Source organism: Camelus bactrianus, chromosome 1 (genome assembly GCF_048773025.1).
Source record: "Camelus bactrianus isolate YW-2024 breed Bactrian camel chromosome 1, ASM4877302v1, whole genome shotgun sequence".
NCBI classification, from domain to species: Eukaryota; Metazoa; Chordata; class Mammalia; order Artiodactyla; family Camelidae; genus Camelus; species Camelus bactrianus.
This window is the reverse complement of record NC_133539.1, coordinates 110,794,728-111,016,024: the sequence shown is the minus strand read 5'-3', so window position 1 is coordinate 111,016,024 and position 221,297 is coordinate 110,794,728. Positions and strand designations below refer to the sequence as shown.

General features: G+C 38.1%; 4 protein-coding genes, 2 long non-coding RNA genes and 1 other non-coding gene across 16 annotated transcripts; 3 read left to right on the top strand and 4 right to left on the bottom strand.

Moving 5' to 3' along the window:
- The first annotated feature begins 6,503 nt into the window (after positions 1-6,503).
- On the top strand, positions 6,504-9,959 carry LOC123614750 (uncharacterized). The gene is made up of 2 exons (XR_006722220.2): positions 6,504-9,253; positions 9,602-9,959. It is a non-coding gene; the product is annotated as an uncharacterized LOC123614750 (long non-coding RNA).
- A 13,286-nt stretch (positions 9,960-23,245) lies between these two features.
- Positions 23,246-104,858, bottom strand: ACAD11 (acyl-CoA dehydrogenase family member 11). Of its 3 annotated transcripts, none has more exons than XM_010947734.3 (20): positions 104,430-104,858; positions 94,436-94,535; positions 92,885-93,010; positions 91,861-92,022; positions 90,064-90,228; positions 78,439-78,580; positions 77,952-78,073; positions 76,085-76,191; positions 74,896-75,022; positions 62,648-62,725; positions 61,843-61,981; positions 58,597-58,704; positions 57,099-57,197; positions 38,462-38,528; positions 37,740-37,825; positions 35,851-35,922; positions 34,667-34,821; positions 26,405-26,521; positions 25,482-25,591; positions 23,246-24,499 (listed from the first exon to the last, which is right to left on the bottom strand). In XM_010947734.3, exons 1-20 carry the CDS (start codon positions 104,576-104,578, stop codon positions 24,385-24,387), a joined length of 2,346 nt encoding a protein of 781 aa, XP_010946036.2. In that variant the 5' UTR covers positions 104,579-104,858; the 3' UTR covers positions 23,246-24,384. The 3 variants fall into 3 exon arrangements, with proteins under 3 accessions (XP_010946036.2, XP_010946037.2, XP_045367185.2); XM_010947735.3 differs by having other exon boundaries at positions 34,751-34,821; XM_045511229.2 differs by lacking the exon at positions 94,436-94,535 and having other exon boundaries at positions 104,430-104,562.
- ACKR4 (atypical chemokine receptor 4) lies at positions 50,842-56,951 on the top strand. 3 transcript variants are annotated; one of them, XM_010947730.3, is made up of 3 exons: positions 50,842-50,977; positions 52,040-52,437; positions 54,920-56,951. In XM_010947730.3, exon 3 carries the CDS (start codon positions 54,929-54,931, stop codon positions 55,979-55,981), a length of 1,053 nt encoding a protein of 350 aa, XP_010946032.1. In that variant the 5' UTR covers positions 50,842-50,977; positions 52,040-52,437; positions 54,920-54,928; the 3' UTR covers positions 55,982-56,951. The 3 variants fall into 3 exon arrangements, with proteins under 3 accessions (XP_010946032.1, XP_010946035.1, XP_010946034.1); XM_010947732.3 differs by having other exon boundaries at positions 50,938-50,977; positions 52,315-52,437; XM_010947733.3 differs by lacking the exon at positions 52,040-52,437 and having other exon boundaries at positions 50,850-50,977.
- Positions 59,921-61,836, bottom strand: LOC141578777 (uncharacterized). Its single transcript, XR_012509426.1, has 2 exons — positions 60,989-61,836; positions 59,921-60,433 (listed from the first exon to the last, which is right to left on the bottom strand). It is a non-coding gene; the product is annotated as an uncharacterized LOC141578777 (long non-coding RNA).
- A 223-nt stretch (positions 104,859-105,081) lies between the features above and the next one.
- Positions 105,082-122,130, top strand: UBA5 (ubiquitin like modifier activating enzyme 5). Of its 3 annotated transcripts, none has more exons than XM_074371232.1 (12): positions 105,082-105,539; positions 110,895-110,940; positions 111,053-111,142; positions 113,840-113,949; positions 114,764-114,850; positions 115,532-115,616; positions 116,365-116,469; positions 116,647-116,774; positions 117,985-118,120; positions 119,290-119,365; positions 119,513-119,619; positions 120,169-122,130. In XM_074371232.1, the coding sequence occupies exons 1-12, from the start codon at positions 105,379-105,381 to the stop codon at positions 120,247-120,249; spliced, it is 1,212 nt and encodes a 403-aa protein (XP_074227333.1). In that variant the 5' UTR covers positions 105,082-105,378; the 3' UTR covers positions 120,250-122,130. The 3 variants fall into 3 exon arrangements, with proteins under 3 accessions (XP_074227333.1, XP_010946039.2, XP_074227334.1); XM_010947737.3 differs by having other exon boundaries at positions 120,166-122,130; XM_074371233.1 differs by lacking the exon at positions 110,895-110,940 and having other exon boundaries at positions 105,405-105,539; positions 120,166-122,130.
- Positions 122,131-123,618: 1,488 nt separating this feature from the next.
- Positions 123,619-156,093, bottom strand: NPHP3 (nephrocystin 3). 4 transcript variants are annotated; one of them, XM_010947738.3, is made up of 27 exons: positions 155,636-156,087; positions 153,832-153,957; positions 153,111-153,261; positions 151,206-151,358; positions 150,037-150,170; positions 148,438-148,598; positions 145,845-146,001; positions 144,284-144,358; positions 142,721-142,894; positions 140,737-140,840; positions 139,645-139,759; positions 139,266-139,409; positions 138,687-138,784; positions 137,430-137,532; positions 136,934-137,016; positions 135,352-135,490; positions 134,181-134,345; positions 133,130-133,224; positions 132,479-132,601; positions 131,042-131,231; positions 130,638-130,879; positions 129,556-129,631; positions 128,218-128,345; positions 127,095-127,335; positions 125,939-126,064; positions 125,238-125,353; positions 123,619-124,663 (listed from the first exon to the last, which is right to left on the bottom strand). In XM_010947738.3, the coding sequence occupies exons 1-27, from the start codon at positions 156,035-156,037 to the stop codon at positions 124,483-124,485; spliced, it is 4,002 nt and encodes a 1,333-aa protein (XP_010946040.2). In that variant the 5' UTR covers positions 156,038-156,087; the 3' UTR covers positions 123,619-124,482. The 4 variants fall into 4 exon arrangements, 3 of the variants coding, with proteins under 3 accessions (XP_010946040.2, XP_045367184.2, XP_074227331.1); XM_045511228.2 differs by lacking the exons at positions 123,619-124,663; positions 125,238-125,353 and having other exon boundaries at positions 125,939-126,084; positions 155,636-156,091; XR_012509422.1 differs by lacking the exons at positions 123,619-124,663; positions 125,238-125,353; positions 125,939-126,064 and having other exon boundaries at positions 127,196-127,335; positions 130,705-130,879; positions 155,636-156,093.
- Positions 156,094-159,198: 3,105 nt separating this feature from the next.
- TRNAV-CAC (transfer RNA valine (anticodon CAC)) lies at positions 159,199-159,275 on the bottom strand. The gene has a single exon. It is a non-coding gene; the product is annotated as a tRNA-Val (tRNA).
- Positions 159,276-221,297: the final 62,022 nt, after the last annotated feature.

The following is a 221,297-nucleotide window of genomic DNA, read 5'->3' as shown; positions in this document are numbered from 1 at the left end:
CACCTGTCTGTTGTAGTCCCCAGGGCCATGTGGCTTGTTGGGTTTCCCACAGTTGGCAGTTGCTGATCACACACTCCTGGTACAGTTCAGCTTGGTCCTTTGTCCTCTTTTGTGATGGGGGCTTTATGTGTGCCTTATTTGTGGGGAAATTGGCCCTGAGGGATAAAAGTAAGACAGCATGAGCCAGGGTTAACAGGAAGAGCTAAGTAAGTATAGCACACCTGGTGGGGTGGGGTGGGGTGGTCTGGTGTGGGTGGCACATAGGGATCCAGAGAGAGAAGCCAGCCTGAGACCCGGGGAGGAGCCAGTTGGGCAGTGTCCTGAGCGCCAGGCTGAGGCATCAGCACCCAGGCCTAATTGTGATTCAGGAATGAGAGCTGTGTCTTAAAATAGACAGCAGTGGAGTGTGATGGATTTGGTGTGCTTGTTGGCAGAGAGGGTGGACAGAGGTGACCACAGTAGTAACACAGCCCATCTAAGGAGCAGTGCAGGAGACAAACACTGGAAATGGGCAAGAGACCACTCTTGGATGTCATCTGTAAGCCGGGGGATTGTCACTAGATGGCCAGCTCAAGAATCCTTTTCAGTCAGTAAATTGTGTGATCCCTTTCCTGATGCTTAAATTGTTCATTATGTGATGAAATGTCTCTGAATACCTAAGCCTTATTAGGATTTGGGGAAGAGCAGTTTGCAAAAAATACTGCAGATAAGCAGTCTGTTTCTGGCAACATGTTGACTAAGAATTTAACTGCCTACTTAAGTTTTTTTTTTTTTTAATGTTTTAGTGAGCTTACAGTGTGTCAATTTCTGGTGTACAGCACAATACTTCAGTCATATAGGAACATACATATATTCCTTTTCATATTCTTTTTAACCATGTTACTACAAGATACTGAATATAGTTCCCTCAGTATCTGCAAATCTCAAACTCCCAATTTATCCCTTCTCACCCCTCCCCCTCCCCCGTAACCGTAAGTTTGTTCATAAGTTTGTTTTCTATGTCTATGAGTCTGTTTCTGTTTTGTAAATAAGTTTGTCTTTTGTGTGTGTGTGTGTTTTAGATTCCATATATAAGTGATATGGTATTTTTCTTTCTCTTTCTGGCTTACTTCATTTAGAATGACATTCTCCATGTCCATCCATGTTGCTGCAAATAGCATTCTTTTATTCTTTTTTATGGCTGAATAGTATTCCATTGTATAAATATACCACATCTTCTTTATCCAGTCATCTGACAATGGACATTTAGGTTGTTTCCATGTCTTGGCTATTGTGAATAGTGCTGCTATGAACATTGGAGTGCATGTGTCTTCTTGAAATAAGGTTCTCTCCAGATATATGCCCAGGAGTGGGATTGCCTTTTGAGGAATCTCCATACTGTTTTTCCATAATGGCTGCACCAAACTACATGCCCACTGGCAGTGCCGTTTTTCCCATATGGTATAAACACGGGCTGTGAGCAAGGATGCAGAGCTTGAGCTTGTTCCCTTATCAGTAAAATACGTTTGATCATCCCTAACTCATCCTTCCCAGGGCTGCTGTGAGGATTAAATACAGTTGTAAAAGGGCACTGGGACTGTGAGGCATAATGTGATAATAACAGTAAACTGTCACAAAGTCAGGAGTTATTTATCAACAGCAAGTTTTTCTCATTATTTTCATATTGGAATCAGGGTAAAACAAATTCCAAGGACCCTTAGGTCAACATAAAGTGATTTGTAATTTTTTGTTTAAAAAGTAATCACTTTGTGATGTCATTGTTTAAAAAGTAATTATCTTGGCTGCAAACTCAGAGATGCCATAATCTTTGGTCAGAAAGCCATCTGTTTCCTACACACTGAAACATCTTTTCCTTTGAGCTGCTGCTTGTTTACTAGTAGATGAGATCCAAGAGGCAAGACCCTGAAAATTACTTAAATTCACCTCCATATTGATTGAGAAGAATGCCTGACCACTGAGTTCAGTGAAGAGCTCCATCTCAGAACCAGACCACAGGCCGTTAATGCAGGCACACCAGTCTCCCTGCATATTGAAATGTAGAATCCAGAGTTTGAAGTTAGTGGATTAGGAAGAGCTAGAAAATACACAATTCCTTGGGAAGCTGCCCAGACAACAGCAACCAGCCTCCAGCTTCCATTCCCGTAGGAAGAGACCAGGCTAAAACCTTGGCCCACCACGGTCTGGTGGGCAGGTGCAGAGAGAAGGCAGCCTCTGCGTGGCTCCACTGGACCCCCCTAGGGGAAGAGCCGTGCAGTGTGCTAAGTGCTCCCATGCTCAGGAGGATAGGATCAAGTCTGGATTTCCATGTGACATTCAATTTTAAATATGGCAGCACCATCAACGTTTTTAAAACCAAGTACGCCACACAAAAAAGCCCTTACAGATTTGACCCAGGGGTGTTCAGTCCCCTTGATATGAGGTCAGAAATAGTGGTTACAAGGAATTGGATGGATGTGCTTTCTGTCTACGAAATTGTTAAGTCAGTTGTGTTTTTAAATGACAGAACTTATGTTGCAGTGAAGAAGGGGTAGTTCCACCATCAGGTGCACTCATTCTGCTTTTATGAAGGGAGGGGAAGAGGGCAAGACTGCAGAGAAGCTGTTGTTACGGACAGAATGTTCCCCGCCCCCTGCAAATTCATATGTTGAATCCCTAACTCCCAGTGTATTTGGAAGTAGGGTCTTGGCAGGTGATTAGAATTAGATAAGGCCACGAGGGTGGAGCCCTGATGAAGGGATCAGTGCCCTTGTAGGAAGAGATGACAGAGAGCTTGCTCTTTCTCTCCCTGTGTGCACAAAAAAGAAATCGTGTGAGCACACAGCCAGATGGCAGCTGCCTATAAGCCAAGAAGAAAAGCCTCAAATGAAACCTACCTTGCCAGAACCTTGGTGTCAGACTTCCCAGCCTCCAGGCCTGTGAGAAGCAAATGTCTGTTTAAGCCACCCAGTCTCTGGCATTTTGTTATGGCAGCTTGAGCTGACTGATACACTGGTGCTGGCTGGAGGACCAGTAGCAGAAGGGAGAGAAGAGCTGGCTCGCAGATTAGCAGGATGAGGGCTGATCAGAACCAGAAGCACTTGAGCATTGATCAGACTTGGTATAAATGCAGCTTAAGCTCCTTTGTCAAGAACTGACAGCCTGTCCTGAAGCTGGGGAGGCAGACCTCCAAGGCTGGTCTACAGCATGCACCAAAATTTGGAATGGGCACTGGGTTAGAAGTAGGTAACTGGCTGGCTCCTGGGACCAAGTGTGTGTTTCTGGTTTTGTTGGTTTTTTCAATGTATGTTAAATGTTGAGTGGCCAAGTTATATCAGAATCACTGCTGGTTGCCCAAGGACCTCGGTGCTGATTCTAAGTAGTCCATCCTCATTCACATCAACTCCAAGTGACCGGGAGGCCTTTAAGTTGAATTCTGTGTCTCACTGTGGTCTCGTATCACCCAGTCTGTTTACATGAAAGCAAGAGAGAGGCAGCAAGTTGTCCTGGAACCAGCCTGGGCTGCGGAGTTGGGGCCATCCAGGCTGCAGTTCTGGCCCCCACTGTCACCTCTCATCTTCAAATGGGGATTATTAACACCTCCACGTGGTGTTCTGTAGATTGGAGATAACAGATAGAAATACCTAATCTAGTGCCAGCCCCCTAGACGAGGAGGTGGTGTTGGGAGAAAACACTGACCTTGGGCATCAATTTCTTCTCTAAAATGGCCACAGTGGTCTGGTCAGGTAATTTGCTATTAAGAATCTCATAAAAGGTAATATAAAGCCCTCTATGCACAAATGTACAAAGGCACATACTTTAAATATATTAGGGAACTCAGTCCTACACTAACCCCAGTGCCAGGTGATTTCTAAGAATTATAATATTGTTTCTCACAAATAACTGGGCTTATCATGAAACAGGCTCTTTCTATCCTCCACTGAGTTGAAACATCCAGGAATCTATCCTGCTCATCAGTGCTTTCCTATTGCTAGTGTTTGCCACATATGTCGTTTAATATGTTATCTAACATTTAGAGCAAAGAACTTCACATCTGGATTATCGACCACCCATAACTTCCAAATTCAGGGAGTAAAAACTGGGGCTGGGTTACTGTGGGTCCCAGACCCCATGAATACAGGAAGTACAGTGGCCAGTTTAAAAAGTTTGTTTTTCCACCCAGCTTACGAAAGAAGATGCATCCATTTCCATCATTGTTACAAAGCCCCAGTTTTGGGAAATGACTTTGTAAGATAATTGTTAATGGAAAGTCTCAGTTATACATACAAATAGGACCTAATGTTTATGCTTGTTTTTTTAACATTGAAAAGGTGTATGGTTTCTAAAACAAGGTTATGTGGTTACTGTGTGTAAGGAGTTTAGTTACTCTCCAATGGTGAATACACAAAATCTGATGTCTTTGAGGAAAGTCTGCCTCATTCCCTGGCCCCTGCAAAGTGTGGCAATGTCCGTGAGCAGGAGAAGAGGGATCCGTGTCCTCAGTCTCTTTATTTCAGGGAAAAGTTGATGAAGATGTGTGGCTTGAGTCAGTGAGGGAATGAGTCATTTATCTTCAAAAAGAAAGGTCATATGGAAGTAATTCTACAAATATTTGGCTGTGCGTAAATTCAGTACAGTTGCTTCAACTAGAACTTAAGCTCCAACCCCACCCTCCTACTCTAATATTTCACAGGACTCCAGACAGCCCTTTGCATACATCTCTCTGGCATCCCAGCTTTCCAGGGCAGGAAACGGAGCTTATTCCCTGGATTTAAGTGCAAGAGTTGGCCAGAGTCTCTCTTTAGCCCTGACAGAATCAAGATGAGTTCAGGGTATTGATGCACCTCTTGAGTTTGGAGCAGAAAACTACCATTTGCTACAGAGCTGGATGATAACGCAATCTTCATGGGACCAGGACTTTGCTAGAGAAGCTTAGTGTGGTGGAAACCCTTTGAAGTCAGACCTTAGATTGAATGCTGACAAATGTACACCTCCAGGCAGGAGAGCACAAGCACGAACGAGGCCAAAACAGGAAAGAACAAAGGCAATTCGGAGAAAACAGACAAGGAAGAAGAAACACTGGAAAAGAAAGCTATTGTTGATACCCTCAGAGATACACAGTGCATCCAGAGAGCAACAGGGTGTCTTTTTGAAAAAATACTTTTTTGTCAGAGAATTAAAGGTCCTATAAATTAGAAAAAAATAAAATAAAAAGCAAAAACCAGAATAGCAGAAATGAAAAACAGTGGAAGACACTGAGAGATAAAGCTGAGGAAAGTTCCTTAAGAAGTAGAGTGAAAAGATAGAGATGGAAAAACCAGATAAAAGTTAAACAGGAGGCCTGGTCCAGGAGGCCCGTTATCCAAAAAAACCTAGATCTAGAAAGAGATACATTTTTAAAAGAAGATGTTAAGAACTGCAGTTTTGTCATATGCTGAAATTCTAACCTTCAAGGGGATGGAATTAAGCAATTAGGTCATGGAAGCAACTTCAGCTGAAGAACCTAGAAGCAGGGCACAAAATAGGGTGACAGGCAAGATTTCTCCTTGTTTGGGAGCTCCAGGCCCAGCCCTAGACCTCAGTGGGTCAGCTTCTGTGAAGCTGGCATTGGGCCTTTGGAGGTGAGTAGGTCATGAGGGTAGAGCCCTCATGAATGGGATTAGTGCCCTTCTACAAGGGGCCCCAGACAGCTCCCTCAAGGCTCTTCTGCCACGTGAGAACATAGAAAGCAGCATTAAGAAACCAGAGACAGGGCCCTCAACATTGGTGGCGCCTTGAACTCGGACTTCCAGCTTCCAGAACTGTGAGAAGGAAATATTTGTCCAAGCCACACAGCATATGGCATTTTACCATAGCTGCTGGAGCTGACTAAGATGGGTGGAGAACAGAATTAAAAAGTCAAAAACTTTCCCAGTGCCCTGCCCAGTGGATCAAAATAAACCCTTACACATACATATCATTGTGAAATTTTACAATATAAAAACAAGAAGTTCCTTTAAGCTTTCAGAGTGCGGCCGCAGAAGGGGAGAACATTTCTCAGAAAGGAACAAGAATTGGAATAGCACTGGATTTCTCAATAACACTGGATGTTAAAAGACAAGAGAGTGATGCCCTCAAAAGCCTGAGGGAAAGTGGTTCCCTAGCCCAGGATTCTAGATCCAGCCAAACTAACAAATGAGGGGGAGAAATTAAGACTTTCCTGACACACAAGATTTCCCATGAATGTTTTGTAAGAAGCTCCTGGAGGATGTTCTCCACCAAAGCAAGGTAACCAAAAAAGGAAGGTAGGATCTTCCAAACGGTGGTGAGGAGAGATCCTACATGAGACAACAGCTTGCAGCTGCCTTAGAGCAGGAGCAGACCAGCCTGGACTGGACCAGACCACAGCAGGTCAAGAGCTCGGGGAAAAATTTCTTCAAGAAGAAATGGATAGACAACGTATGTGTTTGAACAAAATGGAGAGGAAGGAGATTTACCTACCTAAGCAAAATTTGGAAGAGCTGGACAGCAAAATAACCATGGTACGTATGACATGGTAGGGCAGGGTTGTAACTGGTACTTACGTAATTATGATGCCAACAAGATTCTACTGGGAGAATGGAAAAACAGGATGTGTGTGAGGGGGTGGGGGAGAAGATGAAAGAGAACTGAATAATGGCTAAAACTAGAAAGAAATCAGAGTAGCACTATGGCAGACTACATTTGAATAGCACTATTTTATTAAGGTTAGAGTTCCCAGGGTGGTCATATGGATAAGTGACATGATGTTTGCAACTGGCTAGCAAATAGCACTGAGAGAGAAGGTGGATCTCAGTTAAGGATATTCAGGTATTCATTATACTCTTCCTGTAACTTTTCTGAAGGTTTACATTTTTTTCAGAAAAAAACCCAAAAAACCTGGGAGATGACTTGTAGCATAATTGCACTGTTTAGAAGGAGATGGCCATGCTTATCAAGTTGCTTAAAAGTTTTTAAATGTTTGTCCTTGGGGATGGGAAATCAGCACGTTGGAATGGTGGGAGGGCGGGCCCACTGCTGTTCTTTAGAACTAGCTTTGAACGGTGATTTGACTATTGAACTCAGACATATATAACTGATTAAAAACAAAAGCTAAATTTTAAAAAACAAATACAGGGGAAATTAAAAATTAGTAAAACCAAAACTTTTTTTAAAAAGCAGCTTTTGTACCTGCAAATCCTGTGGGAAATACTATAGAAAAATATTATCCACAGCAACAAAAGGAACATAAAAAATTTAGAAACAACGCTGACGTGAAAGCTGTAAGATTTCAATGAGGACTAGCCCTCTACCAAGGGACTTGAGGAATTCTTGGAGAGATGTGTCTTATTCCTGGGCAGGATGACTCAGTATTGTAGAAGGAGCAGTAATCCCTACAGTACACTCAGTGCAACCTCAATCAAAATTCCAACCAAATGATTTTTTGGCTCATTTGTGAGACTACTATAAAAATAAATAAATTGGATAAGGAATTGCTCAACCAGATTTTAAATTATATTAAAAACCACAGAAATTAAAACACTGCAGTATGGGCACTGTAAATGAAAGGTCAACAGAAACAAACAGTCTAAAAATATCGGTCCAAGTATAGCATGTGCTAAAGATGGCCTTTCCACTAAGCACGCGTGTGTGTGTTGGCGAGCGAGGAGAAATGGATTCATCAAGCAACTGGCTAGTCGTTGCGGAGATCCCACCTTGTACAGGACAGGACCTGTAGCGTGGGCCCCTCCCTCGTTTTCTTACCTGCACATATATTACAGCTACTTTTTAAAAAACACCTTTATTGTGGTATGGTTTCTGTAAACTACACATATTCCAGATGTACAATTTGATGAATTCTGATAGATGTGTAGACACCCATGAAATCACCACCACAATCAAGATAGCTAGCATTTCCATCACTCTCCAAGAGGTGCAATTTTTAAACTTCCAGTTTATCCCTTCCCACCCCCTTTACCCGTTGGTAACCTTACGTCTGTTCTCTATGTCTGTGAGTCTGTTTCTGTTTTGTAGATAAGTTTATTTGTGTCCCTTTTTTCTAGATTCCACATATGAGTGATATCACATGGCATTTTTCTTTCTCTTTCTGGCTCACTTCACTTAGAATGACGATCTCCAGGTCCATCCATGTTGCTGCTAATGTATTATTTATAACGTGAAAAATAAAACTATAAAGGCCATTAAACAAAACAGAAATGTCAAATCTAGCCAGTTGCCACACCAGAGCACAAGCACCATGCATGTCTTCAGCCTCTGTCACCACCCCATTTTTAATTGTGTTTTGTTTGCTTCTCCATTTTAAATATCTCTGGACGGCACCTCCAGTGTAGCTCCATGCTGAGAAGCCCTCTAGCATGTCTGCCCTGGATGAGCGCAGCAGGATCCTACCTGGTTTCCGACTTCTAACATGGTCTGAATCCAATCCAGGGTGGGATTGCTTGCTCTCAGGCCCACGTCCAGTGGTTTGTTGTGGACTGGGAGGCCTTCGCACTCCAGCCCCTTCTTTCTTGGGCATCCTCTCTCCTGCTATCTCTGGACCGTTCTAAGAACAGTGAACTGCATCAGCCTTCTCCCCCAGACGTCCCCACACACTGTTCCACCCAGTACACTTCCCGGTGCCTCTTGCTCTGCAGGCCTGGGAGACTTCCATGACTCCCTGATACCGTGGACTCTGCTAATGAAAGCATTTTGTCTACTTGACTATCTTCCCCCAGGAAGTATGTTTTATGAATTGCAGGAATCATGTCTGCTTGTCCATCTTAGATCCCCCGGAATCTAACATTATACCTAGAACATGAGAGGCACTCACTAAGTATTTGGTGAATGAATTTAACTGTGCTTGTATAAATCAGTCCTTCACGATTAAAAAAAAAAACAAGCCCAAAGTCACATGGCACAAAATGGACGGTAACAGCCAACAGCAACCATGACCAGCTGGCTTTAATAAAGCCCTGGGCTGTGTCTGAAACTGTGCCCTGTGTGCTGTTTACAAAATTACAAATTCCTGCTCAGAGCAGTCTCCTCTGACTTCTAAGTATTTTCAACAATGGCAACTTCTCAGAATCTGACCCACTGAGGTCTGGGGCTGGGCCTGGAGCTCCCAAAGGAGGAGAAACCCCACCTGGGATCCTATTTTGTGTCCTGCCTCTACGTTCTTCAGTGCAGGAGCTTTAGACTCACCTTGTGCACGGCCCAGCTTCTACACTGGAAATGGGATCTTAAAAGCGAAATTCTGAAACTATTTTCCTTTGCTCTCCATGTAAGTATCAGTTTATTTTCTCAAGTACCGACAAAAACCTGGCTCTTTCTAGTAGAAATGGGTGGGGTTTGGGGGTTAAGGGAGTTGTCAGCTGGATGATAACTGACATCCTCCTGAGGCAAGGACAACCCAGGTCCATGAACAAGTGCTTCCCGCACGGCCACGCAGTAAGGACTGGGGCAGAAGGAGAATTAATAAAACGGCTGCACTTAGGCTAACAGATTACTTATATGCTTGCTCTTAAACTGGCCAACTAACCTGACCGATCGGTTGCTGTTCCCAGCCCGAGACCCATTATTAAAATGAAGCTATTAATTTTGCTGCCTCTGCTTTATTCCGGTAATCAAGAGAAATAATCATACCTGGTTTCCGAGTTGTTCTCCAGCAAGAAGTTCACAGAATTGTAACCTTACAAAACAGCCTGAATCACCAGAAGACCATGCTGTGGGCGCTTACAGATAAAGAGATCAAAAGAGTGGCAACCACCAGCCTCTACAGAATCAATCACCTGGAAACACCATGACACCACTCTGAGCCTCATAAGGAAAAAATTCTGTTGATTGTTATCGATGTCTTCTTGTTTAAGCTGTCGCTATGTAATCACCCTGCCCCATCCCCAAGATGGGTTCACCGTTTTGAAGGCACCAGCCTGCTGTGAGCCCCCTTGGCCTGGCAAAGCAATAAAGCTGTCTCTTCTGCACTCTAAGACTCTGTTTCTGAGCTTTAATTCAGCTTCATGAGGAACAGGGGCCGATCTTTGGGCAATAGGACCACAGGTGTCCTCCGCCTCAGCTCTGAAGTTAATCTGATGTTCTGTCAACTCCAGTAGTGTGTTGCTTCCTCTAGATATAAAAGAGAAGTCTTTTGATTTAAAAACCTTTAAAGAATCACAAGGCCACAAAGCTAACACTGAATAGGAAGGAAATATTTTAAGTTCCTTAGCACTTGTCTTTCACTTAGAGCAAAATGTTAAAGCTTCTGTGACTGGCTCTTTATGCCTCTCTTCTTTTCTTCTGGATAGTTTTTGTCTCAAACTTTGCTAGCAAAAGGTTAGAAAGAAAAAAGAAAATCATTAACCTAGTACGGTGACAATCACAATATATTCTGGGTTCACCTGTCAAGTTGTTTACTCCTTTGGGGTCTAGTCCAGCTGTCTTGCAGGGTTGGAAGGAGACTTCTTGCAGAAAGGTTTCAACTGGATTTAGAATTTAAATCTAACTTCAAGCAAAGGGGGAGGAGAGACTGCCAAGGTCCATGGGTCCACGTGGGTCTGGCCTGAGGTCACCCGTGAGAGCCAGCTGTGAAAGGAGGCTTGTGTTCCACCAGCGCTCGGAGACAGGAGCTTGCCCTTCTAGACATCAAACAGCTACATCCGATGAGAGGGCCATCCCACCAGCCTCATTCATGGCTTACTCCCTGAGTAGCAGAAAGTTCACTTAGCATCTTGAAGACAGAGATAGGAGTTACGATGGACTAAACAGAATAAAATGCAGCAAGTAAGCCATTTGGCGACCATTTCCCCTGAAGCCAAGAGTCTCATCATAAACAATTCAGAGAGGATGGGTTGGGAGGGAGTAATTGATGACTAGTTTTTAATTTTATGAAAAGTGTTGTCTCCATTTCCGATGACAAGATCATTATGTATTCTCACCAAACTGGGAGCACACTAGCTCACAAATCAACTGTATGACCTTACATACCTTCTGTATGAAACTGAGTTTACATCCTTCTATTCCTATGGAGTAGAGCCAAGCTTTTTTCATTTGGAAACCCTAACCACCCTGAACAAATATCAATTTTCCCTCACGTGATCTTTAGGAATGGTTTACCACAGGATCCTTAGTTAACCAGAAATGCTTAGCGATTCCTTGTCATGCTGAGTTTGTTTTGTTTTCTTAAATACAGGAAATGCACTGGAGTTAACTTTTTTCTTCACCGGACAAAAACACAGAAGATAAAATCACTCTTTTCCCTTAGTTATAGTAGTCAACAGTTGTGGCTGCTCGGCATCCGTTCTCTGTTCTAAACCCCCAGCCATCCCCCAACAACCCCCATCCCTGCGGTGTGATTGGCCGAAGGTGTCCTGGCCGGCGGCCTCTCAGGGCTGTGCTGGCCGGCACAGTGGCCACTGGCCGCAAATGACTCCTGAGCACTTGAAATCTGTCTAAGGAATTAAATTTGTAATTTAACTTTAATCAATTTACTTAAATTTATAAACTGATGCTCAATTCAGTTTTTGAGAACTCTTAAGTATGTTTGGAACAATGTGAGTCCGTGAATCTACTTTTCCAACCGTAAATTTTATGAAAGCTACAGTTAACTTTTCACAGTTCAAGTATTTCTGCTGAAAATTTAGCTTCCAAATTGAGGTGTGTTGTAATTATAAAATAGACTCTGGATTTTGCGGGCAAAGTACAAAATATTGGTAATTTTGCATATTAGCTACTTGCTGAAATGATAATATTTGAATATATAAGGTTAAATAAAATATATTGTTAAAATTAACTTTTCATGTTTCTTTTTTACTTTTTTAAACGTGTGGCACTAGACAACGCAACATCACACACGTGGCAGGCGTTCTGTTCAGCGCAGGCCGGGCGGGCTGGGCAGCCAGGCGAGTGCGCGGACTGAGCGGCGGGTCAGTGGGGTCGCGCTCCCTCCCAGTGTCCCCTCCTGGCGAGACCCTCCAGGCTTCCTCGTCTTCCTGGCGGATTCCCCCCAGCTCACATCAACCGCCTCCTCCTGGTGTTCGCAGCCAGACACCCGAAAACAGACCCGATCGGGATTCGTCGGGAAGCCAGTCTCTCGCCTGGGCCCCGGTTTCCCAGAATTCCTGGTACGACGGTTACCGCTGACGTCACAATCACCGGGGCGGGGCGGGGCGGGGTGGGGCGGGGCGACGTCACAATTTCCGGGGCGGGGCGGCTGAGTCTCCATCAAATGCCTGTGGGATTCAGATGCTCAGCCACGGTTGAGAATTGCAGGTGTAGGTCTTCACCTGAGAGTCTGCTCGGCCAGTGAGTGAACACGAGCCTGTGCTGCTACACTTCTGACGGAGACGAGAGCCAGCTTCCTGGCGTCCCCGCGCTCCGCAGCTGGAGGACTTCCAGGCGCACATTCAGCAGGTAGTTTAGTGAGGGCCTAGCACTTACGCCGCGGGTATAGACACTAAAGGTATAGCAGTGAGCGAAGCGGACGAAAACCCCTCTCTGCCAAAGCGCACTTTTTAGTGGAGAATGGGGCAAAAATAAGCCAAACAAAAAAAGATACTTAACTATGTTACGTGATGAGAGTTCTCAGAAGAAAGCCAAACCAGGAAAGGTGGTAAGGAGTGTGTGTGTGTGTGTGTGTGTGTGTGTGAAGGGCATTGACATTTAGGTGAGGTGATCACAGAGGGAACGCTAAGCCAGCCTTGAGAATATGGGGTTGGGGAGAGCCTTCTAGGCAAAGGGGGAAGCAAATGCAAAGGCTCTGAGGTAGGACCTTGGCCTTGAAGTTACCATGGAGTTCTTTAATTGGGCCACCTCTTAACTTGTGAGGCTGAAGTTTGCTCAAGGCTTCTGGATGCTGGAAGCTGCCACCCAGGAGGAGCAGTGGGCAGCACCAGCTGGTCCTGAAGGATGAGGGGAGGGAAGAGTGGGGTCGGAATCTACCTGGCGATGTGGTGAGACCATTGCCCTAATGACGTTCTCTACCTCGTATAACTTGATGTGCCATTTTGAAATTTGAATTTGCTCTTGTCAACTTAAAGGATCACAGGGGATTTGAAGATGGAATAAGTAGCTTCTAGACCAGATCCTGTGGCCAGAAGGCGGCCCTATTTTCACCCAAAATACTCCTTGCTAAAGAGGTCTCAGCCTCTCACTGGAGGTGCTGCATGCTTTCAACCAGCTAACCAGGAGCTGGGAGCGTCTTCCATCCCTAGCCAGGAGCACCCACCTGGCAGGGGGATGTGGGCTTGAGGCTGTCTGTCTGTCCAACTGGACTGGGCCTGAGTGCCTAGGGACAGGTAGCTTGTTAACGGGTGTTTTTTTTTTTTTTTTTAACGTAGTACTTAGTTTTTATTGAGGTATAATTAACATCACCTTATATTACTTCTAGTTGTACATTTTGATTGGATTTTTTTAACATTTTTTATTGATTTATAATTATTTTACAATGTTGTGTCAAATTCCAGTGTAGAGCACAATTTTTCAACAGTTGGGTTTTGATTTTCTTTAATGCATGCAAATGATCAAAGGTAAAACTAGAATAGCCTAACTTCCTGGAAGTAGGTGGAGCCTTTCCCTTGTTCACAGTGAGAGAGGTTTGGAATTGATGGCCCCAGCCTGTTGGGATAAGTGAGAAAACCGAGGAATGCTCTTTTTTGCACATTTGTTTCTCGTAAGAGTGTCCTATTTTAACAGGAAACAATAAATATTGTTTCTAATTGAAAAAACGTCTGAGCTATCAGAGGAACAGCGGAAGGCCAATGTAGCTGGCGTGGGGTAAGGAAAAAGAGTGGGAGAAACTGAAGTCAGAGAGGTCAGGGCAATGGGGAGGGGAGGCATTTGCAGTGTCCACTTTCACCCATTTAACGTGTGAAGGGTCGTAACAGCCATCAACCCTGAGGGTGAAGTGGTGCTGGGAAAACGCTTTCTGGGGCCCCCATCCACGTGCCCTTTCTCCATCTGATCAGTGCTTACTCAGCAGTTCTGAGAGAGGCGCTGCTCCAGGACGGTCACTCTGTGTTCACATATTTTGGGGTGAAGATAAGTAGAAAGAAGCCTTTGTTTCACAGAGCTTAACGCAACCACACCCTTATACTAGGATGTTCATGGATTTTCTTCATGATAAACACATAATCACAATGAGAGATATGGAAAAAAAGAGAAATAAAAATACTGTGGCAGGATCATAAACCCTGAATGCTCTTTGTCTGCCCTGAATGAAGTGAGGAAACTTCCCAGGATACAGTTTATTTGGAAAATTGGAAAATTCTAATAGCTACCGAACATGGTTTTGTTTTTCTTAGGTATCCTGACTTCTCTCTGTACTTAGCTCATCACAGCACTCTGACTAATTCGATTGGATTCCACATCAGGAAAACTTTAAAAAGTAAATGTGCATTTCCTGGATTGTTAAATACTCTGACACATCATTTCTTTTTTTGGTATAATTTCTGTACAGTAAACCACACATATTTCAGATCTACAATTTGATGTATTTTGATAGATGTCTGCACCTATGAAACCACCACCACAATCAAGATAGTTAACATTTCCATTTCTCCCCAAGAGGTGCAAATTTCAAGCTCCCAATTTATCCCTTCTCACCTCCTTTAGTCCCTGGTGACCATAAGTCTGATATCTATGCCTGTGAGTCTCTTTCTGTTTTGTAAATAAGTTCATTTGGTTTTTGTTTTTTTTTTTTTTAGATTTCACATATGAGTGGTATCATACGATATTTTTCTTTCTCTTTCTGGCTTACTTCACTTAGAATGACGATCTCCAGGTCTATCCATGTTGCTGCAAATAGCATTATTTTAATGTTTTTTATGGCTGAATAGTATTCCATTATATAAATATACCACATCTTTATTCAGTCATGTGTCGATGGACATTTAGGTTATTTCCATGTCTTGGCTGTTGTAAATAGTGCTGCTGTGAACATTGGGATGCATGTTTCTGAATTATATTATTCTCCGGATATATGCCCAGGAGTGGGATTGCTGGATCATATAGTAAGTTTATTTTTAGCTTTATAAGGAACCTCCATACTGTCTTCCATTGTGGTTGTACTAATTTACATTCATACCAACAGTGTAGGAAGGTTCCTTTTTCTCCACACCCTCTCCAGCATTTATCATTTGTGGACTTTTTATTGATGGCCATTCTGACTGGTATGAGGTGATATCTCATTGTTGTTTTGATTTGCATTGCTCTGGCAATTAGCCATGTTGAGCTTCCTTTCATGTGCTTGTTGGCCATTTAGATGTCCTCTTTGGAGAGATGTCTATTTAGGTCTTCTGCCCACTTTTGGTTGGGTTGCTTCTTTTTTTTTTTTTTTTTAAGTGTATGAGCTGTATATTTTGGAAATTAGTCACTTGTCAGTTGCATGATTTGCAAACACTTTCTCCCATTCCGTAGATTGTCTTTTCGTTTTCTTGATGATATCCTTAGCTGTGCAAAAGCTTTTAAGTTTAATTAGATCCTATTTATTTATTTTTGCTTTTATTGCCATTACTCCAGGGGCAGGTTCAGAAAATGTATTGCTGCGATTTATGTCCAAGAGTATTCTGCCTATGTTTTCCTCTAGGAGTTTTATAGTATCTGGTCTTATATTTACATCTTTAATCCATTTTGAGTTTCTTTTTGTATATGGTGTTAGAGAATGTTGTAATTTCAGTCTTTTACAGGTAGCTGTCCAGTTTTCCCAGCACCACTTACTGAAGAGACTGTTTTTTATCCATTGTATATTCTTGCCTCCTTTGTCATAGATTAATTGACCGTAAGTGTGTGAGTTTATTTCCGGGCTTTCTATCCTGTTCCATTGATCTATGTGTCTATTTTTGTGCCAGTACCATACTGTTTTGATTACTGTAGCTTTGTAGTATAGTCTGAAGTCAGGGAGCATGATTCCCAAAGATATGTTCTCCTTTTTCAAGAATATTTTGGCTATTCAATTTCTTCTATATTTTTATACAAAATTTAACTTTTTTTGTTTCAGATCTATGAAAAATGTCACTGGTAATTTGATAGGGATTGCACTGAATATGTATATTGCCTTGGGTAGTATGGCCATTTTAACAGTATTGATTCTTCCAATCGAAGGACACAGTATCTGTTTCCATTTGTTTATGTCATCTTTAGTTTCTTTCATCAGTGTCTTACAGTTTTCAGAGTACAGGTCCTTTGCCTCCTAAGGTAGGTTTATTCCTAGGTATTTTATTCTTTTTGGTGCAATGGTAAATGGTTTTGTTTCTTTAATCTCTTTTTCTGCTATTTGGTTATTAGTGTATAGAAATGCAACTGATTTCTGTGTATTAATTTTGTATCCTGCAACTTTACCAAATTCATTGGTGAGCTCTGGTAGTTTTCTAGTCATTTCTTTAGGGTTTTCTATATAGAGTATCACGTCATCTGCAAACAGTTAGTTTTACTTCTTCTTTTCCAGTTTGGATTCCTTTTATTTCTTTTTCTTCTCTGATTGCTATGGCTAGGACTTCCAAGACTATGTTGAATAAAAGTGGCAAGAGTGGGCATCCTTTTTTGTTCCTGTTCTTAGAAGAAATGCTTTCAGCTTATCCCAATTAAGTAAGATGTTAGCTGTGCATTTGTCATATATTGTCTTTATTATGTTGAGGTATGTTCTGTCTATGCCCACTTTCTGGAGAGTTTTTATCATAAATGATGTTGAATTTTATCAAAAGCTTTTTCTGCATCTGTTGAGATGATCATATGGTTTTTATTCTTCAGTTTGTTAAAGTGGTGTATCACATTGATTGATTTGTGGATATTGGAAAAATCCTCGCATTCCTGGGATAAATCCCACTTGATCATGTTGTATGATCCTTTTCATGAATTGTTGGAGCCAATTTGCTAGTATTTTGTTGAGGATTTTTGCATCTATATTCATAAGTGTTATTGGCCTATAATTTTTTTGGTATCTTTGTCTGGTTTTGATATCAGCATAATATCAGAATGAGTGGAGAAGTGTTCCTTCCTCTGCAATTTTTGGGAATAGTTTCAGAAGCTATATAGTTAATTCTTCTCTATAAATGTTTGGTAGAATTCACCTGTGAAGTCTTCTGGTCCTGGACTTTTGTTTGTTTTGAGTTATTAAATTACTGATTCAACTTCAGTACTGGTAATTGGTCTATTCATATTGCCTATTTCTTCCTGATTCAGTCTTGGCAAATTGTACCTTTCTAAGAAGTGTCCGTTTCTTCAAGGTTGTCCTTTTTTTTGGCTTATAGTTGGTCATAATAACCTCTTCTGATCCCTTGTATTTCTGTGATGTTGGCTGTGACTTCTCCTTTTTCATTTCTGATTTTATTGATTTGGCTCTCTCCCTTTTTTTCTTGATGAGTCTAACTAAAGGTTTATCAATTTTGTTTATCTTTTCAAGAAACCAGCTGTTAGTTTCATTGACTTTTTCCATTGTTTTTTAGTCTCTATTTCATTTATTTCTGCTCTAGTCTTTATGATTTCTTTCCTTCTACTAACTTTGGATTTTGTTTGTTCTTTCTCTGTTTGTTTTAGGTATAAGGCTAGGTTGTTTATTTGAGATTTTCCTGTTTCCTGAGGTAGGCTTGTATCTCTATAAACTTTCTTATTAGAACTGCTTTTGCTGCATCCCAGAGGTTTTGGATCATTATGTTTTTATTTTAATTTGTCTCAAAGTATTTTTTGATTTCCTCTTTGATTTCTTTAGTGATCCATTGGTAGTTTAATAGCATATTGGTTAGCCTCCATGTATTTGTGGTTTTTGCAGTTTTTTTTTGCTTCTTATAGTTGATTTCTAACCTCATAGCATTGTGCTTGGAAAAGATGTTTGGTATGATTTCAGTTTTCTTAAATTTACCAAGGCTAGCTTTGTGGGCCAGCATGTGGTTGATTCTGAACGATGTTCCATGTGCACTTCAGAAGAATGTGTATTCTGTTGCTTTTGGATGGAATGCTCTGTAGATACTAATTAAGTCCATCTGGTCTAATGTGCTATTTAGGGCCTGTATTTCCTTACTGATTTTCTGTCTGTATGATCTGTCCATTAATGTAAGCGGGGTGTTAAGGTCCCCCATTGTTATTGTGTTACTGTCTATTTCTCCTTTTATGTCTACTAACATATATAGAACATATATGTCTGTTCTTATATATTGAAGTGCTCCCACGTTGGGTGCATATATATTTACAATTGTTATTTCTTCTTGGACTGATCCTTTGAGCATTATGTAGTGTCCTTCTTTGTTTCTTTTAACAGTCTTTATTTTAAAGACTTTATTTTAATCTATTTTGTCTGAAATAAGTATTGCTACTCCAGTTTTCTTTGGTTTTCATTTGCATGGAATATCTTTTTCCATCCCCTTACTTTCAGCCTGTATGTGTCTCTAGCTCTGAAGTAAGTCTCTTATAGATAGCGTACATATGGGTTTTCTTTTTGTGTCCATTCAGCCAATCTGTGTCTTTTGGCTGGAGTGTTTAATCTGTTTACATTTAAGTTAATCATTGATATGTATGTTCTTATTGCCATTTTGTTAATTGTTTTGGGATTTTTTTTGTAGGTCTTTTTTTCTCTTCTTTTTGTTCTCTTCTTTTGTGATTTAATGACTGTACAGTTATATTGGTTTGCAGCTACCATGAGGTTTTGGTATAGAAGTCTATATGTATACAAGATTGTTTTAAGCTGCTGATCTCTTAATTTCAAATGCATTTAGATACCCTGCATTTGTACCCTCCTCGCCTCACGATTACTTTTCTTGTGTCTAGTTGTAGCTTTTTCTTTTTTACCTAGAGAAGTTCCTTTAATATTTGTTATAAAGCTGATTTAGTGGCACTGAATTCTTTTAGCTTTTGTTTATCTGTGAAGTTTTTGATTTCTCCATCAAATCTGAATGAGAGCCTTGCTGGATAGAGTATTCTTGGTTGTAAGTTTTTCCCTTTCATCACTTCAGATATATCACACCATTCCCTTCTGGCCTGTAGAGTTTCTGCTGAAAAAACAACTGATAACCTGATGGGAGTTCCCTTGTATGTTATTTGTTGCTTTTCTCTTGTTGGTTTTAATATTTTCTCCTTATCTTTAATTTTTGTCTATTTGATTTCCATGTGCCTCTGTGTGTTCTTTTTTGGGTTAATTCTCTGTGGACTCTGTGATTCCTGGACTTCAGTGACTTTTTCCTTTCCCAAGTTAGGGAAAATTTCAGGTATTATTTCTCAGGTCCTTACTCTCTCTCTTCTCTTTCTGGGACCCTTAAAATGCAAATATTCGTGTACTTCATGTTGTCCCAGAGTTCTTTCTCTTAAACTATCCTTTCTTTTCATTCTTTTTTTCTTTTTTCTGTTCTGCAGTAGTGATTTCCAGTAATCTGCCTTCTAGGTCATTGACCTGTTTTTCTGCCTCATTTAGTCTATTTTTGGTTCCTTCTGATGTGTTACTCATTTCAGTGATTTTAATTCTTTGCTAAAAACTTCACTCTATGCAACTATACTCCTCCCAAGTTCTCTGAACATTTTCACCATCATTACTCTAAACTCTTTCTTGGGTAGATTGCCTCTCTCTTCATCACTTATTTCCTCTTCTGGGATTTTATCTTGTGCCTTGGCCTGGAAGGTATTCCTCTGCCACCTCATATTGTCTAAATTTCTTTTTGTATTTTTATGTAGGTTAGTTACATTTCTCAGTCTTGGAGAGGTGGCCCTCTGTGGGAGATGCCCTATGCATCCCAGCAGTGTACTCCTCTCCTGTCACCCAAGGGCCAGGGTCCAGCAGGTGCCAGGGTAGAGGCTGGCCTGCATTTGCAGATTCCTTCCACAGGCTTTGGGATTGTTGTTTTCTTACTTCTGGTATCTGCCCCCTGGTGACTGAGGCTGGACTAGAGGCTAATGCAGGTTTCCTGGCAGGAGAAGCCAGTGCCTGCCCACTGCTGGGTGGAGCTTGGTCCTGGCCTTCTGGTGGGTAGTATCTAGAGGTGGCTCTGGGCTTAGGAAGTCTACTGATGGGTGGTGCTGTGTTCCCACCCAGTATGTTATTTGGCTTGAGGCTTCCCAGTCCTTAAGCCTACAGGCTGTTGGGTGGGGCTAGATCTTGGTGCTAATGACCCAAGCAAGATGTCAGTCTCCAGGAAAGTTCATGTAGATGAACACTCCCTGAATTTCCACCACCAGCTTTTATGTCCCCAGTGTGAGCCACAGCTGCCCCCTAGATCCTTAGGAGACCTTCCAAAACCAGCAGGCAGGTCTGGCCCAGATTCCTACAAGTCACTGCCTCTGCCCTTGGACCTGGTGCATGCGAGATTCTATGTATGCTTCCCTAGAGGATGAAGTCTCTGTTTGCCCCAGTCCCATGGGGCTCCTGGAGTTGAGCCCTGCTGGCCTTCAAAACCAGATGTCCCTGGGGTCTCCTCCTCCTTCCAATGCTGGAACCCCAAGCTGGAGAGCCTGATGTGGAGGTCGGAACTTTTCAATCCTATGGGAGGGCTTCTGTGACTTAATTACTCTTTAGCTTGTAGGTCGCCCACACATGCATGAGGAATGGGGCCCAGTTATACTGTGAGCACACCCCTCTTACCAAGTCCTGCTGTGGTTCTCTCTTTATGTTTCCAGTTAAATAAGATCTTTTTTGCTGGGTCCCAGTTTTATTTTATTTTTTTTAATGGTTGTTTAGCAGCCAGTTGTGGTTTTGTTGTAGTCCTAGACATCTGTTTCATCAACTGATTTGCCCAAACTGCTGTGTGCCCCCCGCTGCTGGGGCACCAATGTCCTTTCAAGCCCCATTGTTTCTCCCACTACCTGTAACCCACTCTGGGTTCTGCCACCCAACCTCTGTGTTCACAGGCTGGTGCTCAGGCTTCTTTGTTCTGCTTGCAGACCTATGGTTAGATGCCTTGCCCTCTCACCACTCCAAATCAGGGATCAGGTGAGCATCTACGCACATGAATTCATTCGTTCATTCACTCACTCATCAGTCATACTTTTTTTTGAGCGCGTCATGGAAGCCAGGCGTGGTTCCAGTACACACGAAAGGTGAGCTAAGTGACTATAGGTGGGAAGAAACTGAGGCTTGCCCTCTAGTGAGAAGACAGACCATAGATAAGTAGATAAGACATATGTCAAGTGATCAGAAATGTGAAAAGAACGGCAGAGAAAGAGATGGAGAGTGACAGAGTGGGTGGTGCTTGTCCAGAACAAGTGGTCCAGAAAGGACCTTTCGACAAGGTGATGTTGGAGTAGGTCTCTGGGCATCTCAGGGTGGGTCTTTCCAGGCAGAGAAGGCAGTGAGAAGCAAGACTCCGAGGCCTGGCTGTGGCTGTGGCTGTTGGAGCAGCAGCCCCGAGGTTGTTTGGAAGGAGGTAGGCGGACGGGTGCGGAGGGCTGGGGACAAGCTCGGGTGGAACCCTGTCGGGCCAAGGCAAGGACCTAGCATTTTATTCCTAGTGAGATGGAAAGCCACTGCAACATTCGAGAGGGCCATGCTGGCTACTGTGAGAACAGACTGGCAGGCCAGTTAGGAGACTTCCACAGCAAGCCAGGCAAAAGAAATGGCGAAATATGTGCAACAGGCAGACACCAGCCCCAGGCACTGACAGGAGGCCGGCTGCTTGGCCCGCAGCCCTTTGGCGCCGCTCCTTGTTGGGGGTGGTCAGCAGGTGCCGGGGAAAGGGAGAGGTCTGGCCAGGTCTTACCTGGCTTGACTAAAACCAAGCATTTGTTCATAGCAGGCGTTTTCTTAAATACATTTCATTTTATAATATCCTTTATTTAAGAACTGTACTCGTTTAAATCCGAAGCCTGGGTAAGAAGTTTCCTCCTTTTAAATTTCCACAGACTGTTGTAGCGGAATTTAAGAGTGAGAGAAGTGTTTCCTGGCAAGTCTTATGCAAGCGACGTGCTGCTGTCCGCCTTTTCTGCCTTCACCCACTTTGGTTCTCCTGGACAGAATGTGCGTGTGCCTGTGACACGTACACGGAACAGAGTCCCGGGAAGGGCTGGGTGACGTGGGCCTTGCGAAAGCCTTGTGAGTAACAGGTTGATGAGGAAATCAGCTCCTCCATGATTTGCTTAACTTTCTTTTGTGTGTTCTCAAAGGTCAGAACATCAACTACCGAAGATCTTAACTGGCTGCTCCCCTGGACAGGCACTGTCACGCCTTCTGTGAGTGCTCTCCTGTAGAGCCTTGTGGTGCCTTCCGGTCGGGCAGTCACGGCCCCTCCTCCCCTGCTGATGCCCAGTTGGCAAATCTTGGAGAGGCCTTAGTGAGCAAAGCCCTGACTGGTGAGCTCTCCCTTTCTTCCTGCCTTCCTGCCGTGAAGTTACTCTATAGGGCCACTTCTCATTTTCAACCCGTGTGGGTTAAAATGTCTGGTGACCCTGAGTGATGCCTAGTGACCCTTAGTGGCTCCCAGTGACAGCCTGAGGAGACCTCAGAAATGGCCCTGACACTCCCAACGTTTCCAGCCAGCCACTCACTCACTGTGCCTGAGGCAAAGGTCCCTTGATCTCACTTCATCCTTGGGAGATTGGAATTTTCCCTTTCAAAATAACCTTTATTATTCTTTTTTACCATTATTTTAATCTGAATAAATCAAGGGTAAGGGAGAGAGGTGAATATTGCATGGGGGGACTTGCCTCAGGCTTGACTACATACATGATAAAAATAAATCAACTGAAACAAGTTAGGCACAAATTTAGCCAGTTTTCTTCAAAGAAGAAAAAGTTATCACAAAATTACAACTACCAGATGTAACTTTTAATTCAAATTCTTCAGAAACAATTCTGATTTCTTCTCAGTCACAACTTATAAAACTAGTAATAAAGTTGAATAGCTTGGGTTATAAGATTTTATCCACTTTAAATAAAGATGCCATATAATACTTTATTGTGGTTCACAAATATCAAAGTGCCTCTATATGGCTTCGGTGATTCCTACACAAGCCCTCAGTAGATAAGGGTCCTCTAAGTTTAAAAGTTAATTCCAATGTTGAGAAAGAAATACGAGGTGCAGCGACGTTAAGGTTCAAAGGCAAATGTTTAAGACGCCCACACGGCACCCAAGGAATCGGAACGCAGGTCTTCATCGAAGGCCTGCTCCCCACCCCCACTCCAAGAAGACATTTAAGTTATGACTGAAATCAGCTCTGCACATCAGCAAATCCATGTGATGTGTATGCTTTCTAGTAAGAGTTTGAAAGTTTTTTGAAATCAAAATATTTTCACTTGAAAATTTAAAAAATTTGTGTGTTACTATTCCAATGGCATCCACACAAACTAAAAAGGTAACAAGAAACAGGTAAAATTAAGTTAAATGATAATTTATTTAATTCAGTATATCCAAAATAATACCATTTCAACACGTAATCAATATTTAAAAAGTATTAATGAGACATTTAACCTTTTTTTCATACTAAGTCTTCAAAATCTGGTGTGCATTTTACACTTTCTTAATTTGGATGCTAGGTTTTCATTCAAAAAACTTGCTCTGCATTTAGATTTCATAAAATTTACATTTGCAAAAGATGATTCACATACCCAAGTTAGTCCAAACATACTTAAAAGTTTTCCAGTAACTGAGTTGAGAATCTGTGTTTAAATTAAGTACAATTTAAGAAAATTAAAAATTCAGTTCCTGGTTGTGCTGGCCACGATTTAGGTCCTCAGGACTCACACATGGCCCAGCAGTGGTAACTCAAAGCACCACAAGGCTGTTGGCTTCGGGTGGTGCTGTGAGCAGAATGGTGTTCAGAGCAGACTGACTCGAATCTCTTCTTAAAAGTATATAACGTTTTTGTAGGTTAAACTTTCCACTGTTCTCATCATTTTATACACAGTTACATTTTTTCTTAATTATATTTTCTCGCAAGATGCCACGTCTTCCAGTAAACTTTAAACTGCATTCAGATTTTATGTATGTATAAATGCTGCTTGGTGGATTATGAAGTGGTTTAAAATGACGCAAATTCTAAAATGACCCAGTCGGTTGTGCATTCTTCTGCAGGGCAAACATTACCACAAAGTGTTAAACCATCCCCTGAAACCAGTGTTAAAAAGGATATCCCACTATATTCTTTACAAAATAGTGATTCATTATTCCTTGAATATTTATTTAAATGAAACAATTCCTGAATGTCAAAATTAAAAAAAATATATTTTTATGCCTGAATGCCCCAATTTACTTCATGATCTCTTTACCAGCAGAACGTTTAAGCAATAAATGCTGCACAACTTAGGTACTGACCGAATGACAACAGCTACAGAATTTCTTGTTTCACTTAAACCTGCGTGACCCTTGAAATGATAAAGCCCACTGATTAAAAGAGAGGATCATATCTTTACCAAAGTGAGTCATTAATCCTGTGGTCAATCTGCTGCAAAAGCAGAGTGAGAGTCAAACGCTGGCTCCGATGAAGCGTGTGTGAAGGGAGGCCGTGTCCCTCCCTACACCTTGGCCCTCAGGCTTTTGCTTTGGTCCCGCAGCTCCATCTTTGCCACTGCCGAGAGGTGGACTTCGTCGGGCCCATCTGCTATGCGCAAGGTGCGCGTTAGGGCATACCTGGAGGGACACACAGAGCAGGATGGCAGGACTTCCCAAAGAGGAGCGTGAAGCTTTATCATCATCACTGATTCTAAGCCAAGACTATCGTGTTTGGAATCTGGCCAAGGCAGCAATCAGAAAAAGAGCACAGGGAAAATCAAGGAAAGTAAACCCAAGGGCTTGCGAAATGCTATTTTAAAGTGCCCCTCACTGGGGAGTGGAATCTTAAAAGGGCAATCGGGCAAACTGCAGCAGTGCGTTTCAGGGTCAACAGCACATCTCCTGAATGGCAGTGTGGCTCTCAGCAATCCAGGGAGCCTCCACCTCCTGCAGGGGAGCAAGGACTGCCGTAGTGGGCTTAGTGTGCAGCCTTTATTGCTTAAACGTTGGTGTGCTGTAAGTACTCGAAGTTGCTAGAACTAAGAGTTATCTTAGGTGAGCCACAGGCAGCGAAGTGTAAATACATAACATTTATGCACTATAAATATGTAGTACTATATACATAGTTCTTTCTTACGGTTAAAAGTTGATGGGACACCAGACTCTGATCTCCAGGGTGACAGGGAAGGTGGCACCATGCCCAGTGGTGACAGGCAATGCAGAGTGTTCCTTCTTGACTCCCAGCAACCACAGTGCGGACCGAGTAGGTTTAACGGAGTCCACGGGGGTGGTAAAGCCTGGCTCTGGGCTCCCGCTAGCCGGCTCTGCTCCTGGCCCGCCCTCCATGTCAGGGAGTTATTTACAGCCCAGGACCCTCAGTGAGTCCCCTCCATGTAAAGGTGAACACAACTGGGTGAAATGACAGTTGTAATCATAAGAGCAACTATTTATTGGCACTAAGCTCTACAGTGAAGTACCTTTATTACTGTAGTTAGCCTTCGGTTACGCTTTAAAGTAAACTATCTTTATTTTCTCCTTAAACAGTTAGTATCAAGGTGCCTGTAGATTTTTAACTCCAAGCCCATCAAATGTAGACGGTGATTCAGTGACATCTACTCACATGTTGGCCAGCGGGTAATCCTGGGAAACACCCGCACCGCCACACACTTGGATGGCCCGGTCAATAATTTTGCAGACGGCCCGAGGGGCAGCCACTTTAATCATTGCAATCTACATAAGCAAGATATAAAAAGAATGTTCCTTTCTTAGATAATTCACAATGTGGCAGAATTTGATATTATCTGTATTTGCTTTGTGAAATGAAATGGGGGAACTTTCCCACATGCATCATTTGTGAAACAGGATCTTTGATGAAAGCCAACAGAGATCCGCTAATACAGCTAATGGCCGTATTTCAGTCAATACAGACCTTATGGAAAGAGAGATCTCTTCCAAGTCACATTTTATTCACTTATTTACAATTTGCCTTGTTTCCAAAAGGATTTCAGGATTTCACATTCATCGCCTAAGGGATCACAAAAGTCTTCACTAATCAGTTTTCTCTTAGCATTGCTTCTATAATTAAAGGATCGTGTTCTTATTCTAAATAAGCCAGAAAGATAAGAAGGCAGGGGACCAGAGGTGCCTTTTGTGACACATTTACTATGTGGCAGCACAGTGCTCTGCATCATTGGGGTCGCTCTTCACTAGAACCCAAGGCCACAGGCAGACAGGTTAGATTCTTTGCCCAAGGTCACGAGGTTAGCAGAAAATGGCACACTGGGTACAATTCCAAGCCTGAATAGTGTCTAACATTCCCCTACCTTCCTATTGCTGCATCTCAAGAAAGTTGAAGACATTCTGCATCCTGAAAATCATTCCCTGCAGCAGCCCAGTGAAAGGAAAACTAGCAAGTGACACACACTTTAAACAAAAATCACATGGAAGCTTCTGAGTGCCCTCAAGGCACCATGAGACCTGAAATGTCCAGTGAGTGGGAAAAACTGGAGAAGGCTTGGCAGATGATGGTCCAAGGGGCCTCACCTCTTTCTTAGCGCCAGCGCTGCCCAGAGTATCGATGCTGTGGGCGGCTTTCAGGGTCAATAAGCGGATCTCCTCAATGGCAATGCGGCTCTCAGCAATCCAGTGAGCCACCACCTCCTGCAGGGGAGCAAAGGGCCGGAAAAACGAGGATAAGATGAGCTCAGGTGTCTGAAGTCCCCTTGTAACACAGGCTTGTCATCTGGTGAAAACATTCTTTATGCTGAGGACTGTTCTCAGGCTTTACTTTATGTATTTTTAAATGGAAGAGTTAACTTGTTTGAGATATACCAGCCAGCCACATGCCTGTGGAATGCTGCAGGTAATACTGGCTGATTTTAGGAAGAAACTTTATTTGCTCAGAAAAATCATTTATTTTGGATGTCCCAATGTCTAAAATCAAGATGGCTGACCTGAGCAACTGTCTTACTATCAGGAAACTCTTGAGCTGGCCCTCCTGAATGCTAACTGCAGAGTGCCACTGAAACTTGGTTACAAGTGAGGTGTGACAATCTAGATAATTCATAAAGCCATTTCAGTGCGGGGATGGTCCAGCAGTCCTTTATTCTGTCGTTACTATTATTTACTTAGTGAACATGACTATTTTCTTTGGTGAACAATTCTGTGAATTTTAACACATCTGCAGACTGATACAACCACAATCAGGATACAGAGTAGTTTCATCTCCCCCCAAACTCCCTCATGCTGCCCCCTTTTAGCCCCATCTCTAAGCTCTAGCAACCACTGATTGGTTCTCAATTAATATGCTGCTGCCTTTTCCAGAATGTCACATAAATGTAATCATTTAGCATGTATTCTTTAGAGGCTGGCTTCCTTCACTCAGCATAATGCCTTTGAGTTTCATCCAAATTGTTCAGTGTATCAGCTGTCCATTCCTTTTTATCACCGTGTAGTATTCCATTGAAGGGATTTACCACAATTTGTTTATCCTTCACCTGTTGAAGGACATGTGGGTTGTTTCCAGTTTTTGATGATTATTAACAGAACTTCTGTAAACATTTGCATATGGGTTTTTGTGTGAATATATCTTTTCATTTTTTAAAGCAGATACCAGGAGTAGAATTGTTAGGTCATGAGGTAAATACTTATAAGAAGCTGTCAGTCTTTTCCAGAGTGACTGCACCATTTTCCACTCCCATCAGCAGTGTATCAGAGTTCCAGATGCTCTCCAAACCATCAGCACTTGGTATAGTCAGCATTTCTAAATTTTAGCCATTTTAGCAGAACTCTTAGCAAAGAAATAGAAGAAATAAAGAAGAACCAAATGGATATTTTATAACTGAAAAAATATAATAATTTAAATAAAAAGCTCAGTGGGTGGGCTTGAGAGTAGAATAGAGGGGACAAAGGAACAAATCGGTGAACTGGAAGATAGGACAAAAGAAACTACCCAATCTGAACCACACAGAGAAAACACACTGAAACATTTTTTTAAAGAATAGCATTAGGGACCTGTGAACTATAACAAAATATCTAGCATTTATGACATCAGAGCCCAGGAAGAAGAGAAAGAACTGAAGAACTATTCAACGGAATAATGGCTGAAATTTTGCAAGAGACATAATCTATAGATTTAAGAGGCTGAGTGAATCCAAAGCAGGATAAACCCAAGAAATCCATGCCAAGGCACATCACAGTTAAACTTCTAAAAACTAAAGACAAAATCTTGAAAGTAGCCAGAGAGGAATGACACCTATTGGAAAAATGTGTGTGTATATGCCAGGAGGAAGTGGCAGGGTCTTTCTCAAGGGCTAAAAGAGAAGAATTGTCAACACAGAACCCTATGCCAAGTAAGGGTCTCCCTCAGGAGGAGAAATCAAAACATTCTTAGATAAGGGAAAACAGAGAATTTGTCACGTGTAGACCCTAAAAGAATGGCTAAAGAAAGTTTTCTAAACAGAAGAGTTAAAAGGAACCTTGGAAAATCAGGAAGAAAGAACACAGTAAGAAAAAAATATGGCTACAGACAATTGGCTTTTCTTTTCCTCTTGAATTTTCTAACCTATGTTTGATGGTTGAAGGAAAACTTGTAACACTGTGTGATGTCATTCCAAATGTACATAGAGAAAATACATGACAATTGTATTATACAGGGATTTAAAGGGAGGTAAAGTTTTTATACTTCACTCAAACTGGTCAAATGAGGACACCAGTAGACTAGTGAGATACATAACTACATAAATATTATATGTGTATGTATATATATATTTATATATACATTGTATATATTTATAAGCAATATCTAGAGCAACCACTAAAAGAGCCATACAAAGAGATACACTCAGAAACATTACAGATAAAATGGAATTCTAAAAATGTTAAATTAACCCAAAGGAATGTAGGAAAAAGAAAACAGAAACTACAAACAGAACAAACAGAAAACAAAACATAAAATGGTAGACATAAGCCCTAACCTCAATTATTACAAAGACAAAGATTAAAAAACATGACCAAACTATATGCCATCTAGAAGAAATTCACTTCAAATATAATGATGTAGGCAGGCTGAAAACAAAAAAGAAAAAAGAAAAAAAAATCATGCAAACATTAATCAAAGGAAAGCATAAATAGCTATATTAATACCAGATAAAAGTAGACTTCAGAACACAGGAAATGACTAGAGAGAGAGAGAGGGTCATTATGTAATAAACGATAAATTTTCAGGAAGTCACAGCAATTCTAAATATGTATGCATCAAACAACAGAACTGCTGAATATGTAAAACAAAAACTGATAGAACTGAAAAGAGCAGCAAACAAATCCAACAGTCCTAGTTGAAGATGCCAACATCTCTCTCAATGTTGACAGAACAACTAGACAGATATTAGCAAAGACAGAGAGGAACTTAACAATACCATTAACCAACAGGATCTAAGAGACATTTACAGAACACTCCACCCAACAACGCAGAGTACGCATTCTTTCCAAGTATCCACAAAACATACAATAAGATAAACCACATCCTAGTCCATAGAGCCAATTGCAACAAGCTTTAAGAAGTGAAATAAAACAGTTTGTTCTGTGAACGTTAATCTTGTAACCTGCTACCTTGCTGAATTCTTCAATCAGCCCTAGTAGTTTCTGTGTGGACCTTTTAGTGTCTTCTATATATAGTAACATGTCATCAGCATATAGTGACACTTTTACATGTTCTTTTCCAATTTGGATCCCTTTTATTCTCTCTCTTGCCTGATTGCTGTGGCTAGGACTTCCAAGACTATGTTGAATAGGAGTGGTGATAGTGGGCAGCCTTGTCTTGTCCCAGATTTTAGTGGGAAGCTTTTGAGTTTTTCACCGTTGAGTACTATGCTGGCTGTTGGTTTTTCATATATAGCTTTTATGATGTTGAGACATGTTCCCTCTATACCCACTTTGGCGAGAGTTTTTATCATAAATGGGTGTTGAATTTTATCAAATGCGTCTATTGAGATGATCATGTGGTTTTTGTCCTTTCCCTTGTTGATGTGATGTATTACACTGATTGATTTGCGTATGTTGAACCACCCTTGTGCCCCTGGGATGAACCCCACTTGGTCATGATGTATAATCTTTTTTATGTGTTGTTGAATTTTATTTGCTAATATTTTGGTGAGGATTTTGGCATCTATGTTCATCAGTGATATTGGCCTATAATTCTCTTTTTTGGTAGTGTCTTTGCCTGGTTTTGGTATCAGGGTGATGGTGGCTTCATAGAATGAGTTTGGGAGTATTCCCTCCTTTTCAGCCTTCTGGAAGAGTTTGAGAAGGACTGGTATGTGCCCACAATGGGATCAAAAACAGCAGGAAAACCTCCAAACACTTGGAAAGTAAGTAACACAATTCCAAGTGACCCATTTCCATGGATCAAAGAGGAATCCAAAGGGGAATTGAAAAATACACTGAATGGAATGAACATGAAAATATGATATATAAAAATTTGTGGAACACAGGTAAAGTAGTGCTGAGAGGAAAATTTACAGCATGAAATGCATAGATCAGAAAAGGGGAAAATCTCAAATCAATAATCCATGCTACCATGCCAAGAACCTAGAAAAAAGAAAAAAAATAAGTCTGAAGAATGCAAAAAGAAAGGTATGACAGAGTAGAAATCAGTAACATTGAAAATAGAAAAATAGAGAAAATCAGTGAAGCAAAGATCCTGTTACTGTTAAGTCATTGTATTGTATAATTTTATATATTAATGATTAATGTATGTTCTTTGAAGAGACCAATAAAATTGATAGACCTCTAAAAAGACTGACAAAGGAAAAGGAAGGCACAAATAACCAATTTCAGGAATGAAACGGGATGTCACTGAAGACCCTGCAGACATCAACAGGAAAATAGAAGAATGCTGTGAACAATTCTAAGCACACAAAGTTGACAGCTTAGACAAAATAGACCACTTCCTCAAAAAACACAAACTACCTCAACTCATTCAATATAAAATAATGTGAATAGCCCTATAACTATTAAGGAAACTGAATTTTAGATTAAAAATTACCCCCATCCCAAATTTCCAGGCCCAAATGGTTTCACTAGAGAACTCTATCAAATGTTTAAAGAAGAAGTAACACAAATCTAGACAATCTCTTTGAGAAAGTACAAGAGGTGGCAACACTTCCCAAACCATTTTGTAAAGATGGTATTATCCTGCTACTAAAATCAGATAAAAACAGTACAGAAACGAACACTACTGAACAATATCCCTGATGAATATACGTGTAAAAATCCTTAACAAAATATTAGCAAATAGAATTCAGCAATCTATAAAGAGAATTATACATAATGACAAAGTAGGGTTTGTTCCAAGGATACAAAGCTAGTTTAGTGTGGAAAATCCATCAATGTACTCTACCATATTAACAAGCTGAAGAAAAATCACATGGTCATACAAATTAATGCAGAGAAAATAATTTCATTCAAGACAAAAAACTCTCAGAAAACTGGGTGTAGAGGGGGAACTCAACAAAGAGCACCTATAAAAAACCTACAGCTAACATCATGCTTAACGTCCCCTAAGAAACTGGATCACTCACATACAGCTGGTGAGGACGAAAACCGGCACAGCCCTTCTGCAAAAGAGGGTGGTGGTTTCTTAAGAAACTAAACACGCAACTACCATACGACCCAGCGACTGCTTTCTTGGGCATTTATTCCAGAGAAATAAAGACTTACATTGATGCAAAACCCTATACTTGAATGTTTATAGCAGTTTAACTGGTAGCAGCTCAAAACTGGAAACAACCGGCATATCCCTCAACAGGTGAACAGCTAAAAACAAAAAAACTACTGATGCACATAAACTGGATGACTCTCCAAAGAGTTGTGCTGAGTGAAAAAAACCAGTCCCCAAAGTTCACATGCTGTATGATTCCATTCTTGAAATGACAAAACTAGAAAAATGAACAGATCAGTAGCTGCCAGGGGTTGGTGAGGAGGCGGGTGAGAGCAAAGTGAGTGTGGCTTTAAAAGGACAACGTGAGGGCTCTTCATGGTGATGGAAATGCTCTGTACCTTGACTGTATTGATGACAATATCCCGGTTCCAATAACCTATTACAGTTTGGCAAGATGTTACCATTGGGGGAAACTGGGTCAAAGGTACAAAGGATCTCTCTATATTATTTCTTACATCTGCACGTGAATCTACCGTGATCTCAAAAACATTAAACATTAGTACTTGCTTTTCATTTGGCTTAGGGAACATGCTCTGAGTTTCCTCCACTGGTCAGAACTTGGAAGAGAAGCAGGGAGGTAAGTGGAAAACCATGAAGACGAAACCCTACCAGCAACCAAGCACTCAGAATTCACACTGAAACCCGGGAAACGTAACAAATGCTTCCAGTTGGCTGTAGTAGGTTTTTTTTTTCAGTTCCCAATTCTAAACATAGAACTGATGTTTATGATGGAGATTAATATTTGTTAAGACTGATAAGCAGATAATCATAGTGCTCCAATTTGAGCCACATTAGCTGCCCACAGCCATTCTTATGTTTGGCCAAGTTTGCTGCGGTGTATTTCCTCAACAGTGACTATTTGATCAGTTTCCCTTTCACAGTGATGCGCAATATGATAGCCACTAACTACACGAAATGTGAACTATGCCTACTCTGAACTGAGATGTACTGTAAGTGTGAGACATACACCCAGTTGAGAAGAATCAGTATTTTAAAAGAATGTAAAAAACCTTACTACTAATATTTTTATATTGATTTCATACTGAAATAACATTTCAGATATATTGGGTTAAAGAAGATACATTATTGAAATCCATTTCTTTTTACTTTTAAAAAACGTAGCTACTAGAAAAATTTAAATTACATTTGTGGCTCACAATATATGTCTACTGAATGGCACTGCCCTAGAGGTTGAAACAAGGCTCAAACTTGTTAATGTCAAGCAAGTTGCCAGCAGTCTGTCTTTTTGATGGTTGTAAAATGGGGTGATTATAACTTCATGAACAGACCCCGTATATATTTACTTCTTAGCTTTAGAATAAAAGAAAATGTTCTCAGCTGGGTCTCTAAGGACCCTAGATTTGCTGAAAAGCATTAAGTGGGTGCTCTAAGGAGTTGCCAGATTTATTTATTAAGACAGAACTTGGATAAAGAACTTTTTGCTTTAGTGCCTGGAATAAATTAGAAGGCAGCTAGAAGAGGTCTCCAGTTTCAGGAGAATGGAATGTTACTTTCACAAACTGAAAAAGAAAAAAAACAGCTGGCCCCAATCTTTGTTTACAACATGCTCACACATCTCTTTTGCTTTTGCCAGATCATTCCCCTCGTGCCAAATGCAGCAGGTTTCCAGTGAAGGGAGGCAGAGTTAAGCCCAGGCTTGTTCTGCTTGATACATTAACTTTAAAAAGCAGGAGAGAAACTGCCCTCTAGCAGAGCATTAAAAAATCTCTTGTGAAAGCAGCACATGAGCAGAGTGCTTCTGTGTGTTCAGGATGCCTTTGGTGTCCTCCCTTCACCCTGCTCCAGGGTTTGGATGGCAACCTTGAAAAGAGAAAAGAGTAAGAAGTGACAGCTGATGCCATGGGCAACTCTATAGCTCCTACTCCAGCAGCAGCGCCGAGTGGCATCCATGGCCCTAGAAATCTGCACCTTCTCACCTCCTCCCATGGTGTCCATCAAACAGCTGAAGCCTTGCCCTCATCGTTTACTAATGGGGCTCCCCACAAATTATTCCTAGGCGATTGCCATAAAGCAGGCTGTGTCTTTCCATGAAATCATTGTTACAACTAAATCATAGATATGCTGAATAATATTTCACAAAAAGCAAGCATGGCCTATACCAATTCACGGTAGAAAATGTACTGCAAAATTTTGTAAGTGTCACAAATGTACTTTACAAAGGGACCAATGTACTTAAAATGTACACGTCCGGCAAACACAAGTACAATTTTATCCCCATGAGTTTGACCTAACACTACATGTTAGCAATCATGAGTACTAAATGTTTAATAATAGTTTTTCTTGCCTTCTTGAAAGTTAGAAGGGTCTTGTGGGGCATGATTTGGATATCTTACATCTCTGAAAAAGTTTTCCATTTCAGCTCGAAAGCTCCTTTCAACATTTCTTGTAAGCAAGGAAGTCTGAAATGACAGCTTCTTTTCCTTCTTGATAAGTATTCTCTAATTTGGATTATACTGCCCGGTTGTAACTCTATTGTCTACTGTGCTTTGTAAACAAAAGACTCAGCAGTACATAATTGAGAGATGAGAATTCAAAAAAAAAAAAATCATAAACATCCCACCAAATGTTGGTCCCATTTCTACTTGTATTTGGCCAGTGACAGGGCGCTCACTTCTTTCTGAAACAGTCCATTCCGTTTTAGATCGCTCTCCTTTTACTGAGTTTTAGGCTACTTTCCTTTATCTTTACACTTATCTGTCCTAATTCCTTCCAGAAAGCCCAAGGGCCAGGCTTCCTTCCTACTTACGACAGCCCTCTCAGGTGCACAGAGAGCGCCATCAGACCAGGTTCCCTGCAGAACAGGAGTCTGAGGAAGTCGCAGGAATTGTCCACATTCTGTGCTGAGGTGTTGAAGCTCTTTAGGAGTTATTTAATCTTTCTCAGAGATAACTCTCTCTCATCAGACTATAATTAAATACAGATATAAATACACTTTGTGGAAAAGAATCATCTTGTTTATGCAAAGGAAATCTCTCGCAACCAAGAGACATTTCCTTTGCTGTTCTGGTTCAAGGTTGGAGTAGTGCATTGGGCTACAATAAATTCAAGTGAGTCATTGTCCTTACATGTGAATACAGCTGCTTCTTAAAGGCCACCCTTTGCTTTGCCCGTTCACACATGATCTGCAAAACGCGTTCAGCCAAACCTACTGTTCTCATGCAGTGGTGGATCCTGCCAGGCCCAAGACGGCCTTGGGCAATTTCAAATCCCCGACCTTCACCTGAGAGGAAGAAAGGAGAATGCAAAAGTGGTCACAGCCCATTTCTTTTGTTATTTACACAAAATCCTGAGAAAAGGATGAGCTGCCCTCAATAAAAAATGGCATTCTGGGTAGGAAAAAAGTCAGTTCTGTAATAAGGGTTATCATATATTATAGAACTTTAAAAAAAAAGTTTTTTTTTTGAGGGGGGAGGTAATTAGGTTTATTTATTTACTTTTTTTGATGGAAGTACTGGGGATTGAACCCAGGACCTCGTGCACACTAGGCATGCACTCTGCCACTGAGCTACAGCCTCCTCTTTAGAACTTTTGATTTCTATTTTTTTTTAAACCGCCATCATTGAATCAAATTTAGGGCCAAGTACCTACTCTGCATAAGTTACTCTGTAAGTGCTACAATGGTTACAAAGGTAGACAAGATACAGTCCCTACACCAGGAGTTCAGAACTAGAAGAGGGGGCAAGGGATGCAAGGGATAAGGCACATGGAGAAGGACAAGGCAAAAGGGAGAGGCTGTCTGTTCACCAGTGTGCCTGGCGGCATCTGGGGCTTGTTGAATGGATGGGATGAGGAACACACGAACCTTCCTGAAAGGGGCCGTCGGAGATGTTCTCTGAAGGCTGGGTAGGAGTCCAACAAGCAAGAGGATGGAGTCATTCCAGGCATACAGTGTTTAAAGTTATTTATGCTTCTAATGTGTATAAAAGACTTGAATTCAGAAAGTACTGAGCTTTATTAACACAAGTAGTCAGAAGATCATGTTGTAGGAAAAAGTTGGTTGTCTGAATTGTGTAATTTTTGTATTTAGCTGTGTTTTCAATTGATGTGATACACAAAACCACATCAAACACTTAAATAAAACGTTATTATTTTGTAGAAAATCCACCAAAGAAAAAAAAATTTCCCTTATAACCGGACTAAATAAGAGGGGAAAGTATTTAAATTATGGGAGACTTCATATCCTTTCCATATTTAAACCTGAAAATATTTTAAAACACAACAAAGAATCATTTTTCCAAACTTATCTCACCTAGTATTAAATTGGTGGCCGGAACTCGCACTTGATTAAAATGGATCTCAAAATGTCCTCCGTGGAAATTATCTATGAAACAGAAAATAAAATGTTAAAGAGCAAAATGAGCTACCAAAAAATAATCACAAATAATTAATCTAATGAAATATAATTACTCAAGGAAAGTGGAGTTTAAAGGCCTCATATGTCACAGACATTCCTAGGTAGACCTGAGCCCTGAACCCCCAGCACCGTGCAGCCCAGAAAACACATTAACTGTTCTAGAAATTTTAAGAGATTTTAGATATTATTTCATCCAAAGTGTTTTTTGTTTGTTTATTTCTTTGTTTTAACTCATTCTTTGAAGTTCTAGAGCTATGAAAAAGGAAGATGGCTCCATGGTCCAATCAGATTATTTTTTTATTATTATTGTTGCTTCTTTGACATTTTTTACATATGGGCTTCCAAAGAAAATTTTGCTTAGGAAAAAAAGGGTTTTAATGGTTCAAAAATTGAAAATAAGAAATGTAGTTCAAGTTTCTTATTTTATCACTGTGGAAATCAATGCCCAAAGATGCGAAGAACCTGCTCATAGAGACAGGACAGGCTCGGCATGAGAGACAGAGCAGGGGCTGGACCTTCAGGTGTGTTTGCTCCCAGTCTAGGCTTATTTGCTGTGTTTGCCTCTTGAAAATGCTGACATGTGACTGAGACTGGGAACATACTCACAACCGTGTCTTTATATCATCCTTCCTCCCTGCCAAGTTCTTGAGATAATCTCATGCTAATTCCACACCCTTTTCCTGTCAGAATAGACATTAATAATCAGCCTTGTCCACGCTGTTTCTTTTGGCCTTGGGCACGGGGAGCTGGAGAGGTGCTGGTGAAATTGTCATAACTGGAATTTCAAACACAGGCTCTAAATGGAGGGTATGGAGGGCAGCCAACCAGTATTATAAACCCATTTTGGTGGTTTTCAGGCTGTTGCTCTGCAATCCGACAACGTCCCATGAACAATTTGCTCCAGGGGCTGGTTCATCCCCATCTTGCCGACACACTTGGCCTGTGGGTACGCTCTCCAGCTGCAGCCCACAGAAGGGGATGCCACATGCGCCGTAAAACAGGTCCTGTGTCCACTCCTTGAACATTTACATTAGCCATATTCAATAGTAAAGAGAAAGCCAAGGTCACCACAAACCTGAAGTTCAGTCAACTTCTTCATAGCATTTGTTACCTGCTAACAGCCATGTAACTTCTTATTTATGTGTTTTTATTTAGTGCCCATCTCCCTGCCACTCCCCACTCTGCGTGTAAGCTCCACAAGGGCAGAGATCTTGGCCTGTTGTGTTCACTAACATATTCTAAGCTCCTAGAACAGTGCTCAGCATTCAATAAATACTTGCTGGGTGAGTAGCAAAGAAACAGTGAGCATGAGCCTAAGCAAAAGTATCCTTGCTTCTTAAAACTCCACCCAAGGACCAAAGGAATTAAAAGCTTTGCATCTGAATCAGTCAAATCCCATTGCTTATTAACAGTTCTTGTAGGTTGATTAAGGAAGCTAAACTTGAAAACAAAAATGAATGTTATTTTGGATTACCTAGATTTACTTTTTCCATGTCTATTTCATTAATCCATCCCCCTGGGTAATGGAGAGAAGACTGGCAGGCAGAGTTGCTGTTCCTTGAATACCAATCGGCCCTTTTCCAAAAGCAGACAAAACGTGGTAGAATGCTGTACCACCTCCCTTTTTATTTATTCTGTTCTGAACCCCTGACATTTATATTACGAGCCAAAGGATTTCTAAGAACACATTTCATACATTAAAATGCTATCCATTCTCTTCAGGGTTACAGCATATTCTAGTCTTCCTGCTTGCCAGTGGACAGACGTGCTGATTGAGTACTTACCCAGGTAGCCAAAAACTGACAAAGGCCTTATGACTTCTACTCCAGGTGTGTTGATAGGAACAAGAATCATGCTGTGTTGTCTGTGTCTGGTCAAGAGAAACCCAAATGTTAGGAAAAGTTTGCTAAGTGGAAAAATAAAACACATGTTCGGTGGAGTCACAACTGTCATTTTTTCATGGTTATCATGTAATCATGGGAGCAATGATGTCCGGAATGGGAACTGTGTAAAAGACACACATCAAGTACATTCCGATGCAGGCTGTGATCTGAACAATAACCATGATTTGAAAATATGTGAAAGATAGTTTGACTGAGGCTCCTCGTTGCCCAGCAGTCGTAACTGGGAACTGATACGCAATATCAAAGATTTCAAGCCTACTGCCTTGGATCTAAACGTCTAATCCCTTAATTACTTACAGACAGTTCTGAAAAATTTTATAGGTCTTGTAATCTGATCCAAACAGCTTTGAGGATTCAGCAACACTTTTTAACACAGGAAATTCCACAGTGAAGAATGTGCAGCAGCACCCCCTAAAATGTTATTCCTAAATATATGTTTTAGCAAAATAATTGTAAAATACCTATATGTCACATTTAACCTCATATTTTATACTATTATGATTTGTACGCCCGAATGGTATATTTTAAGTAAATGAAGTGGATAGCGAGAAAGACCGACTCTTATTCCTCCACAGATTTCTCAATCACTATTGCTATATTACCTGGCTGCCAAGACATTGTTAGTTCTTCCCATAACAATTGCAACTTTGCACTTTGGATTCCCAGCTCCTAAAACCAGGGAGAAGAGGAGAAGAATATATCATAGAAGGAAATTTTTAGTCTGAAATTTCACCCTAAAAGTTCTCATCCTTCCAAGTTTATCCCTGGGAAAAAACAAATAGAAAGAAAACCCTTGATTCATTAAAAATAATGCTATGTATAAAACTGTGAATCATCCAAGAAAAATGACTAGCCAAGGCCAAGAACGGACTCCCTCAGTGAGAGCTGCTGCCCCAAAATAACCAGAAGTCGAAGAAGCAGTGACACAGCTGCGGCCCTAAGACAGAAGGACAGCTCTCCACTCATACCATTTCAGATGTCAGCATGCTCGAAAGGTGGTGAACTGCTAGCGTATTTCCTTCTGTTTAGATCTCATATTTTCTGACATATGGACAAGAAGTATATATAACTCATATTTAAAGTATTTAAAACCAGCGGCTGAGAAAGACCTAATTTCTCCAACCGTGGCATGGGGTGAGGGTGAGTCTGAGGATCCAGTACCTCTCCCAGACCCCCTCACTTGCCCTAGCGATGCGATGGAACAGCTGAAGATGATTTACTTGGCTGTCTACATACATGAGGCTCGGATTCCACCCTCAGTAAGCCTCGGTTCTCATTTATTGATTTATTAAGGGTTAGAAATTTGAAAATATAAAATTATTCTCATTTTAATGTAAACTTTTACTTTATTGCAGTTTAAGGTCTATGGTAATTCCCCAAAGGGGCCTTCTTGCAAAAAGTACGTTTCATTTTCACCAGTCTAAGCACTTCATTCCTCAGGGAAACTACCATTTAACCGCTTTACTGCGTCTAAAACCACAAACAGCTGGATCAAACTAAGTTAAACACATGTACAAAGTCTTAAATCATCAGATTATTTTTTTCCTAACTTCTTGTAAAAAGTGGTTTCAGGAGACTTGAAATCATACGAAGATTAAATGAGAAATGTTAGCAATTATGTCAAATAGTAGAGTAACACCATAAAATCCTAGGACTTAAAAGGATAAACTCCATGGGACATATTAAAGGACCCTGCAGGGATGTGATCCGTGAAATCCAGAATATGGGAAATCTACAAGACAAATAATCCAGTTTCTTCAACAATTAAATTGCAATAAAAAGAAAAAAAAAGACAGGGAGCTTATAGATGAAAAGAGATTTAAAAAAAATATCAACCGGCAGCAATTTTTAGACCTTATTTGGATCCTAATTCAATTAAATAAAAAGCATTAATGACAATTATGAAACAATTAGAAATGTGAATAGTTACTGGCTATGTAATGACATTAAGTAGTTTTAGGTGTGCTAACGGTATTAAAGAGCCCTCACTGAGATATACACTGAAGTGTTTGTGAAGGAAATAATGTGATGTCTGGGATTTATTTCAAAGTAATATGGGGAGAGGAGGGAATGGGAGTAGGGGTGGAGCAAGCCTGGCCATGAGTTGGAAATTGTTGAGCTGTAAAACTAGTCAAAGAGTATTCCTGGGAGACCTAAATGTGTGACAGAGATAAAGAAGAAATTTGGGTGGTGTGGGTGGTACACTGAAATGTCTGGAAACAGCGCACATAACAGTGAACGTGAGGAGTCAAGGAGGGCAGGGCCCGGAGGGAAGAGATGCCTTAATTCTGCAGACTGACAGGGGCCTGGGAAGAGGACACAGTAAGGAAGCAGTGCTAGAAGAAAGGCGATTGGCTGAGGAACAGAGACCAGAGTGAGCAGAAGTAAAGAAAGAGAAGCGAGGGTAAAGAGAAGGGGTCCACTTTAAACTGTACTGTTTTCAGTCTATGTGGAAGTGAGGCTACAAAAGGGGGCTCAATCCAATATTTATAAGGGGGCAAATGAAACAGGTGGCACTCTCACAGGCAGGGATCTGATACTTAGCCTGAAAGAGGAAAGTATATAGTGTGTTAAAAGAAAACTGAATAAAGTCACTCGGAGACTCAGAATCTGTAGCCTGAAAGCTAGCTTCCCGTCAGCAGACTCTGAGTTCCAGCCCTGCTTCACCAAAAGTTTCCTTACAGAATTCCTATTCAGAAGAGAAACATGGCTGGAAAAAAAAAGCCCCGTTAAAAACAGAGAAAATCTCAACCAGCTACCCTTCCTTTTCCCTTAAGTCTAAACAGAAAACCAAAGAGCTGTAGTATGTGAGTCTGCAGCACTGAAGAGAGTGACTGATCAAAATAAACAAACTGGAACTCTCCGAGAGAGAGCTCCAGAAAAGAAAAAACTCAACAGAATTACAGGTACAGTTTAAAGGTGTGTGTGTATGGGTAAAGGGGAAGAAATATAACATGATCAAAGTAAATGATGCAATGAAAGAAAAATGGCAGTTAGAAACTCCAGGAAAATAATTTGTAAATGTGCAAATGAACCATGGTCCAAATATAAAAGAAACTACAGTATGGCGTGAATTTAAGTAATACATAGAGTGTAAATCTATCTTAATTGATGTTGATGCTTAGAAACATTCTTCTTACAACGGCCAAGGTGACAGTACATTCAATCAGTCAGAGAAAGACATGGAATCTACCTAACACACTACTCAGACCAGCACTGAACAGTATTTACATAGTCCTATAAAGGAAGTATTGGTTTTCAAAGTTTAGAGTCATCCTGTGGTCAACCATGATTATGGTTGCAAGATAGAAATAAATGCTACTAATTTTGACAATGTAAAAGCTTAAACTGTGGTTGACGCAAGGTGCAATACGGAAGGGAGGAACAAAAGGTAGAGAAAGGGGTAAGAGCACTCATAGGTCTTTATGTTATGAAGTGGAGCTTGAAGAGATTCTGTCAAGTGAGGATGCAGAGGAGAGATTTAGAGACATCATCTAAAAGTTTAAAAAGTAATCAATCAAAAATTGAAATAAAATAAATATCTACATTATGAAAAGGCAGAGAGTTTTAATACAAATGAGGGAAACTGTTCTTTTCCAAATTAGAGAGTCAATGGGTAGTGTCTAAAATGAATAAACTGGGAGAGAGAAAAAAGCATTTTACTTAAAACTGTAACAGAAATCAGAGAACTAAAACCAGAAACTGTTAGAAGAGTTTTATCCAGGGTCTGGTGCTGCGGTGTGAGGGGATGGGAACAAGTTATGCTCTCAGATATTTTCAGATTGGTTGCCATTTCTAATTGAATAGTAATAATAACTACTACTTTTAAAAACCTGCCCACCATCTTGTGAACGAATATGTAGATGCCAATTAGGAGGAGACTGAGAGAGACTTGCTGAGTAAACTGCAGTATGTTTTTTTCTCTTTCCTTATCTCACTTCAATCAGAATATTTAATCTTTGGGCTGTGCAGGAGTTGCTTCCTGCATACAGTTGGGCATTTCCCCACTTCTCCTAAATGAAAATACATAACTCCAGAAATCCTGCACGCACACTCTGCTTTAGAAAATGCCTACACTGATAAAAACACTAAAATCAGATTTCGTCTGGGAAAGAGGGGGAAGGGGAGGTAGGCAGTGTGCCCAAAATGGGTGGTTCTGTTCATCCCCAGGCTGATAGCAGAATAAGGAAACAGCTTAAACTGACAGAGCTTGAATCATAAGACTGCTTTCTCCACCGCAAAAGCCAATGGATGTGTCAGAACTTGCAGTTCCATATATATCTAACTAACTGGAATAGAACAACATTAAATTGGCCATCAGATGCCACATTGTAATCACAAAACAAATATGTTAAGTAAAATTGTTTATTTCTTCCCAAGTATATGACTTATTGTCTTATCCCAGGGGTAAGAAAAATATGACATATTATGTATGAAATAAAGAGCAAAACCATTTTCTCCATCCTTATCTGCTATGCAACATAATCTTATTACTAAATCCGATTGCTTCAAATAAAATTTAATGAAGTTTTTATACTGAAAAGGAACGAGTCTATTTTTCTTTAAAAGAAAAACACAAGCATTTTCATAAATACAAGAGAAATGTAATGTTGTCCAAGTGGAACACTTTACCATGCCTTGAAGAGTCTGCAGTATGTATTCTTATGTTAGATAACAAAGGCCTTCAATTCAGGTTAAACATACTTATTTTATATCAACCAATATAAATGGCAGTTTTAGAATTTCTAGAATTCGATCTTCAATATATATGTATGTATGTATATACATATACATAAAGATTTTATTTTAGAGCAGTTTTAGGTTGGCTGCAAAGTTGAAGGGAAGGCACGGAGATTCCCTAAATACCCCCTACCCCCACCACCCTCAGCCTTTATCAGCATTGCTCATCTGAGTGCTACATTTTTCACAACTGATGAACCTACACTGACACATCATAACCACCCAAAGTTTATAGTTTATATTACAGTTCACTCTTTTTTCAAACTGAAGTGTAGTCAGTTACAATGGGTCAATTTCTGGTGTACAGCATAATGTCCCAGTCATGCATATATATACATATATTTGTTTTCATATTCTTTTTCATTAAAGGTTATTACAAGATATTGAATATAGTTTCCTGTGCTATACAGAAGAAATTTGTTTTTTCATCTATTTTTATATATAGTGGTTAATGTTTGCAATCTCAAACTCCCAAATTTATCCTTTCCCACCACCTTTCCCTGGTAACCGTAAGATTATTTACTATGTCTGCAAATCTGTTTCTTTTGTAGATCAGTTCATCGTGTCCTCTTTCTCCTTCCTTTTCTTTTTTCAGATTCTACATATGAGTGATATCATATGGTACTTTTCTTTCTCTTTCTGGCTTACTTCACTTAGAATGATGATCTCCAGATCCATCCATGTTGCTGCAAGTGGCATTATTTTATTCTTTTTTTATAGCTGAGTAGTATTCCATTGTATAAATATACCACAACTTCTTTATCCTGTAAATGGACATTTAGGTTGCTTCCATGCTTTGGCTATCATATATAGTGCTGCTATGAACATTAGGGTACATGTATCTTTTTGAATTAGAGTTTTCTCTGGATATATGCCCAGGAGTGGGATTGCTGGATCATAGGGTAAGTCTATTTTTACTTTTTTGAGGAATTTCCATACTGTTTTCCATAATGGCTGAACCAAACTACATTCCCACCAGTAGTGTAGGAGGGTTCCCTTTTCTCCACACCCTCTCAAGCATTTATCGTTTGTGGACTTCTGAATGATGGCCATTCTGTACAGTTCACTCTTGATGTTGTACATTCTATGGGTTTGGACAAATGTATAATGACATGTATCCATCATTATATATTTCACTTCTCTAAAAATCCTCTATGTTCCACCCACTCATTCCTCTCCACACCCAACCCTTGCCAACTACTGATCTTACTGTCTCCAGAGAGTTTCTCCCCTTTTCTAGAATGTTATATAGTCATAATCACAGCCTTTTCACTTAATAGTATGCATTTAAAGTTCTTCCATATCTTTTCATACCTTGGTAGCTCCTTTCTTTTTAGTGCTGAATAATATTTCATTATTCAGATGTTCCTCTTTTAAATGGCCATCTCTCCCTCTGCCTTCTTCTTCTGGAACTCCAATTACACACATTTTAGACCTTTTAATATGTCCCATAGTTTCCTAAGACTGTTCATTTCTTTACATCTTTGCTTCATATTGGGTAGTTCCTAATGGTCTATCCTCAAGTTTATTAACTCTTCTCTGTCATCTCCATGTTACTAAAACTATTCTGTGAATTTTTTCAGATATTTTATGTTTCAATTCCAATATTTCTAATGGGTTCTTTTTATGTTTTCCATTTATCTTCTGATATTTTCTATCTTTTGATTTTTCTTACCCTCACTGAGCAAATTTATAATAGCTATCTTAAGTCCTTGTCTGATAATTCCAACACCTGAGTCATTTGGAGGTTGGGCTTTTCCCTTGAAAGTGGGTCATGTTTTCCTGGTTCTTCACCTGGTGAGCAATTTAAGATTGTATTCTAGACATTATGATTCTTTTGCTTTGAGGATTCTGGATTCTTTTGTATCTCTCCAAAGAGTGTTGATGTTTTTGTTTTATCAGAAAATTAACTTACATAGAGTCAAACTGTAGAGTCTGTCTTAATTAAGGTGGGTGGGAGGTCAAATTCAGTTTAGCTCTTTTAATTTAGCTGCAAGGTACTTGGAATCTGCCCTGGGAATCACTTTGGTTAAAGAGTCAGCCAGAGACTTGGGCAAAGTTTATACATGAAACAGAGCTCCTCTTTTCTGGTCTTCTCCTCTGCTGGAATCCCATCTTACTCTGTCATTTTCCAGGACTGATGGCTGCTCCAGATACTGTTCCTTAGGACACAAGGACCTGAGTTATCTAGAGAAGCTTCAGCATTCTCACACCACACTATGTCCTCAGGCCAGAGCCTTAAAATAGAAAACTCACCTTGTGTCTGTCTCATCTTCCAAATTTTGACTCAGCTACAAAATCAGCCTGCCTTTGTTCATTCCTCAGAGTCTTCAGGTAGTTATTTTTTTGTAGCTATCTAGCTGTTATCTGTGAGAAGGTCAATCTCAGGGGCTTATTTCACCACACCAGAAGTGGAGCTCCGTTAGAGTTCCCTCCTTTAAACTTTACCAAAACCAGGTCTTCACTTATCCAGTGTGATGGTTCCTTACACATTCATATACCTGTCATTAGTGTCAGTTGAAGTTTTAGAAATGCAATGATCACCTTAAAATATGATCATGTAAGAGGCAGAAATAGGAGTCTTAGAAGTGCTAAAATTTTAAAACCAATAAAAACAATAGCTTAAAATTCGATTCCCCTCAATTATTCTGTATTATGAATTACACATGTAAAGTAAAAAGTAAAATACAGTTAAGAGTCAAGTGCAATTGTTTTAAAACCAATGCTTGTAATTTGGGTTCCTTCAAATTTAATGGAATCTACTTTTCAGTAGTTCTGAAAGGACGTTTCAGCTGCTGTATCTGCAAAGTTTTAATGAGAAAAGATCCCTCCATTCACATATTTCAAAGTTAAGTTTTAAAAATCTCAGATGCTATACTCCTGATGGTGATTCCAAGTGTCCTGAGTTTTACAGGTGCTAACAGATAGAAAATGAATTCCACTAATCCGAGGATCAACCCAAAGAACATTAGAATGATTCGAATGGCAGATGATAATACTTAAATTTCACTGTGGAGCTTGACTGAAATTTCTTATCTGAAAAATGCTGGCTGAGGGAGTTTTTTAACCTTTGATTGGCCCTGGCTCTGCAATAATATGCAGTCTTGCTTTGACTCTTAGTTAGAAATTATAAAGACTCTTTCCCAGAAAGGCTTACTTTTTTCAACTATATATTTTCCTATGTGGGGTTTTTGAGGTCTTAGTTGTAGGAAGACTTGAAGCCCACAGGCTGAAGGGTCAGGCTACGTGCCCCACATAACCCACTGTCTCCTTGGTGGCATGCTTCTGAAAATCAGATTAGGACATAAAGATGTGACTTGGGGTTCATTTTCATTAGAGATATTTTCTTTCTCTACCTTCTGTCCTGGTAGTCATGAACATATTGAGTAAATCTAAGGCTTCATGGGTCTTAATCCTAGATACCTGGAAGCTGAATCCTTCACAAGTAAAATCCTCTCTACAGTTCCCTTAAGCCCTAGTTGAAAGCCCTCTTTTCTAATATTTAGAATGTATATATTTTCTCTAATGATTCCTAATAGCATTTCTTACTTTGCTCTTTCTATCCTGAAAAATTGTTGCCACAGCTTTATGTAAGTGCCCAACAGACTTCAGGAATCAGGTAAATTTTGAAGAAATTTAAGAAAAAAGTCAAATAATTCTTTAATTTTGCTTTGTTCAGTCTAATATGCAAAACCATTCAGATTCTGCAAAAATAAAACTTCTAAATTGGCTCTCCTTTTTGGAGTCATCAAGTAGAGGAAGTCAGGGTGAATACATAGGTCGTAAATTTTGAAACACTTTGATTTAACCTTGATGTTACAGAAAATGGGAAAAACCTCTCACAAATATATCATCTCAGTTACAAGCAGAATTTGGCAGGTGCAGCAGCTGAAATGTCCTTCTAAAGAGAGTTTTTGCTCTCTTGTATTATTTTAGTCAAGGAACAGGAAACCAAATGTCATAAATTTAATACATTAGAGATAATCTGAATAGACCAGAAAACATTTAAATATATCTGCTGTGTCACAGGACTTCATGAATGAAAACAGATGGCATAGATAAAATAATTTCGTTTTTACTCTGGAATTTGTGGTATTTCAAGATTGTCCAAGTGCCAGGATTAAGTCAGGCTGAAAATGACTTTTCCCTGATATTTGCTGATGAATTTTAATTTCACAGGCTCTTACAACCACACAGTTATCAAAAAAAAAAAAATCATTCTCTAGCCCAAGAAAAGATATCAGGTGGAGAAAAACATGACTGATGGTTATGAAGGTGATCTGTAACAATAAAGACAGTGATGTAAACAATAATGTAATATGAAGCGCAGTTAGCCATCTACAAAGTCTCAGGGTTATGTTTCGTACCAACATTGAATTTCTGAGCTGAAATACTTAAACTTCATTTGGTCTTAGCATTAATGCTAATATTTAGCTTTAATTCAAATATGAATAAAAATCCATTATGAGTTAAGTAAGATTTTACAATGAAATTTCCACTTGTTAAAAAAAAAAGTTTATCATACAATCCTACAGTTAAGGGAAAAAACAACCTCACGGGTTCTCTTGGAGTATGTGTTGTTATCAATAGGGGAAACAACCTTTGAAATTCACTTACTGTACCTCAAGGAAGGTTTACATCTAAGAAGCATTCAATAAATGTTACATGCTACTGCTACTGCTGTCTTTATTAGAAAATATAGCTGGATCAAAATCAGGTCCAGATAGATCAGAACTGAAAATTGTTAAAAAAAAATTTAAATAACCAAGCCATAAAAAAACTAAAAGAAAGAATAATTGAATATTTATGAAATTTCTGAATGGGAAAGAAAATTTAAGCCTCAAAATGATAAATGAAATAAAAAAAAATTAGTTGGCTTGTCTGCCTAAAACAATTGTACATTAAGAACCAAAATTTAAGCAAAAAATGATTTAGGGAAAATACTTCATACACAATTGGCAAGGGCAGGGGAAGGGCACTGAATCTGCTACAAGTCGTTTAGACCGCAAAATGGTAGCTGAATAATACATTCTACTGGCAACATTCTATGGAAACAGACACTTCCATACATTATTGGTGAGAATACCAAGTAATACTATCCCAACAGAGTACAATTTGGTAATCTCCATCAAAGTTACAGATTCATTTACCCTTTGATCCATCAATCTAACTTCTGAGATCTATCCTACAGATAGAGCTGTTCCTGACTGAAATGACAGATGTGCAGGATTATTCACTGCAGTAGTATTGTTTATACTTGCAAAGACTTGAGCATAAACCAATATCCATCTATAGGAGACCATTAAGTATACTGTGGTATGTCCATATCATAGAACCCTTCTAAGAAGAATAAGGAAGATTTCTATGAGCTTGTCTGAAAGGACTTTAAGATTATTCTACATGGTAGAATGGTAAGAATGCTATCTTTTGTGTAAGAAAAAAAGGAACAGTTTTATGGTTGGTTCTATTCTTCAACACCCCTCAGTAAGATTAGATTAAGTCCAGTTTCCCACCGTATCTACAAAGATGCTCTCTGTAACATCATTTGTAAAAGCAAAACACTGGAAACATTCTAAAAGTCTTACAACAGTTGAATGGTAAGGCAAATTATAATCCACAAAACAAAGTATTATTTAGCTACTAAAAATATCATTTATAGTGAGTTTGGAATAACATGAAAATGCTTAAGCAAAAATGCTAAAAAAGCTCATATACAATATAAATTCAATATGTAGTATGGACAATACACCAAGTTTAGTGTACGTAGTGTATGCAGTATGCATATCCTAAAGAGAAATCATAAGGTGATTCAGTAATGCTCAATATGTATTTCAATACCAATGGTATTTTCAGTGATAATGTAGTAGTTCAGTCAGACTACTTTTCAAACATCTATCACTGAGCAAAATGACACTACAAGAGGAAGGATGAGAAGTGGATGTGGAGAGAGAGAGGTCCTTTAGGAACAAGGGACATTGCTACGTTAGAGCAGGTAAGGGTGAGAGACAATCTATGTGAGAAGTCAACTGGAATCATAAAGATTCAGTTCTTAGGGATATGAGAAAAAGTGGAAGAGAGGTACAAAAAAAAAAAAGCACATCAAGAAACATCAAGTAAACACTTTGAAGAGTTGCCAAAGGTAAGGGATGCCTTTCCCTACCATCCAAGCTTTATGAGTGCCTTTCAAATTTTGTCAAGTATTCCCTATTAACACCAGCTCTTCTAGGTCTCTCTGTCGAGGAGGAAAATACAGGGAAAGGCCAGTCAATGAGCTAGTTTCACCATGTTTCATACGCAGGCATGACTCACTATATACTGCCAGAAAAAGCCTGATCCTGAGATCCTTTATGCCCCAAGGGCTGGGCATATGCTTGAGTTAGCAAAAATGATGATCAGATTCAAAAGATGTAAAGATTATAGTATTACAACTAATTTACAAGAAGGGAATTTTATTTTCTTATGAAAACAAAGGAAAAATAGATACTTTAAAATATCTATTAAAATGAATCAAGATTCTATAAGAGATGATGTCATGGAATAACAAAGATGTACAAGAGGTAGTATGAAAAAGCAGAAACAGTCTGTGACTGAAGATCTTGATCTAAAATCCCAGCTTCATTGCTAAATTTCTAAGTCTGTAGAGGGTGTTACTTCAACACTGATTGATTAGTTGATTGACTGATTGACTCATTCATGTATTTAATTATTAGTCAGTGAGCTGGTACCAGAAGTAAGGAACAAAGCTAAATGTTGAGGATACAGCAGGATACGGGGCTGCTATGGAAGATACCAACTTTAATAATACTAACAATAGAGTGAGATGGTGCTACATAGGAGTAAAGAGTAGGTGCGTCTGATCTAATCTAGAAGAGTTAAAGAAGGCTTTCTGGATTAAATAATGTTAAATTCGGACCTGAATCTAAATCCTCAACAGGAGGTAGGGAGCTAGAGTGGGAGGAATATTCCATACGGGAGAAACAGCACAAGCAAAGGCTCGTAAGTCAGTGTTGCATATACATATCACATAAATGGATTGAAGAGATCATGTAATCGCTAATTATAGAGGCTGCAGTTACAGACTAGTCATTAAAAAACTATAGCACTAAAGGCAAGTGAGATGAGACAGTAATCAGAAAGGAAAGTAGAATTATTTATTAATCCAAATATTTATTGAGTATCTACTACGTGCCAGGCATTATTCTATATAGGTACATAGGTAGATAGATCAATTGATCCATCAATGAACAAAGCAAACAAAAGCCCGGCTCTGATGAAGCTTATAGTCTAAAACAGGGTAAGAGACAACAAGACGCCGAACATAACGTAAATGACATAGTACATTAGCACGGAAGTGCAATGGGTAAAGTGAATTGGGAGTACAGGCAAGTGAGGGGTATTTAATTCATCAATTAATTAAATATTTTTCTTTGTTTTATTGAGATATAATTAACATACAGCACTGTGTAAGTTTAAGCCATACAGCATAATAATTTGACTTACATACATCATGAAATGATTATCACGATAAGTTTAGTGAACATCCATCCTCTCACATAGATATAAAATTAAAGAAATAGAAAAAAATTTTTTCCTTGTGATGAGAACTCTAAGCACTTACTCTCTTGACAATGTTCATATATAACATACAGCAGTGTTAATTATCCTTATCGTTTGTATATTACATGCCTAGGACTTTTTATCTTATAACTAGAAGTTTGTACCTTTTGACTGCCTCCATCTAATTTCGCCTTCCCCCCAGCCCCTGCCTCTGGTAACCACAAATCTGATCTTTTTCTATAAGTTTGTTTTTGAAGTATAATTGACCGACAACACTATGTTAGTTCCTGTTACACAACACAGTGATTTGATATTTCTATAAATTTCAAATTGATTGCTATGATAAGTCTAGGCAGGACATGTCACCATACAAAGATATTACTTAGTTATTGACTATATTCTCCACACTGTACATTTCATCCCCATGACTCATTTATTTTGCAATTGGAAGTTTGCAATCCCTCCTTAAGAGTTTGTAATCTCTAAATCTCCCTCACCTATTTTTTCCTTCCCCCACCCACCTCGCGTCTGGCAACCATCTGTTTGTCTTCTGCTTCTATAGCTGTTTCTGGTTTGTTATGTTTGTTCATTTGCTTTGCTTGGTGAGGGTATTTTAAATAGAATAGTTAGGGGTTGCCTCAGTGAGGAGGTGGTGATTGGACAAAGATCTGAAAGACTTGAGGGAGTGAGCCTTGCAAATATTAAGAGGAAGCACATTCCAGGCAGACAGAGGAGCCAGTATAAAAGCTCTAATAAGGAATGTGCCTGGTACATTTCAAAACAGCAAGAAGGCTCGTGTGGCAGAACAAGCAAGCAAAGGGGTGAGTAGCAGGAAGAGGGTCAGAGAGGCAATGAGGGAGGGAGGCAGACCTTGTGGGATCTTGTATGTCATTCTAAGATTTTAGTGGAGGGTTGCGTGTTTGCTCCCTCTCGTCCCATATACATCAGATAGAGAGTAAGAGGCAAGAGTAGGCAAAAGACCAGATAGTCTAAAGAGGGCAGGGGTAACATTAAGAGCAGCGTCCTTCAGGAGGCAGCAAGAGATCAGAGTGAACATCAGTCACAGTAAGAAGAGAGGCTTCTTTTGGAAGATGTGTACTGGAGTCTGGTCAGGAGAGGCAAATCTGCCCTCAGTGACTTTGCACTGGTAGCTGAAATTGGCTAGGGGAGCATCTACACCATGGAAAATGGCAAACCACTGCAGATTGAGGCACTTTTTTCTTCATCAGCTGGTTTAGCTGCATGCAAATAACTCTTCCTCAAAGACTGGTGGGTAACAAGGAGGAGAGGCTGGGAGCACCCTCAGACACATACTGTGGGAAAATGAAGGAAGACGAAAGAACCAGTGACCCAGAGCCTCTTTTCTGTGAATCAACAGGAAAGTCAGACCAACTGCTTGGAGGAAAAAAAAAGCACTGGGTCTGAAATAACTTCTGCAGGTGGAGACTGAGCCTAGCCTTGCAGAAGAAAATAAATAAGGGAACTGTTATGCAAATGTGAAGAGAGTCAAGGCCAAATGGGTCACTATGGTTAAATTGTATGCATTTCTCTTTTTTCTCTAACTTTTCCTTTGGAAGTTGGCAGGGTGGTGGTAACCTCCTCAAGACAGAAGGATTTTGAAAGTTTGTATGCTAGTCTTTGAAGAAAAAGGTTACAAGAAGGCAAGAGAATTTAGTCTTGGGGAAAGGCATACTCTGGGGTCAAGGACAGAGGAGTACAGTGAAGCCAAGCAGAGTCTCATAGTTTAAGCAAAATATAAAATGACGTGGTATAAAAAGTTAAGTTCTATAAATGCCTAAAGATTACTCAGAATTTAGTTTTTGATAGTTTAGTCTTCAAAAGATAAGTTTCTGGGTTAAAATTATTTTTCTTTTCTTTCCTAGACAAAAATTTTAGACGGCATTTCTTTAGATGCTACCTACAAGTACTTGTTAGCTGCCTTGGGGCTCTGGAGTGAATTCTTTTGGTTTGGCAGTGAGCACCTCAGCTGCAGGCACTTTGTTCCCTTCAGCTAAGTGGAAACTTTGAAAGGTCTGTAGATTTTGAAACAAGATTTCAAGTTAGTAAGTAACCTAGGACACTTAAAAACTTGGATTTGACTTTACAGGACGATTATGCATAAAATGTAAGATCAAGTGCTCACAAGGTTAAATTTCAGGAAAGCCTTCCTGGATGTAAGACAAAGGCGGGGTGTAAAACGAAAACAAAAGTAGCCTGAGTTAGAGAGGTCATTCGATTTTACTCTGCACTCAAGACTGATCCTCTCTGTCGACTGAAACAGGTTGGTTTTTTTCTTTCTTTTTTCATTCTGACTTGGATATGATTTTTTTTTAAGCTCAAAGACTTTGTATAATTACCTATGTGGAGGGAGTCTTGATGCATAAAAGTTTCCATGTGCAAAAAAGAGCTATTTGAAAAGTTACACACTTTGAGATAAAAAATAAATATAGCAAGAAGAAAATATTATTTTAATATCATTACTTGCCTGTAAAACTTTGCTCCTAATAGGTTTTGCTATAGCATTTTTCCTGCTTTGCTTTATAAACACTATTTTTTTTTGCTCTTGTAATAATTATAAAGGCATTTAAATGTGTTCTGTGTATCTGTCAGAAGGATCATTTCTGCAAATAATTTTCATTCCTATTTTTATCTATTCACATTTTTAGTATAATTGATTTTTATTTAAAAATATCCTTAATATCCTATATTGTTTGGCCATATTATACCTTATCATCAGTTCATGATTTCTGGGATGAAAGAGAAGGAAAGAACAAAGTTCATATTGTGTTAATAATTAACATACAAGAAAACAAAGACCAGAGTAATCTTCCAGATTGGATCTGTTCAAATAGCTTTAAGGATAGTCATTTAAAATCATTGGCACCTGGTTTTTACATCATGAAAACTGTTTCCTTGGGGGGGGGGGTCTTTGCTTTATTCATCCACAAAGGGTTAGCAAGTGTAAGCGTGTTCTATTGAAAAAGTACCATAAGTTGGCACACTGTTTGAAAATAACATTTTCATTAATGATTCTGTAAGAATCTTTGAGATTCTTCCAAGGACAAAAATAACCCAAGGGAGAAAGGCTAAGGAAAAAAGTAAAACAAAACTCAGTATTATAATAAAAACACTGAAAGTCACTGTTACATATATTTTAACGCTTGTGAATTCTGTGCCAGCTTAATACTACAGGGTGTTAATAGCCAATATAGTAAAATAACTAAATGATGGGACAGGGGATTCCTGGAGCACCATCTTTCCATACTACTGTAGCAGCTCTATACCTACTGGTAAAGCTTTTAGTTTGACAGATACTTTTTGGGTGCCTGGTATGCACCAGGCACCCTCTCAGGTATTAAATACAAAGAAAAACTCAACAGGTCATAATCTTAGGGAACTTAGAGCATAGAAGGAAAAGGTACTCTAGGAAATGCATCTTCCATAGAATGGGGTCAGTTCTCTGAGAGGTATGTAGATACACCTACTGGGTTGCAAAAGTCTTCTGGAGTGGCAACATCCAAGTTAACTGAGTAGGAATTGGCCCTTCAAGGGAAGGGACAAGAAACAGTATATCAGATAAAGGAACAGAATGAGTAATGATGTAGAGATGTGCTGCAGCATGGTATGTGCCAGAAAACTGCTGGCAAATCAGTACCATTACTGTCGACAGTGTCGGGTACATGGTAGAGGGACACAGCAGGAACCATGGGTAGGACCACATTACAGAGAGAGCCCCGGGTATGATGCTAAGGAGCTTAGATTGTATCTTTCAAATGAAGAGATGTGTCTTTCAGGTGAGGAGCTAGGCAGGAGAGTGATTGGCATTTTAGAGATACTGCACTCTGGTGGCAGTAAGAAAAATGTTATTGACAAAGAGTTGTAAGGAGGAACAAGAACAGGATGCCAATAAGTAGGATGCTGGTTAGGAAGACATCATAACAGGGCAGGTGTGAGACAGTGATGGATGGACAAATTGTGTGGCTGTGTCAAAGAGCACAGATTCAAAGGAGGAGACAGATTTGAGACCTTTTTGGAAGGTAAAATCAGAATTTAGGCACTGACTGGAAATCAGGGATGAAGATAAGAGAGAAATCAAGGATGGTGCAGGCTTGAGGCTTAGGTGACTAGTGGAATGACAGTGCTACCCAACAGCAGTTTACAACCAGCGTGGAGTGACCAGTTTTGGAGGGAAGCTAACTAGACGAGACTTTATTTTATAAAAGCCAACTAGTAAAATTCCATACAAATGCTGGGATAATTTATTTAAAAATAAATTTATAAATGAATAAAAGTAAAATATTTATTTTAAATAAATAATTTAATTTTAAAAATTTAATTTATTGTCAATATACTGTGTAAGAATTACAGAGTTGTATATGTAAAAGTTATAAAATGTTTAAGCCCTTTCAGTTGAAATCTAACTAAATTTTCGTATTTTAAAAACTATTTTTGTATGAAAATCGTTACTTTTACTTAGGCTTTAATGGTTTAAGAAAATTCTCTCAGGACATTATTTTTATCTTCCCTCTGTAAATCTCAGTTCCTGTACACAGACTTGTAAAAACAAAGAATGAAGAATTAATCTTGGGGATATACTCTGATGTGGATTCCATTAAACAGTTTCAAAGAGTGGTGGATTCAGGCTCACATATGTTGCAGCAACAGTCTATTCTCTAGTAAAAGAATAAAACATACGCTAGATCAGAAATGTTTCCGTTTAAGCAGTATTACGATGGATGTCCTGTATTCTTTCTGCCATTTAGGTTGGAGCCATGGCTTTGGAACACAACCAGTCAGCAGATTACTATTATGAGGAAAATGAAGTGAATGACACTCACGACTACAGTCAGTATGAAGTGATCTGTATAAAAGAAGAGGTCAGAAAATTTGCAAAAGTTTTCCTTCCTGCCTTCTTCACAATAGCTTTCATCATTGGACTTGCGGGCAATTCCATAGTAGTGGCGATTTACGCCTACTACAAGAAGCAGAGAACCAAAACAGACGTGTACATCCTGAACTTGGCTGTGGCAGATCTACTCCTTCTACTCACTCTGCCTTTTTGGGCAGTTAATGCAGTTCATGGGTGGGTCTTAGGGAAAGTCATGTGCAAAGTCATGTCAGCCTTGTACACAGTCAACTTTGTCTCTGGAATGCAGTTTCTGGCTTGTATCAGCGTAGACAGATACTGGGCAGTAACTAGAGCCCCCAGTCATGGAGGAGTGGGCAAACAATGCTGGCTCATCTGCTTCTGTGTCTGGATGGCTGCCATCCTGCTGAGTATACCTCAGCTGGTTTTTTATACAGTCAATCACAAGGCTAGGTGCATTCCCATCTTTCCATACCACCTAGGAACATCCATGAAAGCATCGATTCAAATGCTAGAAATCTGCATTGGATTTGTAATACCCTTTCTTATTATGGGAGTGTGCTACTTCATCACAGCGAGGACACTCATCAGGACGCCAAACATTAAAAAGTCTCGGCCCCTCAAAGTTCTGCTCACAGTGGTCATAGTTTTCCTTGTCACTCAGCTGCCTTATAACATCGTCAAGTTCTGCCAAGCCATAGACATCATCTACTCCCTGATCACCGACTGTGACATGAGCAAACGCATGGATGTCGCCATCCAAATCACAGAGAGCATTGCACTCTTTCACAGCTGCCTCAACCCGGTCCTGTATGTTTTCATTGGAGCCTCTTTTAAAAACTACATTATGAAAGTTGCCAAGAAGTATGGATCCTGGAGAAGACAAAGACAAAATGTGGAGGAGATTCCTTTCGATTCTGAAGATGCTACAGAGCCAACCAGCACTTTCAGCATTTAAATGTGAAATCGTTCTGTCTCTTGCTTCGATACATATGAATGATGCTTCTCCCTCAGATCAAACATTTGCATTATTCTGAAACTCAAATCTCAAACACTGTGGTAGCAATTTAAAACAAGAAGAGGCTGGGGTGGGGAAGGGGGGTGGGGTAGAAGCCAAGAAGAAGAGGAAACAAAATAATAAATGCACAAAGCATTTACTAAAGTTAAAATCAACAATACAGGAAAACAGTAACAGGTATAAGTAAGGAAAATACTATGCTATAAGTTTGGTGGGTGATCTAAAACAGATTATTAAAAAGGCCTACATTAAGGGGTATTTATAATTATTTTATATTATCTAAATTTTAATGTAAGAACAATTTCCCTGTATAATTTTAGTACTTGAATAACTTCTCAGCAAAATTTAATCTTTTTCCTATTTCTTAATTTATAAGTGATTTCATAAAACTTCAGACAGAATAACAATTAGTAATCAAAAAATACATGAAAAGCTTTTCCTGCTAAGTTTCTGCTAAGTTTCTAAACGTATAATTTGTGTTAATGATGTAAACTTTCTTTAGTAATAAACGTTATCCTGTTAGATGTATACTCTAGAGGCAGTCCTCAGATAATCACACTTACCTAGGTTTCAATTTTTATAACTTCCTAAAGGTCTCATCCACGTATGTGTCTATTACTGACGATCAACTAAACAGTATATTTTCCTACGTATAAAGACTCTTATTTTTCACTTAAATATTTGTATTTTTCAGCAAGGAAAATATGTACCACCATAACTTATTTTTAATAATGTGTACTGCTTATCTCTTTAAAAAGTTATATAGAAATTATTATAGTCCATGTAATATGTCCTTATTAAAATTTAATTTTGTTAGAAATTACAGTGATCTAAAATAGTATGCACTAATACGAATTTTATCTCTCACAAACTGTAAAAAAACCTCTTAAAATAAACATCACGCAATCAAGACATGTAATTTTAAAATTTATCACTTTCTAAATTTGAAAATGCTTTCAAAGGCAGAATTTAAAGAACTGTGGTCATGAAACTAACAACTCTGTATGATGTTATTCCAGCAGAGCATCTGGCACAAAGGATCAATCTGAATACTCACCACTGCTCCACCATTTCTTGCCATTAATTACATAGCTGTCCCCATCTCGCTGGATGCTACATTCAATATTTGTGGCATCACTTGAAGCTACATCAGGCTCTATAAATAAGCAAAGACTGAATTTACAGGTAGGCAGATGCCATCAATTTACAAAAGAGACTTAGGTGAGAAAACGTGAACTCTTTGAGGACAGAAGCATCTTTCTATCATTTCCCCATTCCACAACCTACACAAAGTAGGTATTTAATAAATGTGCATTGGAAGAATGAATGAATGAAGTAGTTAGAACAATTCAGATCAATCAGCGAGCTAAATTGTGTTCTTGGCTTCCTCACTGATACATGACTTGGGATACAACTCACTCAATCCTTTCTCTAATCATCAAAAGTACATTGAATACATTGTTCTTTGCTTCCCACAATGGAAATCTATACTACATATTTGCAGGCCAGATTTCCCCACCATATAGCATCTTAAACAATTTCTAACTGTGCTTGCAAATTCCATCAGAATGCTTTCACCAGTTTATTTATTTTGCATTCTATAAAGTCTGCTCAACACTTAATGTCTTCAGCAAGTTTTCCATGGGACACCTTTACAAAACTGCTTTCCTGTATGGCATTTTAGAACTTACAGGCTAGCTTTCAATCATAGTAATCTGCACTTCTTAATATGCTACTCTTTTGAATGGGTCCTTCAGTTATTTTATGTGTTCTCTTTCTAAAACTAGAGACCCAGTTTCTTTAGAAAAGGAGCTATGTACTCTACTTATTTTGTAACCTCCAGTTAGAGCTTCGTAGACAACACATCATACTGCAGGCGTTCAATAAATGCCCCTTACTGATTTAAATGGAGATCAGTTTTGCTATGATAAATGTATGCAATGTTATAGAAGACAATAAAACCTGGCCAAAATTATGGCCAGATGAAATTTAGTTTAACTTTAAAGTCAGCTATGAAACAGTGACTTTGTCCTCTGAAGAGTTCTTAATTACTGTTTCCTATGTACAAATGGTACCAAAACTCATTTTTATTAACATGATCCTCGTTTTATTTTGCCATATGATTATAATTTGAGCCATAGGACCAACATTGGTGAAAGTTCTGTTTTTCCGGGTTTATGGCAGAGTATTTTGGAAGTATCAATATAAAATTATCACAGATGTGAATATTTCATACATTAGGGTAAAAAAGATCTTAAATATCCATAGATGGCAATTTTAGAAATGCAAGTCAAAAGATAATGAAACTAGGTTTACTCTGCTGCTAATGCCTAAAGCAGGTTACTACAGAACATTATTTAATGAGAGGACAATTTTATTTTGCACATTTAAAAATGTCAAAATTTAAAACTGGAGTCAAAGCAAACATAGTCACATTCCTAGCCATGGGAAAATTTGCCTGAAACACAGAGCCACATCCCACACTTCTTCGGTTCATCGATCATAGCCCAGGAAGAGTGACCACACAAGGGAGAACGTGACTGACTTAATTTTACCTGTCATACAGAAGCAGGAGGCAATGGTCCCTTGAAGAAGAGGCTCAAGCCACTGCTGCCTCTGCATCTCACTTCCATACAGGTGGAGCACCTCCATGTTCCCGGTGTCTACACGTAAGAAGGAGAAGCACTTGTTTTGCATTTAAAAACTTACCAGTATGAGATCCAAACTCCGTATAGGTAATACAGACACGCATCCTTTTAAAGCTAATGTTTGCTAACAAAAATATTTTGAAACATAAGAATAAATCTAATTTACAATGAAGGTATGCCATAAGCAGTTGTAAGCACATGGCATTTGGTGCATATTTATTCAAATTGTTCTGAATCATAGATGCTCATCCACTTCATCCCAATGAAGCTCTAAGAGGGGTCTAACTCAATTAGGACTGAGGGAAATAATATAGTAGCCCAACCTTTGCTTGCTGTCTTGCAAATACACTCTGCTAGGAGTGACTGCAATTCTCCTGGAGAACAATTAACAATACATATTTTACTGAGACTCCAGCCTTGAGACCCCTGTTCCTCAAATACACCTGTGCTTTCTAACTTCCTTATATTTGCTTGCACCAGGCCTTCTCTCAGAGGAAATTCTGTCATTCCTAGTAAATTTCTGTTTGAGCCACCTTCATTGTGAAGAATCTGCAAGTACCCAGTCAGACATCTCTCTTTCCTTTGACCTCACATGGTAATTATTGCCTCTTTACTACAACACTGCTTTTACCTTCGTGCACCCCATACAGTCTAGGAAGTACTAAGGCATCTGAAGGATGCCAAACACAGGACCCATGTCCTGGATGGCAAATGGCGGGAGGTAATGCCAAAGGCCCTCTCCAGCCCTTGGAGGGCATGGTGCAGTACATGACACACTGCTGTGTCACTCACGTGGAAAAGGATGCTTCGTGTCTGCCGCAGAGCAAAATGCTCCAGGTGCCTTTCTCTGATTTTCATCCCCATCAAATTTCTAAAAATACTATCTAAAACCTTACCCTTGAATACTGATAGCTTATAAGATTTTGAGGAAGAATTTTTCAATATCATCACTTGCAATGACTTTAAAGACAGTCACTGAAATGCCTATGAAAAATGAACTAGGTCTAAGTTAAGTCTCAAAATATGTTTGTACTCTGTTTCAACATCCCCAAAGGAGCCAAAGTTATATTAAAATGTACAACATTCCTAGTAGATAAACACAAGCTTAAAATTCTGTTTAAGTGAGGGAGAGAATGAGTCCTGAGTTATAATTAATGAGCTCATGGTTTTCTTTGCTTGCTTTAAATTCAGTTTTCTCGTTTAGTTCAAATGAAATAAATATTGAATAAAATCTTTCCAAAAATTATTTTATTCTGAGAAGCTGACAAAACAAAGCTATTATTTATGGGTTGTATTATCATGGAATAGCTTCACACAATGAGATAAAATCTTTAGAAACTCTGGGAGTAGATTAATTTTACAATAGCCTCATTATTAAATGAAAATGTAGTACAGTAGTAAATCAGTGTTTTGAAGAGAGAAAAGGTGAGGACCTGGGACAAGTTCAACCATCATCACAGGTTTCCAAATTATCTTAACAGTACCAAAGAAATGAGAGTCAAAGTCCAGAGTGGGAACATTTTGCCAGGCAACCAGACAGTGTTTTCTCTGACATCCAGTATACCCCTTTCAGGCATTTCCACCTTCATTAACTCTTTTTGGGAGAGCATTAGCACCAGGGCCATAAAATTAGCACAAAGGACAATGATAAGGCCTAACTTGTGCAGAACCACTATAGGACCATCATCCTTCTACAAATCAAATGCTAGTCTTTGACTGGAAGCAGCAGAATAACCAGAGTAACCTGGGGGAAAAAAAAAAGACAAAGACATTCTCAGGGTCTACCTTAAACCTCCTGAATCAGAATCTCTAGGGCTGGAGCCTGTGCATTTGAAATTTTTTTAAAGTTATTTAAGGGGTTCTTCTGCAAATATGGGTTTGAAAACACCTTCAAAAGACTACAGTCCAGGTTTATTCCTCCCATAGTAACTTTTTAAAGAAAAGTTGGCCTCTTTCCCTCTTCCTTCCAATTTTTCATGCCAAAGTCCTTTAAGGGATCCTTGACTCCCCTATTAATTCCCCCAAACCAATGTGTAAGTCCTCTTGGCTCTGCCTTCAAAATATATTTAGATTCTTTCCACTTCTTACCCCTTCCGCTGCTACTGCCCTACTGCCCTGAACAAATCACCATCATCTCTCACCAGGACTATCACAACAAGACTCTCTGCCTCCCTCCTTCCTTCTGTTAGTTCTCAACATAGCGGTCAAAGGGATCCTTTTAAAACTGAAGTTACACCTTGTCACTGCACTGCTCAAATCCCCAGTGGCTTCCAATTTCACTGGAAGTATAAGCCCTTACCTGCCCGTTAAGTCCCAGCATATAAGGCCCTTTCCTCTCTGATACCTTCTGCTATTCTCTCCAGCCACAATGGCCTCCTTCACTGTTCCTGAAATACACCAATCATGCTCTTGTTTAGGGCCTTTGCATTTTCTGCTCCTTATGTTAGGAAAACGCTTAGCCCTGATACCAGCATGGCTAACTCTCTCACCTTCTTTATCTTAACTGAATGTCATTTTCCCAATGACATTCCCAACCATTCCATCTTATTGTAATCCACGTTCCCTATCCCTCAGCTCTCCTACACTGCTGGATTTTCTTTTCCCCAAACCACTTTTCAGCTTCAAACTTACTGTATAATTTTCTTATCTATCTATTGTTTATTTTTGTCTCTCTTCGTTAGAGTGTCAGCACCATGAGGTCAGGAATCTTTGTGTATTTTATTCCATGATAAATCCCAAGTTTCTAAAACAGTACTTGGCATATAGTAAATAATAAATAAATAATTGGTAAGTAAATGGAGAAACAGTGAGGCTAAACAAAAGATTTAGAAATCTATCCATTCTGACTAACCATAGAAATATTCAATACACGATCAGTAAACTGAAAACCTCATATTGCTAATTCCTTGGGTGGTGACTTCTATTCACTAATATTCTTAATGTAATGATGTTTAACAAAAGAATAACCCAATGAGTACTTTAGATCCACTTTTAAATATTTAAATCAAGATAACTGAAAAGCCAAATTAAAGAGAAATTTATAAATCAGTGACTTTGTGCAGAAAAAAACTTCCTTGTCATAAAACAGGAAAATTTTAAACACTGCTCAAAATATCTAAGGAACATTCTGTTTTTAAATAATGTAATAGTAACCTGGTGCTTGGCAGTTAAAGACATCTGGAGCAAAAAAGCATTTTCCTGTTTCTTCAGCAATCAAGGCATAGTCCACCTGGCTGAGACCACTTACAGCTGGCAAAAACAAGTTCCAGAGGCCTTCTGCTTTGGCCATTTCCTGTCAAGGTGATGAATATGCCAGAGTGAGCATAATTTATCATGACCTAAAATAGTTTATTTTTAAAAGATATTGGCATTTATGTTGTTTAAGCTTATGAAGTTATTTATTTCATTGTACCCTACAGTGCGCAAAACCAAGTAGTTATTAATTCATTATAAATCAACAATTTCTTCATGGTTAAATAAGTGACTTTCCTTCAAGTTTCATAGATTTGGCTGAAAAACCTGAGTACTTCTTACTGAATCATAGTTATTATAAAATAGCCTACATCTGAATATAATTATGCCAAAAATACTTTTCTGAGTATTTTAATTTCTAACATGTGTTCCTGTTAGAACTGAAGACATGAAACTTGGATTGGGCCCATGTGGGACAAATGCCCTGCCTCAAAATTCAGTCTCAACTAAGTGACAGACGGTCGTCATAGTGTTAACTGCATTTTTTTCTTTGAACAGCTGTATGAGTTTGTCTTTATCATACAGGCTACACAAAACACTGTAACCTAATTTGTATATTATGGATTTTATTTTTAACTTTCTTTTTAAAAAGTTATAATTGATATAATTATCCTCTACATATATAGCAGCAGCAGCAACAACAAAGGTCTCTCAAAAACACCTGCATAGAAATTCTCCAATTTTAAGGTTCTCCTATTTTTCTTACCTTGAGTTTATCAATCACTAATGGTTTTTTCCACTTATCCACTGAATTTCCATTTTGACCATAGAACTCAATTACCTCCTTAAAGTATAAAAGGAAAAAAAAGTTCATTAGCCAAAGTTAATACAAAAAGTAAATAATGCTAATATTGCAAATACATATAAACTGCTAATATTCAAAGTAAACATATTTAGGCGAAGAAACCTTTCCAACTGCTGTTCTATCAGTAATATTTCTTTCTAAAACCACACATAGAAGTATAAAAAATCCTGGAGGTTTGCTCCTTACAAATTTATGCTACCTTGATATTAGAGAATTACCTTCCAAAATCTTATATCAAGATTTGAGTGTTCCATTTTCAGCAATCTGGCACATTAGATGGTCATAGAATCCCTTCCCAGGGTAGTACAACTAAAAATAGTGGTTACATTTTAAAAAATTATTTAAAAAATACATTTAGTAACGCATAGCTGTACTGGCAGGAAAATAAGGAAAGTCCTCACAGGTCAGGGAAAAAAAATATGACTCTTCAGGTGTGAGTGAGCATTGGAGCCAAGTTTGTCTGGGGTTGTAGGCCGATCTGTGTTAGCCTGGGTCATAGTTTGCAATGGGCCATATAGGCAGGGGTCAGGAAACAAATCCAAATGCCCCAAACAGGGCAAGAGGGAGGATCAGAGATCACCAATTCCCTCCACCAAATCCAGGATGCCTGATGGGCAAAACCTAAGTGGCAAAAAATAAAAAACAACAAAAACCCACTCCTTAGTGGTAGACCATGGGAATACAAGCCATAAATAGGATGGAACAGAAAAAAGAAATATTTCTAACCTGAAACTTGTCTTCACCAAAGTTTGAGATCTGAATTCATAGACCTGTCAGGCCCTAAAATCTCAAGCTAAAAATGAAGTTTGCAGTGTTCCTGGTGACAGTGCATGCAAGCCCCTGGCAGAAGCGAAAAAACATTCTCTCTGGAGGAAAGAGCTTTAAACCAAAGCCTTAAATAATCCCTGCAGATAAAGTTCGATTCCAAAGAACACGAGTTCATAATGAGAAAATACTGAACACTGAAGGTAACAAGCCACCATTAGCAAGAATAGCAAACACAGTAGTTCAACAAAACTGAATCACACTGCCCAAGACGACAGACAGAACAATGACTAAACAGAGAATACAAAGTATTTATGTGCAATAGATTTCAAGAATAATGGAAGGAATTAAAAGTATGACAAAGGACTATCAAAACTGGCCAAATTTGAAAAATAACTTGAATGCAACTTGAGGTAAAGAAAAACCACAGTAGTTAAATCTAAAAGCGCAGTGGCAGTGGGAGAGGGTGTAGCTCAGTGGTAGACTGCATGGCTAGCATGCCTGAGGTCTGCGTTCAATCCCACTACCTCCACTAAGGAAAAAAACAAAACCAAAAAAAAGCCCTTAATTTAAACCTCCTCCCATTAAAAAAAGGAACTTATTAACAACAAAATAAAACAAACAAACAAAACTCAATGGCAGTGGTTCTCAAGCTTCAGTGGGTATCAGAATCACTGTGTAAAACACAAGGGCCCGAGCCTCATCCTACTTCGATGAATCTGCTTCTATAACCTTAACTAGCTCTCTAGGCAATACTGACACATTTCAGATTTTGAGATCCACTGCTCTATGCGAAGTTGAAAAGTAGATTAGTTGTAGCTGAAAAAATAATAAGTTGGAAAAAAATTCTGAAGAAATTACTCCTTTCTTGACTGAAGCGCAGAAATTCAATAGAAGGATAGTGAGTGGTTAAAGGATCTGATGGATATAGAATCATTACTTCTCTTCTGTCGAGCGAAAAAGAAAAAAGGAAAAAACAAAGATAAAAGTTTACTAGCAGATTCTCATTAAAGGAACTTGATCCTAGAAGAAACATCTGGGTTGTAAGAAGGAATAGTAAATAAAGTGAAAGATATAGGGTAAATTGAAATGTAAAAACTAGTGACATAAAACAATAACAATAATCTAATTTGTGCAACTAAAAGAATCAAGATGAACTAAAATACTGGACTATAATGGCACTCTCCAATATTTTGCTATTAAAGCTTCTATGTACTTATTTCCTACATATAGGGTAGTAGAATTACTGGATGAAAGGCTATGAACAATGGCCAAAGCTCCATATTATAAAATTATTTTCTAAAGTTGTTCTACCAACTTAGTCATACAGGTAACATGCAAAAACGTTCCTTTTGTTGAAGCCATGACTAGTCTAGAGTATTGCTATATTTAGTGAAAACTTCAAGAAGATAAAGGATGGTTCATTCACAAGCACCAGGATGAACAGCACTGGTCATTTCTGTCAGGAAGTCAGTTACTTCGGAAGATTTCCTGTTTAGGATTGTTTATTATTTCCATCCGTCGCATTGCCATAGGAACAGGCAAAGCAACTGTGTTTGATAAGAAATGTGTTATGTAATACGTGTACAAATTCCTCATCTCTGACCACCTCTCTATAATACCACAGTTTTGAGAAGCTAAAATTTCCCAGTGTTCATATAATTATTTTAAAGCCTTGTGTTGTTTAATACTTTCTGTTCTAAAGTCTATCCATATGGAGACTGAAAAATCTTTTTGTGGTATGGTAGGAATCAAAATTAAAATACTTCATTACAAAGAAGATTTCTGTAGTTCTTAAAATATGAAAAAGTTTATTGGCGAAAAAGGAAAGCAGAAAATATGCTTGGTGCCTGATCAATTCTCCCCAAATATCACCTTTAACATCTAACTCCCTCATTCACTGATTGAGATACTGCTATGGAGTATATTGGTTCAGAATCTTAAATGTGAGCCTACAAATAGTTTTATAATATAATATGTTTTTCAGTTTAAACTTAAGTCTGTTAGAAAGAAAGAAGCAACAGTTCTTCCACAGTATATTATTAGACTCAGTAGGAAAATGTGACTAACGTTATTATGTTAAAAGTGTGTTCTGAGTAATATGTCATGTTGCTAGTTCCTGTTCTACATGCTATTTTTAGGACTCCTTATCCATTTTGAATGGGAAGAGCTGCCTTTCTTTTCTTCTTTCAGTTTCTTATGATAATATGACATACAGCTCTGTATAAGTTTAAGGTATACAGCTTAATAATCTGACTTACATACATCATGAAATGATTATCACAATAAGTTTAGTGAACATCCATCCTCTCATAAGGATATGTAACTAAAGAAATAGGAAAAAAAATTCTTGTGATGAAAATTCTTATCATTCATATACAAAATACAGCAGTGTTAATTATATTAATCATGTTATACATTACATCCCTAATTATCTTTCTTATTAGCTGGAAGTTTGTATCTCTTGACTGCTTTCAACCAATTCCCCCTCCAGATCACTCCTACAGGCAGAATTACCTTTTAATGTTTTAATAGATAATGGGTTCTTATGTTCTTACTTTATGATATGTGAAGAGTTTCAGAAGGTCATTAGAATAGCATAAATGAAGTTTATTTTTTCCCAGTACAGAAAACTGGAAAATACATTATGTAAAGTATTAGGAAAAAGTCATCAATAGTCTTACTAGCTAAAGATATGTACTATTAAGATGTTGCTGTATTATATGATACAATCTTGTATTCTAGACATGACTGTTCTAGGTTTTATAAACTTAGTTACAATAATATTGGACAGAATTGTATAGGCTTTCTCCCCTTCCATTTTGAAAAAGGTAATTTTCTCCAAGTATCGTTTCAAATGTGTATGATGTCACAAACAGGGATTAGTATTGTTTAGAATCATTCTACAGGATAAAACGTTTTTACAGATGTTAGTACACATTTTTAAAGGAAGAAAAAGCTCACATTATTAGATGTGGATATATTCCAGATTTGAACGCTCTACAGACACAAAATGATTATAGCTTTCCTTGCCACACAAAATGTTGACAATCTTTCCTTTAAAACTATAGGCTGCTTTTTAAATTTATCATAAAGCATTTTCTTTTATTGCAAATTCTTTGCAAATATTTTAATTGGTGCATGATAGGAAGTTCAGCAGATGTATATGACATTTCTCTTCTGTGCTGCATGCTTCCCTGGATTGCTCATTTACATTTATGAATGAAAAAACAAAGCTACTTGGTTTCCTCTGACAATTCTGACTCTCCTTTGAAAAATGAACTGGTTGTTAAGCACTCGCATGTCAATACACAGGCTTCATTTTAGGGTGAGCAGGTAGGAATCAGGCAGGCTGACAGCCAAGCTATCATCTACACCAAAGCCCCCAACAGAAAAATAAAACAAAACTGGGGGACTCCTCTCTAGAGCACTAACCCTCATTTGAAGCCATGACTTCTTTGAAACAGATCATTTGCCTTTTTAGAGTACTCTTGACAGCCTCCGATCTGGGGCAAACACCACTGCTATCCAGGCGTGTCAGAAACCAATCCACGCAGTCCACCTACAGCTGAAGTCTTCCATCAAACATCTTGATTTCTCATCCTCTTCTCACTTGTGCCCTCCATTACAGACAATCACAGGGGATTCCATTGTGAAAAAAAAGTTACCACTTGATTTCTAGCCAAGACTGCGGAATAGTAGGATCACGAGCTCGCCTCTCCTCGCAAATACAACAAAACCACAACTGACTGCTAAACAACCACTGGGAAAAAAGACTGGAGCCTAACAAAAAAGATCTTCTTCAACCGGAAACATAAAGAGGAAACCTCAGCAGGCTGGTAGGAGGGCCATGCTCGCTATATAATCAGGCCCCATATCCTCCAGGTGGGCGACCCACAAGCAAAAGAATAATTAAGTTGCAGAGGCCCTCCCACAGGAGTGAGAGTTCTGAGCCCAACGTCAGCCTCCCCAGTCGGGGTTCCAGCATTGGGAGGAGGAGACCCCAGGACAACTGGGTTTGAAGGCCAGTGGGGCTTAACTCCAGGAGCCCCATGGGACTGGGGGAAATAAAGACTTCATTCTCTTGGGAAACATATACAGAATCTCACATGTGCCAGGTCCAAGGGCAGAGGCAGTGATTTCATAGGAACTTGGGCCAGACTTGCCTGCTGGTTTTGGAAGGTGTCCTGGGTAGGTAGGGGAGAGCTGTGGCTCACCCAGGGCCATAAAAGCTGGTGGCAGACACTGCTGGAGTATTCATTTACGTGAGCTTTCCTGGAGGCTGACATCTTGATTGGCTCATTAGCACCAAGACTTAGCCCCACCCAACAGCCTGTAAGCTTAAAGGCTAGGAAGCTCCAGGCCAAACAACATACTGGGTGGGAACACAGCCCCACCCATCAGCAGACCTCCTGAGCTCAGAGCCAACCTCTTGAAATAGCCCTACCCACCAGCGGTCCAGGACCAAGCTTCATCCAGCAGTGGGCAGGCACTAACTCCTCCTGCCAGGAAACCTGCATAAGCCTCTAGTCCAGACTCATCCACCAGGGGGCAGATACCAGAAATAAGAAAACAACAATCCTAAAGCTTGTGGAAGGAATTTGCAAATACAAGCCAGACACTACCCCGGGACTGGCTGGTCCCAGGCCCTTAGGTAACAAGAGAGGAGTGTACTGCTGGGACGCATAGGACATCTCCCACAGAAGGCCATTTCTCCAAGGTTGAGAAACATAACTAACCTATCTAAAAATACAAATAGAAAGACAGACAATATGAAGCGGCAGAGGAATACCTTCCAGGCCAAGGCACAAGATAAAAATCCCAGAAGAAGAAATAAGTGACAAGGAGATAGGCAATTTATCCAAGAAAGAGTTTAAAGTAATAATGGCGAAGATGTTCGGAGACCTCAAGAGAAGTATAGATGCACAGAGTGAAGTTTTTAGCAAAGAGTTGGAAAATATAAAGAATACCCAAACAGATTTGAAGAATAAAATTACCGAAATGAATAACACACTAAAAGGAACCAAGAATAGACTAAATGAGGCAGAAGAATGGATCAGTGAGTTAGAAGACAGATTAGTGGAAATCACTATCACAGAACAGAAAAAAGAAAAAGAATGAAAAAAAATGAGGATAGTTTAAGAGACCTCTGGGACAACATGAAGTACACTAATATTTGCATTTTAGGAGTCCCAGAAAAAGAAGATACAGAGAAAGGACCTGAGAAAATTTTTGAAGAGATAATAACTGAAAACTTCCCTAACTTGGGAAAGGAAACAGTCACCTAAGTCTGGGAAGTGCAGAGAGTTCCACAGAGGATCAACCCAAATAGGAACACACTGAGGCACACAGTAATCAAATTGATGAAAATTAAGGATAAGGAGAAGTGAGAGAAAAGCAGCAAATAAAATATGAAGGAACTCCCCTAAGGTTTCAGCTGATTTTTCAACAGAAACTCCGAAGGCAGAAAGGAGTGGTATTATATATTTAAAGTGATGAAAGGGAAAAACTTATAACCAAGAATACTCTATCCAGTAAGGCTTTCATTCAGATTTGATGGAGAAATCAAAGGCTTCACAGATAAACAAAAAGTAAAATAATTCAACACCACCAAACAAGCTTTGTAACAAATGTTAAAGGAACTTCTGCAGTCACCAAAACACAAGAAAAGAGAACAAAAAGAAGAAAGAAAGAAAAAAAAAAAAAGACCTACAAAAACAAACCCAAAACAATTAACAAAATGGCAATAAGAATTTATTTATCAATAATTACCTTAAATGTAAATATATTAAATGCTCCAAACAGGACATAGACTGGCTGAATGTATACAAAAACAAGACCCATATATATGCTGTCTGTAAGAGACCCACTTCATATCTAGGGAAACATGCAGGCTGAAAGTAAGGGGATGGAAAAAGATATTCCATGCAAATGGAAACCAAAAGAAAACTTAAGTAGCAATACTATATCAGACAATATAAATTTTAAAATAAAGACTGTTACAGAGACAAAGAAGGACACTACATAATGCTTAAGGGATCAATCCAAGAAAAGAATATAACAATTGTAAATATGTATGCACCCAACATAGGAGCACTTCAATATATTAGGCAATTGTTAACACACATAAAAAGAGAAATTGACATTAACACCATAATAGTGGGGGAAATTAACACCTCACTTACATCAATGGACAAATCATCCAGACAGAAAATCAATAAGAAATACAGGCCCTAAATAGCACATTAGACCAGATGGACTTAATTAGTATCTATAGAGCATTCCATCTGAAAACAACAGAATACACATTCTTCTCAGATGCACATGGAACATTCTCCAGAATCAATCACATGCTGGCCCACACAGCTAGCCTCAGGAAATTTAAGAAAACTGAAATCGTATCAAGCATCTTTTCTGACCATAACACTATAAGGTTAGAAATCAGCTATAAGAAAAAAACCTGCAAAAACTGCAAGCACATGAAGGTTAAATAATATGCTACTAAACAACCAAAGGATCACTAAAGAAATCAAAGAGGAAATAAAAAACTACTTTGAGACAAATGAAAACAAAAACACAATGATCCAAAATCTCTGGGATGCAGCAAAAGAAGGTCTAAGAGGCGAGTTTATAGCAACACAAGCCTACCTCAGGAAATAAGAAAAATCTCAAGTAAACAAACTAACCTTTCACCTAAAGCAGCTAGAGAAAGAAGAACAAACAAAACCCAAATTTAGTAGAAGAAAGTATAAAGATCAGAGCAGAAATAAATGAAATAGAGACTAAAAAGAAACAATAGAAAAGATCAATGAAACTAAAAGCTGGTTCTTTGAAAAGATAAACAAAATTGATAAACCTTTAGTTAGACTCACCAAGAAAAAAAAAAAAAAGGAGAGGACTCAAATTAGTAAAATCAGAAATGAAAAAAGAGAAGGTACACCCACACTACAGAAATACAAGGGATCATAAGCAGCTGCTATGAGCAACTATACACCAACAAAAAGGATAAAGTAGAAGAAATGGACAATTTCTTAGACAGGTACAATTTGCCAACTCTAAATCAAGAAGAAATAGACAATACGAAAAGACCAATTACCAGTACTGAAGTTGAATCAGTAATTTTAAAAATCCCAACAAACAAAAGTCCAGGACAAGGGGAATTCTACCAAACATTTAGAGAAGAGTTAACACCTATCCTTCTGAAACTATTCTAAAAAATTGCACAGGAAGGAACACTTCTAATTCATTCACCCTGATTCCAAAACCAGACAAGATATCACAAAAAAAGAAAATTACAGTCCAATACCACTTATGAATATAGATGCAAAAATCCTCAACAAAATACTAGCAGACTGACTCCAACAATTCATGAAAAGGATCATATACCATGATCAAGTGGGATTTATCCCAGGGATGCAAGGATTTTTTAATAACTGCAAATCAATCAATGTGATACAAACTGAAGAATAAAAGCCGTATGACCATCTCAATAGATGCAGCAAAAGCTTTTGATGAAACTCAACATCCATTTATAATAAAAACTCTCCAGAAAGTGGGCATACAGGGAACATATCTCAACAAAATAAAAGCCATATATGACAAACACACAGCTAACGTCATACTTAATGGTGAAAAGCTGAAAGCATTTCCTCTAAGATCAGGAGCCAGACAAGGATGCCCACTCTCGCCATTTTATTCTACATAGTTTTGGAAGTCCTAGTCATAGGAATTAAAGAAGAAAAAGAAATAAAAGGAATCCCATTCGGAAAAGAAGTAAAACTGCCACTGTTTGCAGATGTCATGATACTATACATAGAAAACCCTAAAGAAGTTACCAGAAAACTACTATAGCTCACCAATGAATTTGGCAAAGTTGCAGGATACAAAGTTAACACACATAAATCAATTGCATTTCTATACAGTAACAATGAAATAGTAGAAAAAGAAATTAAGAAAATAATACCATTTACCATCACACCAAAAAGAATAAAATACCTAGAAATAAACCTACCCAAGGAGGCAAAGAACCTGTACTCTGAAAACTGTAAGACACTGATGAAAGAAACTGAAGATGGCATAAACAAATGGAAAGACATACCATATTCTTGGATGGGAAGAATCAGTATTGTTAAAATGGCCATACTACCCAAGGGAATATACAGATTCAATGCAATCCCTATCAAATTACCGATGACATTTTTCACAGACCTGGAACAAAAAAAGTTAAAATTTTTATAGAAATACAAAAGACCCCGAATAGCTAAAACAATCTTGAAAAAGAAGAACAGATCTGGGGGAATCACACTCCCTGACTTCAGACTATACTACAAAACTACAGTAATCAAAATAGATGGTATTGGTACAAAAACAGACACATAGATCAATGAAACAGGATAGAAAGCCCAGAAATAAATCCATACACTTATGGTCAATTAATCTATGACAAATGAGGTAAGAATACACAATGGAGAGAAGACAGTCTTTTCAATAAATAGTGCTGGGAAAACTGGACAGCTACCTGTAAAAGACTGAAATTACAACATTCTCTAACACCATATACAAAAGTAAACTCAAAATGGATTAAAGACTTAAATGTAAGATCAGATTCTATAAAACTCCTAGAGGAAAACATAGGCAGAACACTCTTGGATATATATCACAGCAATATTTTTTTTGAACCAGTTTTTGGAGCAATGGAAATAATAGTAAAAATAAACAAATAGGATCTAATTAAACTTAAAAGTTTTTACACAGCTAAGGATACCATCAACAAAATGAAAAGACAATCTACAGAATGAGAGAAAATGTTTGCAAATGATGTGACTGACAAAGGACCAATTTCCAAAATATACAAACAGCTCATACAACTTAATATGAAAAATACAAGAAACTCGATCAAAAACTTGGCAGAAGGCTTAAATAGACATCTCTCCAAAGGAGACATCTAGATGGGCAACAAACATATGAAAAGATGCTCCACATCACTAATGGTTAGAGAAATTCAAATCAAAACTACGATGAAGTATCACTTCACACCAGTCAGAATAGCCATCATTGAAAAGTCTACAAACAATAAATGCTGGAGAAGGTGTGGAGAAAATGGAACCCTCCTACACTGTTGGTAAGAATATAGATTGGTAGAGCCAGTATGAAGGACAGTATGCAGTTTCCTTAAAAAACTAAAAATATATTTACCATATAATCCAGCAATCCCACTCCTGGTCATATACCCAGATAAAAATATATTTCAAAAAGACACATGTACCCCAATGTTCATAGCAGTGCTGTTTATAATAGCCAAGACATGCAAACAACCCAAATGTCCATCAACAGATGAGTGGATAAAGAAGATGTGGTATATATATATACCATGTGGTATGTGTACATACATACACACAGATATATATATATATACACACACACACATATGTATATACATACACACATACATATACATACATACAGAATGGAATACTACTCAGTCATAAAAAAGAATAAAATAATGCCATTTGTGGCAACGTGGATGGACTTGAAGATTGTCATTCTAAGTGAAGTAAGCCAGAAAGAGAAAGAAAAATGCCATATGATATTGCTTATATGTAGAATCTAAAACAAACAAAAAGGATACAAATGAACAATTTATTATTTATAACTTAGATAACTGATTTCTTGAATATGTGTGAGCACATTTGACTGCCCTTTATGATTAGATTACTGCATTCTGTTGATTCTTAAAAAATAAAAAATAAATATTTAGCTAGAAAAAAAGTATACAGTAAACTAGTCTCTGTTACGACATGTAATTATTAGAAGAAAAAGGAGTTCTAAAAAAAAAAAAAGTTACCACTTGTGTTACAGCCCTCTCTTACTCAGAAATTCTTTTGAGATGAGGCTTCTTCTTAAGGTTTATTCTTTAGTATGATCCATTCTGCTTTCCAAATCCATTTTCATTCTCTTTTTAAAACCTTTAGTCCTCTGATGTGTACCCCTTCTGTTTTGGTGTTTTTATCAATTCCATTTTATAAAAAGTCTTTATTATTAATTCAAGGGGATTTTATTTGAGGGAGGGAAGATAAATGCTGACTTCAGTCTGCCATCTTGAACCCAAAATGCCAGATTTTCTTTTTAATACCCAGAAGTTCAGAATTTTAAACTCAAAATTATATATATACTAACTAGAGCAGAAAGTCTGCAAAATGATACCTTAATCACTGAACAGATGAAGAGGTGACTATTTTAGAAAGCACTTCCTCATATTTAAGTAGTAGTTTCTTTATACACCACTCTATGTGCAAAGTTCCTCTCACGCTAGATTGTCACTAAAAATATGGTAAGTATTCATATAATTCAAGTAAAAACAGCAGCTGCTTTATAAACATATCAACTTTGAACATCTTTATTGAAAGAATTTTGGTCTTTTTCAGTTTCCTATTTGATTTTTGCTCATCCAGCTCTAGACCTCTCAATCATAGAAGATCAAAATGGAAACTTACTGTGTATCTAGTCATAATTATTTATATTGTAGGTGAAGAAATTGAGGCTCTGAGAAAGAGTGATTTGCCCAAGACCACCTAACTTGTGGCAGGAACAGACTATAATCAAACTCTTACAATTTCTACACCAGTGTTCCACCCACACATATATCCCAGTCCCTGCCTTACATATATTCATAATAGTTTTTATCTTTTCTTCACAGCATTTATCTTCTCTTGTTTAATATCTCTCTTTTATGCTGAAGTATAAGCTCTAGAAGCATAAGCCCTGCCTTCTTATTCTTCCTTTTACTTTCAGTGGCTCTCTGGGTGCCTAATCCATTATTAGGTACCCAATAATTATAAACTAAAGGAATGAGTGTGTCACATTACTTCTCTACTCTCAGTAAATTTACTGGGACTCAACTCCTTAAAATAGTAGCTTGTCGGGGGAGTGGTTGGTAGTATCTGTGAACAGTCTGAAATGACATATAAAATTTTCTGGGTATGCCTCTCTCGTTTAGTCTACAGTTTTCTTAATCCTCAAAGGGGCCATTAAAAAGAAAAGAAAAGAAAAAAAAACCCTGAAGGTCACTGCCTTAGGAAAAGGCTCCCAAACCAGTGTTTTACTCTAATATATTTAGGATCTCAACTTTACAAACAGCTAATTCCCTTTGACTTAATTTTTAATGCTACAGATTTATCTGTAGCATTCGCTTGGCATATTTTGGTAGCTTGGAATTTTTCAAGATCAGGTTCTGGAGCAGTTCAGTCCTAAGGTGAGGAGGGGCATCTAGGTAAGGACTGACGGCAAAGATATGGTACCACGGTACTTCTAGAAGCAGAGATAAGAGAAGTAATTCATCAATAGTCCTTCAGCACAAATATATTGTTTGTTTATACAATACTTACCTTTTCAGCTGGAAAGATATGCTGTTTCATGAACCACTTAACCCTAGTAAGAAGTTCCTGGCCTGTCCTAGTCTGGGCAAACAATTTCCCGGTAGTATCAGTCTGTGGCAGTACAGGACCGAAAGTTCTACATAAAAAAGAAAAGTTACAAAGATTTCCAAAATCATTATTATAGATTTCTGAAAATAGTATGAAGTCTTCCCCAGTTCTCCAAAAATATCTCTCAGGAGTTTCCATATTTTGGAGTTTTTAAAGTCTTTCATATTATGGAAGGAATGCAGAATCACTTTATTTTGGACATTAAACTTTAGTGCCTAAAGCACTTCTTGGAGAAGGCATAAGCGTGGCATGACCTCAATCAATGGTAGTTTAAAATCTTTATTGAAGTCACCTGTCAGAATCTCCAAAAAAGAAGGCAAATAAACTGAACACAAATTTAATAATTACTGAGTATATGCCTCACAAATACAGCTGCTGGATGTCATTACAAACAAGATCTTTAAAGGTCATTATGAAGAGCAGCATAGTTATTTATTACGTTGTGAAGATCACAAATATCCAAGTACATGATGAACTATAAAATGCAACCATCGTAATGTTATGCCATGGGGAGTTGTGGCTTGGGCCGAATTTCCAGGGAGCACACCAACGATGCATTCAGTAAGTGCTTTACGTCACATCAGTTAGCTGGAGTCTGGTTGGAAAAACTGTCAGATGCCTCAAAAGTACTCCACTGGTGGAGACATGGACTTCAAAGATGCTTATGAAATATCTGAATAAAATTTCAGGAAATGTGATGGTGGAAGAGAGCAACATTTCTAAACTTAATAAATCATCTTATATAATACATAATTTTAAATAAGTATATGCAAGTAACTTAAATATTAGAAGGAAACATTTGAGAGTTCTATCAAGATCCTTAAAAGTTTATACATTCATTTAGGTTGGCACACACACAAAAAAACCTTTTAATCATTAATATGTGTATTTTCTTTACATTTGAAGTCAATTTATTTTCTAGCATAGAAGACATATACTAAAAACAAACAAAAAAAATCTGCCATAATTGGCAGCAGCAATCCTGGTGTTATAAGCAACAAAAACAAGACCTAATCCCCTAAGGTTTATGACCTTCACATAGGTAATAAAGGCTCTAATTTGAGTTAGCCACAGAATCAATTTTGCTTACCTTTTTGAGAGTTGTAATCCAGTTTCTGCCAGAGGTTGCACAATATTGGCAAACCGAGAGCTACTTTCAGATGCATTATTTCCCAGAATATATCTACTATATACTCCCTATAAGTAAATTAACATAGAGTGATTAAAATTCATTGAAAACTATTCTTCAGGTATCCAGTCTTTCCACAGTTTCCCAGCTATGTGAGTCACTAAACTTACTAAGTATTAACATATAAATCAAACTATCAATTCTAATAATTTACATGCAGGAATAATTATACCTCCCCAAATTAAAGAATTACACTTGTATCATCTGGTTAACCTACTCTCATCATAACAGACTTGTAAGTGGGAATCAAACCAAACTTGAAAATGAATTTGGCAGTAACCAAAGACACCAAATTGGCAAGTTATATCACCTCTAAATACCACTGCTCTCCCTTCACAGTGGGGAAAAATCTAAGGAAACCAAAAAAACACCCAAAAAACAAACAAAAAAAACCTATAAAATACAAAACCAAAATAAAATGAAAAACTATAAAATATAAAACCAAAGAGAAAGCAGTGAGATGACCTCTGAGAATACCTCATTTTTGGATCCCTAATTTAGGTGAAGCTCTTCTCCTTTGAACGGTGTTAGCTGAATGCCAATCAGTTTTTCTTTCTTAATTCTCCATGTTCTGTGCTTCTAACATAAAATACTCTCTTCTTCCCTGCCCCACCCCCTCAAATACACTCAACTGAATTTCATTAGTTTATTTCTTTATATAATTCTTTGTGCAATAAAACACTATTAACAGTCATTTCATCATTTCCAATTTCCTATTTCTCATTAGAATGGAATGTTTATGATCATCTCTAAGGCTATAGTTTATAACACATATTGATTTCAATCATAAATCATATCAAACTTTTATTTAAAATAAAAATTCATTTTAAATTCAAAGCCTATTAGGTATGTCATTTGTGGAAACTGGCAGACATAGAAACGTACCACAAACCCTGTTTTGAGAAACCCATCCAATCAACATGATTCTAAACTACAGGATGAGATGCAACACAACTATTTCCTAGAAGACATTTCAGTTATTTGAGGATAGTATGATCTCTGAGGACACGGAAAAATAACCGTAATTTTCCTTAATTCTTTTTTTCCCATTCTTTTTTATTTCTAAAATCTCTCATTTACTTGTTCTTCACCCAAGCCCTAACTCCTTGCCCCTGATTAAGCATCTCGATTTCTTAAACTCCTAAGATTCAAAGTAAAAGGAAACCGAGTTATTATAGTGAAGAAAGCACTTGCTTACACTGTAAATTTAAAAAACTGAATTTATGCTCAATTTCCTCTCAAAATTTATCACGTAACTATCACATTATTAGAAAATGGAAAATGGACAAGTTTATTTATCTATCTATTCACTCAAAAAACATAATAAGAGACTACTATATGCTAGATACTGTGCTAGGCTTTGGGAAATACAAATATAATTCTTTCCTCATCATTAGCCCTGGTTAATAAATGGTTTTATAGTCTGACTCAGACATCATTAAAAGATTTTAGCTCTTTCTTACATTGTGTATTCAGGAAATAACCAATTCTCACATGCTTTTCTCTTTCTCATTGTTTTTCTCCCTTACTCCATCTTTTTGGTTTATTATACCAAAATGTGGTAACACACTTTAATACTCAACTTTTTCCCTTGCCAAATTTCTATTCTGTAAACTCTGGATTTATATTTTACCCATGTCTGGTATTTGTCACTATAAAAGACAAATTGACTTCAGAATGAAGAATATAAAACCCCCAAAGACAAGAAAATATTGTCAACAGTACATCAATAAATAATGGTGAAACATATGTTATAAAAATTAATTACCTGTGCTATTCCAGCCATTTTAAAATATGAAAGGGCAAGAAAGAAATTCCAGTTAGGAAGATTAGAATTAATTCCCCTACAGCGGCAATATATTGAAATCAGTTCTTCCATTGATGGTACCCCTGTAAAAGCAGCACATACTCTAAACTTTAATAGAAAAATCATGGTGAATACATCAAAATATTATAATATTATATATGTATATAAAACTGAATATAACAACCATTAATCCACATAACAAGATATGTTCTAAATGTTGATTTCCAAAAGAACATTATATGTAAATGATTATATTTTGTCATAAATTAGTAAAAGTGGAATGCTATATTCAAAAAACTCAATAAAGAATAAAATGATTTAGAAACATTTCAAGAAACAAATCAAAGATATTTATGCAAGATTATAATATAATCCTATTTTTTAATTATGAAGAAAAATAAAGATAATTTTATATTAATAGTAATTTAGGCAACATTATGTTTCATACCTATGTTTTCTTTCCAATAAGAACTTTGACTTATCATTGGAATTGTCCTTGGCCAAAAGTACAAGAGGGAGAAATGAGCCAAGTCTGACAAAGGATGACCAATGGTCGAAAGCTCCCAATCCAGTACAGCTATAACGCGAGACTGTAATTAAAAATGAAAAGATTTTAATATATTAAATCTAAAATAAGGAAATAAATGAAACAGAATATAGCAAAAGCCATAGTTTCCATCAAAAGTAAATCTAAACCTGCAGTTTGCAGTCTTTTCCCACAGTGGCACACTTCACTTTTCAAATAACTAATTTTAATAGCCTTGAAGGAGTAGAGCCAAGTGCCCCGGTTCCATTACCAGCTGTCAGTTTTGCATTTTACTTTACACAGCCTTAACATGTTTACTAATGAAAGGAGGCAAAATCAGTTGAAACTTTTCAACTAGGAGTAACTATGGTAGAGAAGAAATTCTAATAATTACTTATAATTTACGAAGCTATGCTCTGGTGATGAATCTTACATAGACATACACATAGACACTACACTCCTATGGCCATAGTAATTTTTAAAGTAAGTTATTTCATGCTGTAGGTACAAAAATATAATCGTTATAAAAGATGCCATTTGTTTTATGAATATAAAATCCATTATATAGCAACATGATAAGTGTCATGTAATTTGGAACTAATAACACAGAAAGCTTTCCTCATTCTATTTTGTCGCAATATGTATCAAGGGAATATATATCTTTAAGTTAATAACTCAGGACATTCAATTGCAAATACTAGAGGAAAAGGTAATTTGCAGAATAATACGTAGAGTATGGTACTATTTCTGTTTAAATATAAAGGTTGTAAATGCACACTCAAGGTTGAAAGAATATACACCAAACCGATAGCAATGGTTATGGTTACTTCAAGGTACTGAGGCAGGAGGGATGGGATGTGGGAGGAGATGCTCCATCGAGAGGGTTCTGAATGGAGCAGTGACATGATAGGACTCGTTGTTAAGGTCACTGTAGCTGCGATGTTTTGAATAGACTGCAGAGGGGACAGTGAGGAGGCTGCAGCAATGATCTAGACAAGATTATCTAAACCAGATAAAACAGCCGAGCTCATCTGGGCAGTACAAATTATTGGGTTTCATGCCTCTATATAACCTTGTGTTTGCACTCCCTTGCCACTCTTGCACACTTGTACACATTATTGTAGCTTTATGGAAAAACATGGACTTCAAAATCACACAGACTAGTATTCAAATCCCAAATGGTGGACATTTACTGGCTGTGCAATAGTGGACACACTAGTTAACCTAATTTTCAATTTTTGCAGCTGCATAGAATTGTGTGAAAATTAAATAAGGGCAGACAGAAAGTCCATTTTGTTTACCAGTATCTAGCAGAGTACCTGGCACACAGCAGGTGGCTAAAATGTATTTATTCAATGAGTAAGTACAGAGTCTGGAATATAGCAGGAAATAAAAAATTTACCATTGTGACTTTGGGAAAAAGCGATCACTCCTTCCTCCATGATTTGACTTCATAAGACCTTCTATGGTTGTGGTTAGATCATATTATTATAAGTTACCATACTTGCTAGATTTGTTAAATTTGCTTAAAAAAAGATTGGATGTATTTTTCTCTATAGCATTCTGTTTATTTCTATGCTCTTAACATCCAAAGAAAAGAAGATGATACACTTAATTATGCTATAAATGTTTACAATTGTTTCAGTGAAAATTGGGAATTTTCTCTGGAGTAAAGTTTTAAGATGTCTGAAATATTTTTTCAGTAATTACACAAAGCTATAAAACAACAGCCAGTGAGAAAAAACAATGGTTCATTAAATTATATCAATTAGTATATGCTAATTAGCAATAATTTATTAGAACCCTTTGTATGCCTATTTGTGTATAGAGCTGTAAAAGCTCAGCATAACTCCTAGTGGATGAGATGGACATTTACTAGTTCACTTTGGTGCTAAAGAACTTATTAATAAAATGATTTATGACAGTTTTTCTGAAAAAGCTTTTCATTTTGATTATCTTCTACATTGAGTTTTATTTTCTATGTATGCTTTTTGCCCTACTGAATTTTATTAATATGTATGTATATTACCTTTTCAAAACAAAAGAAACAAATGCAATCCAACAGGACAAACAGTAGGTGAAGAGGGCAGGGAAAAAGATAATAATTTTAAACAAAAAGATAAAGCTGGGAGTAAGGTTATTACCTAAAATTAAATGTCATAGGTTATATATAGTTGTTAGTGTTGACAGCAGAATTTGCTCTGATTTTTCTAAGGACAGAATAAAGTGTGAAGCATGACAAGTCACAATGTTTATAGTGCATGTAGAGTAAAATAAACCAGCTGCACTTGGGTTGCCTCCAGGTGCCCATCAACAATTGATTAGATGAAGAAGATGTGGTATATATACAACGGTATATTACTCAACCATAAAAAAAGAGTGAAATACTGCCATTTGCAGCAACATGGCTAGACATAAAGAATATTATACTTAGTGAAGTTAGGCAGAGAAAGACAAATATTGTATGATATCACTTAAATGTAGAATCTAAAAAATAGTACAGAATAATGTATACGCAAAAGGAAAACAGACTCAAAGATACAGAAAACAAACTTGTGGTTACTAAAGGGAGGGACAAATTAAGGGTATGAGATTAACAGATACAAACTACCATATATAAAATAGATAAGCAACAAGGATACATTGTATAGCACAAGAAAAACTATACCCAGTATCTTATAATAACCTATAATGGAATATAATCTACAAAAATATTGAATCACTATGTTGTGAATGTGAAATAACATAATACTGTAAATCAACTGTACTTTAAAACAAAGCAAAACAGCTGCTCAAGAGTATCAATTTTGTTGGTGAGATTGGCCAAGATGGCAGAGTAGAAAGACCATGAGCTCATCTCCTCTCACGAGCACACCAAAATCACAACTATTTGCCGAATCAACAACAATGAAAAAGACCAGAACCTACAAGAAAAGATCTTCTACAACTGAACACATAAAGAAGGAACCACAGTTGGATGGGAAGAATGGGTGGAATCACAATATAGTCAGGTCCCATACCCCTGGGTGGGTGACCACAAACTGGAGAATAATTACATTGAAGAAGTTCCCCCAAAGGAGTGAGAGGTCTGAGCCTCATGTCAGGCTCCCCAGCCTGGGGGTGCTGTACTGGGAATTTGAACCCTTAGAGCATTTGGCTTTGAAGGCCAGTGGGGTTTAATTTCAGGAGTCCCAGAGGACTGGTAGAAATAAAAGACTTCACTCTAAAAGGATGCACACAAAATCTCACACATTTCAGGACCCTGGGTAAAAGCAGTAATTTGACAGGAGTCTAAGTCAGACCTATTTCCTGGTCTTGAAGAGTCTCCCAGAGAGGCAGGAAACAACTAGAGCTCACCACGGGGACATAGACTGGTGGCGGCTATTCTTGGCAGCTCCTTCTATCACATGGACTCTGGTGCTGGTGGGCACTATTGTGGAATCCTCCCTCCAACTTCTTAGCCCCAGTACCCAGACCTGTCCTGGCCCAACAGCCTGTAGGTGCCAATGCTGGGACACCTTATGCCAAGCAACTAACTGGGTGGGGACACAACCCCACCTATCAGCAGACAGGCTGCCTTGAGACACCCTGAACCAACAGTTATCTCTGAAGATGGCCCTGTCCACCCGGGGGCCCAGGACTCAGATCTACCCACCATGGGCAGACACAAGATGCAAGAAAACCACAATCCTGCAACTTGCATATTCAGTCTCCCTACCAGCAGGCGAGATGCTGCCCTGGAACCAGCTGAGCCCCAGGCTTGTCCACTAATAGGCCAATACAAGCTTCAGGACACCCCAGACCCTGTACCTAATTCTGTTAGGAACCCACCCTGTCACCTGTGATGTGGCACCATCTCTGGGTCCCCTGGGCCATGCAACCAGACCCCAGGACCTTCTTGGCCTACCAGTAGTCCAGTACTAACCCCAGGACCTTGCTTCACCCATTAGTGAGTGGGCAACAACCCCTGGAGTCTTTTGGACCCTGAATTTGCCCAGTAGTGAGCCAGCACTACCTTTGAGGTCCCCTAGGTTTCTTTAGTTAGCTGCTTTGTGAGCCAGCCTACCAACCAGCAGCTGGCAGCCTCCACACAAGGCAGGGCTGGCAACCAATGAAACCAGGGGGCAACCAATCCTACCAGTCTGCCCTCACAGTCAGATTGCCACAACAGAAGGACCCATGTTCCTCTTAGGGGAAACCCTGAGAGCACACAGCTTGAGTGATGAGAGAAATGTGCTGCTGGGATGCATAGGACGTCTCCTACAGAAGGTCACTTTTCCAAGGTTGGAAAACATAACTAATGTAACAGATACATAACAATATAAACAGCAACATAGGCAAAATGAGGCAACAGAGGAACACGTTCCTGACAAAGGAACCAGCCAAACCCCAGAAGAAGGACTAAGTAACTAGGTAGTGCCTGGAGATAGGCGATCAACCCAAAAAATACTTCAGGCTAGTGACCATATAGATAATAAAAAAAAACTCAGGAGGAGAATGGATGTGGAGGAGTGGGATGTTAGAAGTTTTTAACAGAATCAGAAAATATAAAGAGCAACCAAACAACAATGAAGAATACAGTAAATGAAATAAAAAAATATACTAGAAGAAATCAATGATAGACTAAATGATACAGAGGAACAGATCAGTGAGTTGAAAGACAGAGTAATGAAGATAATGATTCTGAACAGTAAAAAAGGAAAAAGAATGAAAAGAAATAAGGACAGTTTAAGAGACCTCTGGGACAACATCAAGGGCACTAACATCTGCAATATAAAGGTCCCAGAAGGCGGAGAGAGAGAGAAGGGGTTGAGAACATATTTGAAGACATAATAGCTGAAAGGCCACTGGGGAAAAGAAACAGATATCCAAGCGGTAAGTGTAGAGTGCCGTACAGGATTAACTTAAAGAGAAATACACCACGACACACTGTAACCAAAATGGCTAAATCAAAGACAAAGAGAGAATATTAAAAGCAGCAAGGGAAAGGCAACAAATAACATACCAGGGAATGCCCAAAAGGCTATCAGCTGATTTTTTCAGCAGAAACCCTGCAGGCCAGAAGGGAGTGGTGTGATACATTTAAAGTGATGAAAGGGAAATACCCTGCTACTATGAATACTCCACCCAACAAGGCTCTTGATGGGCTTTCATGAGGAGATTAAAAGCTTTACAGATAAGCGAAAACTAAGAGTTCAGCACCACCAAACCAGCTTTACAAGAAATGATGAAGGAACTTCTCTAATTAAAAAAAAAGAAATGGCTGTAACTAGAAACACGAAAATTACAAAATGAAAAGTTCATTCGAAAGGGTAAACATACAGTAAAGTAGGAAATCATCCACGTACAAAGCTAGTAGGAAGGTTAAAAAACAAAAGCAGTAAAATCATCCACATCCACAATAAGCAGTTAAAGGGTACATAAAACAATTAGATGTAAAATATGTTATCATAAACAGTAATCATGAGGAGAGTACAAATGCAAGGTTTTTAGAATGCATTTGAAATTAACAGATCAGCAACTTAAAACAATCATGTATACATATAGACTCCTATATAAAAACTTCATGGTAACCACAAACTGAAAATCTATAATAGATATATATATATATACAAAAAAGAAAAAAGAATCCAAACATAATACTAAAGGTAATCAACAAATCACAAGAGAAGAGAAAAAAGAAGAAAAGAAAAAAAAGAGACCTACAAAAACAATCTCAAAACAATTAACAAAATGGCAAAAAGAACATACATATTGATAATTATCTTAAATGTAAATGGACAAAATGCTCCAATCGAAAGACACAGAGTAACTGTGGATGGATAAAAAATAAGACCTGAATATTTGCTGCCTATTAGAGACTCATTTTATGTCTAAAGACAAATACAGACTGAAAGTGAAAAGATGGAAAAAAGTTATTTCATACAAATGGAAATCAAAAGAAAGCTTCAGTAACAATACATAAATCAGACAAAATAGATTTCAAAATAAAGACTGTTAAAAGGACACTACATAATGCTCAAGGGATCAATGCAAGAAGAATATATAACAATTATAAATATATATGCACCCAACATAGGAGCACCTCAATATATAAAGCAAATATTAATGGACATAAAGGGAGAAATTGACAGTAACACAATAATAGCAAGAGACTTTAACATCCCACTTACGTCAATGGACGGATCATCCAGACAGAAAATCAATAAGGAAACACAGGCCTTAAATAACACATCAGACCAAACGGACTTAATTGATACATATATAGAGCATTCCATCCGAAAGCAGCAGAATACACGTTCTTTTCAAGCGCATATGGAACATTCTCCAGGACAGATCTCATGCTGGGCCACAAATGAATCCTCAGTAAATGTAAGAAAACTGAAATCATATTAAGCTTCTTTTCCAACCACAACACTATGAGACTAGAAACCAACTACAAGAAAAAAAATTGCAAAACCCACAAACACATGAAGGCTAAACAATATGCTAAACAACCAATGGGTCACTGAAGAAATCAAAGAGGAAATAAAAAAATACCTGGAGATAAATGGAAACAAAAACAAGATAATCCAAAACCTATGGGATGCAGCAAAAGCAATACTAAGAGGGAGGTTTTTAGTGATACAAGCTTACCTCAGGAACAAGAAAAATCTCAAAAAAACGACCTAAACTTACATGTAAAGCAACTAGAGAAAGAAAAACAAACAAATCCCAAAGTTACTAGAAGGAAAGAAATCATAAAGATCAGAACAGAAATAAATGAAATAGAGACTAAAAAAAACCAAGAAAAGATCAGTGAAGCTAAAAGCCGGTTCTCTGAAAAGATAAGAAAAATTGATAAAATTTTAGTCAGACTCATCAAGAAAAAAAAAGGGAGAGGGTTCAAATCAATAAAATGAGAAACAGAAAATGAGAAGTTACAACTGACACCACAGAGATACAAAGAGTCGTGAGAGACTACTACAACAACTATATGCCAATAAAACGGACAACTTAGTAAAATGGACAAATGCTTAGAAATGTACAATCTCCCAAGACTGAACCAGGAAGAAACAGAAAATATGACCAGACCAATTACCAGTATGAAATTGAATTAGTAATTTAAAAACTCCCAACAGACAGAAGTCCAGGACCACATGGCTTCACAGGGAAATTCTACCAAACATTTAGAGAAAAGTTAATGCTTATCCTTCTGAAACTATTCCAAAAAATTGTAGAGGAAGGAATACTTCTGAACTCATTCTATGAGGCCATCATCACCCTGATACCCAAGCCAGACAAAGATATCATACAAAAAAACAAAATTACAAGCCACTATCACTGATGAACCTAGATGCAAAAATCCTCAACACATTACTAGCAAACCAGCTCCAACAATACATTAAAAAGATCATACACCGTAATAAAGTGGGGTTTACCCCAGGGATGCCAGGACTTTTCAATATCTGCAAATCAATCAATGCGATGCACCGCATTAACATACTGAAGGACAAAAATTATATGATCATCTCAACAGATGCATTAAAAGCTTTTGATAAAATTCAACATCCATTTATGATAAAAACTCTCCAGAAAGTGGGCATAGAGGGAACATAGCTCAACATAGTAAAGACTACAAATGACAAACCCACAACTAACATCATATTCAGTGGTGAAAAGCTGAAAGTACTTCCTCTAAGAACAGGAACAAGACAAGGATGCTCATTTTTGCCACTTTTATTCAACACAGTTTTGGAAGTCCTAGCCACAGGAGTCAGAGAATAAAAGGAAATAAAAGAGACCTTAAATTGGAAAAGAAGTAGTAAAACTGTCACTGTTTGCAGATGACATGACACTGTAAGTAGAAAATCCTAAAGATGTTACCAGAAAACTACTAAAATTCATCCAAGAAGAGCTACCTAATGCTCATCTTAGAAACAATGGGGGAAATTAAAAAGAAAAAGCCATTAAAAGTACAAGGGTTTTTTTTTGCATATCGAATCATTTTTTTCTTCCTAAGAACATACAAAAGGCTGCAAGGCAGATGACTTCAGAAGAACCAGTGTACTTATATTTATCTTAAATACATCTGACTACTAATAAATGAGTGCAGATGAAATATCTATGGGTTTATCTGTTCCTAATTAAATGTATTTATCTTTCAAGTTGAAATGGCAATATGCACTTTAAACTCTAAAATCTTAAATATTTCTCTGCCAGATGGGTAAGATTTATATTTAGAAAATTAATGATATTTTCCAGGAAAACTGGATTTCTTTTCAACATTTCAGGCGGCATGTTGCACTATTGCAACACTTGCTCAAACATGCTTCAAATACTTTACATATCAGTTACGAAAAAATAACTAGGGGCTGCGAAACTGAGTAATATGTTTTAGTCTTGTTTTTCCCTTTAGTAATTCTTAACTGGTTTGCCATACACATTCCTAGATGGTTTATATGTAAAATTGTTTTGTGCTCTTTCTTAATTGTTGTGTCTTCTGATGACAAAAAAACACAAAACAAAACAAAAAACAAACATGCTGTTTTTTGAAAAAAAAACCCACAACAATAGGGGGGAGGGTATAGCTCAGTGGTAGAGTGCACGCTTAGCATACACAAGGTTATGGGTTTGATCCCCAGTATCTCCAGTTAAATTAAAAAAATTAAAATTAAATAAAAATTAAAAAATAAGTAATTACCTCCCCCACAAAAAAACTTTTTTTAAAAATCGAAACCTCAAACCTTGAACATTACAGAAATGTACAACTTATAAGTCTTCTATAATCCATCCCTGATAACCACTGTTTAAGTTTTAGTACGTATTTACTAAAAAGTAAAGATTTACTTTTATCTTCATATTTTTCTAAAGAATAGAGCTTGATAGGCAGTCTTAGAAAAGTAGAATATGAAAAGAGAAGGAAAGAATAGAAAAGAAGAAAATTAAAGTAAGTGGGGCACCAGCTGTGCCAGATACCAGCTAGTTGCTTCATATAAATTACTTCATTTTAGGCTTCTGGGAACTCTGAAATTTGGAGTTTTTTCCTCAATACAAAAGGCAAACAATGTCAATTTCCTGGCTTTGATAATGTACTAGAGCTGTGTGAGATCTATTTGGGGAACATGGCTGATGGGTACACAGGCCCTTAGGTACTATTTTGACAACCTGTTGAGAGTCTTTAATAATTTCAAAATAAAAAGTTAAAATAAAAACAGGCACAGAGAGGGTTAAATAAATTGCTTTAAAGTCATACTTCTAGAGAATAAAAATTAAGCATAAATAAATGAAATGGAAATAGTTACTTAGTAATAAACTAAAACCAATTCTTTTAACATAGATTCATCAGAAACATGTAACCACCTGCTACCTAAACAAGATGCATTTACTGTGTTATGCACTCATAGTCTAGAAGGTCCTCGTGTATTGAACATCTAACATATAGAGTCTAGAGGCAAAGGTAAGAAAAAAAATAAAGACATAATCTTTATCTTCAAAGAAAAAATAAAAAGCTTTCAATCATATCCCTAGGAATATACACAGTTGAGCACATACACACACATACACTCACTATAATCCAGGGACTGACTTTCCCATTTGTAGAGTGCCTTCATGAAAAAAGAAACATAGTCTAATTTCCTACTTACAAAATCTTAAGGATGAGATGGGAAAAATAGACTTTAGGCTAGAATGAAATTCTGAAGTTTGACAGCTCTTAATGCCAGTGGGTCTCTTTCCCTTTTTGACTGCTCTCATAATTCACTTTGTATAATATAATTTAGCACTTGGGTACATATTATTCTACGCTATTACCTGAGTATCTTTTCTCTCCATCTATATTTTGACCTCATTAAGAGCTGTATTGCCTTCTAACCCCATGCTTCAGAGCACATAGTTGGTAAATGAATAAATGCTAGTTGATTTGTATTCTGTCAACTGTATGTTACTTCCATAAAAAATTAGCTACAATATTTATAGGAGGCAGACATTGATTACATTTGATTTAACTAACAATTATAGGATTACTAGATGGAAAGTAGAGGACATCTTACTAGCTACTATATAGCCCTAAAACACTAAACTATCATGATGTATGTAACAAACTAGCATTGCCACGACAGAGCTTAAGGAAGATGATACCCGTTTGGCAACTTTAATCCTAAAAAAAATAGTTTTCTAAGATGAGATTAAATATAAAAAGGAAATAACTATTTGGTACTTACTACAGTTTGACATTACTTTCAGCATATTATGACTCATCCTAAAATATGAAACATCTTGGTAGACAACACATAACTAAGAAGATTTAGGTCTGAATTTTTCCTTCCTTGTTTAAGTAATGAATGGAAAAGTACTTCAGTTATAGAACACATAAAGAACACTGGCTTATTCAAAGTATCAAACATCCTAAAATATGAATGAATCAAATGATACATAGATCAAACATAGGCCAGATCTTGCTGTTTTAAGGTACAAGCTTTTATAATTTTTTCAGGTTATAAATTAGCAATCTTTAATTTCCCTACTCTGTAACAAAGTTAGAATTCAGAATTCATCCATGCCATTCATAAAAGGTTACACACACACGTATAATTACATATAAATAATTTAAATATCCAAATTGACTTTCCTATGAAAAATTTCCTGTCTTGATGGTGAATGTGCTCATATGCTTTTATATTATACTTGAACTTTCTATTGATATAGTACTATTTTGAATTATGACAACAATGAAATTTATAATGCTATCTTTCTCTTGTTCTTTTCCTATAAGGAAAGAACATGAAACCCAGAAACTTAGCACATGAATTTACAGCAGCTCTTCCTGCCTTAAAACATCTTAGCAATCTGAGAAAACTAATCAACCCAGAAAATTCTCCCCTAAGGAGGAGGATTCAGGAAACTATAAATCTTTCACATCAATGTCAGAATACTAAATGCCAAGTGTCTGACCCGAAGGGATGCAGGTAAGGACAGAACCGAAGTACTTTCCTCGTTCCCACCGCACTCCTCCAATCCTAGACCTCACTGTGCTCAGTGGAGGAGGGTTACAGTTTTGACTTGTTTGCACTCTTTTTAAAGATTACACTGTTCACATTTACACAGAGCAAGATTATATTAACCTCATACAAATTCTTCTGAAGGTTCAAAAGAATTCTTTTGGAATTCTGTCTTTCCTGAGCTTATAATAATCAAGTTAAAAATTTTTCATATGATAGGGAAAACAAATGAAAATGAACCAGAAGAACAAGCAAGAACATATGGGTAAGCTAAATATTTTCAGTAGTTGAAAAACTTCTTTGAAGAAAACAGTGACATGCATTTAAATTCCCAAATCCCTGTTAAGTAGTAAATCCAACAACACTCAGGATTAGACCCAGCCTTAAAGAAAGGCAGCTCCGTATTCCAAAAAATCTGCAGGACTCATTTCTAAGTTTTGAGCACTGAAGATAGTCCTGAATGTAAGGAAAGAGTGGGGATGAGCTGGGTGCTCTGGGGCAACAGCCATATAGTACTTGTATCACAAATCAGATGTACTCAATTTATTGTAAATATGGCTTATGGTACCTCTTTAGGGTGGAAAACTATGTTATCTAGCTTGAAATCTCCATGAATCAAATTTTCTTCATTGTCATTATCTGGCAAGTTTCTCATTAGCCAGTCAGATAGCTGGCTCATGGCAGGGATGTCCTGATGAGCTGCAGCTTGATACTGCTTTGTCCAGGTTGATACCTAAAGATATATAAATAAGAAAAATGACAGAGCTGAAAGTAGAACGTAAGATCCAGCAATTCTAAAATCAAAACAAAATTTAATTGTATCAAATTTGGTTTTAGTCCTAAAGGCTCAAGACAAATGCCTGTAAATGATACTCATATTAGCCTAAAACATTCATATCAGCCTAGAAACTTCAACATTTAAATCTCTCTTCCATCTAGTCCTATTTTATTTACCTAGATTTTAATCAGGAAAAAAAATACTAGGAATCAAAAGATGGGGGTTCTAGTCTTTATCAGGCAATTATTTTGTGGAAGGAAAACAAAGAACACGCACAAACACACATAGATACCAAAAAAATAGACATAGAAAATTTCTGGAAGGGTCACAAGAAACAAGTAATCCCTGAAAAATGGAATACGAAGGCTAGAAGAAGGGAGATTTTTACTTTTCATTTTAATACCCTTTCTTATAATCCATAGAATCTTCTAAATATATTACAGATATGAAGAGTGCAGAGATTTTTCATTGTTCTTAGAATCGAATGCAAACAAGTCAACCTATTCTCAAAGTCCTCCATCAATTGAGATAATATTATTTATCTGTTTATAACCCTCCACTTTTTAAGGTATCTGTTCAATTTAATGCAGTATAGATCTTCATCTTTGGAATCATAAGAGTTGGGTTTAAATTAAGTCTAAGCCACTTATGTTTATATTACTTAATACCTGAAGGCCTCAGTTTCCTCATCTGCAAAATGGAAGTAATAATATCTATGTCTTAGGGTTGTCACAAAGATTAAACAGAGAGTAGACCCGCATGCACCTAGTGTGGGGCCTGGCATATAGCGAGTATTCTTTAAACCTTAGTTCCCTTCTCTCTCCCTTCAACTCCCTCAAAAAGACATACATACAAAGGGAAACAGCCTCATATAGCTGGGATTTTATCCTTCCTTAAATACACAGTACAAGACCTATCTTTCCCAGGAAGCTTTCCCCACCTAAGGAAAGGCATATTCATATCTACCCTCTGAATGGAACAGCTTTCATGATGAGCACCAGACAATTTACTACCAGATTAAATACCCTTTTATAATATTTTCAAGTTTCATGTAAATGAGATTCATGTATAGGTGTCTCAAAAATGACTACTAGTTTCTTTAGGAGAAGAACTTATTTCATGATATTTAACATAGTAGTCAGCACATATTAAACATACATTCATGCTTAATATATATCTGTTAAACTTATTTAAAAGGGAAAACTATAGAAAATATATTGATAAATTAAGTGAAGAGTTAGAAACACCTTTAAATTTGCATTTATGTACATGCTGTCAGTTACAGAAGCTTTTGCTGAGCAAAATCTAATCTAAACTATAGTAACCTATAATGAAAAAGAATATGAAAACAAATATATGTATGTACATGTATGACTGAAACATTATGCTGTACACCAGAAATTGATATTGTAACTGACTATACTTCAATAAAAATTATTTTATGTTTAAAACAAGTCAATCTGAAGGTTGATATCAAAAGTTGGCCAAGTTTCATAAAAGCATAAAATAACAGGTTTTGATTTTGACTAATAATGTATATTATGTCCAAGAACTTGAGAAAAGGAGCTCTTTGTATGAATGCATTACCTGTCTTTTGCAGTACCCAGCACCTCTACCATATCCTTCCAGCTGCAATGACTGTATATTCAGGGAATGTAACTGAGCCAAGGTTTCCACCATGGCCACATATATGGCTGAGCGTTCTGCTGGGCTAACTCCAGGAACTGTGAAATCACGAAAAATTCGGCCCTATGGAAGGAAGCAATTACAACAGATAATTTTAAACAAAATCTTTTCATATTAGTTATTTGCTGTTTCATCATTCCCTGTTGCCTATAAAAAATATCAGGATACAGTTTTAAAACTGAAACCAATACTTTGTAGAATGTACTAGAAAAACATTCATTTGTGGAACATTTAACATGAGAGTATGATGCCAAAGGGAAAGGACAAGGATACACCAAGATGAACTTAAAGGACAAAAACTATTCTCAAGTAACATTTTCCAAAAAAAATCTTAAAATAATTTGGATTTAGTGTTGTTAATGGATTGATTTCTCTTTTTGGGGTAGTTTTTTCCTCCTACTATCTGGACTCTTAGGTTATTGCTATTACGTATAGCTCTTTACTGACACCTAGAGTAAAATTTAAGAATAAGTCAATACACTCTAATAAATAAATTTGTTCGTTGTCTACTTCAGCAGTCCCCAAAATGAAAGTTTAATACAATATAGGGAATATAGCCAAGATTATATAATAACTAAAAATGGAGCATAACTTTTAAAAATTATGAATCACTATGTAAATTATACATTATTTGTATATCAACTATATTACAATTTAAAAAGTTTTTTAAAGAAAAAAAAAACTCCCATAAAAAAATCAATCTTGCTGACACCTTGACTTCAAACTTCTAGCCTCCAAAACTGAGAGAATACATTTCTGTTGTTTTATGTAAAAAAAAAAAAAAAATAGAAAGAAAGGGAAAAATAGTTTAAGCCCTTGCAAAGCTAATTACCTAAAATGTGGACTAATAAACTATCATTTATTAACATCTAATTCCATAATTTAAAATAAAAGCAACAAAAAATGCTATTAAGTGTTAATTTACCTGCACATGTTCCATCACATAAAATTCTGTTCCAATGAGAGAAGCATCACTGCAGTACAATAAAGGTTTGGGAACAGGGAATCCAGTTGAAAACAAAGCTTTCTGGACTTTAAATTCTCTATCAATCTACAAAAGGATGATCGATTATTAAAAATAAGAAATACAGAAATTTAAAAATTACTTGTGAACTAACATTAAGGCTAAAAATCAATTTTAAAACAGTATTAACAAATAACCCAGAGGATAATAATTCCCTTAATATGTTTCTTAAAAGTAGTCTTAGTGCAATTATTACAATTATAAATTAGGCCAGCACTAAATATCGATAATTGAATTGGCTAAAAGGATAGGCACACACATGGGGCTTATTCCTGGCTCTAATAATATGAAGGCAACAGTTCCTGACCAGAATATTTCACAGATACCATCATAAAACATCTTTTTCTGATCAGTTCTCTGATCACTGGCTCACTATTGTGTGCACTCTCATTCTGTTTGTCTGTCTCTCTCCTGTCTCCCAAGGGGGCTCAGACAAGCCTCTATTCCAACACTCTGGGCACGTTCAGCTACAGGGTGCTGGGGAGGGGGGCAGTGGGTGCTGGTAGAAGGGAAATGCACCCACTCCTTCTTGAGATCAATGGAGGTACTTGTCTCCAAGGCAGGACTGCTGTGGAGCAGAAGATAACTACTGGGAAAGGAGGCAATGCGAAGTAAGCTGGTACTGAAGCAGCAGCCCAAATAACATAGGAGAAGAACCTCTCAGCCAGGACAGATGTACAGCCTTATCACTCAGGACCCATGTTTCTGGGAATATGATAAGGGACCAAGAAGGTCAGAATCTGCATTTTCCATGACTGTGATATTAAACCCACCTCTCAATGGCCCTTCCCCAGTCAGTTTGGCCTGGGAAGCACCTCTTATACATGATCGTAATAACACCCTAAATATGCATCATGCTTTTAATGTTCTCCAAGACTTTGATTTCTGTCCTCTCCTAAAAATCCATAGATAATATTTGTTTTCTGAAAACAGAAAGACTCAATTTTTAACAAGTTTTCAAAGTTGTCACTGTCTAATATTTAGAAATTCTATTAAATAATTACTCAAATATTTCTTTTTATCATCAAAAGATCAAGGGATTATCATAGCAGATATATTAAAGTAATTCAGTAAGTATATATTGTTATAAGATATAATAATGTGCTTTTAAAAACATAATTTAACCAAAGTAAAAAACATCTATAAATGAGTAGCAATGAAAATATTCACCAGGTAACTGTATTCTAGCCAATCGTATAGGAAGGAATCAAACCCACAAGAGGACTGGATATTGCTCAATATTAATAGCCTAAAGACAGCCTTAGATTTCTACCTCAAATCCTTTTTAAAAACAAAAAAGGGTACAATTCTAGTGAAATTTTTATCTAAGAAATAAAATGCATTTCTATATTTAATAATCATGAGATGATTTTTTAAAGCTATTTAAATTGTTTTTGTGTGTATAAAATGCATTTATTTGTCAGCAATTTATCATTGCATTGTATACCATACCTGGTGTGCTTTAGGAAGAAGTGAACCAGGTGGTTTTTTTCTGAGTACATATGCTTGAGAGCCTTTTTGGAGATAAAAGGTTGGATTGGACTGTCCTGATCTAGATAAAAGAGAATCACAAAGATATATTTTCTTTCTTCCCCAAATCCTGCTGAAATGTCAGAAGAAACACAAAATGAAAATAAATCCATTTCAATGCTGGAAAGTCAAGAAGGATGCTATCAGCAGCTCAGAACATGAGTTTTTGGGTGATATATAGCAGATGGTAACACGGTGGCAGATGGAGAATCTGTAATCCATATAGGTAGAAGAGAGGACTTCATTCTATGCCTGCAAATCATGAGTTTTATCAGAAGTACCCCCTAGAACAATGCCTAGATCTAAGTAAATAAACACTGGAGAAGAGACAGAAGATGATCAGTCCAAAAATTAATTAAACATGTTGAAACCGCAGGGTTAGTGTCCTCTGATCTGCTGTTGGAGAGAGAACCTCATATGCGTCACCAAGGTTTAGCACCCAAGTACTGCTGTCTACAATGAGAATTCTGACAAGCAAGGTCCTGGAGTGGACATCTGGACCATGAAGTACAACAGTACCCCAGGTGACTCACAGACACCAGGACACTGACTTTCCTGCCCCGTGAACAGAATTTCTCACGTGGACCAATGAAATACACTCCAGCTACCAAAACTATTCAGTCTATACCTACATTTATAATGTGGATAGTTTTGAATTATCCAACATTTAAAGAATTCAACAGTATGAAAGAGACGCCTTAAACTAAATAAACACAAGAACTAATCCCTAACAGGTAACAGGGGAAAGAGACAAAACATTTTTTGGAAAAAGTTTCTCCCTAGGCCTCCAGCCTCCACCTGTAAAGAACAAGGCAGTCCAGACTGAATGAAACAGTAGCTCTAGGGTCTCTATGTTTCTCCTAAAAGCCAGACCCATCCTCCTGAGCAATCATATCAAAGAGCACCAATCTTGGCATCATCTAATCCTGTATAGGTGCCTTTTAGTATAGGAAAGTGGAGATCATTGCCAATGGTCAGAAAATGGGACCATCTCCAGCTATGTTGTCTGTCTCGACATGGGACAATTTATCTGTGATGCTCCAAGGAGTCAAGCTGCAATGAAACTTACAAAAGCATTTTTTTTTGATGCCAAGTGTCTGATTGGACGCATTTTTGATGATGCAGTCATATACGAAGCCCTGGCCTTTTATGATGATAAATGGCCCAGACGGAATATAAAGGAAAAACTAACAGCTTCTCAATGAAGATACAATTACGTATAACCCAGCAATTCCACTCCTAGAGATATATATCCAAGAGAACCAAAGATGTTCATATAAAATGTATACAAAGATGTTCGTAGCAGCACTACTTACAACAACCACAAAGTGAAAACAAGCCAAACGTCTGCTGACAGATGAATGGTAAACAAAATGTGGTATAGCCATACAATAGAGTATCACTCAGCCATGAAAGAAATGAAGTTCTGATACAGGCTACAACATGGATGGACTTTGAAAACATTATGCCAAGTAAAAAAAGCCAGTCACAAAAGGCCACATATTATGTGATTCTATCTCTATGTAATGTCCAGAATATGTAAATCCATAGTGACAGAAAGTAGATTAGTGGCATCTAGAGGATGGGAGGAAGGGCGCACTGGGAAGTAAGGGTTTCTTTTTGAGTGACGGAAATGTTCTGGAATTAGATAGTGGTGATAGTGTACAACACTGTGAATAAGAACTACTAAATTGTACACTTAAAAAATAGTTAAAATTCTGAATTTTATGTAACATGAATTTTATCTAAAACAAACAAAGCCACACTAAACTAAAAGCATCTCCTCTAAGTATCTACCATGGTTCTAACAAACACAGAAAGATAAAACAAACAAAAACCCCCAGAAGCCAACCTTGGGAAGATTATCACCAACACTGTGTACTGTGAACACAGTAGTAACTAAATTTAACCACTCCAAGCAACAGGCCTCCATAGTCTGGAACCTATTGATGGTATCAATATGGTAAGAATCATCAATGGGCCAAAAGCCGTAATTATTGGTTAGGACTTGGACAAGACATTTGGTGCTAAAAAAAAAAAAAAGTGTTGATTTACAACCAAAGAGGTAGCACTTTTGATTTGTTCCACCTTAATTACAAAGATGGAATCTTTGAATATAAGTATACAGTTATGAACACACTTTTGGTTGGAGAAGACTTTGACTAGACAATCAATCTCACAAGACCCTAAGAGGCCACCCTCAACATTGGTTCACTTAGAAGCACAGGATGAAAGGAGGTAGAGTATGTCACCAAGGCAACATCAAATGAGTTTCTTTAGCAAGGTCCTCACAGTAATCCACATAGCAGTCCAGGATCTACCCATGACTCCTGTGTCCCACTGGTGACAGCTCAGGTTTGAAGGATCGAAACCACAATGGGTAAGTATGGGTGCCACCCTGTCTTAGAAGCTTCATGCTCCACAGAAGCCATCACCTCTAGTGACAGTCCTCTGGGCACAGCTTCGAGGGTCCTAGCAAGGGACATGACCAGGTGCAAGCACTTCCCTTTACACTCAGGGAAACCCAAAGCTAAGCCCAAAGTATCCTACCAGATATTTACAGTTCGTTTACAGGCCTTCCTATAAGTTCAGAGGCAGTTTATCAAACAGATGTTATTTTTACTGTAAGTAATGTTGCTTGGAAACATAGCTGATAGGCCACCTATCCCATTTCCAGAGTAGCAGAGCTAGAAGGTTAACTGAATTTGTCCATAGAGAAGATTTTTTAAAAATCCTTTCCTCACATCATGCTAGACAAGTCTCAGACCCATGACATCATCCTAGTGGGTGGCTCTATCTGAATCTCCAAAATTCAGAAACTTATAAATTCTTAAGATTTTTTTCAACAGCAAGACATTTTTAAAAAGCATCAATCTTGATATAGGTATTACACATGTTTGCAGCTATGTAGGTAATCATCTTGTCCCTTGTCTAGAGATAAATTTGAAAATATTCAGAATTTGCTGCTCTTTGATATCACCCCCTTTCCTTCAGTTTTGAAACCATTGGTGGAGTCGTGACTATTCTGATTAAGTGCAATACAACAGTTCATACCAAGCAGACTTAGACCTTCACATCTACTTTGACAATCAGCCTGGTGATCTCATTTGGGTTTATGAAACCAAGGGGGCAATTCATGAAGGCTATGAAGGATAACAACCAGCTTGGCAAGTTTCAAGTCACAGGCATCCCTACAGCACCCTTTGGATTTGCACAAACTGAAGTAACTTTTAATACTGATGCCAACAGCATCTCAAATGTATTTGCTGTAGATAAGAAATCAAGAAAAGAGAAGATTAAAAGACTAATGTCATGGTGTTTGAGCATGGAAAACATCGAGTATACGGTCCAAGAGACTTAAAAATACAAAGTTGGAGATGAGAAGCAGAAAGGCAAAATATACCCTAAGAATTTGCTCTGATCCTGTGTAGTCAACAGTAAGGCCACGGTAGAAGAGGAGACATGTCCAAGCAGAATCAAAGATGAAATCAAATAGAAGATTCTTTACAAGTGCAATGGAATCAACAAGTGGCTGGTTAAGAAGCAGATTACTGAGGAGGAAGAATTTAACATCAGTAGAAAGAGATGGAGAGGGTCCAAAACCCCACCATTGTCATAGTGAACCAGAGAACCGGAACCATTCTGGGTGGTTCATCCCACCAGGCTGCCTCTTCGGGAACCGTGACTGCAAAAATAGACTGAGCTGACCAAAACACAATATAGTACGTTCCACAGAGTCAGGAAGTTTGAAGGACTCTAATTTGTAGGAAGTCAGTTCAGTGAGTCTTAAAAAAATCATTATTTGAGCTGCTATTTAATATATTACTTATTATAAATAATATAACCTACAATAGTAAATTATATCAAATATTATTTAAATAAGTAATATATTAACTACATTATTATATTTTAATATATTTAAAGTTATAGACATTTTGAATACTTGAATATATACAGAGAAAGAAAATAATACAGGATCACTTTATCCATATAATAAATAAGTGGAAAGTGCTATTCAGGGCAGAACACAAAGCTGTTTTCAAATTGGCATCATTTGAAAAAAAAAAAATGTGAGCCCAGAGCACTTGGTGTGAGACTGCCTTTCCCCAGTCCCAAACATCTAACCCTTCCTACCTTCCATCACTCACAGCACTGCTGACTTGAGACTACCAGGATTGGGGTCATTATATTCTTTACCTCTGTTTATGTCATCAAAAAAGAAGTCCCATATTCCCACGTCACCACTTGCCTACTGTGTTCTAATTCCCTGCATCGTTCCTATTTAGTCTTGCTCTCCCTACCCGTCCCTGCGCCCCAACTCCTGACACCTTTCCACCATGACCCCTGGAACTCATGGTCTTTCGGTAGCATAATCACATACTGCTTCAGTCTCTTCTCTGAATGGACCCTTCACCTTCTCTCTCTGACTAAAACCTGAATGTTCCAAGAGGGTCTATTTCCCTTGTAGGCCTCTTACGTGATAGATGTTTTCTCCACATCACTCATCCCATGGGCCTGGCGTTGGAGTCTGTGTTTTTCTTTATATTCATTGCCACTTCCAGGCTCTCTGACCTTCCTCCTGTCTAAACCCGTCTCCCCAGGTTTGAATTTTGTGTCACGAGACTCTACTGCCCTCTATCCTTTTCGGCTGCATTCACCCGCTCTCAGATCACTCTCCCTCATTGCCTAAGGATTTTAGCTTGATTCACTATTACTCTTATTAATATTACTCCTATCCTAATTATTAATGATTTCAAAATCATGTTCATTCTAACACTCGGGCCTGTCAGTTTCTTGCGTTCTTCACCTATAGTGGTATTTTCCTTTATATTACTTCCCTCACTCATTCTAAAGGACACACCCTCTACCTTATCAATATCAACAACTCAGACACAGCATAATCCTACATTTAAGCACTTTTATCTCTGACCATAGTCTCCTATCTTTCCACTCACTCCCACTAGGACCTCAATTCCAGTGATCCTTCAATCCCAGGACCTACCATCCAGCGATCATGTTACCTTCCCAGGGCCCTTTGGCTCTCCCCACCCCCAACCATGTCCTTCCCTAACTAGCTTCAGTTTGATGGCCAGTTTCATAACCACTCCTCTGAATACATCTTTAATGCACTGCCCTCTCTCACTTCGTGTTATTTGCTTGGCTTCCCCCAACCTGGTTAAATCCAACTCTTTGCCTGCACTCCTATAACTGAATGTAGTGGAGAAAAAAAAACCTAGCCATAATTATTATTTTAGGTTATGTTCCTTGGAAGCAGATCCTGAGAGAAAGATTTGTGTGCAAGCGACTTATTAAAGAAACACTTAAGAAACCAATCAGGAGGGAGAAGCAGGTCAGGGAAGGGGAGAAAGCCAAGCCAGAGTATGACCGGAGACAAAGTCCTCAGAGGGTAGCTTCAGCCTATCTCATAACAGAAAGGGGACACTGCAGTGTAGTCACACCTGAGAGTTATCTTATATCAAAAGCACTAATGATGGTGAGTTCATACTCCTGAACCCATGAGTCACTGGTTAAGGGCTGTATCAGGCACTACAGCATTCAGTGCAAAAGAGGCTCCAGGAGGACAAGGGCAAGCCAAAAGAGAGACACAGGTGCTGGCTACTGGAAGTGGAAGCCACCAAACCAGGGTATGCATGGAAATGGTAAAGAAGAATCCAAGAGAATCTGGGCAAAGAATCAATATCTAATAAAATAACTACTCTTACTTCAAATTCATGACCATGAACCTCAGAGTGACCTCTGACAGCAATCATAATTATACTTCCTTAGCCTGTTCATTCTCCCATGCTCTTGAATGAGTATTTCAATTTCTCCTCTCTCTTCAAACCTCCAACACCTTGTCCACCATCTTCACTCTCAGCTGATTACCCAGCTTTCTATTTCACTGAGAAATGAAAGCAATCAAGTGAGAACTTTCACAAGCTTATGCTACCACATCTCCAGCACCTGTACCCATATACTGTCTTCCCTGCAGAGTCTGTAGAAGAACACCTACATTTCCATCTAAGGACAATCCCTTCTCCTATGAATTAGATCCCATCCTACTCTTGCCTACTCAAGGACTTCATTCTAGCCCTCTCTCCTGAACAAATTTTTCTCTCTCTTCTGGGTCACTGCCATCAACATACAAACATGCTGCCTTTTTAAAGACTTTTATTACACACACATCTTCCTCTACATAAAACATTTATTTCCTTCTTTGTAGAAAACTTGAGTTGTTTATACTCCTTGCTCCAACTCCTCTCCTCCTATTTTCTCTTGAATCCCTGTCAATCAAGCTTTAATTCCTGTCTTCCCATCAAAGTTACTTTTTCAAAGTCACTATTACTGCTATGGTATCAAACTACAGTTTCCCCCCACCTCTCTGGCCACTCCTTCTGAGACTCCTTTTAGGTTCTTCCTTAATTCAACTTCTAAATATTGGGGTGCCTGGGAATAAGTCTGCAGACCTCCTCTTTCTTTATGTAGACTCACTTTCAAGGTAAGCTCTATGCTCTCATGGCTTAAAATACTTTCTCTATGTCAATGACTCCCAAATGTATATGTCCAGTTCAGACCTCTGCCCTGACCTCCAGACTCATATATCCTGCTTACTGTACATATCCACTTGAATGTCTAAAAGGCATTTTGAAACTTAATATTCCAAAACTGAGTTCTTGATATTTCCCTTCAAATCTGATTCTCTACAGTCATATCTATTTCAAGATACTTCCATCCTTCCAATTACCAAGACAAAAATGGAATACTGTTTGTCTCCTCTTTTCTTTCATACCAGACATCTGATCAGTCAGTAAATCCTTCAAAATATAACCACTTCACACCTATTCCACACTACCATCCTGGTCCGTGCTACTAATCTCTCTCTACTGAGTCACTGCAACACACTCCAAACTGGTTTCCTTGCCTTTGCCTCTGTCAGTCAAATACAATAGGCAAAGAGATTTTGTTAAAAAAGACAAATCACTTCCCTGTTCTGCTGCCAAATCCCTAATCTCTCACCATTTCAACTCAGAGTAAAGAATCAAATCCTTTATAACAGCCAACAGAGTTCCTGCTGCCTTCGCTTACACAACTCCAGGCACACTAGCTTGTATTCCCTCCACACATTGAGCACACAATTTATTCATCCCGTCTACTGGTGGTGAACATTGTGTTTTGTTCCTATATTTTTGTCATTGCAAACCATGCAATGAACATTTTTTGAGTTTATCTCCTGATACCATAGTACAAGAATTCCTTGTAAGAGAGTACAACTAGGAATAGAATTGCTGTGTCATGGGGCATGTGTATCTTCCCATCTTCATCATTACAGGATTGTGCCAAATTGTTTTCTAAGATAGTTACATCCTCACTGATACTGCATAAGTCTGTTATCTCATACCCTGCTTGATATTGTCAGACTTTTTTTAAGTCAATATGATGGTGTAAAATGGCATCTCGTCATTTTAATTTGCATTTCCCAAATTACTACAATGTAATGAGGTTTAGCATCTTCAAGTCTTTTGCCCACTTTTCTGTTGGGCTATTGTAGTTCTTTAATCTGGATATTAATCTTTTATCCTTATATACTATGCAAATATTTTCTTTTGTAATTTCACTTTCTTTAAGGATTCTTTTACTGAAAATTTACCAATCATTTCCTTCATGGTTTGTGCTTTTGTCCTTTTTAAGATTTTATTCTCTACTCCAAAGTCTTAAAAATCATCTCTTATAAGTCTTCCAAGTGTTTATAGTTTTGCCTTTAACATTCAAGTCTGTAATCCAACTGAAACTGTGTAAGGTAGTTAAGGAAAGGGTCTAATTTCGATTTTTTCATATCGATAACAATCATCCCTGTATAATTTATTTAAAAATCCTTCCCTCTCTCCAACCCCACATACACTTATTCTCAGTGCTAGCACTGTCACATACCAGAGTTCTATAAATATGTGGGTCTTTTTGTGGATTCTATGCTATTTTATTGATCTGTTTGTCTATCTCTGCACTTAATAACATGCCGTCTTTATTCAAATTTCCCACTTTGTTCTTCTTCTGGAGTGTTTTTGCTACTCTTAGCCCTTTGCTCTTGTACATAAAATTTAGCAGTAATTTTTCAAATTAGAGAAAAATATTAAGATTTTGATTGCCATTACACTGAATCTATAGATCAGCTGGAAAAAAAGAGACATTCACAATATTGAATTCACTATTCGAGAATATGGCATCCCTCAATTTATTTAGTTCTTTTTAAAGTCCTAATACAGTTTTATAATTCCCTCCACAAAGGAGGGAATTATACTATATATTATGCACATACTTCATGAATATTTGAGAAATTTGTATTTTTGATGCTCTTGTTAATTATATTTCTCTGAAAATTATATTTGTACACATTTGTTGCTAAAGTTCAGAAGTGCAATTGATTTTTGCATTCTGAACTTTGATTAAACTCTTTTATTATCTGTAGATTACTGGCTCCTTACTCTGTATATCAAAACACTTTCTAAACATGTATCTGTTAGCTGTCTTCTGTTGATTTCTAAAAAAAAATGTTTTAAGAATGACACTTTAGAATTTCTGAAACTTCCTTTGTGGCCTAACATGTCTTCAATTTTCATAAACTTTTTCATGTGTCTTGGAAATAAATGTGTATTCTCTGTGGGCTAGTTCCATAAATATATACTATTTATGTCACAACGAATTCCACTTATCAAGCCAATTCTGGTTTATTTAACGTTCAACTTCACTCAGAATTAAGTATCTTTCACTTAGATAATTTTCGAAGAACTCTAGGAGATAAATATTACTATCTTCATTTTGTCAAAGAAGGATTCAATGCTCAAAAGGGTTAAATAACTTGTCCAGATTGCCACAGCAAATTTGAACTTTGATCTGTTAGTTTGTTTACAACGCAAGGCTTCTAGGCTAGAAACCTCAGCCATTTTTTTTTAAATTTCACCTTCTTCTTCATCCTACAATATCTACTGCAACAGGTGCCTTTTAATTCTATACCCCCAAATTCTCTGATCCATCTCTTTCTCTTTTTAATTTCTCTGAAATTGGTAGTCAAGGAATACAAATGCCAGTGATAAATGCCACTGGTATACAGTGCTATTACAGTGTTTAAGACCCTTCACCTATATTTCTTCATTTAATTACCAGGATTACTCAGAACAGGCAGATATTTGTTACAGATTATGCACCTAGTTCTCAGAAGGTTCATGTAACAAAGTTTTAAAATTCTCAGGCAATAAGTGGCAGACCTAATTTTCTGGAAGCCAGGACTGCTTCTATAGCTCTGTATTTATCAAAATACTATTTTTAGAATAAAGTTTCTTTTTAGACTATTTTCTATTATAAAACATCAGACTAGAGCCAGATTTATGGTGGGTAACAGTATTCTCAGGATGATCATCCAGTTCCATTCCCTAACTCCAAAAAGAACTAAAGCCCAAAGTGGTGCTGTCATTTGCTAAGTGGAAGGGCTAGGATTAGAATTCAGATCCCACAGCTGGTGCCATTAACTCAGTCTCCAAGAATATGGCCAGTGTGAAGGGAATTACATCTGCTTTTCAGAAAAAAAGATCTAATGGTTATAGAACAAAAGTTGAGGAAAGGCCTCTTCATATACCACAGAGCTTCCAACGGTAATTGATTCACTGAATCCTCGAGGTACTTAATTGTTAAAGATTTCTTCTCATAGCTGGAATCGTGAATGTTACCGTGTTTCCATCATTGCCCTCGAAATGGAGATACCTAGAATGAAATTCGGGTGATGGCAGCTCCCGCCTGCAGAGTGTGTGTCACTGTAGGAAAAAGAAACCTGATGGGGGAAATTGGGAGTTTCCCACCCAGAGCGAAAAGAAGAAAAGCACAAGGTACAGATAACGTTTCTACGGGGGAAGGCCGGCGGCGATACCTGTACTGGGCAACGGTCAGCTTGGCCTCGGGCTCAGCCCCAAAGCCGGGCAAATGCTGTTTTAGGTAGGCCTCCAGGGACCTGCAGTCGAACTTGTGCTGGGGCAGCACTTCAACCGTGTCGGGCTCGCGGGAGGCCCTGGTGTCCATGATCGTTGCTGCCTTCTCAGACCAGAGAGCCGCAGAAACAAGTCTCCGGGGATCGGACACCACTGGGGAGGCGGTGCCACGCAGTAGCCAGGGGCGAGGCCGGAACGCCCCCGGAAGCCGGCTCGCGGCCCCAGCCAATCACACACCGCAGGCGCTGTTGCTGGGCAACACTGGCCGGCCGATTCTCAGGACTTGGGCATTAGTCGGGAAATGCCAGAAGGGCCTCAGGTGTATTTGGGTTTTAAATTTTCAGTCAGCCTCAGAGTTGGAGGCCTCAATTCTAAAGAAAGCAAGCAAAGTAAAGTTAGTCCCTAAGGGCAAGTAAGAACGGCCTGGCCTCTCCCACCTCCAAATTTAATGCACCAGCAGGCGGAAGACCCATAGGGTCCGGTTCAGAAAAGGGCCCGTCAGGACCTCGAACCCAGGAATAAAAGATCCCGGGGTTACTCCTAGTCGCCCGGTTGGAAAGGCAACATCACAGGCCGTGGGCTCTGGACACCTATGACCCCTGTCCTGCTGCGGCCTGGTCTCTTGGCCCAGGCGAAGAAGGAAGCTGAAAGGGGCGGGTTTTTTTTAATCTGAGGGGGGAGCAATGACTGCAACGCACCGGAAGCGGCCCGTGGGCGGCCGCAGGGAGCTGCGGAGACGTGTCGGTCCGGGAGGCGCTGGGAGCGCTTCCCCCGGGGTCTGGGTTAGGAAGGCTGCCGCGAGGTCCTCGCGGGACCAGCAGGCCTAGCAGCGTGGGTCGGCGGCGGCGGCGAAGGCCGGGGCTGGGAGCGCTGGCAGCCGGGGTCCCAGCCATGGCCGAGTCTGTGGAGCGGCTGCAGCAGCGGGTCGAGGAGCTGGAGCGGGAGCTGGCCCAGGAGAGAAGTCGCCGGGCCCTGGGGGGCGGCGACGGTGGAGGCGGTCGGGCCCGCATCGAGAAGATGAGCCCGGAGGTGGTGGACTCCAACCCCTACAGGTGACCAGCGTGGCGGGGCGAGGGGGGCGAGGTCACGGTCTCCAGGTGGTCAGGAGTGAGGAGCCCCCAGCTGCTGTCCAGCTCATATGGCCTCTCATCGGCCTTTTCTTGTTTTGGGGGCCCTGTTCCCAAACGGCAAGTCCAAGTTTTAGTACTGGTTAAGAGATGTTCTTTCTCTTTGTGAAAAAATAAAAATAAAAATAAAGTGAATCAGCCATATGGTGCTGCTCCTGTGTTTCCCGAGGACACGTATCCAGTTTCCTACTGCCCTGCTGTTAGCCTTCCTCACTCTGCATAAAACTGATAGTAATAACTTTCACAAGATGACACCAAAAGTGAAACCCGCTAAGCGTAAACTTCGAGATTCATAAAGGCTTGTTTAGTGTTTCTTAAATTAGGGGCGTGGTAGGAATAGCTGGATTCGCTCTAAAACCATTGGGCTTTACCAGTTCTGTCCGCTCGTCTCCTTTTTTCGTTTCCTAAGGTTTGTTAATCAGCAGGCCGAACATAGCTCTGTGGTTAACGGTAAGGACTCTAGAGCCAGATTGATTGGATTCAAATCTTAGCAACTGAGTAACCTGGAGAGAGTTCTGAATTTGTTTCAGTTTTTCACTCCTAATATCTCTGTCGAGTTGTGAAGATTGAAATTGTCAGTATATGTATTCTTAGAGTAGCACCTGTATATGTTAAGCCTTGTACAAGACTTTATTGTTCAGTGCATATAATAACAGTTTCTGAGCTTTCGTTACCTGCTAAGCACTTTGCATGCATTGTCCCTTTACACCTCAGCACAACCCTAGGACATTGGTACGATTATTTTACCTCCATTATGTAGGTGAGAATATTGAGGCTGTCAGCAATGTTGTGACCAGCCTCAGGCCACAGAGCTAATAGTAGCTAATAAGGCTTTAACTGACAATAGGTTTGTCTTACTCCAAAGTTCACATGGGACTGCATCCCCAAGAAAAACAAATAAGCCAGTAAGTAGTGTGGCTTAAAACTGGATAGTTTTAAAGTAGGTGAAACAGGAAAGATGTTATTGTTGCTCTTTTCCTTCAAAAAGCAGGAGAGTTTGGATTTTAAAGACAGGTTTTATTTATGATGTATAAAGCCTCAGTGGAAGTCTTAGGGTACATGTATCTTTTTTTTTTTTTAAACAATCTAAAATACAGACCAGTATTTAGGCACAAAGATGTTAAGTACAGTATTACTTGCGACAGAAAAACCTGACGAAATTATAATTGTTCCATAATTACAGAAAAGTTTATATTAACCCAAATTAAATGAAATCATCATGCCTGATTCTTGGTTTTCTCTCATTCATCTTACTACCTGTTTTTTTTTCCTTTCAATTTTGAGATATAATTGACAGGATGCATATATAACTGTCTTGCCATGTATGATGGGTTAGCCATTCAAAATTTTTACAGATTGAATAAGCATGAACTGACATCTCTAATCAGAATGAGTGGAAACTATTTGGTTTGGCATCCTTAAAGATTTTTTAACTTTACAAGTGAAAAATTTATAGCATTACCTCCAACAATGAAAAGCAAAGGAATGTGGATCATGTATTTAGAATCAATCTTTCATTTTAATGTGGGACGATTTCTTGACATTGTAATAATCCCAAACCAAACTTTCAGAACTCAAATCTAGACATTAAGTATTTTGTATCTTATTTGCACCATTTGTCTATTAAAACTGCTATATAGGAGATGGCAGTTGTCACCCAGAGCTCTGCAGTGTACATGGAAATTTGATAAAATTTAGACTAAATTTTTTGAATTTTTGTTCATTAAGCAAATATTTAGTGAGCACTTTTTCATCTCCAGCCCTATTGAATAATATGTACTATTAATTGTGATTATTGCATTTGTTATGCATAGACATGGAATATATATAGACACGGTCATTTCCCTCAAGGGATTGCCAGATGAATGTGAGATAGAAAGGTAGACATGGGATTGCAGTGTGAGTGGTAAGAATTATGATAGAAAAAGTACATAGTTGTCAGAAAAATATGGAGATTTGTAGGTGTTCTACATCTTTTTAACTGCATCTGGCGCTATAATAGAAATATAACATAAAGCCCCTGACCCTCAAAAAACTTTTGCTTTAGTTTTGGAGATTCAGTGGTTGTGGAATAATGATCAACACAAGTAAGTGTAAAATTATGTGGTATAGTATATAATTAGATGCATGTGGACAAAAGGAAGAGTTGAGCAGAGGCTTTAAAATTAGAAAACTTGGTTTTCAATACTGGCTCAAAAACCCAGCCCTGAATACTTGTTTGCCATTTAGCTGATCTTAGGAAGTTAATTAACATGAATCCTTTCCCTCATTTGTAAAAGGAGGCTGCAGTACATTCTTCTCAGGGTTATTTGTAAAGATTAAAGAGAGCGTCAATGTAAAGATGGCAGGTTGAGCACAGGCATATGTTATAACTGTCTACCCAATCCCACTAAAATGACAGTAAAGGAATTTTTTAAAAGGAATAAACCCCCATTGAAAAAGTGGAGGATTTCTATTAATAACGGGGGGAGGGTGAGTTCCTGTACTTAAAGATTATAGTAACACAATTTTAGATACCAGAAAAGGGATGGATGACTGATAACTATTTTAAAGGATCCAAAGAAATTGACTCTAAAGCCTGCAACCCAGTTTATACTACAGAATTCCCCAAAGGCTCAAGAATAGGCATAGGTCTTTCTAGAAGGGCTTAAGGTAGGGCTAAAAAAGATAGGGTTAGAAATCTGTTGACAACAGCCCAAGTTTGCTACTCCACTTTGGGCAGCAAATGCCTCTCCCTACTGGGAGAGAAGACTAGAGATTTACTCATTGAGAGTAAAATAGATGATTTCTATTAAATAATAGAAGCAGGTCTTTGTACTTGAAGTAAGGGGATTAACTGAATGTTTGCATACTGAATGCTAGGACTCCCAGCCTTGCTCTTCCACTTAACATCTCAAAATTGATGGGCATAATTACCTTACAGGCTGGAAATTGAAAGATTGTTCTCCAGAGAATCTGGGAGAACCAAGAAGAACGACTGAAAGACACTGACATTGTGGGTTTCTCTAAGGAACCAGGACAGATCACCCTACAGTGAAGCCCAAAGTCAAACAAATATTGCCCCCATCCTTCCCTTTATTAGTGTCTGGCTCTTAATATGAGCAGAACAAAGGATAAGAGAAGTTCCTAACATGAAAGAAAGAAAATAGAAATGTTAATTTGAATGGACTATATAAGGGGAACACAACCCCAACATTATCTTTAGTATCTTCAGAGAGAGAGAGGTATGTAAATGAAACAGAACAGGATACTGCAAAGTCATTCGGAGGATTAAAAAGAATTCTTGTAAGTGGAGAATAACAAAATGAAAATCTCAATAGAAGGGTTGGAAATTAAAGTTGAAAAACTAGGAGAACAGAGCAGAAACTAAAATGATGGAAAATAGTACAAAATAATTAAAAGTAGAGGATCAGTCCAAGTGGCCCAACTTTCAAACAGTAGAAGGTCCAGAAAGTCCAGGAAAAATAAACCAAGCAAACGAGTCATCACACTCTTCAGGGAAATTTCCCAGAACTGAAAAAAGTGTTTCCAACTTGAAAGGGTCCACATAATGGATGAGAAAAGATTCATTCTAAGGCACATCATGAGATTTCAGAATCTAGAAGACACTGGAGCAATACCTTAGAAATTTTAAAGGAAAATTATTCCTAATTTAGACTTTTATACCAAATTAAACTATCAAGTGTGTGTGTGTGTGTGTGTGTGTGTGTGTATTAATAGCCTTCCATGATTATGTACCCTTTAGTTTGTCCTTTTTATAAAGAAAAGAATTTTGATAAAGAACATTTTCAGATGTACAAGTTCTCAAAATTTATCTTCGTTGGACCCTTTACAAAGCTACTGTAAGATGTTATTCCAACCATAGCAAGAGAATAAATTAAATAATCTAGAGCAAAGGCTCTTAATCTTTGATGCGCATCAGAATTATTTTGAGGAGCTTGTTAAAACATGGACTGTTAGGCTCCACATCCAAAGTTTGATTCGTTCTGTGATTATAGAGTTGGGGCTCAAGAAATGGTATTTCTAGCAGATTCTCAGTTGGTACTGTTACTGAGCTACAGACCATACTTTAGAGCCACTGAGCTGTAGGATACAGAAAGCAGGGGATTAAAACAGGATAAAGAAATGAAGGGAATTTGTAATGATGAAGGGGGAGCCCAGAATGGGAGCAGTGTGTGCAGATGGGAGTCAGCCTGTGAGGACATTTCAGAAGATCCTAGTACGTCTTCAAGAAGATAAAATTGCTAGAACACCTCATGCACATGACTGTATCTAGAGGAATTTTAGACAACTGGGTTTGAATTTGTGGAAATACATAGGAAATTAAGCATGAGGAGAAACAATTAACTTCAAGGGTAGGGATTATATATGAAAGGGTAAGTTCCAATATACTGCATTGCCCAGTTGTGAACGGTATGAACATCTAACCAAAATAACCAAAAACAATAGTAAGAGGCTGGTGGGATGAGAAATATTTGTGTTCAGTAGGGATCAGTGATAAGAAATCTTCAGCTAGTACCTAAAATTGAAAATCAAGAAATAACAATGTTAGCATGTTTTTTTACAGATTATGTCGGTAACAGAGTTTAAAATGAGGGAGGAGAGAAAAATGGGGTTGGATGCCAGAAGACTGCTGAATATCCCAACAAGCCTGCCAGAGTGCAAATGAATGGAATTTGTATATATATGTGTATAGGGTTAAAGTATAAATATTTAAAAAAAAAAAAAAGCTAAAACACCGAATAGAACAGACTAGCATAATGAGGTAAAGTACCTGTTAGAGTCCTTGGCCCAGATGTGCTTACGAAAAGTAGACATTATCTGTTAATGGGCAGAGGCAACAAGTGAACGGAATTCTAGCCACAGGATTATTCTGATGTTAAATGTTAAATCTGAGTGTTAAACATTAAATATTTACATATACTAATAAAGCATAGGAAAATGTTGAAATTTCACTTTGACCCATCTCATCTGAACACAACATTTAAGTCAGTAGGTCTCAATCTTGACTGCACATTAGAGCATCTGAGGAACTTCAAAAAAATCTTACTTCACAGGCTACGTCTGGGAGGGTTTTCAGCCATCAGTGTTTTTAAAGCTGCTGAGGTGATTTAGTTTCATCTGTAAAAGCCAGCTGATAAAGATCCTCCCCCCCCGCCACCCACTCCCACCAACAATTTCTTTCTCACAGTTTAGTTTCTGTGATGATGTATGTTTTACCTGTATCACTATTATTTAAAAGATTTTAAGCTTTAAAACATTCTTTTTCTTTGCTTTAAGCCGCCTGATGGCATTGAAACGAATGGGAATTGTAAGCGACTATGAGGTATGATAAGCCTTCCCAAGGTTTTGAAGATGATTTCAGTAAATGAAAATAATTTCTGACATTTTCAATGAAGAAATATTAACCAACACAAATACAATCTTACATTTCACAGAAAATCCGTACCTTTGCTGTAGCGATAGTAGGTGTTGGTGGAGTTGGCAGCGTGACTGCTGAAATGTTGACAAGATGTGGCATTGGAAAGGTAAAAGCATTTCTCTTTGCTTGTCATATAGGGAACCTACTCACTTCTGGAGAAGTCAGGTACAAATTCGGATTTTTTTCTCATTACTAATGGTTTATTGATTGGTGACATATTTATTCAGATTGTTCTTTCTACCTGGGGGGTGGGGGAAGGTTTAAGACATAACTCTACCAAAAAGGGAGCTGATATTATTGCTAATTAAACAGGGACTACCTAACTGTGTTCAGGAACTTTTTAGTTTGAAATAATATATAAACAATTTGGACTTAAGTATTTTAGCAATAGAAGTTTAGGAAAGAAGGCTGTTAAATTGATGAAGTGTGTGGATGAAACACTGAAACATCCAAAAAAAAAATTCAAACAAGACAGACTAAGAAGCATGTATCTTTCTGACTCCCAAAAGTGAACTGGTGAATACTCCAGATTTTTTTTAACCCATGCATTTTTTTTTCCGTTTTTCTAAAATTGACTTAGATTGCAGGTAGGAGGGAGAAGTTAACCTTATGCTAGAAGTCAATCTTAGATTTATAAAGCCAAAGCTCATGGTGTTAGATAAGCTTTCCACAATTATATACCCTTTTATTTGTCATTTTAATGAAGCAAACATTTTCCCACAAAGTATATCAGTGCTTTTTAATATGTTGATCTACTTCATGCCCCAAGTGGCTTCAAAGTTGGCACTCACTTACTGATACAGAAAAGATAACACCAAAATACTAACAATGTTTATTAACATTTCAAAGTCTTTGAAGAAATTTATAAAAGCCAGTCAACAACTGGCTGACATAAGGGCCCTAGCTGACTGACTGAGAATGGCAGTGATCATGGAAATCTGCAGGTCTCAGTTTTGAGTGTGCAGCAGTATCGCTTGGAAGGATTGTTAAAACACAGATTGCCAGACTAACCCAGTGGTTTTGATTCTGTAAGGTTCAGGTGGACCTAAGAATTTGAATTTTTAACAAGTTCCCAGAACCCAGATTGTTCTGATGTTCTGAGGACTAAGCTTTAAGAACTGCTGGGTCCTATTCCTCCTCAGTTTGGTCCCTGAAGTGTACCATGAGCATCACCTGGGAGCTTGTTAGAAATGCAGATTCCCAGGCTCTACCCAAAACATGCCGAATCAGAAGCTACATTTTAACAAGACTGTCAGATGATTCATATGCATATTAAAGCAGGAGAAATGCTCCTTTATTTCTAACAAGCTCCAGGTGATGCTAGAGTGAGCAAGGATTTACAGTAGCCAGGATCCGGAATAGTGGTTATCACCTGTAGTTAGAATCACCTGGGACGTTTAAAAAACTTCTGATATCCATACTGCACTCCATAATGAGTTAATGAGAACCTCTGGGAATGGGACCCTGACATCTGTATTTTTTTATTCCAATGTGCACTCAAGTTTGTAAGCTAAGAGTCTACATGGGTAAGTTTCAGAACTCTTTTTTCAATATGTGAAACAGAGGAACAAGAAGCTGATTTATGGGGTTAAGTAGGGAAGTGGGAGGGTTGGAGACCCAGGGCCCACTGCTTATCCCTGAAAGTTTATGGAATTCCCCAGGGCACTCTGGATCACCAGATCTAGATCAGCTGCCTTGTTATACAGATGAGGATGCAGGCCTAAAAAGTGAAAGTGATTTACCCACGGGCAGAGCTAATTAGTGACAGTTACAGCTCAGACATCTGTCCCCAGATTTAAGATTTCCTGCAGCTAACTCATAACCCAGCTATGAAGTTGAAACTCAAATTTAATACTTGACCTGACCTAATAAATATTGCTAAGAATGAGCTTAAATAAACCATATTTTGAAAATTCTAATTAGGGTTAGAAAATTATAGAGGGTGTAAGTGATATCTTTTCTAGCAAGATATTAAGTGTTACCTAGATGTTGTTTTTAATGGGCTGGATTACCTTTTTTTTTAGTTTCTTTATTGAGAAGATGAAAATCTCATTTCTGCTTTTATTGTTAAATTTAGAATGCTGAGAATTATATTACAAAGTCACAGAATTTTAGATAATGTAGGGACCTCATTGGGTTCAACCTGTTCTTACTGATAAGAAATGGATCTTTTGGCCACTTTAAAGTTGGGTGAGTGTGACAAACGCTGTCATGTCTAAGTATGTAGCAGGAAACAACAATTAACTGACTGTTTGGAATAAAGTTTTAGCCATGGTATGGGCATATATAGTATCATACTCAAGAAAGGAATCATGTTATACTGTGGTTTTAAGTTATAGCATTTGTTTTTACCTTATTTAAAAATTTCACTTATCTAATGGGTTCCTGGCTTTTAGCAAAAAATTGGAATGAAGTAGAATTTTGGCATAGTTTTTAAAAATTGCAATGAAATGGAGTGATTTTTGAGCCAAATCGTTTAGAAAGGCAGTACAGCACTGTGGTCAGGGTGCAGGTGCTGGATTGAGAATGTCTGAATTTGAGTCTCATTTCCACTGCATATTAGCTGAGTGGCTTTTGGGCAAGTGCCCTAGTTGTCCCATTTCTAAAACAAGGATAATATTACCTATATACTTACCCCATATGAGGATTAAATGAATTCATGGCACCTAGTGTTTCACAGTTAGCTATTAATATTACTGTCAAACTGCTAAATCCATCAAGTGTAAAGCCCACTAGTTGATTGATTATTTTCAGTTTGTTTTTTGGTATGTTTTTCAACAGAATACCACTGTTTTCATTTTAGCTGCTACTCTTTGACTATGACAAGGTGGAACTGGCCAATATGAACAGACTTTTCTTCCAGCCTCATCAAGCAGGATTAAGTAAAGTTCAAGCAGCAGAACATACTTTGAGGTAAATGGAATAGCAATTGAAGGCAGTGAAATTAGTGAAATCTTGCTTTGTGTATTTGGTATGAGTTAACCTATCAGATAAATGGACCTGAATTTTTCTCTATAAAAATGCAGGTTTCAGTTATCTCTTCGAACTGCAGTGGCAGCTTTTTTCTTTGTAGGGCTAGATAATAAATATTTTAGGCTTTGAGGGTCATACAGTCTTTGTCAAAACTTCTTCAGCTATACAGCTGGAGTGTGATAGTAGCTGTAGGCAATGTAAAAATGAATGAGCATGGCTGTGCTCTGATAAAACTTTATTTATGGACTCTAAAATTTATATTTCATATAATTTCACGTATCATAAAATATGTTCTTATTTTGATTCCTTTTTTCTTGCAACGATTTAAAAATGTAAAAACCATTCTTAGCTTGCAGACCTTACAAAAGCAGGTGCCAGGTCGATTTGCCCCAGGGGCCATAGTTTGCTAACCCTTACTCTAGGAAGTTTCTTTGTGGCCCCAAACATACTTGCACTGAATTGAATAGGGAACAAAAAAGCTCTTTTGTCAGGCTGAGCTGTAGCTAACAGAGGTAATAAAGGCTTAATTTCCAGCATATAAATTGTGGGATTATTTCTGTAATCCTTCTGACAGTCTTACTTGTTTTGAGCCTGGTCCTTGAGGTGGGACAGAAGAGAACTTTGAATTTTCTTTGAATAGTTTGAATTCCACTTGTCTGCCTCTGTTAAGTGATCTTTAGCTCTTTCAGTTCTTTTTCCTGCTTTCTCTAACTGTTCTACTAGTAGTTTTTATAATTCCCTTTTTCCCTCTTAGGAACATTAATCCTGATGTCCTTTTTGAGGTACACAACTACAATATAACCACTGTAGAAAACTTTCAACATTTCATGGATAGAATAAGGTAAAATTTCATTTATGAATATTTTGCACAATGTCCAGCTTACTTTAAGTATTATTAGAAAATCTGTTGATTAATTCAATGAGTTGGTAGGTTGATATATGTGTGTATTTATATTATTTATATATTTTAAATAGTTAATTTTTGTGTGATTTTTATGTATTGGGAGCTCACCAAAAAGTATATATTGTCCAAAAAACAAGAGTAACAACAAAATAAAAAACAAGCCCCCGAAATCCTGTTATTTAATTATATAAAAAGGGATCCTCATAAAATTATAAGTCCTGGGTTCCAGATTATATTTCTATCTGAAAGTGGTTTTCTGCAGAGACTGTCAATGCACCACTGAAATATTGACTTGTATTCAGTTAACTTACTACATTTCCATTTGCAGTGAAACAAGAGTAAAAGTCTGTGACAGCTGAGAGGGAAATGGTGACTTTTGTGAACAGACTTTATACTTCATGCAGCCTTGTACGTGTTGTATAAGAAGTATTGTAATATCATTGATATTATATTCATAATAGTTAATACTCGATATGTACTGGGTCTTTAATATTAAATACTGTGTTATAATTATACTCAAACATTTACTGAAAGAATAAATATGTGACTGAACAAATACAGTCTAATTAGAATGTATTTTGTGTCCTGATTTTTTTCAAATAAAATTTCTTTGCTTAGTTATGGTGGATTAGAAGAAGGAAAACCTGTTGACCTACTTCTTAGCTGTGTGGACAATTTTGAAGCTCGAATGACAATAAATACAGTGAGTTTTCCTATTGTGTAATGTGTTATACTTGTGGATTTTCCTATATGTTCTGTCAGTATATATTCCCCACCCTGAAAATAGTTCTGCATTAAATCCTTTGATAATGTGTTTTACTTATTTTTAATGTTCTCTCAGCCTATTTTTGAAATTTATTCTAATGGGACCTGTGTAGCTTTGCTGGTGTGGCATATGTTTCAGTATCCTACTCTCTCTTATGCCAGGAGAGGAAACTAAAACGGCACATAATTCTGATGTATAATTAAAAAAAATAAATTTATTATTCTGTCTTATTCTTGGTCAGCATTGGTTTTAACTTTGTTCCTTTATTTTTAAGTAAATGTGTAAATATGTATAAATTGCCTACCTATACAATTTCTCAAGAATAAAACTGAATTCTTTTGATTGTGTTTATAACTTTTCAAATAGAATTTTGCAATTGTTATTGCTGAAATTATTTTAGAAAAATGAAGTTTTACATTAATATACTAAGAAAACCAGTGAAATGGCTCAGTTTAATTAGGTACTTATTGACTGCTTGCCTGAATGCTGTCAGTTTACTTTTTGAGTAGAGTGGCAATTGCTGAGGAATTCTGTTACTTACAACTTTACTGTTTGTTTCTAAATATTAATTTTTAAAAACTCTTTGTAATCCATTTAACTCCAGTTTTTCATGAAAAGAAATTATGGTTAATTACTTCTTGCTTTTTTAATGTTCTCTATTGTGTTTTCACCTGTTTCTGTTAAGGCTTGTAATGAACTTGGACAGACATGGATGGAGTCTGGGGTCAGTGAAAATGCAGTTTCAGGGCACATACAGCTCATAATTCCTGGAGAATCTGCTTGTTTTGCGGTATGCGTGATTCATTTTGGGCATTTTTCCCTGTTAAGTGAGAGTTCCTGGGGCATTGAAAATGTATTACAGTTCAAAGAAAAGCCAAGCTTGGAATGTGACGGAGTGCTGTTTGGAGCATCCTACACTTTCTTCTTCTTTCTTTTGAAGTATTGCCTTTTACTCTTCTTCATGTAGTGCGCTCCACCACTTGTAGTTGCTGCAAATATTGATGAGAAGACTCTGAAACGAGAAGGTGTTTGTGCAGCCAGTCTTCCTACCACCATGGGAGTGGTTGCTGGGATCTTGGTACAGAATGTGTTAAAGTGAGTGAGGGTTAATTTTTCTGAATAGTCTTGTTTGCCTTTGAAAAACATACCAGATATTGGAATTACCAGCTAAGTATTTGATTTAGTTTTTTAAAAATTTAGTTTTAGATACACATTTTAAAATATTATATATGTTTAATATATGTATACTTTTAATTTATATATAAATATATCTTAATATGTTTAAATATATAGTAGATAATATTACATATAGTAACACACATATTTGTGTTACTCTCTGCATTTGAAATAACTCTTTTTCTTTTTGTTGTTTATCTTTTGTACATGATTTTTCCTCTATTTATAAGCTTCTAAAAAGAATCAGATTTGACTGGGAGAGCGCCAGGGAGCTTTATGGCATCCTGGAAATGCACCATTCAGCCGGCCCTCCATATCCTTGGGTTGTGCACCTGCAGATTCAATTAACTGTGGATTGAAAATATTAAAAAAAAAAAAATTCCATTAAGTTCCAAAAAAGAAAACTTGAATTTGCCACATGCTGACACCTGTTTATATAACATTTACACTGTATTTACAACTATTTACATAACATTTACATTTTATTAAGTATTGTAAGTAATTTAGAGATGATTTAAAGTATCTGAGAAGATATGCACAGGTTATATGCAAATACTAGGCCATTTTATATAAGGGACTTGATTTTGGTATCCTGGGGGTGGAGGTTATTCTGGAACCAATCCCATGGATACCAAGGGACAACTGTATTTAATCACTGTAGTGATCATGGGTGAGTCCTTCTGTAAAATTTTACTGAGATTTAATACAAATTTAAGATTGTAAACTTTGCAGTAAGTTATATATAAAAACTTTAAAAAATTAGATTTAGCACCATATGTCAGGCATTTTTAAGATACACTTCTTCCACATTTTAATTTCTCTGACATCAGGATGCTTCTTATAGTTGTTGACATGTCATAATTTAATTGGCAACATTTTATCTTTATTACAGTTTCAAAAATAATAGTGCATTCTGTGTTTGAGGAAGTGGAGTAATCTTTTCTTGACTGCATTCATTCAACAAAATCTACTATAAGCCAGGCTCTGTAAACAAGATAAAAAATTGGTTTTCTGGGTTGCTAAAAAAATCATTACTTTCACAGTCATATTTTAAAAATTCATTCACTTTTTCCTAATACTCTTATGGTTTTATTTCTTTATTTGAGTCTACTTTGATTTGTTTTCCTAGGTTTTTGTTAAATTTTGGTACTGTTAGTTTTTACCTTGGATACAATGCAATGCAGGATTTTTTTCCTACTATGTCCATGAAGCCAAATCCTCAGTGTGATGACAGAAATTGCAGGAAGCAGCAGGAAGAATATAAGGTATATGTCAATCTGTCACAATGCATGAGAGACCAAATTGCATGGGACAGTAACTTTAAAAAGAAGAAATTATTATTTAGATTTGGAATACAAGATAAATGGGTTCTGAAGTTTCAAAGTTCTGATTTATTCATCATGCTTTAAAAATGAAAATTCTGCTCAGAGTCTTTTCTTGCTTTTGGTAAGATAAAGGCCTGTCTGAATTCTTTAAAAACATTTTTTTTAATTTTAATTTTTTAAGCTAAAATACAGTTGTACAATATTGTTAATTTCAGGTGTGCTGCATGGTGATTTGACGTTTGTGTACATTATGAAATGATCACCATGATAAGTCTAGTTACCATCTGTCCCCCAAATTATTACAATATTATTGACCATATTCCTACTGCTGTAAATTATATCCTTGTGACTTATTTATTACATAGGTGGAGGTTTATACCTCTTAATCCTTTCACCTGTTTTGCACCCCCACCTCCCCTCTGGCAACCACTGTTTGTTCTCTGTATTTGAGTCTGTTTTCATTTTGTTTTTTAGATCCCACATTTAAGTGAGATCATATGGTATTTGTCTGTCTGACTTATTTCATTTAACATAATACACTCTAGTTCCATCCATGTTGTCACAAATAGCAGGGTTTTTGTAATGGCTGAGTAATATTCCATTGTATGTATATTCCACGTCTCCTTTATCCACTGATCTATTGATGGACATTTAGGGTGCTTCCATATGTTGGCTATTGTAAATAGTGCAGTGAACATTGGAGTGCATATATCTTTTTGAATAAGTTTTGTTTTCTTCAGAAAAAATACCCTGAAGTGAAATTGCTGAATCACATGGTAGTTGTATTTTTAATTTTTTGAGGAATCTCCATACTGTTTTCTATAGTGGCTGCACCAATTTACAATCCCAATAGTGCATGAGGGTTCCCCTTTCTCTCCATCCTTGCCAACACTTGTTATTTTGATGGTAGTCATTCTGACAGGTGTGAGGTGTTACCTCACTGGTTTTGGTTTGTATTTCCCTCATGATGAGTGATGTTGAGCATCTTTTCATGTGTCTGCTGGCTATCTGTGTGTCTTCCTTAGAAAAAAGCCTGTTTAAATTCTTGATTAATGCTTCATATAACTGAGAATGAGTAAAAACACTTTGACACTGTTTGATTTCCACAGAAAAAGGTAGCAGCGCTGCCCAAACAGGAGGTTGTTCAAGAAGAGGAAGAGATAATACATGAGGACAATGAGTGGGGTAGGAATCTTTCATAAATGGATATGGCAGCATGAAACCACCTTTATGGGAGTCAATCTAACTGTAATTAAGATGATACAAATTTGGAATGATTATTGCTCATTAAGCTCCTTAAAGACTGTTTTAAGATCAAGTTTAACTTTACAGGCATTGAGTTGGTATCTGAAGTTTCAGAAGAGGAACTGAAAAATTCTTCAGGTCCAGTTCCTGACTTACCTGAAGGAATTACGGTGGCATATACAATTCCCAAAAAGGTACACCTAAAATCTCACTTACTATAAGTAAATATCATATAGAGAAAATGTCTTACCTTCTTTCATCTTCAACCTATTTTATAATGCCAGTGCAGTGTTTCCTGTTTTAGATATTTTATGTTATGGGCATTAAGATGTGTGAAAGAAAGAGGTATTCAGTGTTAATGTAGAAATATTCACAGTACATTTTAAACTGTTTGAAAACAGACATAAAATAGTTTTGTTCACTTACTGGTAGATCAGGTGAAATAGATTTGATTAAATGACAGTGCCATTTTGTATACTGATAGCTTTAGCCACAATACCATTTAAAAGTACCACTCCAGTAGCAATCTCAGGACTACTGAAATTACTGCCTTGCAAATGAAAAGATTGATGGGGAAGGTAAACGCCTTTGTCTCCCCTAAAAATTAGAAAGAATACTTTTTAAAGAAAGTTTACTTTGTAAACTCGTTTAACATGGCTAAGCTTACTTGTGATATATTCCTAAGCATCAAGAATTTTAATTGGTTATATTTTCACCATGTTTTCCTCATTTATTGATAGCAGGAAGATTCTGTACCTGAGGTAACAGTGGAAGATTCTGAAGAAAGCTTGGAAGACCTCATGGCCAAGATGAAGAACATGTAAATAACGGACTGGCCTGTGTTTTATTTCCTGTGTTTAAGCCTATTCCCTTGCAATTAAAAAAAATCATTTTAAAACAGAAAACTTGGGGCAACATCAATTGATGTATCTTCACTAAATTGTTATACTTTTTGAAAATACTGTTGAGTATTGCTTGTTGCTCCCCTCCCCTTCAACTAAATCAGATACTCTCCTAAAATTCATGTCTTATTCTAGGAAGAAAACTTCAAAGGATTAATGTAGGCAGTTACAAGTCTTATCCAAACTTAGCCATTGAACTGTTTTGGCTTTTTGGGAAAGGTAGGAAGAAAGGACCATTCTGATGCCACATTCCTTTTCTTTCCAGTAATCCTTTGTAGTCCGTTGCCTGAGGCCAGTGGACAATACAGTAGTGTGTGGTCAAATATAGGGAAAGGACAAGAGATAGAACATACCGATTGGAGCCAGCACGCATCTACTCATTGTGTTTGGAATTGCTCCCTACAAGAAAACTGGCCACTACTGCTAACTTGGCCAACGATGAATTTCAAATAGTTAACCCTTAAAATAAAAACATCCTCTCAAATGTTTCCTGATGAAATACAAGTTGAAATGTAGTCAGTAGAAAAGTTTGCAAACCTGTGAATTTTATATTCAAAACGAGACAAAGGCAAATAAAAGGAAGCTCTCTTCACGGATAGTCAGATAAAGGTATTTTCAGGATGTACAAATTATATTTCTGCACCGAATAAGGAAAAGCATTTCATCGGTGGGACACATATCTGAGTCAGTGTGCTTTACTGAGGAGCAAAGGATAAATTTAGGCTAAGATCATCTGAATTATACCCATCATATGGGCTACCTCCTGAATACTTTATTTCATTTAAATTTGATATTTTAACATTGGCAAGGATTTGTCCTGGATAGTGGGCAATGAAAGAGGCCTAAATTGTCTCTGCAATGACTGACATGTATTTCTTCTTGGGGAAGAGTATCATTTTCCCTGATCATGACCACTCAATCATAAACTGATAAACTGGTTTTGTCTGGAGTTCACATACAAATAATGAAGGCTTAGAGAGCCTTGGTTGAAATAAATTCCTAATGATTTAATGACCAATAAAGAAACGTGCATGTGTAACCATTATCTGTAGGCTGTTACTATGCTAATCTCCTATTTTGATGATTTTTTTGTTTTGAAGATATAAATGTTTAAATTCTATCTCTAGGGGAAAATGTTAGTAAAAAATTGAAAGTGCATTTCCCACTTGTAAAATAAGTTTCTAAAAACCGATTTCAGAAAGTCCCAAATAGCAAATATGTTCAGTATATTAGTTTTGAGATTTTAGGATACTGTGATTCTTATGTTTTAGAGTGATGTCAGGAAAGTATGGGCATAGTTTTTCTAGCCCTGAAATTTATTTATGCTGCCTTGGTAGGTCATTTGCTATTATTTTAAAATTTAGTGTATTCATCTGTAAAGTAACTTTTCTGGTTACTAGAGATGCTTTGAATTTCAAAAAAGAAAATGCAGTCTTTCTAAATCTCATTTTTGGTACACTAATTTGCTAAGGCTTTATTTATAAGTTTAAAAGTTTATAGTTGATAAAGTATTATAGTTAGAACTTACTGTTTTCTAAAGACCTTTTTTTCTGTTCTTAATTGGCACTGCACCCTACTAGTGTCTTATACTGTACCAAATCTAATCTAATTTTTTGGTCTGATATTTTCCATTAAAGTGATTATTTTAGCAGAAAAAATCTGGTAACAAGGATCTTTTGTAACTAGAATGCTCTCTTGACAGTTTGCATGCCTTGAAAATTTGTATATGTAGGCAGCTGACTGTGAGAAATTAATCATCACTGAATTTTACAAAACTAAATAAACCCATAGTGCTTAACCAGATTTATAAACACTATTGTTTCTAATGTGAAAGGTGGAAACACACTCCCCAAATTGCCTTAGTACCAAGGCTCTAAATTACAGTAAAACAAACATGTTCTACTTTAATCCCTTTTAATTGTTAATTTGTGGTACTACTCAGATGTTTTATACAGTGAAAAAAAGTATGTATTTTGGGTTTCTTCATGTAAAAATACTCCCTGAATACCTACAAACACACTGGCCAACATGAAAAGGTAATAAACATTTAAGAATATTAATGAAGCTTTGACCACCCCACCAAAGTGCATTTAAAAAAAAATTTCTCTTTCTATAAAGTATTAATGAATGAAAATGAATCATAATTACCATAACTTGGAGCCTATCAATTCAGGTTTATAATTGAGTTGCCTAAAAGCCACCTTTTTCACTGTGAAAGGTATATATTAATGTGAACATGGTATTCCTATTTGAGAACCTCAAATACAAAGAAATGTCTGCCTCAACTACTTTTATCTTTTTAAGTAGGCATTCTACATGAGGACATTTGAGTTGGTGATATAATTAGTAACATCAAAATAGTCTTAAAAATTATATTTAAACCTAAATCTCTTGAAATAGTCAGTATCCCTCAACTATAATTAATAATTTACCATAAAGTCACTTTGAACAATGTAAGTTTTTTTGCACTTTTGGTATGTTTTTCAAGTCCAAATTGTGTAGGAACAAAGAAAAAAAATGCACATTACCCTTTTGCTAGTTTTTTCTTTTTCAGGGTTCTTCTAGAATATTAATCTTAGATTATTTCCTAAAGAAGTTTAAGGCATTTAAACTTAATATATTACTTATAATGTATTAAATTACTTAAACCACTAAATCATCAAATTTTAAACTGAAAGATTAATTCTAAAATCAATGTCTGGTGTATCTGTGAGTGTAATTACTTTGTGTCTCACAGCTGGCAAACCCAGAAAGATTTATTGTGGTTATATTTTATTTTTTTTTCCCTTTTGAACTTCTCCCAAAAAGGGGAAGAATGATGCTCATTTTGTAAGATCCTACCTCATTCCTTTTAAGTCACCACTCTAGTGCCTTAGAATTAGACCGCTGCTTCTCAAACTTATATGCATTATGAATCACCTGGGGATGGAGCTAGACTGCAGATTCTGATCCAGCAGGTCTGGGGAAAGGCTCGAGAGTATGAATTTTTAATAAGCTCCCAGGTGGTGCCGATGGTCCTGGTTCACTGACCACCTTGAGTAACATTAACCAAAATCCTGTAGAGTCACTGAAGCTCAAGTTGCATAAACTACTCGGCAAGTACTGACAACATTCAAGTCTTCTTTGTAATGTTCAACACTTTTCTTAATTATGTAAATATAACCCTCTTCTATAGGAAGAGGGTTTGAAAGAGGGTGGGAAAGAGAATTTGAAATTGCACTTTTATTTTAAAACAGCAAGTATGGTTGTTACATCTTTCACCTTTACAATGAATACATGTTGGAATCTTACAAGTATTAAAATTGAAGATTTTATTATATATAAATACATAAATGGTATAAAACAATATCTTAAGCTGGCAATTTATAAAATCTATAAAAATATTTAATTTTCAGTATAAAATGGCCAACTAATTTAAGTTTGAGATATAAATATTTGAGACAGATTGAGGCCACTTAAGAAAGAAGGTCCTGTCCATATTTTGGGAAAGGTCAAAGAATGCCATCATCTGTTACTGCATTAATGACCAGGTTATGCAGGTACATTCTACACAGTAAAACAACATACAATGTAGAGAGCCCAGAAGGCAGAGGGCTCAAGGGAAAAGTAGAAAAAAAAAAAAAAAGCAGCAGTCAGAGGCTCCTGTTACTAGTTCGTTTTACAGAAGACAATTCATACTTTTCGTAAACATCCCTTTTATTCCTTGAAACTTTTTTTTGAGGTAGAAAACTGGGTCAGACTGCTGCGGAAAAGCAAGATGAGGAATGCTGAGGCTAAAGTAGCTTTTGAGAGATGAGAAGAACCAGAGTTCTCGAACTCCCTGTCTTAGCGGCTTTGCCAGCTCTTGTAGAACAGAGACCAGTCTGCTCTTCATGATCAACTCCTCACGCCAGACATGTGAGCATTCTGACGTATCTCCATCCTGGGATCCCACACAATAGGAAGGGTAATTCTTTTAAACAGCTAAAACCCGACACAGTCATGACTCAAACTTCAGTGGAGTCCAATACAATTTCATACAATTAACAGTTAAATCACACAAAGTAAAAATAAATTTTCTTAAAAACAGTTTTCATGAATTTTAAAGTAATGCTCCAAATGTTTCTTAATTATTTCATCCTAATGTACATCTGCAGTGAATTGTAATTGCTGCTATTACCTTTGTCCTTGATGAAGGAAAACATTAGGAGAATGAGTTGTTTTTAAGCTAAATGTGTCTCCACTTGATGAGTGTCGGGAAGGAGCTTTTCCACCCAAAAGCGATGTTTCTGCTTCTTTTATTTCCATCGCCCTTTTGTATAGTTCAGCAGCTTTTTCAAAATCCCCTTCTTCATAGCTTTGAGAAAAAAATTCTCAAAATGAGAATGTAACCTTTTAATTCTAAATGACCTTACAGAAAAACACGATGTGAATAATTGCTCATTTTTTCTGGTGCATTCATTCAGGCAGACCAGTAAAACAGAATACCTAAACTCTTTTCCTTTCTGCCTGTGCTGCTAAGGGGCATGAGACACTAAATGATCTCCTTCCTTAAGACCATGCTGTAACAGATGCAGTGAAACTGCTAAGGAAAGTTACCATCCTGAGATAAACACAACACAGAAGTCAACGTATAAATAGTAAATCAGTTCTGAGGACAGCAAATTGCCCAGATTACTACCAGAGCCAGTTAGCTGCAGGCGTAAACCATCCTCTATTTGACCTGATGCACTCCTCTACAAAATAGATTGTGCCACCTTCACTTCCCTTCTGGATAGTACTTCAGGATCTCTTGAAGTGGATCAACCAAAAGCAATCTTGCCCACTCCAAGAAAAACTGTATCAGCAATATATATTTTTTGTGTTCTATGATGAGTCAAAGGTGTTCTACAAGGGATTTTGGCTATATGAGGAAAGTGAAAAATTCTTACCTAAGCACAGCTAAGTTTTTTAATGTTTCTCCAACTCGAGGATGCATCCGACCCAGGCTGTCCTCATAAATCTTTAATGCTCTTTCATATAACGGCAAGGCTTCAATGTGTTTTTTCTCATTAAAAAAAAAAAAAGGAAACAATGCTCATTTAAACACACTGGGTGTCTGAAACTACTATTAATGTATTCTAGACTAAGCTGATCTACTTGGGTAAGCACTTTAAAAAAGTTAATATCTGCCTACAAGATGTGGATAAACAGATTAATTTATGAAAAATCATATTGGGAGAAGCAATATAACAGAAAGTCAGAAACCCAAGTTTTAGACCGGGTGTGGTAACCACTGAGATTAATCCAATTATATAAGCACAAACCTGTTTCTTTTTTGCCAAGAGAGGATATACCTGTTTCTCACCGGTCACAGGCAAATGCCACAGCTTAAGGACAATGTTAGACACAGAGATGTAGGGAGCCTCTAGATTTAAAAAAACGAAGCCTATGCAATGAACTAAATTCTCACTGTTTTACACTAAGAGGAAAGGGACAGTCTTACAAATGTAACTTCAATAATTTCTCAAGAACTAAAGGAAGCATTAGTAGATAATCTCAATTTTACTTTATTTTTACAGTGCCATGTCTAATACTATATTTCATACCTTAAAGCCACTCACGTACAAAGCGTGAAAGTGTGGGAACTTACCATCTGGCTATAAAGAACAGCTAAGTTCACCAAGGCAGTAGCTACACTAGGGTGCTTTGGACCGAAGGACTTCTGCCGAATTTCAACAGCCAGCTCATACAGAGGTACAGCTTTGTCAAGTTTCCCCTAAAAAACAGTAGTGAAATCTAACAAAAATATTAAAGCAATAAATACTTCCTGATTAGAGTTTGTTCCACAAATACAATTTTGTATTAAAAAGTAATTTTGAGGGAGAAAATTCAGAAGCATTTCCTCCCAGTTTAATGGTTAAGTTTCTAGATGACTGAAATCTAATAGAGTAAGTAAAACTACATTAAATATAAAAATATTTTCTTGGATAATTCAGAAGGCCCTTCAGGATGACCCCCTTATACTATTTCCGGTGAAGTGAAAACATGCCAGTTACAGTGTGTTTGCTACTATACATAACGTAGGGATAGCATCAAAATAAAAGTTCCTTCCCCACCAAATCCCTTCCAAATTTTTCTAGGATTTCTTTTTCACTTGAAAGTTAGGCAGAAATAGCAACAATGGTTCCTTCATACTAAAACATGAACTTCAGTGCCAGGAGGACCAGCAAGGGTCCCACAAAGTCTGAAGATAGTCGACACGACTCTATAATTGTGCTAAATGAAAGCATACTTCTCTGGCTTTTTTTTTTTTTTTTGAGAACAGCTATAAAAACTTCAAATGTCACTCAAGCTAGAATCCTATGGTAAAGGATGATTACATTTAATTGTAGGCAAAGAAAGAGTGAAATCAAAATGGTCATTTAATCAGTTACCAAGACTCCTCCTTCAGCCCTGACAATTGTGTGATTCATTATGTGTATGGTAGCTTAACATCAAATCTAATACTGGCTGAATTTTAGAACTTATCAAATGTACAAGAAAAATAAGTTCTAATGAGAATGCTGATGAATGCATTTATATTTGGACTATATTTTAAAAAAAGTAACCAGTACCTTAATTTAGTTACATCTGAAATGATATTTTTCAATGTTCTACTCAGCTATTTGTTGAAAAATTAAATCATTATGATTTAAAAGCTCATAGGAAATAATCTATCCATCAGAAGACAAATTATTTTGCTGATAGCAGTTATGGCTTAATTGGTATGTTATAAAACACACGTAGGTATGCCGAGGATTACTTACCATTTTCTTATACAAGATTGCAAGATGCTTCACTGTATAAGCCAGAGAAGGGTGATCAGGGGCTAGTGCTCGTCTCCGAATGTCTAAGGCTCTTTCATAAAGTTCTTCTGCTTTATCATACTGTTTCTTTTCATTGCATAGAGCCGCGAGATTATTCAAAGACTGGGCACAGTCAGGGTGATCTGGCCCTAGGACTCGCTCCCTCATCTCCAAGGAGCGCTTCAGAAACTGGTCAGCTGTTCTATGAACAAAAGCCCCAAATGGTTTAAATGATTTATTCTCTAGAAGTCAGACCTAGTTAGGTGGAGAACTAAAGCACTTTTATTCTTATATCTAAGACAGTTAAAATGAAGGATTCGGCTTAAAATTCTCTCTCCCCCTCATCTCTTCCTGCCCTTTTCCAAAAATTTAAAAGTGCTTTTCTGATAGTGTGAGGGCCTAAAGTATCTGGATGGTTGTCTCAATTCTCCACTTCACTTCTCCTAAAAGGAAAACCCACGAATAGTTTCCAAAACAAACTTTTTATATCTTAAAAATTACTACGCCTGACTCAAAAGATTTTGGCATTCATTCCTTCTCCCTTTGTAGTTAGTACTAAATAATTTTTAATGAAAGAAACTTTTGTGAAGTGGCCTAAATATTTGTTGTATTTTTCTGATACCCAAAGTGCCAAATTTGTTAAATTTTTCTGACATACAAAGAAGTCCAGAAACACTTCTTTCGCAGAAAGTATAAACATTAACGCCTTTTTGAGTCTTTCTGCCCAAATAAACTGAAGACAAAAACTAACAGTCACCTACACTCTTTTCTTTATTCTCCCTTTGTCCCAAGTTTGTTCTTTGGTGAGGCCTCATGTACAACATCTACACAAACTCACTTTTCATAAACATATAAAATATCTGAGAGAAGCTACAGGATAACGTTTTAGTTACTAAGGAAAACGTGAAAGGAAACAGTAGAGAAAATGTCACTGTCTTGTGGCCATGTTTGTAACAATCATACATGAATTCTGGCATGGTTTCTATCAATTTTTCTAGCTTGATTTGACAGAAATGTAAAACAGCTTTGCCTCTAAGAGACAAAAATGGATACCTGTTTTCATCATTAACACCACGGTACTCACTCCAGGTTGTTCTGAAGATAGTAGAGCACACCCAGTTCATTGAGGGTCCGGGCGTTGTCAGGTGTGTCCTTACCCAGCGTGAGCTCTTCTAACTGTAAGGCCCGTCTACGTAAAAGGGCAAATCCATACTGCAGCAAACGCAAGAAATTCACAACAATCACTAAGTAACTGCAATCTCTGATTCTGAAGCAATACTAGGGTTCTAAAAAAATCCTTCCTCCTTTTGTTCCCTTTAAAGTAGATTACAACTACTTAACGTATCACACCGATTTAGTCTAACAGTTATAGAAAATACATACACTTCCATGTAGCAGCTCATTCTCAAATTCATTCAAAACTATTTTGTGAAAATGATTATAAGATCTTTTAGCAAAATAAACTGAATCCCAAAGTGCTTGAAAAAGATCAGGAAACAGAATTAACTTGCATATATTCATTAACCCCATTAGCAAACATTTAAATATCGAGTACTTAGAATTGCACATAGCACTTGCAACCTGTAGAAAAATAAGCCCTGAAGATGGAATGTACAGCGTAGTAAATACAGACAATAATACTGTATTAGGATCATCAGTCTTGCTAAGAGACTAGATCTGAATTATCCCCACCACAAAAAAGAAGTGATAATTATGTGACCTGACAGAGGTGTTAGCCAATGCTGTGGTAATAATCATACTACAATATAGAAAGGCATCAAATAAACATGTTGTATATCTTAAATTTACACAATGTTATATGTCAAATATATTTCAATAAAAAATTGCACATTGCATTTTAAGTTAAAATATGCTATATTTAGATTTTATCAGTACCTTAGAGAAATGAATTTTTTTTTTGTGCTTAAGGGTAAAAATTTCTTTGCATTGAATCTAACATAAAAGGTTTACTAAATGTCTTTTATTCTCTTTCTCAACTCTTTAAAAAAAAGAATTAAAGCAGCTTTATAGTCCATCTTTCAAAAATCTTTATAGTTCCACTTTTTAAAAATTAAAAAAAAATCTTCCCCAGCTTTATTGAGATAATTGACATAAAACATCATGTAAGTTTAAGGTGTACAATGTGATAATTTGACAGATATATACATACATATATATATTGCAAAATGATTACAATATATAGTTCCACTTTTTAAAAGTCTACTAATTTGTACTTCTCAGTGATACTGATATTTAAACATGTATTATAAATAAATAAGAAAACGTTACTTCCCTAGAAGCCACTTTAAAATCTGAAGTTCTTAAAATATGTGAAGTGAGGTCTGTGCATCTATATTATGATATTCAGAGATGTTCTTTTCCTTTTTGGTTCAAACATAATACAAAAGAAATCTCTCATTACCAAGTTGCCTTTTCTCCTTGTAGCTTTCTGACGAATTTTAAAAGATTTTTTCCTAAAATGTTCAGCTTGTTCGTATCTTTAAAAAAAAAAAAAAAACTAAGTCAAATGAAAGAAACAGGCATCCAAAGTATACTTCAGTGAAATCAAAGCACCAGTGTAAAAGCCTGTTGTGGCTACTAAACACAGCATTATTTTGAGAAGTCATAGTCATATAGAATTAACAATTTTTAACAAAAACTTTCATAAAACAGAATGTAACAAACAAATCTAGTCCTCCAAGTAGCTCACATTTAACTGTTTTTAACTGATTAAACTCATTTTGTTGAATATCTAAAGGGCAACCTAACTAAATGAAAATCCCAAACTTTGGTTTGTTATATAAGCTTCCACACAGGCTAATTTTTGGTCAAATAGAAATTCATAAAAAATCTACATGAAGCAATACTTCTAGAAGCTAAAAGAAAAATTCTAATATGTATCACTTATGATGGGACAAAAGAAATGATTTCGGATAGAGAAGATACACCATTCAGTGGGTTAACATACTAAGGACCAACAAATTTCTTCTGTAAAGGGCTAGACAGTAAATCTAATTTTAGGCTTTGTGGGCCACATGCAATTACAAAACTACTGTTGAAGCCAGGAAGCAACCGGGGACGATATGTGAAATGGAAAAATGTGGCTGTGTTCCTCTACAACCCTTCGTGCAAAACAGGGGGCCTTCTGGACTTGACATGTGGGCATGGTCTGCTGCCCCTGCGTTAGTAACACACTCAATGTTACAAAGCTGGTCAGTGAAGAAGCCTGGTTTCAAACCCAGCTATGTGACTCCAAAGTCCATGCTCTGTCCTCTGCACATCTTGATATAGGGACGAATCTTGTAATTCTAATTTTCTGTTTACCCCATGAAGACCCAGATCAAGAATAATATTTGAACATGGTGGATTCAAAAGAATATACAATAAGGAAAATATAAGGTAAGGAAAAGTAGGCAGCCACAAAACAAAGCCTCGCACAGGAGTACGTCAGGAACTGTAACTCCCTGTCATAAAACTACAGAGAATCACTCATCTACATCTTACTTATTTTGCTTCTGGTACAAAGTCGCAAGTGCCTCAAGTTCGCGCGCAACATGCGGATGGTCCGCACCATAGGCGTTTTCTGCGATCTCCAGTGCCTGCTTATACAGCTGTTCCGCGTTGCCGAACTTCTTCCCCTGCACGTACACGCTGGCTAGCTGGTGGAGGGCGTGAGCTACTCGTGGGTGATCCGGATCTAAAGCCGTTTCTCGAATCTCTAGAGACCTCTGCAAAGGCACGACAGCCTGGGGGGAAGAAAAGGTCAAAGGTCAATTAAAATGAGTGAAATGCTGTGAGAGCTGCCACCGGATTAGCACAACAAATGAAAGCTGCGTGAATCCTAGGAAGGGGAGAGGAGTGAACATGAAAACCGGCAGGCTGTCTCTGCTGTCCTGCTGAGAAGTTACCTGGCTGAGAAGGCCTAGGTCCTTGAGAAATCGCCCCAGGGTTTCATAAAGATCAGCTAAGCAAATCATACTCTCCTCGCCTTCACAGTTTTTCTCATACTGCTTCAGTGAATCAAAGTATTCTGCTGCCATCGCACTTTTGTCTTTGCCAACAAACTGCCAGTAACTCAGCAACTCAGCAAAGTGTCCTCTGTTTCAACAAATAATAGGAATTTAATGAGAAAGAAACTTTAAAACCCACTAATGAGTGAAAATGTCAGGATTCGCACCAAGCTATTGATAGTTTGTTAGTAGGTAGATTCAGAGTAGCGAGGAAAGTGTGCAGACTGTGACTGCCGTGAGTCTGCAGCTTCCTAGCTATGAGATCGTGAGCAGGCTGTCTGACCCCTTACACCTCACCATCCTCACCTGCAGACGGGGGGCACCAACACCACCTGCCTCAGGTGTTACTGTAGGGAGATGATGGCACAGAGCAAGTGCTCCACACTGTTGGCTGTTATCATTAATATCATCATGGTTACTCACGACAGAAATCTGTCAGAATCCTTTTTAGACATTTCATGATATGCATGCAGTCAGCTGCTGAGTTCACCCCAAAATTATTTTAAATGATGGAAATCAGAACAGAAGAAACTAATGAAACACAGGCAAATTGCCAGAATATCTGCTTTGTATTTTTCATCAAGGAATTGAATGATAAAGGTAAACTTACCTATAGATGATATTAAGCAGGATACAAGACCTGGTACACTAAAGAATGAATCTGATTTCAAAGGGATCATGAAAAATTGGGATGGAGATCAAAAATAATTTATGAGATACAACAATGAAATTTGAAAGAGTTCACTAAAGAGCAAAACAGATCAGGCAGCTATGTTATGAGACGTGTCTAAATTTCCAGGTGAGACAGAAAAACCTCCTCAGGGGGCTTAGAGGTCAGAAGCTTGGCCAATAAAAAGGTGGTTCTGCTACTGACAAATTCAAGTATACCAGAAGAGATAAAAATACATTTGTGAAAAAGGCTAATCCTTTCTTTAAATTCAACACCAGTCAGATTCTATGTAGAGCCCAGAGTCTGGTTTGAAGGCTTTACTCTGAAACACTTGAAGGCCCCGAGAGGCAGACATCATGAACTGCTTCCCTGGGTGGTTTGGATTTAAACCTGCTTTAGTGAAAGATTAAGATACCAAGCTATCTCCAGAGCATTCCAGCTCTGACTTTATGAAAATAGCAATACTCTATCATTTTTGTTTACTTCTTGTAAAAAGGAGATCTCATAGCAATTTGCAAATTGTCCTAAAATATTTCCCACACTGTTTCATAGCTCAGGTAACTGGACTAATTTTTAAATGAAAAATGCTATTTTTCTTTGTTACACTGAACAACTGTTTAAATATGTTTTTCTAGGGAAAGGTGTTCTACAAATAAGTTTCTTACCTTTTATAGAGGTTTTGGGACACAAAGAGATTGAGAAGGCAGTCGTGAAGCTTCTGTTTGTTCCCCTGCTGCTGGAAAAGCCACGGGAGTTCATCCGCACTTCTCCAAGTCACTCGGTCCTGACTGTTAGGAGACAAGGGGCAATGTTCAGTAATACTCACCTACAATGAGATCGCTTCAGAGGCTGCAGACAAATGTTGAAGGCAGAAAGATATGTTTGAGATATATCTCTGACTCCACGTATAATCTAATACTGAGAAAATCAGGTCAAAAATCAGAAACGTTACCAATCTATGAAAATAAAGTAATATTAGGACCATTGACCAAACTCTAAAGGCATTTTCATAAAATTGAACTATCAATGGACCCAAATATACACACTCAGATATAAACAGATACATATTTTTAAACCATTTAAACCATATAACTAGAAGAAAATAAAAATAATAAAATGATCTTGCACTGATTTCACTTAAGTTTAAATCAGCATCTTTTGTTCTTTTGACATTAACAGAGTAGGGAAAGGATTTAATCTTTTTATAATAATTACATTTTTATACATTAAGTTATAAGCTAAGAAAGAAAAATAAGGACACAGAGGTAGAGTGTGTTTCAGAAGTTACAGAAGAACAGCATGAACACTTGTAACACCTTAGCTGCATGGTGAAATAGTTGATGAGATTTTGCCTATATGAAGAAATGTTGGTAGGACCTTCCATGTAGTCTAGTCTCACTGTTTCCCAAGCCTATGGAGAAGAAGAAAAAACATCAGTCTATTTTCTGTAAGTCATCTAACAATGAATTTGTATAAAGAAATTTACAATTATTTCAATTTTAGAGTTACATAATAGAAATGGCACTAGAATATTTTAAAATTCAGTATATATTTATGTGGTAAACTGACAGTAGAGTTCCTGTAAGAACTTATAACATAATTCAATTTGAACTTTTAGTGAATACATTAAAAATCTGAACTGTGGATTGAAAAAGTAATAAAGAGTAAATTATATTTAAGCGATACACAATAAAGGAGAAAGATAAGCCTGTGAAACTGCGAACATTTCACACTTACATATGTAACACAGCATACTCAAATGGAAGACTTCATTTACGCCTGTTTACGTATATGAATCAACCACGGCATTGCAGATGACAAGAATCATATTTTATTTATGATTATCATGTATTAGTTGTTATTTACTGTGTGTTAGACATCATGTGTAGGACCTCACCAGATCAAATAATTACCTACCACCTCAGTCAGTTCTCTTCACAACCCCTGAGGTAAGCAGGAAACATCGGCCCAAGGCCTAGAGAACTTGCTCAAGGTTACATTAACCTGTGAAGAGCTGGGTTGTGAACTAAGGCAGAGTGACTTCCAGAGCCCAGGCTCTTAAAATATATATAATATCCAATAATTCAATGCAAAAATAAAATTGAAAAGAGTATATCTTCTCATTCACAAAGAAACTACCTTTTAAAGTAATAGCCACTTCATAAAGGTACTTAACATCACAAAAGTTATAGCCAAATTTTATATCTAACCTAAAATCACTGCAAAAAATTTTTGTAATGCCAAGTTTGAGATTTCAATTTTGTCTTGTGATTTAAACACTTAAAATGATGTGGTATGATAGAGCATAATACACATATAATATGTGGACGTTCATAAATGAAAACACCTTATTAAGATAAAATTTACCTGTAGATGTTGAAACTTGAGCAAACCACAACTGTAAGTCAACAAACACATTTTGTGCAAACTGTGAATAAGGGAGGTCAAGACAGCCCAGGACATCTCAGGATACAGTTCCATCAATTCTGACTCACTCACACCATTGTGACTAACATTTACGAGGCAGAGAATCTAGGTAGATAGACGAATTAACAATGATCATAAAGCACCTCTTTAAGTTACTAACAGTCATTAAAATTTCCATAATTCTTTCAAGCTTATCAACTTCTTATTCAAATTTATCATTCAAATGATTTAATAAACCAAGAAACAGATTTCTTAAAATAAAACATACTTTCCAAAAGGCACTAATCAAGAATAAGAGAGTATATACAGAAAATCTAGCTCACCAAAGATAACACACAGACAGAAAAAGTTTAGTGAAAATTAAAACTGCAGGAAATGTATTACTGAAATTAATGACAGAGTTCCAATTCTGGGAAGATGGTGGAAGGAAACAGCTCTCCTACTACAAATGCCTGTTACTATCCGGCAACATGTAACAAAACATTTCTAAAAGTAGTTGAGCCTGTGGAAAAGAAAGGGAAATACTGCAAGTGCCAAAAATAAATAGGAAACTGAAAATCAGAAAATTATGTGTTAAGGACTTACACTTGAAGAACAAAACTAAAATATTTTGAAGGGAAAAAAATATGAGAACATTTTTTGATAGCTAAGGATTTTAAAAATAAGATACAACAGGCATAAACCACAAAAGAAACAGTTGATAAATGTGACTTCATTAAAATAAAACTTTGTATAATGATACCATGAAGTTAAAAGACAAGAACAGGAGAAAGATATTGATTTGCAAACTCTGTGACAAAGGATTTGTACTCAGTATGCAGAAAACTGAAGAACTCCTACAGATCAATAAGAAAAAGTCAATTCAGTTAAAAAATGGGTAAAGGATTTGAACCAGCAATTCACATGAGACGAAACAAGAATAGCCAATAAACATGAAAATATGAAAACTCTCCACGGTAATCAGGAAAATACATGTTTCCTGAGATATCACTTCTGGCTACAAGCACACTATGGCTGCAGGCATTCCTGTATGTGCTTCAAAGATTTGCTATTTACTTCAATTCACACACAAATACAAACAAAGCAAAATAATCTTCCTTTTATACTTCACCTGTTTCATTAGTTCTTTATCCATGTCATTTGCCATGGACTCCTGGATAGATTGCAGAACAAGTCTATATAATGAAACAGTGTCTTGACACTGGAAACACTGAAGAAGGAGTTTATCTAAATTGCCTGCTCTCCCAGCACTGTTGGAATTGAGAACAGATTTAATTTCTTAGTCTGCCAACATCTGTGAAAAATTTGGGGTAAATAAAAACAATGCTATTTTATCTCTATTTTTGGTACTGTTCAATTGATAATAACAGGAATTCAATAAAACATGACACAGGGAAACGTTAGTCTTATGAGGCTGCTAGAGTCATCAGGGTTAGTTTACTACAACATTTAATTCAATTCAATAAACATATGCTGGGACTTACTATATGGTAAGGAATTACTACACATTATGGAAAATAAAAATGAGGAAGACATGGTTCTTATCATCTAGAGACATGTCACCTACATACAGGAAGCAGGAGAACAATTATAAATAAGTATTATTAGTTAATTAGCCATGCAAATTAAACTTAAACAAACAGAGCCAGAATTTGGGAAATATCAGGCTAAAGAAAATCAGTAAATGGGGTTTGTTTTAAAATATTACACAACATTTACCAGTAGTTTCTTTTTAAAATATAAAGATACATAAAGAAGAGGGAAAAACAGACCAAAAATGGTCCATAGTCCTTCTTACCATAGATAATTTCAATAAATATTATGAAATGTATGGAAAATGACTCACATTCTTGAACTGTACTTATGTAACCCACTGACGTTCACAGCGGCCACATTCACTGCCACAACTCCGGGAACAGGGGGAGGGGGCAGTGGACATATTACAGGTAATTCAAAGTTTTAGAAGATTTTTTTCATTTCAAATTCAGTGTTGAGATGAGAATGTGGAATTAAGAGACAAGAGCACTAAATTCAGGGCCCACAATATGAGCTGTGCTAGGATTACCACCTATTGTGATGAACACCAAAACAGACACTAATCTTTTTGCCTTCTGGTTACAAAGTAGGGTGAGGCTGTCCTGAAGAAGCAGAAGCAGTAAGACTCTCCACTGTTCATCTACAGGCAAATTACTAATGGGTATCTAAAGCACAAGATTCTGTTTTAAGATGAAAAAGTTTATTAGGATATGAAAACAGACACAATTAAAAATTCCTGCCTACGTACCCACCTACTGATTTTCAAGGACACCTGAGATAACGTTTTTATGCCCCAGTTGTCGCCTCACTTTCTCACAGCTAGGGGATTTTGCCATCAAGCAAGTGACAATGAGCACTCAGGTGTGGGCCCCAAATTGAGGGTGATGATGGCCTTCTTTTGCAACCCCTAGTCAGGAAAAGGTTAGTGTGATGAAAACCAGACAAATATATCCAACAAGTTCTGGTGATTCTCAGGCTAGCAATCTTCAGTCATAAGTCACATGCTCAAGGGTGTTAGTATTACTGTTAGAAGAAACAGAATCTGAGTGGCCCAAGAGACTGTCGCAGTGATCAGTTCTCAGTTACACACGGTGAGGGAAGCATTCTGCAGCAAACACAAAACATGCTGAAGATCACGTAAAATAACCACAACTTACCATGCCAGCATTTTGCCGAAAAGGGTGACATAAAGGGCATTGCAGGTTGTAGCAGAACGACAGTGTCGTTCTAGCTTCTTCTCCTGCACCAGTTTACCCAGAAACAAAACAAAAATACAAAACCACCCTGGAATTAAGTGGTCTTTACAACTGAGATATCAACAAACATTCCTGCAGAAAGAATGTGGTTCCTGCCATCTCACCAGCGACATCGCTGCCGTGTGGTGGGGGCCACAGGTGCAGTCCACATGCACATGCTTATCTGCTTCTAAAATATTGCCTAACATCATACAGTAAAGTAAACCTTAAGTCCAAATCTTTTTTTATTGCTTCTTCTCTATCTGTTATTAAGAGTGAATGTATTTAACAATTACTAAATTTCAATTCTCCTTAGAACCATAGAGAGATCCTATATTGAATTTTAACTCTTATATAAGGTGTCTTATAAAGAAAGCTATAGAGAGTAAAAGATATCAGTAAAATTAAAAATATTTACCTGTTCTTTACTCAATTTAATGTCTACAGAGTGGCATTCTGCCATTATAATAGATCTTGCATCTTTTGGATTTAAAGGGTCAAGATGAAGTGTAGGCCACAACCTTTTATTTAAAGAAAAGAAAAGTGAAATTCTCTTCTAATGATACAACACAAGCTGTAATCCACCCACAAGAGAAGTCAAAGTCCATTACAAGAATTAATTTTTATACTGCCTTTATAAAGTAAGCAAAATTAATCTCTGTTAATCATATTAAGTAATATTATTTCATTTATTCCAACATGTATATCATTACTTTTAGCGATTAACCACAACATTTATAAAATAGCTTAAAAATAAATAAATAAACAGATAAATAAACAAACAGCTTACACATTGATGGGGAAGCAGTAAAACACTTCTAGCTCTATGTTCTGAACACCAGTAAAGCAACATAGATATTAATACCTATGAGGAATAGCACCAGACAGCCTTTGCCCACACTTGTAATCCAATCAGAATTTCATCACCCTGTAACATATAGTCTCAACGGGGTAGTGAAAATTATTTGCTGGGGGGAACAATAAAATCTTACTCTTTTTATGTATAAAGCACAAATATACATACATATCTGTTTATACATATGAACTAATAATATATAGTATATGTGTGGTATTAACATTTTTTTGGCAGGGAGGTATTTAGGAAGAAAATTACTAAAAAGGCTCCTGAAGGGGTGGGGTGGGGCATGGAAAAATAGGTTAGGAAACACTACCCCACAGAATCAACCACCACATCCCATTTTGAGGACTGCTCAAGTGAGTGCACACTTCAGGACCACAGGCACCTGGTCCATTGCTCTAGCCTGGCCCTCCTTCTGTTTTCTCACCCACAAATTTAACTGCCTACTATAGACATCACTACTTGGAGCTACAATTGGTAACTCTAACCAACCATGTTCAAAACCAGAACTCATAACATTTCCTCCACAAATCTGCCCATTCTTTGTGGCTCCCATCTCAGTCCATGGGACCACAATTAATTTCACCTCAAGCCAAAAACCTGGGAGCCATCCTAGCCTTTCTCCTCCCTCACATCCCAGATCTAACCTCCCACCAAATCCTACAGATCGCACCCTCCTCTTGAATTTGTCCACTTCTCCCCACCTTCACTGCCACTTACATGAAAAGTATGAAAACTACAAACACACATCAAAACTTTTTCTTGTCTGTACTTAAAACATTTCACGTAATCTGAAAACGAAAGTCAGCAGCGTACCTCCATGCTGGAGGGCAGGTTTCTACATTCACGGAAACAATTACTCTCACGTTCACTGGCAGTGGGTCTATCAGCCATTTCATGTGTTTTTCAACTTGCTTAAAAATATAAAAACAAAATTCCATCTATTAATTCAAAATATTTCATAAATGACCCAATAACAGCGCCCCATGTAAACTGAAATTCTCATTACGTTTCTCATTATTATTAAAGATAAAAACTTTATTTTGGGATGATTTATCTCAGACTACTGGAAGAACAAATGGCAAAACACTGCTATCTCTGATCTTAATTCTAGACATGGAAGGAAACGTCAAGGCCCTAAAATTTATGTCAAAATGAACAAAATTTGCTAATTGTGAAAACACAGTCATTCTTTCCCAATGAGATGCTAGCATCTACTGGCATATAGTACATTTTCTTATCCATGCTTCCTCTCTAGAAATCAAGCGGAAATAAAAGAAACAACACCAGCATTTTTTTCTTCTCACAAACGTGATTTAAATGCCTGCTATGGTCATTCCTGATATTTTTGTGTCTTTCTGGGCGTATCAATAGATTATAAAGTGAAAACAGTACCTGCACTTGATCGATAGAATCGATAACGATGATGATGCTGCCTTGATGACGGGCAGAGAGTTTTTCCAGCCAACGTGGGAATTCTTCCAGAAGCTTAGCAGGATCCAATGTCAGAGCAGATACTGACCAAGAATGCTGCATCAACTATGAGGTGAGAACCCAAGCGAATTAAAGCAGCTACCCTGTATCACAGGTGGGAAATATTTCTATCTCTGCATTTTAAACCAAAATTAAATCATCAAGAGGACCCAACTGCACTGAGTATTATTTTTAAAGTTATGCAAAACCAAAACAAATGGTTTATCATCAGGTACTCAGCCCCAACAACCTCTGAAGCTAAATAAATATTCTGATAATCCCAAAAGACAGCACACTCTACCTTTAGAGTTAGTCGTTTAATAATCAGGGAAGACTCTGAGCTGGTTGACATGGGCCTCCCCACAAAATGAGAAAGGATTAGAGCGTTAGGAGAATTCTTCTGCTGTAACTGGATCCTGAAAGAAAAAGACCTTTTACAAGACTGATGAAGCTCCTTTACTGTCAACAAAAAAAGAACTCATGATGCATTAAGCATCAAATGCTACCTGTCAGGAATCACACAGTCAGTCAATTTTGAATTAATATGGGAAATTTCCACTTTCACTCCACTGTTAAGACTCTTTTAAATAAAACACTGAAAAGTTACAGGTTCATTTTAATTGCAAGTTGATGTTAAGAAACCAAAATAGCATATATTTGAGGTTAAAGTATTAGTAAAATGAGCATTAACCTTTAACTACAAATATGTTATTAGAGGAAAAAGAGAAGTTTCTTTGTTAATTACAAAAACAGTATTTTCAAACATAACTTTGAGTAAAAGGGTAATAAAAAGGAAATAACACATGCTAACTCCTCAAGGTAAATAGTAATTACGAATGAAAGAAAATCATCTAAACACTTGTTCTTAAATAATATGAAAGTAAAATAAAACTAAAAAAAGAGCTTATTAGCTTAAACAGATCTTAGTCCATAATCTGAAGAACTAGTTTGCATTCACAGTAAAGGTTATCCTTAATTTTGATATTCTTTATGATTCATTTAACTCTAAATAGTTTGTCTTTGTCTTATTTCAAATATTTAAAATCCCAGTAAGACTTTTAAGATGAAGTCAATAATTGACAATAAAGGCACATGCCCCTGAAAGTTCACCTAATTTCACGTCACACTGACCACTCCCTTACCTCCAACCTACATCATTTATGTACATAATCCTAAATGCTCACATTTCCTATTCCTTTCTCATTCTGTATCTTCCCTCTAACATCTAAATTGTATACATCTCAGGGCATGAATCTATTAGTTTCCTCCTTTTTGCTTTTTTGATGTTTGGTGCAGGCCATGCAGGAAGGCAGACATGCAGTAATTCATTTTATTGAATGAGTTCAGTAATTGAACTGATGACGACAAGAACATAATTGGACTAGCGTCATACCACTTTGACAGAAGAAGGGACTTTCCAGAGCCTGGTCCTCCAGATACAAGAAGGGGCGGAATTGGTGCCGGTGCTGCCACCAGATCATTGAGGCGCTGGTAATACTAGAAACAAAAATGAACTGAAGTTGTGAGGAAGTACGTGCCTCTTTGAATATGAAATAAGAGTCAATTTCTGATGATCCTCTGAAATCAGTGGAGATAAGCTGCATCAGAAAATGAAACCTACTTTCAGTCAACAGCACCCTCATAATTGCTTATTTTTATGGCTGGTTAAATATGCCCAAAGTAGTAAACTAAGAGTGGGCCCCTATGTCTTCTATCATAGTAATGCTGCAAATTAATGGATGAGGGACAACACTTAGGAGCCTCACGGGGTCTTGCAACATTCAGGTGTTTTGGAGAATGCTGCAGTGAGGCCACTGTATCACCCTGTAGCTCCTGAACCACTTAAGTACCACAGAAAGCCTTGAGGGTGCCTGCAGGCCACCTAGATCTCCTGGTCAGAAGAAAGCCTGTCCTGGAGACCATCCCAGTTTCCAGTGACTCCTGAGAAACAAGAGCAGGTCTTATCTGGGGCCTCGGAGTCTCCCAACCTGCTGCAGAGAATCAGGTTAGGACAGGCCGCCTGCCATCTTTCTGAAACTGAATGTGTTCTATGCAGAGTCTAACAACTCCAACTTCTAGGCTTTCCCCAGACACAAAAAAACTGGTTCAGAGCTGAAAAGAACACTCTCAGAAACCCCAAAATATCTCCATAGTTACAAAGGAGTTTCCAAAATTATCTTGGGGGTTAAAATGTTTATTAAGTGGACCAGTGGTCTAAATGACATGTAATAAGTAGTGTGTGTGAGTTTTACGGTAGCAAAAGTTTCCAGCCACTACTAGAAATAATTACTTGGTATAGTTTTTCAATCAGTTTTTCTGTTTGTCATTTCATATTCCCCAGGAATTCAAATAATTCTGAGAGCAACGAGGCTTCACAAGAAACAAAGGGTTTAATTGATTTATGATGTTGTAAATCTTAACACTTCAGTTCATGGTCCACATAAAGCCTATTTAGACCTCTAGTTCCCAAGTTAAGACCCTCTGTCATAGTAGAAAGAAAGCACAGGATTTGGAGCCAGAAGACCTAGGTTCAAATCTCACATCTGCAGTCTACACCCTGTATGCTCTTAGGCAAACCATAATCTGAACCTTAGGGTCTCCATTTATCATATGCCAGGTACTGTGCCAAGTGCTTTATGCACATGGTCTGGCTTAGTCGCCCCAACAACCCAATGAAGTAGGCATTATTAGTTATTCTCATTTCACAAGAGACAAGAAAGTCAAAGTTTAGAGCTAAGTAACTTGATCAAAATCCATAGTGAGGAAATGGTAGAACCAGAACATAAACACTGATGGTCTAAATTATAAAAGTCCTTGAAAAGTCCTATAAAAATGCAGCTGTTAGTGACAACTACTTTAATAGTCTTTAAAAGATTAGTTCTTACATTAATTTTTAATTATAATTAAGTATTTTTTGAACTTGGACATAGATTCTCTGTGCACTTCTAGTTTTGTTAATTTGCTTAGATATTTAAGGATGCTGAAGGATCTGCCTGTTGCATTAACTGTGCTTTGTTTTCTGAATGTTTGAAATTTTGACTCCTCCAAGAAGTGGAAGAATAGATAGCCTTACTCCTTTTATCAAGTTTCCTAGCCATCCCAATCTTGACCTAGTGAACTAGATGGTAACATAATGAACATGTAGTTGATAAATCCTAATCTGTAACTAAACACGTTTGATGTTCATAAGTATACCTGAATCTCACACATCTTTATATGATACAAACCTATGCACATGTCTCAACATGGATAATTAAGCCATGAGGGCAAACACTAACACCATCCTTAACCTTGACTTTGATTAGGTGAAACCACAATTATGATACAGCCTTTAAGTGGCAACTGATCTTTGTTGGAACAATACACCAAATGCTTACTTTCTCGAATCCCAACTCATGGGCTGAGTTTGAAGCCTGCTGAAAAGCTTCCATTTGCTCTTGTTCATCATGGATGTCCCATAGAACATCACCAAAATCGTCTTCTTCTGGAGTGGAATCTTCACTGCCCAAATCCTTAGTGTCCAAGTCTGTGTTTTCAAAGCCCAGGATGTCCTAAACACCAAGAGTAAGCACACAAAAACGAATGAAGAATGTGAAGCCCTTGGCTGCAGTATTGTTAGTACAGAGGCCTCAGGTGGCCCTCACCTAACTTAGAGGGCAAGTCCAAACCTACGGCCTCATTATAGTGCCTCCAAGGATGAATTTCCAACTATAAAAATAAGTGCTAGTTTAAAAATGAAGAAGAGAAGTAAAGAAACATTAAAATAGTAAACATAAAGACTTTTCTTTTTCATTAAAAATAAAGTTAGAGGGGAATTTAGCTCCCATGAGATCTGGTTTCCAAAAAATGTTACACAATATCTATAGTTATGTCTGGCTGATGAATAATTTTAAAGACTGTGCTAGTGTCAAGGAAATATGCTGCTTTACATTTTTGTAAGAATTTAATTAGTAAGATGGGGTTTCTTGATATCAAATATTCCCACTGATATCTAATCTTTATATTAAACACTGAAAATATGTTGTCCCACAAGCAGTAAAATTGGTGAATCTGTCCATTTTCACTTTCAGCCATTTATTCTGCTCAATTCACCTCATTTATCTTGGTCCTAAAATTCACAAGGTTGTTGAGATCAAAACGGATCATTTCAATCTTTATACCAAAGATCACTAAACAAAATGTGTTGCCAGCAGTCGTATCATTACGTCTGGGGGCTCACTCTTTTTTTCTGATCACAAATCTCCATACTTGTAACACAAGTTAATTTCAAAAAGTAATCTCATCTCTTACTTTTCAAAAAAGGTCCCCAGCACCCTGAGGGAGGCTCAGCAGGTAAGGGCAAACAGGCTAAACATGGCATGCCTTCCTCTTGTGCCCGTTTCACTTGAAGACAGGGGATTCTTTCCCTCTTTATTATCATTATTAGCATTTTTGCTGATACATAATTTTAAGTGATTTTTAGTATTAAAAATAAAAACAGGTATAATTCAAGCAGAATATATACTGCTGACCTCAGACACCTCAGGGTGTGTTTTCACCCTTCTCTGCTGTTAGGGGTAATGTGGCAGAAAAATTCAAGAAGGATTTTTCTAATCTACAAAAACTCTAGGTGCACACAGAATCTGAGGAGGCTCTATTGAACAAGATGAATATTTTCCCTTAAATACTTCCCTTTTTATCTACCATTTTTATAATCCATTTTACATTTAATAGATATTAAAGCATCAAATCGCTTGTGAGACAGTTGAGAGATTCAGATACGTGGTACTAGTGATGCCATGCTAATATCACAGGACCAACTCCCGCCAGAACAATGGCATGCTCCCCGGGTATTGTTTTGAAAAAAAAAAAAAACAATTGATTTTCTCTGGAAAACCCAATTTTACAGAAAACAGTCTTAAAACATTTGAGGTGGAATCTTACAGGGACTGAATATTTACCTGTTTAATAATCTTTTCCACATATATATAAATTTTATATACTCCTTCTGCAGGATCTCCTGAGTGATCAATGATCTGGGGAAAAAAGATTTACAACAACAAGGAAAAACAGTATGTCAGGACCTGTTCTAAGTACTTTGCGTATATTATTAGATCATTTATACCCATGACAACCCTGTGAGGAAGACACTATTAATCCCTCCATTTTACAGAAGAGGAAACTGAGGCAAGTTAAATAACTTGTTCAAGGTCACACAAGGGATTCAGGGTGAACAATGTTGCAAATAAAACACAAAGTATATTCTTTTTTTGCTTATGTGACCTAATTTTGTCTTTTGTATCATTTAGTATATATAATCTTCAAAATCCATCTTTATATCAGTAAATTCTACAAAACAAAAAAGCAAAGAAGTTTATTCCACATTTAAATTTACAATCATGGCAGAGAGATCTAATTTGACTGCTATATACAAAAATTCATTCTTCTAGTATACTAATTTTTAAAAGCAATATTTATAGGATAAATAGAATGAAAATAAGAAAGATGAACTAATACCTTTCCTCATGGGAGCTAGTGGACTAGGCTGAAACTAAAATAATTAAAACAAAGAATGAAATGGCTCTAGAGATTAACTATAATAAAAATGTACTCTTTTGTCTTAGACTCTTCACCATGTTATGCTGGCTGCAAGCTATCTTGTCAATACTAATTGATGTAAAGAGAAATGCTCAGATTCACATTTGAACTTATTTTCTACCTGGGCACAGAGAAATAGAAACTTCATCCAAATCCTAGAGTTGTTTTTGATTGTATTCTTGACATTGACTATAAACATTTACCAAGTTATCTCAGCGCTCAGTAATTCAAAGCCTGTAATCTCTGTTCTAAAATATATCCCACTATGCAACTAGGATGATCAGATCTTCCTCCCACTCCTCATTAGGTTTTGACTTTTCCAATGCTCTCAGGAAAGGTTATCATGGAAAGGCTCCTCCTTACACTAACCTTGGTGGACAGCAGATAGAAGGACTCTGTGCATGGGGAAAAAGTCCAGTAAAGAGCCTGATTTGTCCACTCACAGATCATTCTTTTTAGGCACATACTGCATTCTTTCTTTCTTTCTCTTAGTCCCCACGAATCTGCTAGGACATCTATCGGCTCTGTCAAAATGTACCCAGAATCATACCGCTTCCCATCACATCCTCTACCACCACCTTGGTCTGAGGCACCAGCATCCCTCACCTGCATGATGGCACCGCCCTCCCTCCAAACCAGTAATTCTCGACACGGTAGTCCGAGAGATCCTTGTCAGAACAGCTTATCTTCCTCTTTGCTTAAAGGCCTTCAATGGCTCCCCATCTCATTCTAAGTTAAAAAAACCAAGGTTCTTCAGGATCTGCTCCTGTGACCTCTCCTACTCGTCTCTTGTCACTACTCCCCTCCAGTTACGCTGCCTTCCTTCCTCTCCCCGAACATGCCGCTCACTCCCACCTCATGGCCTTTGCTCCAGCACCTCTCTCTGCCACGCTTGTTCTTAGAAAACAAATGTATGCATTTTACCTTGGCTTTGCTGGTCTTGTTCAGGTTAGAAACTTGATCAATCAGTTGCTGGACAGAGTCAGAACTGACTTCCCCATCCTCCAAACGATGATAAATTAACCGTGGTTTGCCTTCAGGGTTTTTCAGAAAAGCTTCTTCACAGTCCTCCAATAAAAAGCTAGATTGAAAATTAGTATTTCTTGTGCTAAACGGCACGGTGGCAGCAGTTAGTCAACTAACCTAAATGCCAAGAAGGAGGATTTACTACAACGACAAGTGGCTAGAAAAGGTCCAGCTGCCAAACAAGTGAAACTTTCCAACAATGGATGTTTTTATAGTTCTGTCTTAGCTTAAGTCTTAAAGCATAACATGTTCATTGTCAGACAATGAGAATAGGTATGATAAATTGTGTACTAAACTGAATTTTAAAACATGCCTAACTTTAAATTTTTTAATCTAATTAAAAAAAAAAAAAACTTCTCAAAAATACTGTTAAACATGGCTCAAAATAGTGGACCAGACTCATGAGACTTTGCAAATAAATGGAAAACCTAACTCCATCTACAATTATGTAAATCTCAAGTTAACACACAAATACTATCAGCCTCAAGGTTTCAAGATTTTTCTCTTCTCTAGTCCTTTAGCCTTTACTCATCCAATAAATGATGTGAATCCTTATAAGCAAGATACACTATAAAAAAGATCCAGAGGTAGATTGGGAAAGATTAGAGAGCTAGTGAAAAATCATTTACTGTAGTAAAGGTTAAAAAAAATTCTAACTTTGTTACAGTGTACTATAACTGCAGTGTACTATACCTATTTAAATTCTAGAAAAATCTTCAAACGAGCTACTAGCATTTCCTACACCACAGGAAAATTGTAAACAATAACCCGTCTCTTAAAAGCATTAAATGAAAGTTTGTCTAGAGAGGCAAGTTAGTGTGTATACATAGGGCAAAGCTATTACATTATTCAGAATTTGCATAAAAAATGAAAATACTAGCTCTAAGACAAAACAGAAGAAAAAACAAAATGAGGAAAAGAAAAAGAAAAAAACTGAAAAAAGGAAAAACAACATGGTTTTAAGGATTAAAAAATTAACAGGAGAAAAACAGCAAATGACATATACTACCACTGGAGATAAAATACTACCCAGACATTAAATAACAAAACAGGATATACTCTTAATAAATATAAAAATAAAACAGGAAAATAAAAGAGGGAGGGGAGGTAAGGAACCTCAACAAAAGGAAATCAAGTTGAAGGAGGCCTTAAATTCGTTTTGGGAGAAGGTTCCTTGACCAGGTGGTCCTCTGGCCACGTGGCCTCTGGCTAGAGTCTCAGGGTCAATGATGGATTACACTGCAAAGTGCCTGGTAAAGCTTAGGACTCCAAATACTTCCATACATAGTTCAAGTCAGAGCTGGTCCTCAATAAAAAAAAAACAAAAATGCTTTGAAAGGGTTAAATCCAATTAGCTAGCAAATGTAGAAAGAAAAATTAACCTCTGATTTAACCTATTTTGTCTTCTATGTATATATCTAACTGGTAAAAAAAAAATCTTTATTTGCAGACTAGACTCACCGGTGTGATAATATTCACATTATAAGAAAACTGCTCACTTTACTGAACTTAAAGTGATAAGCTCTTCAGATTTAAAAATATGATTTAACACCTATACAACAAGTGTTCACGTGCCTCTCAAAGAAAATAATGAAGGTAAATGCGGATTATTGAAATCAAGGATCACTACTATTTTCTGTAAAGGGCCAGCTGGTAAATTCTTTAGGCTTTGCTGGCCACACAGTCCCTGTTGTAACTACTCATCTCTGCTGCTGTAGTGTGAAAGCAGCTGTAGATAATACATATATCAATGAACATACCTGCGTTCCAATAAAATTTTACTTATAAAAACAGGTGGCTGACTGGATTTGGCTTGAGGGCCATAGTTTGTTGACTCCTGTTTAAAATTATCTTTAACAAGGACCTACTATATAGCACAGGGAACTATATTCAATATCTTATAATAAACTATAGTGGAAAAGAATCCAAAAAGAATATAGATATATATACATATATATGTATATGTATAACTGAATCATTTTGCTGTACACCAGAAACTAACACATTTAAATAACCTGTATTTCAATATTAAAAAATGATCTTTACATTCACGACATTAATCTTTTTTTAACTTTTTTCACTGAGTTATAGTCATTTTACAATGTTGTGTCAATTTCCAGTGTAGAGCACAATTTTTCAGTTATACATGAACATACACATATTCATTCATTGTTGCATTTTTTTCGCTGTGAGCTACCACAAGATCTTGTATATATTTCCCTGTGCTATACAGTATAATCTCGTTTATCTGTTCCTCATATGCCTGTCAGTATATGACGCTAATCTTATGACCTATCAAACAAGCCTAATAGTATGAAACTTTTAACTTTTTATTTTATTTAAGTATGAAAAGTCATAGAATTTACTGCATTTCATGGATTGTTTCTGATTATAAGAATCCAATTAGACCTTATCTTTCAAGTTCACTTGGCAATCTTAATTCTATTTACAAGTTTAACCCCTGTAATAAACTATAGAATTTTCAGCTTACCTCGGTAAAGTTAAATGAATGAATAAGATAACTAATGAGCTCTTCTCAATTTCCCATTTTCTTACAGTGAGGTATTGATTTTCAATATCTACTGGAAAATATACAGCATGGAAAAAATATCCCATTGTCTCACACATCCTCTTAAGTTTAGGTGAATAGTCCTAAAAACAAATTAAAATATATAAAAGCATAGCTTATTTAACTACAGATCTAGTCAGCTTTGCACTATTTAAAAGAGCATGCTTTAGAACAGGTATGTTGGATATTCTCTGATTTAAAATTTTAATATATATATAATCACATTTTAAAGACAATCTTTAAGAGAAAAGGCAAGTTTCTCTAGAAAATGAAAAGTAATAGCTTAGGCTTGGCTGTTTCCTCACTCAGAAAGTGATTTATCTCATAATAAAACTTAAAATAACAGGAGTAAAATATTAGGCTATTTTGCTTTGGAATTTAGTTATCTTTTTTATTATTATAAATGATTTGTTTATTGTTATAGGGTGGAAAATATAAATCCATAGATTAATATAGTAAAAAATTGTCCACCATGATCTATTAGAACACAAAAGCAAACAGATATAAAATAAAAACATGTTGGTTTATAACAAATTAATTTACTAAGTAATGATATTTATTATTATGCAATAAATTAGTAATCCCCTCAACATATGTATGAGAATAACCTATATTCAGTTAGTGAGTGGAACTTTTGGCTTGCAAAAATGTTTTATCTTTTTACCAAAATTGAGTATATCAAAAAAGAAAGCTAAATGAATTTACTAGTCAACAATCTGGAGAGTGTTAATATAGCAGGTATAGCACGTGACATGCATATTTATTTAAAATTCAGTAGAACAGTAACTGACAAACTTTTTCTATAAAGGGCCAGATGGCAAATATTCTCACAAATTAATGACAGCTAAGCAACTTGGCTGTTTTGGCAGAGGTCTCTGCGGTCCATTTAGTCTCCATCATAATTTATTCTGCCACTGGTGTGAAGCAACCAGAGACAATACATTGAACATAGCTATGTTCCAGTCAAACTTTATTTACAGACAACAAAATTTGAATTTCATATAATTTTCACTTGTCAAAATATTACTCTTCTTTCGACTTTTTTTCAACTATTTAAAAATGTAAAAGCCAATCTTAGCTCCAGGTCATACACAAACAGGCTGCAGGCCAAATTTGATCCACAAGCTGCAGTTTGCTGACCCTTACCTTAGATTAACCCCAATGGCTGCCTTGAAAATTAAGAACCATAACAAGGATTAAATTTTATTATAACCTAAAACAGATTCAGGATAGGGCTGGCAGGTTTTAATTAAAGCAGGCACCACCAGTAAGGGTCTTAAACACTATGGAGAATGTATAATGAAGCATTCAAAAGCATAAAGTTCCAAGGCTTTAATTTGAACATATTGATAATATTGAGTAAGACTTTTTCTTAAGAAAAGCCCAGGATGCTTCCTGCTCTTTAAGACATAATCTAGTAGATAATAAAATGCTTGGTTTAGATGTAGTAGTATCATCAACAGGACACAATATTAACTTGTATTTTAAATCAGTGAATACAGAATTTATAAATGTCCTCACCTTAAGGAAAAGATCCATTTCGGGCTGAGTTTCATCTGTACAAATAAGGTAACATCTGACAGTGTTACTCCACAGAGAATGCGAAAACAGCGGGGTAACTTGTAATAAACTAGCTACAGCAATATCCCAGTCATCTGAAAATAAAATTTCTCATCAGTTCCTGAAAAAACTTACTAGAAAACATTTGACAAGATGATTCCCCAAAAGTTAAAAAAAAAACACAACAGGCATCATAGAATGAAATCTGATCTCATTTGCAATACTGAAGTAGCTTCTAGAATAACATCTCAGAAGGCAATCAGTCCTCTAACCCCAAATTCTATCCTGAGGCTTAAAGCAATCAATGTCACTAGTTGTCTTTGCTGGTGTACCCATGGCTCCAATCAAATGACAGGGAACTAGGCTACATGGGCTGTTCAGTCAGTTTGCTCCTCGAGGAGAGCCTACATTCCCACTGGCCTATGGTTTTACCAACTTATTATTCTTGAAATATACTGAGTCAAAAAGAAAGTTCAAGAATGGCATAAAAAGAAAAGTAATCAAATGATAGTGAATGAATATTCTGAAACATATTTGGCTAATTCAAAAGGCATAGTTAAAAATGATTTTCATTTTGCTAAAAGATAAATAATTTCATAGTTTTAAGAAAAGTAAAGCTACTTATCACATCTCAGATCTGTGGTGGTATTTAAGTTCTGAACAGATCCTAAGAGCTGTTTTGGATATCAAATTATATAAAAATAGTGAAAATATTCTTTTGATAAAAATACTGTATTATATAACTGAGGTTTTGTATTCTACTCCACAAACTGCTCTAACTTTCAACACCGTCAAAGATGCAGAGCGAAAGATTAAAAACTACTGTTTTTCAGTTAATCTACGTTAGACTCTCACTGCTCTACTAAAATACCGAAGAATTCAGACCAGCAGTTCAGTTATTAGAACCCACTGGCCAGTCTGACTGGGGAGCACCCTCTGATCCTGCTGTGAATTACGTAACTTCATTATCCCTGGTCAGTGACAAGCACCAATACGTGACGGTTTAACAGTGGAAGACTCCCAGAACACAAATCTCATGCTCTGCTGATGGTAGTTTTCCCAGCACACGATTATAGCACACAAACAGTCACTACTATTAACCAAGGTAATTGGCAAATGGCGTGTGTTACCTCTGTTGACATTAGCAAAGGGTCCTTCTACATCTATAGAACTATGGGCGAACTCAGGGCCCCGAAAGGACTGCTGAAGTTGGATCATGCTCCCAATCGAAGGCTCACTTCCCAAGGCTCCACCGGACCAATATTCACACTGGGTTCCAGCAGCTGTAAAAGTAAGAGATTTCATCTGATGAAAATCAAACTAGGTAGTGAAATTTCAAAAACTTATCATATATACTTAATAGGATTTCTAATTTAAAAAATAGTACAATATTGTAAATACAACAAATGTTCAAACTGATTCTGAATTCAAAACAATGATTTTAAAAGTACTTTACCATCAACTTCTGGCAAGTTCTACAGTGGTGGTTATCATCTCAAATTTAAAAAGGGGGTTAAAAAGAGAAAATAGATGAAAAGAAATTACAAATACAATAACCAAAGGAATTATAATAACAGAGAGAAGTGAAAAACATTCGCCCCAGCCACGAAAATTCTAAGAAACATTTCTAGCTATATGATTTAGGTATCGATGTAAAAGTTGAAGGAAAGAATTTCAAAGGAAACCTATTACTGGCACACTGGTAATTAATATTGGTAATCTATTAGGATGTAAGCTAAGCATATAAAGAGTACATTCTCTTTAACCTAACAGAGCAATAAAATTAATGTCTTAATCAATAGGTATTTATGAACATGTTGATTTTTTAAATAAGTATTATTTGCCAGAATAGTTGCATGGCATCCTTGACTAACTATAAAGTAAACTGGTATTTGAGCTAAATCTCTGGCAAAACTGAGAGTATTATTTGTAGATTTTTGAACTTCAAATGAGTGGCATTCCTTCAGGCATTTCTTCTTCAGGTTTAAATCAAAATATGAAGACCTGGGAGGAAATATTAACTTGTTTTTTATTAATTTGCCAAGAGAACTAGAATATTGAAACACTGTATGTTTTAACATATGTCAATACTGAAATAATCACTAAGACTAATGTGGGGGCATAAAAGCATCTTCTTAGTCACTCTAAGCCATTAAGAATCACTTCATTTTTTTCTCAGAAGTTAGTAACAAAAGTCCCAGGATGCTGGTCAGATTCCAGCGGTACTAAAATACAAATTAAGAGGGAATTATCAGTTGCTGTATTTCACTCCAAAATATATCAGTTTGTATATACATGGAGAATGACTGCATTTTTCCACTGCATTTAAAACAGAGTCTTTTTCTTTTTCCAATATCAATCGCACCTCATTAGTATTTCCTTAAAGCATGGTGGACCCTTCATTCTGTAATTCCAGATTTTTCTTTATTTCTAGAAAAAACGTACTTCATATGTTTAATTACAAAATAAAAACTTGAAAAGTATTTCACAAAACTGCATTGGAACCCACTCAATGAAATATTATGCAGATATTCTGACAGTTGTAAAGAATACATCAATTATGTAGAAAAACATGACAGAGACTACTGACTGTCGTCCAATATCTCTTCTCCCCCTCTTCCTTCAGTAACCCAACCCCAAACTTAATGTGGATACATGGCTCTCCTGCTAATGATCACACTTTCCAATCTTCCTAGGAGTAGGAGTCATCTGTGCATCTTTTAGATTGTGCTTTCGAGGGAAGTAATGTATTCCCCTCCCTCTCTCCCTGGTTAAAATGCAGATGTGATGGTGGGACCTGGAGGAGCTATCTTAGACCAGAGAGAGAAGCTATGGGTTAAGGTCAGCAGAGCAATAAGACAGAAGGAAGCTCAACCTCTACAACATCATGGACTTCATGGAAAAGAGCTGTTAGAGCAGCTGAGAAAGAAAGACAAAGTGCAACTCTATCTGTAACAGCAATTGCTTAAAAGGATTCAAAGTTGGCTCTACAGGATCATTACATTCAAGATATTATACATAGGAAATAAATTTACCAGTAACATCTGTACAGTTGTCATCTGAATCAGACTCCCCAGGATCAAATACTTGGATCCCCTGAGCCTGTAGCCTCTGAAGTTTGCTCTCCAACTCTCGCTTGGCCCTCAATAAATCCTGAATTTCATTCTCCTTGGTCTCCCTAAAAATCTTGAAAAGAAAGATTTTAATTTTGAAACCCTTTTCCATAATCAAAAAGCAACTGTGTCATCAACTTCTAAGGGAAAATTCTTTTATTCATAAAATCAACATTCATTTGGTCCTTGATTGCCTCTTTTATAGGATGAATAACTTGAGTACCTCTACATCGCTGTTTTGTAACTGGAACCCGCTGGAATTCCAGCAGGATGCGTGTTTATGATGTGGGGCTGTCCAATGCAGTACCAGAGGTTTAGCAAATTTGTCCCCCTCCCACTAAATGCCAGTACTGCCCTCCCATACAAAACGTCCCCAAACATTTCTAAATGCCTTCCCCTAATAAAAACACTTTTTTTTTTCAAAATCTCTATTAAAATGTTCACTTCCATATCTTTTCTTTGAAACTCTCAAGTTTACCTGGTCCAGCTAAAAAATGTAAAAAGTGCTTTAGTCTAGTTCTTACAACTTGCATGACTGCTTCAACAACTATTTCTATTTATTCATCGCAGCATTATATGAACTTTTAAAACATAACTGTTTTTATTCTGTGTCACTTTGGGGATAAAAATGTATGAAATTTACCTTGAATTGTCTTTTAACTTTATCTCTGTCATGTTCAAATGTAGCTGCTCTCTCCATTGCTTGGTATTTTGCTTCTAAAGCACTTTCCTTTTCCCGAAGTATCTTCTGGTAAGTTTTCTGAAGTGCCTGGAATAATTTATCTTGTTATTTCTAACAAAAATAACATGCCTCTTGAACTTTATATTATCTTGCATACATATTACACATCTTAGAATTCTAACAATCTACTTATTTTTTACCAGTGATCAAGAACTGCATATTGCCATTTTATTCAAACACATAAAAAAATGCAAATATGCTTAAATTATAGTAGATGAAGACACTTAACATTACGCCTTCAATGGAAATGAATACTTTTTCTTTGAAATACTGCACTAGTTCTTAATCTTCCCTACACCTGTTCTCCATCTTTAACAAAAAGTACAATTTGTAAAGCTTAACCTGAAGGATAATTAATTCTGAGACTCCACGCCTTTCTCATATTGCTATCTCCAGAGCCCTCGCAGTGCCTGACACACAGCAGGCTTCCCATAAATGTGTGATTGAATGGGTTAAATAAATACAGAAAAGGTTTTCTTAAAGCCTAGATAAGTGAAAAAGGAAAGGGTTACGTGAGGAATCAGGATTGGTAATAGGAATAACCTGGGACTGGGACATATGTCAACACTTTAGTGCACTCTGCCCTGGTTGGTGCAGCCTTCTTGTCCACCGCCACCCCACAGTCCTTTGCAATATGCAGTGTCCACTGAACAATGGTTTGGATGGAAATCAGATGTCTGAAATGTCTAAGTCCATTTCATATATGCAAGTGCATTAAGACTGCCCAGTAGGAAATTGCTAAGACAACAGATAAACTGCTTATGTCTTCCCAGATAATAGTGCTAACTATACAACCGCTAACAGGAGTGGGTGTGTTAACTAGAATGCCGAGTCTAGAAGGAAGAAGTCTTCTTTCTTTTAGAAAAATCAGCCTGAGGTATTTATTCTATTCCTACTGTAATGAGCCCAGGAATACCTGGGCTGTCCATAAGTTTCTCCCACAGCAAATATAGAGAGCAAGCTTAGAGGGGCCCCCAAAAGATGGCACAAAGTCTCACAACTTTGCCCACAGAAAAATACCCTTTTGCTTTATATACTATTTTAATTAGTTTAAATGGATCTACTACAGGGAGTGTAGGCGATAATTGTTTTTTGAGTAAATTAATCAAATGAGTTAAGGGCATTTGACTACACCTAGAGAACGTTTTCAACTAGAGCAGTTAAGCAGGAGGCTTCCAGAAAATTTCACTTCAAGATCATTAAACCCCAAGAGCTATGGAACTTCACAAAGAAATTGGAGGTATGTAAAAATTGTGTGTGGGGGCGGCAGGGGGTTTTAAAAGTCCTGGGAAGCGTTTGATGAGTTGCTTCAACAGATGTCACCAGTCTTTTGTGTATATGTGTGCCCCGTGTGGACCTACTTCCCTGGAGATTGGCATTTGCTGCTTCAGGACACTTTCAGGCTAATTGCTTCAGTGTCCGGAGGCATGGCCAGAAACAGAAAGGGGGAGGAGGTTTAGTTAAGCAATCAGTTTAGACCCCAAGACAATACGTCCCCTGAAACTAAAATTCTGAGCAGCTTCTGCTCAACTTTCCAGACTTTCTCGGTTTGGAGATGAGACAGGATGGACGAGGGGTGGAGTCAGGCATCCAGGGTCCAGCTGGCAGTGCGGCCAAGCGGCTGCGGGGCCGTGGGCAGGCCGCCCCGGGCTTCACTTCCCCGGGTGTCGCGGTAGTCCCTGAGGAGCGCCCGGCCCCGCATTACCTGCAGCTCGGCCCGCAGCCGCTTGTTCTCTGTGTCCAGCTTGGCCTCACGGCGGCCCATGGATAACAACTCCTGGTTCTTGCTGACCCGGAAGATCTCGTACTCCTTCTTCAGCCGCTCGTACTCGGCCGCCGCGTACTCCAGCTCGGGCACCGACGAGCCAGTGGACTTGAAGCTGGCCCCCAGCAGCCCGCCGCCGCCCGCCCCGCGGGGCAGCGACCCGGGCCCGGCCCCCGCCGCCGCCGCCGCCACTCCCGCGCCCCGGCGGAACGAGCTGCGCAGCAGGCGGGCCTTGGGCTTCACCTCCACCGGGATCTCACAGGCCTCACCGCCGCCCGCCCCGTAGGTGTCCTCGATCACCTCCCCGCCCGCAGGGCTCACAAGCGACGAGGCGGTCCCCATGGCGCCAGCGGCCGCAGCTACTTGCCAGCAGGGTAGCAGGAGGGGGCGGGACGGGACGAGCGGGGCGGGGCGGGGCAGCAAGAGGGGGCGGGACGGGACGGGCGGGGCGGGGCGGGCAGCAGGAAGGGGCGGGGCGAGCAGCTAGAGGAGGGACGGGCTGACGAGAGGGACAGGGCGGGGCAACCTGGAAGGACAGGGCGAGGGCAGGGTGGCTGGGCGGGGCGAGAGGAACGGAACTGATGGGGCGGGGCAGCAGGACTGGGCGGGGCGGAGAGAGAAGCGTGGAGCCGGCCGGACTGCCATTGCGTTACGTCAGGGCCCACAAGAGAGCGCAAGTAGGTTTTACTCCGCTGACTCTACCTGTCTGGAGGCTTGCGGACCGGCGCGTGCCTCGCAGGGAGCGCTGGCCTGGGTCCGCAGTTGGTCCACCCGGGCTGTTGCTGTTTCTGTCTTGCCGCCGCTGCTGACCCAGCGCTCCGCTCCTGAGGCAACTGGGAAATCTGAGAAATTATTGAGCGGCTGCTGTGCGCCTTTCGTTGCGTGTCTCTCAGTAGGCGTGCAGTTGTAATGACCTCAGAGAGACATAGGACCAGCCAAGACAATGCTTTTAGGCTTTGCATCCTGAGATCCCCATGGACAATCCTTAGACAAGGTGAGGGTTTGACTTTTTGCAACAAAGGACTGTGGAGACCGCGCATCAGAGGAACTATGAGGCATCTCACCAAATAAAGGGAAAGGTAGAATATTACAGTGTTTGAGGAGAGAGGTGGGGGAACTGTTTTAGGCTTTTAAGTCAGGGAAAGAACCGAGTTGGCATCTGCTCTCTTACCCTGTCTTGTGTTCTCTGCCCCTCCGCTGAGTTTCTGTCCTCTCCAGGTTTGGAGCCCTGGGAAAGAGGACAGGCGAAGGGGCAGGAAATACTTCATTTGATTGACAGCTTGGTGAGCTGGATATAGGTGCTCTTTGGACTTGGAGAACTGTTAAAGCTCCTTCTCACAGGGAGTTTTGTAAGTTCTTCAGAGACCCCTCTCCCTCTCATAACTGGAAGTCTTTAATCTTCAGTTCCCTTGACCCGGGCTGGTGCAGCCCTATTCCAGCTATTGCTCACTCCTTCCCCAGGATCCTCTCCACTGATGTTTGTCCATCCCCATAGGGTCCCTCTTGGACAGATGCAAGATGATCCAGGGTATTTCACTTGTCCATGGGGCCTACATCTGATCTACAGGTGCTACAGGTCAGGTTTCTTGTGAAGCAGACTCAGATGGAGATAACCATGGCGTATGTTTTTTGGGGAGTCCCCTTGAGATCAATACCTGTAGAAAGAGAGGGAAAAAAGAAAAGTTGATCAGCAGGAGAAGTTGAGCTACTGGGACTTCTGAAGCTGGGATGGCCCTGCAGAGTTGTCCTAAATTGGGGTGGGGGATAGGACCTTATACAACTATACCAGTTAGTCATTAGCTCTCTTCAGCCAGAGCAGTCCCAGTGGAGACTGACAGTAGAGGACTGCCTGCTGACATCACTTACAGTGGCTGGAGGAACAAGTCTTTCAGGCATCACAACATCTACCACAACAGGAAGCACAATCTTCGCCTCAAAGAACTGTGGGAATGCAGCCCAGTTCTCACTCCCTCCATCAAAGTAGCCAGTCCCTTCCCTTACCCTTTAGATTTTCTTCAGGAGGAAGTCAGACACCAGGCCATTGTGTTCTTCAGACTTCAAGAGATACATATTAACTTCTTCAGGTAGTCTCCTGGGATAAAAGAGAACGTTCCCACCATCAAGTATCTCAAGAACGTCTCTCTTTTAAAGACCTTTTCTGATCTCTAACTTCTAATTGTTGTACCCTCAAGCTGAATCAGCGGTTTAAGGATCCTTCACTAAGTTTCAGACCATCTCCTTTGGAAAATTATGCATATTAGTCTTGTACCTCCTTTGGAATGTGCATCCTTAGAGACTTCCATTATTATGTTTGAGTAATAAAATTTAAAACCATCACCCATTTCTTCCAAACCAAGAAGAAACTAAACTAACTTCCCACAGCTTGTGGAGTAAATTCAGATTCTGCGCCTGAAACAAGTGCCCTGAAGCAGTGACCCCCCCACCTCTCATCTATCCAGTAACTTCCGTCTCCCCACATTCCTCTACCCAAATCTTGTTGATTTTCTTCTCCTCCTCATACCAACATAGTTTCTATTTCCTTTCAGTATTCTGCCCACCCTCATTTCTTTCAAAGTGTAGCTTCTTTCTCTAAGAAACTTTCCCTGGATAATCATACTTTTCAGGAGTTTATTATATCAATCATTTCAATTCAGTAATCTTTGCCTGTGTGCAGAGTACTGTGCTTGATTGTTTTCCTGACCTTATCCTTCATTAATTGTGTCTACATTCTATCCATCTGGGTTTTTTGGTAGTTGTTATTGTGATTATTCCATTTGTTGCTTAGATTCATCACCAGCAACCCTTACTGAGCTCTGCTAAGAACATAACGTAGTTAGTGCAAATGACTGATGACCCAGAGAGATGTCAGATGTGGCCCTGTCCTCAAAAAGCATAGAGGTTGTCACTGCCTTCCTTAATAAACTTTACTTAGTTTTGCGGATGCCCCAAAACTCAAAACCAGGTTTGGTGAGATCATGGAGGCTTCCCCCTATATAGTGATTACTGGCTGTCTTTCTTATCAAAGACTGTATGCAAAATTTAGCATGCATACTGACCTTGGGTAACTGTTGGTTAATGCATAAGTGACCTAAATGAGAGAGTGAGCACAGAGGTGATCAGTTACAGGGTGCTAGCTGGTATTTAGTATAATAGTGAGATTGGCTTCCAACATATTTCTTAATCCTAAAACATCACAGAATTTACTCCAATTTCCAGCCTCATAATTTGTTTCCCTTGTTTATGTTGTATTGAATTTAACCAACAAACCTCAGTCTGCATTTTGAAAGGATAACTCTGAATATAGAACTTTGATGAGGAATAATGTCTATGGAAGGCAGCTTATGACTGATTAAAGATGGCTACAAAATTTTTAATACTCTTTCCATTTAAAAAACATTTTAAAAAGTTTTATTCCTTTTGTTTTATTTGTTTATTTTTGTCTGTGGGTTATTTTGGGGCCGGGGGGAGTAGTTAGGTTTATTTAATTTATTTAAATTATTTTTTGGTAGAGGCACTGGGGATTGAACCCAGGACCTCATGCCTGTGAAGCATGTGCTCTACCACTGAGCTATACCCCACCCCCCTAATATTCTCTCCATTGAAAAGTGAGGTTTATGATGAGGACAGGCTACATAATTTGTGGGTCTCAGTACAAAATGAAAATGCCCTTTGTTCAAAAATTTTAAATAATTTCAAGATGGCAGAGCATTAAACCAAGCATGGGGTCCTTTTGAGTTCGGGTCCCTATGCAACTGCACTTGTGGTTCTACAAAGGGCTGGTTGCACACCCATGACTACAGCCCATTTCTGACTCTTCCCCCTTGAATCTGGTTGGGCTTTGTGACTGCTTTGACCAGTAGAGATGACACTGCCAGTTTCTGAGCCCAGGACTTGAGAGAATGGCAACTTCCACTTCCTTTGTCTTGGAACAGTCTCAACAGCCTTGAGCTGCCATGTAAGGAGACCTACTACCCCAACCAAGACTGCCAGACTGGAGAGGTGTGTAGGCATTCCAGGTGACAGGCCCAGTGGGCCCAGCCTTCTAGCCAAGGTATGTGAAGTGAAGCATGTTGGACTCTTCAGACCAACCTATTTGCTAGTTATATACCACTAAGTGACTAAGTGACTTCAGTCAGCACCACAGGGAGAACAGAAGAATCACCTAGCTTGACCTTGGCCCAAATTCCTGGCCCACAAAACCATGAGATGTAATAAAATTGTTGGTTTAAGCCAATGAATTTGAGAATAATTTCTTCTTTCACCCAGATCAAGAGAAACATTTCCCCACATTTGGTCAAGGTAGCTTGTAAAATTAATAAGCAGTGTTGCTGCCTTTTTAAAAACATGTGATTTGTAGAATAAATACCATTTGTGTAGGTAAGTGTGTGTGTGGTTCATACTATGAATATCAATCTGTTGGGACATTTGTTAAAAACTGAAATCCACCGAGTTTTAATTTCTGAGACTAGAACTTGCCAATTTGCAAGTTTAGTTAGCTCCCAGGTGATATGTACTTTAAGATCTCAGAACCACTGAGATTGCATAAAAACTGTGGCTCGTGGCTGGGGATGATCTAATTCCTTCCACTCAAAGTGTGGTCCACACATAGCAGCATCAGCATCACCCTGAAGCTGGTTAGGAATCATTCTCAGATTTCATCACAGACACACTGAATCACAGTGTGCACATCTTTTTAGATCCATAGGTGATTTGAATATACCTTAAAATTTGAGAAACACTGCTGTGGAAAAATGATTCTTAACCTTGGTTACACATGTCGACTGAAAAAAAAAAAAAAAGCACAACATGAGAGTTGTGAGTTAAGTTTTATTTGGGGCAAAGTAAGGACTACAGTCAGGGAGATAGCCACTCAGATAGCTTGAGGAACTGCTCCCAAGAGGTAAAGAGGGAAGTCAGTATATATGTGATTTTGGTGAATGTGGGTACCTGCAGCCAAGCACACATTTTGGCAGAGTTGCTGCTGTTGTCTTTGTTAATATTTTAGTGCCTTTCTAGATATGAGAAAATGCAAGAAATTGGGCTCATAAAATCTTCCCCAGAAAAATATCTGACTATCTGAAGGTCTATTCTGCCAGTTTTCCCAGAGCACAGAGTGCCTCATTCCTGATCACTGCCCTGAACTCCTTTCAGGGTGTGTTGAAGGTCAGTGACTGCAGCAGCTAGAGACCTAATCCTTGTAGAGGCAGATGGCAAGTGACAATTTTTAGATGGGACATGGTAAAATTACTTGGAGAGCTTAAAAAAAAAAATTCTGCTGCATGGGGCTCTCCCCAGACGAGTAGGATCAGAAAATACAGGAGTGGAGATCTGGCCATCATTATGTTATAAAAGGTCCTCGGAGGGTTTTAATCAATTGTCAAGGGGGAAAGCCACCGTTCTCATCCTCTGCTGTCTCATTATTGCCTAATATGTGTGCAGTACCCTTTGGTAACCATCTTTGTGTATGTCTGCATGCATCTAGATTCCTATTTAAACTTTCTTTCCTTTCATCACAGTTCATCATAATGAGTGCACATGTGATTTTGACCATATGGATAGTATTGTGCTTCAATTTGGGAGATGCACATGGCATCATGAATGGCCGAAATATCCCCAAGAAAATGTATCCCCTTAGGAGTAAATGACTGTCTAATTAGACATGCTACATGGAGTCACAGTTTTTGAAGAGAAAGGAACTTTACAGAAGGAAGAGATTCTAATTCTCATTAAAATGCCAACCTTCTCTCAGGCCATTTAGTCTTGCTCAGTTCTACTGAGTGAACTGGTTCCTAAAGTCCCTAGCTACAGTCTGTAGTGACTGATTTCAGGAGTTGATTAACATTGGGGGAACATCTAATCTGATTAAACGTCTGTGGTTTAACATTTATACCATTAGGGGGCAGTATAACTCAGGAAAAAATTGGTAGTTTGTATATACAGAAGAGAATCATCTTTCTCATATAAAGATAAAGATTGTAAGAATTCAGTCCAGGTATTGTTATTTTCAGTAGTGATCACCTATATTGCTTTATTTAGTTCCCGCCACTAATAATAACATGACTCTGGAAATTAGTCCTGAAACAGACAAGAGCAGGGGTCTGCAAACTTTTTCTATAAAGGAATTGATTGTAAATAATTTACATTTTATGGGCCATATGGTCTCTGTCTCAATTACTCAGCTCTGCCATTATAGCACAAAAACAGCCATCCACAGTACATAAATGAATGAGCATGTCTGCATTCCAGTTAAACTTTATTTACAAAAACAGGTGGCAAGGTTAGATTCAGCTTGAAGGCTGTAGTTTGCTGACCCCTGAACTGACCCCTGAACTAGAGGTTTCAAACCAGGATAATTTTCAGAAGTACCTGGAGAGCTTGATAAAAATTTAGAGTCCTGAACCCCACATCAAATCTACTGAATCAAAATATCTATGGATGAGGTCCAGGCATCTGAATTTTTTAAAGTTACCACATATTCTGAAGGAACTGCTAATCTAGCAATCATTAGGCCAAAATAAAGTTCTCCTTTTATGGAATTATAAGGTCCTCCTTGGCATATTGTAATATTTTCAGTCTCTGAATAACTATCCATGATGTAAAAGGTGTAAATGTAGGGCTTAGGCTCAGATTTCCTCTGTGGGTACTCTCAAAGCACACCAGAGAAGGTCTCATTCCCAGATAAATGTTTGTATTAAGCCGCAGGTTTGGGGGTTGTTTTGTTCCATGGCACTTCGCAGCCTGTCCTGACTGATAGAGAGCCGTGCTGAGTAAGTCCAAACAGGGAAGGGAGGAGATTGAAGAAAATGGAAAAAGAGGAAGGAAGATTGTGGAGAGATGGTAGAATGTTGTGCAGTACTTCCCCTGAAATGTTCCAAATCTTCAATAAACGTTCACCCTCACAAAAAGATTGCTGTGATTGGATTTTTTTTGGTATTGAAGTATAGTCAGTTTACAATGTTGCATCAATTCCTGGTATACAGCATAATGTTTCAGTCACACATATACAGACGTACATTCCTTTTCATATTCTTTTTTTTTAATTAAAGTATTGTCAGTTTACAATGTTGTGTCAGTTTCTGGTGTATATCATAATAGTTCAGTCATACATATACATACATATATTTGTTTTCATATTCTTTTTCTCCATAGGTTACTACAAGATATTGAATATAGTTCCCTATGCTATACGAAAGCAACTTGTTTATCTATTTTATATATAATAGTTAGTATCTGCAAATCTCAAATTCCCATTTATCCCTTCCAACTCCCTTCCTCCCCTGGTAACCATCAGTTTGTTTTCTATGTCTGTGAATAAATTTCTGTTTCTGTTTTGTAAATAAGTTTATTTGTGTGTGTGTGTGGTTTTCTTTTTTTTTTTTTAGATTCTACATATGAGTGATATATGATTGGATTTTTGATTTTTTTTTTCCTAGAAATCGGTGAAGAGGAAGAGTTTAATGCCTAGGTGAGTACAAGAGTGAAACAAAGGCAACACGCACAGGTGCAGTGGAAGGGAAGTTGACATAAGAATATTTTAAGTATGGAGTGTCCATTCCTCACGAGCTGTGTTCTCTGTGGGTAGGGTTGCCCTGGGCTGCTTCATCTTGGACTAAGGAAATGTATGGATCTATCAGAGGCCATGATTTAAAAAGAGCTGCAGTGGATCTTGTTAAGAATATGATATCAAATATATTTACTTGTGGTTCTAAAGCGTACGTCACTTTTTGGACGTTTGTTTAACAAATAAAGCAGGTCTATTTTTCTGTAGCAGAAGCAACTTCTAGGATGCAGGAAGCCATGTATTTCTTGCTTTCTGAGGGATGTCCTTTTGTTTCTGAAATTTAGGGCTATTCTCCCCCTTACCTTCCTCCCCGTTCATGTTCAACTGTGCAGTTAAATATAACCTTAGTTTCTTTTATGGAACCACCCATGCCAAATCTGGTAGCCAGTGCCCACTTCAGGCTGTCATTAGTGACATCACTTCTTACCCATACTCATGACCCTCATGACAGGAAGCAGGCAAGGAGCCAGATTTAATCAGCCCCCACAGAGAAGAACTGAAGTCTTCACTACTGCATACATTTGATAAAGGAATTGCCTTCTCTGACTTAAGTCAGATACTGGGGCATTAGCAGAGGTCTGTGGTTGCAAGAAAAATAACTATATTTCTTCACAAGTAGTATATGGATAGTATTTAGTATTTGAACCTTAGTTTCTCAAGAGACAATGTTAGACAAGGTGGTTATTGTTTCAGCTCAGCATGCAGAATACTATTTATGGTAAGTGCAGAATAAAAATAATTTTAACACCGTTGTATTATGTATTCTGTGAAATCACACTTCCAGCATATTAACTCAGATTATCTAAGAATACATCCATCCTCAGGTTATGAAATCTTTGCTGTCACCCCTGTTCATGTTTGTGGCCCTCTGTAGGTATGAAGAGGTTACCTACAGAAGGAAGTGATAAAGAGTGGAGAAGTAGTAAATTAAATAGAGAATAGGAAAGCTATAGAAAAGATCAACAAGACTGAGAGTTGGTTCTTTTGATAAAACTAGCTAGACTAAGAAAAAGAGAGAGAAGACTCAAAGAAAACATAGAGGCTCCCTGACATTGGTCTTGGCAGCAAAGCAAAAATATATGAGTGGATTACAGCAAAATTGAAAAGCTTCTGCATGCTGTGGGCCTTCTAGGTTGCCACTAGTGTCCCATTCTTTGATCTAGGAGGTAGTAACATGAGTTGTTCACTTTAGAATAATTAACTGAGCTTTACACCTATGATTTTTGCATTTTCTAAGTGTCTACTCTATCTTAATAAAGAAAATTTACTCTCAAAAAAGTTAAAATGTGGACCGCTGTAGCCCAGGTTCAAGTAGGCACATTCCATTGGGCTGAGACAGATGCTCCAGCAGAGAAGGAACCTGGAGGAGAAGGAACAGGCTGTTATGTAACTCCCATTGCTTAGGTTCTAGTAAGATTTTGTACAAGCTGGGTGACTGCTCGCTCTTCAGTGTCCTCATCTGAAAAATGGAGCTGGTAGTAGTTAAATTCTTAGCAGTTGTCAATAGCCAAATGGGTAAACTGGACGTATTAGAATTCATTATATTTGTTCTGCAGAGATCCAGAAAACAGTCTACTTAATTTAGCTGAATTCTTTTCTCTAAGTAACTCAATAAGGTGACCCTAAAGAATATTTCACAAGCCTGACGTAAGTATTTCATTCTCTGAATGCTGTTTTGATTGACAGTTCAAAGCCAGCTTCCCTGTACATAGAAAACAGTGGCATATCTGTGTCCTTAAGCAGATATCACCACTGTCCTTAAATTGGTGTCTCTTGACAACTTTTGTGGCTCTTCCAGTCTGAATCAATCAAACCATTCTAGGAAGATGGTCTGTTAAGTTCTGAGGTCAAAAGGTGGAAGATGCCAGTCTTCTTTTTTAGCAGGATCTGAGTTATCTTCTACACATCCGTTTTTCAGATGATGACAAACTCACAAACTGACAAAATCCACAAAAACATGCTGCCCAGACAATGGAGGGAAGAGTTGTTTATCATGGTGCAGGAAACATAACCGGAATAGAATACAATTTTAGTCTTGATGAAGCATTAGTTGGTAGCACAGAATTACAGGGTGTAGTAATAGGGAGTTGTTTGCTTCATCACTTTTTATTACCTATAATTAACATTTTCTCCCCTTCTGTTGGACTCAGGGAGTCTCCCCCAAATTGTGTACTCTGCTTCTCTCCCAGTGTGTTTGGGTTTTGAGTGGCCCCATCCTCAGTCATGAGGTCAGTACTGTCCCTGAACAGGTGATATTTATATCCACCCTCCCACCCTTGAGCTTCTCCCCCTTGTCCTTTTTCGCATTGTCTTTTGTCAAGTGCACTTCCACTGGACAATCATTTACAACTCAAATTATACCTTGTGAAAGCTTATCTTCTAATTTTTTCCCAGAGAAGAGTTGTCACAGTCCTTTTTCTTATACCACTTAATCTTCAAATCAGGCAATTAAATAACATCTGTGACCTACCAACAGGGTCGTACCACCTTCTCAAAGCCAGTTCATGCAAATTTACATGATTTCCAATCACTAGGAAGTTTCCAGAGATTCACATCCACTGCTCTGTTTCATCCTACACTTCCATAGGTTAATTTACCTCCTTGGTGGTTATCCACACTTTCCCTTTAGAGTAGTTTAAAAATACCACTTAAGAGGGGAGAAGGTATAGCTCAAGTGGTAGAGTGCATGCTTAGCATGCGCGAGGTCCTGAGCTCAACTCTCAGTTTATAATAGTTTTTTTTTTAATTTCTATATTTTAAAAAGTGGATAATATATAAGTAGTTAATATATTTTCTTAAAAAAAAAAGATGATGGTGGCCTTTCATCAAGAAATTTCAGTTTTTGAAATTTCGGTATATGGAATAACCTTGGATGGCAGTTGCTTCCACTCATGCCTCTACGAGTGAGTGAGTGTGTGTGTGTGTGCGTGTGTGTGTGCAGGTATAAATACACACATATAATTAATTCCTTTAAAAGATTTTGCTATAAAGATAAAATATGCATGTAAAAATATCCTCTTTGAACTCTACCTTGGGAGATTCACTCACTAAAAGAATAAACATGAATTCTAGCATGGTTTCGCAGAACATTGCTGCAGTGAAGTCAGAGGATAAACCCACATCTATCAAATATTAGTTCCTTGGATTTTGAACAAACACCTTTGAGTAAATTACATCCTTCTTTACCTTAAGAAATAAAACATCAGGCTTCCCATCATCTCCTAAAAAGTAATTTTTGTCACTGTTTCCTCCACATTAAATTATCTTGAATGTTTCAGCTTCTTAGAGTAAATTGGCTTCCCAAGAACTACCTAGGTTTTTTGAAATTACTTTTCTTTCCTTAGAAGTAATTGCTATATATTATTGAACTCTATCACAAAGTTTCTACCCTGGGTAATTTTTCTTTATTAATTTCTTGGATTTAAATACAGTAGTTACAGAAGCCACATATAAATTGACAATATTTATTGTCAATACACGTGACTTAATATTTTATTTTTTTCCTCTTCTTTAAAAAAAATTTTTTTTTTCTCAAAATGAACCAAAGACCTAGATCCAACAGTTGCTGGAGTTCTACTTCCATTTAAAAGGAAAAAAAAAATCTTCATTAAGATTTATCAAGTATTTAAAAATATTATTCCATTTCTCCATATTTGCTTGTTAGACATTTATGTATTAATCGTTTAGGGGTTGCTCTAAACATTTCAACGTGTATCCTTGGTTTATTAGAGTTTATTGTGAATTAGAGCTTTTAGCACTTCTCATAAAATTCGAGAATTGAAAAACAAACTTCCTATACTCTCCTTCAACTTCTGTGCCTTTGTCTTTACGCATTTAATTCACACGTATATTTAAAATCCTGTAAGACATTCTTTTTCTATAGTTGATGCTAATTCATATTTATGTCCCTTTCCCCCTTTCTGTTGCTTTGCTGCATTCTGCTTCCATTCTGCTTCCATTCCCTTTAGTATTTTCTTTTAGGGAAAGCCTGCTGGCAACAAACTCTCTCCATTTCTGTCTGTGTTGAAACATCTTTATTTCGCTTTCTTTTTGGAAGGAGATTTTTGCTGAACGTACAATTCTATAGGCTGGCAGCATGTTAAATGTGGCATTCTATTGACGTCCAGATTTCATTGCTGTGTTTCTCAGTCAACTATAAGTCTTCTTACTGAGCCCTTGAAGATAATGTTCCCCATGCCCCTGCTGTGCGTGACTGCTTTTTGATTTTCTCTTTATCTTTCATTTTCAGCAGTTTGACTGTGACTTTTTGCATAATTGGGATTTTAGAGTTTCTTGAGCCTAAGGCTTGATGTCTTAAACTGATCGTATTTACAAATTCTAGCTAATATCTTTGACTCAGATATTGTTTTTGCCCAAATCTCTTTCTATTCTGGTTCTTTGATTAAATGTATGTTGGACCTTTTCACCTTATCTTATATGTCTCATCTTCTTTAGGCATTTTCTGTTCTTTTATTCTCACTGTACTTCAATCTGGATATTTTATACTGACCTATCTTCAATTTCACTAATCCTCTCGTACTGAGTTTAATCTAACTTTAGAATCATCTAGTTAATTCACATATTTATTCACTTAGTTATATTTGTTTATTTATACTAGAAGTTTAATTTAATTCCTTCAAAAGAGTTTAGTTCTTTCATAAAATTCTCCATATTTTTATCTATATTCTTGAACATAGCTTCCAGAAATCTTACTAGACTGAAAGATTTCACTAGAAAATAAGTCTGCTGAAAGATGCCCGCTGCCCTGGTCTATGGAATCTCATCTCTCCAAGTTGGAAAAATAAACACAAGGTATAAAGGTTAAAAGTAATGAGAATTGTATGTAGTGAGAGAGAGAGCAACTTGCATTGAATAAAATGGTCATAGAATTTAAATGCTGAATAGGACTTTGGTGATAATGTCAGCTAAACCCACCGGAGTGCCGGGTGTCCTGCACCTAATGAGCACTTAGTAAGTCTCCATGATGAGTGCATTCTCTAGATGAATAAATCAAGCCCAGAAAATGACCCACCCAAGAAACACAATACAAACATAGCTAAGGCAGAGTTCAACTCAGGGGAATGTCACACAGACTTGTCATCTCTGCAGAGTATCTTCCATTGACACATGTCATTTTCCCTTATTAGACTTATCACCAAAGTTCAAAATTGTTCAACATTCTAATTATTATTTCATGTAATTATTGTTACACCTATTCGTCTTTCCACTCTCCAACCCTCAACTTATAATTTTTGCAGTAGAATTTATAAACATTGAAAAGACAAATCATACCTACACAATATTGGCAAGTGGATCTACCCGTGTTACCATACTGCTATGGACTGAACTGTATCGCCCTAAGGTTCATAATTTGAAGCCCTAACCCCCAATGTGACTGTTGTTTGAGACAGAGCCTATAAGGAGGTAATAAAGATGAAGTGAGGTCATTAGGGTGGGGCCTTAATCCAACAGAACTGATGTTCTTATAAGAAAAGGAAGAGACCCAGAGATCTTTCCCTGCACGGAGAGGAAGGACTACATGAGCACACAGCAAGATGGTGACTACCTATAGCCAAGAGAAGCTTCAGAATGAACCCAAACTTGCCACCACCTTGATCTTGGATTTCCAGTGCCTAGAATTATGAAAAATAAATGTTGTTTAAGCCTCCCAGTCTGTGGAATTTTCTCATGGCAGCCATAGCAGATCAATACACATGCCCTAGCGTGACAGAGAGCATTTTAATCGACCCAGAAAATTCCCTTCATGTCTCTTTCCAGACTGTCCCTATTGCTCTTCTTCCCACTTCTTGAGAAAAACCACTATTTTCATTTTTTATTTTACCTTGTATTTGTTTTGCCTGTTTAAGAAATTCATTTTTGTGAAATAACTCAGTATGTCATCTGTTGTGTTTCTTTTGCTCAGTATTATGTCTGTGAGATTCATCAATGTTGTTTTATGAAAAGTAGTCCATTCCTTTTCACTGTTCAGGAGGATTCCATTGCATGTATGTCACATTTTACCTGTTCTGATGGTGATAGACGTTTAAGGTGATTCCAGTTTTTGGCGATTGTGACTAGAGCTGCGGTGTACATGCTTGTGCAAGCCTTTCGGTGGACATAAATTTTTGAATTCCCTCAGATAATGCCTCGGAGTAGAATTGTGCATGTTTAACTTCATAAGAAACTGCCAAAACTTTTCCTGAAGTGGTTGTAACAATTTTATATTCCTACTAGGGATGTGTAAGGTCTGGTTGCTCTGCATCCTTGCCAACATTTGATATTTTTAGTCTTTTTAATTTTATCCATTTCAGTGGTTGTGTAGTGGTATCTCATTGGGGTTTTAGCTTCTATTTCTCTAATGACTAATAATGTGGAACTTTTTGTGTATGCTATTGGCCATTTGTATATTTTCCTTTGTGAAGTGTCCGCTTTGTGTTTGCCAATTTTTTATTTATTTATGATTGTAGTAGTAGTAGTAGTGATAATTCATTTTATGTTCTGGGTATAAATCCTTTATCAAAAATGTGATTTGTGGATTTTTTTCTGTAAGTCAATGGCTTGCCTATTCTTTTTCTTGATGTTGTCTTTTGATAAGCACAAGTTTTAAATCTTGATGAAATCTAATTTATCAAAATTTTCTTCCATGTTTATCATTTTATACGTTCTGCCTAAGAAATCTTTGCCCACTCTCAGATTATGAAAATATTCCCATATTTTTTGAAAGGCTTTATGGCTTTATTTTTATGTTTTGATTATGACCTGCCTTAAATATTAACATACTTGACATCACACTGTGTACATAGCTTTGTAATTTTTTCCCCCTCTAGTTCATTAACTTTTTCACATGTCACTGAAAATACTTCATGAATAGTATCCAGGGCTGTGTAACTTTCTATGCTATGGATGTGCCATAATTTAACTGTTTCTTTATTTTTGGACATTTAGGTTTTCTATTTTTTTCTGTTGTAAATAATATTTATGATAAAAATGCTGGGGCTTTTTTGTATACATGTATGTGCACTTTGGATTGTTTCTTTTGGGTGCATTCCTGGAAGGGGAATTGCTGGGCCCAACAGTATGGAACATCTTTAAGACTCAATACACATCAGATCCCCAAATTGCTTTCTGGGAAAGAATGTGACAACTTAAATTCCCTCTAGGAGCATATGAGAATAGCTGTCCCATCATAGCCTCTCACTGAGTACTAGTCCTTTGTAAATATTTTTTCCTTTGATGTGTTAAAGGCAGTATTTCTCATAGTGTCAATTTGTGTTTCTTTTATTATTAATGAGTTTGAACTTTTAAGTGAGATTTACTAAACTATTTTCCTCATTTCTGAATAGCCAGTTCCTATACTGGGCTCACTTGTCCATGGCTTACCAGTAGGAGTCCTACTTTTATTTCCTGTTTGTTCCAGAAATTTGTATGTTAAGGGTATTCATCTCTTGTTTTGTTTTATACTGATACTGCTTCCAGTTTTTGCTTATGATTTTTGCTTATGGTTTTTGATGTTAATGGTGCTAATCAAAGTTTTGGTCTGTGCTATACAGATATTTTGAAATATATGAATTATAAAATTCCAGAGGCAAGGGGAAGGGAGTCATGGTGAGCTAAGCATTATGACTTTCACTGGGATGGGAGAGTGAGGACTTTCATCTTTGACTTGCTCAGACATTACTGTGTATTCATAAGTAGGTCGCATGTTTATCGTCTGCCTGTTTCCCCATGTGTAAAATACAGATAATCCACATACTAAAAATGTGTGTGACTCCTGGATCACAGTATAGAATAATTAACTGCAATGCATTATGCCTCTAAGCTATTTTAGCTTACATCTTGTGTGCTAGCTAGAGACCCACTTTCTTTTTATGTATTTGTAGGAGATAAGAATGTAATAAAGATGCATATATCATTTCACTTTTATGATAAAAATGAATTTATTATATTTAATAAAAACAACTTCCTTAAAGAAGAGGTATGTCATGGAAAGCAGATATAATTGCCATTGTATACAATATTCTGAGAAAACTGAGAATGAAAGAAAAGTCTTAGTTAACGAAGAGGATGAGTTCTAAACACACCCTTTACTATCAGACACAGCTGTGTGTCTAAAACCTTACCACGGGCAGCTACTCCCCTTGGTAGTTAATACTAGAATTCACAAATAATCCTTATGGACTCAAAACATCTTACTTATATCAAATTGCCTCCTTTGGTTTATGAAACTGTAGAATCATACAGTTGTAGACCTGGAAGATTTGAAGACTATCTGGCCTGGCTTTATTGTTGTGAGAACTGAGGCCTAAGGGATTCCACCATTTTTCTTAAAAACTAGTATTTCCTAAAAACAAATGCTCGTGACCAGGCCAGAACCCAAGTTCTCTTGCCTTCCACTCTGGAGATTTTTGATAGCTCTACATTGAGTAAAGGAAGTTAGTAAGCAAATTTTAAGAAGCACAACTGCCTCCAAATGAAAAACAGGACACGCCAAAATTTGTACTTTTTAGCATAAAATCCATTAGTCCAAGAGTGAACAGGCTTTCTTGTTCTAAAGCAATGACTTTATTATGTTTCTAATATAACAGGAAAGAAACCCTCAAACCCTAGCATGTGGTAATTGTGTGTTCAAAAAGAGGTGCAAATTATGACTTTCAGAGAGTTTGTCATTTGCCTACAGAGTAGATCCTGCTTTACAAGACTTTCTATCAGATGTTGGAAGGTAAAACTTTTGGAGATATTTTCCATTTGCTACTTAAGAAAAAAATATATATATATACATGCACATCTGAAAGTCTCTTTTAAATTTACTTCAAAGGAAAAATATCTGCTGGAAACACTCTTCAGCTTATTTATGAAAAATGAATTGTCATTTCATTTTAGAACAAGGCAAACAAAGCCATAAAAAGTATTGCTCAGAACTGTCAGAGAAGCATACAGCTTTTAAATCAGAAGGGAAGCTCACTGCCTCATTTTAAGCCAGTGCTTTGTTTTGGCAAACTAAATCAGTAGTTGAAATGATGAACTGAAAAAAAAAATTCTAGTGTTAGAATGATAAACATGCTCTCTACACTCTTGTTAACTGCTGCAGAGCATGACGAATGGAACCGATCCACTGACCTTTATGGAATAAACTCCTTTCTGTAGGCTGTGTAGAAAGCTTGTTGTTACCTAGATTTATTTTAAGTTAGATGCACTGTTGTTTAGACAAAATATAGTTCTACTGGTTATCAATAAAAAAGGACCTAACTTAAATGCTATGCTATTAATTTAGTTCCTTCCCCTGAAAACGTGTTTCATCCACACGTAAGTATCCATATAGACATACTGGAAGATAAGGGAATGTGAAGTTTTTTGAGACTCTTTCTGAAAATTAATCCGGAAGTAAGATATTAATTACAGGATTTTTAAAGTACAGTCAACAGATTTAACTCACTGAGCTAGCTTAGCAAGTTGCCTTTTTTTCCCATCACTTTTCTACAGAACATTGAAATATTCTACTTAGATTGTCATAAAATAAACTATACTGCCAATACTGGCAGTTATCATTTACATTTTATTGAATTAAGTGTCTATTGTTTGTTTTTTGAACACTTGGGCCAATGTCTGTGCAGCTGATATAAATGAGGTGGTGTCGGCTTTTTATGGTGAGCCCATGTCAGAGGTTAATAAGTTTGGCTTTGGCCACAGAGTACCTATGAGTTCCTTGGCAGTTTGAAAATGTGAATGACTGAGTGCTTGGCACCTTGATTCAATTTCTGGCACCTGGTCCAAAGCTAAACGACCTAATGTAGAAATACTAGGCAAAGATAAAACTGAGTGTTTTCATTTTGTTCCATTTTTCTTAATGAAAATAGAAATAGAGTTGTTGTTGAACAAATTTACCAAACAGTTCTTTTTCGGGAGTTAATTCAGCAGTAAACCTATTATAGTTCCCCCTTTCTAGGTCAAGAGAGAAATATTCTAACAGCGCTGAGGAGATTTTGATGTAGGTATCATAACTCCCAAAAAAGAATTATAAAATCAGAAATATGATTTCTTAAGTAATGCTTAGAGTGAAGAAATGGACTCTAACATTCTAGTCCATTGACAATGTAGCTTTGACATTAACTTGACTTGTGTCTCAGTTCAGTAGAGTAGATGCCACAGAATTACTTTTTGGCCACATGCTTTATGATGCTTAAAGAAAAGAATGATTTAGACTGTATCAAGAGCAGCATCACGGTCTCACTGACACAAAGCTGTAAAATAGTATGAAGACACATGTGTTCTACAGGGATAAAGATGGTCCCTGACAAATATTGAAACAATGTGACCGCTCCATGGAAATTTGGAAATTTGTAAATTTTGTCCCTGAACAGGGCTTCTTGTTAAATCAGGAAAGTCAAAATTTTCCAACATAAGACTGTTTAAGATTTTAACTAAAATTCCAGCAAGAAATAGAAACACAAACAGGATGACAGTGATCATTCAGTGTGGTGACTATCACCCGATTTCCTGACGACTATGTCTATTTCTGTTAACTATTGATTTGCACTCCTTGAAATTCAGCAACCAGGAAAGACCACTCCATTGGAACCAACTCTTAATTATTTCCAGAACATTAATCAGAGACCAAGTCAACATTTATTCATAGCAAACTATTATTTGATATTTTCTACAGGCTTGTTTTTGTTTGTTTGTTTGTTTGTTTGTTTTTTAGCTTTTGAATCATGTAAGTAAGATAAATGAAATCTTTATTTGGGATAGAAAGGATGATGTATTAATCAGCATCTTGTTTGTTCTGTAGTAATTTCCTTCCTTCAGTCCTTGGTATTTTAGGTCACGCTGATGTGTGTATAGAAAAGTCAGACCCTCAGCAACTCTGCTAAAAATTGATCAACAATAAACAATTTAGTTTGTTCATGTATTAATTGTTCAATTTCAGACTAATATTTTATTTAACCAAGATTATTATCCTTAATGGATTTGACACTGAGCAATTTGTTTAACCCTTTTAAGCCTTAGTATTTTATCAGAATTTAAAAAATGATAAAATGAGAACAGAAATATAGTCTGCTTCACAAAGTAGTGGGTAGTGGAAGTTAACATCCATAAATTGCTCAACCCAAGGCTGGAACATAGTAAGTGCTCAATAAATGAGCTATGTTAGTATTATTGATGATATATTAAAACTGTTAGGATATGTACATCTGTGTGTGAGTGTGCATATGAGTGTGTGTGTTTTGCCTGTAAAAACATGTTTATTTATTTTTCAATAGGCTTGTTGCTTCAAAATAAAACCTTTTGGAATTTCTAAAAACACTTAAAAGCAGACTTTTTCATGCAACAAACACAAACATTGGCTTTAGAACCAAAGTGTTATGGAAGCATATTATAAATATTTATGGTGGTTTATTTGAAAATAATACATTATGTATGAGAATTTTGATAGAAGAAGTAGAGGGTCTTGATCTGAAACATGTGAAAAGAAGTGAATTAAAGCAACCAGAACATATGATTTCTCACTTGTTCTATTTGTTATGGGTTATTAATATGAAAACCTTTGAAGGAGACTTTCTTCTCTATCAGAAGATACATGTAGATATTACATTTGATTAAAAAAATTCTCTTTCTGGTAATGATTCTTTTCCATTATCTCATTAATAAGGTCTTTAAAATATATTTACTCTTTCATTTCTAGCCTAACATGATAAACACTATTATGAGAGTATTTTCCCATTTTGGTATGTTTCATAATTTTTATACTTTACACATCTCAAAGATGGCCTGACATTAAAATTGCACTTACATTACAAGAAAAAAATTCTTATTTCATCAGCAAGACCTGCAGATGCTGGCTTGACAGTTCCCAAAGCCTTGTCCCTTGATGGAGTCATAATCAAGGACCTCACCCAGTGTCAGTCAGATATTAAGACATTCACCAAGGGGTTCCCGGGCTAAGGGAGCATTTTTAGGACAAAATAAGCTATGTTTTTAAGTTATTCCTGGTCACACATAAGGAGATCAGAAACAAGAAGGCAGATGCTCAGGTGGTTCCTGGCTCTTTCTGGCTTCCATCTCTGTGCGGTTCATTCATTTAATTTTCAACAATGCTTGGCCTGTTTATTATTTTCTGAGAGCTTGAGGTCCAGTGGTGGGAAAAGAACAGACCCTTACCTTGCACTTGTGGAATGTAGAGAACCTAGGGAGAAGTCTAACAGTAATACAAACAGATTGTATGAGGGTGTGAAATTTCAACAGTTTGAAAAGAGCTACGTGGGAGAGAGTCTCAGTATAAGTCATTCAGAAGAGGGAGACCCACCTGGCCAGGGAGGTCAGGGAAGTTTTCCTGCAGAGGAGCTGCTTGAGCTGAAGTCTGAAAGGATGAGGTGGAATTCCTAGATGAAAGGCCCTTTGGCTAGACAGAATCTAGTGAGTACAGAGGGCTTAAAGAAGGACAAAATGGCCAGAATGGATTGCTGAGGGCAGTGTGGAGCTAGCAAGGCTAGAGAAGTGGGCGGGAGCCAGACAAATACGTGCTTTGGAGACTGTCATAAGGATTTTCTCCTTTATCCCCAAAGCAGTGAGAAGCCTTAAAAGGGTTCTGACCAATGATATGACATGATCAGAGTTGCATTTGGAAACAATGTCCACTTTGGTTGCCTTGAGAACAGGTTACTACAGGGGACAAAATTTGTTCAGATTTTCACTGGGAGGCTGCTTCTAAATCCAAACAAACAGCGGGAGTGGCTTGGACCAGCATCGTGGGAGATGGAGAGAAATGGCCAGACAAGAAGAATTGGAGGGTGAGGGAAGGGTTACTGGGGTTGGGACCTAGCTTTCTGAGCTGGGAGACTGGAGGAATGGGTGTGCCATTTGCTGAACTCGGAAGCAACAACAGATGGACGATCTGGTTTTCAGGAAACCAGTTTTTCATGAGTTTTTGTTTCTGATACGTTGAGTTTGAAGTTCGTCTGAGGGCCCGGAGAGGAGCTATCAAGTAAGCTTTTGGATATTGAAGTCCATCCATGGCTCCCCCCACTTAGGGCTACCACTGTGTCCAGCCTCCTGGGAATCATTTTAATTTCCCTAATAAACTGTTAGCAGGAACCTCCCTTGGATTTACATTCTGGAGCTGCATTCTCTGACCCTGACTTGCACTAAATTTCCTCCTTGAAGTTCCACTGGCCCCTTTGAGTCCTGTTGTAACAAGACTCTCTGCTCCTCCCCACATGGAGCTGTCTTGAGCTTCAGCCCAGTGGTGGAGTTCCTTCTCTACTCTTCCCTGAGCTAACAGTGGAGATGACCCCTGGAAGTCCTAGTCTCACCTCTGGCCCATTTCTTTCCATCTTGTCCAGTCTGTCTGAGCCATAGTCATCAGCAGGAGGGTAGGTCTGCTCTGTGCATCTCCTCACCTAGGAGTGTCAGCCTAATTGTTTGAGGGGACTTCAGTGGTGACCCCCTATTCCAAGGGTCCTTTCAGTTTTCTGTTGCTTCTCAGCTGCCTCCAGCACAAACTGGTCTCCTTCTCTTTCAGCTAGAGCTGCTTATTAAACCTCATGGTAAATTCTTGTGTCATGTCATGAATTTCTGTAGTCCACACTTATGGGTAGAACGGAGAATATTGACAGGTTTTGAGCTTTTTTATATCCCTAATTTTCTGTTTGAGAACTTGTCCCACAGGTAACCACCTCAAAGTGAATTTCTAGAATCTGTAACTTCAATTTTATTTCAATTAATTAATTAACTTAAAAAGTATAACTGACTTACAATATTGTACAGGTATAAACATAGTGATTGGACTTTTTTTATAATGAACAAGTGATTTATTCATTTTTCAGTTTTATTTATTTTTATTTATTTTTGGTGGGAATTAGGTTGGTTGGTTTGTTTGTTCATTTGTTTATTTATTTATTTTTATTTAGGTACCAGGGATTGAATCTAGGACCTCCTGCATGCCAAGCATGTGCTCTGCCCCTGAGCTTTACCCTCCCCCTCATTTCTCAGGTTTAATCACAATTGACCAAATGGTTCAGGTTTTACATCAGACAATGCCTATCACATGATGTACAATATGGTAATAAAGAAAATGTCATTAGTTACTAACAAAAAGTGATTATTTATATTCCCTAGCCACCAATGACAATTTCAGAGTATAAAGGTGTTACATTATTTTCTTTCTTTTTCATTTTTAATTTTTTTTAATACAGTGAAAGATTCTTTAAATTCTATAGTGCTTTATGATTTTCAAAAATTTTACACACATGATTTCATATAATCCTGTAATTTCTTGTAGTTGATTTCTAGTCTCATACCACTGGGGAAAAGATGCTTGATATGATTTCAGTCTTCTTAGATTTATTTCAGCTTCTTTTGTGTACTAGCATGTAATCTATCCTGGAGAATGTCCCATGTGCACTTGAAAAGAATGTGTGTTCTGCTTCTTTCAGATGGAATGTTTATATATCTGTTAAGTTCACCTGCTCTAATGTGTCATTTAAGGCCAGTGTTTATTGATTTTATGTCTGGATGATCTGTCCATTGATGTAAGTGGGGTGTTAAAGCCCCCTAATATTATTGTTTACTGTCAGTTTCTCCCTTTATGTCTGTTAATATTTGATTTATGTATTTAGGTGCTCCTGTGTTGGTGCATGTATATTTACAATGTTATATCTTCTTCTTGGATTGATCCCTTTACATTTTGTAATGTGCTTCTTTGGCTCTTGTTAAGTCTTTGCTTTAAAGTCTATTTTGTCTGATGTAAGTATTGATACGCCAGCTTTCTTTTTTTTTTTCACTTGGATGGAATATATTTTTCCATCCTCTCACTTTCAGTCTGTGTGTGTCTTTAGATCTGAAGTGAGTCTTGTAGGCAGTGCATATATGGGTCTTGTTTCTGTATCCATTCAGATACTCTTTGTTTTTTGATTGGAGCATTTAGTCCATTTTGCAATTATTTATAGGTATATACTTATTGCCATTTTGTTTTCTGATTGCTTTTGTAGTTCTTTTTTTCCCCCTTTCTTCTTCTTTTGTTCTCCTCCCTTGTGATTTCATGACTATCTTTAGTGTTATGTTTGGAATCGTTTCTCTATTTTTTGAGTGTATGTATTATAGATTCTTAGTTTGTGGTTACCATGAATTTCATATATAACAAATATATAATTATTTTAAGTTGATAATCTCTTCCATCCAAATGCATTTGAACAATCCTGCATTTTCACTCCATGTTTAATGTTTTGACATCACATTTTACATCTTTTTGTTTTGTGTATCCTTTAATTACTTATTGTGGACATAGACAATTTTACTACTTTTGTCTTTTAATTCTCCTATTAGTTTTTTGTTTTTGTTTTTGTTTTGGTAGTGGGAGGTAATTAGGTTTACTCATTTATTTATTTTTAGAAGAGGTACTGGGGATTGAACCCAGGACCTTTTGTATGCTAAGCATACACTCTACCACTTGAGCTATACCCTCCCTCTCCCCACTAGCTTTATTTGTGGTTGATCTACTACCTTTACTGTAGGTGTGCTTTTACAAATGAGATTTTTCCTTTCATAATATTTATATCTCTAGTGTGGTTCCTTCTTTTCTGCTTATAGAAGTCCCTTTAACAGTTCTTGTAAAGCCAGTTTAGTGGTCCTGAACTCTTTCAGTTTTGATTGTCCATAAAACTCTTTATCTCTCCTTTAAATCTGAATGATAATTTATCAGGTAGAATATTCTTGGCTGTAGCTTTTTTCCTCTATCACTTTGAAAACATTATGCCACCCCCGTCTGGTCTGCAAAGTTTCTGCTGAAAAGTCAGATGATAGTCTTATGGGAGTTTCCTTGTAAACGTAACTAGTTGCTTTTCTCTTGCTGCTTTTAAGATTTTCTCTTCATCTCTAATTTTTGCCATTTTAATTACAATGTGTCTTGGTGTGGACCTATTTGGATTCATCTTGTTTGGGACTCTGTGCTTCCTGGACCTGGAAGTCTGTTTCCTGTCTCAGGAAACTTTTTCTCAACTATCACTTCAAATAAGTTCTCTGTCCCTTTCTCTCTTATCTCCTTCTGGGACCCTTATAATGCAATTTTAGTATGCTTGATGTTGTCTCAGATTTCTCTTAAACTTCCCTCATTTAAAAAAATTTTTAAATTTTATTTATTTATTTATTTATATTTTAAATATCATATTTTTAAATTGAAGTATAGTTGATGTACAACATTATATGTTACAGGTATACAGTATAATGAGTCACAGATTTTAAATATTATACTCCATTTATAGTTCTTATAAAATATGGGCTGTATTTCCTGTGTTGTACAATACATCCTTGTAGCTTATTTTATACCTGATTGTTTGTACCTCTTAATCCTCCCACCTCCATCTTGCTCCTCCCCCTTCCAACTCCCCACTGGTACCTCTAGTTCCTTCTCTATATCTGTGAGTCTGTTTCTTTTCTGTTATATTAACTAGTTAGTTGTATTTTTTTAGATTCCACATATAAGTAATATCTTACAGCATTTGTCTTTCTCTGTCTTAGCATAATGCTCTCCAAGTTCATCTATACTGTACACCAGAAACTAATACAACATTTTTTTTTTTTTACATTTTGATACTCCCTTCTGGCTTGTAGAGTTTCTGCTGAAAAAACAGCTGATAACCTTATGGGAGCTCCCTTGTATGTATTTTGTTGCTTTTCTCTTGCTAATTTTAATATTTTCTCCTTATCCTTAATTTGTGTCAGTTTGATTACTGTGTGCCTTGGTTTGTTCCTCTTTGGGTTGATCCTGTCTGGAACTCTGCACTTCCTGGACTTGGGTGACTGTTTCCTTTCCCAAGTCTGCAGTAGTGATATCCACTAATCTGTCTTCTAGTTCATTGATCCATTCTCTGCCTCATTTAGTCTATTCTTGGTTTCTTCTAGTATGTTATTCATTTCAGTGATTTTATTCTTCAACTCTGTTTGGCTATTCTTTATATTTTCCAACTCTTTGCTAAAAACTTCACTCTGTGCATCTATACTCCTCTTGAGCTCTCTGAACATCTTTGTCATCATTACTTTAAACTCTTTCTCAGATAAATTGCTTATCTCTTCATCACTTATTTCTTCTGGAATTTTATCTTGTGCCTTGACCTGAGCACACCCCTCCTACCATCCTGCTGTGGTTCTCTCTTTATGTTTCCAGTTGAAGACAATCTTCTTTGCTAGGTTCCAGTCTTTTTTTGATGGTTGTCTAGCAGTCAGTTGTGGTTTCATTGTAGTCATGAGGAGAGGTGAGCTCGTGCTCCTACCACTCTGCCATCTTGACAGGGAAAAAAAACTCTCCTCATTTTTTAAAAATTCTTTTTTCTTTCTTTCTTTCTTTTTTTTTTCTATTCAGCTTGGGTAATTTCCGCTATTCTGTCTTGCAACCTGCTGATCCATTCCTCTGTATCATCTAATCTACTGTTGATTACTTCAAGTGTATTTTTCACTTTAGTTACTGCATTCTTCAGCTCTGTTTGGTTCTTCTTTATATTTTCTAACTCTTTGTTTCTTCTCCTGAGTTTGTTGGACGTCTTAATGATCATTACCTTGAACTCTTTATCAGATAGATTGCTTATCACCACTTCACTTAGTTCTTGTGAGATTTTTGTCTTGTTCCTTCATTTGGAACATATTCCTCTGTGTCCTCATTGTGCTTAATTCTTTGTGCCTATTTCTGTGAATTTGGTAGGTCGTTTCCTGAACTTGGAGAAATGGCCTTATGTAGGATATGTTCACCAGAGCTCTACGCTCTAGGGGTGCTTCCTTATGTGGGTGTGTAGGCCCTTTTGTTGTGGTGGGCCAACCACTGTGGGTGAGCTGATTAAGTGAGGCTGGCTCTGCCTGATTGGCTGCCAGGCCCAGCCTTGTGCAGTGGGTGCCATCTGCTGGTGGGTAGTGCTGGGCCCTCATGCAGCTGGCTGCTCAGTCTGGGGCGGGAGGCGGGGGGTCCAAGGACTGATGTGGCCTGTTGGTGGGTAGGTAGGCCCTTGGGCACTAATAGGCTGGAGAGAACACTCCAAGTGGTGCTTGTCAGCAGCAGTGTCTTCACTGCAGAAAAGCTCCCCCAAAATGGCAGCCACCAGCATCTGTGTTCCCAGGGGGAGTCCCATTGCCTCCTGTCTCTCTGGGAGGCTCTCCATGTTCAGCAAGTGTGTCTGACCCAGGCCCCTTTCAAATCACTGCCTCTGATGTAGGTCTTGGAGTGTGATTTTTGAGTATTCCCTTTAAGAGTGGAATCTCTGTTTCCTGTGGCCCTCTGGCTGTCACATGTATAAGCCCCACTGGTCTTCAAAGCCAGCTTTCTGGGGGTTCATCTTCCCCATTCAGGACCCCTGGTTGCAGAGTCAAGTCTGGGACTTGGACCTCTCCCTCCTTTGGGAAAACCCCTGCAAGGGTGATTACCCTTTAGTTTGTGAGTTGTCCCTCTGGGAGTGTGGGTCTTGATTATACCGTGTCTCTGCCCCTCCTACCTGTCTTGTTGTAGTTCATCCTTTGTATCTTTAGTTGTGCAAAATATTTTCTGCTGGTCTTCAGGTCACACTCATAGATAGTTGCTCTTTAAATAGTTACATTTTTTTATACGCTTGTAGAAGGAGGTGAGCTCAGGGTCTTCTTATTTTTCCATTTTGGCCACACCCCCTATAACTTCAATTTTAGAAATTTTAGAGCAGAAAAATACTTGACAAAAACAATACTAATTGCAGATCATTTATTTATAAAAGAGCAGGATCATTTGTAGCATGTAAATATCTATTTTTAACAATTGATTCATTCATCTATTTACTGATTCATTTATTTGGCAAATAATTCCTTCTCATGGATTAATTAGATGGAAGAATTCCTTCTACATCTTTCACTTAGGTGTTGACCAAGGAAATCTCTGTTGTCCAATTAACACGGAGAAAATAAATGGTTCAGATGCTCCTGGCAGCAATAGAGTTAATTAACTTTGACCCGATTTTTTAAAAACTTAATTCTAAAAAAAAAAAGCCCTTTTTGCTTGCTAGAAATACTTTACTGTTTTAGTTCTCAACATCTCACTCCTGGTACATTAAAAATGCTGACCGAAATGTTTAAAAACCTGTAAGCTTCATTCACAATTCTGTGTGAATCTACCCTGTCATAAGGTTTTTATTTTTATCTGCCTTAAGTTTAGGCTGCAGAGATAAATTGGCTCATTGGGCTATCTCTTAATTATCATTGATGTAAGTGTCTATGACATATAATTTAACTTATCTGCATTTTATCTCAAATATATCTGCAATAATAAAATGAGATATTTCTCAGTGTTTTCCACATATCACCCTGAGATTGATATAAGGAAGGAGGAGCATGATTTTCTGTTTGATAATTGAAGAAACTGAGTCACAGAGCAATGAAATATCTACCAAAGATCATCCAAGGTCTGTGGCTGCAGAAATAAATAAATTCTCTGGTAGGAAATAAAATGGTTTAAGTGGGTACAGCTACCTCCAGTCAATCTCCATCAACTCTTCCCTCGTGATTTTATGATACTTTTCTCTCATTTTGCGTTTCCTTCACACACGAAAAATCATGGTCATTCTCATATTGTTTACTTTTGTTCAAATTTTGTTTATATGTCTTCAAAATTATTTTTCATCTACGGGTAGTTAGTTTTGATCATAGGTTGTGGCTATTAGAAAGCAAGGACCATGAGTTTTATTTATTCTTTTTATCTCCTTTGTGCATAGAATACAGAGATAAGCTTGTAATGGGGGTTGGGGGGGAGGGTAAGTGGAAGTTTAGTCAACTGTGAGTCTGTATTTTCTATCTTGTATTGTTTTGAGTAAAAATTTCCTAGCAAAACTCTGCTGATTGGTGGTTACTGAAATAACCCAAGATCAAAGGAGGTCTCCTTGAGCCTTACACCCTCCATGTCTGTGGGCAGATACTGTAAAGAGAAGAAAAAAAAAATTTTTTTAACCTGTTATGTAAAGGGTTAGTCAGTGTGTCAGAGCTTAATGCTGGTCTTCTGACTTCAAATTACACGCTTTGTCTACCTGTTTTTTAGCTCCTTAAAAGGCGTAAAACAGGCATTTTGGATACTGGGTCAAATTCATTCCACCTATGGGAATGTATATTGTGTATAGAAAATTACCTAGCATTAAAATCAAGCAGGTACTTCTCACCCAACTAAAATGCTTTTACTTTAGTCCATAAACTTAAGATAATTGAATGTTGAGACACTCCAATTATAACTGAAAAAAACAGTTCAAAACTTTGATTTAAAAATATTCTGGTCATTGTGGAAATTTTCTGTTTTTATTTCTGCACGTAAGGTTTTCAGTTTGTATTCCAGTTTATGAGCAGCCAGTTGTCGAAATGTTAGTCCCCAGTCAAGGTCAAACATCTCACACAAAGAATAGCATTTCTCTAAAGTGCAGTACTCCTGTGCACCTAGAGTGGAAATTTCATGAGCAGAACTCATTTGATCTGATCCTATCATAGTCACAAAACTCAGGCTCATTTTGATGTGACAGCAATGATGTTCTATAACAAGTATGGAGCCACCTGTGATACGGTTCTTTAGAACTACTTCATTTGGCCCTCACAGTGGCTCTGTTAGTTTGGCAGAAGAGTCATCACCATTATTAACCCACTTGAAACTGAGGATCTCAAAGCCAATGTCAAATAAGTTATTGTCCGAGACACAAGGTGGTATGTAGTTGGGGGGCATTTAGTTAAGTGCTTATCATGGATTAGAATGAACAGTGGGCATTAGATTTTTATAACAGATTATATGAGATGAATTATATGAATAAAGAACATGGGTTCTGGGTTCAAGTCTGCATTTTTTTCTCACTAATTCTATGACTTTGGGAAAATAGAAACTTTTTCAGTATCATCCTAAAAATGGAGAAAATAATATCACCCACTTCCTAGAGAATTAAATGAGTTATGTACAGAATATCTAAAGAACCCCTACAAATCAATCATAAAAATATTAATAACCCAATTAAAAATGCACAAAAACCCTGAATAGACATTTCACAAAAGAGAGTATACAAATGACTAGTAAGTACATGAAAAAATTCTCAACATAATTTTTCATTAGGGAAATATAAATTAAAACCACGATGAGATTGCGTGACACATCTGCCCGAATGACTAAAATGAAAAAGACCTCAATACCAAGTATTAGACAAGGATATGGAGTAACTGGAATTGCCATACATTGGTAGTAGGTGTGTAAACTGATAGAACAGCTGTGGAAATACACAAGGTCATGGACAAGGACATTCATAGTAGTTATATTCACAAGAGAAAGAAAACCGGGAGCAGTCCTATGGCCTACACCAAGGTAATAAATAAATAAATGTATATCCATACAATGTAACGCAGCACTGCAATAAAAAGAATGAGCTCCACCTATACACAACAGCATGAATGAATTTCATAGACATATGTTGAGCAAGAGAAGCCAGATATAAAGTGTGCATACACACTCTATAACTGTATTTATATGATGTCCTAAAACAGGCAGAGGAGTCTACTGTCTGAGAAAGACACGGGGGAATTTTCTGTGTGTTGAAAATGTTCTAAATCTTAATCTAGGTGGTATTACACAGATGTATATGAATATAAAGAATTGTCAATCTGTATATTTATGATTTGTGCACTTTATGTTACAGCTCAATTTAAAAATAACCTATCTTCAACACTATTATATATAAAGTAGATAAACAGCAAGGACCTACTTTAGCACAGGGAACTATAGTCAATATCTTGTAATATCCCGTAATGGAAAAGAATCTGAAAAAGAATATATATATATGTATATATAAAACTGAATCACTTTGCTGTACATCTGAAAGTAGCACAACATTGTAAACTAACTATAATTCATTTAAAAGTGGTTAAAATTTTTTAAATGTAAAAAAGAAAAAGTATCTTCATGCCCAAGTATTTACTACAAAAAGATTTATACATAAATATTCATAGCAGCTTTAGTCATAAAACCCCAAACTGGAAATTAACCCACATGCAAATCAGCATTTGAATGGCTAAATGAACTATGTTACATCTGTACAATAGATTATTACTTAGCAATGAAAAGAACTAAATAATTGATAAATGCAACGACATGGATGAATCTCAAAAGCATGTTGAGTGAAAGAAGCCAGACATGAAAGACTGCATACTATATGATTCCATTTATATAAAATCCTAGAAAATGGAAACTAGTTAATAGCAACAGAAAGAAGATTAGTGGTTGGTCAGCTGGGGTCCAGGGTAGAGGGAGGGATTGTGAAAAAGGACATTGAAAGCCTGCAGGGTGAAGCAATGTTCTGAATCTTGATTGTGTCACTGGTTTCCCAGGTGAATACACATGTCAAATGCATCAAATTGTATCCTCTGAAGGGATGTAGGTCCATAAGTCATATCTTAATAGAGTTGGTGAAAAATAATATATATCAAATTAACAATACGCAGTGACAAAAAGGTCTGGAGGGCACTAGCTGAGTGAACTTCAGTTTCCCTCCTAGGATCCCAGGCCCCAAATCAAATTAAAGCTCACCTAAACAGGAAGTGTGTAAGGGGTAGGGGGTCCCACCCACTTTGCCTTATGGAGGCAAATGGAGGCCACAAATGGGGAGTGGAGTTTAAAGAATTGTTAACTACATAATTGAAAAAGTCAAAAGACAACAATAAGGTATCAGAGAGGTAATAATAGCAGGATGCAATCATCACCCCTAGGTTTGGGAAAAACAGATGAGAGAAGTTAGAATTATTGAAACTTGGAAACTCAAAGGATGGTCCTGGGGGCTGGGACCCAGACCCTGAGTAGGTTGCCCAGGCTGGCTGGTGCAGGTGTCTCTGAGGCTAGTTTTACAGATGTCACAGAAACTGCACACTGGATTCAGCTGCTGCTACAGGAGGAGCCGACTAATGTTGGGGTGAAGAGACAGTTCTAGGATGATGCTTTGAAGAACAGGAAGCAAACAGGAGAAAGCCCATCCTTTCTCCCTCCACCGACCTTGCAGTCTCCCTCTAGTGCCCCTCGTTGACATTGCCTCACAGTGAGCAGCTGCAAAAACCAAATGTTGGTTGGCAGAGTCCAAGCTTTGGCATCATAGAGCATGATAAAGAAACGGGTGGAGGGACAGTGAAATTGAGATTGGGCCTTGAACAATTTTGTATTTAACTCTTGGCTTTGCTCCTCACTTGTGTGACCTTGGGCAAGTTTCTTAACCTCTCTGGGCCTCAGCCCCACATCAGTAAAATGAAGGTAATATTCCTTTATAAACTTGTGGTAGTGAACCTTCAATAAGTGGACTCTAATATTTAATTTCTTTGTTTTTGTAGCACGAGTTCCTCCTTCACTCACTCCTGTGAATCACTCCCAGTATCATGGCCTGGTGACCTGGTCCTTGGGATGGCTCTGCTCAGCTCTGTGCTCTCCAGTCCCTCATGAAAAGCCTCCTAATGGTTAGAAATTCTGATAACTAAGGTGTGGCAGAGTTGGACTGCAGTCCGTGGTGTATCATTTGGATTTCAGTCCTGGGGGGAAGAAGTTAAGCAGCCAGCTTATCCTCCATTTCTCTCCTGTAACCAGGAGGACACTCTTGGGAGACAAAGAAGGCAAGCGACCCAACGTAATCTCCTTATAAACATGCTGATGATCAGCCTCTGGTAAATAAACTAATGAGACTGACTTTCAGGAGAGTCCCCATCTATGGAATGCTTTTAGCAGAAACGACCCTGAATTAGTCTTGCTTATGGAAAACTAATTTTGAGTCTATGGATTTATGAATCATGGCTCCCTGGAGGTTCCATTTAAGTCTATAATGATCTGGGTATAAAATGGAGATGATTTATCACCAAAAGTGTCCCTGTGTGTGAAGTCATCCACACCTCTCTTTGGAGACCCCATAATTACTCTGGGCCAGGGACTACCTATCTGATGCAGGAAGAGGAACTGGGAAGCTACACTCCAGATACTGGACCCCTCCCTGCTTCACCACTGCCTCTTAATTACAGGAATCCTTAAAATGATTAGTGAAGTTTGACACTAAACTCACACTAACCCAGCCAGCAAGCTGTTGACATGGTCCGATCATACTTTTTTGGTCAATGAAGTATGACCAAAAACAAGCCCTGAAACAAGGGGTTACTGAGCCCTAAAAATAAGGGGTTAGAGGCTTTTAATGATGTGTATCAGACATACTGACTTTTTAATTCACTAAATAACATTCATATTCTAGAATCTAACTCATATGTGTTTCTGGCTGTTGTAACTTTCTGCTCTCTAAAAGAGTAAAGGTAAAATGAGCACTAAACTACCTTCAGAAAATAGGGGTTTGGGCTCTCGCTCTGCCAGAAATGGACTGTGTGACTTTGGGTAGAGCCCTCAACCTCTCTGAATCTCCATTTCCTCAACTACACAATGGGGGCTGATCATACTGCCTCCCCCATGGGGTTGCCATGAGAATCAAATGGAAGATGTAGAAAAATGCTAAATAAACTGCACAAAATACGAAGTCGTATTTCTACTAGAGGAGTTATCTTTTCTGTGTGTCTACAGCTTCATTCAAATACAATGTTTCTATATTTAAAGAAGCAACACTTTCCACCTCTTCCAGTGTTTTTGCTAATATTTGCCTAAATATGAAGCAAACAATCTACATTCTCTTACTGATAATAATACTTACAGATCTATTAACAGATCTGTTAACAATTCATCTGCTTTTAAAAAAGTAGTTTATTGAAGTGTATTTTACATGAACTGAAACACAGACATCCTAAGTATATAGTTCAATCAGTTTTGACAAATGTATACACCTGTGTAACCCATCCTTCTATCAAGATTTAGAACATTTCTAATACCCCATAAAGATCCTGTGTGCCCCCTTCTAGTCCATCACACCCTTCAGAAACAATCATTTTTCTGATTTCTACTGCTGTGTATTAGTTTTGCCTGTTTAGAACTTCGTATTTTCTTGTGTTTGGCTTCTTTCCTTTTCAGGATAATGTTTTTGAAATTTAGCCACATTGTGGATATAAGGAACACATTCTTTTCTTTTTTTCTGTATAAGATTCCACTGTATGAATATACTACAGTGTATTAATCCACGCTCCTATTAATGGCCATTTGGGTTGTTTCTAGTTCTTAACTCTTAAGAATAGGCTAAAGACAGCCTTGTACAAGACTTTGTATAGACAAGTATCTTTCTATCTTTTAGGTAATTACCTAGAAGTGGAATTACTGTGTCAATATATGCATGTTTAACTTTTTAAGAAACTGCCAAATGGTTTCTTAAAGTATGTGAGAATTCCAGTTTTTCCATTTCCTTGCTAACATTTGGTGGTGTCAGAGTTTTTTCATTATAGCCATGGGCGTGTCATGGTACCTCTGGTTCTTTTTTCCAAGTTTTCCTGGATTCTTAAACTATATCTGTGGAACCCCCTTGGGGTACGTTCATGCAGTTATACGCAAAAATATATGCCTGCTTATATTTTCATGAGGTTAGAAACTACATCAATTTCAGCCTCTTAAAGTAACCCCTCACTCCCTCAAATGATAACAGTTATACAAGCAGTAGTCTCTGAAGATGGAATTTTTGGTCAGTTTGATAGGGTAGGCCATAATTAAGTAGCAGCAATCAACTATTTATATTCTTACACCTTAAAGAGTTTGTTGTACTGTAACATGCAGTTGAACATAACACAAATTCTTACTAGCTCTTGATGTCTTAAGATACCATTTGGCCCAGATTTCTAAAATGTCCTCATGTATCATCCATAATCCTTTCTATAATGAAAATCATGTCCTCTGGCTCTGTGCTATTTATTAGGAAAGGAAATTTGCATTCCTGATTTGATTAAGGAAAAATCAGCCATGGAGACTTTCACAAGGAATGTTTTGTGGTCTACCTGAAACTTGAGCAAAGAAACTGGGTAGGGATAATTGCCACAGACGTTCAACGTGCCCTATAAGGCCCAATTTATTATTGTGATTAGCCTCATCAATGTAGTCTTTTAGGAATTTGCTTCCTAGATTGTTGTTTATTTTCATATGCATAATTTAGCAAAAGTTTTCAAAGCACCGTTTGTGTGTGTGTAAGTTAAAAAGGCAGTGAGCTTCAGAAGAGAGGAAGTTTCCTTTTTGCAACCTCCTCACATTCAGTTTTAGAATTCACACTGAATGAATTCAAGGATTAAAGAAAGAATTGAGAAATGTTTGCTCATTCTATGGATGTCCTGTTTATGCCCATTTCATAGTGTGCCATTAATTTTAACGGTCATTTCCAGAATAATAATAAGAGAGCCAGCTTCTAGCATTTATCTTTGTAAATGCCTTTTGTTAGGCGTTTGGGTTTGACTAAAAGTAACATAGAATTATGAGTTGACCAATCTACACTGCATTCTATTCATTGCTTAAGTATTAAAATAATGAATAAGATAATAATGAATAATGAATAAGAAGGATAGTACTTCATTCCAGACTATTATGCTCATAAAGGCATTAGTTTAGTATCTCACCGATGGTCATTTTGTCATTTGCTATAATTAGGGAGAAATGGAGCAGGAGAGAATGTTCTGATATGCTTTTATTTTTTGATAACAGATTTAATGAGATATAATTCACATACCATACAACTCACACATTTAAAGTGTACAATGTAATGGTCTTCAGGGCTGTGCAACCAACAATACAATCAATTTCAGAACATTTTTATCACTCCCAAGAAACCCTTTACCTTTTAACAGTCACCCCCCCACCTCAATTTCCCCTCAGCCTTTTCAGCCCTACATAGCCACATATCTACTTTCTGTATCTACGTATTTTTGTGAATTTGCCTATTCTGGACATTTCATGTGAGTGAAACTGTTGACTGAAATAAATGCACAGGCTGGAAATTGAGAGTTATGTTTTATTTGGCAGAAGAACTGGAGGGAGCCGGGATGACAGCCTCTCAGATTGCTCTGAAGGACTGCTCCGAAGAGATAGGGGAGGAGCTAGGATATATAAGAGTTTTACAACAAAGATCAGGTAGTTGGAACATTAATAAGAGAATACTTGTTAACTGAAGAAAACCAGGCATCTCAAGTTGAAGTATTTAGCACTTTTCTTTGTATGGAAGGGAGGAAACATTCGGGCTCGTTGAATTCATTTTTTTGACAAGCACCTAGCTATCTAGGGCCAGTATCCTGTCCTTTCTTATTCTGAGTCCTCTCAGAGTGCACCATTGTGAGTGGCTGCAGAGGCCGGGCTGCAGGCTTGTCTTCACTGAGGGGTGGCAGCAGCTGCTGACTTGATGGCTTCAGCATTCTTTGTTTACTGATATGGCGTGCAGTATTTTTCGTTCACAAAAATCATACAATATGTAGTCTTTTGGGACTGTCTTCTTTCAATTACCATAATTTTTTGAGGTTTATCCATATTGTAACATGCATCCTCCATTGTTGGAGGATATTCCGTTGTGTAAATATATTACATTTTATTTATACATTTGTCATTAATGGATGTTTGTATTGTTGCCACTTTTTGGCTATTGTGAATAATGCTGCTATCAACATTTGCACAGACATGTGTTTTCAGTTCTCTTGATATTTACCTAGGAGTGGAATTGCTGGGTCACATGGGAAGTCTAGGTTAACCTTTTGGGAAAATGCTACACCGTTTTCCAAAGCTGCTACACCATTCTACGTTCCCATGAGCTGTATGTGAAGTAGTATCTCGTTGTGGTTTTGAATTTCATTTCCTTGATGGCTAGTAATGTCAAGTATCTTTTCATGTGCTTATTGGCCATTTGTGTATTTTCTTTGGAGAACTATCTTTTCAGACTCTTTGCTTGCTTTTTAATTGGGTTGTATTCTTACAACAGTTCGAAGAGTTTTGGTATGTGTTTGAGTAATAGCATGAAATAGAAAAAAAGTATGGGTATCTCTGAAAATGATAATAGTATAGGTATTGATAGAGATGCTTGGAAGCACATAACTTAAGAGTGGAAGCCACCATAAAGATGGCCGAGGCAAAGCCTTCCTTTTATAAATGAGGAAACAAATTATTGTAAAGATTAAATGATTTCCTGAGAAGCAACAGCCAGGAGGTTGAAGAATGGGGACTTAAGCCCAAGTGCTTATGCAGAATTAGCCACTCTAGCTGATGCATTTTATTGCTTGGAAATGCAAAATGATGCTCTGTGCTGCCAAGAATTCTTAGATCTTTGTTTGCTTCTTGTTCTTTAAAGATAAGCACAACATTTATATTTATTGCTGTGGATCATACCAGTTTCTGTGTTGGGTAAGACTAATGGGTGATGAGTTAGAGCAGTGCCTCTCGGGTTTGAGCTTGCATCAGAATTGCCTGGAGAGCTTCTGGAAACACAACTGTGCCCAACATACTTAATGTGCAAGATCATATAATATATTTTTTAAATAATGACACATGATGCACGGGTGCCATTGACAAAGGTTGAAAAGTGTGTAGCACTTATTACATGACTCCAAATAAACATTTATTGAATGGAAATTGAAAAACATAGTTGAATGTGTAATCTACAACCATGGTTCTGAAATGAACATGTGTCAGAATCACCTGGAGGGCTTATTAACACACATATTGCTGGCACACACCCCCTGAGTTTCTGATTTAGTAAATTTGTGGAGGGACCCAATAATATGGATTTTTAACAAGTTCCCAGGTGATGCTGATGCCTGCAGGTCCAGGGACCTCACCATGAGAACCACTGCACTAGAGGAAAGAAAACATTTCAGTGCCTGGGGCAAGGATAATGTGGTGGAGGGCAGGACTAAATTACAACATAATACCATATACAAGTGAAAAATCTTATTTTTAATCTTTTTCAGTGTATACGTTGGAATACATAACTTGTTTTTTCTTACACTGGCTTGAAAGGGAGATTGTAACAAAAATGGCAGGCCTTTTGATTTCCCTAATCACAAACTGCAGAATTTTATACCATCTAAACATTAAATATAATTATATATGTATAACATACATGAAACATTACATATAATTATATATATATATATATGAAAACATTTGACAAGGATATTTGGCTTCATTTGTTACCTAGAATTCTTGTTTTTTTCTAAAACAAGGCAGCAAGAAGATATCATTATGATGCAGCTGGAAAGATGATCAAATTTCTCTGGAAGAGCTAAGTCATGGCCATGTGCTTAGCGTCCTTAACACTGAATCTTGTAGACCTTAGGTCCTCTGTAAATACTTGCTGAATGGATGAATACTTTATCTGCCATGGATTTTACTTTGGCTCAATCATGGTAACTTTCAAGTTGAAGAACATGGCTGATAAATTTTAGCCATGATTTTCAGACTTCCACATCAAGATGAGAGGCATATGCCTTTCATTAAATCTTTCTGAACCCTTATACATCTTTTTCTCCTGGGAGTTCTGAGCCAATAACTGTACTTAACCTGTAGGCTTTAGGTGATCAAATATATTTTAAAATAAATATCACACATTGAGCACAAATTATGCTACTCAGTTATTGCCAATTTCTGAGAGAGTTCTGAGATGAAGTATTTGGACATTATCTAATGAATCAGCCTAGATAGAGTATGTTTTACGTCTTTAGAATACTTATTGTTTTCATTGAATTGAGTTTAAGAGTTAGGAAATTTTTGTGGATAACCTTAAAAAAGTTGTTAATCTTAAAAAAAAAGAATGGATCCAGGGTTGAATTATCTACATAAAACTTGGAGAATTCTCATAAGGTAAGATACCAAGTCTAAAGTGTTATTGGGAACGCTGGACAGCCACATGTAAATCAATGAAATTACAATGCTCCCTCACACCAGACACAAAAATACATGACACCATAAACCTCCTAGAAGAGAACATAGGCAAAACATTCTCTGATATAAATCATAGCAATGTTCTCCTAGGGTAGTCTACCAAGGCAATAGAAATAAAGGCAAAAATAAACAAATGGGACCTAATTAAACTTATAAGCTTTTGCACAGCAAAGGGAACCATAAATAAAATGAAAAGACAACCTACAGAATGGAAGAATATTTGCAAATGATGTGACTGACAAGGGCTTAATTTCCAGAATGCACAAACAGCTTATACAACTCACTAACAAAAAAAAAAAAACCCAATCTAAAAATGGGCAGAACGTCTAAACAAGCATTTTTCTAATGAAGACATACAAGTGGCTAATAGGCTCATGAAAAGATGCTAATTATCAGAGAAATGCAAATCAAAACTACAATGAGGTATCACCTCACACTGGTCAGAAAGGCCATCATTATAAAGTCCACAAATGATAAATGCTGGAGAGAGTATAGAAAAAAGGGAACCCTCCTACACTGCTGGTGGGAATGTAGTTTGATGCAGCCATTATGGAAAACAGTATGGAGATTCCTTAAAAAACTAAAAATAGACTTCTCCTATTATCCAACAATCCAATTCTTGGGCATATATCCAGAGAAAATTCTAATTTGAAAAGATACATGCACCCCAATGTTCATAGCAGCACTATTTACAATACAATTGAAGCAACCTAAATGTCCATCAACAATGGATAAAGAAGTTGTGATATATGTATGCAATGGAATATTACTCAGTCATTAAAAAGAGTAAAATAATGCCATTTGCCACAACATGGATGGACTTGGAGATTGTCATACTAAGTGAAGTAAGCCAGAAAGAGAAAGAAAATACCATGTGATATCACTTATATGTGGAATCAAAAAAAAAAAAAAGACACAAATGAACTCGTTTACAAAACAGAAACAGAGAAACAGACTCACAGACATAGAAAACAAATTTACGGTTACCAGAGGGGAGAGGAGGAGGCATGGGGGATAAACTGGGAGTTTGGGATTTGAAGATACCAAGTACTATATATAAAACAGATAAAAACAACAAGGTCCTACTGTACAGCACAGGGAACTATATTCAATATCTTGTAATAGCCTATAATGAAAAAAAATTAAAAAGGAATATATGTATAACTGAATCACTATACTGTATGCTAGAAATTAACACAACATTGTAAACCATCTATACTTCAATTAAAAAAAAATACACCGTCTATATTTCCAGAACCAGCATGCAATTTATTTTCCTGTTTGCCATTTTCTAAAATGGCAAAATGTATAAGTAACCAACTAGCTGATTGCCTGTTGGGGCAAGTGCAGTGGAAGAGTGCTTGGGCTTTGGCGTCAGAGCTGTGTTTGTATTCTGGCTCTGTTACGTCCAAGTTGTCTGACTGTAGCAGAATCTGTGTTGTGTCGCTCAGATCCCTATTCAGGACTGAAGAACTTATTCTCTCCAGCTGCTGCAAGTGCTAGACTGTGTCCAGTTGTCACAGGAATATAAAATCCTAGTCCCCTCACCTCAACTTGGGACAACTCTTAAGGGTCGTAATAGCATTGAAGCTCAAATCCCCCCTCGCCCATCCCTGCTTCCTTCCCTTCCCCTCCAGGTACTAATCCTGAGAATTCTATCCACAGATTTTCTGAACACAAATCTCTGTCTCAGGGTCTGTTTCCTATCAACCCAGTGTGCAACAGCGATCTTTTATAAGTTACTGACCTTCTTTGACCTTAAAAGAAGCTTCCTATAACAAAGCCTATCTCATTTAAGCGTTATCAGAACTAAATTAGATCATTCCCTGGCACAATGTCAGATACCAGATAGATGCCCAATAATGTGAAATTCTTTTCTGTTTTCCAGGTATATTTCCTTCCTGCTTGTAGCTAAGTCAGTTTTCCCCAGACCACTGACCTTATGCAACCACTCATACCTGGAAGAATCTGAGATCTGAGATTCTGTGAAAACTTTCAGTTGGTTTCCCAACCTCAGAAAACTAGTTCCATTCTGGAACTAGTTATAGAGAAAGAGGGTTGATAGGACATTACCACAATGCCACGTAGACCAAGCTATGGTTTCCAATGGCTACTTCTGATTAAGTTTCCTCTGACTTCCAAGAAAATGAATGGTAAACATTTTTAAAGTTAAGGTTCTCATGTTCAGTTTAATGAGTCAACTTGAGAGAATATGACACTGCTTTGAGAGGCAGGCTTTTTTCTTTTTTTAAATAAGATTTTACTCTTTTCTGCTCAAAAATACCATACACCAAGAACATACTTCACTGTGCTTCACTGTGCAACCTACTGGATCATCTGGTAAGTAAAGCCAACAGTGTCATACACATGTTATAGCACTGCTCATTAAAACTGGAAGTCCACAGTCCACGTTACAAAAGGGGTTTAACCCAGATGAGGGCTTTCGTAGTGATTATGATTGCTCACTTTGATAAACATTTATTGAGGATAATTCTGTGTGAAGTTCTGAAATTGTACAGATGAAGAAGGCATGGTCATCTGCCTTCAAAATCTTATCTGCTAGCCCTTCAAGTTGCTTGCCATATGCAATTCTTTGTGAGTAGGAAGGGGGATCAGAAATGGAAAGCCAAGTTTTATTTTTTAACTATAATAGAAATCTATGTAATAGAGAGTAGCAAATATAAATTACTCATTATTCCTCAATATCCATTCTATCCTGCTTCCTTTTAGTAACAAACTACTTCCCCACAATTTTAACTGGGCGTATGTCGATCTAGATAGAGACTACATTTCCCAGACTCCCTTGCTGTTAGATGTGACCACATGACTACATTTTGGACAATGGAATATAACCAACAGTGATGTGTGTGGTTTCTGGGTCACACCTTAAAAAGAAAAATCTTTGCCACCACTCTCTCTCTCCACACTGCTGACTGGGAGATGACCCATCCATAAGTGAACACTATATACTGAGAATGTAGAGACACCTCCAAAGTGTCTGGAATACCACATAAGAAATAGATTTCTGTCTTATTTAAGCCCCTATATTTTAGGTTCTTTTTAACCTACACCCTGACCAATCCATGTATTATCTCACTTAATCCTTATAATTAACATGTGAGGTAATTTTTGGTATCCCCATTCATAGGTGAAGAAACTGATTCAGAGATTAATTTGCCCAAGCAAGTAGGAAAACTTGAATAAAGTCCAGATAATTTACTTCAAATCTAATTCTTTTCTCCAAATCAAATCTTTTCAGGAGAAAACTAAAACATCTTCTAGTCCAGAAAGTAGAGGTCAAGGAGACATAACCAAAAGTTCATAAAATCAAGTAAGGATAGTTTGAATTTGTCTTGTTCATCAGATCTTTTCTATTAGAGCTGGGTTAGGGAGGCTTATTTGAAGATTAAAACCAGCAGAATTAAAGTTAATAAAAAGGATTGTCCTATTTTGCATAGAAAGTCAACTAAGAGAAATCACTACTCCAAGAAGTGAAGACTGAAAGTATAAGTTGGCTGAAGGTGGATTAGGTCATCTGTTCACAATAGACTCAGATTAGGGAAGTTTTGTAGGTGTTTGGGTCCATCCTTAACTTGTAGGGTTTTTTAAAAAATTTTTTAAAAAATTTATTTATATATTAATTTTACAATATCATATTTTTAAAATTGAAGTATAGTTGATAGACATTATTAAATGTTACAGGTATACAATGTAGTGATTCACAAAATTTTAAAGGTTTTACTCCATTTGTAGTTATTATAAAATATTGGCTATATTCCCCATGTTGTACAATACATCCTTGTAGCTTATTTTATACCTGATAGTTTCTACCTCTTGATTCTCCACCCCCATCTTGCCCCTCCCCCTTCCCTCTCCTTACTGTTAACCACTAGTTCTTCCTCTGTATCTGTGAGTCTGTTTCTTTTCTGTTATATTCACTAGTTTGTCGTATTTTTTTAGACTCCACATGTAAGTGATATCTTACAGTATTTGTCTTTCTCTGATTTATTTCACTTAGCATAATACCCTCCAAGTCCATCCATGCTGTACACCAGAAACTAATACATTTTAAATCAACTGTACTTCAATTAAAAAGCAAACAAACAAACAACCCATTTAAAATATGTGTAGAAGGACTGAAAAGATATTTTTCCAAAAGAGGAATGCAGATGGCCAACAGGAACATGAACAGTTGCTCAGCTTCACTAATATCAGGGAAATGCGAATCAAAATCATGAGATATCGTCTCACATCTGTCAGAATGGCCATTATCAAAAAGAACACAAATAATAAATGTTGGCAAGGATGTGGAGAAATGGGAACCCTTGTACACTGTTGGTAGGAATGTAATTGGTGCAGCCACTATGGAAAACAATATGGAGGTTTCTCAAAAACTCCAAAATAGAACCACCATATAGCCCAGCAATTCCACTCCTGGGCATATACCCAAGAAAAACAAAAATGTTAATTCAAAAAGATATGTACACCCCACTATTAACAGCAACATTATTTATAATTGCCAAGATACAGAAGCATTCTAAGTGCACATCAATAGATGAATGGATAAAGAAGATGTAGCATATATATTCAATGGAATACAACTCACCCATAAAAAAGAAGGATATTTTGCCATTTGTGGCCCTTCATTCACTGTTTTTTTTCCCCACTATTTGTATTTTTAGGTAGGTTAGTTACATTTCTTGACCATGGAGAAGTGGCCCTCTGTGGGAGATGTCCTATGCCTCCCAGCAGCACACTCCTCTCCTGTCACCCGAGGGCCAGGGTCCAGCTGGTTCCAGGGTAGTGTCTGGTCTGTGTTTGCAGATTCCTTCCACAGGCTTTGGGATTGTTGTTTTCATATTTCTGGTATCTGCCCCTTCTTATTTCTGGTATCTGGTTTTCTTACATCTGGTATCTTATTTATGGTATATGCATAAGACTGCAGAAGAGTCTTTCGCAGCTTTCCTGACAGGAGAAGCCAGTGCCTGCCCACTGCTGGGTGGAGCTTGGTCCCTGACCTCTCGTGGGTAGGGCCATGTCTAGAGGTCTTTGTGACCTAGGAAGTCTGCTGACAGGTTGGGCTGTGTTCCCACCCAGTATGTTGTTTGGCCTGAGGGTTCCCCACCCTTAAGCCTACAGGCTGTTGGGTGGGGCTAGGTCTTGGTGCTAATGATCCAATCAAGATGTCAGCCTCCAGGAAAACTCATGTAGATGAACACTCCTGGAATATCTGCCACCAGCTTTTATGTCTCCTGTGTGAGCCATAGCTGTCCCCTACCTCCCCAGGAGACCCTCCAAAACCAGCATGCAGGTCTGGCCCAGGTTCCTATGAAATCACTGCCTCTGTCCTTGGACCTGGTGCACACGAGATTCTATACATGCTTCCCAAGAGAATGAAGTCTCTGTTTCCCGCAGTCCTCCTGGAGTTAAGCCCCACTGGCCTTCAGAACCAGTTGTCCTGGGGTCTCCTCCTCCCAATGCTGGAACCCCGAGCTGGAGAACCTGATGTGTGGCTCAGAACTCTCACTCCTGTGGAAGGGCCTCTGTGACTTAATTATTCTTCAGCTTGTGGGTCACTCACCCAGGTTGTATGGAGCCCGATTATATAGTGAGCACGTCCCTCCTACCATCCTGCTGTGGTTCCCTCTTCATATTTCCAGTTGAAGAAGTTCTTTTTTGCCAGGTTCCAGTCTTTTTTTTTGTTTTGTTTTGTTTAATGCTTGTTTAGCAGTCAGTTGTGATTTTGTTATAGTTGTGAGGAGAAGTGAGCTCATGGTCCTACTACTCTGCCATCTTGACCAGAAATCCTTAACTTGTAGTTTTAAGTTTTAAAGAAGAGCTCTGCATTCCCCCACCAAGTTCCCCTTGGGGACTCTCTGCCAGAAATCTCAGATGGACTGGCTGGCACAGCATGGCATTCCTTAAATTCTCATGCTGGTGCTGGCACAGCACACCAAGCTGTGAGGAGCTGTGCTGCCAACAACTTCAATGAGGAAGAGGCAGACCATATGCTAAGATGTGACCTCAATAAATGTCCTTAACTTCACAGTGATGAACAAGCAGGTGCCTAATAACCATGTTTTGAAATTATGTCACAGTCTGGGTTTTGGAAGAGCAACAATTCATCCTTTATCCACCACCAGAAGACTGCAGGTTGTCTATGAGTTGGTTGCTCTTGGAAGTTTTCTTATGTGAGGACCCTCAGAATGAAAGCAACACAAGTTCATCCTTTGTCTTTGAGAAGGGCCATGCTCCCCTACGTGTGGTCTCAAGTCATCAGCCTCCTTTCAAACCCCAGACCCCTTGTCTTCCTTCTTTTGCTGGGATTTGCTCCATCAAATGTCCCTCTTAATTGACACCTCAATCTTTCCATCTGGTGTCCCTGTTTGTTCCTTCACACACACACACACACACGCACACACACACACCCTTGTGGTGATTTTGTAATGTGTTAAGTTGGCTAAGCTGAATTGCATTTCCCAGAGTTCCCTTTCCTGTCTGTTTCTAGTTATTTGGGCTGGAGTGAGATTCTTGAGGGAGATTTGGAGAGTGGAGGTGAAGCAGCAGCCATTTTGCAGCACGCACGCATTGCCGCTTACCTGCTGGCTCAGCTGGTTGCCGTGAAGTGACAGCCCCATCTGCAAGGGCCCTACCTTCCCCTGGACCCTCCTCCCGTGTGCTCCCATTCCTAGGCCAGGTGTATGTATTTAGCTCCATGAAGAAGGTTCCAGCTTCTGCAGGACAACCACACCACACACTCAGAGGCAGTGAGAGCCGACATGGGTCTCTGTCCATCCTTGTGGGGCCCCAGCTTATGTCTGTGGGCTCCAGACAGCTCTTGCTCTCCTTCACATCACACTCATCTTCCCTTCTATTTACCCCGTGGACTTCACACTCCGTCTCCGAATGCAAAGACAACAGCCTCACAGAGACCGCTTGGCCAGCTCCCATAATTCTGTATGGTCAGATCCCTGTAAACAAATCCCTCTGTGCACACACACACACACACACCTCCCAGTGATTAGCTGTTGCTGATACACACCTCTTGACATTTTTACCTAAAACCCCTAAATTATATACTGCCCACATTCTTCCTTTCACCCCAACATTCTCTAGAACACAGTTTATGATTCAACATCTCACTACAACAAACTCATGTAAGTATTTTCAAAGTGACCATGTCAGAACTCTTGTTAAAAATGCAGATTCCTAGGCCCCACCTCCAGACCAATTGAACCAAAATCTCTAGGGGTGGATGCTGGAATATGTGTTTTGAACAAGCTCTCCCCAGACTGGGATGCAAAGCAGAGTTCCAGAAGTACTGCTTGATTCTCTGTAAGCTGGGCTCTCTTCCATTACATTCTTGTGTATCTTCTGTACTTCTCTGGAATCTGCTCTCTTGAGTGGCAAGAGTCAACTTCTTTTCTTTTCTCTTCTTTTTAATTGAAGTATAGTCAGTTACAATGTGTCAGTTTCTGGTGTACAGCACAGTGTCCCAGTCATGCATATACATACATATATTCGTTTTCATTAAAGGTTATTACAAGATATTGAATATAGTTGTTTGTTTTCTGACTTTGGTCTTCAGGAGCAGTTGACATTATTGGAAACCCTTTCTTTCTATTCTTTATGTCCTCGTAGGTGTATGTCCTGATGGGTCGCCCCTAAAATTTTCTGATCTGTTCCAGCTACTAGGCACCTAGGACTCCAACCTAACTCTCCTCCTTACCCTCACTTCTTTTTGTCTTCTTAGCTAGAATTTCCCAATGTAATATCTCAATTCAACTAAGAAGTGTATTGAACAATTACTGTATGCCCTGCATTGTGCTGGGCCCTGGAAATACTCTTTGCACTAAAGGAGCTCCCAGTCTAGTGTTCCAAGAAACTCTAAGTCATCAATTGTAATTCAGGGTAATAAGTGCACGCAGGCATGAGTAGTGAGTGCTAAGAGGGAAGCAAGAGGCCGGGGCAGTATGCCCAGAGGAAGACTTAAAGAGGTGTCACTCTAGCAGGTATAGAATCGAATGAGGATGTTCTAGCAAAGAGAAGAGCCTGTCCTAAAGGCAGGGGGTGTGAGGGATCAAGGTGCATTCTGGAATCTAAATAATTTGCTTTGTCATGTGAGGGAATGGCGAACATGCAGCTGAACAGGTAACTCAGGACGCATCGTGAAGGGCCTAAACCACCTCGTTAAGGGAGTTGGTCTTTATTCTAAAATGGCATTAGGGCGTTTTAAGCAGCAGAGAAAAAGGGGTGGCAGATTTACAGTTTCAGAAATACTGTCCCCCTTTAGTGGTGATAAAGGTGGCAATCCTAGAGCCAGGGAACCTGTTAGGAGGCCTTTGCAGGAACTCTGTGTGAGGAATGGTAAGTGCCTGAGTCAAGGCTGGGCAGGATGGTTGAAGATGAACACAGAGATCTGGGAGGTGGGATTGACAGAACTCAGTGGCTGTTTTGAAGTGGGTTGTGGGGAGGCCTGGGGGAGTGAATGAGAAAGGGGAGCCAAGGATATTGTGTAGATGTCTGGGCTGAGTGGATAGGCTATGTGCCCTTATCTTAGACAAGGGGGGAAACCAGTGGCAGACAGCGGGCAGGAATGCAGAGTTCGGTGCTGGGCCCCGCTCAGGTGATGTAGGCAGATGAACAGGGGGATAGCAGGCCTGCTCAGGGGGACCTGGGCCTTGCCGATTGCACTGAGACTGCTCTTTTGGGGCACCCCAAGCCATGTGTGCTAGACTGAACTTTTATGAGGAGAAATGGATACCCAACAACTTGAAACAACCTAACAGCTGAACTAATTTATTAATCCTATCCTCCTATAAACTCTGTCACTCAGCATCTACAGCTCCTTCCCTCCTCCCCATCTCCCCAGCAGCCCTGAGGGGGAAGCTGTGGGAGGCTGAATAATTGGCCCTTCAAAGTTGTCCCTGTCCTAATCCCAGGAACCTGTGACTATGCTACCTTACATGGCAAAGGGGACTTCGCAGATGTGATTAAATTAACCATCTTGAAATGGGGAGATTATCCTGGATTACGTGGGGGGCCTAGTGTAATTGCAAGGGTCCTTATAAGGGGGAGGTAAGAACAAAAGAGTCAGAGGAGATGTGATGAGCGAAGCAGTCATGGGGTCATTGTAGGTCATAAGCCATGGAATGCAAGTGGCCTCCTGAAACTGGAGAAGGCCAGGGAATGGACTCGCCCCTCGAGCTTCCAGACAGAACCAGACCTGCCTATACCTTGACCTCAGGCCACTGAGACTGAATTTGGAATTCTGACCCCTGGAACTGAAAGATAATAAATGGTATGGTTTTAAGCCATTACATCTGTGGTGATGTTACATCAGCAAAGGAAACTAATACAAAATTGTAACGAGGATCACAAGGATCGAAGCTGTAGGAACACACAATGGCCTTAGGCACTGGCACAAATTAACCCTCAAGCCTGCCTCGCTGGGCTAGGTTACAACAGCCTGAAAGGCCCCAGTGCCAAAGTTTATTATTTCTTGGTTGGACACTAGTAACCAACCCTACCCCGCTTCCCCAAGAGTTATGCTTTGTTACCATCTCTTTTGCTAAACCAATAGTTTCCAGACATTAGTGAGCATCCGAATCACCTGGAGGGTGATTGCTAGGACCACCCTCACAGTAGGGTACTTTCAGGGCCTGAGAATTTGCATTTCTAACAAGCGCCCAGCTGATACTGTTGGTCTGAGGACCACAACTCTGAGCACTACTCTAATATCTATACTAATCTCTTTTTGCTCACTCTGAGAATTACCATATACGTCTTCTCCCCCTTCTCTGACTGTCAGCTCTCTTGGGTCTCATTCTTCTTTATGTCCTCAGAGTTTAGCAATGTGCCTGACCATGTAGACATTTCATGACTGTCTGCTGATTCCCTGGGTAGCCCTACCCAACTTCTGTTACCTAAAAGTCAGGGACCCATCTCCTTTCAGCAAAACATTCTTTAATGCACAAAGCATTCTTTAAGATAAAGAATTGTTTACAACCCCAGCAAATTTCATTGAGATATGAGCAGTTGGATACTATTTCCAATGAACTGTGCAGAGTCCACTCTCTGGCTTTTTTATATGCCTGTAAAATTAAGCTTAATTATCTTTCCATTGTTGGCGACTTCTCAATAAGAGATCTGTCAAGTATAACACTGTCACAGGGCATTTGGTGACATAAAGAAGAGAGAAATTATATTACAAGAACAAACATTTCCCCCCACTGGGGGTAGAAGAGGGAGTGAGGAGAAGAAAACCACATTAGTAGTTTAAAATGCTCTTTTCTCATGAGAGCATTCAGGAACAATGTTGGTTTATATCAGTTAACACTTGATTCTCAGAGACGAGGTTGTTCTGTTTCAGCACAGCCTTTCCCTCACAGCACAAAGTTTGGCTTTGCCCCAGAACCACTTTCTAGCCTGATGTGACTCCCCAGTTGAGCTCTAAAGAGAGGAGGCTCTCAAAGTAGGTTTTCAGTCTTTCATAATGTTTTTAGAATTCTTGTGTTAAGGTTTCTAGGGTCCCTAGTGTACCAGATTCTTCAAATGATATTCTTTCTAGTTAGTTGGCCTAAAAAATATAAGCAGCCGTTAGAATATGAATATGATAGCCTGTAAGATCATAAAGTATAATTATAATTTTCTTTTGTTATTCTAAGTTGGATGCAGTCCATAGTGATTTATCTTTTAAAATAAGGCAGCGTGACTATCAGGCACTTACTTCATAGTAAGACAGCTCAGGGAGAAAGGTTTAATCCTAGCATCTATTTTTATTTAAATAGAATATGAGTCTGACAGTAGAACACAAACATGGTTATCAGAGGGAAAGGGAGTAGGAAGGCGTAAATTGGGAGTTCGAGATTTGTAGATACTAACTACTATATAGATAAAACAATGAGTTTCTACTGTAGAGCACAGAGAACTCTATTCAATATCTTGTAGTAACCTATAATGAAAAAGAATATGAAAAGAGATATCTGTATGTGTATGTATGACTGAATCACTGAATCTGCTGTATACCAGAAATTGACACAACATTGTAAACTGACTATAAACTTCAATGAAAAAAAAAACAAATGAAAAATAAAAATAGATAGATAGATAGATAGATAGATAGGTTTTATGTATTTTGGAGGCATTCAGGACTGGTACAGCAGTGGCAAATACATGACTGACCAGACTGCAGCCACCTGACTTTGCCCGCATTGAAACCAAATACATCTTCAGAATCCTTCTCAACACATAAGATAATATGGGTAGGAGCCTGGACTCTGGAGTCAGGACAGAGCTGGATTTGAATATATGCTGCTGTAGTTGCTAGAGACATGGCCTTGGATAGGGCACAGATCTTTAGTAAACAGGGGTAATAATAGTACCCACCTCACAGAGCTCTACAGAGCTTCAAGGAGAGAATGTAACACATTCCTTGGCACAGGGCCCGGCACAAAGAGCTCCACAACGTTAGCTGTGCTTCCTCTTCTTCTTATTCTCTTTAGCTAATAAGAAAGCGGGTGGGGTGAAATTGAGTGCCACCCTCCTTCACAGTGCTTAGGTCACGTCTGGGCAGAGTCCTTATTTGTTTGGTTTTGAAACTGCTTCCCTAGTCAGGCTCTGTCGCTCCTGGCTTGACAGCACCTGTGGGTGAGCACAGTCACCTGCCCAACTGGGCGGCAATCTTCTGACTCCAAGCCCAGCTTTCCCTGCCACCTCTAATCTCCCCCAAAGCGCCCTGCTCAGATTACAGAGAAGCTGCTGTTACTGTCACTGGCCGCGCCCTCTCAGCCCTTAGGGGGCCCCGCCTAGGCCTGAGTCTTGTACCACTTATTCCTGTTGCCGTCTCTCAGTGGCGTTTAAAGATCCTGAATGCAAGAGCTGCTGCTCCATTCAGCTCCCAAACACCCCTTAAAGCCGTCTGACTCTCCACGTAGATGCTGCCCGTCCCACTCCCACATGCCGTTCTCTCTTGCCTGGATTGCTGAAACAGCCTCCTACGTGGGCTCTCTCCTTCCACTTTTGCCTGCCCCCCAACCAGTCCCCATCCTGGCCAGTTTGATATCTAAAAAATGCAACCCTGACCATGATCCCTCCAGGGCCTTCCCAGGCTCTTGTAATAAAATGCAAGCTCAAGAACCAGGTCTATGTGGGGCAGTATGACTTGGCTTCTACCTATTTCTCCATCCCCATCTCATACTCTTCTCCTTCTCCCTACATCACAGCTGTCTATCTGACATTCCTCAGATCCACAAATAAGCCGACCTCTTTCCTTTCCCAGAGCCTTTGCACATTCTGTTCCTTTTGCCTGGAATGCTATTCCCCCACCTCTTAATCTGCTTGGCTCTGGTTCCACCTTTAGGTTTCAATTAAACTGAGCCTTTCCCAGGGAAGTCTTCACTCACTGCCACTCCTTGATATAAGTTATGTCCCCATCTGTTATTCTCTGCAGACTATTTGTATTTTTCTTCCATGGAGCTTAGCACAGATTGTAATTCTACATAAAAATTGACATTTACTTGTTCCATATTTCTTTCCCCTTCTACACCATGATGCTTGTGTGTTTAATCGCTCTCCTAGCTCAGGGAAAATATTAAGCAGGTCTCTTTAGCTTCACAAGCATAAGAGCAGGACCTGTCACATAGATTGTGAGGGCCCCACCTTCTTTTTGGGGGTGGGAGGTGCTTACTGTGTCCTGGTATTTTCCAGTCTTCATGGGCTAGGTTGGATAAGGAGTGAACTAAATCCGGGGACAGGAAGGTGTTGCTTGTGTTGGGGGCTGCTCGGAATATCTGTCAGAGTAGGCTAAATTTACTGTAACAAATTACAACAGTTGAGTGGCTTTATAAGAAAAATTAACTTCTGTCCACACAATGCAGATGTTTCTGGTCAGAGTGGGACCAGGAACCCAAGGGCTCTTCCAAGCCAGGAACTGGGGACCCAGGCTCCTCCCATCTTTTGGCTCTGCCATCCCTTGGGGCCTTGAAACCCATCATTTATATCTGGTAGAAGAGGAAAGAGGGAGAATTGGAAGTATTTAGGGACAGTATTTAGGACAGTGGCATATGTCACTTCCTCCTACAGTCTCTTGGCCAGGACTCCCTGGTTCATGATGTGACTTGATCTAGTTGCATGGGAGGCTAGGAAATAGAGCCTACCTGAGTTTCCAGAGCATGGGGTTTGGAAGCCTGGGGAAAGGACGGGTGTACAGACCCGGGTGTAGGTGTGGGTGTCGGTGTGGGTGTGGGTGGTGCTCCCTATATGTTGCAAACGCAGCCTTGGCTGCCATCCGGCTCCTGGGTGCTCACAAATTCTCCTCACGCTGGCCCTGGGCTGAGATACAGCTTGTGTTCGTCCACAGCCCCTTCAGGTCTGGATCACTGCCTCCTATCCCCGCTGGCCTCTGTGCAGTTCCCTTGCCCTCCATCTCTCTGCCCTCTTCCAGCTCAGAGGAATCTTTGCCATCTAGGGGGGCATCTGGGTGGGGTGAAGCCCTGTTCGTGCTAATATTCTGTCTATGCCTAATGTCATTTCTATTCCTCTAATGGATAGGAAGCTTTCTTTTTTCCCTGCTTTCTGCTTGTTCCTTCTCTCCCCTGAGGTGATGAGCACAGCCTAGCTCCTTAATTAGGAGCAGGGAAAGAAAAGGTGAACTGTTAGGAGAAACAACATTGGCTCATATTTAAAAAAACTTGTCCCACAACAAGTGTAGGCTCAGTGAAGGTAGAGACCGTGTCGGCCTGTTCACCACACCTCCAGAACCTGGCAGATGGACTCCGAAACTGCTTACTCAACAAATAAACGCATGAATAAGTGCATGGGTGTTGTGAGAAGCACCATTCCTCACAGATCGCCTCTTGCACACTGATTCCTTCACCCCTTCTCAGGCTTACCCTCTCGGGGCTGTGAGCGGTGCTCTGGCGGCCCTCGCAGGGCGAGCAGAGAGAGCTGTCGTCACCATCCCCCGCACTCTGTGGGTTTGACCTATCACTGTATACTTTTACACATATCCCCATAGACACGTGGCGAGAGAAATAATCCAAGAAAACAGGACAGGGGACAATAATAAAGGGAAGAGGAAAAAAAAAAAACCAAAACACCCAGTGCCTGGTACATAGGAGCCCTATCAATATTTACTGAATGAGAAAAAAGAAGAAATGCCCAGTTTTCCCCATTCAGGGACTGAAACAGGCAATTCACAGACATGCATTGCATTCCAACACTTTCATTGAACATTTATTAAAGAGAGCCATGCTGTAGCCTGGTCATAATGTTACACTTGTCCTTCAGCAATAGACTAGGTTTGTGTTTCTAACAGGACTGTCCAACTCTCGAGGCTGGGTGAGTGCTGCAGAATCCTGGGGGAGACTTTGTGCTCCTGACAGGAAGAGGCAGGGTCAGGAGGCACTGAGATGGTTCTCCTACAACACTGAGAAGAAAACGATATGGCTTCATTTGGATTCCTTTTTTTATTTTGAGTTTCATGGTTTTATTGACACAAATACAATATGCATATGAGCTGCCTATTCATTTTCTTCGGTGCGCAGGCGGGCGTTGGGACTGGTGACTCTGATGGCCAGCTGGGCTGCTCCTTCCACAATGGCTTTGCATTTCTTGGAGGAGGCGTTGTGTGCAATCTCAGCCCAGTAAGATTTATTGTACATCAGCAGCACGTCAAGCTCCTTAACGTGGTGAACCAGGGACTTCCGGAAGCCACTGGGCAGCCTGTGCTTTGTTTTCTTGTTGCACCCGTAACCGATGCTGAGCATGAAGATCGGGCCTGGGAGTCTCCTGCTCACCCCGTTGTCAGAGCCTCTGAGTTCTCGCCACTTCTGCTTCATTTTGACGTGTCAGTCTGACTGGTGCCCGAGGAACTTCTTGGTTCTCCTGTTGATGGTCTTGGGGTTCACTAGGGGTCCGAGGGTTGTCAAGATGCCGAGGAGGATATGGCCGAGTAGGTGGCGCTAAGGAAGAGCTCACTTGGATTCTTAATCACTGCTCTCTTTGCTGAATTTTTGAGGGGATGCAGAATTCAATGAAAAAAAAAATTTGAAACCTCTCCTTCAACCTTTGTGGTTGGCACTCCCATCTCTGATATCAACCCCCTCCTTTCTGGCTTATGTCTATTACATAGGCTGAAAGACAAAAATACTCCGTACCCAAACTCTCTTGAAGCCAAAGGCCATCTGACACAATTTTGGACAAGGAGACATAAGCAACCTTTTTTCTACCTTGAATATACAAGATGGCAGTAGCTGTAGCTGCCATTTTGTGACCATGAGGGAGAGGTCACAAGACCCACAGAAGTGCTGGCCCTGACATTGTTGAGCTACTGAACCAGTGCTGGCAGGCACCTATCTTCAGCCTTTCTCTTAGTGAGGGAAAAAGAAACCCTCTCTTTGTTGAAGGCACTGAAATGAAAGATTCTACCAGTTTCAGCTCAAAGTACCCTTTACTGACTGCTCTTTTTTAATTTTCTCTTTTTTCTAGATAAAAATAAATGAAGGAGCTAAATTTAATAAATATAAAAATATTTCATATTAAAATAAGATTTTAAAATATGGCATAGCAGAATAGGTGAGACAACTTTGAGAAAGAACAAAGCTGGAGGGCTTACACTGCCTGACTTTAAGACTTCTTCTAAAACTAAGTATTTATAAAGTCTTTATAAATCAACACAATTGGCAAAATGGATCAATGGAACACTAAAGAGTCCAGAAAAGGTGGAATAGCAAAATATTCATCACTGCAGAGCATTTCCATACAGAGGAACTGTCCAACAGCCCAAATGACCTCTTCTACTTAAGACTTTCAAGTCAGCTCAATCCCCAGTGACTAAGCCTGAGATACGTTGTGATCATAATGAATATGTTTAAAAGTAAATTCTGCACTAGCCTTTCCTTGACTAGGCTACACTTCTCTAATTTAAGGTCTTCTTGCTACCTTCCTCTGGTCTCCCTGGACTTTTAGGGAAACTCTTTTGCCCCAAAGATGAGCCAGCCCTTGAACCTTCCATTCTCAGCACCTCTAGTCTGGAGCAAGTACAGGATGGTTCTTTCCAGGGCTCCCACCCCCCTTTCCCTGATTTTCCTAATTTTCTCTCCTGGGTGCATCATCCATCCTCCTCCCTCAGTGGCTTTGGCTCTGGTTTCCTTCTTTCTCACTCCTTTCCCTAAAGTGTGGATCAGATCATGTCATCCCTTTGGTTAAGCCCTTCAATTGGTTCCCCTTTCACAGGGTCTGTTCCTCCAAACCACAGAGGCCTCAGGGCCTTTGCTCTTACTGGTCACCTGCCAAGAGCAGGCCCCGCATATCTTGGTGTGCCCAACCCTGTGTGGACTTTAAGGTCTCTGGTCGAAAGTCTTTTATTAGTCTCTGATTATCTTGCTCAGTATTTATTTACTTTATTATTTTCCATCTCCCTTCGCCTCAGTCTCCATGAGAGCAAGGACATTATCTGCTGAAAGATGACATTTGTCATTGGTTTCTAAGAAAATTAGTTAACTGTCAGGGAATGGTCCAGCTGTTATCCCAATAGGTGAAGAGGAAACAGCCCAGTTCTTGTCATACCCGAAAGATAAAATTACAACTGGGAGATGGTGAGTTGTGTAGGGAAAATTTTTTAAAAGATTTATTTAGAAAAGCAAAAGTACACTTCTGGGAACGGGAGGCAGGCAGATGCAAGGGAGGAAGAGCGGCAGTTGTTGTCTCCCCTTTCTCTCATACCCTTGTTTAGAGGTGATCTATTGATTGATTGACAGCTCTCGTCCCTGGAGTGCTTAGTCATGTGTGGTCCCTTTGTGCATATGCTTACCCATGATGCACACAGAAAAACCCATGGCAGGGGGCCCTAAACCTCAGTGTTAATTATATTATAATGAACATTGAATGGTGTCCAGTTAAGTCCTTCCCACTACCGCACAGCCATGGCTGTCGGGTTCTAACTGCTTTCTTGCTGGCGTTCAGTTAGAAGTCAAGTCCCTTTATGCTGGAGGCGGGCATTACGTCTCCTCTCCTCCACCTACCTGCCTGGTGCCCCCAGTATCTAACTACCTAGTAGTGTGTCCCTTTTTCCTCAGAACAGTCCAGGTTATTTCCATGTCATTATTAACAACATTCCCTTTCATTTTCAAAAGCGTTCCAGGGGGATGGTGAGCATACCTCTCTCTGGGTCTCTAGTCTTTGGCGTGAAGCACTGAGAATTACCTTTTTTTGTGATCTGCACTGTTTGTAACCAAAACTCCCTGACACAATGAGGGCCTCAGACTCAATATAGATTTGATTGAAAGCAGAGAATGGATGTAGGGTAAACAAACAAACAGATTTTAAATGACAGCTACATGAGTTAATATAAAATTATTTCTCTGCAATACAAGCATGTTTGACTATTTTCAGCAATTGCAGAGTAGCCCTGCATATGGATGACTGATGATTTAACTAATACCTTATTAGTGAGCATTTCAATTCTTTTCAGTTTTTTCCTTGTTAACAACGTTGTGACAATGAACATTCCTATATATTTATTTTTGTATACATGTGCAAAATTTCATCAGGATAAATGTCTACATGTGTAATCGCTGGGTCAAACACATTTACAAAGTTGATGGTTATTGTCTAAGGCTATTTGAAACAGGAAATTAATATACTGATCACTTTCCACTGAAGCAAGCATGTGTTTCAGTTTAAATTTCAGCACAATACACTTGTACACATACATACAAATCTGTCTTCTATAAGGAAAAACTTATAGATATGCAAACTGTATAATTATTTTTGCATTCCTGCTTTCACTTTAATAAACTCTAATGTACGCATAAGGAGTGAATTCATGGATCATTAACAGTGATACACCCTCTGTGTTAATTTTAGGCTACGTAGTGGTCACAGATGAATCCCTAATTTACACATCTCTCCCTTTTTTCAGACAAGAGTCCAGTGTCTGCACACTTAAGGATATAGTTATATGCTAAACTCTGGATTAAAGTCAGTCTTTGGGTTTCATTTTTAATTGTACACTAAAACCACAACATATTAGAGCTGTAAGGGATCTTACAGATCTGTAACTGGAGTGCCCCAATTTATAGTTTGGAATGCAAATAAGGCACCACTCAGATGGGGGCCCAAAACTAAATGTGGAAACCCTCGCTTGCCCAGTGAACAGGAAATAGTGTCCCTTCCCCTAATAGGCCCAGGCCGTCCTGGTCATTTCCTTTCAGCCTCTGGAGTCTCAACTCAAACCAGGGGACTCTGCCGCTCCACAGAGGCTGGTGGTTCCAGGAGAAGCCGTGAGTGTAGACCCCTGCTTGGGACACTACTCTTCTTTAAGAGGCCAGAGAGAAGGTCCTAGCCCTCAGGGTAAGTTCAGGCAGCAGTGGGCTCCAGGCAAACTTGGCTTGGACTCCCATTGTTAGGTAGTTAGACAAGTGGGGCCCTGGGCAGGTGGGTGGAGGAGAGGGAGGGTGGTCTGGAAGATGACATTATGCCTGCCTCCAGCATAAAGGGACTTGACTTCTTAATGAGCACAAGAAACCAATTAGAACCCGACAGCCACAACTGCACCGTAGGGGGAAGAACTTAATCGGATACGACCCAAAGCTCATTGTATTATAATTAACATTGAGGTTTAGCCCTCCCCCACCATGGGTGTTTCTGTGTACACCATGGGTAAGGACAGGAGAAAAGGGGCCAAACATGATTAAGCGCTCCAGGGACAAGAGCTGTCAATCAATCGAGAGACCACCTCTGAATAAGGGTATAAGAAAAAGGGAAGACAGAAACTGCCGCTTTTCCTCCCTTGGATCAGCCCACCTCCCATTCTTGGAGGCGTACTTTTCCTTTCCTAAATGAATCTTTTAAAATCTTTTGCTACACAATGCACTGTCCTCCGACTATAAACTTGTCTTTGGAGTACGGCAAGAACTGGGGTCTTCACCTTTTCAGGTAACACCATTGTCACGGGTCCTCACATTCACTCACACAGCCACTCCTCCTGGACAAGCCTGCCACCTGATTCCTGGGTTAGGTCCGCACCCAGCGTGCACACACTTTTGAATTACTATGTCAGTGCAAAGGCTGGGCTGGTGGTCCTATTTTTTCTCCTTGGTGGTGAGTTTTTCTAAGGGCTCTGGTGGCTGTTTCCTGACTCTGGGGCTTGCTCAGGGCAACCCCCAGTTCCCCTGACTAGTTAATTTCTGAGACAAAGTGTGAGGTTTTGATTACCTCCTGTCCTCATTCCCTAGGTGTGTCAGGCTCCAAACGGAAATTTGGCTACTCCCTCCCAGCAAGCTTCAGGCTCCGCATATCAACATTTTCTCTTTCATGCATACAGATAATAAATTTACCCATCCATCCTACTGGAGATCATTTAAGTCCATTCCCCTCATTTTAAAAGTGAGGAAACTGAGGCACAGAGAAATTACTTACCTAGGGGTCACACACCTGGTCATGATAGATCAGAGATAAGAATTCTTCCCTTCTAAATCATAGTTCAGGGCTCTGTAATTTCCACTAAGATATTTCCATTTTCTGGGTTTTCTCGGCTGAGTATTGAAATCCTAGCCATTTTCTGTCTATGTTCTTGGCCACATTCCATGCTGCCCGGCTGAATCACGCTCAGACATGCTGAGTACCTTTTTATTTACCTAGTAGTGATTTCCAGAGTCAAAACCAAACCGCTCATTAAAGTCAGCTGCTGTTTGAGAAAATCCACGTCATCGTTCCCCATCATTAGGATGGAATAATCAAGAGCTGGCCCCGAGCACATTCACTGCCCTAGGATGTGCTTTGCTGCTTCTCTGTGACCCAGTGGATCTGGAAAAATCCTTGTGCTGCAGTCCAGCATTTCTTTCTTTCTTTTTTTTTCTTTTAACACCTTTATTGTGGTATGATTCCTGTACAGTAAATTACACATATTTCAGATGTACAATTTGATGAATTTTGATAGATGTGTACACCCATGAAACCACCACCACAATCAAGATAGCTAACATTTCCATCTCTTCCCAAGAGGTGCAAATTTCGAATTCCCAATTTATCCCTTCCCACCCCCTGTACCCTCTGGTAACCATAAGTTTGTTCTCTATGTCTGGAGTCTGTTTCTGTTTTGTAGATAAGTTCATTTGTGTCCTTTTTTTTTTTTTTTTTTAAGATTTCATATATAAGTGTATCCTACGATATTTTTCTTTCTCTTTCCGACTTATTTCACTTAGAATGACAGTCTCCAGGTCCATCCACATTGCTGCAAATGGCATTATTTTAATTTTTTAAATTGCTGAATAGTATTCCATTGTATAAATATACCATATCTTCTTTATCCAGTCATCTGTCCATGGACATGGACATCTGTCCATGTCTTGGCTATTGTAAGTAGTGCTGCTGTGAACATTAGGGTGCATGTGTCTTTTTGAATTAAGGTTCCCTCTGGATATATGCCCAGGAGTGGGGTTGCTGGATCATATGATAAGTCTATTTTTAGTTTTTTAAGGAACCTCCATAGAATCCTCAATAGTGGCTGCATTCCCACCAGCAGTATAAAAGGGTTCTCTTTTCTCCACACCCTCTCCAGCATTTACTGTTTGTGGACTTCTGAATGATGGTCATTCTGACTAGTGTGAGGTGACACCTCATTGTAGTTTTGATTTGCATTTATCTAACAATTAGCGATGTTGAGTATCTTTTCATGTGCCTGTCGGCCATCTGGATGTGGGGCACCTTTTGGTTTCCACAGCTCCTCTTGACTCCCCTTGGGGTCAAACCTGAAATCTTTGAGGTGTTTCTGATTCTGTTTCATCCTAAGCATTTGTCACTTGATGGACAGCTGAGGGAAGCAACTGGAAAGCAGTTAGAGAGGTAACTTGGCCATTGCCATGTGAAAAGCAATCTCAATACACTAAATTCGGTTCTTGAGCCCAAGGGCTTGAATCCTGACCCGAGTTCTGGAGTTCTGGGTGTACGCCCTTTCCTCAGTCTGACCACTGGTTTTGGGTGGGATGCACAGTTCGAGGACAGATGGTTGTGGTGGGAGAAGGGAAAGGTGGCAAGAATGTTCACATTTGGAAGTCCTTCTCCTGAGGAATTCTACTGCACATTTTCACAAAGCCCAGAGTTTTGCTGTGCGTTGGCAGAATACGAGTCGTTGACCTGCCTGACGCTAGGTCAGACTGTCAGCCAGCATTTGTCAGAACACCATTCTACAAAGACAGCCTCCAGAACTTTCTGAAAAATACCTCTTAAGGAATCATATTTTCATCCTGATTTATCTTTATGTGCTAACATGCAGCCAAGACTTAACCCTCTAGGACTGAGCCCATCAATTTTATTAAATATCACAGTCCAATTCTGTTATCCACGTTGGCTCACATCTCTCTAGAAGAAAATTTCTTGGCCCTGGCAGCACATTGAATCAGCTGGGGGCTTTTAGAAATTTCCAATATCCTGGCCACAACTCAGCAATTAAATCAGACCCTCTGGGGATGGGTCCCGGGTATCAGTACTTGTAAAAACTCTCAGATCATTCTGTTGTGTAGTTTAGGTTGAGAACCACTGCCTAAAAATTGCTCCCTGCAGGCAGTAATTTGCCTAAAGGCTGAACTTTAAGCTTTGTGAGGGCAGAAACTGGTTTGTTTACTCTCACGCATCCCTCACACCTCCAATACCTCATCGCCCATAGTTGGTCCTTAATAAATATTTACCAATTAAATGAATTCATGCTTATATTTTTAAATTGAAGTGTATTCAGTTATAATGTGTCAATTTCTGGTATACAGCATAATGTACCAGTCATGTGTATGTACATATATTCATTTTCATATTCTTTTTCATTAAAGGTTATTACAAGATATTAAATATAGTTTCCTGTGCTATAGAGAAGAAACTTGTTTTTTTTTAAATCTGTTTTTATATATAGTGGTTATCATTTGCAAATCTGAAACTCCCAAATTTATCCCTTCCTACCCTCTTTCCCCACCGGTACCATAAGATTGTTTACTATGTCTGTGAGTCTGTTTCTGTTTTGTAGATGAGTTCAGTAGTGTCCTTTTTTATCTTTTTTTAGATTCCACATGTGAGTGATATCCTATGGTATTTTTCTTTCTCTTTCTGGCTTACTTCACTTAGAATGACAATCTCCAGGTCCATCCATGTTGCTGTAAATGGCATTAATTTTATTATTTTCTATCACTGAGTAGTATTCCATTGTATAAATATACCACAACTTCTTTATCCATTCATCTGTGGATGGACATTTAGGTTGCTTCCATGTCTTGGCTATTGTAAATAGTGCTGCTGTGAACACTGGGGTGCATGTGTCTTTTTGAACTAGAATTTTCTCCAGAAATATGCCCAAGAGTGGGATTGCTGGATCATTTGGTAAGTCTATTTTTAGTTTTTTTGAGGAATTTCCATGCTGTTTTCTATAATGGCTGTGCCAAACTACATTCCTATCAACAGTGTAGGAGTGTTCATTTTTCTCCACACCCTCTCTAGCATTTATTGTTCATGGACTTTTTAGTGATGACATATCACACCAGTGATGGCTGGTGTGAGGTGATACCTCATTGCAGTTTTGATTTGCATTTCTCTGATAATTAATAATATTGAGCATTTTTTCATGTGTCTATTGGCCATTTGTATGTCTTCATTGGAGAATTGCTTGTTAAGGTTTTCTGCCCATTTTTGGATTGGGTTGTTTTTTTCTTATTAAGTTGTATGAGCTGTTTATATGTACTGGAATTCATGCTTATTTTGAACTTCATAAAGATGTAGATAAAGAAATGCTCTCCCTTTCCCCTGGGGATAATGTTACACATTTGCAGTAATTGCCCTGGATCAGTTTCTAGGTACCCTGAATTCTTAAATTACAGGATCCTGGAAGGTTTATGGCCCTGGGAGAGAAGCCTGGCTGGCCAGACTGTGAGGATGCTTGAGTAGATCCGTACAGTGGCTGTTTACCAACTGTAATGAAAGCTTTTTGCCATTTTAACCATAGGTCCTCCTGTACTCATGTATAAGCAGGCCACAGTGGTTTGGGTTTTTCCTTCTACTATTGCCAGGGATTTCTAATCTCAAAAGCTGGGTGTACTCTGGCGCTGTCCGCTCCCTCACTTCATCTTCTGTTGTTCCCCAGCCCCTCTTCCTGCACTCCAGCCTTCTGTGTGTTTCTTGAACATTGTCAAGCTCCTTCTTGCTTTGGGGTCTTCACACATGCTGTTTAGTCTGCTGGACCATTCACCCGATGAGAGGAGCTGCAAAGTCACATTGCAAGGGGCCTGGACACAAAGAGGGGGAATGGTAGCTGTCAGTTTGCCAAACAATCTACCACGTGTGGCCCCTTTAGGTAAACATTCAGTCTCAGATAAAATGCTCAGCACCTCAGATTCTTTCTCTCTCTCTATGTCTTAGTATGTGCTCAAAAACATTTTTTTTTTTTTTGGCTGCTAGAATCTGAATATTAACTATTTTTCTTTATGTTTCAGCAGTAAATCTCCTAATTGTCTTTCCTCCTCTTTCTACTCACACTCCCCTTCCTCAGATTAATGCTAAAGAGATGCTTCATGGGAAAATACAAAGAAGAAATGCTCGTTTATATGGTTTAAGATATCCCAATTACACTTAAAATAGTTACTCACAATAGGCACAGGCAACAGGCTGAGTACTTTCTACATATTGTCCCATTTTAATCTTCACAAGAGGTCATCTTACACATGAGAAAACCGAGACCTTAAGTGGTTGAAGAAACTGCTCCAGAAACCCTTCCTAGTTAAGCGGTAAAGCAGGACTTTAACTCAGAGCTGCCCAACTCCATAGCATGTGCTTTTAAGCCTCGCACAGTCTGTGACTCTGTAAGACCATCATCTGCAAGGTCTCCTTTTTAAAGCTGTAAAATTCCTTGATGCTACCTGTTTGTCTGAAGCTTGTTTACTGATCTGGCCCTGGGAGAGAAGGGCAGACTGCAGACTAACTGCAGACTGCCTGGCTAACACTTAAAGGACAGCAAAAAGAAGCATGACATGGGAGTGACTGTCATGGCAAACAATTCACAGAAGAACATTAGGGAAGTCTCTACACAGAAGGTTTTTCCTAATCCAGGGAAGTGGCGATGATACTTCATCATGAAACGCGATCTACCAAGAATGGGCCTCCAGGCTGAACTGTATTTGAATAGATTATCCTCACAGTGGGCACTTAAACAAGGGTATGTATTATATGCATGACTATTTTTCTTTGGGCTAAGGCAGTACATTTCTCTTGGGGTACCTATCTAGTCAGCCTGTGGTTTCCCTAAATTCAACATGGCTGAAAAAGATGTTTCTTCACAACTTCTGTCAGGTCTGCTTAATCCTAAATTACTAATAGTTTCCATTTATTCCTAAGAAGTTACTATTTTACTTTCTAATTATTCAAAGGAAGAGATGAGTGGAAAAACAAATGTTAGCATTGTATTTTTTTCCCCTTGCACCACACTGTTAAGAAATAATGACAAACTGTGGTCCCTGGGCCAGCAGCCAGCATATCACCTGGGAAACTTGCTTGAAGTGCAAATTCTTGGGCCCTGCTCCAGACCATATGTGGTCTCCTAGAAGCTTTATAGCTTTAACTTTTGCATTTAGGTTTATAATTCATCTCATATTAATATTTTCCCATATACCTATCCAGTTGTACCAGCACCTTTTATTAAAAAGACTTTCCTTCCCCCAATTGAATTTCCTTAGCTCTTCTGTCCAAAATCACTTGACTATAAATGCATGTTCTGTTTTTGGGCTCTCTAATCTGTTCTTCTAATCTATTTATCCTTCATCAATATTACACTGTCTTGATTACTGTACCTTTATAATAAATCTTGAAATCAGGTAAGGTGAGTCTCGAACATTGTTTTTTTGCTCTGTTTACTTAAGACTTCTCTAACTTTGCTCAACAATGGATGTGGGTTTTGGTGTACAGAGCCTTGCATGTCTTTTGTTAAGTCATATACATATAGATAGATGTGTGTGTGTGTATGTGTGTGTATTTATATGTATATATATATGTGTATGTATATATATATTTGTGCTACTGTTAATGACTTTAAATTTTTTTAAATTATGATAAATAAACATAATATAAACTTTTACCATTGTAATTGTTTTTAAGTGTTTCAGTGTTTTAAGTTCCATGGTGTTAAATACGTTCTCACAGTTGTGCAACATCACTACCATCCATCTTCAGAACTCTTTATATCTTCCCAAACTGAAACTTGGTACCCATGAAACAACAGGTCCCTGATTCCACCCTCCCCGTAGCTCTTGGAAACCACCATTCTACTCACTGTCTCTATGAATTTGACTTCTCTACCTACTCCTTTAGGTACCTCCTATAAGTGGAATCATACAATATGCGTCATTTTGTGATTGGGTTATTTCGCTTAGCATATCTTCGAGGTTCATCCATGTTGTAACATGTGTCAGCATTTCCTTCCTTTTCTAAGGCTGAATGATCGTCCATTGTATGCATATGCCATATTTTGTTTACTCCATTCATTCAGTGATGGAATGGATACTTGGGATGCTTCCACTTTTTGGCTGTTGTGAATAATGCTGCTGTGTATATGGGGGTACAAGTACCTGTTTGAATCCCTGCTTTCAATGCTTTTGAGGATATACTTCAGATGGTATCTTAAAGAATCTATCTTCCAAATGCTTGTTCCCCAAATACAGAAATGCAATTGATTTTTGTGTATTGATCTTGTGTCCTGTGCCTTTGCTAAGTTCACTTATTAGTTCTACTGGTCGTGTAGTAGATTCTTTAAAACATTTCATGCATATAGTCTTGTTGACTGCAAATAAAGATAGTGTTACTTCTTCCCTCCAAATTTTATGTCTTTTACTTATTTTTCTTGTTTTAATGTATGCCTAGGGCCTTAAGGACAATGTTTGGTAAAAGTTGTGAGAGCAGACATCCTTGCCTTGCTCCCACTCTTAGGTGAAAATTCAATATTTCACTATTAGGGAAAACATTAGTTGCACATTTTTTGTTGATACGTTTTATCAGATGGAGGAAACTCCTTTTTATTCCTGCTTTGATGAGAGTTATTTTAAACAACTTTATGGAGTTATAGTTATTGATATACAAAAAACCCTGTACATGTTTGATGTATACAATTTTGTGAGTTTGAACATAGGCATACACCTGTGAAACCACAATGAAGGTAATAAACATATCCATCACTCCAAAATGGATTGTGCATGTACACTGAATTTTGTTGAACATCTTTTCTGTGCCCATGGGAAAAATCACTAGCAGAGGGCAATGAATTTTATAGACCAACTCCTGAAAGGTTGAAAGGTGAGAGGCCCAACTTCTTTGTGTATTTTGCTGCCTGAACATAAGTAAAAATTTTACAAACTAATAAAGAAGAAAAAATGGTTATTAGAATGATAATGGTCATAAGAACCCCACTCTTTCTGCCTGTGTCACACATCCGCCCTTCCTCTGACAGGCTGTGTATTCCTGTGTCTCTTGTTGGCAGTGATGCCTTTGCCCTCCTTAGATACTCTTCCATACGTGCATCTTTCAAACCCTGGCTCAAACGTCACCTCTTCCATGATGCCAGCCATGATATTTCCCATTGCAGTTGATCTCTGTGCTTCTATTGTCCTTATAATGCTCTCTTGTGAAATATTTAGTGGCAAATGTGTGTGGATTATGTTTTCCGCAACTGTGTATCCCTACATTGTCTCATGTAGGGATGGCAGGTAGACAGCAGAGAAGCCGCAAGTCCCACTTGTGAGCGCATGGAAGATATTGCTAAATGATTACAACATGATTTTCTGCTAAGCCTAAATACACTTCAAGACACCTCAGGACATTATTAATTTATTATTAATAACTGCTCCAGGCAGTTATTACCAGTTGATTAAATGAAATCTGCATTCCATCTTTAGCTGAATTTATGACCTTCTTCATAACAAAATCTTAATGCTTTGGTTAGTTGAAGTGAATTTCACTGCGTAGATTCCACGGGGGGTTTCCACCAAGGAGTAAATTTATTCAGGGGAGGGTAGAAAGTTAGAGGATTATAGTGGATTATAATGCTATAGCATTATAGCATGTGGAGGAGCTGAGCACCTGGAAGAAATCTGTTAGCAACAGTGACAAGCTCTTGCCAAAGAGAGGCCAGCCTGTCAGACCAAATTTAATTTCTTCTCCAGAAACCCACCAGGAGACCTGGTTATTTTCTTAGTTTAGAATCCAAGAATCAGATAAAGGACTACCTCAACTCTGTGTAAGGCCATGCGTTGGGAATCTCATGGGTCAAGGGAAGGAGTGAGAGTCTTCCTGAATGTCACAATCCACTTCATTACTGTGGGGCAAATTTTCATCAGACATGGCTGTAAGTTTCTCCTCTGGGAACAGCAGGTGTCTACAACAAATCACACTCTTTCAACTGTACAGACTGACTAATGTTCAAAAGTCAGTTTGGGGAATGACAGAGTCATCGGGGTTTCTTTGAAGATAAGATCAGTTTCAAACGTTTGTCTTTTTCTTTGAAACTGTTTGAAGGCTATGTTCAATACAATGGCCATTAGCCACATTTGGCTATTTAAATTTATTTTATTTTTTTTAACAGTTTTTAAAAGCATATGTTTTTGCTTGTTTTGTTTGTCTTGTGAGGGGGAGGTAACTAGGTTTATTCATTTATTTGTCTTTGAAGGAGATACTGGGGATTAAACCCAGGACCTCGTGCATGCAAAGCATGCACTCTACCAGTTGAGCTATACCCTCCCCCTAGTTATTTAAATTTAAATTAATTAAACTTAAATAAAGTTAAAAATTCAGTTCCTCAGTCACACTGGCCACATTTTATGTGCTCAACTCGTCACACGTGGCTAGTGACTACCACACTGGACAGAACAGATAGAGAACATTTCCATCATCACAGAAAGTTCTAGTGAGCAGCACTTTCTAAAGGCCTTCTGTAGAAGACCTGAGCCCCTTTGCACTGTAATTTAGAGTGTTTGCAGAAGGTTTGGCTTGCATGCACCAGTTACATCTTTGGCATTACCATTATTTATATAACTATTTTATTTATGTTTCTTTCACCCAAATAAATGCTTTCCTTTTCCGAGGCCTTTCGATTTAGTGTTTCATTTGAGAAAAACATCAAGGAAGTTTTATCCCCTATAGTTAGAGGCCTGTGTGGTAAGCAAGATTCTATTATTTATCTTCTGTTGTTTCTTTATGGTGGCTAATATCTTCCCTGC

Bases quoted from the DNA above. Each gene is read 5' to 3' on its own strand.
- ACKR4 (XM_010947730.3), top strand. From the start codon at position 54,929: ATGGCTTTGGAACACAACCAGTCAGCAGATTACTATTATGAGGAAAAT.
- ACAD11 (XM_010947734.3), bottom strand. From the start codon at position 104,578: ATGGACACCAGGGCCTCCCGCGAGCCCGACACGGTTGAAGTGCTGCCC. The intron at 62,726-74,895 runs GTAAGTATTGTA...TTATACTTTAAG, and splicing joins ATATCTTTCCAGCTGAAAAG to GAGGTAATTGAGTTCTATGG. The intron at 37,826-38,461 runs GTAATATAGCAA...TCTCTTGACCAG, and splicing joins AACAATGTCTTGGCAGCCAG to ACACAGACAACACAGCATGA.
- NPHP3 (XM_010947738.3), bottom strand. From the start codon at position 156,037: ATGGGGACCGCCTCGTCGCTTGTGAGCCCTGCGGGCGGGGAGGTGATC. The intron at 131,232-132,478 runs GTAAGAAACTTA...TTGTTGAAACAG, and splicing joins TCCCAAAACCTCTATAAAAG to AGGACACTTTGCTGAGTTGC. The intron at 128,346-129,555 runs GTAATGAGAGAT...CGTTTGCTGCAG, and splicing joins CAAGGAGAAAAGGCAACTTG to TATGGATTTGCCCTTTTACG.
- UBA5 (XM_010947737.3), top strand. From the start codon at position 105,379: ATGGCCGAGTCTGTGGAGCGGCTGCAGCAGCGGGTCGAGGAGCTGGAG. The intron at 105,540-110,894 runs GTGACCAGCGTG...CTTTGCTTTAAG, and splicing joins GTGGACTCCAACCCCTACAG to CCGCCTGATGGCATTGAAAC. The intron at 119,620-120,165 runs GTACACCTAAAA...ATTTATTGATAG, and splicing joins CATATACAATTCCCAAAAAG to CAGGAAGATTCTGTACCTGA.